We start from the raw sequence: 232,914 nt of genomic DNA, 5'->3' as shown, positions 1-232,914 counted from the left end.
CAGGAAGGGGAACTAACTCCCATGTGCGATTGTGATTCAAAGACTCCATCTCCTCAACCATGGCTGCCATCCACTTGTCGTTTTCCTGACTAGCAACGACATCATGAAAAGTAACCGGATCATCACTGCTAACAATAAGTGCAAAATATACCAAGTCTTCAAAACCCAATCTGTTCGGAGGCTTTATATTCGTCCGTCTCACCCTGTCTCTGGCGAGACTATAATCTTGCAAATCATCCGTAGTGGAACCACCAGAAGTCGGTTGAGAAGTTTCTGGTTTCTCAACTGGAAACTGCTCGAAATCCACCACTGTCGTGTCTTGCTTCTGCTGCAACATGGATTGTTCATCAAAAACGGCATCTCTACTAATTACAACTTTCTTCGCAACTGGATCCCAGAACTTGAATCCTTTGACACCTTTCTTGTAACCCAGAAAAATGCACTCCTTCGATTTTGCATCAAGTTTGGATCTCTCATCAGCAGGTACATGCACATAAGTAGGACAACCAAAAATCCGTAAGTTATCAAAACTAACATCATGACCAGTCCATACCTCTTCTGCAACTTTCCCAGCCAGCGATGCCCTTGGCGATCTGTTGATAAGGTAACACGCCATGTTAACAGCCTCAGCCCAGAAGTGTTTGGGAAGCCTCGCATTCAACCGCAAACATCTGGCTCTTTCATTCAACGACCTGTTCATTCGTTCCGCAACACCATTCTGTTGTGGTGTCTTGCGCACTGTAAAATGCCTCTGAATCACATGCTCCTTACAGAATTGTAGGAACTGTGAATCTGTGTACTCCGTACCATTGTCAGACCGCAAACACTTGATTTTTCGTCCTGTTTGGTTTTCTACCTCAGCTTTCCACAGCTTGAACTTCTCAAAAACTTCAGATTTCTGTTTCAAAAAATACACCCAAACTTTCGGTGAAAAATCATCAATAAAAGTAACATAGTACCTAGATCCACCCAAAGACGATGTCGTGGAAGGCCCCCATACATCAGAATGCACATAATCAAGAATCCCTTGAGTTGTGTGCTTCGCAGTCTTAAAACGGACTTTAGTTTGTTTACCAAGAACACAATACTTGCAAAAATCGAGCTTACAGCTTTTGACACCATGCAACAAGTTTCTCTTGTGTAATTCTGCCATACCACGTTCACTAAGATGAGAAAGGCGCATATGCCACAATTTTGTCGTATCATCACATGACTCAACAGAGTGAACTCCACCTGCAACGGTACTCCCTAACAATCTGTAGATATTCCCTGCAGTCATCTTACCTTTCATCACAGTCAATGCTCCTTTAACAATCCGAATGGTTTCCCTATCCTCGTTAGCCTTAGGGATAAAACCATTCTTGTGCAAAGTGCCCAAGGAAATCAAATTCTTCTTCAAGTCTGGGATATGTCGAACACCACTCAACGTCCGAACGGAGCCATCGTGCATCTTAATTCTGACATCACCAATACCAACAATATTACAACATCGATCATCACCCAAATAAACCGAACCAGAATTAACCGGCCTATATGTCGAAAACCATTCCCTATTTGGCGTGATGTGATAAGAAGATCTAGAATCAAGAATCCAAGCATCCGTCAATTGTGTCGTTGAAATAGAAAGCATATCACCCTCACTGCAATCATAATTATCATCCTCGACCACATTCACAGACTTGGATGAGCCATCACGCTTCTCATCAGTCTGTTTTTTCAACTTCGGACAGTCTCGCTTCATCAGTCTGGAATTCCGCTTCCCGGACCCTGCCTTCTCTGGCTTTCGTCCACGATCTCGATTACCCTTGACATATAAGCTATCGGCTTGAGAGCTTTCCCCTGCATTCTGCTTCCGCTGGTTGTGAGCCAACAAGGCTGCAGTAATCTCCTCAACGTTGATAGTCTCTTTCCCATATGTAAAGAGTAGTCACCATGTGTTCGTAAGAGGGAGGCAACGAACACAACATAATCATCGCTCTGTCTTCATCCTCAATTTTCACATCAAGCCGAACTAGATCAGAAACGATTTGATTGAAGACATTCTCGTGTTGCGCCAAATCATGATCGTCCTGCATCTTCAGCCCATACAGCCGCTGCTTCAGATACAGTTTTGTTGTTAAGGATTTGGACATAAACTGACTTTCCAACTTCCTCCAAATTTCGTCTGGAGACGATAGATGCATGACGTGATACATGACCTCGTCCGCAAAGCATAATCGTATGGTTCCTGCCGCTCGCTGCTGCAATTCTTCCCAATCTTCCTCATCCATCGACGCCGGCTTTGTAGGTCGCAAAGCCTTCAAGATCCCTTGCTGCGCCAATAGATCCTTCACCCTCGTTTGCCATAATCCGAAGTTACCCTGACCATCGAATTTCGCGACTTCGAATTTTTCTCCTGACATCTGATACCAACTGTTGACGAAAACGGGTAAAGAAAACAAAAGAACACGAGAATTTTACGAGGTTCGACAATGTGCTTACGTCCTCGGTGTCTAGGCGGCGCTAGAAGTTTTATTCAATGATATTTTAGGTCTAGGTTACATCTCTATTTATAATAGAAAACCCTAGTACATAATTACAAAATCAACCATGTAAGTACCGCGGGGCCGCAACCCACATAATTCGTAACCCCACAACGAGACTGGTATATTTATGAGCCATACCTAACACAATTCAAACAATTTAAAAAAACAATGAAAATAAAAAGGATAAATTACATCGTTTCTCATTGAACTTTACTCTCTCTAGTTGCTCACTGAATTTTCAGTTTGAATTATTTTGCTAACTCCCCTATTTTCTCTCTAACGTTTGGATGATGTGCATTTATTATTATTTAATATAAAATAATTAAAAATATTAAATAAAAATAAAAGGTGGCTTGATGCCACCGCCATAGATGGTGGCAGTTCGGTCCCAAATTTCATGAGTCGCTTCACCTCGACACCTTGAGTCTAAATCCGACTTCCATTTTGTCGAAATTTGCTTCGAAGTCCATGAATTTGAGATTGAAAGTGAGGAAGTTGAAACATTTCAATCCAAATTCATAGGTTTTTGGACATTTTATGATGAAACAACTACCAAATTCAGACTTAGTGGGTTGAGACAAACCATCCCATGAAATTTGAGACCGAATGACCATCCTCAACAACGGTGGACGGTGGTCAGAATGAAAATGACGTGGTGGTAGGTGGAGAGAAAATGAAGAAGAGAAGGAAAAAAGGGTAAATTATGCAATTCCTCATTGAATCTCACTCTTTCATATTTTACTCACCGTAATTTCAATATAGGATTCAAAACGACATCGTTTTGGCGTATATTTGAGTTTTTAAAAACGACATCGTTTTGGTGCTTGTGTCATGCCATAACGTTATTTACTATTTAATGGGAGAGTGAACAAAATGATTCAATTTGTAAAGTTTAATGAGCAAATTGAGTAAATTGAAAGTTGGGTAAAGAAAATAGGAGAGAAGTAAAGTTCAATAATGAATGGTGTAATTTACCGAAAAATAAAAAACTTAAAGCAAGATATGGATTTTATCATGGCATTCAAGAATCTTTACTATATTATAAACATTAAACGTGTATGGCTTAAGTCAATTAGAGTACATATTTAGGAATAAGTTGATCATCATCCCTTGGTAAACTCTCCTCCACCGCCACCGTCACGCTCAGCCGCATTACTCCGGTCCGGGAGAAAGAATTTCACCAATCTTGTTCTCTCTTACCTGACTCGCAATAGCCACAGCAATTGAAGCCGCATCTTCGCTCTCGGCTTGATCGGAATCCGACGATGCAGCAGCAGCCTCCAGGCTTGGAGCGGCGGCTCTTTCCCTCCGTTTGAAGGTTTTCTCAATCTCCTCGCTGATCTTCTCGGCCTGGTCGAGAGAAAGTTCACCATCAGACGACGAAGTAAACTCACTAGCAATGTCCCCTTCGGAGCCTATCTGGATTCTGACGAAGTCTTTGATCTGCTTACCATACCCTACAATGGACTGTGTTGAGAGGATTAGGGAAAATGACAATACCACAATCAAAGCCTTCGCCATTTTCTTTATTTTTCTTAAAGCTTAATCGAAAGGGCTTTAGGTTTTATTGTTGATGGTGGTGGAGGGTGAAGATGGGATGGTATTTAAAGAGTTTCGTCCGAGCTATTCGCCTGGAATTCATGGCTATCTTGAACGGTCTACTCTCTAATGGCCATACACATGTAGGAGAGAGAGGCAGCTTTCTTTCGACGTTTTCAAAGTTCATAATTTTAGGTAAACTTTATTTTTAGTATCTAATTATCATTTTTTGTTTTCAAATATAAAAGAATAAAACTAAGTGAAAATTATGCTGATAGTTTCATGTGTTTTTGTTATGATACGCCACTAAAAGAAATCAAGGGAAATGATATCTAATATTATTATTTTGTTCGATTTAAGTCTCTAACGTTATTGATTTGTTTAATTTAAGTCTCTATATTAGTTTCGTTAACTCATTAACGAAATTATTACACAATAATTAAAAAATAAAAAAAATTCACGTGGTCCTACTGCCCCTTCTTCTACCCCTATTAACCACCCACCGTCTCCTTCTTCTTCTTGAACCATCTTCTTCTTCTGCCCCTTCCTCTTCTGCTCTTCATACAATGCCCGATAATGAGAATAGTAAACGTCACTTTATGGGGATAGCATTTCTTCTCTTCCATCTCCACAATCAGATTGGCCTCATCCAAATTTCTAGACTTACACAACCCATCAATCACAGGGTTGAATATTAACGGTTTTGGAGCAATGCTTGTACATTTCAACTTCCTCAAAAGTTCACAAGCCTCGTGTAGTCTATTTTTCTTGCATAGTGCATTGATGGTAATGGCAAAAGTGTAAACATTTGGAGGTATATTTCTCGCTTTCATTGCATTCCAAACCTGCAAACTCTGGTATACGTCTCCATTGCGACAGTAAACATCAATTAAGCATGGATGAGTCTTTCCCCGCTTTTTTTTTTTTTTTTTTTTGAGTAGGTTTCTAGGATTTTTCAACTTCAAAGAAGTCATATTTTCAAAGTTTCGGCTGCAACATCAATGGCTAGCATGCATTTTCATAATAAATTTAGTTGGCAGTCATTTTTGTAGATGGCATAATAAAGCTAGCATGCAAGAACATCAAGTATAAGCAAGAGGCCACTGCAGAACCAACAAGAACAACTATTTCTTCCTGCATGCACCATAGACCATCGCCAACTTCAGAGCCCACAAATCAATGGGTTCATTCCGTTGAAAAAGTGGTGATCTCCACCCCCAAAAGGTTTTCAATCAGGGATAACCGAAGAGTGAATTTTTTTAGGATTTTCTCGGTCCTTGTTTTGAAAAAAAAAAATCTAAGGCTAGAAAGTGACAACGATAAGGTAAGAGCCGATATGAGACAAAGAAAGCCCTATAGATAGGGTTGTAAATAAGATGAAACAAATCGTGAGCTACTCCAGATCGATTTGGTCAAAACTCGATAAATACTTTGATCGAATGAACTCGACTCGAATTCTTAATGAGCTATTTGATACTCGACTCGAAAAACTCATGAACAGTTTGAAAAAATAATAATTTAAGATTTTATTTTTTTAAAGATAAACTATTAATAATATTAACATTTATGATTTGATTTTTTTTAAATATATTAAGACTCTCATGTATTTAAGGTTCATGTTCGAGTTTGAGTTTGAAGCTTCAATCTAGTTAAGTTTAAGATTTTTTTTTACATTTCGAGCATTTTCGAGCTGCTCATCAGCTACAGTTAAGGATTTCGAGTTCGAGTCAAGCTTAAAAATTTTAAGCTCACGAGTTTTCAAATCGAGTCGAACTCTATTTCAAAATTTTTAACTCGAGTCGAGCTTAGCAATACTCTAATTCTACTCAGCTCGATTACACCCCCTACTTATAGAGAAAAGAAGGAGGAGGATAAAGAAAGATAAGTATGGCGTCCGTACCTCAAAGTTGCTTTGGTCCGTACCTCAATGTTAATGAGCCTCTGGTGGCAGGGCAGTTGCCTTGGGAACTCAACAATCAGATGTGAATTTGGTCAAGAACCAGGTTTCTAGAACAAAATCTGACGGGCGGTCAGAAAGAGCAGAAAATGCCCCTCTCGGCAAATCTGATCTGAAAACAAAAGGTAGTATATCAGCCAATGGTTCTGATGCTGTGTCATCTGTTCCCTTACCCACTTCACAAGCTGGAGCAGCAAAATCACTTGAAAATCAGAAACAGCCTGACGATCTTCTATATGACAAGAATTTTTATTATTATTTTTAAGTGTCACCTAAGATTTATGTTAATAGTTTAATGGAAGTTAATGACTGGAGATTTAAATCAAACAAAACAATAGCATTAGTTATAATTCTTTTTTAAATTTTTTCGGTGATCAAAGTCAATCATAACGAAAATATAGAAGATTATCCGCTCAGTTTACCCTAAAACTAAAAAACTTAATTAATTGACGAAATATACTCGTTATACTTAAAATAATATTTAAATTTTAAATATCAAAATTATATGAATTATATATTTTAAGTATCAAAATTATATGAATTAGATAACAACTTTGATGATGGTTCCGATTGTTACTGTACAAATGACCTCATTTTTCTAAATATTTCCTCATCAATATCATTTCCATACTTTTATTCTCAACTTAGAACATTAACCTAAATAAAACGATTTCCTTGACGCTGGTGCGACACCCAAGCATGTTCATATATGCCTCATAAACGGGGTATGGAAAGCCTAATCATTCATCCATCACATGATAAAGCTGAAAGAAATCTCAATCATGATGCATGAAATGTAGAGTCCTTCATCAACGTAATGAGACTGAAACCTCTGACCCGGTGCAGTTGCGTAACTGCCTGTTGCTTAGTGAGTCAAAGAAGAAAAGAAAACTTGCCGTTCAACATTTTGATGACCACTTTCTAATTTCTATTTCAAACTAAAATCCTCTGAGACATATATAAATGTCTCGAGAATCAGCATAGAATTGTATCCATCGACGGGTCCAGTTGTTGTTATGTGGCAACACTTGGTATATATAATCACATATGTGCATTGAACCGATCTTTTTCCGCAGGTCCAGGAAGTTCATGATCAGTTTGTTAAAGCACTCCAAGATCTCTTTGAGAGTAGTATCTGCATTATCTTCTTTGGATTCCTCTGCCTCCTTTTCCAAGTATTGCATGAAGCCCTTCAAAAAGTTCTCCATAAACTCCCTCTCCTGTCCCGTGGAAAGGGCTTCCCCCGTCTTCTTCGCCTCAGCCTGACGAACCATGAATGCCTTGATTGCGATTCCGATACCTAGGTAAAACTCGGCTTCCTGTTCAGGGCTAAGTGCTACATTAGCAGTCGGTGAACCCTCATCGTCCGGACCGGCAGAGCTGTCCATATCTTGGAAGGCCTTTTTGACCTCAGATCCAATATTTGTTATCTGCTCAGGTAGAGCTCTTCATCACCCAACGATGAAGTCGTCTCCTTGGGGGCGTCTCCCGACTCAGTTCCGACGAAGTCTCTGATTTGTTCGCCGAGCCCTACCACGGACTGTATTGAGAGAGCTATAGCAAAGGGAATATGACAATCAAAGCAATCTTCGCCATACTTCTTTCTCTTCTATACACTTAATATAGAAGAACAATCATTTATTGCTAAGGATGATTTATAGGGTGAAAATGTAGTTTAAAAAAGTATTGAAAGAGATTCTTACGGAGAATTTGATGGCCTGCTGACTGGTTTATCTTCCGATGACCATACACGAGTAAGAAAGCTCTACTTGTTTTTGTTCATAATGGTGCACGTGTTTTAAAGAAAAAGAGTAAACTATGCATTTAGTACCTTAACTATTAGTTTTGGTCCATTTTAGTATCTAAACTTTTATTTTTTTCAAAACCATACCTAACATTTAGTTTTCATTTCATTTTAGTACCCACTGTTAAAAACTTAATGCATTTAACACCTAAACTATCAATTTTGACCCGTTTTTGTACCTAAACTTTTAATTTTTTTCAAATCTTAACATTAAATTTTGAACAGGGTATTAAAATGAAACAAAACTAAAGTTTTTAATAGCGGGATACTAAAATGAAACAAAAACTAAACACGTAATCTACCCAAAGGAAAATGTTATAAATTCAAGTACTGATTTTTTTACGTTTTGTCATTTATCTTCCGATTTGTTAAAATTTTGTCACTATTATTTCTCATTATATTCATGATATGCACATTAATGAAAAGGTTAAATTTTAATTTGATTCTTAAATTTTGGATACAATATAAATTTGATATCTTTTTACAATAATTTAACTATAACTCTATACGGATCCTAACCACTGTTCTTGGGTCTGTCATCGTGCGCCATCAAGTTGATTTGAGATCTATAATGGATTTTTACTTGTATGCATGTAATGGATTTTTCAGTAAGAAAAGAATTAGAAAATGACGAAGTCAGTCAACAAAACAACAGCGATTTAAGAAGTTATTTCTATTTGTTGGCACTTGGCTATGATTTTCTAGGTTTAAGTAGTTATCAATCGTGTCAAAGTATGGATAGACGTAAAATTTTATATTAAGAATGTGAATTTTTAAACTTTTTAAGAAAGAATGAAATTATAAGATTTTAAGGGAAAATAGATTTAAGATGTATAAAGCAAAAATCTTCTTCATCTTGTTCAGTATGGTTGGAGGTCATGGCGGAGCTTGTTAAGCTTAGCAAGAAACATGCATGGGTTCTTGTTCTTGCTTGACGATGCAACTATTCCATTCTTTTACTAAAATTAATGTTAAACTTTTTGTGTTAAAATCTCGATGTTTTTATATCATGAAAAATCCATTACTGATATTAAAATTATTTTTGAAATTTTACGAGTTGGCCCTCAAGGAATATATATTCAATTGTTGGGACCTTTTGTGGAATTTGACATCCGCTTTAGAAGTTCATTGACAAAAAACTGCAAACATGAAAATTATAAAGAGCTTTAATTTTGATTATATGTAACTTTTATGGAGGAATCCAATATATTGGATTAATGGTTTTGTAATGGCTTTATGAAGCCTTTACATATATATCCATGCATTGCTGGAGTATGTTTAGGAGCAAGTTATCCACCGTCCTTCATTCCTTTGGTGAAGATGCAGCTTCTGATGAAGGAGCATCGCCTTCCTTTGATGGAGAAGAAGCTTCTTTGACATACTCTGATGAAGGAGCACCGCTGTCCTCTGATGGAGAAGAAGCTTCTTTTTCCGATGAAGGACCATCAGCGGCTCCTTCGCCTGATGAAGGAGCACCTTCTTCACCTTCCTCTTCAGCTTCATTAGTTCCTTTTCCGGCTTCACTTCCAATGTCGGAGGTGACGCCTTCGAGAAAACTTTGAAAGAACACCTCTCCTTGTCCAGGCGAAAACGCATCGCTGACGGCGTCTCCTATATTTTGGAACGCTTTTTTGATCTCTGAACCAATCTTTTGTAACTCATCAGATGAAATTATTTCACCAGTCTCCATTGAAGCATCCTTCAAGCTAACTTGTGCTGGGCCTAACTCGTTTTTCTCCATTTCTGTGATTTTTTCGTCATGTGCTGCAACGGATTGCGTTGAGAGAATCAGGGCAAATGATAATAAGACGCTCAACGCAACCGTTGCCATGTGTTCACTCGAAAATTTTGGTCCCAGAGAACAAGAGTTTATTATTATTGATGATGCTTGAGGATGGAAAATTGGGTGATATTTAAGAGTTTCTAAAGAGGGGTTTTACGTAGAATTTTAAGGTTTGTTGCCTGGTCTGCTTTACAATGGCCATACACGTGTAAAACTGCCCTTGGTTTTTGTTCACGATGGCGAGGGTGACCATACACGTGTTTTGAACAAGAAGACTATAAATGATGTACCTACACATATATTTTTTTTAATAATCTCGAGTGGTTAAACCTATATTCAGAATATCGATGTTTAAATTTAAAACTTTTAGAGATTTCCACGTTTACTATTAATAATACTTAATGGATTTTATAATAATATAACTTAGTTTATCGTACTTCAATTGGCCATGGCTAATATGACTTCCATTTAAGAGATATCACCTGTTATTTTCCCACCTTAATGGCCTTACTATCTTTTAAGGGACCAACATTTGTCCATCTAATTTATCATTTTCGCCCCTATCGTATTTTTCATCAATTTGTCATCAAAATTATTTAATTACATCATTCTATATCTTGCCCCTAACTTAAACTTTTAATAAACCCTAAGGTATGATTTAGGGTTAGAGTTTATGATTTAAAAGTTATGGGATTATGATTTAGGGTATAAGATTTATATTTTAGGGTTCATGTTAGAGATAAGATATAGAATGATACAATTAAACAACTTTGAGGTCTAAATTCATACGAAAATACGATAGGGACGAAAGTGATAAATTACATCTACTATAGGGGAAAAAGTTATCCTTTAGCCTCTTTTAAGCATTCTCATTAATGTGGCTATCTTCATAAGTCATAACCATTTACATATTGGAATCATATATATGTTCTAACCAAAAATAGCACCTTATACTACTTTACATTCGTATATACATATTTCACATTCACAATCATTACTAAGAATAATATTAATAATCAATACACATCAACAACATATGTCTCTGACACCGGGAGCGATGGTAGATCTATGTGTATACGAAGTATATATATATATATATATATATATCTTAAAATTTAAATTTTCTTTGTTAATTTATTTTATTGATGATGTTCGTCTTAAAATTTTACTTGTATTTATCCATTCAAAAAGTTTATATTATTAATATATATATATATATATATATTAAAAAATATTTTTAAATTCACTACAGACTGAAAAGAGTCGACAGAAGCTAATATTTACGTATGAAGAAATAGAGTTGTGACTGCTATGATGTGATCCTAGTCTAAACGGAAATTATACTCTGAACTTTTATAAGCTCAATAAAGTGATCAGGGTACGACTAATAATAACAATCCATGATCAATATAGATATCATACAAAGAGAATTTGATTTGGGAAAGAGTTAATTGTGTCATATGTATTCAAATTATGATTTTTATTTTAAATTAATCTATAAATTTTTTAAATATTTTAATTTCATACTTAAACTATGACTTTCATTCTAAATTAGTCCTCGAACTTTTGAATATCATACAAAGAGAATTTGATTTGCGAAAGAGTTAATTGTGTCATATGTCTTCAAATTATGATTTTTTTATTTTAAATTAATCTATAAACTTTTAAATATTTTAATTTCATCCTTAAACTATGACTTTCATTTTAAATTAGTCCTCAAACTTTTGAATATTTTAATTCTATCCCCAAACTATGAGTTTCATTCTAAATTAATCCAAAATCTTTTTGAATATTCCAAATTTATCCCAAACTATATGTATATACTAATTACATCCCTTGTTAATAAAATCTTTATGTCAAGTTATATTTATTATATGTTTTAAAAAAATAAAATTTAAGTTAAACTATGATTGAAACTAATTACATATTTGGATGAATATGGAGATGAAATTGGAAAATTCAAAACTTTGGGGACTAACTTAAAATAAGGGTCATAGTTTAAGGGTGAAATTGGAACGTTGTAAAGTTAAAGGACTAACTTAGAATGAGAGTCATAGTTTGGGGATAAAATTAAAATATTCAAAAATTTAAGGATTAATTTAAAATTAGAGTCATAGTTTGAGGACATATAGAACTCATTTGGAAATCTTAAAGAATCCATTGACATATTTCACATTCATAGATTTTGTCTTGGATCAAGACATAGAAGTGTTTATATTGATATCTATATTTACTTTCAAAATAAGCACTTACCGATCCGACGCCGATGTCTTAAGGGGAGGAGTGCAACAACTAAGTACCATTATCTTGGAAAAAGCCATTAAAATTTGTTTGGTGTGTTAGGGGAAGAAGAGAAAAATAAGAATATTTTTATTTTTTTTAAATAAAAAATAAAATTTTAAACTCACATTTTTAAATATCTGGATACATTATTATAATCGATATGTTATGCCGATTACAAATTTATATATAGATTTAAACCCTAAGTCAATAACTATAGAAATACATCTATCCAAAAAAAAACTATACATAAAAACTGTATACATAGTTATTTCAGATCACAATTCTTTTATAGTTATAGATCTCAGATTAGATTGGAATATGGTTTGTTTTTGGGTATTAGTGTTTGTTTCAATAGAAGAAGGTGACGAGGTAATGACAATGGATCTAAATAAAACTATTAGGGTTTGTAATTTTGTATAGGAATAACTATAGCCATTTTATAACTTAAAATCCACTTTCAAAGTTTATTGATAAAAGCTGCAACATGAAAATACTTTGGTGAAGAAATTTTATTAATTAAATTAATTGTACATAGATTAATGGTTTTATTATGGTTTTATGAAGCCTTTGCATATATCGATACACTTGCAAGTGCATGTTTAGGAGCAAGTTATTCACCGTCCTTCATTCCTTTGGTGAAGATGCAGCTTTTTCACCATCCCCTGACGGAGAAGAAGCTTCTTTTTCAACCCCTGATGAAGGACCATCAGCACCTCATTCACCTTCACCTGCCGAAGGACCATCAGCAACTCCTTCTCCTTCCCCCGATGAAGGAGCGCATCCTTCACCTTCCTCGGATGATTCCTTCTCCTTATCAGCTTCACCTGATTCTTTTCCGGCTTCGCTGGTGACGCCTTCCATAAAACTTTGCACGACGAAATTACTACACCACTCTCGGCTGAAGCTTCCTCCAAGCTAGCTTCTGCTGGGCCTAACTCGCTGTTCACCATTTCTGTGATTTTTTCTTCATGTCCTACGACGGATTGCGCTGAGAGAACCAGGACAAATGACAGTAGGACACTCAACGCAATCGTCGCCATTTTTGAACTTGAAAATATGATCGGAGAGAAGAAGGGTTTATCGTTAATGATGTTTAAAGATGGAAATCGGGTTATATATAAGAGTTTCTAAGGAGATCTAAACGTAGAATTTAAGGTCTTTTTCATCGGTCTGCTTCAAAATGGCCATACACGAGTAAGACAACCTGAAAGAGTTTAGGGGCTGGATAAAATTAAACCGAAAATGTTGTCAGAAAGTCTTGCATAAGTTCAATTTAATCTTGGAGGGATCCAAGCCAACTTGTCTAATCTAAACTATGCATGGCGTGAGCTTGAGGTCTCCTTATCTTACCTAAAAATTATGATTCATTTCAACAGAAAATTGAAAAAATAAAACTTAAAAGAACAAAAAGAAAGTCATATTTGATCACCTTTTTCACCTTTTTTTCTGCTATCAAGAACAACAAAATTCTGGGTATGATTCTCATGGTGATCTCCAACTCTGTAACCCAAAATCATCGTGTTTCCTCGAAGGACCATAAGCTGGAATGGGGAAATGTCTAGGCAAGCGTCCCAAAAGCTGGCCTTTGTGTGCAGATTTCGCCTTCACTTTGAAAACGACGCTGGTTAATCTCGAACCGTTGCAATGGCGGACAGTGGAAGAAGTGAAGACCAACAACAACCAAAGAAGAAGAAGCAGTTGCCTTGTACATCGAACCATCACGCACGGGAGGAAAATGGGAAGAGAGAAGCAAGAGCGGCAAAGGGTAGGCTTGTATGGTCGAGTTTTGGGAGGATTTTATGAGCTGAAGTAAGAAACATATGGGGCACTGGGGTTATGCTTTACTAGTTGGAGAAAGAACAAAGAAGCAAAAGGTTGAAAAGATTTGAACGAATAAAGATTTGCTGAGAATACGATTACGTGAAGATAAAAAAAACAAAACAAAAGGTTTGCTCTTTAACAAATGTTTTGGTCCCACTTCATATTAATGGCCGACTGCAAGGGGAATTGCTACTGCTCGTTTTAGACCCCATTTTTGCAGGCTTTTCATTTCAAGTTTTTCTGCAATATAATACATATACATATATATATATATATACAATGTATATACATGGTGAATTGCCCTAATTCAAGGGACAACGCAGCTCTATCAATGTGCAATAACAGTAAATAAACAAATGCTTCGTTTTACCCTATACTTCTGCAGTACTCGGCCTAACATTGATATTTGAGAGCTACCTTTCCTCCGTTGAAAAACATTACTATATCTCACAGGAATCCACCGGGATTCATCTTCTTGCTGCCCATTTGCTCATTAGAACCCTATGTTTATGAATGTATGAGTGAATCCCCCATTAAGTTGAGTGGAAAGGGAAAGTTCAAACATACAAGTTGTTGTATCACATGATTTCCTTTTCCATGATTTGTAAGTTCTGCTACAAGCCTTGAAAAGAGGCTTCACCTCCCATGACTTGAAATTTCCCCCCTTTTTATGGGGCATCGAGAGCAATGGGTAAGCTGCAAAAGACTGTCAACATCATATATGTAATTTACGTGTTTGATTTAGTAACTAATGACGTCAGTTTTTCTTTGACTATTCTATCTCTTTCTTTAAACCCGCATCCCACTCTTCCTCTAGTACCTCCCACTACTCTCTTTTTTGTGATTTTCTTTCACTCTCTCTCTGGATTTTCCTTTTTATCTAACTTTCTTGCCGTCCAAACGGGAATAAGAAGAAGAAAAACAATGAGAAGGGATGATTTGTGCATAACGGTTCCTAGTCTTTTCCTGTGTCCGATATCATTGGACGTTATGAAATCCCCAGTGAGCTTGTGCACGGGGGTAACATACGACCGAGCCAGCATCCAACGGTGGCTAGACGGCGGCAACAACACGTGCCCAGCCACGATGCAAGTTCTTCAAAGCAAAGAACTCGTTCCGAATCGGAATTTACAAAGACTCATTCAGATCTGGTCCGACTCAGTCTCTCGCCGTCAAGTCGACGCTGAACTGGCGGCGCCCAGCTCAGTCATTGTTACCTCAAAGGATCAGGTCAAACTCTTGGTAAAACAGCTTGATAACAATTGCTTTTCATCGTTAAAGAAGATCGCTTGTTTAGCGAGAGAATCGGAGGAGAACCGCGAATTCCTCGCACGAATGGACGGTTTTTTGAACGCGGTGTTTGATTTCATGAGGAATGCGGAATCGGACATCAAATCAATCGAACAAATTATTAAGATTTTGAATTTGATACAAAGCAAAAATCTGGACAAGAAGCCGTTGCTGGAATCAGACTGCTTGTCAACGTTTCTTCTCGTTCTACAACGAGGAACTTCTGATTCGCAAATTCAATCGCTTCAATTACTGGAGTCCATAGCGATCGATGGCGAATCCAAGCTAAAAATAGCCGAAAAAGAGGGATTACTGCTCGAATTAGTTAAGTCATTAAGTAAAGAGAAGGATCAAAGATTGATCCAGGCCAAATTATCCTGTTTGAGCGCAATCACAAAGCCAAAAAGAGTAAAAACCAAACTGATCCAATATCGAATCATTCAAGAACTGAAGAACCTCTTATCCGAACCAAACATGAGCGTTTCGATAGTCGAGAAGTCACTTAAAATGCTGGAAACACTCTCGTTTTGCAAAGAAGGGAGAACGGAAATACGGCATGATTCGATATTGTTACAGGCGCTTGTACACAAGGTTTTGAAAGTATCGAACAAAGCGACGGAGCATTCGGTGACGGTACTTTGGAGCGTTTGTTGTTTTTTTAGAGAGGAGAAAGCGCAAAAAGCGGTTGTGAACAGCAGCAATGGGATGACCAAGTTCTTGTTGCTGATGCAAAGAGATTGTACTTCATCGATTAGACAAATGTCAGCGGATTTGCTCAAGATTTTTCGGGTAAATTCAAACTCTTGTTTGTCAAGTTATGATACTAAGACTACGCATATTATACCCTGCTGATGAATTTGCCTTCTCTGTTATTTTTCCCCCAAAAAAATATGTCATGTTAGCACGAATCAAGTGATTTTAGCGATAAAAAAATTATTGTTATCTTTTAAGATTTCGAGTTCCATAAATATTATCTTGTGCTTATTTCAAATTTATAAAAAAATTATCATGTTAAAATATTTTTGAAAGATACATTATCATATCTAATAAGATATGTCTTTACCTTAAGATGATATTAGAATATTAAATGACATTCATCTCTTCAATAATGATTATTCTAAATGGACGTGAAATTATTATTTGTAAGTGACAATTAAGAGGTGGTTTTGCGGTGGAATTTGTTGCTTGTAATTTAGTGGGAAGCTTAACTACTGGTTGGGTAATGTTGGGTCAAAGTGGACATATCTCACGTGACCTTTTTATTATAGTGTGAATGCAAAGGAATGCTCATTCGAGGTGTTTAATTACAACAATTTGCTACGTAACAATGATTATTTGACAACATCAATAAATTATTGGTTCGCAGATAATAATTTATACGAAATTAAATTATAATTCGAGGTTTTCTGTCACTCAAAATTTTATTTTATTTTGTTGTTATGTTATAAAAATTGATTTGAAAATATGTGGAATTAAGGATAAATTAAGGGAGCGAGTGAGGGTAGTAGTAATTTTTCAATTTTTTTTTGATAAAGTACGTATTTAATATCTAAACTATTAATTTTAGTCTATTTTAGTATCTAAGCTTTTAATTTTTTTCAAAATCATATTTGATGTTTAGTTTTTTTTAATTTTAGTACCCACAGTTAAAAACTTAACACGTTTAGTATCTAAACTATCAATTTTGGTTCATTTTAGTACCCAAACTTTAAAAAAAAATCAAAACTTCATGTTAAATTTTGAACAAGGATACTAAAATGAAATAAAAACTAAACTTTAGGTATGATTTTGAAAAAATTAAAAGTTTAGGGACTAAAATGGATCAAGACTAATAGTTTAGGAATTAAACATGTAACTTACCCTGAATTCTTCTATATTTTTAGACTATTTATGTATGTTTTCTATTAATAATTTATTTTTATCCTCTTTAAAATTTATTTTCGTCTCCTAAAATAAAATCTTTCCTCGAACAAATGAAAGAATAAACGAGAGGCATCTTTCAAATATATGGTCGTGATCACATAGACTATGAAATAATAAGCCAAATCTTTCATGTCATAATTGGTAAATAAATTACGTAAAGGATTCCCAACTTGTCGATGATGGAACCTCCACCAACATATATACATATATCTATCATACCAACATTTCATTATCATTTGTAATTACCCACAAACCCACAACATGTATACATATATCTATCATACCAACATTAAAAAATCTAAAATATATAGTAATTTTAAAATTTCAGGGGGCGACTGCCCTCACCCGTCCCTGAGTCCATCTCTAAATATACTGAATTCAACATTTATTATTCGAAATATCTTTCACTAATGATTTATTATTTAATTCTTTTAACGTACTTCTATCGAAATAAAAAAATAAGAACTCGAATTATTTAATTTCTTATATATAATATAATAAATGAATTAAGTGTTGGGTAAGAATAATTTAGGGGGAATATTTTTGTATGGAAGCAAATGATAGTGGAATTAGGTGCTTTTTAGTGTGAAATGAGTGGTAGGGGCAGGCAGATCATGCAACCGTGCACTGCTATTATTATTTTTAGGGTAAACTACGTATTTACTATATAAACTATCAGTTTTCATCCTATTTAATACATAACTTTTAATTTTTTTCAAAATCACGCTTACCGTTTAGTTTTCATTTCATTTAAGTATCTCGTCGTTAAAAACTTAATGCGTTTAGTACCTAAACTATCAGTTATGATCCAGTTTAATACCTAAACTTTCAATTTTTTCAAGACTTAACGTTAAATTTCGTAAATGGGTACAAAAACTAAAGTTATTAAAGGTGGAGTACTAAAATGAAACAAAAATTAAAAATTTAGATATTAAAACAAACTAAAACTAATCATTTAAATACTAAATGTATAATTTATCTTTACTTTTAAAATTTAGATATAGAGAATATAGCTTTTATCTTAAAGATATATTTACATGAATACATATATTCTGTTGCACAAGATGGGCTCAGAATCCACTTTGAAGAGACATTGATCGGCTAGTTAAGTTGACCCATGACCAAAAGAACATCATCATTTGATTAGACAAAAAGGCCGAAGCTCACTCCGTCCCATTTTAGTAACATTATCTATACATATTCCCATATGTAATAGGTAAAGGGGAGGTAGGATAGTAGGCTGGCCTCAATGTCAGGTTGAGAGTAACTTCCGTGGGAGACCTTTGGCAGTCAGAATTATGAATTGTCCACCGTGAGACTCGATCCCACGATCACAAGGTTAAGAGACTTGCGCTCTTACCAACTGAGTTGGACGGCCAATTCCCATTTTAGTAACATTATTAACACTAATTAGTATTATCATTATATCTTTGAACCCTTTTTGGTCCTCTTTTGCCTATTCCTTTCCACTATGTTTTGCCGATATGGAATGATTTATTGGAAAGATTATTAGATGGTCGATCATCACATTATTTATGGTCTAATAAGTAATATTTGTTCATTCTATTTTTTATAAAGTGAATTTTCACCTCTTTTTACGTGTAAATAAGAAATGTATAATTATTTTAAAAGTTATTTTAACATTGATGGATATAATTCACCGAGATCATTGATGATGTAGTGAGTTAGTCCATAAAATAATTTCTCGATTTAAAGACTACAACAATTCTTTGAAGGTACTCGATTAGTAGAAACTTTTTCTAACTTTATTTATATTTCGAAATAGGTTGATAAAGTGTTCAAGGATGATTTTATATTTTAAAGAATTTAAATTTTTAGGTAAATTACATACTACATTTTATTATTTAAATTTTCATTTTTTTTTTCAAAACCATACATAAAGTTTAGTTTTTGTTTCATTTTAATAACCCTATTCAAAATTTAACTTGAAGTTTTGAAAAAGCTTAAAAGTTTAGGTATTGAAACAGACCAAAATCGATAGTTTATGTACTAAAAGCGTTTAGTTTTTAACAGCGGAGTACTAAAATGAAACAAAAACTAAATATTAGGTATGATTTTAAATTTTTTGAAAGTTTAGCTATTTAAACGGGTCAAAACTGATAGTTTAGGTACTAAATGCGTAGTTTACCATAACTTTTTTATTATTATATAATTTTAGTTTTTTATATATTATTATTAATTATATTTTACTTCATCTGATATTCCGAGTTTATTTCTAATTTAAAAGGGAGATTTAGATTAAATTATTTTCAAAATTAGTATGGGTAAAGTAAAAATTTGGCAATTGAACTTTACTCTCTCTTTTATTATACTCACTGTACTTTTAGTTTTTTTTTTCAATTTTCTCACTGAACTTATTATATTGAGTTTTCTGATCACTCAGTCATTTCCTCACTAACAACGTTATGACGTGGCTTTTTTTATTTGTTAACAGAGTACTGACCAAAAAAATCTCATTCATAAAGTTCAATGATTAAATTGAAAAAAATAAAAGTATAGTGAGTAAAATAAGAGAGAGAATAAAATCCAATGGTTAAATTTGTAATTTACCCGTTGGAAAAAAAAACCCTACATCACAACGTTGTTAGTGAGGAAAGAACCGAGTGAGAAAAAAAAACTCAATATATTAAGTTTAATGAATAAATTGAAAAGACTTTAAATGCACCATAACTCATGGATGTCGTACCAAAAAAAATCTTAACTTAAATTTATATTAGTTTGGGTTGGGTCTATCTATATACATCATAAATGGATGTCATAAGTATATTTTTTTCCAGATTTTATCAGGACCTCCGATGTTTGAATTTAAGCTTAAATGGGTCTAGGTCTACCATCTAATCTTATTATTTAGGTCTAATACTTTTGGATGGTGAACGTTTTGTTTTGGACCGCTTGATCATAATACACAACCAAAATCAAAACTTGTGGTGTAAAAAAAATAAGGTTTAATTGAAAAACAAAGTTTTATTTATTTTGGGTGGGATTCGTTAGAAAATAAGTGTCCAAATTATATCATTTTCTCAAATAGGTGTCTATATTTTTTTTCGATTCATCCAGTTATTAACGTTATCACTTTAGGTGCCCGACCGTAATGTCCTTTAAAAGCATCTGTTAAGTGACATGTCACATTTTGATAATTTTATTTTTTTTTAAATGATAATATTATTATGTTTTAAAAAATAATATTAATTTCTATTAAACTATTAAAAAATAGAATTCCAAAAAACCTAAATCTTAACCCTAACCCGTCGACATTGTCCTTGTCGGTCACGACCACTACAATTGATGTCGTACTTGTCTTCCTAGTCAGTCATCGTTATTCTTGTCGCCAGTCGACCGTTGGGATTGCAATTTGTAGTTTCGGGGTTCGTTGGGATACACGCGTCGATTAACTCCTATTCTGGTGTTTCTTCATGGGGTTATCGATCATTAGGGATTGAAATTATGATATTTAAAGTTTTGGGGTTTTAAGTTTTTCAAAATTTTTGGGTTTTTTATTAAATATAATAAATTTTTTAAAATTACGAGAACGTGACATATGTCTTTTAAAGGCAGAATTTAATGAATGTTACGGTTGATAAACCTAAAGTGGTAACGTTTGAAACGTTAGGCACTTAGATGAATCGAAAAAAAATTAGACACCTATTTAGAAAAAATGATATAAATTTCAACACTTATTTTCTAATTAAGCCTTTTAGGTGTTTATTTTTTTTAGGCAAAGTACGTAATGTTTTAAAAGTTATTATTTTAAGGTTAATTTCATCACTTTCGTTTAAAATGTCTCAAAAATAGTTAATTAACTAGTATTTAACTCATGGTTTAATTTTTATTCTCTTTTATTTTTTTAAAAAAATAAGATTCATAAATATTTAAAAAAATATTAATTCTTTCTATTTTTAACAAAATATCTTAAAATTTATAGAACCTAATTCACAAATCTCCAAGACCCTGATTCTATAATTAAGTTTAAAAGTTAAGGGATTAGATCGACAATAAGGAGATAATCAATAGTGGAGGGCTGATGACAGTTAAGTGACTGTAAGGATGATAGTGCTAATATGTTTTGAGAATAGGAATTTGGGTATTAGAGATTAGGGATTTTATAAAAAAAATTAGGGTTTTAAGAGATTGAGACGACAATAAAGGGATGTCAGACATTAAAAGTTTGATGACGGGTGGATGGACATTAGGTGGCGGTATTAAACTTTAAGATTATGAAATTTAGGGTTTCCCCCCGAGATTTTAAAATTTATAAACATGCGGTACTTAACCAAGTTGAAAGGGGACACTGGTGACAATCTTTAGACATTGCTAACCCTCCCCAGCCAACTCCATCCATTACATTGCTTAGCTTCAAATACACACCCATGAATGTCATTGGAAATCGAATGAGGGAGCATTGAAACAACCCTAGCCTCGTGTTCACAATTCATGGATTAATTAAGATGTTTCAATTTTTTTATTCGTGTATACGAGACGAAGTGGGTGCAAAGGCTCCATCATACAAGGAACTCCCACCTTCTTCATCTCAATACAAACTTAGCCCCACGCTTATTGCTATATGCATGAACCCATTTTATAAAAGCCTTCCGTTTTTGTTTAGATGACGAAAATTAATTATACTTTGGACAAGTCCGTTTGGTGAAACAGTTATTGAAAGCAGCTTAAGCCCTCTATGCTTCCCCTTCTTCCTTTACTCTTAATCCAAATCCCTTTCATCATCATCATTAAGCAACCAAACTTGTCCTTTTCATAAGCCAAATCTTGAAACGCGATAAATGTTCTACTTTTGAACCCTTTCATTGATCCATCAGCATGCTTTTTTGTTGGTGATTCATATAAATGATTGTCCTCTTTCTGGATCACCAGGTGTTGCATGCATGAACTTTGCTGGTTCTTAGAAAGATGAGAGGAATCATGTGGGGAAACTCGTCTGGTTCTGTCGACAACAGACATCGGTTGTCTTCTTCAATGTGAGTTCCTTTCTTTCATTGTTCATCTCTCTCTTGATTTGATTGCTTAAAATTTCCAGTTTTAGTATTGGGTTCTCGTGTTTGTTTCATCACCGGAGAACCCTTTTTTGTTGCAGTCCTAGATAATTAATAATATGATTTGAATGAACTGATCGATCAAAGAGCCTTTGAGTTTAATATAATACCAACCATCTTAATTTGTGAGCAAGTCGAACTCGATTTAATTAAAATTTGGTTAACTCTCGACTCGAGTTAGTTTAACTTAAGTTTAACTCGATAAATTCGCGGGTAGTTCATTAATCTTTTTAAATAATTTTATAGGATGTTAATTGTCTTATTTTTAGGTTTTATTATATATTGTAATATGTTAATTTTGTGTATTTATGGATTATTACTTTGGTTATAATATGTTAATTTGTTGTATTTGTGGATTGTAACTTTCAAACTGTTTCACATATTATTTTGATCAAATTTTTTGGTTAAATTTGTTAATTTATGTTAATATTAAGTTTTATATATTATTATTATACTTTAAATATATTTTAAAAATAACATTTAAAATCTGGTGAGTTTAATGAATAGGAGTCAAGTCTAAAAACAACTCTTTTTAACGAGCACATATCGAATAAAACTTTATCAAACATGAGTCAAATAATTTTTTAATTGAGTTGAACCCTTAATCCAACACGAGTCAAACAATTTTTGAATCGAGTCGAGCCCTTACTCCGGAAAACGTTGCTTAATTGTATGACAAAATACTGTTTAATCAACAAACGTCAAAATCACTGCTTGTTAAGATATTGACAAGTGAAGTTAGATCTTTGCTTCAGTTGAAAGGATTCTTTCCGGTTACCTTAACCTACCAACTATTATTATGATGATGATGATGATTACAGGTTGCTTAATTGTTAGTGTTCATTCATCTATTTATTTAATTAAAATTATTGCAGTGAGGCCTTGTACAAAAGAAGGTTAAATAAGAATAGGGTAAAAGGTTACGGGAAGCCTTTCCAAGATCGGAACTTGTGCTGCAAGTATCCTCTTCTCAAACTTGTTTTGATCGTCATTGTTTCCGGCACTTTTGTATCACTTTTGTGCTCTCCAGACGCCTATAAAACCGACCATCTATCGGCCGCGAAATCCCGGTACGTGTGCCGGCATACTTTCCTGTACTGTATTTCTTGTTGCCATCGATGTCCGAGGCAGTTTTCGTAATTGTTTGATTCAAAAGCCTGACATGATGATTTTATGAAAGGTATATAGAGAGGTGGATATGGGGAGGAGCAGATTCTCGATATGTATCGGATGTCGATACTGACTGGGACGGTGTTGTGAAAGTTATCGAGACGATGGACGAACAGAATGATTACCTGGGAATAGGACTTTTGAACTTCAATACTACTGAAGTCGGTCATTGGAAGCACCTAATGCCTGATGCAAGCCACATTGCGCTGCATTTGGATTATGCGGACATGAATGTAACTTGGGATTCGTTATATCCGGAATGGATCGACGAGGAGCAAGAAGAAAAGGTTCCCGTTTGCCCGGATTTACCGAAGATCGAGGTCCCTGGACAACGTCTTGATCTGATTGCTGTTAAGTTGCCTTGTAGAAATGAGGGGAATTGGTCAAGGGATGTTGCTAGGCTGCATTTGCAGCTAGCAGCGGCTAGCCTTGCAACCTCGGCCAAGGGCTTGTATCCGCTGCAAGTGCTTTTTGTTTCGAGGTGTTTTCCGATCCCGAACATGTTCACTTGCAAAGAACTTGTTGCACACGAAAACGATGTCTGGTTATACAAACCAGACCTGAATGTGTTGAGGGAAAAGCTTCAGTTTCCTGCAGGGTCTTGTGAACTTGCACTTCCTTTTAATGTCAAAGGTCAGTTCCCATATCATTCCTAAAACAAAATGCCTCATCCTGCTTAGAAGCTAATATGTTCTGTTAATTTACAGAGCCAATATATTCGGGGAATGCATCTCGAGAAGCATATGCGACGATTCTCCATTCGGCTCACGTATACGTATGCGGAGCTATCGCCGTTGCTCAAAGCATCCGCTTGTCCGGCTCAACCCGAGACCTCGTAATACTTGTGGACGAGACAATCAGTGCTTACCACAGGAGTGGACTTGAGGCTGCAGGATGGAAAGTGAGAACAATTCAAAGGATCAGGAATCCGAAAGCCGAAAAAGACGCATACAACGAATGGAACTACAGCAAGTTCCGGTTATGGCAACTGACCGATTATGACAAGATCATATTCATCGATGCCGACATGCTTATCCTTCGAAACATCGATTTCTTATTTGCAATGCCAGAGATATCAGCCACGGGAAACAACGGCACCCTCTTCAACTCCGGTGTCATGGTCATCGAGCCCTCGAATTGCACATTCCAGCTTCTGATGGAACACATCGACATGTTCGAGTCGTACAACGGCGGGGATCAAGGATACTTAAACGAGATTTTCACATGGTGGCACCGGATCCCACGGCACATGAATTTCCTCAAGCATTTCTGGATAGGCGATGAGGAAGAAATCAAGCGTGAGAAAACTCGGCTTTTCGGATGGGAACCGCCTATTCTCTACGTACTACACTACCTAGGTACAAAACCATGGATGTGCTTCAAGGACTATGACTGCAACTGGAACGTGGACATAATGCAGGAGTTTGCGAGCGACGTCGCGCACCGAAGGTGGTGGAAGGTGCACGATTCGATGCCGGAGGTGCTGCAACAATTCTGCTTGTTACCGTCGATGCAAAAGGCGCAACTCATGTTCGATCGAAGGCGAGCCGAGGAAGCGAACTTCAGCGATGGACATTGGAGGATCAAAGTTGAAGATGAACGTTTAGACAAGTGCATCGACAACAGATGTAAATGGAAGGGAATGTTGAAAGTTTGGGGTAGACGCCGCAATAGGACTCATAATGATGAAGCTTTTGTTCCAACACCTCCTGCATTGATCAATTATATTGATTGAATTTCATTGATATTGTTGTTACTTTTAACATTTTGAAAATTATGACTTCATTGAAGAAGATGTTTGGCAGGGGTTTTGCCACGAAGATGGCTTAATTCGTATTTAGTCCCTTTAAAACTAATGGTAAAAATGCACCCCAAAAGTTTATAGTTCAATTCTCAATCCTCCAAATAATATTTTGTATTTATTCTTTAATGGCGTCTAATTGAATCAATTAAAGGGGGGAAAAGATAATGGAGTCCATAACTCCTTCGGGGATGGTTGAAGTACCCGAATTCGACGGGTCTCGACCTAACCTGATCTTATAGCGACAATTTCTTTTTTTGAAATTTCGAAGCTCGGAATGGGATAGAACAGATTATAAAATATATAATTTCGGATCAGGCGAGATCATATTTAAGGTGAAAAATCATTGAACCGGTCCTACTAATTTTTTTATATAAACTATACTTAATATTTTAAGAACTTTTATTTTATATTATTAAAATATAAAAAATTGACTGTATATTAATTTAACATATTAAAATATAATAAATAATTATAAATATACTATTATAAAATATATTTTTTATTATTTTAAAATATTAATATATTTGAATCGAATCAGTTCGAGATCAGAATTTAATCTAAAATTAAGATGGAATTGAAACAGAAAATAACCTAAAATCAATCGGAACAGATAAAATCAAGTTTTAGATATATATTTTTTTGGTCAAGATCGGGCGGGTACTCGGAGCGGTACCCGCCCATGCCCATCCCTAAACTCCTTAATGACCGTTCCTTTAACACCACCCCTAATTAGTTGGATCCCTAAACTCTTTAATGACCATTCCTTTAAGACCACCCATCAGGGATAAAATCATATGTATGGTGGCAGACTGTCAAGGGTCATGCCCCTAATATTTTAGGTCTAATTGTTTTCCAGATCCCTCTTAGTTGAGTTAATTACATAAGAAGTCTTTAACTTATATCCATTTTAAATTTATTCATAAATTTTAAAATATTTTACATCAACCCTCAAATTATAATATCATTCTAAATTTATAGATTCAGTTACTTTCGAGCCTCAAACTAAGTAAATAAGTTTGCATGATGTGTATGCATTATTAACAGATTCTACCTTATAATTATCGTAGATTATTAAAAAAATATCTTTGACTACACATTATTTTGGTCAAATTACATTTTAAACCCTTACTAATTTGAAATTAGACAAGTTAAACTCCAACCTACTTATTTTTTCAATTTAAGTGTTTATTGAGTACCTATCAGACTCTCATCCTTGATTTTTAAATTCAACACTGAAGGCTTTATAATTAAATAAACCGCCCCACCAGAACGCAACGCACAAACGCCTTATTTATGTCCAAGGGGCTAATGCTTTAGCATAGGGTTGTTGAGCACATGGAGACCATAATCATCAAGAATAGAGATGTTATACCAATACAATTTTGTGGATTTCGCATTATGTTTTAATTGTTGTGTAGATGAGTATAAATTTAATGGGTAATAAGTGGATGTAGATGTAAAATGACATATTTGGCGTAGTTAGTGGCTAGGTGATGAGTTTGAGACCTTACTCGTTTCGTATCCACCCATACACTAGTTATTTATCATATAAATTTTGGACTATTATGAATATAGATATAGTTTTAGAGATTATCATGTAGATCTTAAGATTTTATATGAAATGACTTGTAATTTAACCAAATGTTAAGGCATGTTTTTTTTGGAATTAAAGACCGCCATTTCTCCTATCTCAAATTGACAGGTATGGATGAGTGCAGAGGGTCGACTATCTCAAATTGGTGGGTTTGGGTGAATACAGAGGGGTACAAGATAAGTGTAAGTATATAGTTGGATAGTGGGGGTGGATTTGAGAATATACTCGAGTAGACGAGTGTAAATTTAAAAATTTTACTACCGTGGGTAATGGGTAGGTGATGGATACGAAAATTTTACCCATTTATCATCCCTAATCAAGAACAATAAGAAAGGAAACTGACTCTTTTCTATCATGTGACATATAGGGTAGTTGCACAAATCATACAACCTCAGTGATTAAGGGACTCGTTATTATCTCTTAAGGTCTCTGGTTTGAGCACCGTAAATGTCAAGAATATGAACGTTTATTATCAAATGGTTAAGAGTATTTAAACATATACAATCTTTATTTACTTCAGATATATATATAAAAGAAAGACAGATAGGGCCGTTGATGTTTCATGTTGTTTGGCCTTTGGATCCATGGTGTCATGTACTTCATGTGAACTTGAGAATCATGATCATGCATATATAATCTTATTATCATCAGCATTTTTCTCTATCTAATTCATCAGCTGAATAGCCATGTTAATGTTATGTCCATGCAGACCTCATAAGTTGATGGCTGGACCGTCTTTCACTTGATACTTAATGAGGAACACTTGAGTACTTGAAAGGTTAGCCAAGAAGCGAGATAGAGGCGTAAAGCAATGACCAACCCCATACAATCATGCCACAAGGAATCACCAAATTTGCAACTTGGTTTGCTTTTCGTGTCAACAAAACACCTTTGCACTATAAGTCAAGAAAACCAGTTGGCCACAGGCCAATCCCAATATGAAAGTATCAGTCATACTCCCCCATTCAAGGATTTTGACATCTTGTCTTGCCTAATAGGAATACTAGCACAGCTAAAGCCAATGTTACTTGGGTTCGAAGGTGAGTGAGTACTGGATATAGATATTGAGCAAGATAAATACTTGATTTTTCCATATATTTGGAAAATCATTTTGTTTTGCATATCCAAATATTATAGGAAGATGAAAGGGAAAATAACATATGCTAAAACACTAGCCCTTCATCTTCCAATGAAGATTTTGCAACAGATGAACATGATCATGACTTGACAACTTTCCTTGGGCTTTACTTACAATCTTGGAATTTCTTGATATGGGGGGAAACAATCAAGATGATGTCGGAATCCATTGATCTCCTTGAATGAAATTTTGGACCGAATACGAGTGTACATGTTGAGATGGAATTTGAGTACTCCAAGGAACTCTGTTCGACGGAATGGATCCCGGACCAGTATTCCCAAACTCTCCATAGAAAAGTGTTTTCAATGCAAAGTCACCCTTCCATGGCATCCATCCATTCGGATTAATAAGCGCTTCCATAACACAATTTATAAAAACTGTCCTTGAAAATTCCTTCCATGGCCTTCCCAGAAAGTTCTTGTGCACTTTAGGCTTGCTATAATAGTATCTCATGTATTCCTCGGTTCCATTGATCAAGCAGTGCTGGAAAACCAATCCAGTTGATTGAGCAGGATCTGTTCTACCATGAGCTGTGACAGCATTGTTCTCGCCTTTTTCGGGTTTCAACTGCCGTGGAGCCACCAAAATCTCACAATCTTGGAAAACCGAGGCAGAATTACCGAAGATGAAGTCCACATTCCCCTGAATACGGCACTTCTTGTAGAACTGGCGGAGCGAATGAACATAGAGAGTATCTTGGTTGCCTAGGAATTCACAGTTCTCAATGACAGAAAGATCACTATCTGATCTGAAGGCTACTGCTTGGTGGGCATCAGGGCCTGCTGTGTTCCTGAATGTGATGCCACTCGCCATAAATCCATCACCAAGAACTCCTGCAACAGCGAAATCCAATTATTAAAATAAAAACTCTTCAGCTCATTGATTTCCATTGCTCAACATACATGTGCAATAAGCTCAGGGAAACCATGAATGTCTAGATGCACAATCTCATCAAAGCTTTATAAAGCAAATGAAATTGAATGCCTATGCAATTCTACACCAGTTGCTGCTTTTATATACATCAAAACATTCTTTTTCATTTCGAGAAATAATCAAAACAAGCTGAATTTATTCGATAGGGGTTCTTAATGAAGAAAGCTTAGAACTCAACGTTATAGTTAATATTGATTCGAGTTAAACTACAAGCCTACAATAGTAAAAAGCTCGAACTTTAAAGCTCAGAACTCAAAAATCAAGCTACTTGGACTCACTGGATTAAGCTTCAAACTCAATTAGATTCGTGAATACTCGTTCATATACGTACAACTGGGAATTCATAAACAAATTTAAATGTTTGACAAAAAGAGGGTAGAATTACTCACCGACAGTAGCAGTATCATAAGTGGTAATTCCAGGCATCCCAGCATTTAAAACGCCGGTAATAATGGTTTTACCCATTCCGTCACCCAAAAACACCACATTTTTCTTCTCCAGCGGCACCCTCACCGTTTCTTCGTACACTCCTTCCTTTATATATATCACGAAACGGCGTGTATCCTCTCCATTGTCCGGTGCGGCGTTCACAGCCTCTTGCACCGTCTTGTAACACCCTCCGCTCCCATCTTTACACACCGTAACATCCGCCTTCAAGTTCGAGGGTAACCCACCGTTAAACCCCAGCTCCTTCCCACCGGACCCGTTCTCGTAAAAACCGTCCCGTTCCGTCTTGGGAGGGACCCACGCGGCTATGTCCTCCCCGTAATTATCGTAAGCGACCATCATGCTCAACGCGTTGCTGCTGTGTCGCATCAAAGAGTCCAAGAACGCCATCGTTTCGTCGACCAGTTTGGTGTCGTTAACGTACTTGAGCGCGCTCCAACAATCGTACTGGTAGCAGAGGGCGGCGCTCATCCAAGCACGGGCGTCTTTGATCTTTCCACGTGTCAGCGCGTCATTGACTGATCTAACGCGGTAATCCGAGTTAGAAAGGATGTTCACACAGATGGTGGCGGCATCGGAGCGGTTGAGGTTGCCTCTAGAGGAATCGAGAATGGATTTCACCATGGATTGTCCGGTTTTGAGGTTACCGGAAGAGACGGAAAGGGCCGACCGGACGAAATCGAGGGAGGTCGGATTAGGAGGCAGAAGGGAGGGTTGTGAAAGGGAAGCCTCACAGGGCTGTGGAAAACGAGTGGATTTGCATGCAAGGCGGATTTGGGAGGAATCAGAGGCGTAAACAGGGGACTTACGAGGAAACGAAGGTGGGTTTCGATGGTAGTGACGAGCAGAAGAAGAAGAATAGAAGAAAAGGGTGAGCAAAAGAAGGGAAAGGAAAAGAAAAGCAGACATTGATAGAGAAACAAGGGAAGAAGGGGTTGTCCAGGGAGGTTTTCTGCAAGGTTTTTTATGGGAATGGCGTGAGGGAGGTGGTGAAGACGAAGTCATGGCGTTAAGGGTATATATAAAGTGGGAAGGGTATGGAATTTTGTTTTGGTTGGATTGAAAAGTGAAATCACGAGGAGGGTGGAAATGCACAGTCACGAGGATGCATGATTTTGGAATTTTGCCAATGGAAGTGATGTCGAAGAAGTGGAAAGGGAAGGCGTGGCCATTTACTGTCAGTCACGAGCTCAGATCCTTAGGTTTATTGGGCACATAAATCCAAAACGACCGGAGTGAAGAAGATGCGGTGAAGGGTAAAGCAAATCTGTGGGCAGTGGAAGATAGCATGGCGGGTAGGGGAGGGTTTTATATCCGATTCTTTTAACTGGGTTATCGGATTCGAGTATAATTGGGTCCGTAAATTATAAATTTAAGGTAAATGATCAAGTGCGTTTTAATATTTTAATTTTTTTAAAAACTATATATAAGGTTTAGTTTTTGTTTTATTTTAGTATCAATAGTTAAAAACTTAACGGATGGACTCATTGACTGTCGCATCCACAGTCTTTGCTCGTCTCATTTGTCAACTGATGAAGCTCAACCTTTTTAACTTGTACATTTTCTATCCTTAAACGTGATTATAATAACCGTTTCATCGAAAAATATCTTAATCTCCCCAAATAGGTGATGAACACTTTTTTCATCCTCTGATCTCTATCGCCAATCGTCTGATGGACCTGAAACTAGACTATGTTGGTCGACTCGTCATTCTCTCATGGTTCATTGTTTGGATTGGTCGTCCGTCCATCAGAGCTACGAACCTTCAGCCTGTCCGTTAATTTTTAATGACGATGTACTAAAATGAATCAAAAGTCAAATGTTAGGTATGACTTTAAAAAAATAAAAAGTTTAGGTATTAAAACAGACCAAAACATATAATTTGTGTACCCTAAATTTAAAGATGAATAAAATTTGACTTTAATTCAAAAAAAAAATTCTTTTAATTTATCTTGTTTTTGTATCGATTTTATATTTAAATATAAAAAATAAAATTTAAATTGTAAAATAGAATCTATGTAATTTAAAAAAATTAATAATTAATAAATTAATTTTAAAATTCAAATTATATTCCTCAATTTTATATAAAAAAATATTTAAACTAAAATCAATCATTATCATAATATTATAAATATTTATAATTAAACTTAACTATAAATTCAAATAATTCGAACCAACTCAACTCTATCTAATAATATCCTAGTTGAACTAATCTGGGTAATTGATAGTTTCTCCACCTCAAGCTCATGCATACACATCTAATGCGAAATGGATGTTCCAATGGCTGGTTTCATGTGAATGGGCATAGAAGGCCCCAGTCCATAAATGGCCACGGTTGAACACTTGGTGGGCTCTGCAACATTCAAGGTGGCACCAAGACCTGGAAAATCATTAAATCTCCATTCAACTAACAAATTAAAGTGAGAAATGAAAATGCTGAATCAAACCAACCAATTGTAAAATAATGCTTTTCTTTTAACACCTGTAGAGATTCCACAGCTGAGAACACGAACTTTGCGAGATTAGGGCTATAAATGAATCGACTTACTTGAGATCAAGTCGATTAAAGTTTGATAAATATTTGATTTGAATGGATTTGACTCGAGTTCATAACGAGTTGAAACGAATAAATTGATACTCGACTCGAAAACTCACGAGCAACTCGAAAATATAATATATTAAGATTTTTTTAAAATAAGTTATTAATAATATTAACATTTATGTGTTAGCTTTTTTTAAAAATGCAATATATAGTTTTTATGTATTTAAGGTTCAGGTTCGAGTTTGAGCTTCAATCGAGTTAAGTTTAAGTTTTTTTTTTCTTTTTGAGCTTTAATTCATGGTTTCGAGTTCGAGTCAAATTTAAAAATTTTAGGCTCACGAGTTTTCTAGCTGAGTCGAACTCTATTATAAAGTTTTCAAATTGAGTCGAACTCAACAATACTCGAACTCAATTCGTTTACCACCCTAGTCAAGAGGTGCACCCGGATTGATCTTAGCAACAACCAACATGCACAACAATGTGTTCACTGAAAGTAGATGTTCCAACAAAATAAAGTTTGTGTACTAAAATAGAATAAAAGTAATAATTTATGTATTGAATGTGTAGTTTACCGAAAAATAAAATGTAAGTGTGGTGATTAATAATTTAATTTACTCGTAAATATAATTGCATTTATAAATAGGTTTAATGTCCAAATAAGTGCTCAAACTATGCATTTTTTTGGCAAATAAGTGTCAACGATTTTTTTATCCATTCGGATGTCTAAAATTACAAACGTTGTCCTTTTAGGTGCCAAGATCATCAACGCTCCTAGTTTTCCCCGTTAAGTGTCACGTGTCAACACCTGGTAAATTTGAAATTTATTTTTTATAAAAAATATTAAAATATTATTATGTAACACCCCCAACTTGTACCCGACCCGGATACGAATATGATGTGTCACATTGACATTTCAAACATTTACTTACAAAATAGTGAACAATTTTAAAATTCCACTATGTTTCCATGTGCATCAGGAAAATGTTTAGGAACCTTTATACATAATAGTTCTAGATTCAGATTTACTGCGAGTGATTCCATTACCCAAACAATCAAGGGTATTTAGGAATATACTTAAATTCATAGGATCTCAGCTCAATTGAACCAAATAGGGTATTCATAATATTTCCTTCTGTGTTACATGCGTGTTCAGACATGACCGAAATAATTTAATATGAAATTGTAGAAACGAAGATTCAAGACATTTACAATCCATTCTGATCGATCGACTTATCGAACAATTCGAAGTGAACAACTCTCAGAACTAATGCATGTTGACCCGTCAATTTACTGCTTTCCAAAATATTTACTCTTTAATACTAACAATTCTTGTCCATAAATTATCTTCGTAATCATCTCTGAATAGATCTTCCAATAGTGTTTATTTCATTTCCACGCTTCAACGATATCAGGAAATACGAACATACTTGATTCATGGTTCATGACCCATAAGGACAATTCATCATGTAAGTTCAACAGTGATTCCAGACTCATCCAATCACTTATTTAATCCTCAGTCATTGAGGTAACTTAGTTCATCTAGTAATCAAGTCTATCCCGATTACTTCAGAGTTTTCCAGATTAATTCAGACATTTCTAAATTTCATATACATATTGTATTTCCTTTCAGTTCAATTTAGTCATATAATAGAGTCATTCTGATATTCGTTGTTGATTTGCCTCACGAATATCCACTTCTTAGTACCGAATGCGCTCTAGAGTTGAGCTGAGCCAAGTACTTCCAAAATTATCATCGATCCAAGCTTGAGAAGACGAACACACATTCTAATGATATCTATGTCATTCAGGTACTGACATAGCATTAGGGTTGATCTACTCACTTAAATTATTTTCCATTACTTTTAAGGGTAGCACAACACTTATGTTTATCTGAATTCCTTAATTAACCCAAGACGTTTATTTAATCTTGACCATAAGAGCACTTTGGTCATTTTGGTGCTCAATGTTTTTCCATTTATTTCAAAGCTTGAGGAAATCCATTTATTACTGGGCTTGGTGATATTCATGAGTCATTTCCATTACAGGGGTATTTTGGTCATTTTATAGATTCAACGTATTTTAACCAGTTCCTTTCGTCCGATCTTATTATTTAATTCAGACTTAACATCTATTACATTCCTTTCGAACAATTCTGACAGAAGAGCACCCTCGATAAATTTATTCTTCAGGTATTTACTCATAACTTGGAGATTTCCAGGTTAAAAGTCATTTTAGATATTACTGACGAATTATCAGGAATTTTCCATACAAAAGTAGGATCTCAACAATTAAATATGTAATTTATCGGTTTAAATACAATTTCTCAAGTTACTTTCTCATTCAACGTCAATTTAGACTATTTTTACCACTGGAGGCATTATTGTAATTTCGTAACCAGGTAATTTCGGTATTGTCTCTTAACGAAAATAATTTTAATTTTGAGATCCTATGATTAATTGCTTTCTCGAACATTTTATAATCAAAACTAGCATCTCTTATGCACATCTGTAGTTTTATCAGATCAATATGTATTTTCAGAGTTATTAATCAACTTCCGGGGATAATTCTTGTCATTTTCCAACATAAGGGTAATTTTATAATTTCACCAAACCATAGTATTCTCATAATTTCTCATCCAAGTACCTTTAACGTTTAACCTTTGATGATATAAATATAAGTTACATCCAGGGCTGATTCCTTATCACTAATCACCGAACTTGTAATTTAATTCTAACAATCCTTCAATTTCTTATACAAGTCATCTGAACCATATTCAGTTACCAAATTTTTACCGTATTCGGATCGAGTGTAGAAATTAATTAACTACACAAATGAGACCAATCATTAACTTATTCATGCATTTACCAATATCAACATGTTCCATAAAGCATAAAGATGTAGTAAAGTATTACCTCATTTTTCGTGCCATATTGGCCGACCATTTAAATTTCATTCGAACACCCTTGATATTTAATTCAACTTCCAATATTTTCCTCACGATCCAGGCCATCAAAATTTCTAACTCGTATCCAAATAATTTCTATTGCCATAAGATAGCTTGAAATAATAATTTGGAAACCCAATTAGTATAATAGAATACTTGTGGGGCTACTTTAATAATTAATCACTAAAATTAGGGACTGAACCGAATTAATTTACACTATTGGGCCATAAACTAAAACTAAAGTAAACTATGAGACAAGGCCAAGTTCTTACCAAAACTTGAGGACTCATGATGCGATTTTCCACTTTATTTTTTTAAGCCACCACCCACGTGATTTTCCTGGAATCATAACCCCTTTTTCCCCACATTTCAATCTTATTTATCAAGGCAAATAGTAAATCCTCATTGAGCACTCCAAGAGATTCATGAACGTGTTCACACAAAACCCTTTTAGCCAAACTTGCATCAGTTCCTTGCTATGTTTTTGTTTATTGTCTTGTTCCTAGTTCGAGCTTTGAACTCATCTAGAAATGGAAGTAAATCAAGTGAAAGCAAGCTCCCACCCGATCCACGGCGGCTGCCAATCGTCGACAATCTCTTGGATCTCGGGAATAACCCCCACAGGTCATTGGCTAAGCTTGCTCAAATTCATAGCTCCGTTATGAGTCTCCAACTCGGCAGCTTATTCATCGTAGTCGTCTCATCGGAAACAACGACAAAAGAACTGCAAAAACAGAACCTCGTGTTCTGTAACCGAACCGGTCCCGATGCTCTCCGAGCCTACCAATTTATGGATTTCAGGTTGTCGTTTATACCCGTTTCGTCGCTTTGAAGAACTCTTCGCAAAGTCTGTGTTATCCATATTTTCTCTAATCTTAAACTCGATACCAACTAGCACCTGCGTCGGGAGAAGATTCATGAACTGATCGACACTGTTCACAGAAGTTGCCTTAAAGGTGAAGCCATTAACGTAGGCCAAGCTGCTTTTGATGCTTTGATTAACTTGTTGTCCAACACCATTTTTTTTAAATAGATTTGGTTGATCCGAATTCATCTCATGCTCAAGAATTCAAGAAAATAGTTTCGGATATGAATCACGATGCGGGGTACCTAATTTGGCTGGCTATTTCCCTTTGTTTAGAAAGATTGACCCACAAGGTGTGCGGCGCCGGACGACCGTTTATTTCGAGAAGCTGCTTGTTCTTTAGCAAGCTTGCTTCACAGCGAGGGCATCCATACCATTCACCTTCAAACCAGGAACAAAATCCCCACGTTTGGAATACGCTGGACTCTTCGCGGCTCTCCACTCGGCTGTCCCCGTACCATAGTGATTATTCTCGCAGACCAAAATTGCAGGCAGATCCCATAGTGCTCATTGTCTTTGTCAGAGAGTGTAGGCAACTCAATATGAATTTGAGAGGCATGCAAAGTAGATAACGCACCAATTAACGTTGCAGTCTTCTTTATCACACAAACCACATCATTTCCATTGTTTTAATTTTCTTTTGTCAATAAATCCAGCTGTAATCAACAAGCAGGAAATAATATAATATTTCTTCTAAGCTGGAAAGCAATGGATTCCAACATCGTCTACAATACCATTATCCTTAAAAAAAATATCTCTTATTTAGTGACCCTCAATTTGTTTAATAATCTAATAGTATCATAACACAATTATTTGCCAATCAAACTTTATATCATTTCCCATATTTTAAACTAAAAGAAATCTAACCCCATATTGGGGTGTGACAAATATTTTAATTGATATACTCTAATCTTCCCTTTTCTAAACTAAAGTAAAAGATCAATTTCCATTTTCCCTTTGAAGTGTATCGATACACACTATAGTGTATCGATACATCCATTCACTGGTGTATCGGTACACTACATGTGTATCGATACACTTATTGCATTCGATGTTTCTTTATTTAAGAGTGTATCTATAACACCCCCAACCCGTACCCGACCTGGATTCGAGTCCGATGTGTCACATTGACTTTTTCAAAACATTTACTTGTATAAAATAGTGAGTAATTTAAAACTTTTATACATGTAGCTTATTCAAAAGATTTCCAGAACTATTCAGAGCTTAAATGTTTTTGCAAAACCGTTCAGTGCATATACAATTCAGACATTTATTTACATGCCAACCATTTTCAATGTACAAAATACATCTAATTCAAAACATCTTTTCTGATCTGATCTTCGGTAAGAAGTAACTGACCTGTCTTGCTCCACATTGCTCTCTATATTCTTCTCGAACCTACGTGTGAAACAATCACACGCTAAGTCGATGACTTAGTGAGGCAAGTAAAACATATAATAGAAATCATAAAACATTCCATATAACAAAACACATGAACATTTAATACTAACTTATCATACAAAATCATATAACAATTTCATACAAAATCACACACCTTTTTATATAACAAATACACTCATGTACATATATCATCATCTATTTTCTTAGCATTATCATATATATTATTATCATTATCTCTATCATTATCATCAAATTATTTATCACATGATCTTGTACTTATCATTTTTGTATATCATTTCACCAAAAGCATATACATTATATATATTGTATTTATGTTATCTCTTTGATTAGCCCATGGTACACTTGTGAGAACTATAAATATGTGAGTCTATAAAGGTTGTGCACTAATGCTGTCACCACAGCTCGTATAATTGCACCGAAGTGCCACGTAGAATTGCACCGTAGTGCCCTATAATAATGTCCATAAGGACCACATATCATTCCTTAAGAATCATATACATATACTAGGGATCAAGTATGTGTCTTACAAGACTTCACACATGCTCCACAGAATATATATATATCCCGAAGGACCGCGTAGAATTGCACCGTAGTGCCATATAATAATGTCCATAAGGACCACATATCATTCCTTAAGAATCATATACATATACTAAGGACCAAGTATGTGCCTCAAAGACCTCATAAATGTTCCAAAGAATACACATATGTCCCGAAGGACCGCGTAGACCCTCGACTCTTGGCATGCCAACTATACCCCTAGCTCTCATGACACATAACATGGGCATTATCATTTATTTCATTTCAAATATTCACATAAACATGTAATTCACTTTCACATATCACATATCACATAGCTTCTTTTCATATTATCACATAGTCGCATAGTTCACTTACACGTAGATCATTTCCATATAATTCACATATCACATATATCATGTTCTTGTATTCATATAACATATAATCACATAGATTACTTTCACATCATATAATTCATAGTTATGATTTCATATATTTACCTAATTACAAAGCTAATTCACATATACATGTTTTCATATAATTTCTATCATTTCTCACCCAATCACATTTATTCATGTAAACATACTTATCATATCTTGTTCATATATGATCATATACTTCATATAACATATAGAAACACCTAGAACACTTTCACATAGCTTATATCGTATTTCTAAATATATATCATTTAATAGTATTTTTATTTAGGTAATAATTTAATCTATTTACTTAATTCAATTTCATAATTTCATTATAATCTTTTCATATAGCTCCATAGATATTTAGCATATAACTTATCTTGCATATTCGTATCGTCCCTTTATATTCAAGTTTCCTAATTGATATACTATTCCCATTTCATTCTATAATTCAATCTTATTTAGTTCCCTTAACTCTCTTTAAATCAAAAAGCTCTATTACACTAATTCCCATAATGGATCATACCACTATGTACTTGTCCAACTCATGTTTACCTAGTTCATATCACTTCTCATGAACTCGCTCTCATCATCTTTTCCTATTCTTACATATTTTATCTCATAAACATGTATTCACATAGCCTTATATTTCATTATCATATTACTTATATTTGTTCTCCTATGACTCTTTATAAACATCTATTTTCATTTCCCTACATCTCTTGACTTATCTTCTATATTCATACAATTTCATAACTTATTTTATATTCTCTCATTAACACTTAACCGTATTTTTACATAAATCACATAGCACATACAAAATAAAACATATCAATTCATATAATCAAACATACATACACTTCATATCGTTAACATACTTATAATCAAGACTTAATGAGCTATTACTATAAGAATAGACTTATCACAAGTCCAATTTCCATATAATCTTATACAATAAGATGCACTCACATGGGCCTCGTTGTTTTGAATCAATCCTAATCCTTAGTTTGTTCCGGAACAAGCTTTCATTCTATATCTACATAATAATACATTAATACTTATCAGTATACTGATTAATATATTCGAAACTATCACTCCTTAGGCTCAGAGAAAAGCCAATTTCATCTTTTAATGAAGGTATGCATCGATGCACTACTGATGCATCGGTGCATAAAATGCATTCGATGTTGTATTATTACTGGGATGCATCGATGCATGCCTTATGCATCGATGCACTAATTGCATTCGATGTTTTTATTTTAAAAGAGTGCATCAATGCACTACCTGTGCATCGATACACCTTCAAACAATTTCTGGGTTTTAACCTTGATGCATCGATGCACTATGAATGTGCATCGATGCACTCTGCCCAGAATCCTCTTTTATGCCCGAAAATCCACTCTTTTCAGCTTAATACTTCATATATCATCCCCTTTCTTTTTTTTTAACTTACATACTCATATTCAAACTCATTCCTATTCATTAATCACCTCTTTAACATCAAAATCCTATTCTCCATATGTAATTCAAGAATTACACTAAATTTTCAACATGTTTCAAATTCAATTCTATTGCTTCTAGCTTCTTAATTTTACCCTTGACAAGTCAAATCCATCTTTAGAACTTCAAAAACCTTTCTATAACAAAATTTCATTTCTACACCCTTCATATCATTTCCTTTCTAATTCTCTATTATTGATGTTTAAAGCTTATATAAGCTTTCCTTAAGCTTATATAATACTCCAAGAATCAAACTCAACTTATAAATCCAAGAATTAAACAGCTGAAATTAAACTCACCTTTAAATGAGGCTTACGGGGAGAAGAAGAAGCTGGAGAAGAAGACTCTGGATAATTCTCTCCTTTCCCACGTGGTTTCCTTAAAAAGAGAAAATAAAATCTTCTCTTAGAAAAGACCATAATACCCTTGTTACTTTCCAGTTTTACTATTAAATCCATGAACTTTTAACTTATTTTGAAATCAAGCACATAGTTTTCAAAATTTGTAATTTAGTCACTGACCCTGAATTTCGGGATGTTACAGTATCAGTACATATTGAATGTGTACCGATGCACATTGCCTATAAATTGTATTTTAAGCCCGAAAATTCATCATTTTCAGCTTAAATTCTTCATGTTTCATTTCCTTTTCTATTTTTAACTCAAGTACATATACTTAAACTAATTTCTACTCATTCAATACATCCTTAACCTCAAAATTCCATCTTTCATATGAAAATCAAGAATCATACCAAATTTTCAAGATGCTCTAAATCCAATTCTATCACTTCATATCTCTTAATTAAGTTGATGACAAGTCAAATTTAGTTTCAAATTCAATTTATCAACTCTTTTCCATAAATTCACTTAAAAACTCATTCTCTTTAATCTTTCATAACTTCTTCATCTTTTGATTTTAAGACAACTTAAGTTTTCCTTAAGCTTAAGTATCACCTAAGGATCAAAACCCATACTTAAAATCAACAAACAATCAAGTAATCAGAAAACTTACCTTTGTTCCCTTGGGTTCACGGTGGAGAAGAAGAAAGCAAGAAGAAGAAGATGAAAGAATTGTGTGGAAACTTATTTCCTCAAAATGGATTCCACGTGTTCCCCTTATCTTATAAGGGAAATAAAAATCTTTCATGTCAAATGACCATTTTGCCTTTTAGTTCTTTTAATAATTACTAACAACCTTTCAGAAAATATTTTCAAATAAGTCATCGAACTATTCAATTATTCTACTTTAATCACCAAATTCTGAATTTTTATAATTTAGTCATCAACCCGATATTGAGGATGTTACATATTATGTTTATAAAAAAACCTAAGTTTTCTTATATTATAAAACAACCCCAAAATACTAAATCATAACCTTAATCCGCCACAGAAGCCTTCTCTGGCCACCACCACCATCGCTGACGTAGTACTTGACATCATCCTAGTTATATGTCGTCGTAGTTGTCACCGATTCACCGTCGAAATCGCGTGGGATCACGATTTTCATCCTAAGGTTTGTGAGATTTAAAATGTCGATTTGTGGTCGATTGTTCATCAACCTGTCACGATTTCATAGGGGTTATGGTCGTCGGGGGAAGGGGAGGCCGAGTGGAGCTTCTTCGACGGTAAAGGGAGGCGATCGACATGGGTTTAGGGGTTGAAATAAAAGTTGTCAAATTTTAAGGGTTATTTTAAAATTTATGTATTAACACATGTCACTTAACGGGAAAAACTAACAGCATTGATGACTTGGGCACCTAAAAGGATAACGTTTGTAATGTTAGGCTCCCGGATGGACAAAAAAACCGTAGGCACTTATTTAGCACAAAAGGATAGTTTGGGCACTTATTTGGCAATTAAGCCTTATAACTACATAAATACGTAGCGCAAGGGCGAGCATTAGCGTACTCTTTACTTATCGCTTCTCTCTCAGCTCGTTGACGCGGTCTCCCTCGGTGCTCTCTCGCGGCTTCCTCCCCTACGGGTAAAATTCTAGGGTTTCTCTTCTAAGTTTCGACTTTTAATTTATTGTTTGCTTCAAGTAATCATCGATTAAAGGTCTTTTCTCTGATCTGTTGCTTCTTTTGCTTTCTTAATTGATATGGGGATCTTGATATTGAAAGCATTGTTCATATTTTACAGCAAATGTCTTTTGAGCTCAGTTGGGAACAGCCGATTCTTTGTTCTGATTTTCGATTTATGAACCGTGGGAGACTGAGGTATTTTTCTCAAAAGATTTCTTTTAGGCATTGGACCTGGCCTAGATTCTACGCGTCAGGTTTTATTTGACCCCTTTTCTCGTTTGGATTCTTTAATTTGGCTCTGCTGATTTTGTTCAGAGTGGAGTCGCAGTCTTTTTAATTCACTTTCTATTGAGTATTTTTGAATTTTTTTTATGGGTAAAAACACATTGGCGCCGGGGTTTCGATTTCACCCCACCGATGTGGAACTGATTATGTATTATCTGAAGCGGAAAATATTGGGCAAGAAGCTTTCTGTCAATCCTATTGCTGAAGTTGATATTTACAAGTATGCACCATGGGATTTGCCTGATATGTCGTGTTTAAAGACCGGTGACCTTAAATGGCATTTCTGTTGCCCTATCGCAAAGAAATATAATAGAGGGGATAGGGTGAGTAGAGTTACTGTATATGGCTACTGGAAAGCCACGGGAAAGGATAGGTTTGTGAAGTACAATAGCGAAGTTGTTGGGATGATAAAAACCTTGGTTTTTCATCAAGGTAAAGCCCCGTACGGTGAGCGAATGGATTGGGTGATGCACGAGTACAGACTTGTAGACAAAAAACTGGCTGACAGAGGGATTGTTCAAGATTCATACATGCTTTATGTTCTCTTCAAGAAAGATGGTATGGGCCCAAGAAATGGTGCTCAATATGGAGCACCATTTAAGGAAGAGGACTGGGATGACGATGATGATGATGAGGCAAATTTTCCTGGCATTGGTTCCCTTTGCAGTACGTCCATAGTAGCTGTTGCTAGTGGCTCAAGCGGCCCTGAGAGCCTATGTGTTGCACCAACTGTTGATTCAAGTGGGGTTTACACACTGCCATTGGTTGGTCATACTAATGACTATGTTAATTGTACCCCTGTCATTGATGCTGATGCTTATACTTCCCCTACATGCGTGGATACTCCTGAAGCTCCCACGGTTGTCGTCACTGACTCCGTTCCTGCACCGTTGGAGGCTCCTCAACTTGCTCTAGTTCCTCAAGATCAAGAACTCAACGATAACAACGTTATATTTATGCTAGAGGCCTTCACTGAAGATGATGATCAAATGACTGGTAATTTTACCAATTCATTTGTTGAGGCTCCTAAAGTCTATGAGGAAGATGATATTATATCCATGTTGGCAGCTTTCACTGAAGTCGACGATTCAAATAATTGGCGCCTTTGATTAAAGACGTCATGAAACCCCTTCCTTTTCATTGAATTTGGTAAAACTCCTTTTCGTTGAACTTGGTAAAACTTTACCCGTTTGTAGGAATAATTACGACTTCTTTGTTTATCAGTTTCGTGGCAAGTGTTTGGTTTGAAATAGAAGTATGTAGACTTAAATTTGAGATACTTTGCTTCTGTCTGATTTATCATCTTATGTTCTCTCTGTAATAGAATCTTGAGTTTAAACATGCAATGTTTGGTTGTCTGTACCTGATATATGATCCTCATAGGATGTTTCAAACGAGTGCTTGAATTTCATTTGTGAAATTGATATTTCCAGCAATTGTATGTCTTTGGCAGTTGGTCCTATTAGTAAGATTTGAACTGAATCATTAGATGGCAAGTAGAAGCAACAATAAAGTTGCTGTTATTCTGTTGATCTCAGACCATATATTTAGCTCCTTTTCCTCTTCGTTGTATTGTCCTATTTGAATAGAATAGAATGTTGTGTTCATGGAAAAATTGTTAGATGGACTTGGCTCTCCACGTGTGGTCCCAAGCTAATAACATTTGTCCGTCTCATTTTTCTCAAGGTGAATCTTTACCTTTTTCCTACGTGTAAATAAGGAATGAGTATTTATTTTGAAGTTATTTTAAAATTGATGGATATAATTCACTGGGACTATAGATGACATAGGTCTGATTCATGAAATAACTTATCACGTTCTTGTGTTATTAAATCCGACAAATCAAGGCATAATAGACACAGGTTTGGTCCATGAATATAATCATCATTGTACCATTATCCATGGTATAAAATTTGAATTGTCCTCTGATATAGAATGAAGGAGATAACCAAACAAGCATGTGATATCTCTGTTCATAGCACTGATGAGAGCGATGATTTCTTCAAATGGATTGTAAGCATGTGGTAAAACAAGGAAAGGTAATGTTTTAAATAGGCCTGTAAATGAACAGAACGTTCAGCGAACCGTTCATGAACCGTGCGGCGGGAAGTTCGTTTATGTGCGTTTATTTATTAAATGAACGAACATGAACAAGATTTTGCGTTCATTTAATTAAATAAACGAACATGAACAAATGGTTCGTTCGTTCATTTACGTTCGTGAACGTTCGATTATATGTTCGTTCATTTATGTTCATTTATGTTCGTTCATTTATGTTCGAACATAGGACAAGTTGAATATGTTACGAAGATTATTGAAGTTGTTTGGATTTCAAGAAGATTGTTTTGTTGAACAAATTAACTTTAAGACTTTATTATGTTCATATAGTTTATTTATGATTTATGTATGTTTTTGTCGTATTCGAACAAATTAACTCTAAAGTTGCAGGTTATATTAATGAATTTTAAATTGTTATTCTTGTTGTTTACTTTTTTTTACATTCGTTTGTTGTGTTCGAATAAGTTTTTTTGTGTGTTTATGTTGTTCGTTTATGTTCGTTTATTGTGTTCGTTTATGTTCGTTCGTTCGTGTTCGTTTATGTTCGTTTATTTATTAAATAAACGAACATGAACAAGTTATATTTCTTAATGAACGAATATGAACAAAGAAAATTTTGTTCGTTTATGTTCGTGTTCGTTTATGTTCGTTTATTTATTAAATGAACGAACATGAACATATATCTGTTCGTGTGCGTTCGATTCGGTTCATTTGCAGGCCTAGTTTTAAAAGTTAACTAGTGTAATATCAGTTTCCATTTGAAGCTTGAATGGAGGCGATAATAAGAGAAGCTTGAATCTAATTGAATTTTTTTTAACTCATTTAATTGAAAATTTTAGAGAAATAATAGAGTAAAAATGATTTATTTAAAAAATTTGAAATAATAAGATTGACGTAACAAAATAATTAAGGATGGATTGGGAAATTAGTGAAATATTAAAAACTGATCTTGTTATTAATTTTAAAAAATATCTTGTTTCATTTTCTAGCCTTATTGGCCTACTGTCTTGTCAAGTCTTTTATTAATGCTATATATATATATATATATATATATATATATATATATATACCATTAAAAATTCGATCTAGTTTATGTAATAACAATACATTTAATTTAATAAAAAAAAACAAGACATTTAATTCAAATCTTTTAACATTTAAATTTGAAACATACGTAACATGTACCTTCGTTATCATTCTCTCTCTTTTGTTGCTCACTATATTCCAAGATTACAATCCGTCACGGTTCGGATTCAAAAATATTTTTGAGTATGGTACACATATATTAGATGTTGACATTTTTTATATAAGATAAATATAAATAAAATTTTAAAGTGAATACTAATAATAAAATAAATAAAAAAAATTAAATTTAATTCGTGTACACTATGCTTCCACTGCTTACCATGTCCTCGAGATTTGGTGAAACAAACTTCTTAGCGTTGTATTGAGTAAGCCCATGGAATGAATTTTTTCTCTTAAAAATTAAGTAAATACAAAATTATAATATTTTAAAAGCGTGACATTAAATTATTAATAAAAAAATTTAAAGGTTTGGTGGATGTTGAAAAGGCAAAGCATGCATCTCTAGTGGTATTGTAAGCAATGCTGAGAAAAAGGTGGACAGAGACGCAGTTAATGCTTAGCTTTTCGTTTTAATTTCTGAATATAAAAGGTTTTTCAAATTAACAAAATAAAAATAAAATATCAAGCATTCAGATCAAGACAGTTGTTTTGGATAGAGATTGCAATTAAATCGTGTAGGGTCCTATGATCTCATCTATCATCCCTTCTATTTATATATATTATTCACTTTTATATTTTTTTTTAATAATTGTATTTACCTATATCTTATGTGTTTAATTTTGAGTATATTAAAATATAAATTAATCACATAAGAGTATTGTTATGATGTCAATAAAAATAGGTGTAAATTGTTTCATGGCTTTAGAAAAAATGTTTTTAATTTTGTTAGACTTGACATTCCAATTATATAATTTGAAGAAAATATTGTGTCTTTCTCACTCTCTTAAACATCTTCCGATTATATTATAGCAAACATTTTAAATCAAAAAATAATTTCTGCCACACTCTAAAATGAATCAATATTTTATTGGGTAAACTATGCGTTTAATACTTAAACTATCAAGTTTTGGTTCGTTTTAGTTCTTAAACTTTTATTTTTTTTAAAAATTATCATAATGTTTAGTTTTCATTTCATTTTAGTACTCAATCGTTAAAAACTTAAGCATTTAATACCTAAACTATCATTGTTGACCCATTTTAATACATAAACTTTGAAGAAAAAACTTAATGTTAAATTTTGAACAGGATACTAAAATAAAACGAAAACTAAAATTTTCAAATACTATACTAAAATGAAGCAAAACTAAACTTTAGGTATAGTTTTGAAAAAATTAAAAGTTTAGATACTGAAACATACTAAAACTAATAATTTAAATACTAAACGTATAATTTACCTAATTTTTTCGACATTATCTAAGGGGTTTTACGTAGGGGCAGCGGGGGTGGTGGGAAGGCGATGAAGTCTATCTTGTTAAATACATTAATGCCCATTTATTCCTTTTGGAAAAGAATCGGGTAAGCCACTTTGCAATTTATCCTTCATTTTCTGCTCTGCACCTCAAATATGTTTGAATTTTTCATGGCTACCATGGCTTCCGTATGCCTTTTGATATTTAATAAATTAATTAATACAGAATTCCACTCCTTATATTCAATAATCGACAAATTTTCACTTTCCATCACATGAAAAAAATCTTCCTTGAAGAGTTGAAGCTTTCAACGGTGAATTAATTACGAATTAAAAATCAGGGCGGCTCGGCCGTGGCAAGACGTGGACGGCCAACGGGTCCAACTCAGGCGGGCTTTCCACGGCCCAGAGTTTTGGTGACGGCGATGACACATCGATTACTATAATCTGCCCATCACCGCAAATAACGCATAATCTTCCGCTAGCGGCGGTCATTTGGCGTGCTCCTCTCAGACTTTCCGTCTCCATTATCACCTCCCAATTATCGCTTTCTTGGTTATACCTTGTGAGTACTCCTTTGCTTTCGTCTACGGCGTATAGAACTTCCTCGTCCATGTCGGCGACGGGTCCTTTCCAACCGGCCACCATCCCTGCCGGCATCTCTTCCCATCTGTCATTATCGACGTCGTAAAGACTCCCTTGTTTAGCCACGTTCACTATACAAAGCTTCCGACGCCAACCCACGGCGTCGATGGCGTCTCTGCTGAATCTCCCGTCTTTCAGCTGCTTCATCTTCTTCCATTTGAAATCATCAATTTTGTCCCCCTCCTCCTCCAAGTCCCACTTCTCCAAAGACTTCGCCACTTCGCTGGAGAAGTTAGACCCAATCCCACTGGCAACGTAAACGGCCGGACCCGACGCCCCCGACGCACACCAACGGCGGGGCGTCTCCATTGGGGGACCCAAACTCCACGTCCGAAACAGCGGCGAGAATACGAGCGGCCGGGAGAGGGCCGGAACAAAATTGGGGGCGGTTGCGGCCAAAAGAACGAGATTGCCGGCGACTGAAATGGATTGAACGGGGAGGTTTCGGGATATGAAAGAAGGGTGGTGAACGAGGAAATTGAGAGGGTTAATGGGCGGAGGAGTTGACTCCCACTTGGACGAAATGGGATCGAAGCTCAAGAGCTGGATTTCTTCATTCGATGACGAGAAGAAGAGAGTGTAGAGAGAAGGGAAAGGAGGGAACAAAGGGGAGTAGATTAAGCGACGCCATGAACGGCAAACGGAGTAAAGCAAAGAAGGGTGAACGCGCGTGAGGCAGAGCTCCGCCACGTGGTCCGGCAGGCCTGGTATTAGAGGCTGTTCTTGGCGGCGTTGGTCGTTGTGCTGTGTCGGTTTTCGACGTTTCCTGGGGTTGAGGGATTTGCTGCCCATTAACGAAGGTAAGGTTTGGAAAAGAAAAGTAGATTGGAGACAGATTTGAGAGCTTAAAAAGGATTTTCTTTCCTAAGGGTAAAATGCATCATAGGTCACTGAACTATGCTAATAATCTTTAAACTTTTAAATGCTATAAAATATTTTTAAATTTATCAAACTATTGTAAAATTGTCACTATGAGATTGTAATAATTTGACAAAATTAATGATTATTTTATAATTTTTAAAAGTTCAATGACAAAACAATCATAAGCATCGTTGAGTAAACTCCAGTGCACTTTTCTCATTTCTAAAGGGAAAAACAATAAGATAACAATTGTTAGTTGCGATTGGTGGCGAAATAAGAGATTTGTCGATTTAATGATTATTTTATAACTTCCAAAAATTTAATAACCAAAACACTTATTTGAAGATAGTCAAGGAGCTCTGGTATACTTTACACATTTTCTAAAGGAGAAACATTAAGATGACAGTTGGGATTGGTGGTGAAGTAGGAGATTTGTCAATTTGTCGTTTTATTAATATTCATTCATGAACCTTCCATAAATTACAAAAGTTGGAGTTTGGCCGTATTAGGGATGGGCATGGTCGGGTTTCGCCGATCCAACCCGACCCGATCCAAAAATTTTACATATTCATCCACCCGACCCGAAAAATATATAACCTCCACCAACCTAAATTGAACCTGACTTTTTGAGATAAAATCCGAACTCAATCCGGTCCGATCCGAAATAATAATAAAAATATTATTTTCAATAAAAATAATGATTTAATTGAAAAATATATAGAGAGAGGTATTACTATAATTATTCCTAAATATATAATGTAACTTTATATTTTTCCGGTCATGTATTTTTCCCTAAAACCAAATCCGACCGACCAAAACCCAAATTTAAAAAAAACCCGACTCTAGGCCGTATGGACCTTTTCAATTTTAATATTTAGGATAAAGTACATAAATAGTCCCTAATCATAGGTATTATTTTATTAAGTTTTCGACTATTAAAAGTTACAAAATGATCACTCGATTGTTATTATATTCCAAACTCGTCATTTTCCGTTAAAAAATTGCGGTTATCTAAGTTGAACGTTAGCATGATGGATGAGATATGATAGTCGTTTGAGATTATATAATAAGGTTTTATCATATTATAGCCAATAGGTTAACATTTAGCTCAGAATCCTGTCAATTTTTTAACGAAAAATGACGAGTTTGGAACATAATTAATAGTTAGATGACAATTTGTAACTTTAATAGTCGATGGAATCAACAAAGCAATACTCTATAGTCAGAGGATCGTTTTATAACTTTTAATAGTCAATGGACTTAATAAATAAGTATCCTATAGTCGGAGGACCATTTGTATACTTTACCTTATTTTTATTGATAATTAAATGATTAATATTATTTTGGTACCGAACATTCATATTTATGTGCAATATGCTATTTAACTTTTTTTATTATTTATAATTATGTTTTTAGTAAAAATAAGGTACAAGTAGGTTTGCTTTTGTTCAATAATGCAATTTGGTATATATATATGTGGTAATTTTAAGGCCCAACTTTTAAATGTATAAAACAAACTACCTCTCTCACTAAACTAATTAGAATTAAGTACATGTAATTTAAAAGAATGTTAGGTACCTAACTGCAACTAAAAAATTAAGTACCACATTGTACATTGCCACCAAAGTTCAGTATTAAAAATTATATTTACCTTTATTTAAGTGGCAAAATGCTACACATTCTTATTAGAATCAAAATATAATCGATACAAAAATCAACTCGATATTTATCACATCAAATCATAATCGATATGGGTCACTCTATTTCTTATTCTAAGTAATCAGTTATGTATTATAGAAATTTGAGTAGCAAGTTTTAGAAAGGGGGGTTTGGACTAGGGATGGGCATGAATAAGGTCGGGTTAGGTTGAATTTTGAACATAATCAATCTTACTTGAAATAATATATTTATTAAAAAATATTATTTATATTCAATAAAAATAAGAATTTAATTAAAAATAATAATATATAAGAAATATTATTATAATTATTCTTAAATATATATGATAAAATTATAATTTTTGTATTGAGTGAGATTGGATATTTTTAATCCCAAATCCGAACTCGATCCAATCCAAATATAACTTTTAAAAAATCCAATTTGAACCAATTGAATCGAAACCATCAAATTCGGTCATCCATCTATTTTAACTTCCTTAGCTTGGAAACTTGACAACATCAATTACAAAGGAAAAAGGGAAAGTTTTACGCTTCTGATTCACTCCAGGGACCGTGAAGATATCAAATGAAAACCATCTACTGAGTAAGGAAAACATACTCAACTATATAAATGACACGATTGATTAAATTAGTGTTATGAATCATACTGACATTGTAAAATTCTGCTATATATATTTGTAAATTAATGTTGTATATTTTTAAATAATTAAATAATATTATTTGAGAGGCTTGTAAAATTTTATAAAAATATAATTCCATCGATTGATTTAGTGTGGAGTGATCATAAAGTATATACGTTCAGAATATTTGTTGATCTTGACAACGCACACACCTTAACTGTTCAAACCCGTAATCTCTAAGGAGAATAACATTATATTTTACTACTGACGTCGCTTGATGAGTTCAAATAAGATAATGTATTATAATTATAATATTATAAATAAAATAAATTGAATTATAAAAATAATTTTAATAATACAATTTTATATTATTTAATCTTAATTAAAAAAATTAAATATCAATAATCATATTAAAAAACATAAGGAAATCGACCATAGTTATTGGCCCAATATGGAGTGGATCCAGCCGAGACATACAATGGACCCTTTGTTGCGATTCTCCTAAATGACCTTTTTGGCATCCAAGCCCGAGGCGGGTGTTGTTGTGCTGGGCCTTATGGTCACTGCATGCTTGGTATCGGCCGGGCTCGGTCCCTAGCCATTATAGAAGCTATCAAAATGGTACTTGTACGAACTTAACGTCTGGAAAATGGTTTGGGTTTGGGGAGTGTCGTTGTTTATCGCCGATGTTTACTATGATTGACTGTGAATTGCAGGGGGTATGTTGGAGCAAAACCTGGATGGACAAGAGTTAGCTCTCCTTACTACATGTCGAATGAGGAGTTCGAATACATTGTAGCTGCACTGGAGTTTCTAGCCATATATGGGCAACGGTTCCTTGTACCTTTTTGACATCAGAACAGGCAACTGGACGTTCAAGAACAAGGCACTCGAGGAGAACCCAGATGATGGCATTCATGTCCTTGATTTGGCTAGTGCTTTTCAGGCAATAAACACGGATCGCGTGAGAGACAAAACTGATGCCAAAAAGAACGGTGATTTTCTTCCATCGTTCATAAGTATGCGTCGTATTTGGAAAGCGCTAACGGATTGCCGCTCTCCTTCCAAAGCTTCCATCTCAACGGAAGTTGAAAGGCGATTTAGATGTTGAACTGCTCCCTTCAGGGTCTAACCTAACCATACCATAAATAATTGATTCAGTTTTAAAATCATATTTTGTTACAATAAGATGGCAGAAGGTTTTAGTTGCATACTCCCATAACTAAGAGGATACAAGAAAAGGAGATTTTCCATTTGGATCATTCACAAAATTCATTAGAATTCTACAGCTAGCAGCAATAATTCTATTTAGAATGCCTTGAAAGGTCCGGTCTGCTTTACATGCAATTCTGTGTCGTATCTCACTTCTAATAGAAGTATACAAACAACCGAGCCCGGAAAATAAAAATCCTATGATGATGGCTCAATTGCTCAACAGTTCGTAATCAGGGGAGTCTGCAGTGGTGCAAACGTTGCCATCATAGAGTGTAGTTCATGCGGAAACATCAACTCTCTAGCAGATTATGTAAGCCGAGAAGGATAAAGCCTCTTGCAACGGTTTAACAGATCTGTTCCATACCTCCCCAAAAAGAAAGATATACAGTTAAATTCAACATATAGGACTGCTTACCGCATAAACCACCACATGTGTACTGCAAAAGGAATTACAGAGAGAAGAAAAGGAACATCTCAAATCAAAATATTGCTCTCGACTAAGAAGAAAAGCGTTACCGTGACTTCAAAGGAAATGACTGGCAATCAAAAGTTGTGGCTTCTCCTTCTCTTCTTCAACCTCCGTTGAAGCTTCAGTTTTATTTCTTCAATCCTTTTATCCCAAATATTATCTATGAGCTTCCAAGTTCATCACTAACCGTTTGAGTCTGCACAAATAATTGGAAAGAAGTTTCGAAAAGAATCAGCATTGCTGTAAGAAGTCAGAAATGAAAAATATGATCAAATAAAGTCTTGCCCAACTTGCCTCCATGGGACGAGGCGCACCAAAAGTTGAAAACCCAGAATTTCCAGGTGCAAACGTAACCCTCCCAGGAAGCGTGATTCCATGGATGCCCCATCGCCCAGCATATATTAGGGCTCCATATTCATCAACTGGATTGACAGTAGGCTGTACAATGGGCGAAGCATCAACCATGCAATCACCAAAAGCAATGAGATAAATGCATCATCAAAAAATAACATTCTACCATTTAAATTGCACCTATATAGCTCAAACATACAACTCTGCTAACTAATGCTTGAAGTACATCACAACCAAATTTTCAGTCCATGCATTTAGGTTTTCCCTAAACATGTCATTCCTTGAATAGAAAACTACCTGAGATATTTGAGGTGCTCTATTGTATATATCCCAGATTTCATCTGCCTTAATCTCTCCCTTTTCAAGTAAAACGTCTGCATAATGTAAAAGATCAAATCAAGCATTTAATTGTTTTATTATACATACATAGTCCATTTGTTGCAAACTTCAAAATTTTCTCAGTATGTTTAAGATAACTGAAATAATCATGTCAAACCAAATTTTTTATCCAAACATGAGTTAGTTTAAAAAATACATTAATTAATTATATGAAAGAATTAACCTGTAATTGTCTCCACAGCCGAATGGAACTCTCTCAGCACAGATGTACATTTTTCCACAGAAAATCGCATGTATTCATCACGAAGTGCTTCGAGTTTTGCAGCAAGCTAAACATGACGAAGTTAAGTATATAAACTCATAAAAATCACCACAAAATATAAAGATTTTAACAGCTACATGCTACAAACATACATTAGGCACAAGGTCATTTTGATTTCTGTAGTATGCTTTCCCAAAAGCAGTCATCCCTGTCTGCAAAATTAAAAACTCTGCAAACCTTGAAGCTTCTAATGTAGCTTTTGCTGAGATCCAACACATGTTATCAACCCCAAACATTTCCTCCTCGATTACTCTTGCTGCAAATTTCAGCTTCCAGTCAGCCGCACTATACTTATTGTTAGATGGGAAACATAGCTACTACAGAAACCCAAAGCCATGCAAGTATTCTTTAGGGAAATTATCAAGATTATATTTGATGACATACGAGACCCGACAGGAGTAGAGGCCAAGCAAGGAATGTCAGAAAAGCAGGTTTGAGGAGGGATTATAAAATGATAAAATTAAGCTTTATTGCTCGTTAAACCAAAAATGTTTGAAGAATGAATCTTTCGTTTCAATGAGTCCATATTTATCTAATATTCACTTTGTAGGCCAGATTCCCCCCCCCCTCTTTTGACTTTACACAAGATGGAAACTGAATTTTAACTGCAAATGTACCAAATTCCGTGGAAACCAAAAAAGACAATAATAGATAAAATAACGTTCACACCCACCAGTAAAGTACTAAAAATCTCAATTATGGTAATAATGGGGAAAAGTTTTTATTACTTACGAGCACATGCACGCACTATAGAGCTTATGTAATCTGATTTTCTCATGAAAACTTTGCCCACAAATTCAGCATAGCGCATATTTGGCTGGCTACGGATGGACTTTATGTCTGTCTATAGGAGATAAACATGAAGGCTTGATTGATAACTGTGAAAACAGAAGCTATCACAGGAGCAAATGATACTAAAAATATATTAACAGGTGATATTATATTAAAGCAGTAACCTCTGTGAATGGACGATAGGGATCTGGAAAGTAGCATGCAAGAACTGCAACAGCAGCTTCTCGATATGCTAATCTCAACTTCAACTCTTCTGGAATTTCAGTACTATCTTCTTGGCCTGTTTCAAATGTGCCCTTTTGCTGGAAAGTAAAATAGTGAACAAAGTGAGAAAGTGACGATTGATGTGTTGAATCAATAACCATATATAAGGAACGCAGACTAACCCTCTTCAAAGCCTCTAGAAGTTCTTCACGTCCAATGTAATCTAGGTCTTTTCTGGCAGTCAAAATTCCAGCCTCATTCCTATCATCCCAGTTTAAGAAAACATTAGCCCTCTCTCCAGATGTAAAGCAGTATAAAGAAAAGTAACTATATGTTGCATTATGTACAAAATATTTTGAAGCTCAGCCCAGTAAAATCTTCTGTAAGCACCGCAACTTCCTCCAGGAGTGTCTCTTTCTCCTCTTCAGACCGAAAAAATTTATTTCTAGCATGGACCTGTGGGGTACAAAAAAAAACCATATAATAAAAGATACAAAGAATACAAGATTACATAAAGGTTTTTTTATTACAACCACGTTAAACAATACCTTCAATGGCCAATCTGCCATCTTTAGATGGCAATCCAACTCTTATTATCTTGTCAAACCGACCCTTTCTTAGGAGAGCAGGATCAAGAATATCCAGTCTATTTGTTGCACCTATAACCAACACCTGACAAACCAAAATTTAGGGGTTGAATCAGAAAACTCCTCTAAAAATCAAAGTGAACACATAAATTAATACCTGTGATGTAGAAACTTTAAATCCATCCATCTCAGTCAGTATCTGAAGCAGACCCTGCTCCCTTTCCGCGCCCCCTATACAGAAAAATTACATTTTCCAAAACCATGCAGAGTAAAGTCAGATAGAGATAAGAAACAATACGTGAGAATACAAGTTAGGATATTAACACAACAACAGAGCTTTATAGCCACATCTATGCTGACAATATTTTATATTAATACGGCATAACAAAAAAATCACAGGTTCAAAAGTAAATTGTGGTGATCCATTTGAATTAAGAAGCCTAGCTTGAGCTTTTAGTTGGTTGGACAGAATATGAAGGTAGAAAGATCCCATTGCAAAGTTCTATGATAATGTTACCTGTTTGTTTTATACCTAAATCAAGAAGCTAATTTCCAGGTAAGCACACAGTTATTGTGTGTGCATGCCTCTTATGTGTCTGAGCTTATTATATACTCAATCCACAACTTTTCATTGAAAGCAGAAGCAAAGGAAACCTAAACGAGTTAATGATTAATCATAACAATGCTTGATGTTTGGACCAAATTAGGCAATGCAATGAAGAGAACTGTTTAACAGAATCATATAGTGTAGAAATTATTGTGATTATAATGATTAATAAGGAGAAAAGATCTCAGTTTTGTTAACTTTAACATAATATCTTCATCACATACATGAAAAATTACCATCACTACAACTAAAAGGAATAGCCTTCTAATGTTATTAGCACTTAATGGTGCCAGTTGCTAAAGTTGAAAATAGAACACCTCTTCCAGACCCTTAAGCATTTCCCCAATAGGTAAGAGAAAGGAGATAATAAAAGTTAGCTGTCCCCCCCCCCCACACACACACAAAAAAGGTAAATTGTCTTACACCGCCGATATCAGGTCCACCGCGCTTGCTACCATAGCATCGATCTCATCAATAAAAATTATGGAAGGTGCAAATGATCTGGCATTAGCAAACAAGTCCTTGACACGTGATGCAGCAACTCCAACGAACATCTGGCAAGTCATATTGCTATGTCAGGCAGGTTTCAAGTTCCAACATATCAGATAGGTGACAATAAAAAGATTAATAATATGGATAAAGGAAAATAAAACCTAATAATATACACAGGGAAGACTAAGAGACTTTGAATATTTCAGGGACGTCAGAAAGGAAACATGAAAAAAAGGCACATTGAATTAAACAGACTAGAGGACCCACACATTTAGACAAGGCTCAAACAAATGCACATTTATGTATGACTAAAAGTTGAAATAAAGGAACAAAGAAGAGTTTTATCCAGTATCAGTGCAAAATGTATTGGACTGAAAAAATTAAGGAATGGATTCAAGTATAGAGAAAAGCTATAGACAAGCTAAATGATCAGATGACATTCAAGATTTCTCTATCTATGACCCTTTAAAGTAAATATAGCACTAGGATTTACCAGCAACCAAGAATTAAGAAGTAAACAGGCTGAAAAAGAAAGAGTAAGCAGTTTAAGGGAAAAGGCAATTAACATTTCTCTTTCAATTTTACTTGATTTAAGGCCATTTTCTAAGCATCTGAAAAATCCAAAAGATAACTCAGATAAATTGAAAGAAATGAAAGTTTTGTGAAGAAACCACCTCACCTCTACAAAATCAGTACCATTTGCTGCAAAAAATGGTAGTCCTGCTTCACCAGCAATAGCTTTGGCCAGTAGAGTTTTACCAGTCCCGGGAGGTCCATGGAGCAAAACACCTTTGGGGCAATAGATACCTTTGTTTTGGAACTCTTCATCATTTTTTAAAATCCGCACAATCTCTTGTAATTCCCTCTTTATATATTCTTGGCCAGCGAAATCATCAAAAGTAACACCAGTTCTTTCCTCTGCCGATATAAATTTTGCACTGGTTAAAGGCAGTAAAGTTAGAGCCTGATAGAATGATTTATTATTACCGACCACCCAACACCATGTTCAACACATAATCACCAAAACTCCTTCTGAACCAGTAATAAAACACTTACTAAAAGAATGGAAGCATTACTAAATATTCATGAAACAACTGAATATGAAGTGGAAACTCTACCTTCGGAGGACTAAACAATTAAAATCTTGATATTCAGAAGCCCATAACCATCATTTAAATTATAATTTAGAGTGATTACACTGCAAACATTTGTGGAGGTTATAACAATGCTTCATTACCAGGAACAATAAAGATGCATACCAAGAAACTACAGAAAAGATGGTTCAATAATGATAATAATATGCAAAAGGGCAAGTTTATTACTATAGACAGCAACAAAAAAGAAAATCAGTATTGTCAGGTTTCACTCAATCTACCAATGACTTTAACAACACAGAGCAGTTAATCAACTCAATAAACCAAACTTCTATTAGATGGCAGTGAAAAAGAAAGCAGCTAATGTGCTTCTGTCATGAAATAACGGAAACAGTAATTAATCAACAATTAACCCACCAAAAAATCATTATTTACTTACCGACTCTTGCCTAAAGATCCAAGGGCGCGGCGCTTGAGTGGTTGCCTGATTGTTTTGCTAGGAGCTCCCAGATCACAAGGTATTAGCTTTGCATAAATGGGCCTCATCATATTATCAATCCAGACATATACTGCAATTGACAAGGCAAGTCGCATAGACCATATTACTGCAGTTGCAACAGACGAGTAGACTTCTGCAGGTACTGTATCAACATTCAGGACATCAACATTCACAATTTGTTGGTGAAGCTTCTGCCAAACATCATTCCAACAATCAATAGGCATGCGGTCCACCACATGGCGCCGAAAAACTATTTCATTCTTTGAATTTCCCTCTGTTCCATCAATTTTCTTATCTTTGTAGTACGGCAAAATCACTGCAGGAAGCTCCACAGAGTTAAGGAAAAATGGAATAACAACTAGTTAGAAAGTTTGGCAATCTGCAAATGATGCAACATAGGTTTAGCTAAGCCAACCCAAGTCGATCCAGTTAAAGCTTGAGGTAAACTAAATACTGGACTCAAACCCCAAAGATAAACAAAATCTCAGTCAAGAACTATTTCATACTCAAATATGGCTCAAAAATAATAACAGTCTCAAGTCTGACCAATTTGTCTCCATCACAAACGAGTCAATCAAGTTCATGGTCAACCTCCAACCAAAATTTTGTTTCAATTATACAAGGTAAGATCACAACTATAGAAATGATTATTATATTTCACTTGGATAGCTTCAAATGGATAAACAATGACACCACATATTAAGTGACAAACAAATAGTTAAAGGTTCAATGTAAACAAGTTAACAAAACTTGGTTACCTGAAACTGTCTGACCATAATTTGAATACTCCATAAATTGGACATTGTTGGAATTAAGAAGTCCCAAAAAGTCACTGAAGTCAATTCTGTGTGAATTCTCAGGATCCCACTCTGTTCCCTTCAACTTTCCACGCAAAGTCAACAGGGCTCTGCTCCAACAGGAAGCCATGACAAGCTGTCTCTCTAACTGCAAGTCAGCCTTCCTTTCAAGCTCTTCCAGTTTATTTATTCTTTGTCTCTCTGCATCCTTTAATTTCTGGAATATTATTGAAATCAAAAAAAGTCAAAAGGCATGATAAACCCAGGATGCAAATCATTAAAAAACAGTGGTCATATTAAGAGAATAAAAGGACAATGAAATTCTACAATCCAGGGTCCTGATTCCTTAGAGTGCAAATTCCCGAAGGAAAATTGCTAATACTCTAAGCATTGATACAAGCAAGTTTTCACTATACCTTTACGACAACAAAATCCCTTGAGGAAAGAGTTATTATACTTGCAAAGTTCAAATGCCAGATGATAGCAAAAAAAAGCACCCATATCAAATCTGATATACCAGTTTTACTTTCTTTTTTCTAGTTTTAAATACACCTTTTAAAGAACAAAATCCCATGGGAAAAGGGTTATTGTACTTGCAAAGTTCAGATGATAGCATTGTATTTATAGATAGCGAAAAGAAAGCACCCATATCAACTCTGACATACAAGTTTGACTGTTTCAGTGAATCATTAAAGAACTCTTTTCAATTTCCATTTGAAGAAAATGATTCCTATAAAATTAGGAAATAACATTTTACCCATTAATTCAAAAACATAGAGCTGATGTAATACTGGCTGTTCTAAGATTAAATATAAAGTACTATCACAACAAAGGAAAAAACCTCATATACATCCACATTAATAATTTAAAACCATACAAACAGATGAATTATTCCACATATATGAAATCAATAAGCATTTCATAATCCATGAAAAACTACACAACACATTTAGATTCTCTAGTTTGCATCAAATACTATTAGAATTATGTGGCTACATGCAAGGTGCCATTTCTGCTTGCTTTTGCTCTTGCAAGTTGCAACTTTCTTTTTACTTCAACAAAGCATTACAAAAAATGCAATATCATTTTTTTTGTTACGTTTGCTACTTGCTTTTTTACTTCATTTAACACAGCTCAAAATTCAGTGCCTATGTCGTTGGATTACTACCTGCTTTCGCTTAATTGCTCCCTCAAAATATGAAAACAGAATGAAGCCTATTATTATCCCGAAAAGCAAACTTTTTAATTTCTAATCAATCAAAATTATAATAATTTTCCATTTGCATCCGAAAAACTAAAAGCAACAAACAACCAAACAGATTCCAAACTTTTTATTTCCACTTTTATTTTCTCATTGAAAATTAATATATTACTCGTAAAAAAAAGAAAAAGAAAATTGTAAACGAACCTCGAATAACTGAGTGGACTCTGCATCTTCTTCCTCGACAATGCTGGAAGCGACAACAGAGTCGGAACTCGAACAGGAAGTGGAATGATCAGAAACGGTAGTGGTGAGAATTCGGTGTTTAATAAAGCTTAACTTACGTTTGAAAGCGGTTTTACACTGAGGTTTATTGCGAGAAAAATAAGAATACGGGGATTTTTTATGAAGAATTTTAGATGACTCGCAATAAGCTGTTGGAGTGTCGATGAAAGTAATTGGTTTAGAGAGATTAAAATTCATTTCTTTTCCAAAAAAATGAAGAAGAAAAGAAAATTATGCTTCACTTTCTAGTGCGGGAAGATGCGGGAGAAAATGTTGGGACCTTTATCTTTGCTTCGTCAAAGGATGCTGTTGATCTTTTGGGTTTAGGGGAGAGGAGCAAAACGCTGCGTTCTTCACATACAATCCAACAGAGACACAGAGTTAAGAAATGGCTTAATAAACAATTTGCCCAGTAACTTGACAACTGTATTGTTAAATTGCCCCTGAATTCTTTTTCTAATCAATTTGGTCCTAGAGTTTAGACAAAGGTGAAAAAGATTTTCAATATGTTGGCACAACTATATATATAGGGGTGAGCATATGCTTGAGTCGATTTACAAAACTTTGAGTTATTAAAGTTGACAAGTTGTATTTTACAACTCGAACTTAAATTAAATTTTTTTAAGTCAAGTCGAGTTTAAGAAATTCGAGTCGAGTTATTTGAGTTTCTACACAAATTTTATTATAATTATTTATAGTATTATGACAATGATTTATTTCAATTTTTTGACTTTCTTTAACCATATAAGATATATATATATATATTCTTTTCACATTATAATGTTATTTAATATATCAAATACAATATAAAATTATAAAATATATTCATAATATTATATTTTAAAGAAATCATTTTTAGGGTAAAATATTGATGAGTATAAAGGAGTCAAGGAATTGATGGGAAGCAAGAATTTGCAAATAATTGTAATCAAAAGACTAAATTGAGTAAAATGTAAAGTTTAAGGGATTAAATAAAAAATAGAGAGTATATTTTTAGTAGAAAAGCAAAAATTGGAGTTACATAAGTATTCTATTGAGGCATATGAGCATGTGGTTCAAATTTGGTAAAAACGAGCTTGATGAACTGAAGAAATAAGGATATTATGAAAATTGAGGGACTAAATTGAAAATTAAAAAATTTAGTATCACGAATAAGAATTTAAAGTACATATGTATTCTAAGATGATTTAGGAGCATGTGGTTTAGATTTGATAAAAATGTGAAAGATAAATTGAAGGAATAATGAAATAAGAGACTAAATCGTAAAACTGTCAAAACACTTAGTCAAATTTTCGGTTTTTTGAGTAACTCGAAGTTTCAAAATATCAACTCGAACTCGAATAACGAATTGATAATTCGAGTTGACTTGAACAACTCGAAATTGAAAAAAACGATTTTAAAGTTGAATCGAATTTTGCTCACCCCTATATATATATATATATATATATATAAATTAGAATTTTAAATGTTTATGTACTGTTGTAATTAATCGTTGATTATAATGAAATTTTTATTATTTATTCATAATTTTTCTTATTTAAGATCTTCATGTAAATTTGTATTTTTATTTTTTCATAATCATTTATTTATTAGTATCATTAACGTAACTCAAAAGAGAAAAAATGAATCGAAATTTCGAACAAATAGTTCAGAACATACACATAACCCCTGGCACAGAAATACACATGGAATTATTATTCGAAAGCTCATGTTATTTTTCTTAGTTGCTTTCGGTTTCAGAGTTTCGTTCTTATTAATTTAGATTAATCTACGTCGCACATGAGTCTTCCGAAATTTTCTACATGTATAAAAATTTGAATATGAGACTATACTTAAATGATATCAAGCTACTGACCATTTCAACCGATCTCGGTCGATGAAACTCAAGTTATATAGCATATGTGTTTATTCTAAAGTTAGTGCTTTATATGTTCGAAAATTGAATTTTAATATTTATATAATCACTTCTTTTATCACTAGATAGAACCTAGATTTAGAAAAATCTTAAAATATTGGTTTAATATAATTTTAGGTGTCTAAACTATAACTTAAATTGACTTTTTAGTGTCTAAAGATTTTTTTGTTAAAGTTAGGTGTTTAACGTTTTCTCCGTTACATAGTGTCTAACGTTATATTTTTTATTTTTTTTAATAATAAAAATATTGTTTTTTAAAAGAAAAAGTTTAAAAAAATCAAACTCCAGTGTCGTTTTTCTCCCTCCCATCCCCTCACCTCCAACGACGATGAATGATCACCACCGGCTGAATTTTATTCGAAGCAGGACGAGTAGCTCAATGTTGGCGGTTGTGTAACGTACAACCAATTGTATTCGTCAAAATCGTAGGAAAAAAGAGAAGGAAAACTTAAAAAATTGATGACCCTTTGCTGCTCTTTTTACGACGATCAGAATAATTTCACAATGGGTGGGGGATTAGGGTTTGGTCGCAACGAGGATTATGATGGTATTAACGGTGACAACCATGAACTGACGGTAGAATTTTGGGGGTTTTTTAGGTGTTTTAAATTATAATATTAAACATCTTTTTAAATAATTTAAAAAAATATTCAAGTTACACGTGTTAGATAACGATCAAATTTAATGATTGTTACGATCCAGACACCTAAAAATATAACTTTGGAAATGTTAGACATCTAATTTTAGCAAAAAAATCTTTAGGTACTAAAAGTCAATTTAGGTTATAGATTGTATTAAGCCAAAGATATTTATGAAAACTTTGTTAAACTAGCATATAAAGCTAAACCTAATAGCTGAAAAAGATAACCCTAAGAGAACAGAAACGAAATTTTAAACTGAACCAAACAGTTTATTGTAGTTTGCAAACTATCACAGTCGGCATGACACACAGACTCACCAACATAAAATAACAACGACGACAACGACGACGATAACAACAACAATAGACTACACCATAACCCTCCATCCCAGCAAGAGAGACAAGAAACTTAGGTACACGACCTACAAACATAAAACAAGAACAACAACAAGAACCAACTACATTATGCCCTAGATAGACACTAACGGACGACAGTCCGAGAAGCACCCGTTTCCGCTTATTCTTTTTTTCAGCGACGACTTTCTTAATGTCATCGACGATAGCCACGGAGTCCATCGACACACCAAACAGTCCCCTCCTTGATAACCCGCAACAGTAGAGGTTCTTTTCTCCTTTCCAGTGGTGTGGGAAATCATTCTTAGCCATCCCCTCTTCATTCAGAGCGTAGTCATAGTCCTGCACACAAATATTGTTATTATCAATCGTCGAGACAATTCGAATTTCATTCCATAAAGATCGTATGAGTTTAACGAATATTGATTACATCCTTGCACATGACTAGTAATTCTGTCATAGATAAGGCACGAGATCAAAAATCGGTCATATATAAAAACGTGATAGATATTAAATCAAAAACGACAAAAGAAATAATCATATATTCACTGAAAATGCAACCGTATAATAATAAATCGAAAACGACAAAATAATTATCATAGATTCAATAATTCAACCATTTTATAATAAATAGAAATCGACAAAAGAATTCATCATAGATTTACTAAAAATTTAACAACTTCTATAATAAATAGAGATCGACAAAAGAGTAGAACATAGATTCACTAAAAATTTAACGACTTTCATAATAAATAGAGATGGACAAAAAATTGATCATAGGAAATATTAGAAGCAAAGTGGAGTTTGGGAATATTGCTACCTTGAGCCACTTATTAGTAGCGCTTTTATAGCCCGTCGCAAAAATTATCACATCGAATTCTCTCTCGGCGCCGTCCTCGAATATCACCTTCTTCCCATCGATTTTTTATATTGCTGGAACGACCTACATGTACATCACAAAAAGCAAAGAGCACAACAATGTCAGTGTCGGAAACTGACAGGAGTACTAGAATATGATCTCTTAAAAAATTTAAATTCTCACACGGTCGGACAGAAATTCATGTCTCCTTAGTTAGTGCCAAAGTATTGTTAGTGCTAAATTTTACTATATAGTTTGAGCACATTTCTTTCGTATTTTATATATATATGTTATGGGAATTTGATTTGATTGACCTTAATCTCTTTAGATTTAATCTTGCCGATGGTTCCAACATCAATCACCGGAGCTCTCCCGGCGGTTGCTTTGAGAAAGAAAGGACCTTCCTTTGGCCTATGGATCCCGTACTTGGACAGATCTCCGAACACGATCTTCGACATCCATACGGCCATGAAATCCACGATTCGAATCGGGATGTACTTGGAGATCTCTTTGGTCACCACATGAAACTGAAAAGAAGAAGAAGAAGAAAAAAAGCAAGACCAAAAACATGTAAGAAATCGAGGTTTGCATGTTTCGATGTAACAGAAACCTTCATGCAAGAGAGAGAGAGAGGATGTCGATTCTTACAGGGCTTCGTATGACAATGGACGTCGGGACCCCGAAATTTGAGACGTCGTAAGCTATCTCCATCCCGGAATTACCACATCCAACGACCTAAACGTCGTTGTTCCGGTACCTGGCACCGGATTTGTACTCGTTGGAGTGGATGGTTTCGCCTCTGAAATTATCCAACCCAGGCAGCTCCGGGATGTACTTGGCACTGTTCTCACCCGAAACTTCAAGAGAAAAATAGTACTCCTTTTAACCATCCGAAACCTCAAGAGAGGATAACACTCCTTTTAACCATCCGAAACCTCAAGAGAAAATAACATTCATTTTAACCATTAGAGTCACTCAATAAGTTCTGTGGTTAATAATTTTTTTGGTTGCCCTTCTAATGTTTCGTTCTGACTAATCTGGACCGACCCACATGGCACACCTGATTTTGGTGGGTGAGTCTCTCGACGAGATTTTCTATCTACACAATGAATTACTTGAACCCAAAACCTTACTTAAACGATATCAAGATGCTTACCACTTGAACTAACCCATTAATTAATAATAAGGTAAGGAGATTTATTACATATTTTTTAATGGTAAAAGTTGAGAATGGATTAAATTGTGAGTTATCTATAATAGCTAAATCTAATTGTACAATAAATGAATTGTTTGAATAGGTCGGATTTAAATTGATTAAAAAGACTAAAAATCTTTATTTGGGTCTATTTGATGATTAAAAAAAGTATTAGCTCTCATGAAAATTGAGATCACCACCAATCGTATAAGTTAAATATGACCGATCCCTAAAAGAAACTTAAAAATCCTTTTTAAAAACTAATTTTGAAGTCTCCTACTGAAAATCAGAGAAAAAATGGATTCAGTTCGAGAGTCAATTACTTGGGGAAGGTTATAGCACCCACAATTAGGGTTGTAAATGAGATGAGATAGATTGTGGTTTACTCGAGATCGATTCGATTAAAGCTCGATAAATATTCGGTTCGAATAGTCTCGACTCGAGTTCTTAAAGAGCCAAAACGAACTACTTGATAATCGATTCAAAAATATAATATATTAAGATTTTATTATTATAAAAAATAAATTATTAATAATTTTAACATTTATGTGTTGGTTTTTAAAAAAATGTAATATAAAATTTTCATAGTTCATATTAGAATTTGAGACTTCAATCGAGTTAAGTTTAAGATTTTTTTTCATTTCGAGTTTTTACGAGCTTCAATTCATGATTTTTTATTCTAGTCGAACTTTAGATTCACGAGTTTTTGAGTCAAGTCGAGCTCAACAATACTCAAACTCGACTCAGCTCATTTACACCCCTACTTGAAAAGCCTTATTATGCATTATCTCAATATATTAAAGTTTCAAATTCGAATTTAACTCTAAATTACTCATCAAGCAGGTTCATTACCAACAAACTAAAATATTGATATTCATTTATGTCAAACATTTCTATTAGAACCAGAACAATCATCGGAAGCTATTCCCGGAAAGCCTTAAGCCGAGATCCATTCCGATACTGATCACACAGGAAACACACAAACGTGTATAAGAGAACCCTGGAAGTAACCTTCAGAATGAGCCCGAAACGACTCCAAACCACTGTAGGACACTTGCGGGCTTTATCGTGTGCACTGCTGCCGCTTTCGGGTCTCATACACGGGCCGTGACACAAACACACTCTAGACGGCGGAGAAAGGGGTCGGATTGGAAGGGGGGACTAAAGAAATGCAAAAAAAAAATTAACTATTCAACTGCCAAAGTTGAGTTACATGTTAGCCTTCTCTCTATAATAGGTGTCAAATTGAAGAAATCCTCTTAACCATGCATCACCACTCCAAACTCAAGGCAAAACCAGGATGCATGGCACAAGCACTCTGTATTAACACCACAAACCTCAGGAAAATCATAAAATAGTCTTCAAAGCTAATTTAGGGGGATTTCCAATCAAATTGAAGGCTATCAAACCCGTTTACTGCTCCGAGCCCATTTGGCAATCTGTTAGCTAATTCTTGTTGTTGATGGTTCACAGCATCCTGAGGCATCATCAGTGGCATTCTCGCCCTTCCAGTGAAATTCATAGAATTGTTCCACATGGCAGGTCTCCTAGCAGTAGGATTGGAAGAAAGACCCACGCCACCACTCATATTCCCAGACCCTCCACTTCCAATACCTGAATTGTTATTAACGAACCCATTTCCCATCATACAGCTGCCACTCACCTGTGGAAGTCCATTATTGTTAAAGTTACTGTCCATCAAACCAGCACGGACCATGCTACCTCCTCCATTACTGAACTGTGATGAAATCATCATTTCTTGAATGATTTTTTCGACAGAGCTCTGAGATTCATTTGGGTCGACTTCACTTGTCTGAGATGACTGCTGTGTGGAATATGTGCAGATGGATTTTCTGTTTTGATACTTTTTGTTGTGGTGGAGGGACCCAAGGCATTATGAGCATTTTGGGGAGGAAGACCACACGAGGATGGCATTGTCGATGAGAAGGGCGAAGAAGGATTAGGTTGAAAGGGCGGAAAAGATGTGGAGGACCCTGCTGATGGGATCTGAACCGGGGTTCCAGTATAGGGACTGTTTGGATAATTCATCTGATTTTCGATCCTAGAATTCATGGAATTCTGCCGGAGAAGCCCAACGATGGTGGTAGCAGATGTAGAAGTGGAACTTGCACCCTGGGAGTTGTTTACATTGGAAACAGCATTGCATGTATTAGGCTGCAGAACAGCTGATTGTGTTGAATCATTATTTGCATTTTCACCAGCAACTTGCTGCTGCTCCTCCATTTGCGGTGCTGAACTATGCTGTGCAGACGATGGGGAACTCCTCCTTGGGAACTTGGCCAAACTATCTGAAAATGAATAGAAAGAATTACCATTGTCTTGAGGTAAAGAAAAAAGAGACGAGATAAATGACGATGCTACTTGTGACATTTCAAGGTTTCCAAATAATCTGGATTCCTTGACATATTAAAAGAGACCTCGAACACTATAAAGCTATATTACTCTGATCTGGTGTGTAGAAAACAAGTATTTATCTGACATGGTATGTTTATATGTTTCCTGGTTTTTTTTTATGAATTTGGAGGATCTTAGGAGGTCATATCATCATATCCATGTGTCAACACAGGTGGGGATCATTTGGCGACGCCATTTTCTGCATCTTTTTAATTTTACAAGTGGATGACAACCTGAGCCAATTTCTTCCCAGGTTTCTTGCTGCTCTACCTAATTATTAGGGCTTTAGATAAGCAGGATCAACACAACACCAATTGATCAACAAGAATGCTTCTTAATAGATCAGTGAGGAACAATAGATCATAAATATTGGAAGATCAAAAGTTATGCACTATACCCATTGGCCCCATCCCCGTCTCACGGCTATAATCAATCAAATCCTTCATGCTATTAACCACCTCTGATATCTGCAATTGAAGAAAACCAGTTGGAAAACAAATAACTTAAAGTTCCTCTTAAGCTAAGCTGTGAATCAGCTACCTAGCCAATAAACTTTGAATTTGTGCTTCATGTAAGATGACATGAAAACCAAGAAAACATCAGCCAGAGAAGGTAATTTGCAGACAAAGACCGAAGTAGGATAACAAGAAAAAGTATTACCCTTGTCTAAAACAGCCCCATGGATAACCACCCATGCAACATTCTTTTTTGGAGAGGTGTTTAAAAATGGTATATTAGTATTAATCACAAACATTTTTGCAGCTAATTTTAAGAGACCTTAAATCTCATCAAGCTTAAACGATATTCCATTAAGGCTCATCTTTCTAGTAATTTGCTTTTCATTATGTTCCTATAACTGAAATGTAATGCCTAATGAATATTACCACCAAAATACAATATATATGTAACAATCATGTCCCTATATATACTTAAAACCATCATGAATGTCATCCCTGTACTCCACACTACGTTCATACATTACCTGTGCATTAATATAATATGTTCAGACATTCCTCTAGTTACTCATACAGGCCAGGCCACTGCTTCTATGTATAACCAAGGATACTGATTAGCAATACTAACACAAGCATTTCTATAGTAAAACATATGAGTATTTTATTTATTTTCCCTTTATTTTCCAAAGGTGAACCCTAAAATTCTGGTCATATGACCACTAAGGGTCATTCTACTTGTGTTAAACTGTTTAGAACCTAGTTTTATTATTGAAAATTCCATCTCATATTATAGAATTTTGTACAATCAAGTACAATTGTCAATCCCATAAATCTCAGACCACCACGTTACTCTATATGCTGGCTCTAAAACAAGACAAATGGGTATATTAAAGCTTCATTCAGTTGTAAGTCTTATCTACTCATTCAATTATTTGATCTTGTTTAACTATGGATTTGTACCAAAAAAAAAAGAAAAAAGAAAAATAGATAAGATATAGATAGCAATAATGGAAAGAGAAGGATAAGATGAAAGATCCCAATATTTCAAGAAATAAAAGATTTTAATTAAAAATATATAGAGAAAAGAACACAAAATAATATAATGTTTTGTGTATTTTAATCTTTCACGTTTTAATGCTGTACATACCATGTGACTGGCTTTAGCACACAAAATAGTTGTCATTATTAATATTTGAGAAATGAAACTAGCAAATAGATTTATTGCAAAAAGTGCCTTAAATTCAAACTACAATCATTTGAGATGCATGCTATAATTCATAATGATTGAAAATAGAGTTGAAGTCTAAAATACCTGAAGGCAACGTACATATCTCTTTGTATACCCTAAATCATTAACTAAAGGAACATCCAAAGCTTTTACCAATTGACGAGCAGATGCAACAAACCTGCAAAAATCATGTGCAACTGACAAAGCAAACTAAGGTGAAGCCCGAAGAGCATGCATCTGTACAATGGCTATCATTGCTTTTCCTCACATGATTGATTCTGATCTATGCCTTAACTCAAATAAGAGAAAGAGAGCAGGACAGATGCTAGAGGGTAGCAGCAGGTTTTGGAAGAGAAGTAGCGCAAATGGCCCCAGGGGCACAAAAATAAGCTTATATATCCTAGGCCCAGGCAGTAAAAGATATGTAAGCCTATCAGGCATACATACACATTTAATTTCTCTTGCTTTGACGTTATAAATTAAATGGTACACAGCCAATTTACAACAATGTTGGTAAGATGAAAGAAAATTACCGTGATAACTTTTTATAACAGGATTTTTCTACAATTACATAAAATACCCTCTGGTGTTACATCAATATCACATTTATGAATAAATAACTCACATGTTACGTAGACTGCAGAGTGAGGATGTCATTAACTATGGAGTACTCTAATGAGAATAATAAAACTCACATGTTACAGTTACTCTGTAAGTCCGGTGCAGATAAGTTGGAGTACGCATTTTGTGCTGATGCTTGGTACTTCTGTGCAGCAGCTCCAAGTTGACTTACCTGAAATCCATTTTAATCAATTATTTTTGTCTTGGAAAATGAAGCTTTTCCCCCAATGTGTATCAGGTAAAAAGCTTCACTGAATCTATGAGAGAACACTCTTCAGTTCATCAAATCCATACCACCCATAACACCTCCAGCAGAGAACATAAGTCAAAGAAAACAAAAAAGACCAGAAGGCAATGACATCACCCAGTTCTCTCCAAAAAAAAAACACTCCACCCTAAAGAATGAAACAGAGAATTTTCCTTTTCAGGGCTCAGAGTGGAGAAAGGTGAGGGAACGAGATTCTTAAACTTTTTCCTTCATCTTCTACAGTACTACCAGCATCCCATGTTTCTAAAATCTAATGCTTTTGGAGTGAAGATGACAGGAACTCGTTCAAAAATAAATTATGGTTTTTAATGTGCCAGCATCCTTTTGTTTACCTGGGGTATAATCAATCTCCTAGGGATAAGCTCCTCATGATGACGTGCGCAAAACTCCCAAGAGCAAATCTAGAGAGCATAACAAGATAAGAAAAATGTCAACCTATCAGAAGTTCCCACTTGCACCTCCTTTAGCACATAGAATTTAACACCTTCAAACCTTTAGATCTGGAGAAAAACAAGACGAAGTTGACCATCCCGAACCACACGAAGATGCTCAAAACACTCTCTTGTATTGCTTTTGCGTAGTCAAGGACAATTTGTCCATTTGCATTAAGATATTCACGTGGCATATCAACATAAAGAAGCTCCTCCAACGTGCCACTGTCATATTTGATTTTAAATAATCTGGGCAGAACCTCAATGGTTGCCTCTGAAATTTCAAAGAGAGTGTGTTAGGGAAGCAAGAATTTGACATTTACTCTCTTCACGTGTATAGTTGTGCAACCTGAGACATGTCATATTAAAACCTTTTTCCCAAATGATCACAAGTCATATTCTTTATCAAAGACGATAAATGAAATTCTACTTGGATCTTTTGATTCCTCCAGCATGGACCACTTATTTCATTTGAAACTCGAACTACTCATTACAAAGTGATAAACTCTTGCACCATGGATGAAATAACATGTGGTACAAACTATTACAAAATTCAATTTCTTTTTGGAACCATTTTCATGTAATCTAAGAAAAATAGAGTTACTACCTTACAATCACCAATCGTCTAACTTTAAGGCATAAGTGCAGACAAAGTAAAAGGAATTTATTAGTCCACCTGAGTCCGATCAGATAGGGAAGCCTAGTGTCTATGATTCAATAAGACTCGGACAAATTGAAGACCCAATTTATAATGTATTTGTGTTCTAAATGAAGCCTATGTACCAAAGATGATGCATATCCAAAGAGACAATCACTAGGAAGGTAGCATGCACCACTTCTTTTGGTGAAGTGTCTAAAATCATTCATGCAAAAGCAAGAACCATACTTAATATGACAAATGATAGTCCGCTTCTAATGGTGGGAATGTTTAAATCACCATAAAATATCAAGTTCTAGTAACATACCGAAACCACGACCGGGTTTGCAGTTGCATATTTTACAGTGCCATATATCCTGCAAAAGCTGCAATTAAATTTCTAATATTTTCATACAATGGAAACACATCAAAATCTTAAACTTTGTAGAGCATTCGATAACACAAAAACTAGAAAGTATCATTTTAATTGGTGAAAAATTATGTGATAAACATATAGACAAACAAGATCCTAGCCTACTCCCCCATCAACCCACAAGACAGTACTAAATTTTCTAACAATAAAATCCTGCTTTATCTGAGCATATAAATCCATCTTAAGTAAAATCTATAGAGATAAAACTATCATCATATCCCAAAATCAACTTTCCAAAACCGTCCACTTGACCCAAAACCAACTATACAAAACCGTCCACTTGAGATTATATAGTCACTCAAAATTATAACTTTTCTGCTACACCTACGTATCTCACAAGGGGAACTAAATTCTCAGTACTTATCCTTGAATTAGGTAAGGGATATAATGGAAGGCACACCACACCACCTTATCTGACAGTTTACTTTTTATCTGAGTGACTGTTTTCCAGAATAGCATAACTGAACGGAAATAATCAATCTGTTATAACTCACTCCTGACATTATGCACCTTCATCAAACATTAATAAACAGTGTTCCTTGTAGACATTGTTTAGTAAATTTTGAATTTCCGGAAGGCAGTGTAAGAAGGATATACCATGCCAACCATTGTCCTCTCTCTTTCTAAAGCACCAGATTCTCCTCTCACTAGGGACAATAAAGTTTAAGTTGGTTAGCTTCTTTGAATAACATACCTGAGGGAAAACACCGTTAGTTTGCCGACTATTTCCATACATCGAAACACACCACCTTTTCTTTGAATTAGGAGCAAAATATCAGTAACAAATTTCCGCCAGAATCAATATTGTTATCCTGTATCAAGATGTGTTATTACCAAAGAAAACAACAATCACCAGAAGACCAATTAACTCCACAAGTGAAAAATTCTTACATTAGGCCTACACTGTTGCTGATACATGTATTGGGTCAAACGCCGAGCGCAAGTGCCAGGTTCGTAAGCTGGTCTAACAGCAGATTTAATAGGTAAATTCTGCTGCAGAAAATGTGACTGTAGTTGAGGCCTTTGCTGGGGAAGCGATTTCAACAGTTGTTGCTGATATTGCATCTGCAAAATACGCTGTTGTTTCAAAATATTCATCTGTGCAAGAGCAGCTTGAGAAGACTGCCTGGACAATTGGAGGAACTGCTGCTGCTGTTGTTGTTGCTGCTGCTGCAAAAGCATTGCTTGATCAGAGTGTTGACGCTCCAATTTTACAGGCCCTATGCCTCTTCCAACTTGGTTCTGTTGAGGTTCTAGCTTCACTAGTGCAAGATTTTGGAATGACTGCAACTGTTGCTGAGGAGCAACCTGATCATTCATCGTCTGTGGCTCCAACTTGACTGCACCTCTTCCCCCTAAGTCTCCTCGGGTTGATTGAAATTGGTGCAGTGATTGACTGTGTGAAAGAGGGAACTGTTGAATTGATTGCTGCCCATGCTGAAACTTTTGTGGCTCAAATTGTTGAACTTGAGATTGCGGCTGGTCTAACATTTCAGGATTTCCAGCATAGTTTGCAGTTTGCTGGTTCTGAATTTGACCTGGTGACCCAAAATTAGCAATATTTGATGGTGTGAATGACGAAGGAGGTACATTAAAACCAATCTCGTTTGCTACAGAAGTGAGAGGATCAGACTCAGCAGTGGCATCAAAACCTCTCTGTTGGAAAACACTAGCACAAGAGAGGTCAGAATTTGGAACCCCATTGCTGAAAGTCTGGTTGAGGAATGATGAAATGTTTTCTGTGCTACCCAGCAAATTCATGTTATATTGAGCTCTTGGTGAGACAAGCGAGGAAAATGTTGCCTGTGGAGGCATTGAACCACCTTGAGATCCCAAAATAGCAGAACTCGATCGCATAAGTGCCGGAGAACCAGATTGAGGGCCACCAATTGAAGGTATTGAACCACCCTGAGATCCCAAAATAGCAGAATTTGATCGCATAAGTGCCGGAGAAACAGATTGAGGGCCACCGATTGAATTTGCTTGCCTAGACTGCACCATTTCTCACGAATTTAGACAGCAACTGCTCAAAAAGTTCACCAAACAAAACTAATACATCTCAAGTTCACCATACACATATATCATGTTGATACTCCCCAGGCACCTAGACAAAGAAGGCATAATTATATTCAAACAAAATCCAGGAAAAGCTTAGAATTTGATATTACAGATTATCAGCATTTCAGAAGTGGAGTCACAACAGTTTCCATTTGTGACCACTATAACCTGAAACATAGACAAGAACAGAGAAGAGTAAAGTATTAATTGTGGAGAAGCTGAAATCATTTAGTGAAAACTCTAATTAGATTAGAACAATTTACCCCCGGAATACAAAATCATAAAACACAGCCAAACCCCCACAATCGGGTAAGTGTTTAAGCTAAAATAACTATATAAAAAAAGAGATAACAGTAACATACTAAATTTATAACAAAAACGCCTCTGAAATTTGAAAACTTCCCCCATTCTAAAATCCAAAACAAGATACCAACATCCACAAAAACTCAAAACTAAAAAAGAAATAGAAATGGAAATATATAGAAAGAAGCTTGATATTAATGAAACCACACTTATTAAACACACGAAAAGGACATAATTAGCAAACAAATTGAAAACCCAGAGACCAAAAGGGAGAAAAAGATAGATGCAAAGTCTGGGAAATATGTACTCCTTGTTCTTCACTCACCCAAACAAAGAAAATCCAGTTAACAAAAGAGAAAAGGATAGAGAACTTACAATGTGAAGTGGCAGCGTGGATGATTCTTGAGAAGGAGAGGAAATCGGTCGTTCCCTATGAGAAGAAAAAAGCCGAAAAGGAAACCAAACAAAACCAATTATCTCTCTAAAGTGATGATAATAATAATAAATAAAAACAGATTTTGTCTTCAGAGCTCTTTCCCATTGGATTATGCAGAAAGAGAACGTGATGTAAAAAAGATTATCTTCATTGATAATCTATCGTTCATATTTTTTTTTCCAATAATCCTTTTTGTTTTCCCTTTTGGGTGTTTTGTAGCAGCCTACGCTCATTCTTTGCCTTTTCGTTTCACTCTGTTTTGTTTTGTTTCGTTTCGTTTATAAAAAGAGAGTAGTGAGAGTTTATATGTGTTCTTCCGGACGTCAAAATTTCTTCGGATTGGATTTAATTTTTGCTTTTTACAATTTTTTCTATTATTTATTTATAGTGTAAAATCAAATATATATATATATATATATTTCTTTATCAAATGGAGAAGTATTCATTGGTAAATAAATATTTACATCAGACCAAAACAGTCCAAAGACGATTCAAGTTCTACATAACCTAAAACACAAAAATAAACAAAAGATGGGGTTATATTTGTCTCATAATCAAATAATGAACAAAAGAAAAAATAAAAAAATAAATCTAAAAAACCAATTAGTATCATTTTAGTAAGGATGATAATGGATTGGGTCGGTTTTTTTGTTCACTCGAATTTCATTTGAAAACTAAACTCTTTTATTAAATTCGATCGATTTGATGTCACCTTTAAAATAATATGATTTAATCTAAACTCAAATATATTTTTTAAAAATGACAAAATAATTTGATCGGGTCAAATCATATTGAAATATGTCATGTTTAGGTGAATTGTCCATCCTTACATCTAAGACATTAATTATTAGTCAATTGATATATAAAATCGATGTTGATTAAAATAAAGAAATCATCGAAAAAACTCTAAGGGTGTGTTTGGTTAACGTAAAATAAGATTATCTTTGGGAATAAGATTATCGAAATGACTACTATGTTTTGTTTGTTTAGCACTAATATAGGATTATAATGTTTGGTTTGACGAATATAAGATTATTTTGATACATTTTTTATCAAATTATCTTTGGGATATATATATTTTTAACAAGTAAAACTTTAATATTAAATTATAAATATTTGAATGAAAATTTATAAAACTATTTTACTTGTTACATTATGTAGATTTAAAGAAAAAATATATTTAATATATAATTAATATAATTAATATATCAATTTTATATTTTTAAATGATTTTCATAAATATCATATTTATTTATATAAAATATAATATACTACGAAAATTAATATTGATATTGAATGAAAAAATATATTATTTTTTAATGTATAATACTATTTTTTAATAACTCAGTCAAATATTATTATTTTAAGCAATTAATTTTTAATAATAATAACATTTTCACCTCATAAAATTATAAAATGATTAATAATTTAAATATTAAAATATTAAATAATTTTAACTACTAAAATTTAGTAACATTTTACTAAATTAAACTCATTATATTATTATTATTATTATTATTATTATTATTATTAAATTTAGAATTTTGAGTAAATCACAATTTTTTTGATAAGGATCCATATGAAATAATTTATTATTTTAGGGGTATTTATGTCCAAAATGATAGAAATTATTTATTACTTAAAATTTTAAAGGTAATGACATTTATACCATTTTAATAAAAAAATATTATTACTTGTAATAAATTATTACATAGTAATAATCTTTTTCACGAATTAAATATAAAAATACAATTTCAAAAATGATCATTTATCTTAATAATAAACTTTTTCGTGAACTAAACGTCACTAAAGAATAAGGTTTCTTCATACCAAAAGTACAGAGTTCTAATCATAAGCTAATCATATTTTAAAATAAAAACACTAATATCAATAGAAGGTAACAATGACAAGGGTAAACGCTCACGTGTAGCGCCTAAGTATACGGTTAAAATATGATGTTATTGATTTTTTTTTTTTTTAAATAACAAAATCGGTAAAAAATTATCGAAAACATCATTATTTTGACCGGTTCTAATTACCTATATAGGTAAACGCGGTAGAAAAAATCCGATCAAAAAATAATGTTTTAGGTAGCGCTTTACCGAAAATATTATTTTTTGACCGGATTTTTTACCCCATTTACTTATATAAGTAATTAGAACCGGTCAAAATAATAATGTTTTTGGTCATTTTTACCGGTTTTGTTATTTAAAATAATAATAAAATCGGTGATGTCTTATTTTAACCGTATACTAAGGCGCCGCACAGCATAACTGCCCATGACCAAGTCACAATGGTCAAACAAAAAGGAAGATCCTCGAACACAAGTAAAGAATTAAGCATGTTGTAATTTTTTTACAATACTGAAAATGATCAAAACAAAATGGTCAACCACACTTATTTTATTAATCTTTTTAAAAATTGAATCCATACTAAGGAAAATTAAACTACAAAATATACCATATAAATGTCATATCCTTTGTTACTTTTAGAATAGATGGCCACATAATTAGCAGACATTTGAAATATATAACATATTATATAGGATGAAAGGATGGATTCTTCTCTCTCTCTCTCTCTCTCGAATCTTATTTCTTCTCATTCTCGATCTGATCTATTACTTTTAGAAACTCAATCATCTCTTAATCTAGACGATGATGATTTCTTTCCACGAGTCATCACCTTTATCTATTGTGCATGAAAAATGATGTTTATGTATGTACACAAGTGACAAGCGTCGTATATTGTCAAATATATAATCTTTAATCTCAAAATAGGTAAATAATAAGCGTAATAAAGAAAAGAAAGGTCAATCCACATGGACTAAATAGTTTCTGATGTTGAGAGATTTTGATTCTGACTTTGATGATAAGGTAAAGAAAATTGGGGGATTTCAATTGAAATAACGGAGTAAAAATAAATAAATGTAAAAGAGTAAAAACAAATGAGAAAAATAAAAAAGTAAATTTTGAGAGAAGAAAATCAATTTAATAAAGTAGCCATAAACTTCGCTTTGCCTCAATTCATTTCGATCATCGAAAAAAATTTTACTTCGGGATTCATGCCAGTTACAGTCTATAAGGTTCAACCCTTGTAACTTTTTTTTTGTTAAACCGATATTCCCAAGTTAATCTTTGAAATTCAGTCTTTATTTGGACTAACTACGCTATCGCCGTTAGCACTAAAACAACTTTAAGCGCTAGAAAAGCACAACTCGGATTATGTTGTCTCAATGAGAATCGAATTTGATCTCAATTTCCCTTAGCGGACAACAACTAAATGTGTTCATAGGAATCGAACTTGCTACCAAACGGTTCTTCCTCCCAACTTCAAATCAAAACAATATACAGACCAACGAGCTCTTTTTGAAAAGAAAGTGTTGAGATTTTTTCAAGGAAAGTCCAATTGTGAATCCAAGTTTGCAGAAAATTGAGAATAATATCTGAAGATATTAAGTGTTTTTCTATTATCACGAAACAAATTGAGTAATCGCTAAGTCATTGACTAATTGAAAAAATTAACTAAACATGATAAAAAGCATAGTTAACATTTTTTAAAGAAAATAAGTAAAGACTTAAAGTAAAAATAAAGATGAAAAGAATAAAACTTTTATAAAAATAAAAGGAAAACACAAACAAATTGAATCCAATAACATTTCAAGTTTTATCCTAAGGGGGTGTTTGGATGGGGAATGTGGAATGTAAATCTCACATTCCCTCGTTTGGTTAGCCCAGGAATCCCATTTCCGGTAATGCAAGATTACCAAATGGTGGATTTTTTAGGCTATATTACCGGAAATGTCATTACCTCCCTTTTCGTAGGTATTATTGGATTACCGGCGTTTTGGACTAAAATGTCCTTAATTTTTTGTTTCTTTCAAAAATATAATTCTTCTGTCATTGAATAATAAAATTTCTACGAAGGTTAAATTATAAATTTATTCTTAAACTATTTTAGATTTACAAAAAAAATACTATAATTAAAATTTTATATGAAGTTCAGGGGTTAAAAAAAATTTACCCTTTCATTAAACCTTTTTATATTTTCAATTTTGTAAAAAAAAATTATATACATTTTATGAATTTAAATTTTTTAAAGAAAATATATAAATATTTTTCAACTTGTTAAAAAAACAAATATATAATAAGGACAATTTGGTCAAATATACATTCTAATAATCTTTTATTCTTTTAACCAAACATGATAATCTTACATTCCTGCTAAGCCAACCAAACACTAAGGGGGTGTTTGGTTCAAGGATTGTAGAATCCCACATTCCCATGTTTGGTTGGCCGGGAATCTTATTCCCGGTAATATTTTATTACCAATAGTAGATTTTTTGGGGTATATTACCAGTAATGTCATTACCTCCCTTCCCTTAGTTATTGTAACATTACCGGCGTTTTGGACTAAAATGCCCTTAAATTTTTATTTTTTTTTCAAAAATATCATTCTTCTGTCATTGAATAATAAAAATTCTACGAATGTTAAATTATAAATTTATCCTTAAATTATTTTAGATTTACAAAAAAAATCTATAATTAAAATTTTATATGAAGTTCAGGGGTTCAATTTTTTTTACCCTTTCATTAAAACCTTTTTTATATTTTTAATTTTGTAAAAAAATTATATAAATATTATGAATTTAATTTTTTAAAGAAAATATATAAATATTTTACAATTTGTAATATTATACAAATATATAATAAAGACAATTTGGTTAAATATACATTCAAATAATATTTTATTCCTTTAACCAAACACGGTAATCTTACATTCCTGCTAAACCAACCAAACACAAAATACAACATTCTCAGTAATTATATTCTCTAGTAATCTTTTATTCCCACTGGTAATCTTACATTCCGTGAACCAAACGCACCATAAGTGTGTTTGGTTGGGGGAATGTGAGATTCCATGAGAATCTCACATTCCACCGTTTGATTGGTCGGGAATGTCATTCCCGATAATCTTACATTACCAATAGTGAATTTTTTTAGGTATATTACCGGGAATGTCATTACCTCCTTTTCCTTAGGTATTGTTGGATTACCGGCGTTTTGGACTAAAATGTCCTTGATTTTTTTTCTTTCAAAAATATACTTTTTCTGTCATTGAATAATAAAAATTCTACGAATGTTAAATTACAAAAATATCCTTAAACTATTTTAGATTTACAAAAAAAATCTATAATTAAAAAAATATAAATTTTATGAATTTAAATTTTTTAAAGAAAATATATAAATATTTTCCAACTTGTTAAAAAATGTATATATAATAAGGATAATTTGGTCAAATATACATTCCAATAATTTTTTTATTCATTTAACCAAACACGGTAATCTTACATTCCTGCAAAACCAACCAAACACAAAATACAACATTCTCAGTAATCCTATTACAGGGTAATATTTTATTCCCACTGATAATCTTACATTACGTGAACTAAACGCACCCTAAGGGGTATTTGTAGCTTTCAAACAACCTAAAGAAAATAAAATAAAACAACTAAAGATAATCCTAAAAACATTAAAAACAAAAATAAATCCTAAATAAAAAAAATGATAATTCCCAAATATTTTTTTGAACTCAAATGTAAACTAAAATCCTAAGAAATTGTTGTCCATTCACCCCTCTAGAAAATGTTGATTGGATCGCCTTCTGGAAGCTGTTGTTGGTTGGACCGCCAAAATTTGTCACATCGGACATCGGCATGCCCCAAGTCATACCCTTAAACCCAGCCTTGATTCCAGAAAAATAAAAAAAAACTACAGAATTTGCTCTTTTAATGTTGTTTCTTAGATAAAGTCCTACATGAAATCGAATAAAAACAAATCAAATCAACAATATCAATGAAACAACAATAAGTAATTATCAACAAAATAATGACAAAATAGATCACTCATCAACAAGACAAACTTGCTTTAAACAAAGATATTTTATTTTTTAAAATAATTTTGACTTATTATGTTAACATTTAGGAAAAAAGTTAAATTAAGTTATTGCTCGATTTGCAATGTACATGTTCATTATTTAACTTTATTTTTACCAAAATAATATTTAGATATTATTGTGTATTGATTTATCACATTAAATTTAAAAAATATTATCAATTTATATGAATTAAACGACTTTATTAGTTAAAGAGATAATTGTCATCTTTATAGATTTTAAGTTCGAGCATCGATTGTTGAATATTTATGCGTTAATTGTAAACGATTGAAAATCTTTAGAGCATACTACTGTTACTTATAAGCACCTTAGCTTAATAAGAAAAATATGATCAAATTATTATAAAAACTACAAATCTATGAAAGAAAGTCAAAATAAAAAAATTGACGGTCATTTATCAGATTCTTAAAATAATAACGTAAAAAAACATTAAACTTCTATTTTAATCGAAGCATATTTTAAACATTTACAATAAATAAAAATATAATTTAAATATTATCTTTTATTGCTTAAGTATATTAAAAATGAGGGTAAATTATGCGTTTAGTACCTAAACTATCAGTTTTGATCCATTTTAGTATCTAATTAATTTTTCAAAACCATTCCTAATATTTTTGTTGTTGCATTTTAGTACTCCCATTAAAAACTTAATGTTAAGTTTTGAAAAAAAATAATGATTAGGTACTAAAATGGAATAAAGCTGATAGTTTAGATATTAAATGCGTTAAATTTTTAATGATGGAGTACTAAAATGAAATAAAAACTGAATGTCAAGTATAATTTTAAAATTTAAAAAATTTTGATATTAAAACAAAATAAAACTAATAGTTTAAGTATTAAATGTATAGTTTACCCTAGAAATTACAAGTGAGAAGGCATATTCAACGGTGCTATAAACTTGGGATCAATCCATCAAATAGAATAAAAAAGTTGGGATTAAAGCCGGATGGGTCCTATTGCTTTTAGGATATTTTTTTCTAGCTGATTAATTATTGAGAGCTACTTTCATAATGGAACATAATAATTTAAAAATTTTGTCCAAATTATGTGATGCTTTGGCCCCAAAAGATTTATTCTTGAAAATTTATTTCCATGCTTTTATTCAACCAAATTTATTTCCAATGCAACTCCTACTAATCAGTAAAAGAAAAATAAATTTATAAAATAATAATAATAACTAAAAAACTTTTAAGAGCATCACTACAAACAATATTTACAAATACTTATAATTAAATTAATTATTATCGTATACACTCATATTCATTATATAAATATATTTCTGGGTAAACTACGCTGCTAAGTGGTCGTTAATCTTTGAGTAAATTTTCGTTTTCTCACTGAAGTTTCAAAACTAATTAGTTGATCAATAATGTTATCAATTTATAACAAATCAATCACTTTACATTAACAACCATTAACATGGGTGACATAAAACTGATGTGGTGTGCTAATCTCTGGCATGACACAAATTTTTTTCTTATATATAATCAATATTCAAGTTATAATCCCACCGACACAAACCAAGCGATATTGATGGTAAAGTAATTGTTGTTATTCCTTTAGATCTCGAGTTTGACCACCATGAAGACTAGGAGTATGAGCATTCAACGTCAAAAGATTTAGAATTATCTTAGAACATATACTAATTTATACTTACCCTAACAAAAAAATTAGGGTAAATTACATGTTTAGTACCTAAACTATTAGTTTTGATTCTTTTTAGTACATAATTCAAAATCATACATAAACTTTAGGTTTTATTTTATTTTAGTACCATCGTTCAAAATTTAACGTCAAGTTTTGATTTTTTTTTAAAATTTAGGTACTAAAATGGACAAAATTGATAGTTTTGGTACTAAACACATTAATTTTTTTAACGATGGGTACTAAAATGGAACAAAAACTAAACATTATATATGTTTTTTGAAAAATTTAAAGTTTAGGTACTAAAACGGATCAAAACTGATTGTTTAGGTACTAAAAGCGTAATGTATCCTAAAAAATTATAATCCATGTGCTCATCCATGTAATTTACCCTTGCTTTTAAATACTCCTATATGTTTTGATAAAATCAAGGGTAAATTATATAAATAATCCTCAAACTTTTAAGACATTTGCATTTTTGTCACCAAACTTTTAAAACTTGCAATACAATCATCAAACTTTTAGTTTGTTCTCAGTAAGGTCTCTGTCGCTACCTTCTATTAGTTTTTTCTGACGTGACAATTAACTGCTATTAAACTCCCCCTTCTTCTTCAACGATTCCTTTTCTTTTTCCCCTTATTGTTCACCCATCTATGGTCACCCTACCTTCGATCAACAGTGGCTCAGACTGCCATCACCATCGTCACCGATGTCGCCTCCCGATCACACCTCGACCCTCTATTCATACTCACCGTCCACCGACAAGTTCTGCCCCTATTTCAAAAGAGGGTGGAACTAAAGCCAGATCAAATGGCAGCTTTCTCGATTAATAGCCTTCTCGATGGATATCAAACTCATACGAAGCAATGTCGGAGAAAAATCGAGCTGGTTGATAAATTAGAGATGAAAGAATCGAATTGAAGCTAACAAAAAATTGAATTTCCACTCTTCAACAAAGGAGAATCGAATAGAAGCTAGCCTTCTTTTTAATTTTCTTAAAAGTGTAGCAGACGACTCAACTTTTAAGAAAATTAAAAATGAATCCAGTTGAAATTGGTTTTCAATTTTCCTAAAATAGACGGTGAGTATGAATCGAGGGTAAGGTGTGGTTGGGAGGTGACACCAGTGATGATGATGATAGTGGTGTGAGTCATTGTTGATCGGAGGTGGGATAAATAAGAAGAGAGAAAAGAAGAAGAATTACTAAAGAATAATGGGGAGTTTAACGATAGTTAAATGTCACTTCAGCAAAAACTAACGGAGATAACGACAAATACCTTACTGAAAAATAACTAAAAATTAGATAATTGTATTGCAAATTTAAAAAGTTGGGTGAACAAAATGCAAGCGTCAAGTTCGGATTTATATACTTTACCCTCAATCAACTTAACTTAATTAAGCCATTGTTTTCGCGGGCTTTTCCCTTTTCCATTCCCTTTCCCGTTGCTGTCTCTCTCTCTCTCATGGTGTTCTCTCGTCCAAGAACTCTCTTTCACTCCGTTGCATCTCATCTGTTTTTATTCTTATAAAATCCAAAGATAAAGACGGAAAAACCTACGGAAATACTTTTAATTCCAGCGGTAGCTAAAAGCTGGAATTCTCTGTTTATATCATTCTTCCTTTGATTAATGCAGAAAAAATCAACAGCCATTCTTAAGCTCTCTTCTCTGTTTCAGCTCTTTCCATTTACGTTTTTTCAGGTATGTTTCTTTCGTTTTCCGAGTTAGATTTTTCCCCTTTTTTTAATATCTAAATTTGATAGGAGTCTTAAATTTGTATCGACTTTATCTGTTTGATCTGCATTGAGCTAAATTTGAACACATTTTTTATATGATGCAAATTATTCAATTTATTTCTAATAAATTTATAAATATTGATGTAAAACTAATATTTTGATAGTATTATTTTGAAATGTGATGATGGTTTTCGGTCTTAGTCCTAGATCATTCGAACCTGATACTCGATGTCATTCTATGCTTCTTTATTCGAACCTGATATAGGATGTCATTCTATGCTTCTTTCTTTCCAATGCATAGATTGTTTCTCTAGATCTGATGTAGAATTATCAATTATGTGAATGTGTAAAATTAATTTAGTTTTAGTTCTTCTAAGTGTACATGAGTGACAGTTGTAAGTGTCAATTTTACGGGAATGATTGAATTTCTTAGATAAGCTGTATTTCAAGAAAATAGTTTAGTTCTCATAAAAATTGCAGGTGTTTTTAAGAACTGATTGGAAAAGGAAGGCAATAGTGAGCATGGCTTTAGGAAAATACAGTAGAGTAGATAACAGGAGTTCCTCGTCTGGGAGTTATTGTTCCACTGTCCCCATTGTGCTTTTCATGGGCTTATGTTTAGTTGGGATTTGGATGATAACTTCGTCCTGGGTTGTCCCGATTCAAAACGGGGATTATACGCCTGAAGAAAAGAAAAATCATGTCAAGGATCAGTTTGCGCTGGTAATCATGGACAATAACAGCGGCAACAAGCCACAATTTGAAGATAAGCTCGATGATCAAGGTAAGGATGCTCCGCAAAGGGATTCAAATGTGAGTCTAGCAAAAGATGATGGCAAAACCAACTTCAACGCAAAAGAAAACAATAAGAACACTGAAGAGACTAAGTTGGAGAAGTCTAAGAAGGATAATGAGCAATCCAATACTTTGTCTGAGAAATCTAAGAAGGATAATGAGCAATCCAATCCTGAAGGTGGAGTGAGAAACAATGACAGCGGTGAGAATCTGGGTGGACAAAGGTCTGAAAACAGCAATGAGAAACCTTTTTCAAATGAGAATGACAAGAATTCTAATTCTGATGATGCTGAAAAGAAACGCAATGAAAGCTCCTCTTGGACTAAAGGGAATAAGGTAGATAAAAATACTGACAAGGTGTTGCATAAAAGGTCTGATGGTCAGGTGAAAAAGAATAGCTCAGATGAAGTTTTTCCATCAGGTGCTCAGTCTCAAAGCTCTGATGGTCAAGTGCAAATGAAAAGCTCTCAAATGAAGTTTTTCCATCTGGTGCTCAGCTTGAGCTTATGAAGGAAACCAAGATTCAGAATGGATTGTTCTCTACTCAAGCTGCAGAATCGAAAAATAAAAAAAAATGCCCAGTCATCAAACTCGACATCAAAGGAATATAGTTGGAAGCTTTGTAATTCCACTTCCGGGCCTGATTTTATCCCATGCCTTGACAATTGTGAGGCTATCAGGAATCTCCGTAGTACCAAACATTATGAACATCGAGAGAGGCACTGTCCTGAAGTATCACCAACCTGCATTGTTCCTCTTCCTGAGGGATACAAATATCCAATTCGGTGGTCGAAAAGTAGGGACTAGGTACTTGAACCTAACATGTTCTGGTTTAACTTTTCAAATTGATTTTGTTCTTGATAAGATGAATTAACAAAAGCTTTCATCCTGCCGCAGGTTTGGTATGGGAATGTGGACAACTAGTAAAATATAAAGGGGATCAGAATTGGATGGAAATTTCCGGGAAGTACTTAACATTTCCTGGTGGTGGAACCCAGTTTAGGAGAGGTGCACTTCATTATATTGACTTCATACAAAAGATGAGTTCTCAAATTGAATGTATTGTCTTTGAACTTCTTTATTGTATCATATCATTGACTATTATGTCTCACCCGCCCATGTTGTGGTCTCTGCTTGTCGAACATTCATTTTTGTCTCTGTTTGTTGCCTATTATTACAGGGGTAATACTTATACAACACTAATAAAAGCTGCGGCATGAGTATCTTTTGATCTGAAGCTATAGCTGAAAATGAGATTTCAGCACCTTATTTAGGGGCACGATAGCTTTTGTTATCAGTTCCCTTCATTTCCCTTAAAGCTGACAGTGATTGTTTTGATAGTAATCTTAATTCCACGAATACAACATATCATCCACGTCAATCTTATTTTTTCCTATAATGCATTGGCTTAAAATTTGTGTTATAACCAAATTATCTATTGAATGAGTGCATTTTTCTAATAAGTTAATGTTTCTTGTAATTATAAGTTGTAGAAAAGCCTATGCTCAGTAAAAAAATTGCAATTAGTGTAATTTTACTTTAAAACCTTACGGAATGCTAACAAAGGTAAATATAATGAGTACTTTCAAGCAGATTTTTGTTCTTATAGATATCTTAAACCTACAATTTTACAGTCCATGAAAGAGGTCAGGAGTTTATTCTTAGACGTGAATTTCTTTCTTTTGTTGGGGCATTTCTTCTAACAAAAAGAAAGTGATAAGTTCAAATTTCATTTTTTATTGATCATGAAAGGGAGTAGGCATTGGCATATTAATCGCTTTTCTGGTTGACAGGAATACCTAAGGAGCGTGAAGAAGCTTATATTATCTGAATTCTGGACATTCGTCGATATATGTTTGACTGTGTGGCTATGTGCACATATGATATATCTGTTTCATTTCTTGCCAGGCAGTCTATATCTGCAATGTTGATTACATGCATCTTTCTACAAATATTTGATTTATTTTAATAAGAATGCTTGTTCGCCGCCCATTGCATTCCGATATTTTCCTCTCCTGAATTTTCTATCACCTTACCCTTGATGTTTGATTACTTCTGCAGTCTGTTCCGGATATAGCGTGGGGAAAACGCTCTCGTGTACTATTGGATGTTGGATGTGGGGTTGCCAGCTTTGGGGGTTATCTTTTTGAAAGAAATGTGCTGTCTATGTCCTTAGCACCAAAAGATGAACACGAAGCTCAATCTGCACTTGAAAGGGGAATTCCTGCTGTGTCTGCCGTGATGGGTACTAAGAGACTTCCCTACCCTAGCAGTGCATTTGATGTTGTTCACTGTGCACGATGTAGAGTGCCATGGCACATAGAAGGATTATTACAACCTCCATAAAATTTTAATTATGAGTTGTCTTCAAGTCGTAAACAACTAGATCAATGCATTTTATGAATCTGGCTGTGCTAGAATATTTGCCGGTCATAGCAATATGCATATGGTAAACTCCTCTTGAAGTTCAACCGTTTGCTGAGACCCGGTGGTTTCTTTGTGCGGTCTGCTAATCCTGTTTATCGGAGAAAAGGAAAAAATGTTGAAATCCGGTAAGGTATATAATTCCATTGTACTTTTTCTGGTCTTGTATGAGAGCTCTGATGTATCTCACTCCTGCTGAATTTATTTGTGGATTTTGTGCAGCTATGATTGAACAAACAAAATCTATGTGCTGGGAGTTTTAAACAAAACTAAAATGGAACCAGTAAATAGATGGCAATAGCAACATTTAGAAAGCCTAAATCTAATGACTGCTATGAGAAAAGGTCACAACAGGAGCCTCCGCTATATCCTGAGTCTGATGATCCAAACGCCACTTGGTAATACTTTTTTCCCCATTTTTAACTTGAATGTAAAACTATATATTCTGACTAAAACCATCTCTAACACCTCATTCTAAGATAACACCAGAAATATCCAAAGCAGTAAATAGTAAGCTAATTTGCATTTTTTGTGTAAGCTGTTGATTCAGATGCTCCCTTTGTAAATTAGGCAAAAGAACTATCTGATTGACTTGTAGAAACAGAACACGAATAACTTGTCGATAAGAATGTAGTTGCTCTTTTCATTATCGCTTTAGAACAAATATGAATCTCTTGCAATAAAGCTACCCAAACTACCACTTAATTTGATTCTTATCAACAGGAATGTGCCACTGCAAACATGCATGCACAAAGTGCCTGTAGATACATCAAAACGTGTGTCTAAGTGGCCTGAGAGATGGCCAGAAAGGTTGGAAAAACCACCTTATCGGTTCTCGAGTTCCCAAGTCAGAGTTTACGGCAAACCAGCACCAGACTGCTGACAGTGAGTACTGGAAAAACCGGGTCACCAGGTCATACATAAACTGTATGGGAATAGACTGGTTATATGTTCAAAATGTCATGGACATGAGAACTATTTATGGAGGGTAAGCAACAGATCGCCCCGTTATGCCTTTCGTTATGTTGTTGTTTCATCACCTTTTCCTGGATTCTGACTATGGGTTTGTTCTCAGATTTGCTGCAGCACTCAAAGATAAGAATTTTTGGGTAATGAATGTCGTCCCAATCAACTCGCCGGACACACTTCCGATAATATTTGAAAGGGGTCTGTTTGGTCTATATCATGATTGGTGTGAATCATTTAGTACCTATCCGAGATGGTACGGTCTTCTCCATGCCGACCATATTTTCTCAATGGTTAAAAAGAGGTTGGTATCATATCTGCCTTGGTGTGCAACCTATGTCCCCGTTTCCAGTATGAGCCATAATGTGCTATTGATCATCTGCTTCACCCTCTAACTGTGCTACGGTTTACGAGCACGTAGGTGCAATTTCAAGGCTTTGGTTGTCGAGGTCGATCGAATACTAAGGCTGGGAGGGAAGCTCATTGCTTGGGACAATGTCTAGACGACGAGCGAGCTGGAGGATATGTTCCGGTTCATGCACTGGGAAGTCAAGAAGAAATACTCCAAGGATAAGGAAGGCTTGCTTTGTGTCGAGAAATCCATGTGGCGACCTACAGAGATCGAGACGCTCACATATGCCATTGTAGCTTGTATCATGTTTAGTAGGCTTTTAGTATTTTTCTCTCTTTTTCATTAATGAAGCTTCGTTTCCAACGCTTCATGTAATTAATATCACACTAATTTTTTAATGGAAAATGATGTTACGGGTGAAACATTTACATAAACTAGAACAGACAACAATGTTAAGAAAATCAAGTGAAAATTAATTCAAACCATTATCTTTAGGGCAAACTAAATTATCAGTTTTGTTCCGTTTTAGTATTTAAACTTTTATTTTTTTTAAATCATACCTAACGTTTAGTTTTTGTTTCATTTTAGTACTCCGTCATTAAAAACGTTACGAGTTTAGTATCTAAATTATCAGTTTTAGTACTTAAACTTTTAGTTTTTATTTTTAAAAAAAAAATTAACGTTAAGTTTTTAACAGAGGTGCTAAAATGGAATAAAAACTAAACTCTAGGTTTGGTCTTGAAAAAAATAAAAATTTAGATACTAAAATAAATCAAAATTAACAGTTTAATTACTAAACGGATAATTAACCCTTAGTTAAATCACAATTCTAAAATCTGTTAATGTCCTCATTTTTAATCAACAAAAAGGTTAACAACAAAAGAGGACAACAAATTCAGAGACCAAATGGGCCAACAAAACCCAAATAAACAAGTTCAAAAGTTTTTAAAGAGTTCTAATTCTAAGGTATATATAAGATAATATTATTTCTTATTTTTTGGGTTCAAACGGTCGATCTCCCACTGAACTAAATTTCTTAAAATTGAATTAATAATAATTCACCAAATCAATTTTTTTAAATCCTTAACTGAATCGAATAAAGATTGATTAATTCAATTTTTGTTGTTAATAGATTTAACTAATAGACTCTTGTCAAAGTTAATTTAATCGAGTCGATAATAATGGTTAATTTAATTTAATTATATCCGAATCGAATTCTGATCGTGAGAGATTTTTTATCCTAAAAAAATGGATGACGAGATTAGTCACGAAAACGCGACACATGAAACTAATAAACTTGGAAGCCCGCGTGTAGCACGTAATGATAATACCATCGACACCAATAATAATAATCACAACAGCAACAACAACAACAATAAAGATCAAGACCGCTTCCTTCCTACAGCGAACGGGAGTAGGATTCTGAAGAAAGTGATTCCGAGCAACGGGAAGATCTCCAATGACGCAAAGGAAACGATCCAGGAATGCGTGTCGGAGTTCATCAGTTTCGTCACCGGGGAAGCCTCGGAAAAGTGCCGGAGGGAGAAGAGGAAGAAGATAAACGGAGATGACATCATATGGGCAATCACGACGTTGGGGTTCGAGGAATACGTCGGACCCCTGAAACTGTACCTAAGCAAATATAGACATCGAAGGGGAGAAGGTTGTGTCCCCGAAGCGACAAAAACAACAACTTGTCCGGCAACAACCATCGGAGTATGAACAAAATCTATGTTTCAACAACAACAATGTATATTCTACCGTCAAATGTTTTGTCTCATCACCCTTCATTTGTTCCATCGGACCAACCATTTCCCTTGCCTTTCTCTTCCGGTTCCTTTCAAAAGCAATTACAGTAGCAAGATTTTGATTCTGTTGGACATTGGTAAGAACAACTGGATGTCTTTAACAATCTCTTCTTCTTCTATTTTATCTTTGATGTTAATTAAGTTCATATATATATATATATATATATATTCACTTACACAATGTAAAATTCTTTAATTTTAGGATAGTTGAATGTGTGAAAACAGATGATTATAATCAAAAGTAGAAAATATGAAGATATTTACTGAAAATAAAAAATAACGAGTCAATCTTAGTCATATATTTTCACTCATTCAACAGTATTAGAGTATATGTTATTAATAATTTTCTGCTGTCAAACATAGGAGCAAGGGGACCCGACCCGCCACCTCCCGATGACATGGGACCCGACACAAACAAGGTTAAACCTTGTCTTTATTTCTGTTTCAAAATCCGGTCCGATATAAATTTAAATATAATTAAAAAATATATTTAACGATATGACAAAGTAAATAAAGAAATTAAACCTTAATCTAAAATTTAAACTAATGATAATGTTTAATTAAGCTTTTTTTTCTCATAAAAACTAGAAAAAAGTAACGTTAAAAGTTGAATCAAACGATAAATAATTTAATATCATTTAGTGTTAAAAGTTGAATCAAGATATGAATAATTTAATATATTTTAAGTAAAATTTGCGTATATCTCCTAAAATCTAATTCAATTTAATTTTAGATTTAATTAGAACTTAAATAGTTTCTTATCAATGTCACGGGTCGTGATACTTGGGTCCGGAATATTGGTGCAAGTGTCTGCGTGACACCAACAAGATAGGATCATAGATAGGGGATGTAGTGTGATCTTGAGTTAAATATAATAATAGCAACTTTAATCCCTCTCAATTATCAATAATTCAATTTTAATCCTTTGAAAATACACATTTCACTATATTGAATTTAATTTGGACCTTAAAAGCTCAAGTATAATTATCTACAATCCCGATGCCATTGATGAAGCCAAAGCCATTTCACTAAGCATTGGATATATCTTTAGCTTCACCATCATTTTTATCTACGTCAACAATCTCCGCATCATCTTCGCCATCGCCGTCCCCAGTAACTTTTGCGGAATTACGAGTGACGTACAAGCTACCTAATACCATCCTGAATCCCAACGCCCGCAACAATAACCCGACACATCACGGTTACGATCCAGAACATCCACGACATTGAAACGAAGATGATACCGAGAACGGGAAGCAAGTCCGAAGTTTGATATTCGGGTACGGTAACATAAGCCAAGAGGCAGCCACCCCCAGTGACGACGAAGCCGAACAAAATGCAAACTATGGTCCATATGCACGTCCGGCTAGCAGCTTGATCCAGTTCTGTCATTTGGGGAAATCTACAAAAGAATCTGTCTTATTCAGACAAATATGAGTGTCTTTGGCCATGATGACGACGATCCATGTTTTAGACTAATGGGATCACTAAATGACCCATTAGAGATGGGGAAATTTTTAGGATAAATTATTTAAATGAGACATTTTTCTTGATAAATTTGAGATAAACACAAAATAATATATGTTTAAAGATTGTTAATCATTCGACAATGAATGCTCATAACTTGATATATGCGGTTGTGTCGGCGCAAGTTCCGGCAAATGTTACTATTTTGTTGAATATTCGGGGCACCGAACTTAGTAGGTGGGTTGCTTTCGATTTACAATTTTTAAGACTTGCATCGTTCATGTTGATTTTCATGTATTATATTTGGAATTTAATGAGATTGGGAAAAACATGGAATTTAGCTTTCTTGTAGCGATGGGTGATATTTCTTTGAGAAAAACTGGGGTAGATGAGAAGAGAGCTAAAGTGCACAAAGAGTCCAAAACTCTTCTGGAGTATACTCGAAAAGCTACAAGAAATATGGACTTCCTTGGATGCCAATTGATGTGATAAAATACCCCTTTACAGCAAAGGGGGCAGCTTCTTATATATGGGCTTCCTTGGATGCAAGTGACTTCTTTTACTATTTAAGGACAACCTTGGTCTTGGAATTTGAATTGTTTATCCAGCTCAGTTGGTAGAGCGCAAGGCTCTTAACCTTGTGATCGTGGGATCGAGTCCCACGGTGGGCAATTCCTAATTGCCGGAGATCTTCCACGGAAGTTGCTCTCAACCTAGCGTTGGGGTAAGCCTACTACCCTACCTCCCCTTTATCCCATTACATATGGGAATAGGGTTAACTTACTTGGTCTTGGAATTTGATTCCAAAGAGGATGACATCTATTTTACCAAGTTGATGTGATAGAGGGCATAAATGGGTAAGAAATATGTGGCAGGGTTTAATTGAATGGAGAAAATACTTGAGGCGTGCTGATCCTTGATTTACCAAGAAAATGAATGTGTTTTATGGTGAAATAAAACAGCTGACTTTGGTTATATGATATGCGTTACGTATAAATATTCAGTTTGCCTTGGTAAATAATGAGCCAATTTGCTTGACTAAGTTCATAAATTCAAAGTGGCAGTTCGTTTGACCTTTTTCGAGAATGCAATGTTTTCTTTGGTTGATTTAAGAATTATGAAACAAGGATGTAGCTATTCTTGTTTTTTTCCCCTTATTGTTAATTTATTAAAGATTTTGGTGATCAAATTATCACCTATATGTTGCTCTCATGAATTCTTTCTGCATTTCATTTATGCTTAATCTTGTTTGACAGGCATTACTAAATCGCGTGGGCTACACACTGAAATTAATCATGGGGTGTTGGTGGAAATGGCTGAGCACAAGAAAGATTTGGAGAAGAAGACCAAACCCATCTTAGATACTTCTGAGGAGCTACCAGGACCTGCCTCCGGTAATATGTTATTATGATTGCCATTGGAGCATTACCATGCTTTGGTGTTCATGTTTTTTCTACACATAAAAAATTTCTACTCCACTATACTTGGCGTTTATTTCCTATATCGATCTCTTTGGTACCGGTGCGAGGGTCCTCTTGTCCAACTGACTTCATTAGCCATCATGCTTCTCTTTGGCCACCGGTGTTCTAATTATGCCCTCACTGATAGTGAGGGAAGGGCTCATTATTGCCATTTTCTTGTTATGCAGGATAAAGCTTTAGCTGCCTTAGCAATCGAGGACAAGAAAAGGATGTATGCTGCTGCCGAAAAATATATTGAAGATGTGTTGCAATCAGCCCTTGCTACGTCAGATTGATTGGCTTCGAATGTGCAGATCTTTTATTATTGGAGAACTTCTGAAAAGGTGAATTCTATCCGATTTAAGCACACACCCCCCCCCCAATTTGTGTACTGTGATGTTCTATATATGCAGACTAGATTTGTATGATACAACTATAATGTTGTTAGATAGTATTAGTTATGTACGCATGTTACAATGCTATTTGTCTTAGCTCGTTCAACTTTTGTTACTGTGGAACTTGATTCCTGTATTTTGAAGGCTACTTGTATTCAAGCCCAAATAACTTGGTGCTGCTAATGGTTCAAAAAATGAAAAAAGAAGCCAAAAGGTTCAACCTGAAATGATAAGACTTGTCTATTTCCTCTAAATCATCCAACATGAAAGATGCAGCACATATTTTAGCCTAACAGCTACACAACTAATTACACAAAAGGGTCGTCCGACTACTGAAAAGTGAAAACCATACGAGTTTAGCAACTTCAAAAACAAGCCAAGATCTACAAAAAGATGCCCATTATCTTCTACCATGTCTACTTCCTACGAGTTCTCAGCAAGTGCCTTGTCGATTGCTTCGGCATGATCACGCAGAATGTTCCACTGAACCGGAAGAAAAATAGATGAGTGAAGTGCCCCCATCATTATTTATTACAGAAAGCATAACTTTGTGACTGATTCATACCTGATCCAGACTTAGAGAAATACCTAGGAGAACAAGAAGATGTCAGTCCATGTATATTATAACGATGACATGGGGAAAAAAAGATGCTAACATGAATACAGTGTAGAACCAGAACGGAGAGAAGAAAGAGAGATGCCAAACTTTTCCGAGACAAATCTGACCCAAAAATCCATCAAACAAATGTTCTATTACAAAGAGATTCCAAACTCCGAGAAGTCTAATTACGTGAAAAAACAGTGGGAAATCAAACCCATAAATCAAAATAATATGGGGGGGGGGGAAACCATTCATTAATCTCAAGGGCGTGGCTTGATGCTTAAGTCCTTACCTTTTTTGCCAGGCATTTGTTTACCATCCTTGACATAAAATTCACGAATATCAACCCAGATTTTCCCATTCCAGTTCCTCACTGAAACTCTTCTGTTCTTGGATATCTGCAGCCATGAACCAAAAAAAATGATTTCCACATTTCATTAACTTTGTTCAATATAAAATTCAAAAAGAAAATTCCAAAGGCAAAAAACCCTAGAATCGCGATTTTTTTAGAAAAAAAGAGAGCCATGAAATAGAATACAATATATATAAATAGGGGGAAACAGCGAGAGCACGTGGAGAGTGACCTCGCAGACGACAATGTTGTCAGAATCGTCATTGTCGACGGCAGCAGAAGTGTTGGAGGCCTTCTTAGGGGGCGCGTGGCCCTCATTCTCGTCGGAAGCGTGGCCCTCTGCATTCTTTCTCTTCCCTCTGAACGACATGTTTTCTTTCCCTCAACCTCACGATCTCCGCAAATTCCAATCCTTCTTCCTTTTAAAAGGGCTCGTTTGTAATCTGATCTTAAACTTGCTGGAGAAGCTTCTCGTTTTCTTTCCCTCCAAAACATAAAAACAAAGGGTTGGGATCTTTACATGTAAATTTATAATTGAGTTATATTATTTGTTCTCAAAAATATAATCGATCGGTAGATTTTTTAAGATGTCTTTTTAATATGGCTTAATACTAAAACAAGTGTAAAACTATACATCAATTATTGGATAACCTAACGTTACAAATGTTATCATTTTAGGTGTCTAGACCGTCATCGGAGTTAATTCTCCATTAAGTGACACATTTCACAATCTGTTGATTTTAAAAATTTTATGAATAACAACCGTCCCTTTAACCGCTAGGACCTCTTTTCATGCAATTTTAACTTTTCAAAATAAAATAATTCAATTATAACCATACTCTTAATATAATAAGATACGATGCAATCTACTCAAGTTTTTACGTAATTATTCATAATCTTCAATGCCACTAAATAACAAGCAATTGCATTTTATCACATTCAAGCTCACAATTCCTTTAAACTAAAACTTAGTAAATAGAATTTTGAGATGGTTTTTATATCACAAAAATGTGATAAATAACTATTACTTACACACTTAATAGCAATTGAACGAGATTAGCACCTACAGGTACAGCTAATAATGGTAGTTTAACTGTAAGTGGAATCAGTACATGAAACGAGGCAAGTCAAACATGAAAATCACCTCAAAATTGAATTACTTGTGGCCGAGTGTAACAATTGACAAAAATGAGATCAAGTCCTCATATGTTCTTGTTGAAGTTTGGAGATACAATTGCTTACCTCGGGTTGCGAAGGACAAACGGGAAGATTAAGATCCGGAAGTTCACCGCATGTTGCCCCGTACTCCCTCGGCTCTACTTTGGTGGAAATTGCTTCTTTCATGTCGCCAGTCATTGGTTCTCTCAGAGGAGACTCGAGTTGTTTACGATATTTCCCCCCCCCCCCCAAGATAATTTTGGTGTGTTGCTACTGAGTTTGCATGGTTTCCTATATTGCTAGAGTGGATGGTTACACCCTATAGCGATCGGTATCCTTTGAATTTAGTAGAGATATAGAGGCACCATCATTTGAGATTCCTGCGTGCGATGAGTGTTCGGACTTCGTTCCGATGTTAGCAGGTTTCTTAATCGAAGATCTTACAGGAGAAGTCAACAGTTTATGTGATTTCCTGTCATGTTGACTCATATAGGCTAAGTTCTGCAAATGAACAAAAGATTCTTCTTCAAGCAACACGAGAGCACCTATATTGCAGAAAATAACACTGGTTGTTCGGATTCATGCTTCAAATATCAAGCCACCGGAATGCAAAATTTGACTTGAAATCAATCTCAAAACAGAACCAATACACAGGCAGAAAAAACCCACGTTATACAAACTTGAAAGCTTGATGAGTCTAATTTCTAGATCATCAATCATTCATATATTGGAGTTTCCTAGGAGTGACAGGTTTGGCCATGATGCACTGTTGAGAGCAGAAACTAGCATTTTAGGAGCCTTCTCCTTTCATGCCTACAGCGAGTTCAACTTGACTAATTTCAAATGTTTAATTTTGATTGACACCGATTCCTAAAGGGTTGTTGCATAGCTGACCATTATTTCTACAGTCATTGTATTGAAGATTCAGACTTCAGTACGAGTAAAATTCAAAGCCTTGTGCTTTTGAGAAGAAAATCACTATCTAACTTCTAACTCTTTGTCTCCGATATCTTAGTAACATATAGTATTCATTTGAGGTTTGAATTGGATTATCGATGGGATAGAATTAAAAGCGATATTATAGGGTAAACTATATTAATGGTCAGTAATGTGTAAGTAAGTTTTCGTTTTTCTTACTGAAATTTTAAAAGTAACAAATTGAACACTAACGTTATTGATCAGTGACAAATCGATCACTCACAATTAACCGCCGTTATTGCTTTCTGGTTTTCTACTGGTAATAGGGAACATCTTGTTTATCATCGGCCCCTAATTTGATTGCTAATAAGAAAATTCAGGAGCGTTACTAGTAAATTCAAGCGAGAAGCGTTGGTTTTATTTAAAATGATGGGATCTGTCTTCTCCAAATGGAATTTAAGAAAACAAAATTGAATTTTCTTTCTTTCAAATAGGCCAGGAATTCGTTCATAACTTGTGGCATTGTGTTTGGACGAACGATACAGTCTTCTGCTTGAGATCATGAAGGACCATCGTATTCTGCTGTTGGATGTTGCCAAAGATCGATATGTCGTTCGAGCTTCCCATCGCCAAGCAAACCAATCCCGACTCCGTGTCGAGATCATGTAATTTTCAGCCGGTAGATCCAGATCCGCGCCCTCGAAATGGAATACCAATTTCGGAACTTTTACTTCGGTAACGCCTGATGGCAATGTGAAGCAAAGGTCGAGTCCGGTCACGCCCGAACCGTCGATGGGAAGCTTCATTTTCTTGATGAATTCTTTCTTGACCTCGTGAAAAGCATTTTCTTCTAGATACGTAATGGTCGTGCCGGAATCGATTATTAGGCCTCCGGTACCGTCGGCTCGGAGTGCAAAACTTGATTTATCGATAGGCAAGCGAGTTTTTCCGACGGAAATACCATGAGTTGAAGGTAGTAAAATGATGGCTGCGAGGGATTATGTATCATTGGGGTGGTCTTGACCGCACCAAATGTGCGATTCACTCGTGCAATAGACCCCATCAAAAGTGTACTTTTCTTGGTGTCATCGAAGGGCACAAGGCAATAAGAAAACTTGGGTTCTTTCAATTGCGAGACTAGAGACAGTGCTCCACGTCCGAGTCCGACTAGACCCGCGCCTTGCAAAAACCCTTCGCCCTCGTTATCTTCTCCGCACCCAAATCCGATTTTCGGAACCAACACCTTGCCGAACGTTAATGTTTCGGTCGACATCACACCCTGCGACGAGGAATAATCACCGTATGAATATGTGTACTGGCACCCATTACCACATGTTGCTTGCGCTAGTGCTTTGCAAAGGTGGCTCTTGCACGGCAACTTGGCGTATGTCGAAGACTTTTTCGGGTCGAAGATCGGGGCAGATTGTTGATAACATTGAGAGCAAGGCTTGCATTGAATCCAAATCAAATCGCTACCGGTGTCCATGATCGCATAGTAACTCTTCGGTGGCGTCCCGATCGATAAGTACATCAGATACTCACCGTTCCCCGCAGCTATAGGCGCTTTAACTCCGACCGAACCACCCGCTGCTGCCAAAACCATATCATTCAACTTCTGGAGCCTATGTTGCCCGCGAATTATCCCACGTAGGATCCGCTCCCATTTGGTTAAATTCTTACCCGAGTCGATGTGCTTGAGCGTGACCCTAAACCCTAGTTCAGGCTCATGCCAACCCACGAAGACTCGCCTCGACGTCGAAACAGTCGGCGAAATATGTAGTGCAACTATGGTCAGTGCTAGAAATAATACACAACACGTAGGATACAGTGAAGCCATAGAAATCTAAATGGAGAAATTGGTGATTAGTGAATTTACAAAGGGCGCTTTATTAAGCTTATATAGGAGCTTTATAGTGGAATTGGTCTTATAAAAGCACAAAAACAATGGAGTTGATGTAGGGAAATAGAAAGACTAGGCCTAGGGGACAGGTTACAAGAGAGATATCCCAACCAGTCTTAATTCTTAATTTTTTTTTTGTTCATATTACGACAATACCTGAAAATTTTAAAATATATTATTTGTTTAAATAATAGGGTAAACCACATAAATGATGCTTTATTAAGTCCATCTACTATTAAAAGTTATAAAATAATTCTCCGACTATAGAATGTTGTTTTGTTGAGTCCATCGACTATTAAAAGATACACAATGGTCACCTGACTATTCATTATGTTTCAAACTCGTCATTTTCCTTTAAAAGTTGATGGTATTATGAGGTGAACGTTAACCTGTTGATTGTGATACGATAAAATCTAATACCAGAATCTCAAACGACTATTATATCTCACCCATCATGTTAACATCCAGGTTAGATAACCACTAATTTTTTAACAAAAAAAATGACGAGTTTAAAACATAATAAATAGTCTAGAGACTATTCTGTAACTTTTAATAGTCGAGAGACTTAACATAGTAACATTCTATAATCAAATGATCATTTCATAACTTTTAATAGTCGATAAATTTAATAAAACAATATTCTATAATTACGGGATCATTTATGTACTTTACCCTAAATAATAATACGATAAAATATCAAAGTATGATGTCATAAAAAATAAAAACTTAATTTACATGGGAAGCAACAACAGCATGACAGGGATTGCTAATCACGTAGGTGTTGCTTAAACTTAGTTTGAGGAATTTGGTTTAAATTCTGTTACTGCTGTATTATAAAATTCTAATTTTAGACCAATTTGACAAATATTAATGATTATAGTTAATTAATTATTTTGTTAAGCTTATATTTTTCCTCCATCTATTTTATTACTTTTATTATTCATAAATATAAAGAAAATGTATTTTTATTAAAAAATATGAAAATATAATAAATAAAATGGAACTACTTTCCAATTACCACTTAATAAGAAATATTTTCTAATTAATTTTATTTTAATTTATATTTTAAATTTATGTTAAACTTTACGTTTAAGAATCGCAATAATATTTAAAACCAACCTAAATTACACCGCTCTTCGATCCCGGCTTCTGTAAAAAAAACTATAATCTATTGATTTTGATATAATAGTATTTTAATTTATATAAAAATAAGTATTCAAATTAAAAATATATATATTTAATAATGTAGGGGTCAAACTAAAGAATGATAATCTAATATTCTCAATTTTTTTGTCTAATAACAATTTAGGTCATTGAAATTTAAATATTAAACAAATTAAATATTGTGTTCTGAATTTTAAGTTTAAATATCTAATAAGTCATTATATGTTTCTTAAAAAGTTTAATCTTTCGTCTCTATCAATTCTTAATCGTGGCTTCATCCCTAATATAATATTAGGTGATTTTAAAACACACCAAACGATTTCGATGGTTAAAGGATTATTATTATCTCTTGAAGTTTTGAATTCGAGTATGACGTACACAAGAAAACATGAGCACTCATTGTCAAATAATTGAATCTAGGATTTGACAAGTTTATTAATCTTGGTTTTCTCCTCGATTTTTTTTTTAAATACTATACGATTAGTGAAATTTTTTGGTTCATTAAACTGATAATGCCGATGTTCACGCTTTACTTTCGTAAAGTTCACTCTCCTTGATTTGCTTCATTGGTGCTACGGTTGACAAGGTTTGGTTTGTTGACTATTCAACTGTTTATTAGATTTATTGATCGATTAATTCGGATCGGGTACTACGAAGATAAAAGTGACTCCTCCTACCCAATTTGTTTCATTCGCAATCCTCAGAATTCGAACTTCTAACTTTGTTTAAAGTATCTAGTGTCATTTCAAGTCAGTAGGACGGAGCGAGCAAGGGTTATATAATATTTTTAAAATCTTGTTAGATAACATACTTAATTGATATTATTATTATTGCAACATTTACGAGGTTGCGAGTTTAATAATAGCAGTATGTTTATCTTTAGAGATTTCGAATTCGAACACCAGTAATTATAAGATATTTGAGTATTTATTGGGTGTTTAACAATAAAATTGAACTTAAGATATGTCAAGAAGGGTTATATAATACACCCAATCAATACTATTGTTATTGCAACATTCAGGGTTCGTTTGGTTCACGGAATGTAGATTACCGGTGGGAATGTAAGATTACTAGGAAATAGGATTACTGGGAATATTGTATTTTGTGTTTGGTTGGTTTAGCATGAATGTAAGATTACCGTGTTTGGTTAAAGGAATAAAGATTATTGGATTGTATATTTGACCAAATTATCCTTATTATATATTTGTTTTTTTTACAAGTTGTAAAACATTTATATTTTCTTTAAAAAAATTAAATTCATAAAATTTATATATATATTTTTACAAAATTGAAAATATAAAAAGGTTTAATGAAATGGTAAAATTTTATTTTAACCCCTGAACTTCATATAAAATTTTAATTATAGATTTTTTTTATAAATCTAAAATAATTTAAGGATAAATTTATAATTTAACCTTTGTAGAATTTTATTATTCAATGACAGAAGAATGATATTTTTGGGGGGAAAATTAAGGGCATTTTAGTCCAAAATGCCGGTAATCCAACAATACCTAAAGAAAGGAAAGTAATGACATTTCCAGTAATATACCCCCAAAAATTTACTATTAATAATAAAACATTACCGATAATGAGATTCCCGACCAACCAAACATGAAATGTGAATTCTATTTCCATAAGAATCCCACATTCCTTATCCAAACACCCCCTCAGGGTGCGTCCCCTCAGGGTGCGTTTGGTTCACAAATGTAAGATTACCAGTGGGAATAAAAGATTACTATGAAATAGGATTACTGAAATGTTGTATTTTGTGTTTGGTTGGTTTAGCATGAATGTAAGATTACCGTGTTTGGTTAAAGGAATAAAGATTATTGAAATGTATATTTAACCAAATTGTTCTTATTATATATTTATTTTTTAACAAGTTGAAAAATATTATATATTTTCTTTAAAAAATTAAAATTCAAAATTCATAAAATTCATATAATTTTTTTTACAAAATTGAAAATATAAAAATGTTTAATGAAAGGGTAAAATTTTATTTTAACCCCTAAACTTTATATAAAATTTTAATTATATATTTTTTTTGTAAATCTAAAATAGTTTAAGGATAAATTTGTAATTTAACATTCGCAGAATTTTTATTATTCAATGAAAGAATAATGATATTTTTGAAAGAATTTTTTTTAAGGGCGTTTTAGTCCAAAACGCTAGGGATGGCAACAAGCCGGGTTCGGGCCGGGTATTGGTCCCCCCGTCCCGTCCCTGTTTAAAAAACTCGTACCGTCCCCGCTTAAAAAACCGCGGGGATTTAAACGGGGATTCCCATCGGGGAAAACCACGGGAAAACGAATATCCCCGTTTAGCATAAACGGTTATTTAAACGGGTATCGGGCCAGGTATATATATTTAAATTAAATATATAAATATTATATATATTTTTTAATTTAAATTTAATTTATTAATATTATATATATATATATATAATAATTATTTTTAATATTTATCGGGTCGGATATCGGGTCGGGTAATCGGGGCGGGGATTACTAAACTCATCCCCATCCCCATCCCCGTTTAACATAAACGGTTTTTCCCCATCCCGTCCCCGTTTAACATAAACGATTTTTCCCGTTCCCGTTTAATTCGGTTTTCAGTTTTTCCCGTCGGGTACGAGTTTTTTTGCCATCTCTACAAAACGCTGGCAATCCAACAATAACTAAGAAAAGTGAGGTAATGACATTCTCGGTAATATACCCAGAAAATTCACTATTAGTAATGTAAGATTACCAGAAATGACATTCTCAGCCAACCAAACGGGGAAATAAAAATTTTATTCTCATGAGAATCCTACATTCCCCCAACCAAACACACCCTTAAGGTCATAAATTTAAGCGATCGTTAGTGAATTGTTCGATTGATACTTTATCATTTTGACGTAATATCATTTTTTAAATTTTGATGTTTTAAAAAAAGAAAAAAGGTAATTTCAGAATTAAATAGAAAAGGGTTTTTGGGGATTTTGCCGATTAGGGTTTCTAGAATGTAAAATCTGAGCCTATTAAACCTTTCTGTTCTTATTGGTATTCTTTTTAAGAGATTTATCTGTCAACGATTCCAAAATCACAAGGGTACTTTCTTCCTTATTTAATTCAAGGGCCTTTTTTGTTATTTAATTTCATTCAACATTCTTCTCCGTTAATGAAGTCAGGGTTTTAGAATGGATTGAATGTTGGTGCTTACGTCTCATTCTTGCTCAAGGTAAACCTCTTTCTTCCGCCGTCGCCGTAATTTCTTGTTTGCCAATCATTTTCTTTTTTCCACTCAAATGTAAATTCTTTCATCTACCGTTCTGCTTGGTTGCCTGAAAAAAGAGAAGAAAAAAATGAGGGAACAGTAAGAGCACGAACTGGAAGTTGATGTTTTAGTGGGTTGTTTTTTATTTTTTTTATTCTTGTTCTCTCTGGAGAACTTAGGGTAGAAGTTTGATCCTTTCTCCAAAAGCCCTTGATACTTTCAGTGAAGAAGCTGACTTTAGATTTTAGAAACCTTTTGATTAATTGGAAAGCACAATTGAAGTCTAGACGAAGGCACCATGTTTTATGGTGTCTTGTTATTTGAATGTGATGTTCCGGATAAAATACTGGCTTGCGAAGAAATGTATTCCTACGGCGTTACCCCTTCCTCTAGGACACAACCACCACTCCAGTTTAAACAATTACGGCAGAGGTGGCTAAAATTAAGGAATTGTGCTATACTGGTTATGTCAAGTTTAAGTACGTGCCATTCTAAATTTGGTGCTACTTATCATCACCTTGGCTTGGGGTTCGGGTTGGGTTGGATGTGAATGGGACACCTGTTGTGTTTGCAATTCCTTTATAGTTCAATACTCTATTCACATTGGACTAACTTTTTAAAGTTCCTGATTAGATAGATCAACTTCAAATCTGTTGTCTTTTGTCTGCATTTCTTCCCTGCTTTTCCTTAGGTGGTCCATTCAGTGATAGAACTAGAGTTCCCCACCAGGTTGATTGAGTGTTTGACCAAAGGGGAGGGATTGAGAAGTACAACAGTGAAACAAAGTGAAGGCGATAGGCCAACAGATGGATATCCTTTTTTATTTGCCTTCTGTTCTTGTTACCTCGATTCACATCAAGATTTGCTAGTGGGATGCCCTAAGGCAGTCCATTTAAATTGTTTACTAATTGCTCTATTTCTCACATCATCACTATCCAAATTCCTGGGGTTAAGGGTGGGGATGTCACAACTCTTGTTTGGCTTTGAAAATTTTGAAGTGCTTTTGGTCTCCTAAAGATTCCCTGCGCTATTCCTCCTCATTGCTTCTGTTTCCTCTTTAGATTCGTAGGATTACACCTTGGCTGATGGAAGCAATAATCCAGTCCATTCAAATGTTATGTTTCCAAGTTCAATTCAGATATTCTAGGGTTTGTAGAGATCATTTATTGATTGTAGTACTTGAAAAAATTATTGCAATCATTGTTTTAATTTTTTTATCTTGCCTCTTGTAATTAAGAACTGAAATGCTTTGAGGTAGTGAGTATATTGATCCAAATGATTCAGTACAAAATATAGTAAAGAAAATGAAAACCAGTAAAAGTTAGAACAGGAAAATTAGGTTTGGGGTAGAACCATTAATGAATTTTTTCCAAGTACTATGGCTAAAGTGGTCTAAAAGACGATTTGTTCTAGGTTGCAGGAGTTTTAATCCCTGCTCTTATTTTCTGAGGCTGTCATGTTTAGGAGAAGTGTTGCTTGCATTAGTCAAATTTCTCAGTGTTATTTGTAACAGTAAATGTGGGTGTGTCAGAACTGTGCTGAGGTTGTGAAGGAGTAGCTGGAAGATCTGAGAAAGGGTTTTGTTGGTTTGAACTGAAGTAGTCCAGGATGGCAGAGCGGGGTGTCTGCCGGCAAGTTAAATTATTCGGCTCTCTAGGAGATAGCCCTGTTAAACAGTTGAATGGCAAAATCGAGGAAGAATATGATGAAGATGATAAAAACCATGTTTCATGCCCGGAAGTAAAGAAGAGAAAGTGCCTTTTCTCCAGCCATCTGAGAAAAGAAAAGACTGCCAGATGTGGGAAACAAAGCCCAAGTAATGGTGCTAACAAGGGAAAGAAAAACAAACATAAAAATTCTATAGAGAGATGGTCTGCTGAAAGGTGAAAACTTCGTTTACCCACTGGTTAATTCTCCCATCCGTTTATCCTAAAATTTCTTATATTTGCTACAAATGTTGAAGGTATAATCTGGCTGAAGAAAGCATGTTAGAGATCATGAAGGCTGAAGGGGCTGTGTATGAGAATCCAATATCTCGGCCTGCTTTGAGAATGGCAGCCCGTAAACTTATTGGTGATACTGGGCTCTTGGACCATCTGCTGAAGCACATTGATGGTAAGGTAGCACCTGGAGGTACTGATAGGTTTCGGCGTTGTTACAACACTAGTGGAGTGATGGAGTATTGGCTAGAGAGTGCTGACCTGGCCAACAAGCGAAGGGAGGCTGGGGCTTCCCCATTTTGGCAGAAACCTGACGGGGATCCCTCTCAGGCTTCTGCGAGTGCTATGGAACTCAAACTGCTTAAGGAAGAAATGGCGAAAATGAAGAGGTGAAAAAAATAAGTAATGGTTTTTAAAGATGAAGCTTTTCATGGTTTTGTTTTTATCATCTCAAGTACCCTATATTCTTTGCAAATAGGGATATGCAGGAGCTGGTTTTCAAGCAGCAAGAGCAAGATCAAGCTAATTCAGTTGAGGTGAATGTGAAATATTTTGAAATGAAATTTTAATTGTATTAGTAAGATAAGCCGCTGGTCTTGAATTCTTTATTGTACAGGAGATGCAGAAAGAAATGGTGAAATGGAAAGGAAAGACAGATAAACGCCTGTTGGAGTTTACAAGTTCATTGAATGGTATGCAGGTAAGGTAACAATACCCTGTTTTCAATCAGTAAATTTGTCTTTGTTACAAGATTGTAATTTTGTGCATGCTTATATCTAAAACTACCATGTAAGTGAATAGAGCTCTTGGATTTCACCTTTTGGGAGCAGAACATGTGCAAAGAACTAATGACATGGAAAGCTAGAGTTGAGCAGCAGATGCTGGAAATTTCAGATTCATTGAGCAGTCTGCAGGCATCAAAGCAATGCACTATCTTTAGTCCTTCAACTTCTGACAGATGGGAAGATTGGCTGGAGAGCACCAACCTGGACAATTTTCAAGGGGGTAACTTGGGACCCTGGTTAGACAATCCAGAGCTGATTAATTTCGGACAGGATGTAGTTCAAGATTCAGATCTGGCCCCACTAGCATGGCAACGACCTTGCCATAACCCCTTTGAAAACCCCGTTTGTGCTCAAGACTTGGATATGATTAATGAAGAGATGGATAAAATAATGAGGTAATGTAACATTCGTGACCAAGTTTGAGATAAGATTATCGTGCTTAACGTTGGTGCTGCTCTCTTTTGTTTTATGAATAGCTCTGTGCAGGATATAGGAGTTCCTAGGAGGCAAGGGGAAGATCAAGCTAATGTGACACCAGATTCATCTGTAACTGCCAATTCAAAGATGGATTCCGATAATTCGTTGCTTCTGGTTCAGGTGATGTCAAACAAAGGTTTTTTTTTTCAGACATGCATAAGACCGTGTATTTCCAATCCAAGTGATTCTTTTAGATATACATATAACTGTCAATGGATTTGCATGCGAGTAAAAGGCCAATTTGGAATCTCCACTTTTGACAGGAAATGTTGAAGGACTTGGTGAAGTGGAAAGCTAAAACTAAGCAGCAGCTGACAGATATTTCGAGTGTAGTTAGTGTTCTGCAGAAATCGAGGCAGTAAATTCTCTTCTTTGTCTTTTCCAACTTTCTGTGAGTGGAGAAAATATGTTTGAATCCCCCGATATGCCCCCTTCCGTCTTTTTCTTCTCTGTTTTGGGATAATGCTTAAGTTAACATTTATATTAGTAGGATATAGATTTTGTAGAGGACTCACGTATAGACATGCACAAAGTCGGATAAAAAATCGATCCAGATCGGAATTTTAAAAACACCGGTTCGGATCTTAACCGGTTTGAAGGGCTGGATGGTGTAACCGGTTTCGGTTTGAAAAAAGCGAATTTTTAAAAAATCCGAATATAAAAAAATTGGTTTGTAGCCATGATGAACAAAAAATTACAAAAAACCCCAATAGCTTTATTAACGGTGAGTTTTTAAAACCCCATACCGGATTTTTTTCGGATAAAAATTGATTTTTTATCCGGTTTTTTCAAACCGGTTTTTAACCCGGTAAAAAAATCGTTTGTCCAATTTTTTTCTAAACCGGTTATACTATCCGGTTTTTAAATATTCTATCCGGTTTAAAAAAACCGATTTTTCTTAAATTCAGTTTCTGATATTCAAATTTTTTGTGCTACTAACGTACTACTTGAGCTGAGGCCCTGCTGCACTTTCCAATGCATCGAACCTTTAACCTACAAAGCGATAACTTATATTTGTGAGCTACAAGTTGTCAATATCATTCTCTCAGAGTAGAAACCTGAACCTCTTTTCCAGCTCTAGATTTTGTGTAGTTTATATGTATACATATATATTGTTGCTTCAGTGGTTTGTTTCAAGTTGACGACATGAGACGGCTATGGCCATTCCAAGAATCAATATCAAGTGCTTTTCTTTCTTTCTTTTTTTGAAAATTTACGGGTCTCATCAAAAACCCCTTCTGAATCCTAAGTAGGGGAAAAGAGTACCCGAAAGACTTACCCATTAAAAATATCATTAGAAACAACCTCGGAAATAATCTCGGGACAAACCTAGTAAAGAAAAGAGAATTACCAGTTCTAAGGGCTTTGGCAAATTCTCTTGACATCTATGCTTCAAGATATCATTATGTATTGGTTTAGTGTGGTCCAAACGAACAAAACTCAATCGAGTTCTAGGAATTTGTGAAATAATTAATTTTCAAAAAATGTTTTAATAAATTTTTTTATTATGATGAACGTCTCATTGTAATTATTTTAAATAGACGGAGTAAGAATAAGAAGGTAAACTAATAAGTGAAAATCTCATCGTCATGTAGAAGCTTGTAATTTGTTAACAATAGGGATGCGTTTTTATTAGTTGACATTATGAACTACATTTCATATCTTACATCATTTTTCTCTAAATTGGTAACCAAAATAAGGGGTTCCGTCCTAAAAGGGAAAAAAATTTGTTGATGAAATCTTTAAAGGAAAACTAAATAAAGTTGGCGATATCTTTGATATATCCGGTAAGTAGAGATGAACATAGGTCAGGTTGGATCGGATTTTTGGTCCACTCGATATGATTTGAAAATTTAAATCCTCCACCCGATTTGAATTCGACCCAAAAAATATACCCCTTTCACCTGATCCAAATCCGACTCGATTTTTGAGATAAAATCTGAACCAACCCGAAATAATATATTTATTAAAAATATTATTTTTATTTAAAAGTAGAGATTTAATTGAAAGGAAATAATATATTTATGGTTATTATTATAATTACTCCTAAATATATAAGGTTAAATTATAATTTTTTTCTGGGTTGGACATTTTTCATCTTAGACCCGAACTTGACTCAAACCGACCTGAATCTTGTATTTTGAAAAAAAATTAGCCGATTGAGTTAGGTCGGATTGAATCCTATCGGGTTCTGGTTCATGCCTATCCCTATTAGTAAGGGATATCATTTTTAGTTTTTATCTTTTATACTATTCTATTCTCGATTCAAAAAAATAAAGGCTCTTTGAACTAAATATGTCTCGAAATTGAATGTTTCAAAAAATCCAACTTTAACCCAAACTTTTTTTAAAAAATCCTATAAATTCGATCCAAGTTAAAACCCAAGATATTGGATAATTTAACCATCCTTAATCTTGATTGACATTAGGATTTAGGGTTTAGGGTCGATATTGCACAATAATGAATAAAATTTAAAGCATGGACCAGAAGATATGGATATGTTCAAGTCAGACCCTAAAGTTGGGCCGGCCCACTTCTACTGAAGCTCAAAATGGCTTTACGTTTGCTCAAAGGTCAGTGTCCAGTTTTTCTCTTTTTTAATTGACTCGTCGATATTCTTGTGTGGGGGTATTGGATGTATGCTTGAATCTGTTCGAAATTTATGAAACCATCCACTGAAAAGAGTTTTTACAGTATTTATATCCATGACGATTTCCGACTTAAAAATGGTTGTTAATTTATCTGTCTTTATGATCCAATACATGCTTGGTAGCTTTCTGGTTCCTGCATTAGGTTTAATCTAGCGTTTTAGTTTGAGATAATTGAATGAGTATGATGAAGGATTGAAGGGGGGGGGGGGAAAGAAAATCTGAAAGAGACAGAAGATTCATTTAAGTTAAGATATTCAACGAGGGTTTGCAGCATGCAATTTGGAATGGGTGAGTGCTAAGAACTTGTGGTGTTCCAAACCTCTGTTGAAAATTGGAATACCTTCTGCCCTTTTCGGATTCAAACTATCGGAAATGAAGGAGAAAGAATATTTAATAAATATAAGATTGCTTCCTTCAAAAGAATAATAAATATAAGATTGCTCGTCGTGCGTACATCGGTTTTGAAAAATCTAGTTTCTCTTTGTTCTTTGATGTTATGATGCCATGTCATGTTCATGATTTACACATTTCGCTCTTTACATTACATGCATCTTGAATGATTGATTGATGAATTAGAAGTGTGGATTGTGGATGTCTGTCATTAGTTGTTTTTGCTGCTCTAAGTGTCTTTTATCTTCTCGGTTCACCCTGTGCGAAGAAAGAAATTACCATGTCAAAAATGGATTTGATTTGGTAGAATGAAAAACTATATTCACTTGAAAACCTTGGTTTATTTTCCTTTGTTCCGATGTGACTAGCTCTTTTGTTTCCTCGGTTTTTAGATAACTTTTTAGATCAGCCTTAACAAAAATGTCTCGGAGATATGATAGCCGCACAACAATCTTTTCCCCTGAAGGTCGTCTCTACCAAGTAGAGTACGCAACGGAAGCCATTGGAAATGCTGGTTCTGCGATCGGAATATTGTCGAAGGATGGTGTTGTCTTGGTTGGTGAAAAGAAAGTTACTTCCAAGCTTCTTCAAACCTCCACATCTACGGAAAAGATGTACAAGATTGATGATCATGTTGCTTGTGCCGTGGCGGGAATAATGTCCGATGCAAACATCCTCATCAACACTGCTCGGGTGCAAGCACAACGATACACGTATGCTAACCAAGAGCCAATGCCTGTTGAAAAGTTGGTTCAATCTCTGTGCGACACAAAGCAGGGTTATACGCAGTTTGGCGGTCTCCGCCCTTTCAGTGTTTCATTTCTTTTTGCAGGATGGGACAAAAACTACGGGTTTCAGCTATACATGAGTGACCCTAGTGGGAACTACAGTGGATGGAAGGCTGCAGCTATCGGTGCCAATAATCAAGCAGCCTCAGTCGATGTTAAAACAAGATTACAAGGACGAGATCACGAGGGAAGAAGCCGTGCAACTTGCGCTTAAGGTGCTGAGTAAAACCATGGACAGCACGAGCCTTACTTCGGAGAAGCTTGAACCGGCCGAGGTTTTCCTCACACCTTCTGGATATGTGAAGTACCAGGTTTGCTCACCCGATTCTCTTAGTAAGTTGTTGCAGAAGTTTGGAGTGACCCAACCTGCAGCCGAGGCTTCCTAAGCTTCCTTTGTTTCTGTTCATCGAAGCAGGCTTATCATCGTGCTCTTGTTTTATCTATTGTTATATTCTGTCAAACCAAATTCAAAAACTCTGTTGGATCGTTGATGTTGCTTGCTTTGTATCAAACGTGAAATTTATTTATGACCGGATTGTTCAACTGAAGGAAAAAGACGTCTTCATTGTTTTGAATAACTGTTCTTTGGGTGCATTTTTTTATTGGCATATCTGACATGGTCCGAAGATCATACTTCTGATTGTTATATATATTACTCATTACCCATTAGATTCTTTAAGTGAATACGAGACATTAGATCCTTCAAGTAAATATTAGAAGTTCGAATTTTAACAATGCCGATGTTAGAAATTCGGATTCGTTGTGAATAAATAAATAAAACCGAAAAACCGAGTTGAATGTTATAAAACAGATATTCTAAATTTTGCAACTGTTCCTGAATATTTAGAGCGTCATTCTCTATACTTAAATATGTATGCCATGATCAACACTTGAGAAAAAGAACATGGTCTGGTACCATAACTGCGGATTACTGAATGGTCCAAGACAATAGCCTTGCCATCAAAGAGTATTTTACTAAAATTTTTGGAAAGTAATCCTCTTTACAAGCACTCCTAGAAACGGAAGGATAGGATGAACTCGACTCCACAACTCGATCAAAGCAACAATAACGGCCAGCCACCCTCCAAGACGAGCAACATAGAACATCAAATAAGACTGCTCCAACCGTAACGGCATTTTACATGATTATCCCGAGGTTCAGTCACTCCTTCAACCGATACCTGACAGCACTAGCGATGAATATCATAGGAACCGAGATATATCGTAGAAAAGAACAAACCTATATGGTTAGTCAGTGAAATCCAAGCTCCCGCTCCGAGAACTGCTAGCATTACGACTGTGTAATGACCAGCCACAGCAGAGCCATCAACCTTTATTCTCCTTCAAGTATTTTCTCTCTCAACGTGTTTTGCAGCAGGGGATGGAATTACAACAGCTGAAGGATTTGCATTGTTTTCACGTGATGGTTCCGATGGCAATGGTCGAATAAGCAGACGGTTCGAATAAGCAGACGGTTTAGCCGTTCTTTTTCTCCCATAATGTTTGATCCAAACCCATCCAAGTTTGGCTGCTCTCTGGAGCACTCTTCATCTTCTGGTCTTGCACATGCTTTCCCTTTCCGAATCCTACACAATTTCATAGTTAGAACGAAAGAACTTTGTCAATGTACAACGAACTAAAAGGAAGAATTTGAGCGTACTAAAACTTTATCCCTCTATACAGCAGTATTCCATCTGTTAGATCATCACATGACTCATTAAAAAGGCACAAGCACCATATTGACACGGGAACGGCCTAAACATGATGTTTCATGTCTGACATGGGCAAAAAATTTTGGGACATTTTGGCATATCCGTTTTGGAGAATCTTTGTCTTATAGATTTAAAGCAATTGGCGAGTCGAACATTGTAAGACAAACCTACCTAAGTCCAACATGGCTAAATATAATCGTTGGGTTTTTTCATACTACATTATGCTTTTGGCGTAATTCATCAGCCAACCTAAAACCATCATCTTGATCTTGGAAATATAACAGATAGAATGAAACGAGAGAGGTTTAATAATTTTCTAGGAATTTTTAAATCTTAAAGAGACAGACCAACCTTCTAAAAAGTTGTTCTGGATCCTCTTCTCCCACTTCTTCATGGTCAAAATGATTTGGAGTTGATGTTGGCCTTCTTGAAACAGTGGTCCTCCCGGAGAGGAGCATCATGTCTGATGAGAACATTCTGAAGCTGCTCATTCAATTCAATTGCTCTAGAAACCAACTTCTCATCCCTAAAAGACAGCATTGAGCAAAGTTGAAACACCAAAGTAATGGATTTCTATATGCATTTTGCATTTGCCACATGCATCCTAGCAGTAACACAGTCTCCAAGTTTGATTACTAGCACAAATCAAATAATTTTTACTTGTGTAAGAAAGTAGTTTCTTTCACCTCAAAAATATTACAATGCATAATCAATTTAATTAGCAATTAGTAAGCATAAATATTAAATTTGATAGAAAGTAATACAGATATATCCTGAAAAAAACAACATATACCAACTCCACTTAAAATTAAGAAAGCATTTTAGACGGGAGAAAGCTCAAATGTGTTCATATGCAGTCTAATTGTCTATATTCCAAGGAGTTTTTTTGAATAAGGTAGAATTCAATCAATTTTTTAACCTTCAGAACAATGTACAGCTAAAAAAATATTCCCATCTACTGAAAATTTGCCGAAAGGTATGCACACACACAGACACACAGAAGTTACCTGGACTCAGGTACATTCTGAGGCTCTGCTTGCTTTGCAGCTGCCTTGTGTCTAGCAGATGCGAGTTCTCCATTAAGCGTATTAGGTTTAGTTGGCAATGACGCGGGTGGATGTGATGGTGTAGTATGAGACCTTTGAGGAAATTCTACTCCACTACTCTGAAAGGATTAAACAAATATAAACATGCAGTTAGTGTTATATTCACTTGCACTGTATATTCTGATTGTGCGTTGTGTTGAATGAAACAAATGAAAATTACTTATGCAGGAGTTTAAAATTACATTCACGAAAACATGCAAAATTACTAGTATTGGATTATAATTGCTATTTGATGAAACACCTTATGACAATAGAGGCACCAAGCTGTTCATCTTTCTCGAAACTGTGCTTTGAGAAAGCTAAGAACAAAATATGACATATCCAGTCATTAACGACATAACTATAATAAGAAATAGATACTGTCACAAAATACCGAGAGCAACTCAAAAAGTCAAAAGACAACATGAATAAGTAAGGAAGGGAAAAACATACATAAGCAGATTGTTGGTAAAATAGACTGAAAAATCACATCGTTAGCACTGACAGGAAAGATAAACAGTAATTGAAAAAGAACAGATTGGTAAACTGTGTCGTGGTATAACCACTGCCTTAGAAACGAATTCGCCCTGAATGTGTGTAATCGCTGCACTAGGCGGACCGTCCCCCGAGGTTAACACGGTCGCTACTAATTTCGTACACCCGAAATCGGAGTGGACTGTCGGTGGTATTGCTCTTCTTATCGGAAAGCACACAGAGAGAATATTTAGAAAACACTTGGAGACACTACAAGAAAATATACATTTAATGACATACGAACGATGACACACGCTAATTTATGACTTGCAAAACATGTGTGTCATAAAAAAACTGTCATGTTTTTTAAAATCTGAACGATTTATGACTTACAATGATGTGTGTCATATTTAATAGTCATAATCCAAAAAATTTACAAAAACACGGAGTATAGATGAATTTTGTGTGTCATCTTTAGGAGTCGTATTCTAATTCCCCCTTTATTTTTCATCATTTCCCGCGCGCTTGATCTTCCCCCATTTTTCATCAGTTCACGCCGTGCTTCCCCCATTTTTCTCTGTTTTCCCTTTTTGTCTTTGCATCCTCCCACCGGTTTGGCCATTCACCACAACGCAGTCGAGGGAGTCAAAAATCAAGGGTTTTCACTGGTAATCCTCGTTTTCTATTCCAACATTTGTGGGTTTGTTGATTTCTATTTTCTCTGATTTAATGGGTTTGATGCTTTTACTTCATATATGTTTTTTTGAATCGAGATTTGTTGCATGCATGCTTGTTTTATTTTCTATTATTTGTTTAATCACTACTGATTTGTTCATTTCATTCTTCGTTTAAGTGGGTTATTTCGGTTTTTTTTACTTCAGTGGACTCTTATACTAGTTCTTGATCTCTTTTTGATTTTTGGGTTTTGATGGATTATGTATTTTGGTTCAAAAATGTTGAACTTTGATTGTCTTGTGATATATGTTTTGTTATGCTTGTTGAAATGTTTACAAACATATCTTGTTTCACTTGACTTGAAGTATCATTGTCCGACATAAGGAGGGTATGGTGATATGACTCTCCAAGTACATGGACAAACCTCAAAAAGAATCTCGTATCCGTTACTCACTTCCGAGTCCAAGCGATATAGGTCTGAATGACCCTACAATAGTATATATTTCGAGGATTTTTGGAAGGTTATATTATGTTTGGGATTCTTTTGTTTAAAAAAATGAGTGAGGGAGGTGCCTCTGCTTCCCAGTTCCCACATATGTATTTCATTCGCTAACTAGAATGGTTCCAAGTTTTTACCTAATTGTCATGTTTCAGATGGATTTACTTTTGGTTGCTTATGGCTGCTGGTTGTTGACTTTTCATTAGTGAAGAGGATTTAAATATATGGTTCTGTCCTTTGCATTGGTACTTAATGTTTCACTAACACAACTTTTCCTGCCTTTTTTTGTTTTCTATGTTGTTTGGATTCTTCTTTTCATTTGAAGTATCGGTATCTGACATTTTGTGTCGGACATATAGATATGTGGATATGACCTCCAAAGATCTTCTAAATGCATAGAAATAACTTTAAAAAATCTAATAATACATGTATTCGACACTCATACTTACGTTCGAGTAGCATAGTTTCCTTTTTATTGTTTTGCTAGTTTAACTAAACACTCGCTCTTGAAATTTAATTTTTGTTTTTGATAAATGTAGGTTGGCATACGTTTGGCACGAATGCTATCATTGGATGGAACATGACATTCCTTTGCTGAGTCTCTCTCATGAAATGCCCCATACATAATATCCACAGTTCTCTGGGTATACTGGTTAGTGGCATCTTATCTTATTATTTATTTTAGACGAATTTCGACTTTTCATTCTTTCTTGAAGTGTTTATTTCTAACATTTTGTCTATCATATGGTACTAGCATATGACTTTTAAGAATCTTCTGTCCAATATAATCGTTTCAGACATGTACTCCAATCTGATGCTCACACCCGAATTCAAGTATCGTAAAATACGATTATTAACTTAGATTTAGGCAACATTCTTTGAATGATGATTACGAATATAGGCAATGAGGCTTTCTCATGTTACAACCATGTGCTTCAACTTAAATTACAACAAGCACAAGACAGAGATTTTGAGGCTAACACCAAGAACGTTAGAAGATATCGAATAGGCTAACACTAATAATTTATCTAACATTGTTAGGGTTTGTTCCAATTTCAAATAGGTTTTTTAGATTTTATGAATGGGTCATGACCCTTGAACATTGTTCTATAGCATAGTACAAAATGAATTTGTTAGGGTTACTTTGAACTCGGTAATTTGGGGTAAACATTTTGTTCTTCATATCTTACATAAATATTTCATCAATCATCAGTTATAAAGTTGTAGTTTTGCTAATACTTTATAATTATTTAGGTTGGTAAGTAATGGTCGATGGATAAAGCATGGATTTCGTCTGATAGGTTATTTGATGCATATGAAGTGGGTGTAAACATCTTTCTAGACTTTGCACAAAGTAATGATCTAAATTCAGATCTTATTCGATGTCCTTGTATACATTGTATTAATTTGTGGCACCACTTAATTCAGACCGTGCGCTATCATCTGTTTGCCTATGGCTTCGATGAAAGTTATAAGGTTTGGTCTTTCCATGGAAAAAGACAACCCAAGCTTGATTCTAGATGCCCTAACAAATCTATTCCTCACGACTTTGATTATACAAGAGATATGCTACATGATGCCTTCAGAGATGTAGAAAAAGAACCTGATTCATTGAAGTCACTTCTTGAAGAATGTGAGAAGCCACTTTACGTAGGGTCAAAGTATAATGCACTTAGTGGATTATTGAAATTCCAACATATCAAGGGTCATTAAAGGGTATTTTTCTTGTAGTGAGAGTGAATTCTGAATGTTGAGAGTGAGTTGAGAAGCTGAATATAACTCTCTATTTATAGGCTAGAAATATGGTTAAAATCGTCCATAAAATTTCAGGATTGACTCAGAAATAGTCCAGGTTCATTGTATCATTATTCAGCTGTTATAACTCCCGAAATTACATCATGTAACCCCTGATATTAAATCAAATATTTAGACACGTATTACCACGACCACGAGCCGTGCCGAGACGAGACGAGACGGATGGCGGCGGTGCGCGAGAGTACCCTTGTTCTCTTTCACTCAATAAGGAAGTGAGAAATCCAAACCATAAATACACGTTCCCAATAGTATTTCTAATACTATGTGGGATTGAGCATTACCAACACAGATCACAACATATACAAGTTAAGAAATTAAGAGGACTGAATAATGTTTCAAACCTAAGTCATATGGCCACACTTAAAATAGAACTTAGGTAATAATAAATAGATCAAACTAATGCTTTCCATTCATCTATTTGGCATGCTTCAGACTTCACCTATAGTATATAATTCACACTTATATGCTTTTAGTCCTTGACATCTGTAGTGTGGTTATTGGAATATACAATTTTGTTGGGAAACACTAGTCTCTAGACCTTGGATTAGTAACAAATACTTCAAATCACGAAGGCAACAAAAATTAGCCATTTAACATTTATAACAATCAAACATGTATCATTTATTGATATCAAGTTTTATTAGTAGTAGACTTAAAGCATTATTAGTGTTCTTAGATGGTGCAGATGCCCAAGGTATACTCATATATAAGTAGATATGGAGAGATGTGCTGAAAGATTGCTTCAGAAAAAAACACTGGCATAACCCCCAACTTCAAGGTATTTATTAGTCCTGTTCTCTCCATTTTTACTTAAGATGGTTGGATGAAAACTAACTTCCGTTCTATCATACTTCACTACAGGAGCTTAAATTCTATATATCTTCCTAACCAATATAACTCAAAAAAGAAGCATAAATTCTATATACATGCACATGGATAAATTATATGAACAATTCAAGTTATTGTTCATTCAAAGTGCATCTGGGTGCTTTTTTCTGCAAGGCAAAAGGCATAAAAAGCCCTCCTCCTGATTGAATTTCTCTTTAATTTCATTACTTTTCACATGTTTATCATTTAATATGCTTTTACTAGTAAGAAAAGGATGATTTCAAACCCTATTTTGTAATATTTGAGCATTCAACAACAAACATTGACCACAATGAAATCATGCATATTAACCAATAAAAAATTGTCATGTTTTGCAGATAAACTAGACCTCACTTTAGAGTTTATTATATGTTTTAAGCTTCATGTATATATAAAACTCACACATATACATATTGCACTTTTACTCGACTCGGAGTAGCGCTTTTGTTTGGGCCTTGGACCTGAGGTAATATAAGGGTTTAAGCGCCTATAGTTGAGTGTACCTTGTGCCTTTGACATCATTGGGACCAAGGACTTTAATGTCAGTGAGTCATATGTGATTCCTCTGTCTCTATATGTACTCATTATAGTTACTTTTCCTTGTTTTGTAGGACTACTCTGGTCAAAGCGCTAGTAGCATATCATCCGAACGTTGTGGTTTCATAACAGTGTTATATGGGACAGTTGTATTGTGCATTGTACTAGAGATCCAGATACTCCTCTTATCACAGGTATCTTTCATACATGAATTGTATCTCCTCTTATCACAGGTATCATTCATACTGAATTGATGAGTAACTTGTTTGAATTAGACCATCTGCTTCCTGAATTTGAATGCATTATATTTCCTAAATGTGTTTGATATGGGACTAAGGACAATTTTCGTTGAGCCTTGGAAAATATATTATTAACCAACAGAGCATAAAAGTTATTTTAGCTGATTACAGGTCCAAAGGAGGAGGAAATTTTAAGCAACTTCAATGCAAGTTTGGCCCTGAATAAAAAATTGAAGCTCTTAAACCCCAAAGGAATGTAAAATTGAATTATTCGTCCCATAGATGTTATAATTATGGGTAGGCATAGTGGACCCGTTGTAACTCCATGTCGGATTGGGGATTGGCATGGATTGGGTTGGGTGTTTGGTCAACATGACCTGACCCGAAAATGTTTACCCTTCATTCGAAACTCGTTCTGACCCGAGTTTAGGAGTGATTTTACTCAAACTCAATCCGATTTTTTGAGATAAAATCCGAACTCGATCCAACCTAAAATAATTATATTTATAAAAAATCATTATCGAATAAAAATAGGGATTTGATTGTAAAAATAATATATAGAGGGTTATTATTACAATTATCCTTAGATATAACTTAAATTTATGTTATTTTCGGGTTGGATCGCATGTATTTCAACCTAAAACCGAATCTAACCTGACTTGAAAATATATACCCTTCATCCAAAATCTGAATAAAAAAATAGGGATCTAATTGGAAAAAATATAGAGAGGGTTATTATTACAATTATCCTTACATATATAACTTAAATTTACATTATTTTTCTGATCAAATCAGTGTATTTTTCATCCTAAACCTAAATCTAATCCGATCCTAACATATTAGGAAAAAAAACTCCGATCTGATTCAAATTCAATTTTTTTAGAAATCCGATCGAAGCCGACCGGGTCAGGTCTGAACGTCGGATTCGGGTCCTGTGCCATCCTACCTTGGACACTCGAGGGCAAAGAATATAATAAAATGATGAGGATACTGTGATAAAAGCTAGATCACTCTATTGTTCTTTCAGTAATGCGTGCCATTTAACCCCCAAATCAGTTCGTCGAATGGGTACTTGTGTGCGGCGGTGGTCGGGGAAGGGCTTGTTTTCGGGTTTCAGAAGCTTTAAGGGTTTAACCAAAGAAAATTTAGACCCGAGAAGACAGTGTATGGTTTATCTCATGGAAATCTAAGGCACCTGAGGATAAAATAATCCAAACATTATGCTCTTGCCCAAAACTAAATTTATTAACACATAGTGATCATCAAAAAACCATTTGTCTCTTCTAGTCCAAAGAATCCAGCATATTATTGAGAATCAAACACCCCAATTCAACACTGGAAGCCTGATATTATTTGTTCTTGAGTAAATGTTCATGTGGTACGAGACATAGGAACACCCAGATTCATGGCCGAACATTAACCTTCGAAATATTCGATCAAGTGGCATTTTCTTCGTTAGAGTTTTCCGTCCCGGGTCTTTTATGCGTCGAGCTCGCAGAAAACGACTGCTTCTCCTTCCATCGTCAACGAGGAACACCAGTCTGCTTACTACAATGGACACATTCATTAACATCATCCCAAACAGTATTGAGAACCCTCCACAAATGATCAGCAGTCTTGACAGCGTAACTTGGTGCCTCTGAAGTCAATGCCAAGCTTGCATGAACACGCATTCCTTGGTTTTCATTCCCGTGCATGGCAATATCCCCCACGTCAAGTAAACCCTACTGCCTCGTTTATCGGAATGTCTGTTCAACTTACTCTTGATAGACGTACCCAGACTAGGATCTATGACGGGTGATCCTCTGTTGTGGTGAAATTCATATTTAAAGCTTCAACACTCGAGCTTCCAAATATCATGGAGGGATCTAAATGGATCGGGTTGGTTCGAATTTTTAGTCAACTCAATCTGAAAAATATGTATCATCCACCTGAATTCCATGGAGAATGCACTAAACCCCTACGGGGCTAAATGCATCCTATTATTTAAAAAAAAATGATTAAATTCAACGTAATATGTTAACGAAAAATGAAAAAAATTGTATACCCATTAATTTTAAGAAAATAATACTAAATTTTTAGACCCATTCTTAAATTTCTGGATCCGTCATTGTCTGAACTCGACCCGACCCGAAAATTATATACCCTCAACCTTTATTCACCCCAACCCGAATTTTTAAAGTATAAATCTGACCTGACCCGACTCGGTATAAAATAAAGATTTAATTAAAAAATAATATTTTTTAAGAAAATTACATTATTATCTCCGAGTCAGGTCGAAGTTTTTTCACCCACCATCTAAATCCAATCGAACTCAATTTATTTTAAAAATAATCCAACCCTATTCCGGATTTAAACTCATCGATTTCGGATTAATTTCTCATATTCATCCCAAGTAAAACTAGTGAGTAGTCCTTCCCATGGGGCAAATAGAATGAGAAGATAATCATTGTCCAAATATGTTATTACCATCTCCCCATCCGATTCCAAACTACTTGCATTATTCCTAATAAAGCTTTGTACACGTACAATAAATGAGTAGGAATTATGTCTGGATTTAAAAAAAATTCACTCGACTGAAAACTCGATCTAAATTTTAAGATAAAAACTCACACTTAATCCAACTGACAAAAACGTAAATTTGTAAAATCTTATTTTTATTAGGTAAAATAAGGATATAATCGAAATATATATATATATATATATATATATATATATATATATATATATATATATATTATACTAATTATGCTTAAATATAGAGGTTTAACCATATATTACTTTTTAGTTGAATATTTTTCATTTTAAATCCTAATTTGGCCTAGCTCAACCCAAATATATTTTCTGAGAAGAACTTAACCTTATAAAATTAGTTCGGGTCAAAATCTTGGGGTTCGGATCAATTTTTTTTTATTAAGCTAGATTACTAAATATTCTAAATACTCTCAATCATTTTGATAATTAACGCTCAATCACTTATATTGTAATCGTTGGTGCTTAAACAAAAAAACAATAATTCTTTTATCTACCGAGGCAACTTGATTTATGCTCGAATCAAATTCCTATCCTGATATTGAAGAAGACGATTTAGGATGGTGGGTTGGTAGGAATTATGTTTGGATTTTGCTTCATCTGAAACTTAGACTAAAATATAATAGAATTTTTTTCGTTGTTCGACCTGGATTCAGAGAAATTTCATCATACTCAAAACTCGATTCAAATTCGAAGATAAAAACTCACACTTAATCAAGCTGACACAAATATAAATCTAAAAAATCTCATTTTTATTAGATAAAATAAGAATATAATCAGAAAAAAATATAGATAGATAGATAAATATTATAATAATTATCCTTAAATATATGAAAATTTAACTATACTATTATTTTTTTTGGTTGAATATTTCTCATTCTAAATCCTAATTTGATCTAACTAAACCAAAATCTATTTTATGAGAAAAACTTAACAGTATAAAATTTTGGTTCGTTTTAATACCTAAACTATGAGTTTTGGTCAATTTTGGTACCTATTCATTCTTTTTTCAAAACTTACTATTAGATTTTGAACGATGTACTAAAATAAAATAAAAAATAAACTTTAACTATGATTTTGAAAAATTTAAAAATTTAAATATTAAAACAAATCAAAACTTATAATTTAGGTACTAAACTCATAAGAAATAAATGTTGATCATAACAACAATAAAATAAAAAGTAACTGGTGAATTGCTGGTTAGCCATTCAACCAAACGAACCAAAACTCAACAAAAACAAAATTTCTTTGTAATCCACAGCAAGATATGTATTTTAACAAAATGAGATGATTAACACAGTGCTTTGAGATTGGTTTAATTCACTGAAAGAGTGCTGTAAATGTCAAAAAACACCATATCAGTCCTCATGATTTCCTCGACGATTTAATCTTAATCTTGTGTTTCGATTGAGGTTTCTCACAAGTACCGATCACATCAACATGGTGGTGGTGTTGAGCTGATCTATGGTTACTCTTCACGTTCTTCTTCGACGTCGTTTTATTCTTCCTCTTCAATCCAAAAGCCCAGATCTTCTTCCTCCTCTTCTTCTTCTTCTCCTTTATCGTCTCCAGCTTGGGCTTCCAGTTATGGCGCGACGAGCCGACAAGCAACGCGTATTGTTTCTGCAACTGAGGCGTCGTGCAAACTCTACTGGAGCAGCTCTCTTCGCCACTGTCTTTCATTTTACTTTCTTCCATCAACTCGCTTATGAACTCATCGGAAACTCGGATTCTCAAACACCCGGACTCACTCTTCTCGACCTGGAAAGGTTGACAAGCGGCGGCCTTCTTCGAGTATCGAGCGTTGGCGAAGGAAGCAATGGTGACGAACGATAAAGCCGTCTGGAAAACTTGTTGGGGAAGAAGGAAGTAGTTGTGGCCGAGGCGGAGCTTGTCGTCTTTAGAGAGAGGCGGGATCTTTTGGCCTATGTAAAACGAATCGGATCGGCAGATCATGTGCTTGGGGAACTGGTTCAAGAGCTCGGCGACTTGAACGGGACGGTCGTATATCTTGACTTGTCCGTCGCAGTTGATGATCTTGAGTGTTCGACGAGGCCGCTCACGGCGGTGGTGGTTCTGTTGGTGGAGGCACGAAAAGTGGCTGCTCAATAACCGGAACCACCATGGATTTACATGTTTGATACCCATTCCTCCGACCATGTAGATTTCCAACGCCGGACGGTCGCCGGAAATATGGTGCCGGAGATTGAGATGATAACGTTGAACAATATTCCAAGGGAAAACAATACTAGTAATAGGGGGCCGTCCTAGAGTGGCTGGCATATGGATTGGCTATATATGCAAATTCAAAGTATAATACTTATTGGTGGAATTCTATTTGTGGTCCCTTCACTATCATTGAATTCAAGATTTATCTTTTTATACTTTTTTATATAATCTAATCCTTTACTCTTCACAAAAAGATGGTATCCAAATTTCTAGTTTTTCTTTTACAAAACAAACCCTAGAATTTTCACTCACATGGATCCGGCGAAGTCACCTTATTTTCTAAATATATATATATGATTTTATAAAAATGTTAAAATAAATTTAATATCAATTACAAAATTAATATCATAATCTAAATCTTTTAACTCTATCTTAAAATAAGATTCAAACTCATAACAGATTGTTTATCATTGAGTTATCGAAGAACAACAAGAGATTAAATTTTTATATTGTCACTGAGGAACATCAAGAGGAACTCTGCTATGTGTCGAATTTTTTATATATATGTAAATTGTCACTGAGTTGTTGAGGAACAACAAGAGATCAATATCTATATTGTCATCGAGCTATTCAGAAACAATAAGAAATCAAATCGCATAGAATTCAATACTCGTTCTCAATCATTGATCAATATATCATAAAATTCAAATTTCTCAAGATTCATTCGTAACCCCCGAGACTCCATATCGTATTTTATTATATTTTTATATTATCATTGGCAAGATATAAGAGATGTCGGGATTAAGATCATAATATAAATATTTCGTCTTTAATGATGCCAAATTAAAGTATGGAGATCATATCTTTAATTCGAGCATACTATAGGGACCGGAACCATAAAAACATATTAGTATTATTATATAGTACAACTACTAGTACTAATCAAACTGGAACTGAGAAAGCTGTAGACTTTAGACCAAAATCTAGAACAGGGACTGGGGGTTAGGCAATTGGGATGATGTTTACACAGGATATAAAGAGGCGTGCGACAATGGTAAACCTTTATCTAATTCAGGCAATTACTATACTATTATTACACTTTTGGTCCCTTGCTTTTGTCTGTATTGTTTTGTCATCATTTGCTTATATTTGACCCAAACTTTCTCTCTTTTGTTCTCGACGCCAAATGGGGCCATTTCGCTATCCCCGCGCTTGTGTTTTGAATCAGATCGACTGTGGTAGACGCTATGAAATAGGGACAAATTAGAAGAAATAAGCACGAGGCATTAGAGGACTTTTATTCTTTTTAGGATTAAAGTGTAATTTTACCTTTCTACTTGTTGATGATGGTTAAGATAAGAAATAATAGATCAAGGTAGTTTATTTCTTTTAATTTAGACCTCCAGTTGTTAAAATTTTAGTATGAAATAATAGCAATTAAGTGATCAAAGACAAATATTCTTATAAGAGTAAGAAATAAATAAAATTTTATCTAAATAATAACTACTAATGGATATTTAGAAATAGGGATGACATATTGGTAAAATTTTATAGATTCCGAACTCTATTTTTACCAATTGTAATGGGGATATGTATAAGATTAATGGGTAATGGACGTGTGCGGATGTAAAAAGTCATACTCATCATGTGTAATGATTAAGTGATGAATTCAATACCTTACTCATCTCGTATCCACCTACACGCTCACTAATTATCCACTATATAAAATTAAGATCATTATAAATTTAAATACAATTTCAAAGATTATTTTGTAAATATTAAGATTTTATAGGACATAACTTATAATTTAAACAAATATTATGGTATAAACAATTTTAAAATTAAAATATGTCGTTTCTCCTATCTTAAATTGGTGTATATGAACATGTACAAATGTATACGAGATGGGTTGTGTGTATACAACTAAGTAATGAGTATGAGGATGAATTTAAGAATGTATCTACGTGGACTGATGTTGATTTAAAAAATTTACTCGTCATGAGTGATGGGTAGGTGACGAGAAAAAAATATTAAGTGAGTATTAGAATGGAAGATGAGATATCCGCACATATCCTGTCCGTTTGTTATCCTACTTCGAAATGTCATTTCATTTCACAAATAATTATTAAATATACAATATGACAACTTTATATATAATTTTTTGAGTGTTCACCATTTAATTCACCCACATAAATAAATAAATAAATAAAACAAGATCAGGATCACATGTTTGAAGCATTTGGTAAGAGCACAAATGAGTGGTGACCCACACCGAAGTTTGATATCTCAATCTAAGACTTCTAAATTGTCAAATTCGACGTCTTGGATTATGGGTGATCCATCCATTATTCAATTCTAGAACATCACCATTATATTATTAATTAATTATTTTTTTAATAATAAAAGGTTGTTAAGGCTGTCTTTTGTTTCATATACCCTAGTTTGTATCAACCATATGCTTTCTAGATTCTAATGATATATTAAAGTTATTTGATATATAAGTTACTAAAATTTAATTTATATAACTTTAATTGTTTTAGGATTTAAAAAATCAAATTTATTGAGAGTTATTCGTGATCAAAAGGGAGCCCTTGAAACCCCATACTCAAACAGTTATGTTTATAGGGTTTGTATATTGTCAATAGCAAAAAAATCTTAGACAGACACTACCTTATAATTACTATAAACCATGAACGGAACCAAGATCAAATATTAAAGGGTAAGGTATTTAATTTCAAAACAATAAAGACTTATCGTGTATCTAATCTAAAAAAATTGAGGGGCAAAAGTTTAATTTTACTTAAATTTAAGTTAATAAAGACTTAAAATGCTATTAAACCATAAAAAATTAGGATGGACAAGAGTTTCTCCCCCTCCCTATATAACTTCGTCCTGTCGCATAATATTAAAAGAAATTCTATTTAAGATATGAGTTGTTAGAATTTAAAATTTTAATTTTTTAAATAAAATATATAAAATAAATTTTATAATATATATATTAAATTGTAACTTATATTATATACACTTAGGTAGTCCATTGTATTAAATTCAAAGTTGGACTCAGACCCCAATATTTTGACGTGCATGGGTTAAACACTAGTGAGGTCAGCTGCAGTGCAGGCATCTGTGGTTGTTAAGCCTCAACCACAACTTTTTCGAGGGGTATTTTGACCCCTTTGGATAGAGTCCTAAAACATAGTTTATGGTCTATGGAGTAGTTAATTGGATCTTCCAACTATCAATATTATCTTAAATTATCTTTTAAATATTTATAAGTAATCCTTGGAGTTCACAATATCAGAAGCATCTCAGGGAACACAGATTACTTGTGTGTTTGAAGTTTGAACTATGAATTAAGATATTGAGTAATTGTATAAAAAATATGTATTATTAATAAATTAATAAAATTTTAAATATATATTATATAAAAAAATTATGTCGTATCTGAACTCTTTAATATTTTTGGTAGTATGTTTTTTTCGATATGTCATGTGTAGGGGTGAGCGTTCAGTAGAGTCGAGTTAAAGTATTTTGAGATATTCGAGTTTACTTGAAATTTTTTCTAGTCGAGTTAAATTTTTCGAGTTTACATTTAAATTTAATTGTTAATATTTATAATATTACAATTATTTGATTCCAATTTAAATTGTATTTTATAATCATATGCAATATATATATATATATATATATATATATACACTTCGTGTTTTTTCATATGTAATTTACATATATCATACAAAGTCGATGGACTCGACTCAAACCTGGAAAATAATCTACTAATTGCTAAAAATTTCGAGTTATTCGAATTGTACTTTACAACTCGATTTGAACTTGAAATATTTTTCGAGTCGAGTCGAGTTTATGAAATTACAACTAGAAATTAATTCGAGTCTAAAAAATCGGTTTTTTTCGAATCAAGTCGAATTTTACTCATCCCATGAGTAGCGATAGTTAATAGGTATATGAAATTAAAAGAATGTGAAATCATGCTTGTATGCTTATAAGGTAATATGATACGATTAAAATATGAATTATACACTAAAATGATTGGAGTAAGTATATAATAGTATCTATTTAGAATTTTATTAACATAATGACAACATATTCAGCCACGAGATACATATGTTCAAACTTAAGTTATTCATCACTAAAATCACTAAATGAATTTAATATATATATATATATATATATATATATATTTGTTATTATATATATTTATATCTATTTTAATTATTCATCCAAATTACAAGGATAAATTTTAGTTGTAATTATTATACACAAATTGAATATTTAAACCAAAATAAGGGGAAAAAAGGTAAATTACATATTTAATACATAAACTATTATTTTTGTTTTGGTACTCAAATTTTATCTTTTTTCAAAAATATACTTAATTTTTAGTTTAAATTTCAATGTGATTCTCTATCGTTAAAAAGTTGATGTGACATGTTTTAAATTTTTTAATGATGATGTGATATTAATTTATATTGACACGTCAACATCATCATTAAAATTTTAATGATATGTACCAAAATGAACATTAAAGCAAACGTTAGATATAATTTTAAAATAAATAAAATTTAAGTATCAAAACATAATAAAATTAATAGTTTATATATTAAACATGTAATTTTCCTTAAAACGACTATATTGAATTAATTCGGTTCAATTAGATTCGAAGGATCATCTTTCCGCGCACCCTATTGGTGTGATTAACTAGCTAGTCTTGTAGAGAGGCGGTGGGAAATGCAGAGAGAGGCGGTGGATCGGGAAGAACACAGTTTGAAGTATTTATACATAACAGCAGGAGTAACTCGGAGACTTGTTTTGTATACAGTGAGCATCGGCTAAATCAAAGTGAAAAATGAAGCTGCGGAGCTGGTTAAAAATAGGTGCGTTGGTGGCTGTGCTTGCTATAGCCAAGCAATACGGTGGCGCGTTGGGATTGGATAAAGACGCCGCTCTCCGCTATTTCCAGCAATGGTCGGACCGATTAGGGATTTGGGCTGTCCCTCTCTACGTTTCACTCCACACACTCACTATTTCCCTCTGCTTGCCCTACGCCGTCTTCTTCGAGGCTGGCGCTTCTTTGCTATTCGGTTTCTTTCCCGCCGTACTCTGCGTCTTTTCCGCTAAGCTTATGGGGGCTTCTCTCTCTTTCTGGATTGGCAGGTATCCATCTCTCTGCTCTCCTTTTATTCCAATTTTGTATTATGATTGTTGAATTATGTTATTATAATCTTAATGTTCCTGATGGTTTTGCTTCCTTTTGCTGTTTGGATTTTCTTTTCTTCCCTTCCCTTCCCTTTATAAAGTTCCTCCTTTTCAAAGGAAAGTACTATCCCTTTTTTTCTACAACTGTTCCAAGGCTAAATCGTGTTTAATTTCCTAGATAGAATTGAATCTTCAATGTTCATAAATAAATATTTCCTAAATGCTAACTAGATATAGTGAAAACTCTTTTCTTCCCTCCTCTGTATAGGGTTCCTCCTTTTTAGATCAACTATTTGGTTTGTGACCGCTCCAGTCTTTTACTTCGGGCTTTGGATCAACATGTTGGGAACTTGAGGAAGAACATGATTGGTCAAGTATACTTGAAATAATTTATAAAAAATGAGTGAACTGAATGGGAGGAAGAAAGTAAATTTGCTAGTATTATAAAAGGTAAATACACCCCAAGTCACTATGCATTTGCTAGTATAATTACAGTCTATCAGTCTTTTTCTAATTCGAAACAATTCAATACATTTAACCCTTCATATTTAAAAAGTTTATCATTTTAGTCTTTGTTCTTCCCTTAAATTGCTTCTTCTTCTCCCATAAATGTTGCATTACTTTACTGGTATAATGACAGTTTAACATTAACTTGTAACTGCTTTATGCTAGAATGCCGTTATCCAACTGCTGCTTTAATCCTATGAGTTTACTTGAGTTGACAATATTGCAAAAAAAGACTTAAGTTTTTAAATATGAAAGGTTTAATTTATTTAATTGTTTCGAATTATGACAAAATTGATAGAATGTATAAGTTTTGGGACTAAAAATGTTATATATCAGCCACATTAGACGTGTGTTTTAATTTTAACGACAGATTGACCTACTTGGAGCAATATTTTAATTGGTTGACATGTTTGTAACTTTTTGAAGAAAAAAAGTGACCCGTTTGTTACCAAACACATAGTTGAGTGTATTTTACCCTATAATAAAAGGATATTTGTTAGAAGTTCAAGCATAATAAATTAAGGGGAAATCACAGTAGTGTTCAACAATGCTAATGTTAATTTGAAGGGCATGGCATTATCCCTAACCTTCTCTATTTGTCCAGCTATATTCATTGAAAGAATGACGACAAAGGGCATAATCTTAGTGAATTTATCGTAAGCAGCCAATCATCGAAAAACCAAGTTTGCATTGTTTATACTTGATTTCTCAAAACCAAGAGCCATCTTGTGCACCGGTAGTGTGCCTACTCATTTTTCTTAGCATCCTGAATCTGATGTTTGCATTGATCATTTTTCTTTTTGAGAACTATAAATTATTCTTTCCTTACGAATAATAACCGATTTTCGTAATGTTAATTTGTTTAGGCTGGTTTTCAAACGTTCGACTTCTGCAATGAACTGGGTCCATGGCAACAAATACTTCCACATCCTCTCTCGTGGCGTCGAACGTGATGGTTGGAGATTCGTCATTCTTGCACGTTTCTCTCCCATCCCTTCCTATGTCATCAATTATGGTCTAGCTGCCACAAATGTTAGATTCACAGTGGATTTTCTGCTTCCTACTGTTATCGGCGGTATCCCGATGATCTTGCAGAACACCTCCATCGGTAGCCTTGCTGGTGCAGCAGTTGCTTCGGCATCTGGCTCTCAGAAATCAAAGGTTTGGTCTTATATTTTACCTTCACTCGGGATAATGTCGAGCATTGTTATTTCCTTGAGGATCAAGAAGTATTCTAGTGATATTAACTTGGCCGAATCTTCCTCTACTGATCACTCCAAAAGTGAATAATGTTTAGTTGTTGACTCATATGAACCGGTACTATTTTTATCTTTTCCCCTTGTCTCTGGCTTCATTCACTGTTCCGAATCTCGGCCAGGTAACTTCTTGTTTTTCGATCTTAATTTTTTTTTCCAAAATTAAGATTAAAATGTATTACAACAGCAGATAAAAACATCAATCACTACTTTTTAGTTATCTATGTGTAACCTGATGATGCGGCGTGATAACATATGCAAAATGAGACCTAAGTGGGTCCAAATATTTTTGGTAGATATCCAGGATCACACAGTGAGGCTACAGGAAGAAGGTAGGACCGGAACCCATATTTGGGTGTTGGGGAAATCAGGAACCCATCACCGGATTAGGTTTGAACTTTGAACCTATCCTATCCAATGCCATGTTGGAAGACAGACAACCTTGTCCTCTTCAATCATCAAATGGACTGCCCACCCATAAATCCCTTCTTTGTTTTCACTTCCACTCCCCAAATTTCACGCATACTTTATTACACCCCTTTGGACTCTTCTCTCCAATCCCCCGTGTTCTTATCATTTTGACCATTTTTTTATATTTATAAACTTTTATTCGTTAAATTTAGGAGAGGTTGTATTCTCGCCAATTAAGAACTTACAAGTCGGTATATGTTGAGAATTTTATTAACCTGCTATCATCCATCCTTAAATACCAAATGGAAAATACTAACAATAGAACGGAATGTGGAATGGTTGGATGCGTGGCATGCAGAGCACATTATTTAGTAGTTGAGACAGGCCGGCACAGCTAAGAGGAGGTTTCCATGCAGATAATAATGCGAATGTGTGATAATCAACCACCAAATTCCATAAAGCTGACTGGAATTCGTAACCAGAATCGCCGTATGTTTTGGCCGAGACGTCGGTCCTTGTTTCTCACTTCAATCCCACCACGGACATTGACCTTGGGGAGACTTCCTATTTCAGCCTCTATTTGTTTAAACAATATACAGAAAGGTGAATCACACATCACATGACCGTCCATGACTTGCAAGACCAGGTTGGGGGATTAAGCACTTGACAAGCATCGACTTCCCTTTAATCATCATACACACACATGACCTACGAGCATCATCTAGTGAAGGTCCTATCTAGGTCCCTCAAAGTCAAACCCCTTAGGAACCATATTCATTGGCATGGTTGTAAATTGAGAAACTCTTCATGTGTGAAATTGTGATTGAAAGAGGGGTCACAATTAGGGATGTGTATTTCACTCTAATCTGATAGTTTTTTATTCAACTCATAAGGTTGATCTTTTAAAAAATAAAAATGAATTTCGATCGGTTTGGATTTAGATTTAAGGTACCAGGATAATAATTTAATATTTTTTTTATATATTTGGAGATAATTATTATAATATCCTATTTTGTCAAATAAGAGTAAGGATTTTACTTAAACCTGACGCTTTTCAAGCTAATCTGACTCAATAGGGGTCAGTTTACTCGTTTTATAAAATATAATGGATCTAGTCGATTCAGATTTTGTAAATATTGAGGTTGGATCGTGTGTTGGAGAAAAATCTCTGATTTAAGATTAAGTTTCTATTTTATCGAATAAAATAATACATTACATCAAATCATAAGGTTGAAAATAAACCTCTACTTCAAAATTAGAGTTAAATTTTGAATCAGATAACATTTTTCTAGACTTGGATTGAATCAAATTTAAATAATGAAAAATATATTTTAATCTAATTGAATTAACCGAAAATCCGATCTAACTTGATTAGTTAGCATCCCCAGTCCCATAATATGATTTCATGGATTAAGAAGAGAAGAAAAAGAGGCCAGTTGGCCTTCGGCCCAGTGACGGCAGTAATTAAAATTAAGATAATAATAGTAGAAAAGTGGAAGTGGTGAGATTACGGTCGGATAAGGGGCTCGACCAATACCGGAGTAACGCATGGCAGTGGAGGACTTGTCGTTTTGGCCTTTCTCTATAAACAAAGTGCACTGCATGTGCGCTTCGCCTCAGGTTGCTCCTGTTGCAGACCATCCCACATGCCCATGCCTCGCCCTGCGGTCCCCCCCTCCCTTTATCTTTTCCATTTTCTTATTAATAAAATCTGAATTATACCTTCATCGTCTTCCTTAATCTTTCTCGATTCAATAGATATTACTGTTTCAGTAATTAGCTGGATTCACAACGACCAACCCAAAGACAAAACATGAAACCGGGAAAATCAAAATCAAACACCATCCGACGATGGCCGACAGATGGTTGCTGTGGGAATGAGAGCAGTGAATCCTTCTAATAATAGGGGGGGGGAAAGACAGACAAAGGAAATAGAGTCAACATTGGCTGACTACACATCTCCAGGGGGACCATAATAGTAACCACACACGTAGAGGTAATTATTTATTACTGTTCTCAACTTTCCACGTCCTTCTCGAACACTAAATTCCAACCGAATTGGTCCAAATTACTTTTCACCACACACGTAAATCTAGGCACTTTGTCACACCGCCTAAGCTTCATTTACCTCTAGTTTCTTGATATATATATATAATATACTACCGAATTAGTTTTTAATAATATTATTTTCAAAAATCGAATATTGAGTGTACGATATCTTTTTCACTATGGGTTGACAGGAGATTTGATCCCTCCATTGGTAAAATCTGACGTCTGAGCTTTAACCTTTAACAAGTGTGACGTTAAAATTTTAAAAAATATTTTAATTTAAAAAAATTAAAATTAAAATAAAACACGTATTATTTATTTTTTTAACCGTAAACACTTAATATACAATAAATAAATTTTAAAAAATAAAAATATTAAAAATTAATTTTAAATATAATTTAAACACATTTTAAAATTTTAAAATTTTCAATCAATAGAACTATGAAATTGATCTTTGAATCTTTTAAGATTATTTATTTTATTCTTTTTTTCCTAAAACAACGAATGATTTTATTTATTTATAAAACATGTTTTCCTTTTAAGGTTAAATTACACGTTTATTTTTTCGCATAACATTTATTAAGCTATTTTAGTATTTTTTTTTGTAAAACAGCGATTATTTTATTAGTTTATTTTTATTTTGAAATTTTAAATTAAATATTAAAAGATATTCTCAATCATAAGACATATCAAAATCCATTTATAATAAGATAAATTTATTAATTATTATATATATATATATATTATATTTACATTAATGAGATTTATCTTTTATATATTAAATGAATTTGAACTTGTAAGGTAAAATTCGAATCCTATTACCATCACTTTTTATAAACAATATGTAAATTCCTACATAAATTTCAATTGAGTCTTAGATATATTTTAATCTTGGACTTGAGAATCACCTATGACCTGAACTTTTGTTAATCAAATAATAATAATTAATAATAATATTATTATTCTATTAAACTTTAATTCTACCTTTAAAATTTTATTTTATTTTTAGTTGATTAATCTATACATTTTCTTTTGTTGCCCTCGCGGTTACAAGACTTCGTTTTAATTAATTCGAATCGACTTGCGTAACACACCTAATTTTGATGAGTGAGTCTCTCAAAATATAGATTTTCTCTGCATACACAATGACTCGAACTTGAGACTTTGTTTAATCGATATTAAGTTGTTTATCGCTTGAATAAACCATGTTAGTAATTAATCTATACACTTTAATTATTTAAAGGAATATATCCAACTATGATCAAGATTTATAATATATTATCTCCAAATAAATAATACAAACTTATTTAATTTTATATCTGAACATAACATTGAAATCAAAGCCTACATAAAGCCACACCCCTGCTTTAGTTTTCCTCATTCATCAAACCACCTTCTGGTAATGTTCTGCAACATTTCTCTCTGAAATTCCCTCCCATTTGTTATTTTAGCAGTATCTGAATGTTTTGCTTCATTCTTTACAGGGAAAAAACATGGCCTCAACACAATGGATTCTGCTGCTGGGAGTGTTCTTAATGGCCTCCACAACAATGGGAGCTCCCCCAAGGAAGCCTGTAGCCGTCCCCTTCTCCAGAAACTATATGCCCACTTGGGCTTTTGATCACATCAAGTACTTTAATGGTGGCTCCGAGATTCAACTCCACCTCGATAAATACACTGGTATGAACAAATCCCATCGATGTGTTAAGTTTTCTCTTACATCAGTGTTTCAGACACAAGGTAACAACGGTTTGTGTTTCATATTGTGAAAAAGGTACTGGCTTCCAGTCCAAAGGATCTTACTTGTTCGGGCATTTCAGTATGCAAATGAAGCTTGTTCCCGGAGATTCTGCCGGAACTGTTACCGCCTTTTATGTAAGAAGAAAAAAAACTTGATGTTACAGTCTTGGCTGTGTTTTTCCCATCGGAGTTTTAACGGTTTGTTGTTCGACGTGTTTGATGTTTCAGTTATCTTCTCAAAATTCAGAGCATGACGAGATAGATTTCGAGTTCCTGGGGAACAGAACAGGACAGCCGTACATTCTTCAGAGCAATGTGTTCACCGGCGGCAAAGGAGATCGAGAACAAAGGATTTATCTTTGGTTTGATCCGACCAAAGCCTACCATTCCTATTCTGTTCTCTGGAACATGTATCAGATCGTGTAAGTATTTTTTATTTCTTAATCTTTTAACTTTATTTTTCAAGTCGAATCGAATTTAAAAAATATTATAATCATTTCAGGTTCTTTGTGGACGATATACCGATAAGGGTGTTCAAAAACTGCAAAGATCTGGGAGTGAGATTCCCATTCAACCAGCCGATGAAGATATACTCGAGCCTATGGAACGCCGATGACTGGGCCACGAGGGGTGGCCTGGAGAAAACCGACTGGTCCAAAGCCCCATTCATCGCCGCCTACAAGGGCTTCCACATCGACGGTTGCGAGTCGTCGGTGGAATCCAAGTTCTGCGCCACACAGGGCATGAGGTGGTGGGACCAGAAGGAGTTCCAGGACCTCGACGGCTATCAGTGGCGGAGGCTCCGGTGGGTCCGCAAAAAGTTCACCATTTACAACTATTGCAACGATAGGTCGAGGTACCCCACGATGCCACCCGAGTGCAAGAGAGACAGGGACCTTTGATTCTTCGGTCATCGAATCAAAATCCCCTTATTTTATGATCCGTCCATGTATTTTAGACTCGCATTATCGGTTCACCTACTCTTATTTGATGTGGATTTCATTTTATGTAATTTTACTCCAAACATTTGTTCTTTCATGATGATACTAAATCTATAGTATTGGTATTATTATTTATGTGTGCATGGTGCATTGAATCATGTAGTGGTAGATCAAATAAGGTAAAAGGAAAGTTATACTTTTGCATAATATTATGTTGATGACTAAGAATAAGCTTACTGTTTTCACTCATTTATTTCCTAGTATTCAAATTTATAATTTTCTTGATATATTTATTCAGTTTTTATTAAATCTAAACAAAATAAAATTTTGGGTTTAATACATATATAGATAGATATATTTGGTAAAATTTTCGAGATAATGTTCTGAAAGAAATTAATTTACGAGATAATGTATTTCCCAGATTAATTGTTTAAATAGAATGGCTTAAATAGGGTGAAATCTACAGTGTTGGTTGTAGATCGCCATGCCTTATGGGCGACCTATTATGTGGCCAACTTTCCAACAAACTCACAGAGAGAATGAACGTGTTGCATGGCACATGCACGTCCCAACACATTATCGTCTTGCCCTCCGGGCGACCTTTGTAGGTCGCCATGCACTCCGGGCGACTTACCCTTGCTCGCTCGGATGCCCTCGCATAGCTCGGTCGGATGGCCTCGGATGCCCAACTTGTTGGGACGTGCATGGCACATGCAATCTCTCGTAGCTTGTCGGGAAGACATGGCGACCTAGTAGATTGTCTGGAAGGCATGGCGACCTACGACTAACACGGTAGATTTCACCATATTTAAACAATTAATCTTGAGAATATATTATCTCATGAATTAATTTCTTCCAAAATATTATCTCGAAATTTTTGCGGATATATTTATTTGGGGGAAAACCCATCCGTTATTTTGTTCATTTATTCTTCACTTGATTCTTTAAGGCACTCAATGAATCTGGTCATGGCAGCTGCATGATTGAAATGGACACAACATAGGCGCCAATGGGCCTACGCCTCGTGAGGGAATAGATTTTGTCCTGGTCACTTTCATTGCACAATTGGTATTTTGGTGTCATGAGGAACGATCTAGCTGTTCCTTTGTAACTCGGGTTGGTCTGCTTTAGGTAAAAGAGTTAAGCTGGCTTAAGAAATGGGTCCAATCCTGTTGTACACAACAACAAAAGAAGTCCAATCATGGATTTCAATATTTCAATTTAAATTCAATTTAATATATATAAAGTAAGGATGAGCATGGGTCAGATTGGATAGAGATTATCTGAGTCGATTCGAAAAACAACCTCATCCATTTGAACTCGACTCGATTCAAGTTTAAGGTGATTTAACTTTACCCCAAATTCGACTTTAAATTTTTTTTATTAAATTTCGAACTCGACCAGAAATAAATATATTTATAAAAAATATTAATTTTATTCAATAAAAAATAAAGATTTAATTGAAGAAAAAAAATATAAAGAGGGACATTCTTGTAATTATCCTTAAATATATAATACATATTTATATAATTTTTTTGGTCAAATCCGGTATTTTTATCTTTGATCAGACCCGAATTTCAACTCTAAAAATTAGACCCAAACCCAACTCGAACTTATTTTTTTTTTTAAAAAAAAAGCTAACCTAATCAAGTTAAATCAGGTCAAATTTTGCCGGGTTCGAGTCTTCTCCATCCAACATCCAAATATTGAGGATGATTCCTAGATTGATTGCGGATTGAAGGAGATGATTCATGCAGAATCTGAGGAGATTATTCCAGTAAAGAGTAGCATACACGGCTGACCAATCAAACAATGTTACATGACAACTTATCATTAGCTCTAGAGATTTAAGTTTCAATGCAAACGTAAATGAAAAGTTCAAAGTAGTTTTCATACTGTCATATTGCGCAACAAACGCCGCACATGACTAATTCATTCAAAATTTCCTTCCAATATAAGATTATAAAATATTTAAAAATAACAAAATATAATAAACTACTTATAAGGTTATTTAATTACAAGTCTAGTAATAAAATCTATTAAGTGAGTTCCATGATTAAAATGATAATTATTTTCTTTTGATGATTTGTGTTAGTGTAGCCACGTCTGAAAGATGCGTGCATGATCAATAGTTATAAAAGATTATGAACATACACTTATAATCACCCTAAACTAAGCAAAAATATAAGTTTTTGTTTCTCTGTTATTTTTTTTTTAAAATTAGCATCTATTCAATTTTTTGCCATAGTTCTAAATTGTGGATGTGGTGTTACAGTTGCGACTGTTGTAGATATCACAATATGATTGTTTTGCTAAAAATAATCATGTTTTATATTGTGGATGTGATTTGTGACCTTGAGAAATGTTATCTTGTCGTTAGTATATTGTGTTGTTGCTGTATCTTAATACTATGCTACTTGCTGCTCATTGAGCTTTACTCCGTAAGCTTATTACCCAAATGGGGGCATTAAGGTGATAGGATATAGGTGAACTGTTACATATGTCACGGTGTGATTATTTTTTTAAAAGTAATTATGTTTTATGTTGCGAAAGTAATAATGTTTTATGTTGCGGATGTTGTTTGTGATGTTAGAAAATAATATCATACGGTCATTATATTGTGTTATGGGCATGTGGCTGTAATTTAATAGTATGTTCTTTGTTGCTCGCCGACCTTCTGTAATCTTCCTACCCAGATAGGGGCATTGAGGTGATGGGACACAGGCGCACTTGCCGAGCCGGATACATTGTGATTTAAATTTGGCTTTGCCCATTCCAAGCTGAGAGTTAAGCCATGGGACATTATTATAAACTGTGTTAACAGGTCTAATCTGCTTGGATCAGCCATGGCTTAGCGGCCTGACCCTGCTCGGTTGATTGTTAACAGTGAATTTATGTTTTGGCTGACATGGCAAATTTCTATTGGTCCTGTAACATCATAACCCCGACTTCGCTTGCATATATAAAAGCTGGAAATGTTAAATACAAGTCTACGTGAACGGTCTACCGTTGTCTTCCTAATAAAGAATAAGAGTAAAATCAAAAGAAACTTCTAGCTAGCCTTAAGCTCAGCCCTAGACGGAGGGAGTTGTTGCTAGTGAAAAGATCAGTTCATTCTGCAGCCAAAAAATTAGGTTTAGGATAGATATGGATCGGATTCTAGCTCTGGTATCGTCATTATTATTGTATCTTCCGGTGGCGGCGGTGGCGGCGACTTCGGTTGAGCGCGAAAATCAGTCCTCTTCTGCAGGGCTGTTTTGGTCGACCGCCAAAGAGGAAGCGGATCTGGTTCATAAGTCTGGACACGCAGATGTTTCCACCGCCACCGCCACCGCCGATGACATCGACGGCGGATTTTCTTCCCTAGATGGGATGTTGCAGTGGGCCATAGGTTTGTTGAGCTTCTTTCATTATTCCTGACGTTTTAACAATCAAGAGGGAAAAAATCGTTATTCCTATTGTTTTCTTTGAATCAGGACACTCTGATCCGGCCAAACTTAAGGAAAAGGCGCAAGATGTTAATCGTCTTTCTCCCTCGGAGCTTAGGCAGCGTCAGTTGGAAATAAAGGTTTTTGCTTTATTGCCAATTTATTTATTATATAGTGATGCATATTTTGAATGGAATCAATCGAGTGAACAATGTCTTGAAAGTAAACTTAAATAATGTGTTAATGACATTGACACATATTTCAATCTGCAAGGAATGAAAATGTGTTACTTTATAACCTGCTATACATTGCAGTAGCTTGCAGCTTATACATTCATTTTGGTTCTTTGTGATATCTGCCATAATGATCCATGCATTTTGTTGCACAGGAACTGATGGAAAAGTTAAAAATGCCATCAGATGAACAGTTGATGCAAATTGCATAGATGATTGAGTAATTCATCTTTGTCTTTGGAGGATCGCCACCGTGCTTTGCAAGAGCTTTTAATACTGTTGAGCCAATCGATAATGCAAATGGTAAGCTATGTTTGCCCATAGCTGGTTTACTTAGCAGCTGAAGAGTTAATATCTATCCATTTCTTTCCAAATTCTTTTCATAATATCTGTTTAGCTTTAAACATCTGAATTAGCGACTTGAGTATCTATTTGGGTGCAAAATTTGAGAAATTTAAAGATGTAGGTTTATCTTTATATAAATGCTTTTGCCTAGTTTTATTCTTCACTTTATTGCTATTAACTGAACTGAAAGATCGTTATTCAAACTTTGACTGTAAAATTTAACCCCTTCTCCAAAAGGATGTCTATGATATTTACATTATTCTCACAATTTGCAATGTGGCCTTCATGTGGCTAAGACTGGCAAATTATTGAGCTTTACCTAATTTGCCGTATTAGGTTTTATTGTTTGGTCTTTTGTTGTGAAACTTTGATACGGTATGGCAGTATAAAAAGGATTTAGAAAAAACGCAAATAATGACTGAGACAACAAAAATGGCAAATTGTTGATGGAAAAGAAAACTAGCAATCATAGTTGTAGAGTCACTAATAGGTAATCCACTGTAATATGCCTCCTATGTCTCTGAAAAGCTATTATTTAACTAGGGTTATTGCAACTTTTGGTCTGTAAAATGAGGTGTAAGTTGCTTTGTGGAAGATGTTTGTGCCACCTGTGAAGTTATTCACATTCAATTCTTTGCTTAAATTTTTCAAAAACTTGCCCGACTAGGGGAGAATGAAAATATGCCACTTAAGGGATTGAGTTATGCACGAATTTATTTTAGATGTTAGGGATATGATTGTAGCCTTTGCAGTGTTTTTTTGTTTCGTTATAAATACTCATGCTGTTTTGATTTTTAGCGTCTTTTGCTTGCAATCTCTAATTGTTCCTCAAGGTTTCTCTTTTATGTCTAAAGAGATGTGCCTCACATTGTTAAGTTTTGCTTGTCAGATATGTGTAAACTTGGTGGGCATGGTGTGATTATACGGGAGCTTGATCATTCCGACTCAGATGTAAGGAAAATTTCTGCATGGATACTTGGGAAAGCAAGTCAAAACAATCCATATGTTCAGAAGCAGGTAAGTCATATTACGCTTGAGTTATGAGCGAGGTATATAACATCACCTAACTTACAAAGTTTTACTTGTCGTAGGTCCTGGAACTTGGGGCGTTGACAACACTAATTAAAATGGTGAATTCTAGTTCCGCCGATGAAGCCACTAAAGCATTTTATGCTGTTTCAGCCTTGATCCGAAATAATGTGTCTGGTCAGCAATTGTTCTTTGCGGAGGCTGGAGACAAGATGCTTCAGGTGATCTAAGATTGAATTTAGCATTTCTCCCCTGTTTAATAATGCGCATCCCTACAATTGCAATTGACAACGATTTCCCTCTGTAGGACATATTGAGCAGTCCCAGCGTGGATATTAGGTTACGCAAGAAGGCAGTGTTTCTGGTTGGCGATCTGGCAGAGTACCAATTAGAAAATACAGATAAAGCTGAGATCCCGTTTTTCGGCAATCGTTTGTTCTTGAAGTCTGTGGTTGATCTAACTGCCTCAGATGACCTTGATCTACAGGAGAAGGTAGTTTTTTTAGCATCATTTTCATCTTTTGCGGCCTACATACATGAACAACTATTGATGTGACAATGGATATTCCTTTTCATTGATTTATGCTGCATCTACCCCCGAGTTTACAGGCGCTTGTTGCAATCAAGAATCTGCTGCAACTGAAAACCACAGAAGCAATGGTTCTCAAGGAGTTTTGCGGATTGGGTGAAGCTTTGGAGATGATGAAGAAACAACTGGAGGATTTGATGTTGGGGGAAGATCATAGAGAATACGCTGTAGATGTTGAAAGCCTCCGCAAGGAAGTGGAACTCACTTTTCAGGCCAAGCTGGAAAATGTAAGAGATTAGTTGGTCACTTTATTGGATCATTTTTATCTTAATTAACCTGGTAAATTCCAGCCAACGGTTTCTCATCATATTTAACAGGTAAGAGCGGTGCCAACATGACTGACGGCGGAGCTAATGTTCCGGCACGTAATACAATGGTAATTTAAGAAACAAAACAGAGTCCCTCAGTACAGGGAGAAATATGAGCCAGATGTGTTGCATGGCTTACTCAAATGGGTAAAGTTATTCCCGGCAGTGAAAGTGGTAGGTTGGGTTAAAATATAGAGCAGGTTGCAGGTTAAAATGGAACATAGAAATTTACATTGATAACTGATTTGTTTCTTACGAGGGATTTCAATTGAACTTTGCAATGCCTTGTAACTTACCAGAATCGGGAACTGAATGAAAAAATTTCATCAAATTGGTACCTGTTAATTATGATATGTTTAGGGGACGTAGACTTCCAATAATGCAAATCAAAATCACTTACCAGATCAATATGAATACAATATCCATAGTCCATAAAGTTATCTTTGTCTTTATTTATTATTTTTATCTTTCTGAAGAAAACGCGAAGGGATAGTGTGTCTACTTTGGCGGCACCGACAAATTATGTGCTAAGATAAAAAAAATTAGCTAATCTTATTTCCATATGTAGGTAAGGGGAGGTAGGGTAGTAGGTTGCCTCCAACGTCAGGTTGAGAACAACTTTTGTGAAAGACTTTCGTTATGAATTGCTCTCAATGAGACTCGATCTTATGATAACAAGATTAAGAGCCTTGTGCTCTATCAACTGAACTAGACAGACAATTCGAATTATGTGCTAAGATAACGATTTGCTATTGGAATTTTGCATCCTTTATATATATATATATATATATATATATATATATATGATTAAGTCGTAAATTTCAAATATAACACTTGTTTAGTTGCCTGTAAATCCTTTTAAATTTGAAGCACGTTATAAGTCTTAAATATTACTACAACACATGATCAACTTACTTTTGTGTCGTCCTAAAACTAATGCCAATATTTCTTCTAATATTACACCAAATAAAATATTATTTAAATGTAAAAGAAAAAACAAATGAAGACTTTGCTGAATAAAAATATTAACATTGTCCGCAATGAATTATAAATACATTTATTAAAATCTAACGTTTTCTCCTCATTAGTTGACATCTTCAATTTATAAAAAGGAGTTTTGTAATATTAAAATAATACAAGAACCAAAGTAATTGTTTAAAAATCCACAATAGCTGGAATTTTATCGAGTCATGTCACCATCACACCAAATTCATACAAGTAGGATGGGTATGGGTCGGGTTTCGGCCAATCTGACTCGATCAAAAAATTTTACAACCTTCACCCGATTCGACCCGATCCGAAAATATGTACCCTTAATCCGACATGAATTCGACCTATTTTTTAAGATAAAATTCGAATATGATACAATCCGATCCGAAATAATAAAAAATATTATTTTTATACAATAAAATATTGATTTAATTGAAAATTAGTATATAGAGGGGCATTTTTTTATAATTATTCTTAAATATATAAGGTAAAATTATATTTTTTTCTGGTTCGAATTGGGTCGGTGTTTTTCACCCTAAACCCGAATTTGACCCGACTCTAACATTATCTTTAAAAAACCCAATCCGACCCGACCCGACTTGAACCCAAATTAATTTTTAATAAAACTCGACCCGATCCAATTGAAAAAGAATGCTTTGATTTAAAATGATTTAGAGCATTCATGTAACACCTTTAACCCATATACGTCTCGATATACAAGTCAAAGATGTCACATCAACTTAAAAATATTTACTGAACTGAAATTGCCTAAAAATTTCTTTCATTTGAAAACACTCATATTCTAACTTTAAAAATCTCTTTTAAAGTATATCTCAACCTTTAATTTATTTTTTTTTCACATGAAAATAAATTCATTTGTTAATAAGTAATTTTACTAAACATGTTTTTTCGTGAAATCTTTTAAAAACATAATAACGTAATATATTCTTTTCATGCATAGATACTGATAAAACTAAACTAAGTAAAATAAACTAAAATAGTTCTAATTTACTATTACATATTATTTAAAATAAATATGATAAATCAAATAAACTACTGGCATAATGATACATGCCACTACTAGTCAAAAGAAACTTCAATGATGTCTTACTGATACTGATATTATAAATAATCTGCACATGATGCTTGGAAGACTCCTCATGAAACGTTTGTATCTCAATCAGACCCTACGCATGAAAATCATCACGCGCTAAGTATAACTTAGTGAGGAAGTAATAATCTAAGGTGAGAAAAATCTGAAAAAATATCATAAACATAAATAAAATAATTTGAATTAAAACATTAAACTGACAAACCAACTTATCCAAGTCGATTTCTTCACTGAGACCTGAATTTTTTTTTTAAATCATGAACTCATAAAATTTTTGATAAATCATATATGATAAAAATAAGCATATCATACTTTCTGTCAACTGGAAATCATTCACAACTTGCATATTCATTTTCATAGCCCAATGCATATTTATAAGAACATAAGATACGCGAGTAAGGTGCGCACTATACACAACACGGTGCAAATCGTAACTGATACTGAGATATGATGCACTTCAGTGCCATCATAACCTGAATAAGCACCAACGATGCTGGACATTGATATGATAATATCAATACACGAATGTACCAAAGTTGATATGATAACATTGATACACGAATGTACCAAAGTTGATATGATAATATTAATACACGAATGTATCAAAACTGATAATAAATAAATACTCAACTATTGGCATGCCAAGTGTACCAACAGTTCTCACTATAACACACAATAGGCTCATGTATCATAATAAATCCATCATAAAAATATTATGATTGGGTAGTTCATACCCTTAATCATTCATAAAACTGATATAGAATATTATAAAAATATTCTTTATGAACTTATAAATCATATTGTAAATTGGAATGAGGTTGACTTATCGCAAGTCGTCCTCGATCAAAATAATTAAATAAATAACTGCATTCACCTTTGCCTCACTATAGATTTCTTTAAGCGATATTTCTAATCACATGCTTTTTCTTTTCCTTTTTAATCGTCCCGATGCTAGATTTGTCGTGGTCTGGCAATACCAAATAATAACACAAAGTGTTCGAATTACATATTAGTATCGTACTAATATAAGCTATAAGTTGTGAATTCATTTTAGAATTCACCTCAACCTTTCCATTTAATTCCTAATGGTCCTTCACCATTATAATCATTGTACATTAATTACTAAAATTAAAGTACTTGAATAAAATACCCAAATTAATTCTTCAATATTCAAAACATTATAAATTTCAACCCAAACTTTCCTAACTTTCGATTTTCAACCACCAAACTTAATAAATTTGTAATTCAACCTCAACTCAATATTTAATTCAAAATTCAGCATACTAATAAATTTTCCAGCATTCAGTAATTTACTCAAATAATACTTCTTCATTTAAGAACTTGCAAACAAGTCCCCAAAGTTTTGGAACATTTCGAATTCCACCATCTAACCATTAAAATGAACTCTTTTAGAATTCTTCTCAACATTTCCAATTTATTCAAAATGGTATCTTTCCATTTAAATTAAATTTCAAGCATCCAAAAATATACTCAAACATTTAAACATTACTCTTCAGCTTCAAATCAATTTCCATTTAAATTCTAAAATTTCCATATTCAGACAACTCACACTACCTTTAAAGAATCAGTATTTTGTATTGATATACACACTGGAATTTAATTCCGTTTATTTGGTTGAAAATAGACTCGAATACGAATCTATCCATATAAATAACTCATTCTAGTTCATTATGTACAATTTATGGTGAATTTTCAAATTTGACCGACATAATCTGTTTTGTGCAGAATCTGTTGCTCCGTTTTCTGACATTTCCTCGATTAAAAATTCATATCTTTTTATATATACCTTGAAATTGATCGCCGTTTGTTTAAACAAAACTAGATTGATATACAAACACATATATATAAAAATCACCTCCAAATAATTTTTATATAATTTCTGATGAATTTTCAAACTCACTGCCAGATTCAAAAATCTAAAATGTTTTCATTAATTTACATCCTTAGGTTCTTCATCAATTCTTACAACACTTCTAATATCAAGAATCAATCTTTAATCATAAAAATCACACTTACCCTTTATCAACATCTTACCAACTTGAGCATGAAACATGAAGATTTTTATACCAAATGAAAGAGAATTTCATGTAGGTTATTTTATCCTTAATAACCTAATTTAAAATTAAAGTAAAAATGGACCAAAAATTAAAAACAAAGCTTCTCACCTTATTAATGGAGTCTCACGACAGCAAGGAGGATGAAGAAACTGAAATTTTCTTCACTTTACTAAACGTTATCCCTTAATACAAATGTCATTATCTAATATAAATGAATTTTAAATTCATTTTAACTCACTTTACCATTTTGCCCTTAATAAAACTTAATAATTTCATCCACGCCACTCCATGACATCATCCCTTACATCATCAAATCTATAAAGAAAATATCTAAATTCTGATTTTATACTTCTATCCTTGAATTTTTTGAAAATTGCAATTTAGTCACAAAATTTCAAAATTTTGGCTTAATATGGAAAATAGACCTTAATTCCATTAATCCATATTAAATTTCACTTTTATAAAATATATAAATAATATTTTCAACCATTTTATAACATCCTTCAAATTTTCGTAAAATTTCAATTCGATCCGGATATTTGATTTCAACACCAAACTTTATTGATTTATAGCTTTTAATACAATTCCCGTACCAAAAATCTGATTCCTACTAAAATATTTGTTTTAATCCAAACTGTTCATTTATAAGCTAAAATATACAACTTTTAAAAGCTACAATTTTGGTCCCTACACTTTTCAAAGTTTATATTTTAGCCACAAAACTTTCAAAACTTACATTTTAGTCACTAGTCAAAATTTGGGGTATTACAATTCAAAAGTAAAAATTGAAAATTTTGAAAAAGAATGCTTTAATTTAAAAATTAAGCTTGAATGCTTAACAAAAGAAAAGGAAATCATTTTAAATAATTCATCTAATTTCATAATGAAAAAGATACTCACATTGTCATTATCATGGTCACATGGAACATACTTGTACTTTAAAGAAAGGAAAACGTTTTAAAATTTGACAAGTATGGGTTCCTAAGGGAACAAGGGGCATTGAAACTAACGTTCAAAGATCCAAAGCAATTTGGATATCAATATCACATAAATGTCTCTTGTAGGCGTGTGGGAGCAATGATGATGAAAGTGAAGATACTCAAATGCTCTAGCTACACTTGATATGGAATAGATAACCTCTAAGTTTAGTTTGATTATTTTGCATAATTGGTTGCTCATTTAGTTTAAGCATGCATGAGTCTGGATTTTAAACAACTTTATGTTTTTCTATCTCATGTATGTTAGAAAGCGTTGTGATGAACATTTTCTAAATTTTTAATGATTTCTCATAAATGCTTGTTCATCACAATGAATTTTGGTTAAATTTGATTTTAATGCTTTGTTTTTATAAATTTTAATTTGTTGACCTTAATTTAAATATTTATGCATGTGATTTGTTGCAAATGATATCTCTTTAACAATTGATATCAATTTTTCAAATGAATAACTTTTTGGATAGCTTTATGCACATGCACTTTACTACAACAATTAGTATTGCATAAAGTATATTAGACTTGGATATATTGAATTTCACGTGCTACTAACATGTTTGTTCATCTTTGTTGAAATTCAATATCTTTTAAGTGTCAGATTTTGCAATCAAATTTTTATTTGAAATGCATTTGTTGAGAGGGAGCTTTTGTTTTTTCAAATGATTTTAATGTTTAAATCTCTACCTACTCTCCATTGTTATTTTGTGCCTTAAAGTTTGAATTATTTTTGATATAACAAAAAGGGAGAGAAATATGTGTTTGAAAAAAATTCAATTTCAAGAATGAAAAGGGGAAGCTTTAATATTTTCCAAATATTGCTCTTTTTCATTAAATGTTTGATTAAGGGGAGCTTTTGTAAAAAAAACTATTTTTCAAATGTTTTGTTATATCAAAAAGGGAGAGATTGTAGAATTAATATTTTGATATAACAAATAAGGACAAAAATGTTTCTGGACCAAATTGAATTTGTTAAAACATTGCAAAAAAATTTTAAGTTTTTAAAAGGTGAAACAATCAATTTTGGGCCTGGTTTATAAACCCCTAAGGCATAATGTAAATATGGCCTACAGGTTTGGAAACCCCCCTCAAAAGTTTCAAAACCCCTTGCTCAAACAGTCAAAATTTTAAATGAAGGTTTCAAAACCCCCTTTAAAGGTTTCGAAAACCTTACGAAAAATTGCATATTTTTTAGCTCCCAACCTTCCCAAACGGCTAGAAACGGCTAGTAACTTATTCCAACATATAAAAACAAGTTGAGGACACTTTAAGAAGTAGATTAACACATATCCAAACAATCAAATACAAGAGAAACATTCTTCAATCTTATTTTTCTTTCTCTTGTAAATAGTTGTGTTTTTGTGAGCTTTAATTTGTAAACACATTCATTTGTAGATGTTTTCTAATTTACAATTCTTTTCAATTCTTTTCCTTTGTAAAGAGGTTTTGGTTATAACTAAACCTTTGAAAAGCTAAGGAGTTTGTAAAAGTTATCTCTTTGTCCTTGAAAAAGAAAGAATAAATTAGTGGATTTGTTGGAAAATCCTAAGTGAGAAGCTTAGGTAGTGGATGTAGACTTGGTTGATAAGTCGAACCACTATAAATCATTGTGTAAATTTTCATATTCTTATACTCCTTACTCCCTAAATTTCAAAAAGTAAATTCACCCCCTCTTAGCTCATTTTCGGTTGATTGAACGAGCTTCATCGAGCCCAACAAGTTTTCATTTCATTTTAGTACCCACCATTAAAAAATTAATACATTTAGTACCTAAACAATCAATTTTTATCCCTTTTAGTTCCTAAACTTTCAATTTTTTTCAAAACTTAACGTTAAAATTTGAAGGGAGTATTAAAATGAAACAAAAACTAAAGTTTTTAACTGTGGGTACTAAAATGAAACAAAAATTAAACTTTAGGTATGCTTTTGAAAAAAATTAAAAGTTTAAATATTAAAATGAATCAAAAATGATAGTTTGGGTGCTAAACACGTAATTAATCCAAAATATATATGTAAAGGAATAAGGTTATTTTGCCTAAATTTGATCAGAATTTAGACTTATATAGTCTCCACTAATATCGCTCAAGTCGATTTGCGGAGGAAAAACGAAAACATCTTCAGGTGCTTTATTCGTTCCGTTGACACCATTACTCACTGCATCTGATTTCAAGGGGACACTCCTCCACCGGGCTTCCACCCCATTCAACCTAGGAAATATCCAAAGTGTTTAGGTGTTCCGGTTCATCGTAATTTGTAGACTAACTGTTTGATAAATTGTCCCAAAGAAAATTTATACCAGTTTCATCCATCTTTTACGGAATACAGTTTTCCTTCTTTATTTTTAATGATCTGATACTTGGGGGGGAAAAGAAATGTTGGAATGAAGTTGAAGTATTTTCCCTGATGCTATCGTTTTCGCTTGAACAGAGACTCTAGGCTGCTCTGCTCCTGCCAAAATGATAAATACATTGGTTTTGCCTAGGCCTATTGAAGTATGCATAAAACTTCATTTTTTTTATATTAACTCCCATCTTTCTGCTTTCCACTTTCATAACAGCCGATGCTTTTGCAGTTTTTTAATTAGTTTTCAGAGGAATAAAGCTAAGTTTGTCCGAATCGGATTCTATTCTAACTTTCATACTTCTTCCCATCAGTGTTCTTCGATGTTTGCCCATTGATTGTTTCCATGGTTTTTGCCTTGCCTTTGTAGTTTGTACTTTGTTTAACTGTTTGTTTTGGTATAGGCATTGAAGTTGTCCTCTACAAAATTTGACTTGTCAAGAAAATCAAAGTACAGCACACCGAGGATGGAACTAACCCTGACTCAACCTGATGATTGGCATCTTCATCTCCGTGATGGTGACCTTCTTCAAGCTGTCGCCCCTCACAGGTTGTTTTACTTTTTCTAATAGTAGACTTTCGGGGTATTCGATTTTTGGTAACTAGGCTGGTGGCCTAAATCACTTTTGCCATTCAGTTAAACTGGTATTTTGGTTAATGTCTTAAATTCAGTTTGTTATTGTTTCCACATTATCTATTAAGACCTGTGCCAGTTTGTATTCAATCCAATGTTATTTGAAATATTCTGCGTGTTGGATACTGCTCAAAACTATCCTTAGATTGCATTTTCACATCTTTATATATCTCTATATACCTGGTTTTATGCTGAATAATCTACTTATTAATATTTGGGGTTTTGAACTTACTGACTTAATTGATAGACACATTTGATTTTATCGATTAAGTAGTTATCAATTATCATACTTTACCAGTTATGCTATTTCTGTTCCAAAACTTAATTGTTTGGTTAATTCTGTTTTAACAAGCTTTGAACAAAGTAACCAAAACAATCATTTGCTCACCCCTTGTTCACTTGAATTACTTCTTCAATTTATGGGGAAATTATCTGTTGATTACATTCTGAATGATTGTGATTTTTTTACCCATCTTATTAGTATTCTTATTGCAGTGCAAAGCACTTTGGAAGGGCAATAGTAATGCCAAATTTGAAGCCTCCTATTACCACCACCACTGCTGCTATTGCTTATCGAGAATCAATCTTGAAAGCATTGCCTACTGATGGCAATTTCACTCCACTAATGACACTATATTTAACAGATAAAACCAGTCCCAATGAGATCAAGCTTGCTAGTAAGTCAATCTCATATTTAATATGGTTTAAGGATTCTTCTTATTTGTTTAACATGTGGAAAACCTCTACCAAATTCCAATGTCTCTTTCTTTACCGTGCCAGGCTTCTGCACTTACAGTCGTTTTTAATTTAGTCCATTCATTTAGAATTGTAGAGAAACTACAATTAAACAAGTGACTCCCATTTGTTATTTGGTCTCATTTGTTCTGGCTTGAGTCTTGCGGTTTTGTTGATGATTGAGCCTAATGTGTTGACAGGAAAGAGCGGAGTTATCTTTGCTGTTAAGCTGTACCCTGCTGGCGCTACCACAAACTCTCAAGATGGTGTTACAGATCTGTTTGGGAAATGTCTACATGTTCTAGAAGAGATGGTTGAGGAAAACATGCCGTTACTGGTAATTTAAACTATACTAAGTTCACTATTATATGTTGGTCAACTACAATGCTCTTGTACATTGGCAATGTGATTTCTTAGATAGCATAAGAAATTCAAATGCAGCCTGTATAATTTGAAGACACTGCTTTTTCTTTTTTACTTTTTTCGCTTACGACTTGTATAATTATTAATCTGATCAATTTATATAGGTTCATGGAGAGGTCACAGATCCTAATGTTGATGTTTTTGATCGGGAGAAAGTGTTCATTGACACTGTTTTGCAACCTTTAATTCAAAGGCTTCCAAAATTAAAGATTGTGATGGAGCATATCACCACTATGGATGCTGTTAGGTTTGTAGAGTCTGGTAAAGAAGGTAAACTTGCTTTTAGGGAAAAAATTTGCCAATTACTTTTCGTTTCTTGTTTTACTGGTAGTACATGTCCTTTTAGTTTTAGATTTCTTCCTTGTTTCTCATTTAGCTCACGAGTTTTTGTTTTCTGCTTTAGGATTTTTGGCTGCAACAGTTACACCGCAACATCTTATTCTCAATAGAAATGCCCTCTTCCAAGGAGGATTGCAGCCTCATAATTACTGCCTTCCTGTACTTAAAAGAGAAACCCACAGTATGTTCCACTCAACATTTTCCTTGATGCTGGAAATAAGCATTGCTATCTATATGTAGATCGTTGGACTTCATTTATGAGTTGGAATTAGTATACGAATCATTGCTTTTGTTAAAAACATGGTGTAATTATGATAGACGAGTTTGCTTTTGTTTCTTATGGTTTTAAAAACTTATAGTCAGACGAGTTCAACAGCATTTCTTAAAATAATTGTCTCAACAGATTTTCGTGTGCTTGTCTTACCCCAGGACAGGCTATTGTTTCAGCTGTGACTAGTGGAAGCAAAAGATTTTTCCTGGGAACTGACAGTGCTCCCCATGAGAGAGAAAGAAAAGAATGTCCTTGTGGTTGTGCTGGCATTTACAATGCCCCTGTTGCGTTATCGCTGTATGCTAAGGTCTTTGAAGAGGTAATTTTCTTCCTTGTTAATTGTAAGATTCTTACTTTTTCTCATGAATGCTTTAACGGAACTTGAATCAGAGATAGGCCATATTAATGAGGTTAAGGATAGGTTAGTTAGGGATTCCGAATTTTTATATTTACTGCTCTGAATAGGAACATGTACATCTATAGCTAGTTCATAAACCTGTGAAAGATACCGTCTCTCTTTTATTAGATTATGAAAATAGTATGGTACTATATTGCTCCGGTTTTTTTATTTTACATTAAATATCCATGTCTGACACCATGCCTGATTCATATTTGGGCATTAGTAGAGAGATATGACCATTCAAGGACTATCCTAATATATGGAAAACTGAACCCACTGAGTGGCCTCATTGCCATAGGTAAAAGGAAGTGTTGTTTTCCCTTAAGGACCCGGGTTTGAGCAACTGCATCTGTAGGGTGCGTATGCATCGTCAATAGGCTAAGAAAACTCTGAACAATACTACCTTGTAATCATTCCAAACTATTAAAAAATAATATATGGAGAAGTTTTAAGAAATTGAATGAGATTATGTCACCCATATATCCGAATCTCACACCTAAGTTCGAGTAATACAGGTTCCATTTTTTACTTGTCTATGTTGATCAAATACTGCATTTCTTGTTGATTGATACTCAGATCTCATATATCTGACGTTTTGATTTCACTTTCCTACCTTAAAGTCTGGTTTTTGTTGTTTATTATAGGCAGGTGCACTTGATAAACTAGAAGCATTTACAAGCTTCAACGGACCGGACTTCTATGGTCTCCCGAGAAACACCTCGAAAATCAAATTGACAAGGAATCCATGGAAGGTTCCGGAGTCTTTCTCGTTTCCTTTGGGCGACATCATTCCTATGTTTGCAGGTGAAACACTTGAGTGGCAACCATGCTTCCCTTGATTCTATCTTCTTCATTTTCAGAGCTACATTGTGTAATTGAATTTATGTAGCTGAAAGACTATTGTTGAATAAGGTTCAAAGAGTAAAGAGCTAATAAGACTGAGAACGATAAGCCCGAGCATGAACTTCGATTCACTCGGTTGCATGCTGTTACAACATCGAAAAGGATGTTAGTTTCAATACGTCTAAGTTTACATTATCATCCGATCAACTGCAGTATGTGTAAGCAGATGGACCCTTATTCGTTTTCGATGAAATAGATGAATCATAAAATAAAGATACCCGACAGAAAGACAGTAGAAAAACTGTCTGAAATTGATTAAAAGCAAGTGTATATAAAATACTATTAAGCTTCCTACATAGAAGCTATTCTTCATATGAGTCACCTAAACCCCAATAAACTCATCTGTTTCACAAAGGGACATTCTTTTCGTGTCCACCTTACACACACTCTTAATTGTTGCCCACTCTCTTCAGCTCACTCTATTATTTAATCCCACTTCTCTTTTCTGTGCCATTCCCTTCCAAACCAGCTTTATTTATACTAAAGGTAAATCCCTTTATTTTTCCCATTCATGCCTTCCATCACTTCTTGATTACTCAATTTGAATATGTATTTGATTTATTTGCTTTTCGTCTCGTATAAATTTGGTTCAGGATGCAAAGGAACACCACTAGCAATGGCATGTCCGCAGCCGCGACACGGGTGCACCCCGTGTGCGCCGCAAGCAAGCACCAACGGAAGAAATGTGACGAGGTTTGCATCCTGGCTCCGTATTTCCCGGCCAACAAGTGCCGGGAGTTCCAAGCCATGCATAAGGTCTTTGGCGTCAGCAACATGACGAAGATCGTCCGGAATGCAGGTACCGACGAGGACCCGAAGAAAGTGGCGGATTCGTTGATATGGGAGGCGTTCTGTTGGCAGAAGGATCCACTTTTGGGACCCTACGGAGATTATAGGAAGGTTTATGAAGAGCTGAGCTTGTATAAGAAGCATAGCCAGATGATGATCCTACAAGACCACGATCATCATCAGCCCGGTCACCAGGTGTTCAAAATGGGCGCCGCTCACGCGGTCGCACCGACGAAAAGAGGCAACACAACGTTACGATGCTACAGTCCCGACGTCGACGCTAATTCTCTCTTCAGATTCAGCGGATACCCGTATCCACAATCGGACAAGGCGGTGCAAGAAAAAGGCATGCATAATACGACTACTATCGTTCCACTCCAATACTACGTTTCAGCAGGCAACGTCTTATAAGTCACTTATAGCACATGAAAAACATCAAAAGGTACATTAAAAATAAAAATTTTATTCAGATGTAGGGTTTATGAGTACAAGATGGGACAACATCCTATAGATTATCTTTTATTCGGACAGTGCCAATGTTGTGTTGGAAACTTGTTCAACTTGTTTTTCTTCCCTACAGCATTTCGATGTTTTATATTCTTTTACGGTCCATGTTCACATTACAAATAATATTTGATTGTTTATAAAATGACTTTAATAATTAGTATTTACTATTTTTCTTTTAATTCGGTGGACCCAAAATTTAATATGCACTCAATCTAATATATATAAGTTTATTTAAAAGAATTTAATAAAAAAATATTAAAATGTATACAATAATTATATTATTTCCCCCTGAATAAAACTAAGAACAAACACACTGAAATATATAAGAAGAAAAACATATTGAAATATGCATGAACAACGTACAGCAAAAACTTGTTACACAAGTTACAAACAAGGAATTCTAGATTCCTATTTATTCAACAAACCAGCAAACAAACACAAACTATGCCCCCAATCATGTATTATATTCGTTTCGATTCCCACGCCGGAATGTGGTGGCGTCTGCCCCGTGCTCGGTGCTTATCGTGCCGCCGCTCCCTCTTTGAGTTTTGGGTTGGTTGTCATCTTCGTCGAAGTCGACGTCGGGTCCAATATTAACAAGGTCGGTCGTATTCTGGGCGATCTCCACTATAGTTTCAGCTATGGCTCCCAAAACTCCCGATTCCGTTTCATCTCCTCTTCTTGCTGATCCCTCGAAGTTTCTCTCCGTCGCACTGTGCTTTGCTCTCTCTACGCCCTCCGTTTGCATCGGTCCTTTCTCTCTTTGATCATGGCGACGCCTCTCGGTTTCCTCAAATAGGACAAAATGATCAACGAATTTGTTATGTCAGTATGAAACTTTTTGAATGATAATAAAGAGGGTGGAGTTGTCGATGTTCAAACCTGGGTGAATCCACCGGATTTGTTAGTCTCCGACGATCCCTGAAAGGTTTGCTTCAAGGCATCTCCGATTGGCTTTGCAGTCTCCTCGATTTTCTCTTTGGTTTTTCTCGGAAAATCCTGGACTTGTCGTCTGATCTCACTCGGTCTTTCTCTGCTTTCTTCTTCTTCTTGGTAAGAAATGTATTCATCCTTCAAAACAATAAGAACTGATTACCAAAATATATTCAAATTAAACAGAATTATTAGAATTATTAAATTAATAAGGTGGAAAATTACCGTTGTTTCTTCAGTGGATCTCTTAGCTTCAAAATCTCTGGCCGCCTCCTCCTTTTTCCTGGCGGTATACTCTATAATAGTCTCACCAGCAGCTGAAGCAGCATCCTTGGCCGCCCTTAATGATGTGGCGGCAAGTTCCTTCGATTTTTGGCCGGCATACTCCGCCGCACCCTCCACCATCCTCGCCGCCACCTTTGTTCCTTCCACCGCTTTCTCGGTGGTATAATGTGCCGTAGTCCACCCGGCTACTACAGCTCTGTCCTTCACATCCACAGCCACTTTCCCCGCCAATCCAGCAGCCTCCTTGCTTTTCTCTACCGTAACATCTTTGGCATCAACCGCCTTTACTCCTGTATAACTGGCAACGGTTTTAGTAACATCAACTGCGGTATCTTTCGCTTTCACCGCCGTTTGCAATGCATAATCTTTGGCCTGTTCCATTTTCGGCACCGAATAATCCGCTGTAGTCCTGCCTGAACTCGATAGGGTTTCGGCCGCGGTGTCTTTGGTCTCGGTTCCTTTCTCCGCAATGTATTGTGAAGTCTTTTTTGCACCTTCGACGATCGTGTCCTTCGTTTGTCCACCCATCTCCGCCGCCTTCTGAGCAGCTCGACGAACAGTGTCCGTCGCTTGTCCACCCTTCTCCGCCGCATACTGAGCGCTTTGACGAGCGGTTTCCCTTGCTTGTTGACCCTTATCTTTGGTGTACACGGCTGCGGTGTTAAGCGCTTGGGCGGCCGATTCCTTGGCCTTGTTATACCGTTCTTCGGCAGCGCGTAAAGTCTCCATTGAATTCTGTTGAGCTGTTCCTCTTAGCTTAGATATCTCTTCTAGAGATAGCTGCTCTCGTTTCTCGCCACCCTCTTCTTTATCGATGTTCCTCAGTTCGCCGGCAGTTTCCATGCTATGCCTTGTCTCTTTATCGCTCTCGCGTTTGCCCATAGACTCCATTGAAGCACCTGCACTCTGCTCACGTTTGGCCTTAGACTCCATTGAAGCACCTCTCTCTTGTCTATTTCCACCGATCTTCTCGTGTTTGAAGCCCTGAGACTCCATTGAAGCACCTCTGATCTGTTTTCCAGGCCCACCGCTCACTTCGAATTTCCCTATGGCGTAATTAGGCTCTCTCGCCCTCTCTTCACCGTGTTTTCCTCTTCCGGTTCCGACGTCATCTCCTTCCGTTTCCGCCACTATCGTGGTGGAAACATTAATGTCACCGACTTTCCCTCCGAGTTCATGGCACTCCCTGTGAGGGACTTGCCTCGCAACGCCGGCATCCGACTGTTTCGATTTCTCCGCAAGGGACTCGAAGTGAGTTGCCATCTTAGGGACTTGGTTTTCCTCCAAGTGAACCTCTCTCTCGCTCGTGGTGTTCTCTCTACGACTTAGTTGATCGGACGCCATTATCTCACTGATCGGAAATCTTTTTGCTGATTTGATGTTGGATTTGTGTTGTGAGGCTGAAACGCCGATTGGGGCTTGAAATATAAGGAGAGAGAAGATGGAGATACGTGCATGGACGTTGACACGTGTGATGCTGAGTTGGACATTTGGGACACGTGTGGTGAATATAATAATGTGAGAGGTGAATCATCTTATCCGTTTGGACAAACAATTTGGGGTTTCATCTGCACACGTGTTTACGTTCTCTGGCTTCCACGATTAATCCAATCATAAACTGCACCGCATATAGAAAACCCTGCGAGTCGGGTATGAATTTATTTTCAATTATATTATTTTATAATATTAATAAAACAATAAAATATTTAATATATTGTTGATGCATATTAATAATCTTGAGAATCATATCTTATAAAAAATAATTGAGTGGATTTTATTAAATTATGTTAAAATATTTTTTTATTTAATTTTTAAAAATTATAAAATAATCATTAAAATTAAAAAATTTATTAACTCATGACAACGTATATACCTCTTACAAATATAGTTATTATTTTATATATTTAAGTCTCGTTGTTTTGTTTTATTTAATTAAACTATCTTTTATTTTCATATGAAAATAGTAGATGATTTTGTCTGATATTATTGTAACACGTTTGTTCCTTCTTGTAGTACATTTTTTTTTCTATTTTTAGGATTGTATTTGATGTCACCTCGTCAGTTGGTGTTTGTTTAGTTATCTTGATGACATATTTTATTTGAATTTTGGATTGATTCTCTTCATTCTATTAGATTATGATTAAGTTGTGATAAAATCGGATGTCAATATATCATTATTGTTAAACATATTTTTATATTAATGTTAATAACATTTATTGTTCATCATTGTAGACACATAATTTCGTCTTCACACTTTTATAGTACTTACATATATATATTAGTATTACTCCACACTTTTATAATATTTACATATATATATTAGTATTAATTTTATTTATTTCTTGCATATTACAAGACCAAAATTAGGTTACAAGACCAATCTGCTGGCCCAACAGTGGACCAAGTCCAGCACACGTGACCCACTGGAGTTAGGGTTCCCAGAACCCTAGCAGTTTCCCCATCCAGCGCCGCATCACCAAGATTCCAGGGCTATCACGTCGCTCCAAGACCCCCATCACCGCACGTCTCGCCTCCAAACGGCCGGAACTCTCGGCCACGCAAAGAAACAAGCAACAACAACCAACATCAGTGTTTTACTCTAATTTAAACTCTAAAAATAGCCATTTTTGGGCTATAAATATTATGTAAAGCACACAAGTTTAGGATTACGAAAAATACACAAAAAAAAGATACTAGGCACGAGCACACAAAGAGAGATCGTGAGAGTCACAAAACTCAGAAGGTTGTAAAAGCATTCGAAGCATTTTTCTTGAAAAGAAATAAAGGGTATTTTTCTTGGTCTTTTACCTTTGTTTTTGATTCGGTTCCCTTGCACTGCTTGCATGTTGTTGTTGTTGAGTCTCCTTTGAACCATCAAGAAAAACCATTTGGCCGATGAACTCTTAGGGGAAGGATCGAGACTTTGATCTCAGTTCTACCCTCCCCCGAGGCCTATTTCGAAAAACCAGTTTAAGATTTGGGTTGAAGGCAAGAAGAGCTTTCGAAAAAAGCTTACCTTTTCGTGTTTGGCCGCCGATGAACGACGGCCGCCGCGGATCAGCGGCGGTGGCAAGGCAGCTTGAGGCGGCGCAGGGCCGTTTTCTGGAAATGAACGGTGGTGTGTTCATCAGTTGGATGAACAAAAGAGAGAGTCTGAGTGAGGGAGGGGAGCCTTCGACGAGAGAAGAAGAGAGAAATGAAATTTCAAAAAAATATTTGAGTCATATAGTTAGCCCAGCGGACCAAACTGGCCCGACCCGTGCTTATATCAGATCCGCGTGTTTTGCTAAAAGGGGTAAACTTCATTTTGGCTCCCTCTGTTTTGAAAAACATTCAATTTGGTCCCCAAATCGGTTGGGTAAACTTCATTTTGGCTCCCTCTGTTTTAAAAAACATTTAATTTGGTCCCCAAATCGGTTTAATTCCCTTGGTTATATTCTAATTCTGCCATCTAACTTTATTTTGTTTCATTTTACCCCTTTATACTTATATATATTTTATTATATCTCGTATTTACTCTTTTATACATAGATATTTGGATTTGTATTTATTTACACTATATTATATTATATTCCTATTAGTTTATATATATACATTACTTATTTTTCTTTTATTACATGCTATTTATTATATATATATTACTCATATTTGCTTTTCTTTGTTTTTATATTTTTTATTCATGTATATTTTTATATTTTTTTTTCTTTATTTGAATTTTCGTATTTTTCCTTGTAAATTTTATTCATATTTCATTCCTAATTCTTGTGTACATTATACTTTCTTTATTTCGTTTGTTCGCCTTATTTTTATATTCTAATTTTATTATTTTTATTATCTAACCATTTTCTCAGTGTTTTAAGGATGTTTTCAAAACAATCAGAAGTAAGTAATTCAGGATCAAATTTTACCTTTTTAATTTAAAATTGCAATTTTATTAAATCATGACAACTGGAAATTACATAGTACCGAAAGGGCGGTTCAAGGGTGCTAATCCTTCCTTGACCGTAACCGACTCCCGAACTCGACACATTTCTGAAAAAACGCAGATCAGGTAAGATGGTGTCCGACCCACCTAAATTCGTTTTAAAATGGTCGGTGGCGACTCCAACCCAATTATTTCAAGTCGAAACCCAATTCCGGGCCCAACCGAAAGACGGTTCCGACAGCTTGGCGACTCCGCTGGGGATCCACAGGTAAGCGAGTCAGGCTAAGGTAATTTCCAGTTGTCTTTTTAACGAAAATGGTAAGTTTAAATGTTAAGGTAATATTTCGATCCTTTTTACTTACTTTTGATTATGTTTTCGAGTAAATAGTTGGACTAATCGTTTTCTCATGATTTCAGACTTCAAAGTTTTTTTCATCTAAGGCTCTATACCCGAGCTCCAATTCCTATTTTAAGTGGGGGTGAAAGCGACGCCTTCGTGTGAATTTATTCACCGTGCGGGCCTAGCAAGTAGCCTTCGGGATTCATATACCTTATGTCTTCGTGTGAATTTATTCACCGTGCGGGCATAAGGGAATGTGTCCCCTCGAGTTTAACTTAGTCCATACAAGCCTGTGATGGGTTTAGGACTAAGGGTCTGGCAAGCCCAAGGGGGCACTGACAAGGAGAACTCGGGTACCATTTTTTTAAAACCTAAACCGGGAGACCATGAAGAATTAGAGCCTACCCCAAAACCACGTTCCAAAACTTAGGATATTTTTACCCTAACCATGTCTTTTTGCGCTTTTTCCTTCCGTCATTTTTTTATTTGTATTTTTATTTTACTAACGTTTTTGCCTTTGTGTTTGTTTTCTAGCATTTGCATCATTACAAGAGGCTATTGATCCCTAAAAAGCATTTGTTATACACAAAGTAATTCAAATTAATGGATAAAGGTGTTGTAATACAAGAGATTGAAAACGCTGAGGCACGACTATGGTCCGAGAAGGCTCAGAAAGAGAAGGGAGACAGTCTTCAGGGAAACTATGTGTCAGAACTGGTTAGTTATGCCGCTGTCAGCCTGAAACAGAATAATGTCCAGGAGCTGCGAAACATTTGGGATAGTTGGAAGAATGACAGAAAGCAGAAGTTCAGCCAACGATATGGTGATATCGCCCTCTTGCTCCATGTCAAGACTGATGAGCCCTTACTCCGAGCATTAATTCAATTCTGGAACCCGGGATATAGTTGTTTCACCTTTAACCAGGAAGACATGGTGCCTACTATCGAAGAGTATACTACTCTATTGCACTGCGAAAGCATCAAACTAGAGAGGGCATATATTAAACATATCAAGAGTCAGCCATTCAAGAACGGACTGGCCAAGATTGCAGGGGTTGATGAAAAGTGGGTGACTGATCGACTCCGGCACAAAGGTAGCGGGGAAGGAATCGAGTGGATCCATATAAAGCAACTAATGAAAAACCACCCTGATGGGTGGAAGACTATAGACCTTTTTGCACTGGGTCTGTACGGTTTAATCATATTTCCGAAGGCTTTGGGGTGCATTGACGCTGCCGTGGTGGAATTATTTGAGCAACTTTCTAAACGAGTTAACCCAGCACCAGCCATCTTGGCCGAGACCTTTCGATCGCTCAACCATTGCCGAAGAACTGGCGGAGGAAGATTCACCGGGTGCATTCAGCTCCTTCAGGTCTGGATTCACAGCCACTTCTGGAAGACTGACTGGGTTGCCTACCGCCGTTTCAGCACCACCTATTCACCTCTAGGTGAATTTATTACCTTAAAATGGCATGAAGGCGCTTCGAAAGAAAAATGGATGAAGGTCTTCACGCATCTTCAAGACCGAGATATTGTCTGGAGAGCCCCTTGGTTATTCCTCAGTGATGTTCTTTTTCGATGTGGTGACTCTGACACTGTGACCTTACTTGGACTTTGGGGAGCAGTCGGGTATGCTCCGCTATTAGCACTTAGACAATATGGAGCACGTCAGTTTGTCCCAACAACGTGCGGGTTGGCTAGGTCAGAGTTTGAGTATCACGGTGACAGCTATAAAAAGATGATCAAAGAAGCGGCCGATTCATGGAGGAAAGTATTCCGGATGGATAATGTAGCTGCCAGAAGCATGCTCACTCCGGATTATGTGGAGTGGCGAAGATTAAGAAAGAATGACAACATCCCTGTGCCAGACTGTGATGACACCCGGACCATGGAAGAACATCTCAGGCATGTCCCTTCTGAACTCGAGATAGCCAAGACCGAGTTTGAAGCAGTGAATAATGAGCTGAAGCAAAGGATAAAGGAACTTGAAGCTGAACGTTATCAGTGGAAGCTTGATGCTGACTCTCAGAAAGATCGGGCAGAAAAATTGGAAAAAGAACAAAAAAGAGTCCGTTTTGAGCTCGAAGACTTGAGAAAGGGGTATCAAGATAAGGTCAAAGATAACTCCAAGTTGAAGGTAACCTCTGAATACTGGAAAGACGAAGCTCATAGCCTGAAAAGGAAGTTTGAGGGGCCTGATGAGAAAGCTTGGAAAGAACAAATGAAGACTGCCCAAAGACGCTTGGCAGATAGTCAATATCAGAACCAGCGCTTGAGAGTTCGGATAGCTGACTTAGAAAAACGACATGAGAAAGATGGCAATACAATAGCTGAGTTAGAAGCTATTGTAGATGGGTTCAAGAGGCAAGCAAACGAGCTTCAGATAGTGCCATTCGACGGAGGATTACAATGGCGTTTCCGTTGGGAACAAGCACAACGAAGGGTGAGGGCCCGAGATGCAACCATCCGAGATTTCCTGGATCAAGTGCAAAAAGCAGCCCGTCATCTTCACGGCCTAGCAAGGGAAGCTGGTGTGGTTCGACAAGGCATTCAACCAGTGACAGATGAAGGCAGAAGACTTGTCAACCTACTGGAAGCTGTTCGGGGTCTAGAGGATTTAGTCCGAATGTATCTTTAATCTGTTTTTTTTTCTCTTAAAAGATAAGACATTTTTGTCTGAACAAGGGTTATTTATAATAATGAACACTTTTCTAGATCAATGCCTCAAATTGCATACATCATGCATTGCATTTCTTGCATTTTATATTTCATGTCTGTTTATTTTATGTTTTTTCCATGTTTTTACATTCGTATTAACTAACAGAACATGTCTCAGACACCGAGTGTACCACCACAAGCATCAGATACACATCACCCGCACAATACTCGAGCAAAAAAGAGACAAATGGAAGCCAGAATGGAAAAGATCGAAGAGCACATGGCAAGACTTCAAAAGGAACTAGAAGATAAGATGGCTCAGAACAGTGAAAGTACTCTTGAGTCCATCAAGAAAAATCAGGAGTCATTGGTCGACCAAATCGTAGCCAAGTTATCAGGTCTACAGCAAGCTAGTGCATCAGGGGCATCTCTTCCGAGGGGGTGGCCATACCACCAACCCGCAAGTGGTTCTCTCACCCGGAATATTACCCGGGGACGCATCTGCTACTAAAGGGAAAGCAGCACTACCCGGGGACTCATTCGTTACCAAAGCGAAAGTTGCACCTGCTGTGAAGATACAAACTTCTACAATCATCCCTGATGATCATCCGGATGATTATCATGTCCCAGACTTTGACGAGGAAGATAAAGCTAAAAAGATGGAAGAAAAGATAAAAATATTAGAAGATCAAATAAAGATGGTCCAGGGAGACCATGATTATTATGGAGTGGACGCAATGGAGCTGAGCCTAGTTCCAGACTTAGTGCTTCCACCAAAGTTTAAAGTTCCTGAGTTTGAGAAGTTCGACGGGAACAGTTGCCCTTCAGCCCATATTACTATGTTCTGTCGAAAGATGACAGGATATGGCGGGAATGACCAACTCCTGATCCATTGTTTTCAAGAGAGCCTGTCCGGTTCAGCTATTCGGTGGTACAACCAGCTTAGCCGAACTCATATCAAGACGTGGAAAGACTTAGCCAAGTCTTTCTTGGAGCACTATAAGCATATCAACGATATGAGACCAGACCGGGTCATGTTACAAAGCCTAGAAAAGAAACAAAATGAGAGTTTCCGACAGTACGCACAGAGATGGAGGGATTTATCTATGCAAGTTCATCCACCCTTGGATGAAAAGGAAACAAGAAAGCTATTTGTACAGACCTTGAAGGCACCTTACTTCGGGCACTTGGTAGCAATCACGTCGGGAAGTTTCTCAGATTTAGTCATGGCCGGTGAAATGATCGAGTTGGCCATTAAACAAGGAAAGATTGAGGGAGGAGACTCCAGTAAAAAACCTCCCATGAAGAACAAAGAGTGAGAGATCAACAATGTAAACACCTACAGTGTCAGCAAGGGGGTTACGATCTCAAGCTCGAATTCCACAGCAGCTGTACCATCCGGTACTTCTAGACAGAACCAGAGAGAACCAAGAAGAGAAAGGGAAATGGAGCAGTTTGACCCCATTCCCATGACGTATAAAGAATTATACCAACAGCTCTTCGACACTCATGCAGTGTCGCCTTATACTATGAATCCAATAAATCCCCCTTACTCGAAATGGTATGACGAGAGCGCCCACTGCGAATACCATGGCGGTGTGCAGGGGCATTCGATTGAAAGTTGTCTCGCATTCAAGAGACTTGTGCAACGAATGCGTAACAAGAATTGGATCACTTTTAACTCCGGAGCACCAAACGTCGCCCAGAATCCCTTGCCCAATCATCATGAGACAGGAATCAATGCCGTTACTACCAAAGGGGGCAGGAAGGTTAAATCGAGTGTTTCAGAGATCAAATCTCCTTTGGCTTGGGTATGGAGCCAAATGGTGAAGGCAGGGCTTCTTGCACCATATCCAGATACGACAGAAAATGAAGATGGTAACCATTGTTGTTACCACAACGAAGAAGGACATAAAGTACAAGATTGCCCAGAGTTCAGATCGTTAGTCCAACTCATGATGAACCAGAAAGAGCTGGAGTTTTACGAAGAAATTATGGATTCTTTGGAAGCAGATGTTTGTGCCACCGGAGAATCATCAGATAGAAAATTTGGTAGGGGTAGTCCTTTGATAATTACCCCTAAGGCAAGCATGACAGTAACAACACCAGCCAAGGTGGTAATCTCCGCACCTCGGCCTTTTCAATATAAGGACAATCGGCAAGTGCCATGGAAATACGAGTGTCAGGTGAGTACTTCCGGAGGAGGTAATAGTAAAGTGGGGCAGAGACCACTGGAGCCGTTCAAAGAAGATGTGCTAGTCGTCAATGAACCTATAAAGGAGGAAGAAGCTAAAGAGTTCCTCAAGATCTTGAAGCACAGCGAGTACAACATTGTAGAATAGCTCCACAACTTACCTACACGTACTTCAATGCTAGCACTATTTTTAAGTTCGGAAGCACACCGAGAAGCGTTGTTGAATGTCCTTAACCAAACGTTTGTGCCACAAGACATACCGGTCAGCAAGATGGATCGACTGGTGAACAATATTCAAACTGATAATCTCATCTCGTTTTCAGATGATGAGATTCCATCAGGAGGAAGAGGCCGAACGAAGGCGTTACACATTACTACCTACTGTAAGGGGCACGCTTTACCAAGTGTCTTAATCGATAATGGTTCAGCCCTGAACTTGATGCCTTCGATTACATTGAAGAGGCTACCAATCGATACCTCTCATATAAGAGCTTGTCAGAATGTGGTCTGAGCATTTGATGGGACCAAAAGAGAGGTAATCGGAAAAATCGAGGTACCATTGACCATTGGGCCAGCCACCTATGAGGTTGAGTTCCTTGTGATGGATATCATTCCGTCCTATAGCTGTCTTTTGGGAAGGCCATGGATTCATCAAGCAGGTGCAATACCCTCCACGTTGCACCAAAAGGTTAAATTTGTTATTGACGGAGCCTTAGTAACTATCAACGCTGAGGAAGATATCGTGGCAAGCGTGACCACGGAGGCTCCATACATCGAAGTAGACGAGGAAGCGATAGAATGTTCGTTCCGCTCCTTGGAGTTTGTGAATGCCACATTTTTGGCAGAAGGAAATAGAATCCCAAGACCTCGACTCTCCAAATGCACAAGGATGGAGATCAAGCAAACCCTAGGCCGAGGCGCCAGAACCGGGAGAGGTTTTGGGAAATATTTGCAAGGGATGATCAATCCTGTCATTCCCATCTCAAAATTAGACCAATTTGGGCTCGGTTTTCAGCCCAGTTATCATGAAAAGAGAAAGGAGATTCAAAAGAACCGGGAGAGAAGATTGGCCAGATTGACTAGGAACGAATTTCAAAGGAAGCCCATGACATTCCCGCCGCTTTTCAGAACATTCAAGTCAGGTAGTTATGTGTTTGAGACCACCACATCCGAGTTAGAAACGGCTCTGGATGATCTGAACGTTAATGCCGTGACCACAGAAGATGTTGACAACGGAGATAGATCTGGGATATGCCTTCTGCCACATGGGTTCGTGCCTAGCAGTTGGTCGGTGGAAGAACTACCTGTGGTTTACAAGAATCTTTCAGAGTAATATTCGAACTATCCCTATTTGCCTATACCCGGGGCAATAGGTGATCTTTTGTAAGGGTGAATAAATATTTTGTTTAAGTTTAATAAAAGATGCATTTTTCTTTTCCATGGCAAACAAACTTTTCTTTTATTTTTGAATTCATTCTCTATCTCCTTCATTCCAGTACTTCATTTCCAGTTACTCTCAAAGTTAGTTCTTAACCGTTCTGTGTGGGATATTATCCTCTCACACATGCACATTTTCCTCCTTTCAGGTTCCCAGATAACGATAATGGGGGCACTAATGATCCTGATCCGGAGGTGGATTTTGAATCAACCATTTGTCTTGGGGAATTTGAAGAATGCGATAATGAAGAAGAATACAACTTGCCTACCGAATTGTTGAGAATGATAGAAAAGGAAGAAAAGCAAATACTGCCACATGAGGAGGCGATCGAAATCTTAAATTTGGGCACTGAGAAAGATCGAAAAGAGGTTAAAATCGGCACAACTCTTTCGACTGAAGCAAGAAAAAACCTGATAGCCTTACTTCAGGAGTACGAAGATGTGTTTGCTTGGTCATATCAAGACATGCCGGGACTAGACACAGATATGGTAGTTCACAAACTGCCAATCAAACCAGAATTCAAACCAGTGTAGCAAAAACTGAGAAGAATGCAACCAGAAATGCTCCTTAAGATCAAGGAAGAAGTCAAGAAGCAATTTGATGCCGGTTTTCTCCAAGTGGCCACATACCCTGAGTGGGTGGCCAACATAGTGCCTGTGCCGAAAAAGGACGGGAAAGTACGCATGTGTGTCGATTACCGGGACCTTAATAAGGCCAGTCCCAATGACAACTTTCCTCTGCCACACATAGACACTCTGGTGGACAATACAGCCGGGAACGCCTACTTTTCATTCATGAATGGATTTTCGGGGTACAATCAGATCAAGATGCATCCCGAAGACATGGAGAAGACCATTTTCGTCACAATGTGGGGAACTTTCTGTTACAAAGTGATGCCTTTCGGATTAAAGAATGCTGGGGCAACATATCAGAGAGCTATGGTGACCCTGTTCCATGACATGATGCACAAAGAAATCGAGGTTTATGTCGACGACATGATTGTCAAGGCACAAACCGAGAATGAACATATCAAGAATCTGAGGAAGCTCTTCCAGAGATTGAGAAAGTTCCAACTGAGACTAAACCCTAGCAAGTGTACCTTCGGGGTAACATCTAGAAAACTATTAGGCTTTATAGTCAGCAGGAGAGGCATACAGGTCGATCCTGATAAGGTTAAGGCTATCCAGAATCTACCTCCACCACGAACCCAAAAAGAAGTCCGAGGTTTTCTGGGCAGACTAAACTACATAGCTCGGTTCATCTCTCAGTTAACCGACAAATGTGACCCCATCTTTCGTCTCCTCCGAAAGAATAGCCCTGGAGCATGGGATAAAAACTGTCAGACTGCATTTGAGAAAGTAAAAGAGTACTTGTCTCACACTCCTGTCCTGATGTCCCCTATCCCAGGAAAACCTCTGTTTTTGTATCTCTCCATATTCGAGAACTCCATGGGGTGTGTTCTGGGTCAACACGATGAGTCTGGGAAGAAGGAAAGAGCCATCTACTACTTAAGCAAGAAGTTCACCGATTGCGAGGTCCGATATCCTCCTATTGAGAAGGTTTGTTGTGCCCTGGTATGGGCTACAAAAAGACTTCGACAATACATGTTGTATCACACCACTTGGCTGATTTCCAAGTTAGACCCACTAAAATACATGATGGGTGTACCTGCTCTATCCGGAAGGTTAGCCCGATGGCAGATGCTTTTGTCTGAATTTGACATCGAATACGTGAGCCAAAAAGCGGTAAAAGGCAGCGCCATATCCGATTTTTTGGCAAGCAGAACTGATGAGAGCTATGAGCCGCTGGACTTTGATTTCCCAGACGAGGACTTAATGGCCATATCTTTAGAGGAAGCAAGCATTTCAACGGACGGTTCCTGGAGAATGCACTTCGATGGGGCATCAAATGCACTAGGACATGGCATCGGGGTAATTCTAGTCTCCCCAGAAGGGAGTCACTACCCATTTACCAGCAGACTGAACTTTGATTGTACCAATAACATGGCAGAATATGAAGCCTGTGTCTTGGGAATTCGGGCTGCACTGGGGCAAAATATAAAGACTTTGCGAGTGTATGGAGACTCAGCCTTAGTAATCTATCAGCTCCGAGGATAGTGGGAAACCAAGGATATAAAGCTATTAGAGTACCGAAAACTAGTGTTGGATCTGCTCGAAGAGTTCGACGAAGTCACCTTCCACTACGTGCCTAGAGAAGAAAATCAAATGGCTGACGCTTTAGCTACCTTGGCAGCCACATTCAAGGCTGGCGGGGAGTCTGAAATGATGCCAATTAACATGCAGTCGTATGAATACCCAGCTCATTGTTACCAAATTGAAGAAGTGAAAGACACTAAGCCTTGGTACTACGACATTCTGCAGTATATCAAGCATCGGAGTTATCCAGAAAAAACCACTGAAATCGAGAAGAGAACCCTTAGAAGGTTGGCAGCTGGATATGTCCTTGACAGAGAGGTTCTATACAAGAAAAGCCATAACCAAGTTCTGTTAAGGTGCGTCGATGCGGAAGAGGCAAAAATGATAGTGGAAGAAGTACATGATGGGGTTTGTGGAGCACATGCAAATGGGCATATGATGTCAAGACAAATAATGAGATGCAGATATTTTTGGTCCACACTGGAAAGTGATTGCATCAACTATGCTAGGAGATGTCATAAATGTCAGATTTATGGAGACAAGATAAATGTTCCACCCCATCCGCTTCATGTAATGACATCACCATGGCCTTTCTCTGTATGGGGCATGGACGTTATCGGGAAAATCCATCCGAAGGCTTCGAATGGTCACCGTTTCATTCTCGTAGCAATTGACTATTTCACGAAATGGGTAGAGGCTGCGTCCTACGCCAGTGTCACTCAATCCACTATTTGCAAGTTTCCGAAGAAAGAAATTATATGCCGGTATGGTCTACCTGAAAGGATTATCACCGATAACGCAACAAACTTGAACAACAAGATGATGAGTGCTGCTTGCGAACAGTTCAACATAAAACATCACAATTCCACTGCTTACAGACCAAAGATGAACGGAGCAGTAGAAGCAGCAAACAAAAATATTAAGAAGATAGTGGAGAAAACAACTGAAACTTACAAAGACTGGCATGAGAAGTTGCCTTTTGCTTTGTTCGCTTATCGAACCTCGGTACGAACTTCGACTGGGGCAACTCCATTTTCACTAGCCTATGGAATGGAAGCAGTGCTACCCATTGAAGTCGAGATTCCATCTCTCAGGGTCTTGTCAGAAGTCAAACTAGATGATGCAGAGTGGGCACAATCCAGATATGATCAGCTTAATCTGATAGATGAAAAAAGACTGAAAGCCATTCATCATGGTCAAATCTATCAGAAACGAATGATCCGAGCACATGACAAAAAGGTGCGCCCGAGAATATTCCGTGAAGGGGATCTAGTGCTAAAAAGAATTTGGCCAGTCCAGAAAGATTTCCGAGGAAAATGGACGCCAAATTGGGAAGGACCTTATGTCGTGAAGAAGGCTTTCTCCGGAGGAGCCCTTATCCTGGCTGAAATGGACGGACCTGAGCTGCCACATCCCATTAACTCGGACGCAGTCAAGAAATATTTCGCTTAGGATGAAAACCCGAGAGGGCGTCCTAAGTTGGAAAAAAAATGAAAAAAAACAAAAACAAAAAAACAAAAAGAGAAAAACGTTTAGGGTGAAAACCCGAAAGGGCGCCCTAAATTGAAAAAAGAAGAGAAAATAAGGTGGGTTCAAGATGAAAACCCGTAAAGGGCGTCTTGCAACCAAGGATGGGTCCAAGTTGAAAACCCGGAAAGGGCAATTTGGATATTAACGGTGGAAACATCCCGGCACATGAATCTTCTACGAACTCAACAAATCGGAGAAATGTTGCACCCTCCCAAACGTTGTCGCATTTTCAAAGATCCTTTGGCAAAGGCTGCATTCAAAGTCACCAAACGGCTTTTCAGCTCAGAAGTGCCCACGTTATCGAGATCTAAGACATTCATTTACACATCATTGTGTATTCGTCTTCTAGAATGTTTGCCATGTATTATTTGTTCTTCTCCTCCCTTATGAATAAAGACCATCTTTCCTCCAATTCCTTTCGAGCATCTTGAATTAGATTTAAACCTAATGGTTTATTTATTTTTTTATGAAAGATAATCGCATATTACTGTACAAAGATTCATTGAAAAGTACAGGTACCCAGAATCCAATCAAGGCTCATACACATGCTTGAGATGGGTGAGGAGCATCTCCAAAAAAAAAATGTGCACATCAGATTCAGACATTTGAAGAATTCAAGATCAGAGATCGGAACTTCAAGCTTTCAAAATCAAGAGTCAACAACGACAGGCCACCGGAAATCAAGATTTTTCTCCAGAGCCCAGAATAACATATGTTGCCCATACATTTTTAGGCATACCTAAGAGCATGACATCCATACCATCGCATATATGCACATCTTTGCAGGTTTTACCCAGAGCCAATTTCAACTTCACAACGAAGGATATTGGACTCCAGACAACGCAAGTTCAACTTCACGACGAAGGGACCACTGGTTGTCCACAAAAATCTCTCAATTTCAGAGCCAATTTCAACTTCACAACGAAGGATATTGGACTCTAGACAACGCAAGTTCAACTTCACGACGAAGGGACCACTGGTTGTCAACAAACGTTTCTCAATTCCAGAGTCAATTTCAACTTCACAACGAAGGATATTGGACTCCAGACAACGCAAGTTCAACTTCACGACGAAGGGACCGCTGGTTGTCAACAAACATTTCTCAATTCCAGAGTCAAGTTCAACTTCACAACGAAGGATATTGGACTCCAGACAACGCAAGTTCAACTTCACGAAGAAGGGACCGCTGGTTGTCAATAAACATTTCCTCATTTCAGAGCCAATTTCAACTTCACAACGAAGAATATTGGACTCCAGACAACGCAAGTTCAACTTCACGACGAAGTGACCGCTGGTTGTCAATAAACATTTCCCAATTTCAGAGCCAATTTCAACTTCACAGCGAAGGATATTGGACTCTAGACAACGCATGTTCAACTTCACGACGAAGGGACCGCTGGTTGTCAATAAATAACTTCCCAACTTCAGAGCCAATTTCAACTTCACAACGAAGGATATTGGACTCAAGACAGTATAAGTTCAACGTCACGACGAAGGAGCTATATACAATACCAACTTCACAAACAGATTGATCCAACTTCGCGACGAAGGAGTCATCTGTAAACACCACAACGCCATAATCTTCAGAACAAGGGTCACCTTCATGACGAAGTACCTTGAACCAAAAGATGATTCAGAGGCCACTTGTCGAAAGCTTTGAGCTCGTCTTCAACTTCGCAACGAAGGATTTCATGCTCAAAATCTTCCAGTTTTGACTCAACCCCACGACAAGGGAGTCATTTCTTGATCAAATTTCAAACTCTGTGACAGAGGATAGTTGATATGGACGAAATTTGTGTCTTTTAATCTTTGCTCTATTGTCGTTACACGATAATGAGCAAAGAGGGGCAGCTGTAGACACATAATTTCGTCTTCACACTTTTATAGTACTTACATATATATATTAGTATTACTCCACACTTTTATAATATTTACATATATATATTAGTATTAATTTTATTTATTTCTTGCATATTACAAGACCAAAATTAGGTTACAAGACCAATCTGCTGGCCCAACAGTGGACCAAGTCCAGCACACGTGACCCACTGGAGTTAGGGTTCCCAGAACCCTAGCAGTTTCCCCATCCAGCGCCGCATCACCAAGATTCCAGGGCTATCACGTCGCTCCAAGACCCCCATCACCGCACGTCTCGCCTCCAAACGGCCGGAACTCTCGGCCACGCAAAGAAACAAGCAACAACAACCAACATCAGTGTTTTACTCTAATTTAAACTCTAAAAATAGCCATTTTTGGGCTATAAATATTATGTAAAGCACACAAGTTTAGGATTACGAAAAATACACAAAAAAAGATACTAGGCACGAGCACACAAAGAGAGATCGTGAGAGTCACAAACTCAGAAGGTTGTAAAAGCATTCGAAGCATTTTTCTTGAAAGAAATAAAGGGTATTTTTCTTGGTCTTTTACCTTTGTTTTTGATTCGGTTCCCTTGCACTGCTTGCATGTTGTTGTTGTTGAGTCTCCTTTGAACCATCAAGAAAAACCATTTGGCCGATGAACTCTTAGGGGAAGGATCGAGACTTTGATCTCAGTTCTACCCTCCCCGAGGCCTATTTCGAAAAACCAGTTTAAGATTTGGGTTGAAGGCAAGAAGAGCTTTCGAAAAAAGCTTACCTTTTCGTGTTTGGCCGCCGATGAACGACGGCCGCCGCGGATCAGCGGCGGTGGCAAGGCAGCTTGAGGCGGCGCAGGGCCGTTTTCTGGAAATGAACGGTGGTGTGTTCATCAGTTGGATGAACAAAAGAGAGAGTCTGAGTGAGGGAGGGAGCCTTCGACGAGAGAAGAAGAGAGAAATGAAATTTCAAAAAATATTTGAGTCATATAGTTAGCCCAGCGGACCAAACTGGCCCGACCCGTGCTTATATCAGATCCGCGTGTTTTGCTAAAAGGGGTAAACTTCATTTTGGCTCCCTCTGTTTTGAAAAACATTCAATTTGGTCCCCAAATCGGTTGGGTAAACTTCATTTTGGCTCCCTCTATTTTAAAAAACATTTAATTTGGTCCCCAAATCGGTTTAATTCCCTTGGTTATATTCTAATTCTGCCATCTAACTTTATTTTGTTTCATTTTACCCCTTTATACTTATATATATTTTATTATATCTCGTATTTACTCTTTTATACATAGATATTTGGATTTGTATTTATTTACACTATATTATATTATATTCCTATTAGTTTATATACATACATTACTTATTTTTCTTTTATTACATGCTATTTATTATATATATATTACTCATATTTGCTTTTCTTTGTTTTTATATTTTTTATTCATGTATATTTTTATTTACCTATCTATTTATATTTTTATATTTTTTTTCTTTATTTGAATTTTTGTATTTTTCCTTGTAAATTTTATTCATATTTCATTCCTAATTCTTGTGTACATTATACTTTCTTTATTTCGTTTGTTCGCCTTATTTTTATATTCTAATTTTATTATTTTTATTATCTAACCATTTTCTCAGTTTTTTAAGGATGTTTTCAAAACAATCAGAAGTAAGTAATTCAGGATCAAATTTTACCTTTTTAATTTAAAATTGCAATTTTATTAAATCATGACAACTGGAAATTACATAGTACCGAAAGGGCGGTTCAAGGGTGCTAATCCTTCCTTGACCGTAACCGACTCCCGAACTCGACACATTTCTGAAAAAACGCAGATCAGGTAAGATGGTGTCCGACCCACCTAAATTCGTTTTAAAATGGTCGGTGGCGACTCCAACCCAATTATTTCAAGTCGAAACCCAATTCCGGGCCCAACCGAAAGACGGTTCCGACAATCATCGATAGTGGTATTTATTTATATTTGTTATTTTTCAAATGGTTTGGTTAGACTATTAATGCTCTTCTTATATGATCCTATCATTCAATGATTAGTTTGTTCACTTCTATAGTAGTAGAAAAATAACCAGTTAATGCTATTTAGTCTACTTATCATTTTACTGTATTTACTTTTTATTCGATAAACATTCCTCTGTATAAAAATCTTTCCACTGTAAATATTCATTCCAACAGACAAATCAAAGCACTTAGTGATCAATGAAATGATAAATAAAAAAGGTATTGTTTATTGTATACTAAAAAAAAAGGACACAAGTAATTGGTCTATTTAACCAAGTAAATTACCCAAGGAATGGTAAATTTAACAGAAACACCTAATCCCCATCATCACAGTATCCAAACCCATAAAATACAAACCAACCAACCAATTTGTGCATTCAACTACAAACATGGACAGTCTTGTTGCAAAGCCTCTACCCTGCAGCTTGAAAATCCCCAAAATCATCATCCTCTATGTCTTCTGTGCTCTGACCTTCACCGCGATGTTGTTCGTCTGTATGTTCCTCATTGGATTTCGGAGTCTTCTTTTCTGGAGTACCCTCTAATTGGAGTTTTGAGGGTGAACTTGTCGGAGAATTCCCTGCTGTATCTACAGGTGAAAGCGGTGATGGTGGAGGCGGTAGGGATGACTTAGGAGTGGTACCTACAGGTGAAAGTGGTCCCGGTGGAGGTGGTGGTAGCATGATGCTTGGCATGGGATCTTTCTGGTTAGCTTTGTCTGCCAAAGACAGCTTGTCTATGCCGAGCTCCGAAGCTTGCGACTTCACACTCGAACCGCCTCTATGAGTCTGAGCGATTAGAATAAAAAAGGGAGACAAACATTTTAGAAGTACTTGAATATGGAATGATGTTATTGTGCAGTGTTAAAAGGATGTACAAAGGCATACATTCTTTAATTGAAGTACAATGGTCTCCCCCTCCTTTAAACTGTAATCAACCGAGGAAGTACTCTGGAATTGCTGCTCCATCTCTTCCGCGGTTTTCTTTTTGTTCAAGTATCTTCAAATACGATTTAAAGAGTGCATTTTTTAGTATAAGTGCAGTACTCGTTCGCATTCTTTGAAAAATCGGAGCAGTATGAACTTAAGAAATCACAGTATAGGAAGCAAATTAAATAACAGAAACTGCATAAAGATGTATGAAAAGCCTACTTCATATGGTCATGCAGGGCTGCTTGGAAATCATATGCCTCTGTTCTTTCTCGAAATCCAATGCCAATGAAAGCATGCCGTTGCCGACCACCTGCATGAATTCTGAAATAATAAATAAAAAGCTTAAAAACTAAATACCAATGGCAAACAAGCAAAGAACATCAATCATCATTGTTACAGATACTTGAATGTAAGGGAACTGCCGTGTTTTGATGACAGAACCACACAGTGATTTAAAATTTAGAGTGCAACAGAAGTTAAAATGGTTTGAGGTAAATAAGTATCTTGAGACAGTTATACCCCCACAAAAATTGAGCAAAAGAATGTCACATAACACAATCCGAGACAACAAGAATCAAATGAAGTGACCATAGCTCAAAGAAGTCTAGAAAAGCTAGAATTCACATATAAGATATTTCTTTCTTTGGGGTGATGCATTATAAAAGATGGATTGTTTCCTTTTCTTACGTAAAACCAGACAATATTTGATTTTCCTAGATGCTTGATGCAAAAGATAATTTTATACCATAGGGGATGCTCCAAATGGGAAAGAAGACTTAAAAGCATAAGTGAAGCACCTCCTCTTGACTACTGAAATATCAGGCTAATAATAAGTCCTTTCAACAGTTTAGTTATTAATCTAAAGGACAAGATACTCTAGAAAGGTCAGTAATTTGGACAGACTCCCATATCAGTAGAGGTTGGGTTACTTTTGTATGGAAAAGAAAACAAAAAAGGATATAGTGAAATGTCAAGCCAACGAGTATTCAAAATTTTATACGAGAGAGAAACCGGCTTTTGGAATGAGAATGAAGAAGACCTGAATTGGGAACTTTAGTAGGCTGCAAATTATTTCTAATGAGATGTGCTCACAATTCATCTATAAACATCTTTTCAGGTTGAAAAAATGGGGAGGCAAGGATTATTCACAAAAGGGAAGCAAGAGGAGTGGCATGAATTTCATATAGTAATGCCATAAAACAATTGCAAGAGTGCATTGAAAAGAAACCATAGAATTCTAAATTGAGTTTATATTCAAAGGTAAATTTCAATTGAAGGCAAAAATTACTCACCAATATTCTCCTCAATTCGAAGAACAAAGTATCTGCAGAACACACACTTGAGATAATAGGTTGCATCAAAATTAAAGCAATATAGCACTGCAAACACGTATAAAGCTTAGGATTATTTATTTGTACATACCTACTGCTATCAACTACAGATTCCACTGGATGTGGTTCTCCATTTCTCAGAAATGCTCGAGCATACAATTCACCTATGAAGAAGCGTGAGTTCTTGCAACAATCAATCATCTAATAAATAAAGATAAGCACAATATACATATTCCCTACAAAGCACAAAACTAAGTTTACCTGTATTCTTGACTTCAAGCCTGATAATGCACTCTTCTCCCTTGCTAATAACTTTCAAAATTCCCTCCCACGCCCATTTATTGACATCCCATTCATCAGCCCTGAAATAAATTTCAGAAGAACAAATATGCATATCTCCTCCAGAAAAGAAAAAGAGAAACCACTTTAGCATATACAATAGTGCTGTTCCTGATCAGATCTTTTACACACTCCCCACTCTTATCCAATAGCCTCTTAGCTATTAAAAACATTTTTTTTCATGGAAAAAAGTTAGTTTCAAACTGTGGGGAAGAACGATAAGCATAAATTATTTCACTATCTGTTTATAGCATAATGAATTATTCCCTTCAGCAATTCAGCTGAATTCATGCAAATTAACGTCAAGACAGAAAAACAAGCAAAAAGAAATGACAAAGGTTCACCTAACCTGATGGCAAACATAACAGAGAATTGTGGCCACACAAATAGAAAAAGCATGACAGGTAAGGTTTTCAATATCATCATTGTGAACAGCCCACCGTAAGCACAATATAATACAAAAGATATGATCGACAGGCTTTAATTTATTTATTTATTATTATCAGTCTTGCTTATAGGGTATTATATCTTTACAAGTTGGACAACTACCTGTACGAACCTGCAGTTTTCCTTGGAGGTATCTGCAGAAGCAATGTGTTGAATTAGCTAGATAGCATAGCCAGCACAAGTGCACAACAAGGAAAGAGAACATAAGTGAGAAAATATCACAAGGTTGGATTTCACTAAGGTGGGACACCTAAGTAACTAGCATTTGCGACCGCATTCTGATATGAAATTCTGAGGAAATGGGGAACATTGAAAAAGGAAAAAAAAAGTGAAGCAATCCCTATAGTTCAACCTAGGTTTCTTTAGAACTAATAACTATGGTTGATTGCATCATACTCGAAAAAAATATGCTAATCTGAAGGTCAAAAGGCACAAGCCATATATGGTTGGAAAGCTAGTTAAGTCAATCTCTGATATGGTTCAAGTTGTCCGGTAATTGGATCTTCCTAGGAGGAATTTAGGCTGTTTGACCTAAAGGTATTCATAAATGGCATATATCAGTTGCCTACACATTGTTCGCGTTATCTATTCCTAGAGTAAGTTGTACTTTACCATTTGATCAGACTTTCACTGTTAGCTGTTGCAATACATTTATTTCAACAATTAACAACGCCTGGAGAATAATGGAATAAATAAAATTGTTTTTGAGATGAAACTATCTTCCTTTAAACTCTATATATCTCTAGTCGGTTCTTTTAGCTTTAAATGGAGCGTAGTCCAATATCTCAAGGGTGGTAAAGTGAAATTAGATCCCTAAAGTGGAGGGCTTATTTACTGCAAATGTTAGGACTTGTCTTTTACAAACTAGCATCAAGTTCAACTTCACTCTCTTTATTCTACCAAAGTGCCATTTCAGGAACAGGGATTCATGGCATGCCCAGCTTTTTGTTTAAATCATAAAAAGTAATGGTGTAAAAAGATGAATATCCGTAAAACAAATCGATTAAGAAAATGAAAACACTGAAGAACAAAGAGTTGAATCCCTACCATACCATATTCGAAAACATTTATAAATTACTACATTTAAAACTATGACTATTTCACTAGTTTCTGGTTTCTGGCACAAGCATAATTATAATCCATTTAACACAACATTATGGATTTGAAGATTAAACCAAAGCAAACAATGGTATGATCCGCTTACCACTTTTAATATAAAATACGTTCCAAACCTAAAATATCCAAAATTAAAACTATTTATTTCAATTGAAATTGAGAATAGCAAACTCAACAGAAAAGAAGCCCCACCATAATGTTTTAAGGGGAAGGAAGGATCGCAACTACGTCGAATTCCATTCTTAAAATTAATTGCTTTCATTTCCCGTTGCAAAACTGAATTCCATTTTAAAGTGTATAATCGGCAATCTAATCATCCTTAACCAGCTATATATATATATATATATATATATATTGAATCCGAATCTTGATCGACTATAAAATTAGATACAAGTCGGCTAAAATTGATTGAATTCGGTGTGATCCAAGGAAAAACCTCAACAATAGAAACAGTAGAGATTCTGAGTAGACATGCAACAGATTGAGAATCGTGTTATACATAAAGAGTAGCGAATAAGGGGAAACTGACCAAATAAACATAACATTCAGAAACTTGAAACAGGACAATTTCTAAAGGTTCCTCAGTCTCCTCGATCTCACCAATTTTGGCTTCCTCGTTGGCTGAGATGGGCTCCTTTCCTTTCTCCATCATCGGCGATCTCGCACTCAGTTTGGCTACCAACAACAGGCGAGCGAGCAGAAAACTTCACCACTCAGTATCGGACCTTGTGGATATATTCCAAAATTTCGTCTCTCCCGGTTCTGGGTGAAAGTGCTTTCTAGGTACCTCTTTATATGCATTGTATCAATTTAGTCCCTCAATTATTAAATAGATCAATTTAATATTTTTTATTATAAAAAGTTAGTTTAAATTGATCTCATATTACTAAATTGGCCAAATACCAAAAGTTACAAGTTTAAAATTTTATTTTTAAAAAATGACATTAAAATTATTATTTTTATTTAATTTTTTAATAGTGATTGGCATTTTTAAAATAATTTTATTTGATTGTTTTTATTAATACAATAATTAAATAGATCCATTTAATAATAAGTAGAAGACTAATATGTACCGATATCTATAACTAAGTGACTAATTTTAACCTATCTATAATAGAGGGATTAAGTTTGAAAATAAGTGTTCTTTTTCCTTTTAGATCTTAAATTTTTTATCAATATTTTTCTATTAATGTACATTATCTGATAATGGGAATAAAATAAATTTGTAAATATCTACTTTGATTAAAAAATTTAAATATCTAAATAAAAATAATTATAAATTCTCATAACTTTTATATATTTTAATTTCGAAAAGAAGTAAGTGAACTTAGTTAACATTAATGCCACATTAATGATTATGAATAACAATGATCAACATAAAAGTATAATAAAAATTTTGTGACTTGAAAAAGATGTTAATGGTCAAAGTTTTAGGTATGTGGTGATTGGGCTTGATAGGTTTAGAGATGGGCTTATAGTGCACTAATGAATCTATTAACCCATTACGATTTAAGTGGTTTCTATAATAAAGAAATTATTATTATTCTTTGAATATCCGGGCTCGAGGATCATAGATGCAAGAGGTATGAGTATTCAATGTCAAAAGATTGAAAGTTATATGTAAATATATACAGTAGAAACTCTTTAAATTAATACTCGGTAAATTAATAAACTCTCTAAAATAATAAATTTGTCCGTTCCCGACTTGGGCCAATGTAAAAAATTGAAAAACTCGATAAAATAATAAGATAATAATTTTTCGTGAGATCCCTTTATAATTTTCAGTCCCAAGAAAATCATAAATTAATAATTCATAGAAACTGAAAAAAAAATATTTACACTCTATTGAAATATGATTCAATAGTTGTCTGTTTTCCTTTAAAGTTCAAGTCTATTTGGAGCTCATCTCTAACTTTTCTTATTGCATCCAATAGTTCAGGTTTTGTATTTTTGTATTGCATCATAAAGTTGTGAAGAGTGTTCGACGCCATAAGTGCTTCCTTTCGCGTAACAGGCTCCAAAGACACCGTATCATCTTCGTCGTCATCCTCTGCATTGTTCTCAATGATAGTACCCACAATATATTCTAAACTCTGAACCTCCGAACATGCTTCATTTTCACCTGGGTAGTTCATTAGATTGTCGATATCCATCTTATTACGATAGCCACATTGATTGATCATAGTCTCGAGGTATTGAGTTTCTTCATCAAAAGTGGATTCATCCAAATTTCTTGCAACGTCACTAGCTGAACGAATTTTACAGTGTCGAAAGCAATTCGCTATTGTTTCTTTTCGAACATCTATCGTCCAAGCTGGGATTTCCAAATTGATAGCATCAAGGACATTTATCTTCCCTGGATCAGATTGTCCCACCTCATAACCTTCCAATATTTTACAGTAAAACCTTCTACGGTAATGCATCTTGAAAGCTCTTATTATCCCAGCATCGCAAGGTTGAATTTTTGATGTCATGTTGGGTGGCAAGAAGAACAACTCAACGTTTCTTAGCCCTTCAATATTTCTTGGATGTGCTGGACAATTATCCACCACAAGTATAACTCTTCTACCATGCATCATTTGGTCAAATGAACGAACACATTCATCAAAAAGCACACTAGTCATCCATGCTTTTTTGTTAGCTCGATACTGACAATCCAAGCTATTCATGCTGACATTCTTGAAGCAATGAGGCTTTGCATATTTCCCAATAATCCATAGAGGGATTTTTTCAGAGCCATCTTCATTGCAACAAATAACTACCGTCAGTCTTTCTTTATCTTGTTTTCTTCCTTCAAGTTGTTTTGTTGCCAGTGAATGATCAGCTTGTAGCCTATAAAACAACCCAGTTTCATCCATATTGAAAACATCTTTCATAGGGAACTGATCAATTTTCTCCCTAATCGATACCAATTTTTGCTCCATGTCTTGTACATCACAGACCCACTCTCGCCAAAACGACGAAATGACTTTATGCCATGTCGGTGCTTGAATTTCCCAAGCCATCCTATAGAGAAGATAAAATCTGAATCATCATGAGGGTACATGAGTTTCATTGTATCTCTTGCCTTCTGTAAAATTAATTCTCCTGTGATATTCACACGTTCTTGATGCTGGAGAAACTACTCATAACAACCTTCTCCATGTCAGGATATTTTGCTGGTTTGTGTCTTTTGATCTCAGTTCTTCCCTTTTCTATTTCAGCAGAGAGATAGTCATATGACCGCTTAAGTGTGTTTGATATTGTTCCTTGACTAACTTTCAACTGAAATTTTCCCTCAAGCCATCTCTGCAAGTCTTTTTGTGTGCTTGCAGGATTATCTCTCTTGTACTCACACAACTCCTTACGTATTTGATCTGACATAGTTGATTTTGCAACACCTTTTAGATGAGAAGCCATCTTGAGATATGGTTTGAATACTCTAACACATTCATGTAATTTATATATGCCAAATTTGCTTAAGAATACATTGAACACATTTGTTCCTCTTGTTTACATTTACTGTACTTCAAAAGTCATTATTGATTTCCAATGCATATGAACACAGTAGTTACTAATTTACGTTGAGTCCCAAGGTTCGCTGCAACGTAATTCTAAGAGACATAGACTAATTTGCCTTTTTGTTTGGTATGCATAATATAATTACTTAAAAACTCTTTAAATTAATAATTATTAATTTATCGATAAATTAATAACTCTCTAAATTAATAAATTTCTCTAGTCCTGACATTATTAATTTATAGAGTATTAACTGTACCACCTTGTACATTCATGGTTTTCGAATCCGAGTCCTCAAAAAACAACAATAATTATTTTTTCACGGAAACCACTTTAGTATGTGCATATAATTATTCGAAATGGTTTCAAATCTTTAACAAAAAAAACAATATTTTCTTTTACATTGAGGTAGTTCAATAGGTTTAATAAACCGACGCAGCTTTTGACATGGGCAAATGTATTAAGGGTAAAATATACAAATAGTAATATGATTATAGGGTATTGCTTTACTAAATTCTTTTATTGTTAAAAGTTACAAAGTGATTCTTTGATTATAGAGTGTTGTTTTGTTGAGTTCTTCGATTATTAAAAGTTACAAAATGGCCATCCGACTATTCATTACGCTCTAAACTTGTCATTTTCCGTTAAAAATTGATGATATTATGAGTTGAACGTTAACCTACTTAAGTATGATATGATTCTCAAAAATATCTCAAATATCATGTTAACATCTAGTTTAGACAATCACTAAATTATTAACGAAAAAGGACGAGTTTCAAACATAATTAATAGTCGAGTGACCATTTTATAACTTTTGATAGTCGAGATACTTAATTAACATTCTATAATCAAACAATTATTTTATAATTTTAATAATTAAGAGACTCAATAAAATAATATCTTAAAGTCGAATGACCATTTGTATATTTTACCCATGAACTATTGGTAGGTGAGTTCCAGGCAGGTTCTCACCTAAAAGTCGAGATATTGTAATCTAGGAGTTAGCTATGCTTGGAAAGTTTCACACCCGTCACCATTACAATTGAAATCCTTACGGTCACGTTATATTAATAGAAAAAATACAAAGAACGAGATGTGGGTCTTTTAAAGGATGTAAATAGGTCGGGTTGAGTCGATTTTTTTTTGTTAATCTGATATGATTTAAAAAATATATATTGTCTATTCGAATTTGATATAAAAATTATATATCTTTTACCGATTTGATTTAATCCAAGAAATATGTATCATCCGTTCGACTTCGACCTAACCTGAATTTTGAGAGTATAAATTGGACCCTACTCGACTTGATATAAAACAAATACTTAATTGAAAAATAATAATTTTTTTCAAAGAAATTATATTATTATTTCTATTATTTTTTTCAAAGAAATTATATTATTATTTATGGGTCGGATCGGATCGGGACGGATGAAATTTTTTCACTTGTTACTTGAATCCAACCTGACCCAACTATATTCCTTAAAAAATATGACCCAACACGATTTGAATCTGATTTTTTATAATAAAAAAATTAATCATTTCAAGTCGGATCGAGTTTAAACCTCAGGTTAAATTGTCATCCTAGTCATTTTACCCACCATTCTTGGTTAAAACTCAAGCTTAACGATCGGTCATGGGCTTGAATGGTTAGGGAAAATGACATATCCTCCTTTCTTCTTCTTCTTCTTCTTCTTCACCTGCCATTCAACTTCTACTGTATTAATTGTTTCCCTGCAAAGTTTCTCTGTATGCCGTGAACCTCAAGTTTGCTTTTTTATTCTATAACAAACATGCAGAGTATTTCATGCAAGGAAACTAGGATAAGTTGCTCGTTTGATATCGAAGAACTATTAAAAAAAGATTATTCTTCGACAAATTGGAACCGAAAATGGAGGATTATTCGAAAGTAGAAGCAGAAGCACATGAAACGCCTGCCAATGAAGATTCGAGTTCGAGTGATAGTGACGAAGAGGAGAAAGTGGTTTCTGAGTCGGTTGGGATTTCTGAGCCTGATGCTGCTGCTGAGTTAGATGCTACTGAGTCTGAAACAACTCGAGACTCTGAAGTAGTGTTAACCGATGTGGGACCGAAGCAAACAACGCTACTGCCGCCCGATGATGACTCCACGGTCGATGGAGTGGTAGTTGGTTTTGATAACAATGCTGGGAATTCGTCAAGTTTCCCAGAACCGGCATTGGAGCAAAACGTCGAAGATTCCTCGCGACCAGCAACCGTTCCATCGTTGAGACCAGAGATGGCGGCGGCGATGGTGGTGGTGAAGTTGAAGCAGGCAAGCCCGATATTAACGAAACCATGGAAACTCAGGTCATTAACATAAAACCCAGTTTTCATTTCCATAATTTTCTACAATTCGCGTTAAAACCTATACTAAAATCTGGGTTTGTTTTCTTGGCAGCCGATTCCTTCTATTCGTCACCGTCTGGTGCATGCGATTTCTTGGAGGAGTTGCTGTGGACTTTTCGAAGTTCTTCGACGGCGCTCCGATAGATGAATCCGAGCACTCTCCGGCAACTCATGCTTAATTCTTTTGTTGGAAAATAGTTAAAGAAGAATCTCAAGTTCAAGTTGGAGTTCATATGTTGTTTTGTTTCTTCTCTTTTTCTAGCATTTTCTGCAAAAAGTAATTGTTTGGGAACTAAGAAAGTTCATCGGGGAACGTATTTGGGCTTGAATGTTGGGATCTGCCATGTGTGGAGTGTTTGCATCAGTCGCCTTTGTATCCCTAAACCTTCTGTATTGTGTACAAATAATTGCATGCTGATGATTTATGTTATTCATACTGTGATTTCATTTCTAAACCTCCTACATTTTAATCTTTTATGTGTATCGGCACGAATCGAGTTAGATCATTGTTTAAAGAGATTATTATTATCATTAAATATTTTAAGTACAACCATTAATGATTATAGCCAAATATTTTAATATTTATTGTCAAATGATTAAAAATCTCTAACATAGATGCTATAGATTTAGATACAAATACGAAGTTCACAAAATAATTGAACTAGAAAAAGCTTAAATTTTGACATTTAATGTCTCAGTTCAATTTAACTAGACTCACTTCTAAATTTATAATATAATATATTTTATTTATTTTCATATATTACATAATTTACATCACATAAATTGTAATATAAACTTTAAGAAGAATATGTTAAATTATTCAATTTTCTTCCGTTAAATAAAAGCATAATTTATATCGTTTATCTCTTTTCTTTTTATTTTTATTGATCGATAGTGTCACTAATTTTAATATTGGTTGTTGATTGTCGATAATTTTTATTATCTTTTTCTTTTCTTATATCATATTTATATTTTTTTCTTTTTTTAATAAGTATGCTTTTATGACATGCTTTCATTTGTCTTTGTGGCACGGTTTCTTTTATTTTTTGGCATATTTTTCAGTCGTTTGACCCTTTTTTTCATTTATCTTTTCTTAAGGGTTAAATTGATATTGTCACAACTGATCAAGATGATGCTTATATGATATTTTGTTAATATTCCCCACTTTGGACCACCGTAGTGGATTTGGATATACATTTTGTGTTTGTGGATAGTTTTTCACGTCGCTTGAGTCTGATTTGTGATTTTGTCGATGTCTTTCAATAGCTTGATTCATTTTTGTGGTTCGTTTGCAAATGTGATCAGATTTATTTATATATATATTTGTTTGAGTTTCTTAGTTAATTTTTTATTTTTTTTCCTCATATGGTCCTTATGATCTTAATTTGCTTGTTTTATTTGAATGATTATAGGAAATTGTTTACTTATGTGCTTAATTTACGATTATGGTTGTAAATATTTATTGTAATTTATAATATTTTTATTTTGAATAAATTAATTTCTTTCGTTTAAAAAATATGTTAAATTAGTCATGTATAAAAGAGTAAAAAAGTTTAGAAAATAGTATAAAGTCATTAAAGATTAAAATAAAAAGTGGACAAAAAATGGCTTAAATAAACTATTGGGTAAATTGTGTGTTTAGTACCTAAACTATTAATTTTGGCTTGTTTTAGTACCTAAACATTCAAAAAAAATTCAAAATCATACCTAAAGTTTAAGTTTTATTTCATTTTAATATCATGTTCAAAATTTAACGTTAATTTTTTTAAAAAAACTAAAAGTTTAAATACTAAAACGGAAAAAAATTGACAATTTAAGTATTAACACGTTAAAATTTTAACTGTGGGTTACTAAAATAAAACAAAAGATAAACATTAGGTAAAAAAAATTGAAAACTTCAATACGAAATGGATCAAAATTGATAATTTAAGTATTAAATTCATAATTTACCTAAAATCATTTATAAATATAAATACACTAACGAAATTTGAGCTTCATATTTCATATCGGATTGAACTTGAACAAGCATAAACCATATCAATCCACATTCTATATCTCTAAAAATTTCCTCTTTTAGATCAGTTAAGTAACTTCACGATTTCGAATATTAACATACGAATGAAAAAAATGATGAATTTCCTTTGAAGTAGTCTCATCTTCATTCTTCATTCTTCAATCATCCCATTAACAGATCTCTCTGCATTTTCTAATCAAAACAAAAGGAAACGAAGGTAGGCAAAGGGGGGAATAAGCCAGATTACACTCGACGAGAAAACAACCGATCTGCTTCAATCGAGATCAACCTCCGACCTTTCGTTTCTCCTTATCGACGCCTTCAATGAAGCCGGTAAGAGCTTTCATAGCCCTAATCTGGCACTGCAAAGCCAGTATATACCCAGCAGTTTCTTCGAACAGCTTGTCGACACCCAAATCCTCGCCTGCCGGAACTATCCTTTGCAATGCCACGATCTTCCTCTTCACTTCGACCTTCTCATCGTCGTCGTCTTCATCATCGTCTTGCGTTTGGGTCGAAGAATCCTTGGTGGAGTATTGTCTCCTTTTCCTGGTGGTGGTGCTTCGGGAAGTGGGTAAAGCTTCTTCTTCCTCATGCAATGCGTTTCTTTTCAATGCGGGTGATTTTGTGTGGTTCATGGCATTGATCTCCATTGATGGAAGGGGAGAAAGGGAAAGGAAAGTGAAGGGAAGGGTAGGGGAGTAAGCGCATGAGAGTATGAGAAGAGATGAGAGGGACATCAGGGGAGTTATATTATATTTTTAAAGCTCTCTCTGAGTCAGATTTGTCATTGCAGGTCCGGATGATTTGGTTCAATTACGAATCCGGTGCTTGTGGTCTTTCCTCTTTTGAATTTTAGTCTCTCTACGATTACTAATTCTAATTGCGTAATTTTGAAACTATTAATGGGTTGTTGTTGAATTTCAATATGTTGGATTTTTATATTTAAAGATTTGGTTTAACTTTTAACACAATTGAATTTTTATATTACCAATGCTTGTTGGATAGAATGAAATAGATCTTAATTAGGGATGGTAAAAAACTTATATTTAATGGGTAATGTCAGATTTAATTTGGTCAGTCAAAAATATATTTTGAATCGACTTGTTATCATTCTTAATCTTAGCGCTTTTAAAGAGAATCTTAAATTTGAGTTTTATAGAAAATAAAATAGAGCACTGAAAACCTGATTAGGAGTCCGAAAAACTCAAGTTGAGATATAGTTTAAGCACATGTGACTACCATGGACTGAAAAGGACTTTAATTTCTAAATAAGACAAACCGAGGATTAAGTTCCTATAATTAAAAACAGAAGGGGAAAATTTCAAAATCCCAAAGGGTATAAGGACCTGGGAAGAATTAGAACTTTTAAAGCTTAAAGTTTTGCGAATGGCACCAACGTAGGTAGTAGGCCCTACGGGTTTTTTTTTGGGGGGGTTTCCCCAGCGTACGCCTTTAGGATATGAGATGGGACGGTGAGAATCACTGGCGAAACGAAAGCGGGTGAGGAGATTTGTCGTGTAGTGCTTGCATGTGCCATGGTAAAGGGCAGGCAAAATGTACAATAGGGCACATGCAGCGGGTGCAAAGCTGCCTGGGGGAACAAATTTACGTAAATCCCCAGACGCAGTTCGGGGCGAGTGAGTGGAGATCAAAAACGGATCGTCTGGGATCACCTGCGGATAGGTCCAGAGAAAGATAGGGACCCACGGAAAGTCCATGTGATCACATGGTTTTCTTGAACCAAACGCCGCCCATGTGCGGTGTGCCTCCCCCATTCCCCTCTCTCCTATGATCAGTATCACTATCCTCACATTATCACCACGTGTCTATTTTCAATTGGAGCCACCCCTAGACCCCTTAAAAATCTATTCGAAATCTTTTCCTCTTTAATTTTTTATTCTTTTTGATGCTTATGACCCTTTAGTATTTTATGATTTAATTGTATTATACATCTTTAAACTATGACATTAATTCTAAATTAATCATTAACATTAAACTCTTGAACACTTTAATTTTATCATTAAATTATGACTCATATTAATTGATCCTCAAATTTTTGAATATTCTAAATCTACGCCTAAACTATACCCTCATTCTAAATTGATCTCTAAACTTTCGAACATTCTAATAATTCCCCCTAAATCATTCAAAAGCTTGAGGATGAAATCAGAACATATAAAATTTTGGGGACCATTATAGAATGAGGGTCATACCTGGGGATGAATTTAGAATATTCAAAAATTTGAAAACCAATTTAGAATAATTATTAAATTTTTATCGAACTATTTAAAAATGACCATTACATTTTTATCAAAATATTATAAAATAGTCATTGAATTTTTACACTTATTATAACATCGCATTGACTATTTTAAAATAGATTGATAAGTTCAATAATCATCTTATTAATTTTAGAAAATAGATGCTAAAAATAATCATTTAAACATAATTCAATGACCTTTGGTATACTTGACCCTTTGAATATAATATAGAACTCTATCCTCATTAAATTGTTTAGTGGAAAAGAATGGGGAAGGTGGGTGGGTGATGTTTCTGAACGCCAAACCAGTGGGTAGTTGGAGGGCATTGGGATTGGGGGTGTTGGGCATATGGGTCTGATCTCCATGTGATCATTTGCATATATTACGTCATAATTATTTTTCTTCAAATTATTTTTTAATTTTAATTTATATCTAAAATATTTTGAATATTTTAATTTTATTATTAAGTTGTGACCCTAATTTAATATTAATTTTAAATGTTTAAACATTACAATCCCATATTCAAACTATTAATATATATTAATCATGTCATCTATTACTAAAATTATTAAAAAATATTAATTATCACAAAAATATTGATATGTATTATATAGTAATATAATGTGACATGAAAAATATTAATAATACAAGTACATCTTAAAATCATTATTTAGAATAAAATTTTAAAAAATAATTTTTATTTATTTTTATTTTCTCAATTTATTTTTTATATTTTAAAATTGATTAATTATTTTATCTAAATCAAATGTTAATTATCGTTTATATTACAAAACAACATTACTTATATATCAGTGTTTACAATATAATTAATAATTTTTATAATGATTTATTAACATGAGAAGCGACTAATATATACCGACAACTTAGAGAGTGAAATTAGAATTTATTTTTTGATTTGCCCCTGATGCATTGTTATTTTATAGTTTTGGCCCTCATAGGTAACATATGTTAAAAGAATGGAACCAATAACAGATCGGAGATTAAGCTTTATTAATTTGTTAGTCCATGGTGAAGAGAAATGCATCAACTGTCTGGGAAATAACTCTAACATGGGAAAATGGAAGGGAAAAGGGGTGGCGACATTTACCTTTCCACCACCACTTGGTCCTACAAGGGCTAATTTTGAGCCACCCTTCAGTTTAAGTGTAATTCCCTGCAGTTTAAGTGTAATTCCCTGCAGTTCCAATCAGATTTACATTATCTAGTGAATGCATGCATTGACATTACTTGAATATAACGGTGCTGTTCATCTCCATCATGTTCGGAAAACCTCGCTCAACGATCTCACCGAAATCTCATTTCACTAAGTGTTGTATGTTCAACATGTGATCCCAATTCGTTCCGAAAAGGGAGGGTCCAACACCATTGAATCGATGCACATTATTGAGGCAAAACATGGATAAGTTTACTAGAGGAGAACATGTTCTGTTGAACTTCTGTTTTATTTGTTTTAAATGATGTGATATGCTTGAATTCATTTGTGTAGGCAGAGAAACCAATACCTCGAGTACCATATGACTTGGCCGAGAAGGATAAGCAAACCAGACATCATCCAATTCTACATCTCCATCTGGATTCCTGACATTCAGAGGGAATTAACATCATTATTTAAATGCAATATATGTTCTTGATTAACGATTTCTTGCCGTTATCTTTGTTTGGTTTCGTAACATAATGGAGTTTAAGTTCAATGAAATCTTTGACTAACCCCACTGGACACTTATCCCCTGATTTTGGCATGCTTGGGATACGATCAAAGAGCTGGAAACTCCTCCTACTTGACCCTGCAGCTTTCATGGCAGATACATGTGATACCGATAACGAGGAAACCGAGGATCCAACCGCAGCCACAGAGCACAGAGGTGTAATATATGAAAAAGAACTTATTGCAAAGAAACGGTTTAGATAATTTGTTCCGACCAAAGTTTCAGAATGAACATGAAACTTGTAAAAGTACGTACCTGTAAGACTATAAAGGATGAAAGATGTAAGGGACCCAACAGTCATGAATCCCATTATTGTCAAGTAGGCTCCATAACTCACCACTATGAAAATAGACAGTTTGGATGCAGCGTTCAGTCCTCCAAATTATAAGCCAACTACTTTCTGTTGTAGAAAAAGAATAACAAACGTGACATATCGTGTTCCGGCTGGCGGCCTCTGCTTAATTCTTGTACCGACGAACGTGAAGGTGTGTGTGCTTGAGAGATGAAAAGGACACTCACAGCTTGTTTGAGTCCGATATTTAGTCTTTCGTCAACTTTCTCAGAGTATTTGGACACTGCATAGTCTTCTTGGGCAAATGATCTAATTGTTCTAATAGCTCCAAAAGATTCCTAAACATCAAGACTTTTGTCACGGAGGACAGAATTCAATGCTTTTGATTTTCAATGCAGGTTGTGATTCTTACAAACCTCGGCAACCGAGGCAGCCACTGCTGCGGCAGCTTGTGTGGTGTGCGAAAGTTGTTTGAGATACCGTCCGAATCTATGCATGGCGACTGCAACAACTGGAACTACTGCCAAGGATAACACTGAACAGAAATAACAGCTATTGTTGGCCTGCGGCTGCTAAACTCTCAACATTAGTTAAAATTGATTTATGCCAGCAAAGGAAAGATGACAGAATACGTGTTAGTTTCCATGATGATGAAAACATGAAACCAATGCCGACAATGGTACTCGTTAGATTCCGAAGTGCTTCTGAAAGATTTGTTGTTGCTGCAGTTTTGATGATCTGTGCATCCTCAGAGAGCCTGTTGAGGAGTTCTCCTGTCGAAGTAGCATCGAAGAAGGCTATCTCCTGTTGCACAAATTTAGGATAAAACGACATCCAATAACTCGCAGATGGTGGAGACCGACGCTCAACTTGCGAGAACAGGGTTCTTGAAAATCTTATTTGTTATAAGGCTTCAGGACTCAATGATCCATGGATTCAATTATTCAGGTAGCAACAAGCTGCTGATATGATAGGCCTTACCTGATGGATAAGGTGACTGAACAGGTTTAGCCTTAGACGAGCTACAATCCTTTCACCAGCACAAGAAAACAACCATGCTTGCGCTGCTCTGCATATCGACCTGATAGGATCGATAAAAAATGAACCTATAGACTCGATTTTTGTTTAAAGTTTAAGATCAAATCAAGTAGAAGTGAATGGCATGTTACCCTATTACAACTATCAGTAGAATATAAGTAATGGTGTGTTTGATGGCATCCAAAGCTTCTGATTGCTGTTGTGGAGTCTTTGTTTTTGTTGACACAATGTCTATGACCAGTCCACCATATTTAGGCTGCAATACAAGAATTTTAGTCGAAACTCGAATCCCATATCGACTGGGTTTCCTCCTTTAATGGTGACTTCATGAACCGAGCAAAGCCTCACGCTGTGCTCACTAGTACGTAGGTGTACAAAATCTAGAACATATGAAAAGAAAGGAGCAGCATACAATCAAGAAACTCGATGCATATGCTACAAAAAGTACAGCGGTGTCAACGATAAGCTTCCCGGCATCTGGTTTTGCCTACAAAATGCAGAAACTAGTCCAATTCAATAGTGTGACGATCTGTATTTTTGGTCCTATGCAAAGGGATTGATGAAAAATAAAGTACCGACCAGAGAAAATAATCTGGACAATCCAACATTGGATGCCTGAAAATGTTCCAAGTAACAGAAATCAAAGCCTGCTTCACAAGTGAGGAAATAAGGACATAGAACAAATAAGTCGACCATCCATCACCTCAGCAGCACCGTCGTGCTCGAAATTGGGTACCGGGCAGTTCGATCACCAGTTATCATTTGCCTGCTTACTTACCTGCAAAAATGGAAGTGGATTGATCCCCTTAAACTATATATACATACATATGTAGTGCTTAAAATCCAAGAAAAACATGATACAAAACCAAACATCATATATATATATATGTATATAACTTCCTTGTACAAAAGGGACACTCTTTCACTTTCTGAACGAGAAATGGAGCTTGAGGTCCAATTCATGTTCTGTTTCTTCCCCATTTGAAAAAAAAAAAAAACAAAAAAATTGGATAAACAAATGCAAGAATGTTCAGTTGGAAATTGTTTTTGCAAGTTACCTGCTAGTCTGTCTATTTTAAGACTTCATGGGATTATTAACAAAGCACAGGAAATTGTTACTTTCGTACATTGTTGATTTTAGGGTAGAGTATTCGATCTAATCAATCAAAGGGGTGTAACAAGGAATTTATTATAGCGAATTAAAATATTTTTATTTTTCATAAATAACTTTTTTAAATTGAAGGTATTGATATTTTTTTAATTTTTAAATATATTTATTTAATATTAATTAATACTTAAAAATATAATTGGTGGGATCGAGGGAAGCCTTAGCCCCCATGAAATTCCGCCCGTCTTTGACTCTATAAGATATATAAATATATTTTTTATTTGTTTCACGGTTCAAGATAATTATAAGATAACATATGTTTAGAATTTTTTTATCGTCGACAACGCACACACATGTAGAAGCAACTTTTTAAACTCAATTTAAAAAAATATATAATTTCTATTTATTATTGATGTCACTCAATAATTTTATATATTATTCATTTATTATTTGTAAAATATTTATTAATAATTTATAACAACTTTTAATCTCATTTATAATAAAATTTAAAGTTTTCATCGTCACTCTATCAAATAGTTATTGATAAAAGGAAATGTATGCAATGAACTGTGCATGTTTAATGCTTGTTCTAGATGAAAAAAGTACGGTCAAATGGTTGCGAGCATGAATCAAACCGTCTTGGATAATTCGTTATTGCTATGGCTATTATTATTTCTCAAATATTTATGTTATATATATATATACTCAAATACAGGAGTATAAATGAATAAAATATTCGATAAAATATTCGTATAGTGTTTTTATATTTATTTATTAAGTTGAATAAATAAATATAAACAAAATTTTATACTCATTTAATAAATGAATTAAAAAAAATAAACACAACTGTATTCGTTTAAATTCAATTCATTTATATTTCTATTCAAACGTAGATAAATGATATAATATTCTAAATATCTTCTAAATATATGAAATTTATAATAATTTATAGTGATATAATAATTTATATAAGGTTTAAGGGGCAAAGGGATATTAAACTCAATTAATCACTTTTATCCTTATCGTATTTTCGCATTAATTTAGTCATCAAAATTATTAATTATATCATTCTATACCCTAAACCTAAGGTAAAATCCTAAATTATTAAACCCTAAGTTAAAGTTTAGGCTTTAGTATTTAGGATTTATAGGTTATGCGATTATAGTTTAGGGTTTAAGATTTATAATTTGAGATTTTAAGTTAGAGGTAAGACATAAAATGATGTAATTGGATAACTTTAAACGATAAATTGATGCAAAAATACGATAGGGGCGAAATTGATAAATTGAGTCTACTACAAAGAAAAAAATTACACTTTTACCCTTTATATAATCATATTTATGTATTGCATATAGATCACATATAAATTAAAAAACAATAATTTATTTTCACCAAACACATGATGGAATAGTTGAGAAATCCCACTTTCACGATAATTTACCCATTTCTTTGTTTAGTTTCCATTTTTCTCTTTGCAAGGGGGGGGGGGGAGAGAGAGAGCTTAAGCAAAACCCAAACAAAGATGAGGGTTGCAGGTTCGATTTCTGTACCGTTGTTATTTCTGATGGCAATGCTGCTGATCTTCAACTCCAAATGTTGCGGAGCCGCGGTCTTAGTGGAGAAGAACGAGACATCTTCCGGCTGCAGCGGCCAGATCGACGATGGCTACGGAAGCGGCTTCATCGGCGACGGCGTGGGGTTGGAGGTGTTGACGGATTCCTACGTCCACCGTGTGCTCCAAAGTGGCAACGGAAGATCGAAGACCGCGTTCACCAACAATCCTAAAGGCACTATGAGCTGCGGCGGCGGCCGCAGACCGTATGTTTCATGCTTGGGTGACAAGAAGCCTGCTAACACTGCAGTACATTCAATCGTGAGTGCAGGAAAAGGTAATATGACATAATTGGGCTTGTTGATTTAGATGTTACTCTTCCCAATGCTTTGTTTCTTGAATATGTTTGGATCTTGTTGCCTTGATTTCCCCTGTGAGCATTTCTTTTCCTTTGATTCTAATGTGATTGATGCAACCTTTTCTTATAACTGGTGATTAATCCGAAAGCAATTGAATGTCATTCAAGAAACTTTATAATTATAAGATTAGTTGCGATCTGAACCATTAGATAACACTATTAAGAAATAATTAGGATTATCCCTTCATTTCTAATCGAAAATTTTAAGCTAATAACTCACAAACTGAATCAGAATCATGATACTCGATTAAATTCAAAAGTTAATATTATAAAGAACTATCATAAAATTAACCCTTCTTATTTAATTTAGGATAAATTACACCGTTTCTCACTGAATTTTACTCTCTCTTCTATTTTCCTCACCCAACTTTCAATTTGATCAATTTGTTCACTGAACTTTATAGATTGAATCATTTTGTTCACTCTGTCATTAACTATTTAACGATGTTATGATGTGACACAAGCATCAAAATGACGTCATTTTGAAAAACTCAAATATACTCCAAAACGACGTCGTTTCGGTGAGTAAAATAGGAGATAGAGTAAAGTTTAGTGACTCACGGTGTAATTTACCCTTTTTCTTTCTCTTATTCATTTTCTCTCCGTCGGACACCACGTGATTTTCATTCCGGCCACCATTGAACGCCATAGATGGTGGTCGTTCGATCCCAAATTTCATGGGTCGGTTCGTCTCGACCACTTGAGTTTGAATCTGGTGGTTGTTTCACCAAAAATTGTCCCCAAAACCCGTTAATTTGGACTGAAACATTTCAATTTTCTCACTTTCAATCTCAAATTCATGGACTTCAAAGCAAGTTCAGACAAAAATGGAGGTCAGATTCAAACACAAGGTGTAGAGGCGAAGCGACCCATCCCATTTTAGGATCGAACGTCTACCATCTACGTCAGTTGACGGTGGTATGACCACCTTCTATTTTTATTTTATTATTTTATACTAAATAATAAAAAAATGCCACTTCATCAGCTATTAGAGAGAAAATGGTCGAGTGAGCAAAATGATTTGATTGTAAAATTCAGTGAGCAAATTGATCAAATTGAAAGTTGGATGAGAAAAATAGGAGAGAGAGTATAATTCAATGAGGAACTATATAATTTACCCTTTAATTTAACTTAAAAAATTCAACATTAAATTACATCTTAGATCCGAATTCTGCCGGGGGGTGGCATATATTTGTCCTTTGTTTATTTATTTCATTCTCCATTCTCATGAATTTTGGCATTTCTTGCTTTCCAGCTTAAAGTCTGCAGGATAATGAGAATGCTTTAATATTTAAAAAGTTATCATTACAATTATGTGCAAAAAGAGGCTGGCAAAAAGAAAATGATCTCATGGATATGATGTTTATAAATAATTTTGTATTAATTAACTATCCAATTAAAATAATTCCGATTAATTACAAAGAACAAACTTTCTTTGACAAAGGGACCTCTTGTTGAGCAAATCAATGAATACGAACATTTTTCTATTATCCCCAAAGCACATTCAGCTCTACTGTAATAATTATTTTGTAATAATTCGATAAATTTAATAATTATTTATAACTTCTATGACCATTTTATAAATTTTAAAAATTCAGTGGCCATAAACAATCATTTTATCATAGTTCAATGGTCTCCATTGTACTTAAACTTTTTTTATTGAATGGTTAACCTTTAGCACATCAAGACTCAAGAGGGCTTAATTTATTACGTTGAAATCAGAAGCCATTACATTTCTTTATGTCGTTTACCTCAACTATTTAATCCATTTACGCATGAACAAAGTGGAACAGGCAGAGACAATAATGAAGCCCACAGGGGTTCGGCTTTCTTTATCGATCTCACTTACCGGCATTGGATTCTGATGTACATTTCAGTGCCTCTTTGTTAATGTCTTCCTCGTTCCCAACGGCACAGTGAATATTAGCAATCGTCCGTAGGTGTTAATTTGCTTAAACTGATAGTGTACTTCTCTGAGGCATTTTATCGAACACTCAGCAGTATGCATTTCTTTTTCTTAATTTACATTACATACTAATATTTCCTTTCCTTTCAATAACGCTTGCAGGACTATTCAAATGGTTTCATGTATGACCGTGTAATGCTCCTATGAGCAAGAATATGCTCAAAACCTCGGCACGACAATGACAAATCAACCCTAAGCTACTGTGTTACTAAAAGGGGAAAAAAAAACAATAATGTAAAGAACAAAGAATCAAAGATCAATGCTCATTGCTGTCCCTGTCGGGGGCTTTGAGGGAGCACCCCGTCTCCGTTTAATATCTTTACACTTTCTTCGTCCACTGCAACCCTACTCCAACTTGAATTGCTCATGGAGAGTATCCTACTCCGATCGAAACCGTTTCCTCTAAAGCCGGTTATTTTTGATGACATCATAGGCATTACAAGAACCGCTGATGCATTGATGGAATCCTCCCCGAAGCCTAGTGATAGCGCACATGTTGTCTGCAAACAGATTTAACAATATCAACGTGCGCACCAGAAATTAGAGTGGAATAATGATTTTTCTAAATCATAATTCTCCATATCCGATTTGCAGAACCTTTTCCTTGGCAAGTATATCCGTGACCTTCATCACCACTCTTTGTGTAAATGATTTCATCTCTTTATTATCTGCATCTAGGGGTGTTTAAAATTCGGTTTTAACCGAATTAACCGACCGAATCGAACTAATTCGGTTAATTCGATCGGCCACCGAATTAGTTCGGTCGGGGAACGGTTAAGGTTTTTTTTGGATATTCACGGTTAATTCGATTCGAAATCGGTTAATTAACCGAATTAAAATTTTAAATTTTAAATATATTATATATTATATATAACATATGGGCTCGGCCCAAACCATTTAAAATCCAATTAATAATTTAAGATCCAATAACTTTTAAACCTAAATCAATATTAATTAATTAAAAAATTTATATAAAATTTTTATTTTATAATTATATATTATTTAAATTAATTGTAAACTATTTTTTTGAATTAAAAAATATTAAATATATTATATATAACATATGAACTCAGCCCAAACCATTTAAAACCCAATTAATAATTTAAGATTCAATAACTTTTAAACCTAAATCAATATTAATTAATTAAAAAATTTATATAAATTTTATTTTATAATTATATATTATTTAAATTAATTATAAACTGTTTTTTTTGAATTATAAAATATTTAATTTTATATAAATTAGAAAATTTTAAAAAAATTCGGTTAATTCGAAAATTAACCGAATTAACCAAAATTTATTCGGTTCGGTTAATATTTTCGAAAAAAAGTTCGGTTCGGTTAACGGTTAAAGAAAAAAAAAGTTCGGTTAATTCGAAAATGGTAGTTCGGTCGGTTCGGCCACCGAATTAACCGAATGAACACCCCTATCTGCATCTTCGGATGCTAAGATAAACCTACGAGGAATAATGAGAACAGCCGGTCAAGTATAGTTGGACAATTATGCAAGTACACGCAGGCACTTATAGTTTCGACGTGGGCAACATTTCATCAGCTCTCATTTATTACAACCCATGATGGACAGGAGTTATTAATACCAAGAAATCTGCCTTTTACATGTCTGTTTCAGTGCTGGAAGACAAATTAGAATTCAGATGCGAATTATCCTTTACTTCACCACCTAAGAAATATAGAAGTCATAATAAGCTCACACCTTCAAAATCTCCATACAGAGAATTACATAAAGTCCTCGATCTAAGTACCTCTAGGCTCATCGGGTGCCAGTAAAGAAATGCCTATAAACACAGATATCATTCCTAGTATGAACATAGTTGTTCTCAGTCCATCGAACACCTGTTTTCATCAAAAAAGGAAACACCATTTGAGCTCATCTGATTCCATTATCCAGAAGGTAGGGGATAGAGTACAGTTGAAGAATACTGGCTTGTTCAGACTAACTGCATGATTAGCCTTACAGCTTTGGTATATGTAAAATTGAAAAGGTCATCAATTTTCACTTTAGTTCTTTTTATCGAATGATAAGTACTTATTGAAAGCAAATATAACATAAGGCTGTTCGATAAACAATAGCTGCAAAAAGAAAATGCAGTAAAAATAAATAAATATTCCAGCAAAATGATGTTGCTGCCCAAAGATATATATTACACTAAAAACTAATTCATGCAGGCAGGGAAAATACGTGATTTGAACTAAGAATATGACATAATATACATTTTTTTTGTGTGCGAGTGATTGAGAGAGAAAACCTGGTATTCCTGGAACTATATAAATTCTGTACAAATGGAGAAGAAAGTCCAAGCAATTTGAAACATGGGAACGATAAGGATTGCATCAAAGAGAGACAAACCTTCATTTAGCCCTGCCATCTGCAGTAAGAAAGTTTAGTATAAGTCTTCTGAATTCACTCTCTTCAAGACAGTAGCATAAATATAAATTATGCCATGATTCTTACCCAAAATCCAGCTGTACTCAGAAATAAAAGTATCACGGAGTATGTGAACCAGCTGTGCAACTGATACCCAGTGGACATTGTCAACCTTAGAAGGTTAGATCTAGATAATATGAAATTCATTATTAGATTTAATCACAATGCAGATTTTACTTGAAAGATAAATGGCGTCTAAAACAACCAGCTTACAGAGATTTTGCAAATAACACTGAGCATGATCCTACAGCTCCTGAAACCACAGCATATGAAAAAGGAAGCAGCATGTTCCAATACGGTCTAAGCTCTTGCACTGAGAAAACAAGAAGCATTTCCCCTCTCCTGAATGTTTGCATACTAAGGCATGTCAATCAGTTAAAATATGTCTAGAATGGAAACATCAGCGTTATTAAAACAGCTGACTCCCAAATCTCACCTGTAGATATAGTGATGAAATGCAACAACTAAGATCAAAATCAGACAGTAAATAAGGAATGTTATATTGCTGTATTTCTCTGCCAACTGTCCCGGTGTATAAACTGAAAAGGAAACAGAAACCGCCCATGCATTTTGTTTTAGAACAGTGAAACCAAAGCTCAGTCTTCATGCCTGTATGTGGACAAGTCTCTCTCTCTCTCAATGCTTATAACTGAATTATTATATATATATATATATATATATATATAGAGAGAGAGAGAGAGAGAGAGAGGAGGGAGGGAGAGAGAGGGAGAGAGAGAAAGACCCAACACATTTATATCCATGTATTGTTGTATGTCTTCCTTTTCCCCTTCTCATCAACTGGCTGATGGTCGGGAGGAAGGGATGCAACCAGGATGCAAAAGCTAATGCAATCATGTCTAAAAATCAAGTGAGATCAGATACCAGGAGACTGATGGTTGCCGAAGGCGACAAGGAAAAAATTTCCAAGAACTATAAATGCAGTAGCTGCTAGTACCCTGGAAGTAATGGCAATGTCAATGAGACAAGAGTTAGAGGAAAAAAAACATTCCATGAAATAAAATCTACTCATTTCTAGTTATCAAACTTTAACTCTTGCTTCAGGCTAAAACATACTTAACGGTATCCATTTTGTTTAGCACGAAATATGCAAACGCAATGTTGGATACAAACTGAACAGATCCCAAGGCAGCAAGAAGTGACTGCAGAGGAAGAAATAAGAAAAATGTGAGAAAGAAAATGAAATAAGCAGAGTTACAACAACACAAAGCCTTGTATAATGGTAATAACAAGAAAAAAAAATCGAACTGGTGGCTCATTCATCTAACCATAGACTAAATCCACTTTTGATAACGCAAGATTTTGTTCATTAATTGCTCCTAATTGTTTCATTTCCTTCACGAGTCCATTCACCTATTGGATTCTAGAATTTTCCTCAAAGGATAGACATGTGCTGTCTTATAGCCATTAGATTCCATATACCAAATTCTCCCCCCCCCCCCCACAAACCACACAAACAAATGACCATGTTATTTTGCAATGTGTCAAACTAACAATTGTTCACAATAATAATAATAATAATAATAATAATAATAATAATAAAAGACTGCATTTCTCATAGATCAACAACTATAAAACCAAACGAGGTACTTCAATCATCAGATGGTAGATTACATATTGCAGAAACTGAGTTGCAAAAGAAAAACACACATCTGACTTTGCTTTTAATACTACGAATTAGAAACAACAAAAAGAAACAGAAGACTCAGAGGCTCGGGTGCATAGTGAAGGGTGTCCCTTGCCTTGCCCTCCCCTCGCACAATGCTCAGTGAAGGAGGGATAAAATACTGAGGCTGTAGGAATTTATTTGATATCAACAAATAGTGAAGGGATGCAGACCTAGTATCGTCAAGGTTCTGTGATTGATGGACTTAGATGCAGAAGAATTACCTGGTGAAGACAACAATAAAATCATAATCAAATGTGTGTCCGGCAAACAATGCATAAGGTGAGAGTTCCGGTTGGGAAAAACTGTCACTGTGATCATTTTCAACATTCCAGAGAGTTTTCATTACAAAGGTCTTTGGTTATTTTTCGATAAATATGGCGAGGTGGTGGATTCTTTCATCCCCAATAAAAGAAGCAAGGGAGGAAGTAGGTTTGATTTTGTTCGTTTCACCAGACTGAAGGACGCGAGGAAGGCTATCAACTGTGTTGATAGATCTTGGATTCAAGGCAACAAAATTAGAGTATTCATGGCGAGATATCTTCCTCGTGATGTTTTCTGGAGGAAGAAGTTCTCTGGTCCTTATTCAGTCGAGGGAAACAATGTAAGGAAGGATGTTAGTCACATGGTGGCTCCCATTGTTGGTTCTGTTGACGACAGTAAATTCTCAACTCTCAAAGACAGCTTGTTAGGATGCTGCAGAATTTTTATTAAGTGGGTAGAGTCGTCTTCTTTTGAAGAGGCAGTCGTATCCCCGTTATCCAAGGTGAGGGAGCTCGTTGGTGCCTTTCCAGTTAAGTTTCTTGAAAACTGGAAGAGGGTTTTAAAGAAGCTGGAAGTTCCATTCACTCTTCGGAGGTGCAGTCGGCCGTGAGGTGTTCTGAGAATGAAGAAAAAATTTTCTGCTGTTTGGGGACTAGTGCTAGAGGCAGCATCCTGTCGGGTGAGGGTGTGGAGGACAGGAACATAGGAGAGGCTTTGATGATGGGTCCGAGGAGCGACGTTGGGGGTCAGAGGATGGTTCTTTCCCAAATGGAGGGAGTGGGGGAACACAAGACATTGTTGGTGCTGCGGAGAGAGAAGCAGTGGATGTCTTTAAGGACACTTGTTTGCCTGCACGTGGTTTTGTGAAGAGTAAGGATTTTTTAATTAATTCTCCCATACAGGATGGTCTCTTAGAGTCAAAGGAATTGGAAGATGTGAGCCTAAAGGATAAAGTGGATCTGTTGGTTCACGTGGAGAGGGATAATGAAGTTGCCTTTAGGAAAAACAGTGAGTCTGCATGTGCTTTTGTAGGCTCAAAGGATTATTTTAATGATTTCCCCATGTTGGATGGTCGGGTTGAGATAAGGGAGGTGGAGGAAGGGATTCACGAGGGTTGTTCTTACAACTACGCTTTCGTAAATCCAAAGGGTATCGCAAGGCAGTACATGAGACCTAAGGTGGGTTCTGGCAACAAATTTAGATCTAAACAATTTTTTCAAGGGAATTTTACAGCTCCTAAAAGAAAGTATAGGGGTTCCCGAAGCAAGAGCCATCAGAGTAAGGTGCATTGGGAGGAAGAGGTGTCTGTTTTTGATGGCAGATTCTCTTATGAATCTGATTTTCCAGCATTGGGGCAGTCTCAACAGAAGGATACGTTCAATTCCTTGCCTTTTGGGAAAGATTTGGGTTGTGAGTCTAATGGCGCAGTAGTGTATCTATTGTCGGAAGACGATGGCGGGGGAAGGAGTAGAAGGTTCAGGTGATCTACGCCATGCTTTTTGTCTGGAGCTGGAAGTTCGGATGGTCTTTAACCAACAAGACGTGGTGATGTGGTGGAAAGGCGGCTATATGCGTGTTTTTTTTGTTTTCTTATCATGTGAAAGCTCCGTGGCCTTTGAGTTAGAAGTTGGCTTTTATGGTTTTAGTCAGCTGTCACCCTTGGCTTTTTTCTGGTTGTTTTGTTTGATTGAGTGTCTATCGGGCCTCATTTAGGTTTTTTGTTTGGCCAGTCTTTTTTAGGCTGTTGTTGTTGCTTTGTTAGATTAGGCTGGTTCTGGTAGGATTGTTGGTGGCTGTTTTTGGTGTTTTGTTCATATTGGGGGTGGCTCCCTGGTTGTATCGTGTTCTTTCTATGGTTAATAAAATCTTAAGGCACTCTTTTCCTCCATCTGCTGATTAAGGAGCTTCTCTATAAGCTCCTTTAATCATGAAGGAGGTTTTTAACGAGGCGTGCAATTCCTATCAAAAAAAAATAATAAGTAAAAAAATAATGATCGTCCAACTTTCTAAAGCTACTTACCAATAACAAATGGCTAAGGATAAAACTTTGTATCAAGCCCACAACATTTAAGGCAAAGAATTTAACTTAGCTTCTTAACCTTAGAGCTTCCTTATGGAAGAAAATTAATATGTAATTTTGTCTAAATGGAGCCTATTATGATCAGAAGGCTTGGAATACTAACCTGAGCGGCATAACCAAAGGAAATGAAGTTTAGACAATTTCCAAGAATGAAAATTAGAATACCTGCAAATAAAGAATTACATTTAACATTAGTTCACTCCACATATAGAATAAATAAACACCCAATTATTGTGGAATATCTTTCTCTCTGTGAATTGAAGTAGACCCAATTAGACAAGAAAAATAGCATTAAAATTGAAAATCAAAGCCGTAACACTATAATAGGAATGGACAAATTACTAAATAATGAGGTATGGAAACGAAAGGACATTTATTCCCAAATTTGATGATGTTTCACCATTTGCCTGGAAAAACGGGCAGAAACATATTCACTTTGGATTTAAGACCGACTAATCCACCATATCAACTGGATTCAGATATGATCTAAAAAATGAAAGCAAGAGTTTTGACAATGTTCCGACGGAACTATCAGTAACACCAAAAGTCTGAGTAAACGTGTTTTCATGTATGTTTTCTAGCGTTGTTGAACGCTAATGCAGCAACATAATCATGCCTAGAAGTACATGGATGATTTTATGACTTGGCAAGAACGCTAAATATTATCTAAAAAGTAATTGATCAACATGAGTCTGGGAAACTGAAAAGAAACAAAAATCTAGCAAATTCCATACCTCATTATGACCTAATTTAAGAAGGTTAGTCCCAAAGTTTTTGGCAATACTTCCAAAGAGGTTGATGAATGCTCCAATGACCCAATCTCCCATGGTTTAGAAACTTGAATCCCCCTCAAGAAAAGCTGAAGAAGAAATCAACAGCCAGTCAAGAACTTCAGCAGAGCTACAGTTACTACTGACAAAAAATGCAGCAACATTCGTTCAAGTCATACGAAAAGGAAGAAATGAAAGGAAAAAAAAAACATACACCAGCATCTGCGTAGATAAAGAGAAATGAAGCGGAGGGTCAAGTCTATGAACACAAGATCTGATACGATCCGATCTAATCCAAGTCCAAACGATTCTCGAATCTACAAACGGATTCAATGCTGGTCGCCAATCTTGTTGTTGTTGATAAAACGTAACACCAACAAACTTTACCTGACGGAGAATGTGAACCAGATTTTACTTACGAGCAATTTGCGATTTGCAGTTGTTTGTTTGGAGGCGCAGTTATAAAATAATTATTAAATTTTATTGATGCTGTTATAAAATAGTCTATATATATTATAAATAAAATAATTTTGAAAAATTTAAATATTATTTTATAATAGTTCAATAAATTTAATAATTACTTTATAATTTCTTAAAATTTAATGATTATTTTATAATTTTTAAAATTTTAATAACAAAAAATCAATTAAATATAATTTAATAATCAATTTATATATTTTAACTAAAAATATAAACTTTTTCTTAAGGTAAAAACAAGTGTAGAATTTTTTGTGCGTGTGTTGAAAATATTATTTATATGTTTAAACAACTCTTAATTAATTTTTTTATATAGAAAATAGGTCTCACCAAAAATCCCTTCTAAGACTTATATGGAAAAATAGTGTCCTAAGACATTGTATTACCAGAAGAAGAATCATTGATACAACAGATGTAATATTCTCAGACAAACCGAGTCAAAATACAAGATATTTCCAAAACGAAGAGCCCAAAATACAAGATAACCAAAGTATGTGCCACATATTACAAACTCTAAGAACAAAACATACTTTATAATGTAAATTAGCATCCAAAATCCTACGAGTTTTCTAAGGATGATAACCTAAAGTGGACAAGTCCTCATCCGGTCGAGACATCTTGTTGACTACAAGCGTTGAGTCCGATTTAAAAATTACATGTATTCACTTATACTCACTTGCCTAAAGAAGTGATGCATACAAAGCATAAATCTCCAAAAGCTCAGCTTCAACACATCCCGGTGATGATGCAGCCATGCCGCTAAATACCTGGTCAACAGAACTTTAGGCGATAATCCTCACAGCCGTTATACGTCCAATAGGCTCAAAAGCACTATCAAGATTAATCTTCACATAACCTGGATGGGAAGTTACTACTTCATAGGATCAATACACGAAACTACTCCTAGAGAAGATATCAAAGTCCTCGCTCTCTCCGACGACTGCTCCCTGATCAATAGATAATCGTGTTGAAGTGAGACAACATTGATGGTCAATATCCATGAGACTGAATCATGTTATCTTAATTAATTCTTAATTGTTTAAATTTAAAAAAAAATATTAAATATATATTGAATAAAATATATGCAACTTTTGTATAACTATGTATATTAAATTTATTTTATTAATTAATTTTCTAATTCAATTTAATCAAACCTTTGACTATTTAAAAGATTTAACACTTGGTATAGACAGATCAACTAATAATTGGTATATTAATAAGGTAAAAAGCTGAGAGAAAAAAGACGGCCAAAGAACTGTCATTGGTATAAAATAAAACGATATGAACAAAAAACCAAGAAAAAGAAGAACGTGAAAAAACTGGACGAAGAGGGTAATAAACCATTTTTTATGACATTTTCATCATATTTATCCTAAGGGTAAAGTATAGTAATGACCACTAAACTTTTTTAAAACTTTCATTTAGATCCCCTAACTTTTAAAACTTATAATACAATCCCTCAATATTTAATCCATTTGTAATATGATCTCCAACATAACTGTTGAAATACCATATTGTAAACGGACTAAATATTGAGAGATATTGCAAGTTTTAAAAGTTAGGGCACCTAAGTGAAAATTTTAGAAAAATTCAATGACCATTACTATATTTTACCCTTTTTTTAATTGTCAAATAACAGTTTCATTAAAATATTAATGAAAGTAACGATAGAGAGATTAAAATAAAATAGATTAATAATATAAAGTACCAACCACACTTGATTATAAAACTATACCAAAATTGATCAGACCGAAAAATCAATCAATCAACTATGAGTCTGTACAGAAATGAAAATTATCTAAAGACAGCAAAACGAAATTTTTTTTACGGGAAATGTACAACACGATACGGTACGCGCAGATGAGAACAATTAATCATCAGGGCGTTGGATCTCACCCATCAAAATGCGGTTGCTTGAAACCTTGAAACCCAGCAAGGCAGGATCAATCTGTTTTCCCCTCTTCCCCTTTTTCTTGCCAGCTCGAGGAGCTTGTGAAGCGGAATCAGATGACGGCTCAAAAGCAGAGCCGTACGGTGCTGCCTCGGTTCCTTGAAGATGAACCGGCTTCTTAAGAATATCTATGAATGATGACGCCTCGGACGCTGCCGCATCGTTATAAGATGAGGTCCTTCTCATACCTGCATTGTTCTTGCCCGATGCCTGAGTTTCTGTGCTCCTCTTCGCACCTGCGCCTGCATTCATTGCCATGCCTTCCTGTCTCCCTTCTGCACAACATTAAACGAAACAAATGATTCTGTAATCAATACAAGTATAGACATGTATTTACTTTGCAGTTCTTTTCTATATATAATAAAAAATAAGACATCGTACCAGATGCTGCAAGGCTTTTCTGCTTCATAAGCACTGCATTTTGTTCCGAGTAAACATTTTGGGATGATGGAACCTGAGAAGCTTTATCACTAAAAGAACCATGCTGGATATGGGTTCTACCTTGTAGATCACCACAGATCAAAGATGCCTCTGCTTGCTCCCAGTCCTCTGACCCTGACACAGAACCACTCCTAGAAATCTTTCCTTTCAATCCACTTCTCTTCTCCTTACCCTTCAATTCAATTAATTCTTTGTCCATGGCAGATTTTTCCATCAACCCTGCACCTGGATAACTACTAGAAAACATATCTCCAGAGACCGATTTGAATGACTGTTCTGCAAATGAGACGGAATTTTGAGGGCCTTCTGAAAATGAGCTGTTCACATGAACTTCCTGATCAGTGAAATGATCAAAAGGTAAATTCGAAGATGAGGTAGAATATTGATAATCTAGTTCCGATGACTGTGTGGAATGGACACCAAATTTTTGGTGAAGGTCCATTAAAGCTTTCTTAGATTTTTCATGAATCCCTCCAGCTGATGTCCAAGTCCTTGAATCAACTTCAGACCCCCTTCTTTGCAGATCTGCTTCAAGACTTAATTGTTGCATTTGTTTTTCCACCCAACTATTTTCTAGTTCCTCATTTTGCCTAGATTGGTAGCTATCTGTTAAATCTGGATGAGAAGTATACACATCACCCGAAAATTGTCGGCCAAGAGAATGGATACCAGAAGAAAATGATCCCAGTCGGTCGTTAGAGTGCATATAGAGATGGTCAGATAGATCTGGAGAATTTAAATTGTCAATAGCCCCTTGCTGCTGTTGCTCAAGCAAAGCATGATTCCTTTTAAGATTGTTAAACTGCTCTTCTGAAGAGTAAAACCTCTTCTGGTGAATATCTGAACCATTCAATCCCACCGGTTGAGCCTGGGCATGAATGCTAGGATTCCTGACAACCTGACCGACTTCATCAACAGACCAAGAACCAGCATGTTGTCTACCCCCTCCATACCTAATTGTTGGTTCAGAGCCCTAGATAATTGCTCTACTTGAAACTGCTCACGTTGAAGATGAAGCTGATGCTCTTGGACTGCTCTCTGGTTAATATTGGCTTGGATAATCTGCTCCAGTGATGAATCCAATTGCCTCGAAGCATGAGAATTTTGCTGCAACTCACTCAGAAGATTCCTTTTTAACTGAACCTGATCAAGCAGGTTGTCCCTAGCAGCATCAAATATGTGCTGGCCATAACCAGGATCAGAAACCTGATGTTGCAGCAATTGATTGAGTAGCAACTCCTGAGCTTGAGAAGGCTGCTGTTGTAGATGTTGTTGTTGCAGTTGCTGCAACAACTTAATTTGATGGTTACGAAGCTGCTGCTGCCGCCGCTGAAGTTCAAGCTGATGCTGCCGTCGCTGAAGTTCAAGCTGCTGCTGCTGCTGTCGCTGAAGTTCAAGCTGCTGCTGCTGCTGTCGCTGAAGTTCAAGCTGCTGCTGCCGCTGTCGCTGAAGTTCAAGCTGCTGCTGCCGCTGTCGCTGAAGTTCAAGCTGCTGCTGTCGTTGAAGTTCCAACTGCTGCTGCTGCCGCTGATGTTCCAACTGCTGCTGCCGCTGATGTTCCAACTGCTGCTGCCGCTGATGTTCCAACTGCCGCTGCTGTTCAAATTGAAGTTCCAAAAGATGTTCCATATGTGGAGCTGAAAGATGTATTGATTGCTGGTGATCGAGATTCTTGCTTTGCGTCAGATCAAAACTATGAACTTGCTCAGCACCAAATCCAGCTGAATGTGAAAAGGAATGAAACAAATGATTTTCCTCATGATGTGATTCACTGGGCAACTTTTGTGACATTAGGTGCTGTAAGTCTAAACCATTGCATTCTTGTTCCCTGCGAGATAAGGGACTGCCTACACGGATGTTAGGATTATACACAGCATTTCTTCTATAAGCATCAGGCCAAGCATCAGGAAGTAACGCATCACCACGATGAGAAGGTAAATTGGTTTTTGAAAATTCATTTGCAATGGGCAGATGGCTTGAAGGATTGCCAAAAGGATCTTGAATTTCAACAGAAACTTTCAAAGGCTCAGCCCCAGCATTTCCAGGCCTTCTCTCAAGATAATTTCTGCATTACACAAGAAAACAGGCATTATAGTCAAACACAATGACTAATAAAATCAACAGTAGGTCCAACCCGTTAAACTTACCATCTGCATGAGCAGCAGCAAATTTATGGAGCTTTTCATCTTCATAATACTGGTGCTCAGAATGATAATTTTGAGAAAGCCCTTTTGACTGAAAATTAGCATCAGGAGTCTCAAAAGCAGACAAAAACTGCTGCTGCTTATGTCCAATGGCAGATCCCTTCAGTTCTGTAGCAGGATTAGAAGCAGAAAATATGGTCTCTTCCGAGATCCCTTCAAAACAATCAGGTATCTGCAATCTTGCAACTGCACTGCCACTGGAGGCTGAACCAGAATTCATCCTTAGGTGAGGCATCACTTCACCAAGTTCTTGGAAAGGCAATTCATCAGGAGCATTTTCCAATCGAATAGGTAAGTCTGTACCAAAATAGCCTTGCTCAAACCATGAAATTATGTCAATCCCCATATATGGTCCCTGAATTACCCCTTGAGGATCAAGATAGAATAAACTCAATTCTTCGGGAGGGCCAGTACTTTCAAGTGAATGTGCTTCCTTATTGCCCTCAAAATTTATCTGGTCACAATCGAGAGTAGGCTGCAGTGACTGAAAACCAAATAGAGAGCTTGAGCCTTCAGAAACCTCGCTTCCCACTCCAAATTGCATAGATGATACATTTTCCTCCACACTATAGTCCTTTTCTATTTTCATATCAGCTACAGGTCGATTATCAAAAGATTTCAATCCATCCATGTATCTTGCAGAACCATCGATATCCTCATTTGACCCGAAAGCATTGGTTACATCAATACCAGATGGTGTCATATATTTTTGTCCACCTTCCTTTGAACTATTTATTTCTGTAATGACAAGCAAAACAAAACATAAGTGCCATCCTTACTGGATTGCTGATAGCAAACAACTAAAACTGAAAGTTTCCTACCTTTCTTCATAGTCATCTGTGAATCTGACAAATTAAATGTCTCAGCATGATTCCCTTGATAATTATTGTTTACGGAAGCCTTCTCACCAGATTCAACACTGTCCTCCCTGTTAACCAAGAAACATTGTTTTTCTTCACCTGAAATCACATCAATAAGACCTGGATTAGGATGGGAACATAATTAGCTTCTCCAAGGTATCTAATCATTTACTAGGTAAGTTTGGAACAAAAATGCAACACTAGCAGCAATGCTTTCATTTGATCCCTACTTGTGTCCCTAAATGAATCGCAAATCACATCACTGCTTGTGGTGTTTCCTTTCCATATATCTCCAATGGCAGCCTGTAAGAATCAGGCAACAATATATAAGGATAAAAATGGGTAGAATTTTCTTCTATAAATCAAATTATAAGATCATACCTCTTCCTCTGCGACAGGAGTAACAAAAGCCAGAGGCTCAACAATATGATTTTGGGTTATCGTTGATGAATGATCCATCTCATCGGGCAGGGTGTCAAAATTTGGAGCAGTCTTTTGCTTGCGGTAAATGTCAAGGAGTTTTCCTCTTGGGTAGCAATATGCATTAAAAGTCTTGTTTTTATCCCCTGGAAGAGCTCCAGTAACAGAAACAGGTTGCGGCTTCCCTCGTCCTGCTGTAAAACCCACATGTGATCTCTCCACTCGTCCCCTCTCCAAACCGAATCCTGGAGCACTGCGGTAAGAAGCAGACCTACCAGCATGACCTTCCAAACGATGACGTGGCCTCCATTTATCACGAGAATCATTCTCACGCTCAGAAGCTAGGCGCCCCCCACTAGCAAAAGATAGTTTCTCGGAAGGGGCATCTTCCTTCTTCGCATCTGTCCTCTTTTCGTTTCGAGAATCCTTTTCTTTGTCTTCAAGACCCCATCTTGAAGACCACTTGTTCTCTCTTCGAGATTCAAGCCCTGAACCACGACTACTAACATCTTGCCATCGCTCAGAAGAAACATTCCTATTTTCAGAAGCATCCATACTTGAAGAGATATCAGGGCGCCAGTCTTCTTTTCTGCTATCCCTTCGGCCAAGTAAGCTAGTTTCTCTCTCCTCTTCACGCCAGTGGCGACTGTTTTCAAGTTCAGGTGCAGCCCTCCTCCATTCTTTCTTGTCCTGAGAACCATCTAAACGCCAACTATCTTTCAGATTGGGATCACCAGAGGCTCCATGGGGCAACAAATTCGGTGATTTTATATCCTGTTCAGAGTAAACAAATTATACCACAGAAACAAGACAAAATCAAGATGAAAAAATAGTCACAAGATACAAATCAAATATATATTTCTGATCAGAGCATTAAACAATGAAAAATACAATTCCACTATATGATAGAAAATAAAACTAGCAAATCAAACAGTCATATTCCAATTTCCAATCAGTGCCCTAAAAAGAATTTGATAAAGGGAAATAAAAGCTCCATACCGCAGACACTCCAGCAGGTAACATCTTAGGATCAACCACTTTAGAGTAAAGCCATTGAGGGGACAAAGGTATGCCGCTCTCCGAAGTTGGTTGATCTATTGGTCGCACAAAAAATACAATAGAACCTCAGACAAACCAGCATATTAAATTGAAACCGGAAACCAAATACGATCGAAATCCAAAGAGTATTAAAAATGAGAGAACCAGAAAATTTTTAAAGTAAACGTAATAATAATACCTTTGGGGGAGTGGTCAGAGTCGATTTTGGAAGATAGGAGATCATCCGGCAGATCGAATTTTCCCTCATCCATCGGGGAAAACGAAAGCTGATAGAATCCGGAAGACGGAGATCGGAGCGGGCGAAACGGCCTAAGGTCGCGAGAAACGGCGACGAAGAGGCAGAAAGAGAGGGATCAGATGGCTCGACAGGGAGAGAAATATATAGGCTTCGAAAAGATAATGATTATGCAATTGCAGAGAGCAAGAGAGAGGGATGGCTAGGGTTTCTATAAATGAAGGATTGGGTCTGATCTTGATAACGAACAATTTCTCGATTTTGTTTTACTTTGAAGGGAGAGACCATAAGGCTTAAACGACAGAACATGACTAAATATAAGTATTTCACTTGAATCTCATTGACATTTCACTTGAAATTAAGGGCATTTTGGGAACATAAAATGAGATAATCATTTACAATTAATTGATTATATTAGATTGGATGTAGTTAGAAACATAATATTTGTTTTATTTATTTGGAGTCCACTAAAGGCTATTTTTTTCTTAATATATTTTTAAGGTTAAATAAAATAAAATTTATTTTTTATTATCTATGAGAATAATATTTTTACATCAATTAAAACTCTCGTTTGTATCAACAATCAATTGGTCTAGTGAGATGAGGTATTAGGTCCCTTAAACAAGGTTAGGGGTTCAAATCATGGTGTTTACGAATGGAGCAAATTGGGTTGGGAGGGTCGACTTTACCTCTGCAGTACCTGAATTAGATTAGTCGGTCAATAGATCGGATACTAGTGATTAATTAAAAAAAATCTCATTTGCAACATCTTTTTAATTTTTGAAAATATATATTATCTACTAGACTCGAACCATTATTTATAGAATTTTAATATGAGATCTGGAAAATTAATTCTTAATTCATTTATTTTTTAGATTTCTTTTGGATATTTATTTTTATACGAGACTTGAACCCTTATTTATAACAAATGTTAAATCTGTAAAAACAAATGCTCTTATTTGATTCCATTTACTATTATATGGATTAAATAATTCATTCAATAAGGGACGAATATGAACCAATCTATAAATAAAGGACTAATCTGATACATTTAATAATAGATGAACTAAATTGATTATGAGGGAAGATGTGACACGTCATTTGAAGTTTATCGTTGAGCAGTAGTTAGATTTGATAAACGATCTGACCATTGGTTTAAATATAATTAAATGTAAATTTAAAATCTGATTCAACTACCTAAACTAATCGATTTTATTCGTAACAATAAATTCTATTTTCAATTTTAATGCTACATTTCAAGTATTATACGATCAATTTCATGACCCAAACTGTACTTATTTGATAATGCTCAGTAGATCAATTTCATATATTTAACTCTGATTAACTCACTGCGAAGATTTAACCCCAAAATGTGCGTTAAATAAGCCTAACAAAACTTCCAAGAAAAAATTACAGGGAATGTACGACACGACACAGTACAAGTAGACGAGAAAAATTAGTCGTCGAGACGTTGGATCTCACCCATCAAAATTTGGTTGCTCGTAAACTTGAAACCGAGCAGGACGGGATCGATCTGTCTCCCCTTCTTCCCCTTTTTCTTACCACTCCGTGGAGATTGTGATGCAGCATCAGATGTTGGCTCAAAAGCTGCTGCGTCGGTTCCCTGAAGATGAGCCGGCTTCTTAAGAATCTCGATGAATGATGATGCCTCGGACACTTCAGAGTCATTGAAAGATGAGGTACTTCTCATAACTGCATCTTTCTTGTCTGCTGCCTCGGTTTCTATGCTCCTCTTTGCCTGAGTTGAAAGGGTTGTAGAATTTTTCTGCTTCACAAATAATACTGTTTTTTTTTATCAGAATTGATAGTCTGGGATGACGAAACCTGTGAAACTTTATCATGCCGTTTCGGCATCATTGACTATAACCTATAAAAAATAACACAAAAGCACAGTTAGAACGCTTTTTACAAATAAAGTTTAAAGGTTAAAACATTGTTAACAACCAAAATGAGACTGCTGTGTGTGCATAGATGTGCGCTCATGTCGATTATCAAATGCCAAATTTGGTGTTGGGGGGGGGATCAGCATTATGTAGCTGTGCCAAAAAAAAAAAAACACACTAAAGCTCCAACAGTACAACTAAACGGAAGTCACCTATCATTAAAGGGGTCTTCTCCAACTGGTTTATCTAATCCAATTTCATTACTGCACAACATGCCATTGCCACCTGCACCATTTCAATTTCAAGATTCAATTAATACAAAAAAATGGCATTTAGTGAAAAAATCTTTTTGACAGATTACCAAAACTAAGAGAGCCATACTATGGGTTCTACTTTGTAACTCACCACAGTCCAAAGTTGTCTCTACTGGCTCTAAAACATTGTTCTCAGACCCTGACACAGAACCACTCCGAGAAATCATGCCTTTCAATCCGTTTCTCTTGTCCCTTACCCTCCAGTAATTCTTTATCCACAGCAGATTTTTCTGTTAACCTAGCACCTGAATAGCTACTAGAAAAAGGATCCCCAGTGCCCAACATGAATGACTGTTCTGCAAATGAGCCAGAATTTTGAGGGCCTTCTGAAAATGAGCCGTTTACGTGAACTTCCTGATCTGTGAAATGATCGAAAGGTAAATGCGAAGTTTGTGGCTCAGGAACAGGAGGTTTCCCTCCCTCCGGAAGATGAAGTAAGATATTGATCATCAACTTCTGATGATTGCATGGATTGGATACCGAGTCTTCGGTGAAGAAGTTTCATTAAAGTTTTCTTAGAGTTTTCATGAATCCCTCCTGATGTCCAAGTGATTAAATCAACTTTAGACTTCCTTCTTTGCATATTTGCTTCATGGCTTAATTGTTGCATTTTTTTTTCAGCCCAACTATTTTCTAGCTGCCCACTGGTTGTGGAGATCAAAAGGGGAAGAAGAAAGGGATGCCGGCAAAAAATCTGATGGCAGAGAGACGGAGGAGGAAGAAGCTCAATGATAGGCTTTACATGCTTAGGTCTGTTGGTGCCTAATAATAGCAAGGTATATTATCTTTTGAAGTTCTCAAGGAATTGATGATTGTGGACTGGGATATTCTTTTGTGATACAAAGTTAGAATCCTGATGCTTGGCATTTGGTCTCACATAATTTATATCGATAGTTTGAGAGCATGCACCCTTTAATTGAAACTTATATCCACGGCTGCTGCGCATTGTGCTTATTCTGTCGCAGATGGATAGGGCTTCAATACTTGGAGATGCCATTGGTTATTTGAAGGAGCTTCTGCAAAAGATTAATGATCTTCATGCTGACCTTGAATCTGTTCATCTGGCTCTTTGATACCACCATCCACAAGTTTCAACCCGGTGACTCCGACCCCTCTTACCCTTCCATGTCGTGTGAAGGAAGAACTATGTCCCGGCTCATTCCAAGCTCTAAAAGCCAACAGGCGTAGGTAAACTTTTGGACCTAAAAGTTCACTCATTTCTTTCCGACTTCCCTATAAATTGCTTGATTTGCGTAATTTCTATTTGTGTACAAGTCTCTTGCCTAGTAGGCAAAAAATTTGACATGTATGATAAATTTGAAAACTTTTAAGAGTGAAAGGAGCGAACTATGGACGCTTCTGTGTTCTTTTCTGATATTGCATAAAAATGCTACACTGAGGAGGCTCAAGTTTTGTTCTTTTTCCCCCTCGTATTGTTGGATAATTGCAAAATAAGCTCTTTAATTTTATTCGATAATGCCGAACGTTTGTAGCAGACTTTTACTTCTGCTGCCCCGGACTTTCGGGGCATCATTAGTGCCGTTTTTTTGTACCGGGATAATTGCTACCGCTGCCAGTTGATATTTCTCTGAATTCTGAATAATTTTCCCAGATTTTCCGGTGAATCGTTTGTTGATGCTCTTTGGACTTGAACGCTATTCAGTCTACAATCGAATATTGTAGCATTTTTAAGACTCCGACTCTTTCAGCATACAACGGAGGACAAAATTGAAAGAAAAAATAATTTAGGGATGAAATTGAAAAAAAAGAAAAGGTGGAGGTTAAGTCATATGATAATGTGAAATAGAATGGGAGAGCATAATAATATATTAATAAACGTTTACTTTTAGAAGCGGAAGTCCACGGGATCCAATGATTTGTTTGCTATTTACCGTCAACCCCCTGCCCCTCTTAGTAGGTTGATTAGCCGAGCCGATTATTGTTGATAAATCACCACATATATAAATCTACATTTTTTTTCATAAATAAAATTGATTTAATTTTAATTTAATTAATATTTTTAATTATAATATTTTTAACATTTTTATTTTTTTTATTTTTTAAGATGTTAGTCTCTTAAATTTTGATTTAGATGATATCAATTTTATTATAACATGTTAAAATTTGTGATTTTATAAATATTTAATTATATAATAATCTTTTTAATTTAAATATGTGAAAAAGGTTATAAATATTTTTTATGCAGAAAATATAACCAATATAATATTATAAATTAAAACATGGTTTTAACACATGATTTCAATGATTAAAAAAATGTTGTTCTTTCGAAAAATTTTAGATTCAAGTAGTTATGTCTTCAAAATATATCTATTATCATATAATAAAATGATTTTTTTATTAATATGAGATAAGTACAAGATAATATATGTTCAACGATAAATCTCAAATCTTTTGACATCGAACGCTCACATTCGGGTCCTCAAGGAATAACAAGTCATTTACCATTGAGACTACTTAATTCATGCAACTAAATTTTTTTTATATAAACATTACCTTATAATTACTTTAAAATATTTAAAAATAAATTAAAAATACAAATAAAATTATAATTCTAGACTAAGAAAAATGTTGAATAAAAAATTTAAAAATTTAAAAGCAAGGCGAGGAGTGGGGAGCGGCTGGACTATGGAGAGAGGGTAAGAGCCGAGCCGAGCCTCTTAAGCGCGAACGAGCGATTCGATGCCTTGACATAACGGTTCCGAGAATCCCAGTCTTTATCTCTCCCTTACACTCTTCTCTTTCTCTCTTTACTTCTGTGTGTGTGTGTGTGTCTGTTCTCTCCGTTTTATTGGATAAGTTAACACAAACCCTTTTTTTTTATTTCTTTATCGCCGTCCCTTCCGTGCCAATTGCTTACGACCGTTTATCTGCTCCCTTTGCCCCCCTCCCCCCATGTTTGCCTGTTTCTCAATCCACCGCTCATTCTTTTTTCAGGGTACCTTTCTGTTTGTTTCTTCGAAAGGAAATATTTTCTGGGGGGTTTTTAGGGTTTGTTCTTTTATATATCAAATGGGTCTCCTTTGTTACGATATATATTTAAAAAGTCTGCGGTTTTTGTTTGCTTGTTTAGTTTTTTGATTTTCAATGCTTCTCTGTTGTTTGTTTGTTTTTCTTGTTCTTTCTGATTAGAGGCCGATTTTTGTTGGATGATTGCTACTTTATCTTATTTTAATTTTGAAGTGTGTTTGTTTCTTCTATAAAAAAGGTGTGTATTTTTTTGCCTGTGTTGGATTATTGCAGTTGTTAGTTTTTTTATTGTGGATAGAGTTTCTATGTGCTGCATACTTAATGATGTGTTAAATCCAGATGCAAATATTGAGTTGAGTAAATGCACTTGGTGTAAATGGAAAATTTTCAACTTTATTAGCTTTGTTGCCGTTTTTACTTCAGCTTATGTTTCGACTAGCATGACTAAAAGAAAAACGATAGAATCAGTTATCAGTTTGCCTGTTTTAGTTAATTTGCTGGAAACAGGTTATTTCTTCAGATTATTTGATTTGATGTGACTGCTGCTCTGGTTGTAAAGCTCCGTTTCTGGCATGATACATATTGGTTCAAAGCAGCCGGGGTCCCTCATTTCACAAAGCAGAAACCGAATTAGAATTTTGGAATTGTGTTTACAATATCACTTTAAAATTTAGTTTTGTAACATGCTTAAGATTTGTTTTCTGGTAAAATTTTATGTGTGTATATGCATTTAAATGCGGTGCATGTGTTTTGCTTTGCCTGATTAAACTGTCTTATGATTTGTTCTGATTCAAAGGTTTCTGCTTTTATTTTTAATGGTTCAATTTTTTTTCTTGGTGCCATACGATTTTGTACCGACTTTCTGCTTGCATATGCAGGAAAATGTTGGCTGCCGGTTCTTTTGACATCTGATAGCAATGGCTGCTGATCAACGGAGAAAGAGGCTGCACGGTGCTAGCATTGCTGGCTGTAATTCTTTGGACCAATACAAAACCAAAAAGAAAAGGCTAGAGCCTCCGAGAAATGATTTGAACACAAAATGTTGTATTTCCCTTGAGTGGGATGGGAGGAAAAAAGAAGTTGTTTCCAAAAGGGAACAAATCGGCTTAAATCGAAGGCATTCGATTTAAGGCGGCCATTTACAGATTCGACAGATCATTACAACAGTGTCTTGGCAGATGTTTTGACTCTTCCTCATGAAGTTTTTGAACTAAAGGACTTCACAAAGGTGCTTTCTTATGAGGTAATATTCTTGTTATCCATAATCACAATTGCTTCTAATCTCTGCTGTCTGCTAATCTCATGCCTTTTGTAATTTGCATTGAAATTGTTACAGGTTTGGCTGTCTCATCTGTCTGAAAATGAGAGAAATTTTCTGATGCAGTTTCTTCCCAAAGGAATAGACAAAGAGCGGGTTCTGCAAGTGTTATTTTCTGGAGATAACTTTCACTTTGGAAACCATTTTCTTCAATGGCGAGTATATATATTTACTTTTGACACTTCTCTCACCCAGTGAATAATGGATTTCTTCTTCTTCTTCTTCTTCTTCTTGTTCCTGTTGGAAAATTTACCCGTTAAACCACACCCAAATTATGCAAGTTTACTAGTGCTTTATTTTTAAAGAAGTTATAGTTCTTGGTGTTTTTTTTATTTTGATTCTCTACTCTATATTTAGGAGATATAATATTGGATTGATTACTGTAGAGTTCAAATCTGCTATATTTGAATGGAATTTATGCTTACAGGGGTACATCACTTTGTTCGGGTCATCTTCACCCTGATTCAGTTATTCAGGAGGAATGGAGTTTAAAGGCGGAGAAGAAAGCATTCTACTCAGAGTCACAGGACTACCATAATGAGTATGTGAAAAGTAACGAGATTTACTTGTTTTGGAAAAGGTGCATTTGGTTCCTAATAATATGGTTGCAACATTTTTTTTGCTTTGTGGCAGTATCATAGAGTATTTGAAGAAACTGAAGGAGAATTGGGAAAGCTGCAAATACCCAGAACAAGAAATTGTGCAGAATTTATGGAGGTTTGTATTTGTTACATGTTTCAGTTTTCTGGAAAGTGATCAGTTTTAGCACGGTAAGGTTCTTCCCAGTGAAATTGGTGCTAACAACTAAGGTATGTATAATTGGCAAGGGTGTCTCATAACTTGTTTATCAGCTTCAGTGCGTACCATCATAATACGGAATACAATAGCATTTGCTTTCTATTTGATCTTTTCTCTTGTAATTGGTTGTTCGAAACAATAATGAAGAACTGAACCCTTTTCTTCAATTTTTTTTTGAATATTTAGCTTCTTTTATGTTCTAAGATCAAATCTCATTTTTGGTTTACAATGATTTCTTTGGTAGGTCAAAAATGGTTTGTAAGAAAAGGGTTTTCTCACATTCACATGAGTCCAGGCATGGCAACGTTGAGCAGGATGTTACAGTAACTTCTGAATCTTGCTCTTGGGTTGCAGATGAGAAAGCATGCAGCAGTGATAACCAGAATTCTTCTGTTGTGAAGGATGGAAAGATACGAAGAAGGTAATATCTTTTTTTTCATCGTGAACCACCATGTTGCACGAATTATCGTTTTGCTTGACTTCTTGAAGTTCACAAGAGTGAGTTATGAGAGTTTGAATATTGCTTTCTTAATGTATGCTTTGCCTGATATTAATTTATTTAGACGATATTTGATATGTTTAGATTCTGAGTTAAGAAATTGCAGCTTGTTTATTCTCTTATAAAGTAGTTTTATCAATGGCCTCGTTTGTAGTGCATAGCCTCTCATTATTATTATACTTATCTGTAAATTGTGTGCCTACCAAAGGAAAACCTCTGCTTTTCTGGCTACGAGTACTGAAGTGTTTATATCCTATGCAAGAAACTTTACGCTCCATGCTGGTTGAGTTTGTGGGAAATTACATTGCAGTGTCCTGATTGAAGTTTCTCTGTTTGTAATGCTATTTTGAGCTACTAGGATTCTTACCGTTATCTGTGGTTTAGGTGGTTCTCAATCTTGTCATTTTTGCTGAATGAGAAATATGAACCATAACTATGTTTAAGAAACTTTTGCAGCAGTTAGATCTCCTGGTGTGAATTTTTATGGTGGCTGCACTCGTTTCTTTTAGTTTTAATCAGTATATTTTATTTCATGGTGAATGAATCTTATTAGTTTTCATGGATATAGTTTGTACGAAAAAGGGACAATCAAAGAAAAAGGTCAACTGCTCTCAACTGCTCCTGATTATGTGCCGAGTGTGGAAGCAAGACCCAAAAAAGGTGACAAGATACACAAGCGCAATATTCAGCATTGTGATGGTGCTAAATATATGTCATGTTTTAAGGTCAGCAGCTGCTTTAGTTGGTATAAAATTAAAAAAATTCACGATTGTATTGAGTAGAGGCCTTCTATCTTAATCAAATGTCTCCTTGGATTAGAATTATCCTTTCGGATATAGGATTAATTATTATTTAAACTTTGGATTGGCTGATAGAAGCCTGCAAGGAAGCTTCCTTTATTTTGAACTCCAAGTTACCAGTCTCTTGTATCATGTCTTGTTATATTCTTCAACAGAGTCTTTTTTAGTGTTTGCTACTATTCAGCCTTCTCTCTTCTCTCGTGTTTTCTAAAGTATTAAGGGATTATTGCCTTTGATATGTTTCAGATAAGCAAGAAGCAGCTCGATCTTTTAAAGAATATGGAGCAGTCTGGTAGAAGCATTCAATCAAAGTCTATCATCCATGTTTTAGGTGACATTGATACTTTACATGTCCAACCGTATGAAGTATTTTTAGAAGTAGAACGGAGGAAGCTGCGTGAACATTGGTGAGTGTTGAAGCAGACAATTCTTTCTTGAAACTCTGAGAATTTTCTGTATACCTCTGCTCAAATTAATGTTCTTTAAATAGGTTGAAACTGGTAAAGGAAGATATCCCTTCATCATATGCAAACTGGAGAGAAACACAGTTGCAGAAATGGAAAATGACCAAGTCGTTGGAGCAAGAGATGAAAGAAAAGCTAAATTTGCTGCTGGAGGTTTATTTCTTTTTCTTAACTCTCTCCCCTCTTATATTATGTTATTTTTTCTTTTTTGCGTTTAGGGTTTAGAATGATTGCTAGCAATTTTGAACATTTTCTATGCTACTGTAATTTTGTGTGTGTGTGTTTAGGTTGAGGACGATGAAGATAAATTAAAGCTTCAGGATCAGGAAGACAATGTTGATACAAACTCGGCTGCTCTAGATGTAGAGGAAGAGGATCCTGAGAAGTTGCTGGAAGATGAGAAGGATACTGAAGCCACAGAAAGTGAGTCCAGCATGGAAGATGGGGAGTCTGTTCTGGCCTTACCATCGAATCAGTCCCCACAGCAGATTTCTTCTATTGATAGTGGCCAGCTGTGCAATCACGTAGAGTCTGAAAAGGATAATATCTCAAAACCAGATGTTGCATCTTCAGATGAATCTGAACACTCAGACGATTTGAACACTGCTGGTGCAACTGTTAGTCAGGAAGTTCCCATCCGTTCTGCAGAAATTGTCTGGTCAGCAGGTAGCATACCACACTCTTACCATGAGTCCACTGCCAGCCATAAATGCACATCTACCAGTGGATTGCCATTCATTCATCAAGACACTGAAGACCAGAACCGAATGACTGGTCTGGAATCAGACTTGCATAAAGGAAGTGCTGGGAAGGCTTTGTTGCATAGTCATTCTGAAGATGGCCCCTTTAGTTCTTATACAAATCAGGACCAAAATGAGTTGCTTCAATCTTTCGTCAAGGATCGGGGAGTGTCGTCATATCATACTGAGCAGAAACATTTAGGGGCAGATTTCCAGCCCCCAAAGATTCTATTAATGGAAGATGATCATTTTAACGGCCAATTTGAGGAGCAGTTGCAGTCTTCACTTCTGTTAGAGCAGAGGCAAAAGAGGCAGAATGAGGTTTTTATGCCACAAAATATTTACTCTGCTGACGGCAGATCCTTGACTGCAAGGCGAGAACACCTGCCTTTGGGACACATGCAAGATTGGGCCATCCCTTCTGCCCGCATGCCGGTACCTTTCCAACATCAGTTGAATAGTAGAGATATGTTGAGTCAAAACTGGTTTACTGGAGAGCATCAAGTTAGTGGTGGATGGGCTGGTTCAGATGGTTTTAGTGGCCAAAGTCAGAATATTTTGAGTGCAAGCAATGCAGATCAGAGCCTATTTAGTGTTCTATCTCACAGTAACCAATTTCATTCGAGCAGCCCTTATGAATCAATGGGCTCCACCGAGCAGTTCATTCTGCAGAGGAACAATGGAATGATGAGGGGGAGAATTCCTGGAATAATTGGAAATAGTATGCCGCAAGCTGCTCATCCACTTGATTATTTAGGTTCATGTGATACAACTACCCCCCTGATGACCGCTGATGATACAAGCTGGATGAACTTGACACATCAGAATTCTGCTTTGCATGATCCAATGGTAAAACCATATTTAAGGTCATGGAATCAATGAAGAGGTCCTTTTTTCTAGTTTGTTTCTGAGAAGTGGGAGTAAAGTTTATCACTTATGAGCTTTCTCAGATAATTTGGAGGTATGCTGAATGGACGCTTCATTTGATGCGAGGTTCGTTCTTATAACTATATATAGAGGAATGATAGAAGAGACTTCTAGGTTACTTACTAGACTCTAAAATAGATTTCTGTACATTCACCAATACTACACAAAGAGCCAACTGAACTCAACACAGCACAAAAACTCTTTGTTTATAAGTAGATATTAGGTGTAAAGGATGAAAATGGCCTGGCATGGCATCTCTTATTTGGTAGTGTTGCATATCACAGTTTGGGATTCTTTTTTGTTTTCTTCTTCTTTTTTTTTTTTTGATAGGAATAAAAGGCCTCAATAAACCCCCTTGGTGGTTAACATAACTTAAAAATAGTTCCTTAATCCACACAAGGAGGAAAGGAGTGCCCTAGGATTCAATAAACTCAAATATAACAAAGTAATACAAACCATCTCCCTCAAGAGATATAAAACCAAAAAGAAACAGCCCTTAACAGAGCATAATTCAACCAATACCCGCCTTAGCTAGGACATCCGCCTCTATATTGGCTGTCCTACTAACCCAACTAATAAAACCTTCAAAAACACTAAGCTTTTGAATAATGTCTTTAACTATTTGAACATAAACAACAGGACAAGAGACCACATCCTTAATCCAGCCAACTGCCACCTGACTATCACTCTCAATAATCAATCTATCTTTAACCCTATGACGAATAGATTCAAAAAAAATCTAAACCCTTTAGGATAGCCTTCAATTCCATTAAAGTTGGGGGCCCCGGACCAGCCGGCTCTTTGAAGGAGCCAAGAATCGAACTAGACATGTCTTTCAAAATACCACCTAAGCCACTCCTCTTCCAATCACTTGAGGTAGCCGCATCCACATTAAGTTTAACAAAACCTTTTGGAGGAGGGGACCAAGGAAACACGGTTGAAACCCGATAAGAATGGGATGAGTAGGAATCCACTATGGACGGGTCAGCAATAATATCATCCTTGGAAATAGTAACTTGAGTTTCCTTAGCTAGAAACCATGAAGCAAGCCTGCACCTAGCTAGAAAGAAAATCTCTGCTCGGTCAAGCTTCCCTCCTTCAAACACAATAAAATTCCTGGTCTTCCAAATTGTCCATAGAACAGCTCCAGGAATAATGGCCAGATAAGAGAGTTGGTCTTCAAGTCATTCCAAGCCAATAGGAATCTTTTAGCATCTGCATGAAAAACCGACTGAAAATTCCAATATCCCAAGAATTTCATCCAAATTGGCCAAACAAACGAACAGGAAAAAAATAAATGCGATGAAGACTCGTCTTCAAGATTACAGAAAGAACACAAAGTATCATTTATGCCCCGAACACCTCTCTTAACCAAAGCTGTCTTGACCGCCAACTTCTTTAATATAACTTGCCAAAGAAAAGTCTCAACTCTTGGAGGCAACCGACCCCTCCAAACAATATACTTCCAAAATTTAGCTTCCTCTGAATCGGGAGAACCCGAATAAGATAGGTTGACACATGATTTCACAGTGAAAACCCCTTCCCCATTCCCCTTCCAAAACAGTCCATCAGTGGCATCAGCAGAAATAGAGAAATCAGAGATAACAACCATCAATTTGCCCATTGCTCAAATTCCCAGTCATTCAACTCTCTCCTCAACTGAACATTCCAAATCCAACCCCCTGAACTGAACTCCCCAAACTGAGATAATCTTCCTTCTTTATTTACTGCAATAGAAAATATTCTAGGGAACAAAACCATCAAAGGATGATCCATTGTCCAATTGTCTTGCCAAAACCGAATGTTCCTCCCATTGCCAATTTTAAAGCTATATTTACCTCTGATACTACAGCCCAACGAATCAGCATTATAATGATTTCTCACCATATCTCTCCACATCCAGGATAGTTTAGGAGAGACTTTACTGTCAAACTGCATCAAGGAAGGATCCAATTTATATTTGATGCATAGCATTTCCCTCCAAACCGCCTCCCTCTCAATAGCAAACCTCCAAGCCCACTTTTCCAAAAGTGCCCTATTCACCACCTTTAAATTAGGAACCCCCAATCCTCCTTCAATTTTTGGTTTACAAACATCGGACCAGCTTACCCAATGTATCTTCTTTCTCCCATCACCACCACCCCACAAAAAATTTGACATGATAGAATTTAGAGTCTTGTAAACTGAAGCTGGAACCTTGAACATTGACAAAAAGTAAATCGGGAGTGAGCATAGAACTGATTTAATTAGAACTAGCCTGCCTGCCAGTGACAGAGAGGAGCCTTTCCAGCCCGCTAACCTCTTATTAAAGCTTTGAACCACTGGATCCCATAGAATGTTGGAGTTCCTATGTGGACCTAGAGGGAGACCCAAATATTCTGAGGGAAAAGAGCCCACTGAACATCCAATCATAGCTGCCCAACCCTTAATTTCCTCTTCCTTTAAGTTCACTCCAAATAATTTACACTTCTTTAAATTCAGCTGGAGACCAGAAATAATCTCAAACACCCGAAGAACCCTCTTTACATTCAAGATCTGTTTTTCCGACGCCCCACAGAACATAATAAGGTCGTCAGCAAATTGCAAATGGGTTAAATTAAAATCCCTCTCGTCTTTTCTAATGACCAGTCCCGAAAAAAGCCCTCGTGAAACAGCCTTCGCTATTAATAGATTCAATAGTTCCCCAACTAAATTGAACAACAATGGAGACAAGGAACAGCCCTGCCGAAGACCCCTCGCCATAGGAATTTCCTCAGTAGGAACTCCGTTCACCAAAACTGAAACAGTCGCTGAAGTGACACATTTCGAAATCCAACCTATCCATCTAGAACCAAAGCCCATTTCCTTCATTATTCTGAACAAAATAGGCCAGTCAAGAGTATCATATGCCTTCTTGAAATCAGCCTTAAAAACACACCTTTTAAACCATTCTTCCTCCAAAAGTCAATCCCTTCATTTGCTATAAGAGAACAGTCCAGGATTTGCCGACCGGGGATAAAAGCGAATTGACTTGGACTGATCAAATCTGAAATGCAGCTCCTAAGTCTTCTTGACAAACATTTCGAGAGTATCTTATACAATCCACCAACAAGGCTTATAGGTCTAAAATCGTCCAGACCAGCAATGTTAGAAATCTTAGGAATAAGAGTGATGAAAGTGTGATTTACACCATGTTCCCATTCCTTCCCCAAGTAAAAATTATGAAAGAATTTCATAATATCTACCTTAAGGAACTGCCAAAACCTCTTAAAAAATCCCAAATTAAAGCCATCAGGACCCGGAGCTTTGTTGCTGCCACAAGATTTCACCACTTCCCACACTTCCTCCTCAGAAAACTCCTGTTCTAAGAACTGCTTCTGCTCCAAAAAAATTCTGGGAAAACCCAGATTCAAATCATCAATCTCTAAAGTAGTTCGTTCATTATAGATCTTAAAAAAATACTCTTTAACTATGGCCTTAATTGCCGTTGGGTCTTCAACTGTTTCCCCTTTGAAGTTTAAAGCAAGTAGAGCATTCCTTTTATTCCTAATCGTAGCACAAGTGTGGAAGTATTTAGTATTGCGGTCCCCATCAACAATCCAATTAGTTCTCGAGTACTGAAACCAGATCTGCTCCTGAATCTTGTGAAGCTTCCACAATTCTGCTCTTAGATTTTTCAATTCAATTAATACCTCACTGTCAACAGTTCCTTGCTTCTGTTGAATGTCATCCTCTATCAACGAAATCTTCTTCTCTAACTCAGAAATCAAAGCACCTGGATACTTCTCTCTGTTCCCAGACCACTTCTTAATTGCATGTTTGGTGTTCCTCATCAGACTAAAAACGCCTGCCTCATTCTGGCTATCCTTACCACTCTGAAAAGAAGAAACAACCAGATCCTCAAAACCCTCCTCATCCATCAAATAATTGAATAATCTAAAGGGTTTTCTACCCCAGTCCACCCCTTTATTCTCCAGAACTATAGCATTATGATCTGACAAAGATCTTGGTAGAAGCGACTGCACAACGCCCGGAAACAGCTCTAGGAAACGACAATCAACCAAAAAACGGTCCAATCTAACAAAAGTGGGATTATCTTGGTTATTACACCAAGTGAACCTACCCCCGTTCAAAGGAAGATCAATCAAGCCCGTATGAAGAATGAACTCATTAAAGATCTCCATTGAACTCCTACTTTGACCCCTTCCCAACTTCTCATCTTCTTGTAAATATACATTGAAATCCCCTCCCACACAAATGGGATAAGTCTGTCCACTAAGAAAACTGCTCAATTCTTCAAAAAAACCAGATTTCTCCTCCTCCACTGCTGGACCGTAGACATTAATGAAACCACACCCGGAATCAATACTCCGAAGTTTACCGAAAGTAGCTATGAATCTCCTGCTAACAAACTGATTCTCCAGCTCAAAAACATTGTCATCCCAACAACAACAGGCCCCCCGCTGATCCAACTGAAGGAGATTCCAAAATTCCTTTTAGTTTATTAATTCCACTTCTCCTAAAAAAAGACTTCCTAAATTTCTCAGTCTTAGTTTCTTGCAGCCAAAGAAAGTAGGATTAAAGTTGGAGACTAAATTCTGAACAGCCCTCTTTTTCTCGTTTTTCCCCAAACCCCTAACATTCCATGAACATATTACTAGCTTTGTCATCATCAAAAAGGAAATAGGTGCAGACACACTCCTCAATCAACCAATCCATTATTAACCCCATTTACGCCTTTCTCTAAAGCTATGATTTTATCCAAAAGGCTTCTTTCCCTTCCTTAAAAGACACACCCAAAAGCTTGCTAACCTCCCAAGTTCCACCGCTTCTTTCAACAGAATCGAAAAAGCTGAGGAGGATGCTGTATCAATGCTCACCTGGTCTAGGGCTTCACGATACAGGATCCTTTTAGTTCTTCTCTTCCTTCTAATCAGCAAACCAGATTTGGACTTTAAGCAATCACCTTCTGAAAAGTAACCTTCAATCTCCCTTCCTACACTCCCACCCCCATATCCATTGTCAAGATAAGGATCAAGACTCCCCTCAGCAATGTTCTCTGCTGATAAACAGAACTGAATATTAGTACTGGAATCAACATCTAGCTCCCTCTGCTTAACTACGGCACCCCCTGTTTCAGACGAGATGTTCAACAAATCCCCATACCAGTATCTTCTTTCCCTCGACCTGTTGTAAACCCTTTTGCAATTGCTCAGACTTCTAGTTTCCAGCACATTACTCTCTGTTGTAAACTCCCTTCTAGAGCGAAGTAACTGCCTCCCCTTGAGTTGTTATTTGAAACCTGTTCCAATGGTCTTAAATTTTCTTCTTCGGGGTCTATCTCTACACTAAATGGCTTCTCTACAATTGGACTCGATTCCAATACCTTGGACACTCCCCTGCTTTTACCTGATAAATGAATGTTTTCAACCAATTCCCCAAACTTATTAATTGTATATGCTGGCCCAGAAATAAAACCCGAAAAGTATTTTGACCCAGACTGCCCAGAATCTTCAGAATGGGCCTGAGATCCATCAGCCGAATAATTTTGACTTCTAATCCCCAAACCTGCATACTCACCAACTTTAAACTTTCCAACAGTCTGACTTTCTGACAGACCACATTTACTATCTTTCCTATCTAAGGAAAGTCTTGCTAGCTGTCTGTCCTCACTAGCTCCTCCAGAAACACGAAACACTCCCTGGTCAATCCAATTGTCCACTGACAAACGATTTTCCCCTTCTGCGCAAGTCTCACCTTCCCCATGAACTGACAACAATCTGTCTTCATCCTTCTCAGACATCCTCTCTTCAAAAAATATCTCACCGGAATCCTCCACCGGAAAATTATTGAAAAACGAACTAGAATATTCACTAGCTGATCCAATCTTGATACTTACTTTGTATGATCTTCCATACGATCCAAGAGTAATAACCTCTGGAACATCAAAAGGACTTTCCACCTTCAATAAGATTCTTGCCATTGTGAGATCTTCTCTTTTCCTTGTATTATCATGGATATCTACCACACTGCCCCATCTACCAGCCAACTTCTCGAAGAAGGGTTCATTCCAGCATAACAAAGGAACACCTTTTAATTCCGCCATGCAGAAGGCCATTGGTACCCCGGCTTCATTCAGTAAAGGTTCCACTCGCTCGAACCACTGTTTTAAAACTTCTTCCTTCTTACTCCATAACTCCAGCATCTCCTCATGAGATTTAAGAACTATCACACAAGAATTCCAGACATAGCCCCATCTCGCAATTTGAACATCATGGCCTTCTTTTAATAATGCCGTCCGAATGAGCTCCACTTGAAAGGAGTATTTGATAATCCCTGTTAACGACCTCTTCACCCAGTTGGCGCTGTCTGTTGGGATATGCATCTCAAATATATTTCCCTTGACATTCCTCCTCTGGATATCCTCAGACATTAGATCATTGTTCCCCCTTCTATTCCCATTAGACAACAGAGCATCCCTATAAGATCTATCATCCCTCCTACTTCTATTAATATTAACTCTATCTCTTGATTTTGAAGATTCTGCATTAATCTGACCAGCATCATTGTTTGAAGAAGAAAGCAACACCCTTGACCTTGAACGTTCATCCTTAAATCTGGCAGGACTAACTGAGATCTTCCTTCCATCAATCACAATCCCGTTTAACTCCTCAACAGCCCTCTTCAGATCCTCCTCCCTCTTAAAATGAACAAAGGCAAAAGTAGAGAACTTGTATTTTGGATTTCTAGTTTGGCTGGGAATAAAGACTCTCGTAACAGGACCATGAACTAAGAATAATTCCCTAAGCGTACGATGGGAGACCCTTTTACTTAGATTATCGATAAACGCCGACCAACACTCAACCGGAACTGACTTTCCTTTCAAATTCTCTCTCTCTACGTTTTTCTCTCTCTCCTCTTCCATTCTGTGTTTGTGCCTACTTTTTTCTTCTTCTTTTTCCTTAATACTCTTTTGATGTCATCGACAATCAAGTATATTCAATAATGTTGGAGGCTCTAACTGCAAACGCTGCTTCTCTGTGTTGGTTGATTAATGTGTTTTTATGTTGTGGATTTGTTAAGAATAGAACTGTTGACTATTTACTACCTGAGAACATTGCCATGAACATGATCTAACACCAGCAAATACAAAAGTTGAAATGCCACAAGGAATTTGCATTATGTACAAAAGAATTTCATAGTGAAACAATAGAGATGCTCACACATTTGACTACTTTGCAGTAATAATTGTCACCCCCAATATTGCATGTCATATGCTCCTATTACTGTCAATCAGCCAATCATCTATATACTTTGTATCAAATTCTAGTGACAAGCGAAGTGGTAACTTTTTGTAGCTGCAATGTCCATTCGATGTTTTCATGATGACAGTCTGCATTCTGCAAAAAACAGATGAACATATTAAATTATGAAAGCAATTTACTACCAAAATGGAAGTTTCACCCCTTTTCTCAACACCGGGAAATAGAAGAAATAGTATTATCAATTATGGACGTTATGTAACCTTAGCCAAAGAGATAAAGGCTCATTGATAAATATGATGCCAGGCTGAGCTTGTGTTTGCGGTTGAAGTTGGGTGGCAGCTCTGATGAGAATGCATCATCCACTTGACTATGTTGCTTGAGGCTTGTATGTTCCGACTCTCTTGTTGGTGATGATTAGACCTGCTAGATTGATTTCTCTTGATGTCATAACCTACAAATAAATTCAATAATTATTTAAATGATTATTGTAAAACATTTATTATATTAAATGTATTGAACTGTTTGTGAAGTTAACTTACATGATTTTTGTCTCTTTTATATGGTGGCGTAACAGGTGTGTTACCATCAATTTGTTCTCTATCATAACCATTTTCTTAAGAAAAAAAATAATTTAATTTAAAAAAAATAATTATGTACGTGGCATATTACCTTACATTAACCCTTCTTCGATATGAGTATGGAGGCATAACCCCCTCTAAAATATATGGATAAACTTAGAATGAACTGAGCATAGCCATAGCAACTCTTACCGAATGTGAGTAACCAGCAAATAAGAGTGCTTTGATCTTAGTAAAGACCTCTCATGGTGCTATGGAAGGCGAAATGTACTGGTAGTTTTAGATGCTTGTTTTAGTTTTTAACTCTCTGTGCATTGTGTTTACAGTTGTACTGGATATGAAGTTCGAAAGCCAGGTGCTGCTCATAATTGTCTAGATGATGCATGTGCTGCAATGAAACTGGTTCTTACTAAGCTAGAGCGTGGTGAAATCACCCTGGTTCCAGACGTATGGAGTTTGATCGCCGGTTATCTTTATTTTCAATTGTTTATCATTATCATGCATATCTAGTTCTTTTTTTTCTTTTTTTTGAAAACCAGGCACCTGAACCGGAAAGGGTGAAGCTACTACTCCACAGAATACCAGTCAATGTTCGTAGAGAAGAAATTTCCAAAGTCAGTCCTGGAGCTGTTGCAATTGAACCAAAAGCTGATTATATCTTCTTTCATGGCACTTGAAAGTTGATCTAAATTCTTAAATCTCAAATAACCCTTTCATTACAGAATCTGTTCTTGTGTCTTTAATAGTGTCAATTTGTGAAGAATTGGTCAATGACATGGGTCTTTGAAAAGCTTTCTCCCTTCAAGCTCTCTTTTTCTTATCTTCATTTCTCATTACCAAGTTTCTAATATGGTGAACTATTTGTTGGCAGCCATCTAAAGTGCTTCAAGGTCGTCATTACTCCGCATTTGCTGTCTTTAATATTCCTCCAGAAGCAAGCAAAGCATTTGAAAATATAGAAGGAGGTGAAGAGAAGCTGAATATTTTTTATGACCCACCCTGGTTTTTCATTCACAGGGCCACAATTTCTTCATGATATATTGATCATCATCAAATGTTCATTATGCAGCATTATGATGTTTTCGTTGCGATGAACCTTTTATGAATGTCGATGCCATCAATGAGAACACACTTTTGTGTCTTTAATGAAGAGATAACTATAGGTCTGAAGAAGAAGAAAAATAAAACAGGAGGTAATGTGACAGGTCAGATAAAATTAAGATAGGTAATTCGGGAATCTGACTGAAAACGAATTAAAAATTCAATGATTGTATTGTAAGTTTTAAAAGTTTAGTGACCAAAATACAAATGCCCTAAAAATTTGATGAGTATTTATATACTTAATCTTAAACTTTTAAAAGAAACTAATTTGATTACTCAAGCTTCGAATGTTTCATTTTTAATCACTTTGACAGTAAATTAGAAGTAACAAGATCACATGGTATGTTTTTGTATTAAGTAGTGTTTGTTTATAATTTTTCATAACCATTTATAATATATATTCTATAGATATAATTATTCGAATTTATAATTACAAAGGAGAATAATATTTCATTTAGCTATTAAGAACACTCGATAGATTCTATTAATGAATATTTAAATAATAAATATGTGCATGAACCTAACTACCCGTGATAAAGAAATTGTTGTTATTCTTTAAAATTTAGGGTTTAAACACAAAAAATATCAAGATACGAACGTTAACATCAAATGATTAAAAATTATCTTTAAATAAATAATATCTTTTACTTATACCAGATTAATAAAAAAAACAATAAAAATGTTAATGAAAGATGCCGGTGAGATTAAAGATGGAAACAAGAAGACACACAGCCGGCGTGGGGAACGGAGAATCTTAAATTAATATTTTTATTATTTTTTAACAATGTATTAATTAATTAATTCAAAAATTGTTATTGAATCAAATAAATTTTAAAGTAAATTATGCATTTAGTATCTAAACTATCAATTTTAATATCTAAAGTTTTGATTTTTTTCAGAAACATACACACATTTAGATTTTGTTTCACTTTAGTACCTCACCATTAAAAACTTAATGACACTGCATTTTTATGGATAAATCAATTATTCAATTATCTTCTCTCTCCTACTTTGGTACTCAAGTTAAAAAATTTTCAATTTAACTACTCAACTTTCAAATTGTTCCTATTTTAATCGCTCTAATTTTTAATAATAATTAAAAAATAAATTTGAAAGTTAAAGTGATTAAATTAGGAGTAATTTAAAAGTTAAGCAATTAAATTAAAAAAAAAACTTTAGTAATCAAAATAGAAGTAAGAAGATAGTTGAATGATGAATGATACAATTTACCAATAAAAAGATGTCAAGTGCAAATCACTAATAAGTTTTTAGCTGCGAGGTGCTAAAATGAAACAAAAACTAAACATTAAATATGCTTATGAAAAAAAAATAAAGGTTTAGATATTAAAACGAACCAAAACTAATAATTAAATGCGTAATTTACCCTAAATATTCTTATTAGTGACGCATCTTCCACATCAATCACAAGCCCTCAACCAAGCCAAAACCCTTCTACTTACAATCATCATATAACCTTCAATTTCATCTTACTTATTAACTTTGCTCTTCCAATTCACCCATTTCTTCTTCTGCAAGGTAAACGTTTCTGGGCATTTTTTTCATTTATAAAATTTAAATCTAAAACTTTACTTCTTAACATGTGATATTCCATGCTTATTTAATTTCTACCAACAAAATGATTGAATGAATGTGATTATGGTAATAAAAACAGTACGGCAGGGTGACTGCTATGTGTATTCACACCAACCTATAAGTAATTGACATCCTCGTCACTCCAAAAGGGTCTACATAGAATATTGACAGCACCCAAAAGTCCTTTCTGATGCTAAATGCCACAATCCACACCAACATACAAGGGATTGTCCACTTTAGCCCATTGAAGCTTACAGCTTTATCCACAAAAGAGTCTCACTTGTTGAAGATGATATTAGTACTTACAGCTTAAGAACAATTCTAGTAACCGTCTAACCGATACCGGGTTTATGGGTCCTCTCTAAGATCATGACACAACACAATACAATGAGATGCGGAGTAGCAAAAGTAAGAAAAGATTAGTGATTAACAAAGATAAGGCATTACACATGAATTGATCCCCTCAACTCAAAAGTCAACACCCCCTAAAGTATCAAAACAGTAACATTTTTTTCTTCCCGGAGTGTGACAAAATCATAAAAACCACAGCATTTCTTTCAATTGAATGTATAAGTTACAATGCAGTTGGGAAAGTTACAACCTTTTTTCTTAATTCACAGCACCGTCTGTCCCTTCAAGTGTCTTACCTTTGCGCGACCTCTTCCTTTTCCTCTTGCTTTCAGCATTGCCATCATCACCTTTGACTTCCTGCAAAGAGACATATATCAAATAATTTACAATGGCAAAATTTACCTTTCATTCTAATGCTCAAATTAAGAAAGGTGCCGGATGCCGGATTATTTATCTCCATTCCAAAGACGAATCAAATAAATTTGAAAAACAAGTAATGCCACAGTCAAAGCGCAAGTTTACCTTCCCAGATGCACGATTTGGGTTTTCATGACTTTTTTTCTTCTTAACTGAAAGTGGATTTGGACCCTATAAATGTCAAGAAGAAGAGAATGTCAATCCAATGAGCTTTTCAATGGCACCTTATAAATTGAAGAAGGCAGTCAAAAAGGAATGATATCAAAGCAGTTATATATCTTTGTCTATAAACCAGTTAAAGTTATTATCACATAGACTCTAGCTTTTCAAACTAACGGCATGTGTGTGGATGTGTGTAACACTGGGGAATGTTACTCTGTGGGCATGTTGATCGCAGCAGAAGTCAAGTTGCGTAATGCAAGTTTGTTTACATTTTTGTGTTTCCAACTAACATGTTCTGGTCATGTCTCCTTGGTAACATTTCCAAATGCAATTTAGGAAACTTGCAATGATTAGGCTATAGAGGTGCAAAGTACAATTCCGACCAAACTGGTACAAAACAGAGGATGGATAAAGAAAAGTACCTTGGCTCTCTTTCTTTTAAATCGAACTCTATCCTTTACATCTCTTTCCTTTCCTGAATAATTCCTGGTATTATGTGGCTGCAACCCTGGATTGTGACGACCCAAACCATCTTCGTCAACCGAATCTTCTTCATCCACATTTTCTGAAACGCCCTTAGTCCTCTTCTCTAGAGCCTTAAATTCCTTCTCAGTCAAATGAAGGCGTTTTTCTTCAGAAGATTTGACGAAATCGCGCTGAAACTTAGATGGTTGCTCAAGGAAAAGGGCATTTCGTAGACCAAATATTAGAGGAACATTAGGAACCTAAAGGGATAGGACACAAAATTAGAATAATGCAAACTTCATAGGGGAGACTGAATAACAGTATGAATGTTCAAGTTGAAAGCAAAAATGATATATATCCTAGAAGAAGCTTAAAGTACCAAAAAAAAGGAAAAATAATAGAGCAAACATCAACTGTTGCTCCAACTGTTTATTTTGCACGATAACTCCAACATAAATCCGAATATGAATGTCGTGATATGATACCCTAAGCACCCTTCAAATACACGTAAAAAAACTAAGGAAATTAAACATACTCTGCATCACATCCATATCTAACACACACACCTGGTTCAACTAACATAGAATTAGAACAGTAACATCAAAATTTTAAAAGTGAAAAAAAGGAAGTTGCCTTCTGAAGTTTCTTCCGGAGATCAGCATCCTGAGTAGCAACAAAAAAGTGCTCAAGATTGTTTTCTCCAATAACCTCCTCAATGCAAGAATCAGCACTGACCTTCTTCTCATGATCACATCTGAATATGATTTTCAATTAAGTTCAAACAAATCACATTCATAGAAAAGGCCAAACTAAGAAAATCAGCATTCAATTAACATTACACAAATATCGTCAAAATAACAGAGACTACGTGTAAATTCAGAAGCAAAAGTGATAGTACCAGTAAATCAGTCCATAACAGGATCAAAAGAGAATAAGATTACCTTGCAACTGCGAGTTTACGAGCTGCTTGGTATGATGCAGACTGGGCAGCGCCGAGTTTTTTCAGCTCGGCCAGAACACAGCTGAAAACTCCTCGAGACAAAAAGGGGTTAGATTTTAATACAAAAGCAATTACTTTCAGAAACTTACACAACAAAAAAGGACGAGCGTTGAACCTGGTGGTAAAAAGCTTGACGGGGGCAGAAAGACAATCGGAGAGAGCTTTGTCGGCGGGTGTTAAGTCATTGTGAAGAAGGTGGTTTACGAAAGTTCCATCGCAGAGAACCTTGAACGGCTGCCTGAAACCGAAGCACACACTGAAGAATCTCACCGTCTTCCGGTGACGCTTTTGCTTCTTGAATCTCATATTTCCACTTCTCTCGTGCTAAATAAATTTCAGAATTTGACAACCCACAGCGATCAGCCGAACCTCAACGCCTATAGTTTCCGGTTAGTCTAGATTAGGTTTTGCAAGGGTTTTGCTTTTTATAATTAACCCTCTCTTAAATGGTTTTGATTTTTTTTCTTTTAAATATTTTTCATTAATTAACAAATTTTCTTTTGAGGAATTAATTAGCAATAATTTTTTAGATTAACCTAAGGTGACTACAAATGTTCTAAATACTCTCAACAATCACTTTATGGGAGTTGTTAGTGAAACGATTCATTTAACAACTGAGATAAATTGATTCG

General features: G+C 35.3%; 22 protein-coding genes, 3 long non-coding RNA genes and 10 pseudogenes across 33 annotated transcripts; 17 read left to right on the top strand and 18 right to left on the bottom strand.

Annotated features, from left to right (window-relative positions):
• The first annotated feature begins 14,580 nt into the window (after window positions 1-14,580).
• LOC120132740 (U-box domain-containing protein 27-like) lies at window positions 14,581-15,864 on the top strand. The gene has a single exon (XM_039149431.1). The coding sequence runs from the start codon at window positions 14,637-14,639 to the stop codon at window positions 15,852-15,854; it is 1,218 nt and encodes a 405-aa protein (XP_039005362.1). The 5' UTR covers window positions 14,581-14,636; the 3' UTR covers window positions 15,855-15,864.
• A 5,704-nt stretch (window positions 15,865-21,568) lies between these two features.
• Window positions 21,569-36,040, top strand: LOC120132741. The gene is made up of 3 exons (XR_005517030.1): window positions 21,569-21,578; window positions 30,325-30,329; window positions 35,775-36,040. It is a non-coding gene; the product is annotated as an uncharacterized LOC120132741 (long non-coding RNA).
• LOC120132737 (UDP-glucuronate:xylan alpha-glucuronosyltransferase 1-like) lies at window positions 21,771-24,954 on the top strand. Its single transcript, XM_039149429.1, has 4 exons — window positions 21,771-21,919; window positions 22,870-23,064; window positions 23,175-23,797; window positions 23,872-24,954. The coding sequence occupies exons 1-4, from the start codon at window positions 21,852-21,854 to the stop codon at window positions 24,897-24,899; spliced, it is 1,914 nt and encodes a 637-aa protein (XP_039005360.1). The 5' UTR covers window positions 21,771-21,851; the 3' UTR covers window positions 24,900-24,954.
• Window positions 27,724-30,321, bottom strand: LOC120132738 (probable pectinesterase/pectinesterase inhibitor 51). Its single transcript, XM_039149430.1, has 2 exons — window positions 29,023-30,321; window positions 27,724-28,533 (listed from the first exon to the last, which is right to left on the bottom strand). Exons 1-2 carry the CDS (start codon window positions 30,083-30,085, stop codon window positions 27,848-27,850), a joined length of 1,749 nt encoding a protein of 582 aa, XP_039005361.1. The 5' UTR covers window positions 30,086-30,321; the 3' UTR covers window positions 27,724-27,847.
• A 5,160-nt stretch (window positions 36,041-41,200) lies between the features above and the next one.
• Window positions 41,201-42,993, top strand: LOC120132669 (NAC domain-containing protein 82-like). The gene is made up of 2 exons (XM_039149381.1): window positions 41,201-41,274; window positions 41,433-42,993. The coding sequence occupies exon 2, from the start codon at window positions 41,686-41,688 to the stop codon at window positions 42,706-42,708; it is 1,023 nt and encodes a 340-aa protein (XP_039005312.1). The 5' UTR covers window positions 41,201-41,274; window positions 41,433-41,685; the 3' UTR covers window positions 42,709-42,993.
• A 3,375-nt stretch (window positions 42,994-46,368) lies between these two features.
• On the bottom strand, window positions 46,369-47,621 carry LOC120132700 (F-box/kelch-repeat protein SKIP25-like). Its single transcript, XM_039149398.1, has one exon. The coding sequence runs from the start codon at window positions 47,586-47,588 to the stop codon at window positions 46,482-46,484; it is 1,107 nt and encodes a 368-aa protein (XP_039005329.1). The 5' UTR covers window positions 47,589-47,621; the 3' UTR covers window positions 46,369-46,481.
• A 4,058-nt stretch (window positions 47,622-51,679) lies between these two features.
• Window positions 51,680-59,524, bottom strand: LOC120132470 (annotated as a pseudogene).
• Window positions 59,525-63,268: 3,744 nt separating this feature from the next.
• LOC120132683 lies at window positions 63,269-64,151 on the bottom strand (annotated as a pseudogene).
• Window positions 64,152-65,043: 892 nt separating this feature from the next.
• Window positions 65,044-73,698, bottom strand: LOC120132757 (annotated as a pseudogene).
• A 9,613-nt stretch (window positions 73,699-83,311) lies between these two features.
• On the top strand, window positions 83,312-87,672 carry LOC120132682 (annotated as a pseudogene).
• A 902-nt stretch (window positions 87,673-88,574) lies between these two features.
• Window positions 88,575-89,215, top strand: LOC120132681 (annotated as a pseudogene).
• Window positions 89,216-91,913: 2,698 nt separating this feature from the next.
• LOC120132680 (AUGMIN subunit 1) lies at window positions 91,914-92,357 on the top strand. The gene is given in 3 exon segments (XM_039149390.1): window positions 91,914-91,967; window positions 91,969-91,995; window positions 92,250-92,357. Coding segments are annotated over 3 exon segments (189 nt in total).
• Window positions 92,358-92,658: 301 nt separating this feature from the next.
• On the bottom strand, window positions 92,659-93,888 carry LOC120132526 (RNA polymerase II transcriptional coactivator KIWI-like). Of its 2 annotated transcripts, XM_039149259.1 has the most exons (4): window positions 93,642-93,876; window positions 93,350-93,455; window positions 93,022-93,044; window positions 92,678-92,939 (listed from the first exon to the last, which is right to left on the bottom strand). In XM_039149259.1, exons 1-4 carry the CDS (start codon window positions 93,777-93,779, stop codon window positions 92,880-92,882), a joined length of 327 nt encoding a protein of 108 aa, XP_039005190.1. In that variant the 5' UTR covers window positions 93,780-93,876; the 3' UTR covers window positions 92,678-92,879. The 2 variants fall into 2 exon arrangements, with proteins under 2 accessions (XP_039005191.1, XP_039005190.1); XM_039149260.1 differs by lacking the exon at window positions 93,022-93,044 and having other exon boundaries at window positions 92,659-92,939; window positions 93,642-93,888.
• Window positions 93,889-95,884: 1,996 nt separating this feature from the next.
• On the bottom strand, window positions 95,885-97,322 carry LOC120132727 (annotated as a pseudogene).
• A 4,260-nt stretch (window positions 97,323-101,582) lies between these two features.
• Window positions 101,583-105,458, top strand: LOC120132474 (protein DYAD-like). 5 transcript variants are annotated; one of them, XM_039149222.1, is made up of 9 exons: window positions 101,611-101,635; window positions 101,716-101,765; window positions 103,333-103,684; window positions 103,765-104,130; window positions 104,220-104,277; window positions 104,358-104,441; window positions 104,572-104,921; window positions 105,003-105,123; window positions 105,267-105,458. In XM_039149222.1, exons 3-9 carry the CDS (start codon window positions 103,410-103,412, stop codon window positions 105,363-105,365), a joined length of 1,353 nt encoding a protein of 450 aa, XP_039005153.1. In that variant the 5' UTR covers window positions 101,611-101,635; window positions 101,716-101,765; window positions 103,333-103,409; the 3' UTR covers window positions 105,366-105,458. The 5 variants fall into 5 exon arrangements, with proteins under 5 accessions (XP_039005154.1, XP_039005153.1, XP_039005152.1 ...); XM_039149223.1 differs by lacking the exon at window positions 101,716-101,765 and having other exon boundaries at window positions 101,583-101,634; XM_039149221.1 differs by lacking the exon at window positions 101,611-101,635 and having other exon boundaries at window positions 101,667-101,765.
• A 2,953-nt stretch (window positions 105,459-108,411) lies between these two features.
• Window positions 108,412-109,339, top strand: LOC120132476 (annotated as a pseudogene).
• Window positions 109,340-120,632: 11,293 nt separating this feature from the next.
• Window positions 120,633-121,550, bottom strand: LOC120132679. The gene has a single exon (XM_039149389.1). It carries the CDS (start codon window positions 121,548-121,550, stop codon window positions 120,633-120,635), a length of 918 nt encoding a protein of 305 aa, XP_039005320.1.
• Window positions 121,551-126,181: 4,631 nt separating this feature from the next.
• Window positions 126,182-128,465, top strand: LOC120132477. Its single transcript, XM_039149225.1, has 2 exons — window positions 126,182-126,608; window positions 128,024-128,465. The coding sequence occupies exons 1-2, from the start codon at window positions 126,301-126,303 to the stop codon at window positions 128,445-128,447; spliced, it is 732 nt and encodes a 243-aa protein (XP_039005156.1). The 5' UTR covers window positions 126,182-126,300; the 3' UTR covers window positions 128,448-128,465.
• Window positions 128,466-132,357: 3,892 nt separating this feature from the next.
• Window positions 132,358-133,649, top strand: LOC120132475 (probable xyloglucan endotransglucosylase/hydrolase protein B). The gene is made up of 4 exons (XM_039149224.1): window positions 132,358-132,553; window positions 132,648-132,748; window positions 132,842-133,035; window positions 133,116-133,649. The coding sequence occupies exons 1-4, from the start codon at window positions 132,367-132,369 to the stop codon at window positions 133,513-133,515; spliced, it is 882 nt and encodes a 293-aa protein (XP_039005155.1). The 5' UTR covers window positions 132,358-132,366; the 3' UTR covers window positions 133,516-133,649.
• Window positions 133,650-136,562: 2,913 nt separating this feature from the next.
• LOC120132559 lies at window positions 136,563-139,778 on the top strand (annotated as a pseudogene).
• A 7,287-nt stretch (window positions 139,779-147,065) lies between these two features.
• LOC120132589 (dihydroorotase, mitochondrial-like) lies at window positions 147,066-150,834 on the top strand. Of its 2 annotated transcripts, none has more exons than XM_039149327.1 (9): window positions 147,066-147,146; window positions 147,399-147,544; window positions 148,124-148,305; window positions 148,564-148,700; window positions 148,891-149,056; window positions 149,190-149,306; window positions 149,555-149,715; window positions 150,441-150,646; window positions 150,706-150,834. In XM_039149327.1, exons 1-8 carry the CDS (start codon window positions 147,111-147,113, stop codon window positions 150,633-150,635), a joined length of 1,140 nt encoding a protein of 379 aa, XP_039005258.1. In that variant the 5' UTR covers window positions 147,066-147,110; the 3' UTR covers window positions 150,636-150,646; window positions 150,706-150,834. The 2 variants fall into 2 exon arrangements, with proteins under 2 accessions (XP_039005258.1, XP_039005259.1); XM_039149328.1 differs by having other exon boundaries at window positions 147,082-147,146; window positions 150,441-150,638; window positions 150,698-150,834.
• A 459-nt stretch (window positions 150,835-151,293) lies between these two features.
• On the top strand, window positions 151,294-151,899 carry LOC120132677 (LOB domain-containing protein 2-like). The gene has a single exon (XM_039149388.1). The coding sequence runs from the start codon at window positions 151,294-151,296 to the stop codon at window positions 151,897-151,899; it is 606 nt and encodes a 201-aa protein (XP_039005319.1).
• Window positions 151,900-152,449: 550 nt separating this feature from the next.
• On the bottom strand, window positions 152,450-154,568 carry LOC120132676 (seed biotin-containing protein SBP65-like). Its single transcript, XM_039149387.1, has 5 exons — window positions 154,155-154,568; window positions 153,587-154,112; window positions 153,154-153,442; window positions 152,878-153,066; window positions 152,450-152,785 (listed from the first exon to the last, which is right to left on the bottom strand). Exons 1-5 carry the CDS (start codon window positions 154,555-154,557, stop codon window positions 152,450-152,452), a joined length of 1,743 nt encoding a protein of 580 aa, XP_039005318.1. The 5' UTR covers window positions 154,558-154,568.
• Window positions 154,569-171,594: 17,026 nt separating this feature from the next.
• On the bottom strand, window positions 171,595-176,233 carry LOC120132512 (uncharacterized protein At1g03900-like). 2 transcript variants are annotated; one of them, XM_039149247.1, is made up of 8 exons: window positions 176,017-176,233; window positions 174,474-174,505; window positions 173,847-173,947; window positions 173,677-173,749; window positions 173,547-173,578; window positions 172,474-172,564; window positions 172,210-172,321; window positions 171,598-172,110 (listed from the first exon to the last, which is right to left on the bottom strand). In XM_039149247.1, exons 1-8 carry the CDS (start codon window positions 176,137-176,139, stop codon window positions 171,736-171,738), a joined length of 939 nt encoding a protein of 312 aa, XP_039005178.1. In that variant the 5' UTR covers window positions 176,140-176,233; the 3' UTR covers window positions 171,598-171,735. The 2 variants fall into 2 exon arrangements, with proteins under 2 accessions (XP_039005179.1, XP_039005178.1); XM_039149248.1 differs by lacking the exon at window positions 174,474-174,505 and having other exon boundaries at window positions 171,595-172,110; window positions 176,017-176,140.
• Window positions 176,234-177,322: 1,089 nt separating this feature from the next.
• On the bottom strand, window positions 177,323-178,886 carry LOC120132511 (annotated as a pseudogene).
• Window positions 178,887-180,652: 1,766 nt separating this feature from the next.
• Window positions 180,653-181,782, top strand: LOC120132513. Its single transcript, XM_039149249.1, has 2 exons — window positions 180,653-181,310; window positions 181,402-181,782. The coding sequence occupies exons 1-2, from the start codon at window positions 180,874-180,876 to the stop codon at window positions 181,526-181,528; spliced, it is 564 nt and encodes a 187-aa protein (XP_039005180.1). The 5' UTR covers window positions 180,653-180,873; the 3' UTR covers window positions 181,529-181,782.
• Window positions 181,783-183,502: 1,720 nt separating this feature from the next.
• Window positions 183,503-184,077, bottom strand: LOC120132515 (transcription factor PAR1-like). The gene has a single exon (XM_039149251.1). The coding sequence runs from the start codon at window positions 184,014-184,016 to the stop codon at window positions 183,648-183,650; it is 369 nt and encodes a 122-aa protein (XP_039005182.1). The 5' UTR covers window positions 184,017-184,077; the 3' UTR covers window positions 183,503-183,647.
• Window positions 184,078-186,635: 2,558 nt separating this feature from the next.
• LOC120132583 lies at window positions 186,636-187,436 on the bottom strand. The gene is made up of 3 exons (XR_005517013.1): window positions 187,320-187,436; window positions 187,151-187,274; window positions 186,636-186,801 (listed from the first exon to the last, which is right to left on the bottom strand). It is a non-coding gene; the product is annotated as an uncharacterized LOC120132583 (long non-coding RNA).
• Window positions 187,437-187,615: 179 nt separating this feature from the next.
• LOC120132675 (ABC transporter B family member 27-like) lies at window positions 187,616-189,446 on the bottom strand. Its single transcript, XM_039149386.1, has 7 exons — window positions 189,437-189,446; window positions 189,264-189,331; window positions 189,097-189,171; window positions 188,816-188,940; window positions 188,279-188,541; window positions 188,063-188,181; window positions 187,616-187,984 (listed from the first exon to the last, which is right to left on the bottom strand). Exons 1-7 carry the CDS (start codon window positions 189,444-189,446, stop codon window positions 187,748-187,750), a joined length of 897 nt encoding a protein of 298 aa, XP_039005317.1. The 3' UTR covers window positions 187,616-187,747.
• A 4,328-nt stretch (window positions 189,447-193,774) lies between these two features.
• LOC120132771 lies at window positions 193,775-201,323 on the bottom strand (annotated as a pseudogene).
• Window positions 201,324-203,181: 1,858 nt separating this feature from the next.
• Window positions 203,182-208,904, bottom strand: LOC120132674 (protein ESSENTIAL FOR POTEXVIRUS ACCUMULATION 1-like). The gene is given in 10 exon segments (XM_039149385.1): window positions 203,182-203,675; window positions 203,782-204,700; window positions 204,703-205,362; window positions 205,429-205,906; window positions 205,976-206,783; window positions 206,867-207,004; window positions 207,136-207,208; window positions 207,287-208,099; window positions 208,325-208,419; window positions 208,563-208,904. Coding segments are annotated over 10 exon segments (4,413 nt in total). The 5' UTR covers window positions 208,636-208,904; the 3' UTR covers window positions 203,182-203,319.
• Window positions 208,905-210,448: 1,544 nt separating this feature from the next.
• On the bottom strand, window positions 210,449-211,350 carry LOC120132772. 2 transcript variants are annotated; one of them, XM_039149464.1, is made up of 4 exons: window positions 211,054-211,350; window positions 210,890-210,980; window positions 210,736-210,811; window positions 210,449-210,507 (listed from the first exon to the last, which is right to left on the bottom strand). In XM_039149464.1, exons 1-4 carry the CDS (start codon window positions 211,285-211,287, stop codon window positions 210,501-210,503), a joined length of 408 nt encoding a protein of 135 aa, XP_039005395.1. In that variant the 5' UTR covers window positions 211,288-211,350; the 3' UTR covers window positions 210,449-210,500. The 2 variants fall into 2 exon arrangements, with proteins under 2 accessions (XP_039005395.1, XP_039005396.1); XM_039149465.1 differs by having other exon boundaries at window positions 210,460-210,507; window positions 210,736-210,808; window positions 210,885-210,985; window positions 211,059-211,347.
• A 2,238-nt stretch (window positions 211,351-213,588) lies between these two features.
• LOC120132774 lies at window positions 213,589-215,320 on the top strand. Its single transcript, XR_005517034.1, has 3 exons — window positions 213,589-213,793; window positions 214,704-215,068; window positions 215,162-215,320. It is a non-coding gene; the product is annotated as an uncharacterized LOC120132774 (long non-coding RNA).
• A 24-nt stretch (window positions 215,321-215,344) lies between these two features.
• Window positions 215,345-228,116, top strand: LOC120132673. The gene is made up of 10 exons (XM_039149384.1): window positions 215,345-215,382; window positions 215,571-215,684; window positions 215,777-215,860; window positions 216,186-216,362; window positions 217,009-217,165; window positions 217,487-217,647; window positions 217,731-217,857; window positions 217,992-219,437; window positions 227,520-227,640; window positions 227,733-228,116. Exons 1-8 carry the CDS (start codon window positions 215,345-215,347, stop codon window positions 219,324-219,326), a joined length of 2,193 nt encoding a protein of 730 aa, XP_039005315.1. The 3' UTR covers window positions 219,327-219,437; window positions 227,520-227,640; window positions 227,733-228,116.
• A 2,175-nt stretch (window positions 228,117-230,291) lies between these two features.
• On the bottom strand, window positions 230,292-232,679 carry LOC120132473 (rRNA-processing protein UTP23 homolog). The gene is made up of 6 exons (XM_039149218.1): window positions 232,398-232,679; window positions 232,224-232,304; window positions 231,916-232,036; window positions 231,240-231,542; window positions 230,761-230,826; window positions 230,292-230,595 (listed from the first exon to the last, which is right to left on the bottom strand). The coding sequence occupies exons 1-6, from the start codon at window positions 232,586-232,588 to the stop codon at window positions 230,497-230,499; spliced, it is 861 nt and encodes a 286-aa protein (XP_039005149.1). The 5' UTR covers window positions 232,589-232,679; the 3' UTR covers window positions 230,292-230,496.
• Window positions 232,680-232,914: the final 235 nt, after the last annotated feature.

The sequence above is a fragment of the Hibiscus syriacus genome, unplaced genomic scaffold (genome assembly GCF_006381635.1).
Source record: "Hibiscus syriacus cultivar Baekdansim isolate YM2019G1 unplaced genomic scaffold, ASM638163v2 tig00110569_pilon, whole genome shotgun sequence".
NCBI lineage: Eukaryota > Viridiplantae > Streptophyta > Magnoliopsida > Malvales > Malvaceae > Hibiscus > Hibiscus syriacus.
The sequence above is the reverse complement of the archived record's forward strand: the minus strand, read 5'-3'. Positions and strand labels throughout refer to the sequence as shown.

What these genes read in the sequence shown, in the direction of transcription:
- LOC120132740 (XM_039149431.1), top strand. Translation starts at nt 14,637, where the DNA reads ATGAGAAGGGATGATTTGTGCATAACGGTTCCTAGTCTTTTCCTGTGT.
- LOC120132700 (XM_039149398.1), bottom strand. Translation starts at nt 47,588, where the DNA reads ATGGGCAGCAAATCCCTCAACCCCAGGAAACGTCGAAAACCGACACAG.
- LOC120132589 (XM_039149327.1), top strand. Translation starts at nt 147,111, where the DNA reads ATGATAAATACATTGGTTTTGCCTAGGCCTATTGAA. An exon ending in TTTTGCCTAGGCCTATTGAA is followed by an intron (nt 147,147 to 147,398) that starts GTATGCATAAAA and finishes GTTTTGGTATAG; the next exon opens with GCATTGAAGTTGTCCTCTAC. An exon ending in ATGCTAAGGTCTTTGAAGAG is followed by an intron (nt 149,716 to 150,440) that starts GTAATTTTCTTC and finishes TGTTTATTATAG; the next exon opens with GCAGGTGCACTTGATAAACT.
- LOC120132679 (XM_039149389.1), bottom strand. Translation starts at nt 121,550, where the DNA reads ATGCCAGCCACTCTAGGACGGCCCCCTATTACTAGTATTGTTTTCCCT.
- LOC120132512 (XM_039149247.1), bottom strand. Translation starts at nt 176,139, where the DNA reads ATGATGGAGAAAGGAAAGGAGCCCATCTCAGCCAACGAGGAAGCCAAA. An exon ending in GCTTGAAGTCAAGAATACAG is followed by an intron (nt 173,750 to 173,846) that starts GTAAACTTAGTT and finishes GCTTCTTCATAG; the next exon opens with GTGAATTGTATGCTCGAGCA. An exon ending in TTGTACTTCAATTAAAGAAT is followed by an intron (nt 172,111 to 172,209) that starts GTATGCCTTTGT and finishes CTAATCGCTCAG; the next exon opens with ACTCATAGAGGCGGTTCGAG.
- LOC120132526 (XM_039149259.1), bottom strand. Translation starts at nt 93,779, where the DNA reads ATGTCGTTCAGAGGGAAGAGAAAGAATGCAGAGGGCCACGCTTCCGAC. An exon ending in ACAACATTGTCGTCTGCGAG is followed by an intron (nt 93,456 to 93,641) that starts GTCACTCTCCAC and finishes TCATGGCTGCAG; the next exon opens with ATATCCAAGAACAGAAGAGT. An exon ending in TTTCTCTAAGTCTGGATCAG is followed by an intron (nt 92,940 to 93,021) that starts GTATGAATCAGT and finishes CTTCCGGTTCAG; the next exon opens with TGGAACATTCTGCGTGATCA.
- LOC120132738 (XM_039149430.1), bottom strand. Translation starts at nt 30,085, where the DNA reads ATGACTTCGTCTTCACCACCTCCCTCACGCCATTCCCATAAAAAACCT. An exon ending in TTATGATACTGCTACTGTCG is followed by an intron (nt 28,534 to 29,022) that starts GTGAGTAATTCT and finishes TCGCTGTTGCAG; the next exon opens with GAGTTCTTGGTGATGGATTT.
- LOC120132673 (XM_039149384.1), top strand. Translation starts at nt 215,345, where the DNA reads ATGGATTTCTTCTTCTTCTTCTTCTTCTTCTTGTTCCT. An exon ending in TTCTTCTTCTTCTTGTTCCT is followed by an intron (nt 215,383 to 215,570) that starts GTTGGAAAATTT and finishes TTATGCTTACAG; the next exon opens with GGGTACATCACTTTGTTCGG. An exon ending in AATATATGTCATGTTTTAAG is followed by an intron (nt 217,166 to 217,486) that starts GTCAGCAGCTGC and finishes GATATGTTTCAG; the next exon opens with ATAAGCAAGAAGCAGCTCGA.
- LOC120132477 (XM_039149225.1), top strand. Translation starts at nt 126,301, where the DNA reads ATGAAGCTGCGGAGCTGGTTAAAAATAGGTGCGTTGGTGGCTGTGCTT. An exon ending in CTCTCTTTCTGGATTGGCAG is followed by an intron (nt 126,609 to 128,023) that starts GTATCCATCTCT and finishes TAATTTGTTTAG; the next exon opens with GCTGGTTTTCAAACGTTCGA.
- LOC120132513 (XM_039149249.1), top strand. Translation starts at nt 180,874, where the DNA reads ATGGAGGATTATTCGAAAGTAGAAGCAGAAGCACATGAAACGCCTGCC. An exon ending in ACGAAACCATGGAAACTCAG is followed by an intron (nt 181,311 to 181,401) that starts GTCATTAACATA and finishes TTTTCTTGGCAG; the next exon opens with CCGATTCCTTCTATTCGTCA.
- LOC120132676 (XM_039149387.1), bottom strand. Translation starts at nt 154,557, where the DNA reads ATGGCGTCCGATCAACTAAGTCGTAGAGAGAACACCACGAGCGAGAGA. An exon ending in TCGGTGCCGAAAATGGAACA is followed by an intron (nt 153,443 to 153,586) that starts GGCCAAAGATTA and finishes GGCTGCTGGATT; the next exon opens with GGCGGGGAAAGTGGCTGTGG. An exon ending in AATCCGGTGGATTCACCCAG is followed by an intron (nt 152,786 to 152,877) that starts GTTTGAACATCG and finishes GTCCTATTTGAG; the next exon opens with GAAACCGAGAGGCGTCGCCA.
- LOC120132772 (XM_039149464.1), bottom strand. Translation starts at nt 211,287, where the DNA reads ATGATCAATATCTTACTTCATCTTCCGGAGGGAGGGAAACCTCCTGTT. An exon ending in TAACAGAAAAATCTGCTGTG is followed by an intron (nt 210,981 to 211,053) that starts GATAAAGAATTA and finishes AGTGGTTCTGTG; the next exon opens with TCAGGGTCTGAGAACAATGT. An exon ending in CCATAGTATGGCTCTCTTAG is followed by an intron (nt 210,812 to 210,889) that starts TTTTGGTAATCT and finishes ATTGAAATGGTG; the next exon opens with CAGGTGGCAATGGCATGTTG.
- LOC120132474 (XM_039149223.1), top strand. Translation starts at nt 103,410, where the DNA reads ATGGCAGAGCGGGGTGTCTGCCGGCAAGTTAAATTATTCGGCTCTCTA. An exon ending in GAGAGATGGTCTGCTGAAAG is followed by an intron (nt 103,685 to 103,764) that starts GTGAAAACTTCG and finishes CAAATGTTGAAG; the next exon opens with GTATAATCTGGCTGAAGAAA. An exon ending in GAAATGGCGAAAATGAAGAG is followed by an intron (nt 104,131 to 104,219) that starts GTGAAAAAAATA and finishes CTTTGCAAATAG; the next exon opens with GGATATGCAGGAGCTGGTTT.
- LOC120132475 (XM_039149224.1), top strand. Translation starts at nt 132,367, where the DNA reads ATGGCCTCAACACAATGGATTCTGCTGCTGGGAGTGTTCTTAATGGCC. An exon ending in CCACCTCGATAAATACACTG is followed by an intron (nt 132,554 to 132,647) that starts GTATGAACAAAT and finishes ATTGTGAAAAAG; the next exon opens with GTACTGGCTTCCAGTCCAAA. An exon ending in TGGAACATGTATCAGATCGT is followed by an intron (nt 133,036 to 133,115) that starts GTAAGTATTTTT and finishes TAATCATTTCAG; the next exon opens with GTTCTTTGTGGACGATATAC.
- LOC120132675 (XM_039149386.1), bottom strand. An exon ending in CTACTGATAGTTGTAATAGG is followed by an intron (nt 188,542 to 188,815) that starts GTAACATGCCAT and finishes ATAACAAATAAG; the next exon opens with ATTTTCAAGAACCCTGTTCT. An exon ending in ATCATCATGGAAACTAACAC is followed by an intron (nt 188,182 to 188,278) that starts GTATTCTGTCAT and finishes ATTTCTGTTCAG; the next exon opens with TGTTATCCTTGGCAGTAGTT.
- LOC120132677 (XM_039149388.1), top strand. Translation starts at nt 151,294, where the DNA reads ATGCAAAGGAACACCACTAGCAATGGCATGTCCGCAGCCGCGACACGG.
- LOC120132515 (XM_039149251.1), bottom strand. Translation starts at nt 184,016, where the DNA reads ATGGAGATCAATGCCATGAACCACACAAAATCACCCGCATTGAAAAGA.
- LOC120132669 (XM_039149381.1), top strand. Translation starts at nt 41,686, where the DNA reads ATGGGTAAAAACACATTGGCGCCGGGGTTTCGATTTCACCCCACCGAT.
- LOC120132473 (XM_039149218.1), bottom strand. Translation starts at nt 232,588, where the DNA reads ATGAGATTCAAGAAGCAAAAGCGTCACCGGAAGACGGTGAGATTCTTC. An exon ending in GTCAAGCTTTTTACCACCAG is followed by an intron (nt 232,305 to 232,397) that starts GTTCAACGCTCG and finishes AGGAGTTTTCAG; the next exon opens with CTGTGTTCTGGCCGAGCTGA. An exon ending in TCCGGAAGAAACTTCAGAAG is followed by an intron (nt 231,543 to 231,915) that starts GCAACTTCCTTT and finishes CTATCCCTTTAG; the next exon opens with GTTCCTAATGTTCCTCTAAT.
- LOC120132737 (XM_039149429.1), top strand. Translation starts at nt 21,852, where the DNA reads ATGAGAGGAATCATGTGGGGAAACTCGTCTGGTTCTGTCGACAACAGA. An exon ending in CATCGGTTGTCTTCTTCAAT is followed by an intron (nt 21,920 to 22,869) that starts GTGAGTTCCTTT and finishes AAATTATTGCAG; the next exon opens with TGAGGCCTTGTACAAAAGAA. An exon ending in ACTTCCTTTTAATGTCAAAG is followed by an intron (nt 23,798 to 23,871) that starts GTCAGTTCCCAT and finishes GTTAATTTACAG; the next exon opens with AGCCAATATATTCGGGGAAT.